The sequence below is a fragment of the Sapajus apella genome, unplaced genomic scaffold (assembly GCF_009761245.1).
Source record: "Sapajus apella isolate SASKATOON/1434 unplaced genomic scaffold, GSC_monkey_1.0 scaffold21, whole genome shotgun sequence".
Lineage (NCBI taxonomy): Eukaryota > Metazoa > Chordata > Mammalia > Primates > Cebidae > Sapajus > Sapajus apella.
This window is the reverse complement of record NW_022436961.1, coordinates 25,970,348-26,228,867: the sequence shown is the minus strand read 5'-3', so window position 1 is coordinate 26,228,867 and position 258,520 is coordinate 25,970,348. Positions and strand designations below refer to the sequence as shown.

The 258,520-nt window shown below is 44.1% G+C and overlaps 3 protein-coding genes and 2 pseudogenes across 12 annotated transcripts in view; 3 read left to right on the top strand and 2 right to left on the bottom strand.

The window, feature by feature from the left end:
* Positions 1-17,378: 17,378 nt before the first annotated feature.
* LOC116558232 lies at positions 17,379-18,464 on the top strand (annotated as a pseudogene).
* A 65,683-nt stretch (positions 18,465-84,147) lies between these two features.
* SLC25A37 (solute carrier family 25 member 37) lies at positions 84,148-194,904 on the bottom strand. 5 transcript variants are annotated; one of them, XM_032288545.1, is made up of 5 exons: positions 128,279-128,411; positions 94,725-94,989; positions 90,326-90,554; positions 88,285-88,341; positions 84,148-85,364 (listed from the first exon to the last, which is right to left on the bottom strand). In XM_032288545.1, exons 3-5 carry the CDS (start codon positions 90,546-90,548, stop codon positions 84,844-84,846), a joined length of 801 nt encoding a protein of 266 aa, XP_032144436.1. In that variant the 5' UTR covers positions 90,549-90,554; positions 94,725-94,989; positions 128,279-128,411; the 3' UTR covers positions 84,148-84,843. The 5 variants fall into 5 exon arrangements, with proteins under 5 accessions (XP_032144436.1, XP_032144434.1, XP_032144432.1 ...); XM_032288543.1 differs by lacking the exons at positions 94,725-94,989; positions 128,279-128,411 and adding an exon at positions 194,158-194,904; XM_032288541.1 differs by lacking the exon at positions 94,725-94,989 and having other exon boundaries at positions 128,279-128,693.
* LOC116558496 lies at positions 189,663-190,251 on the bottom strand (annotated as a pseudogene). Its single transcript, XR_004272026.1, has one exon. The product of XR_004272026.1 is annotated as a microsomal glutathione S-transferase 3 pseudogene (transcript).
* Positions 194,905-195,074: 170 nt separating the features above from the next.
* ENTPD4 (ectonucleoside triphosphate diphosphohydrolase 4) lies at positions 195,075-221,016 on the top strand. Of its 5 annotated transcripts, none has more exons than XM_032288539.1 (13): positions 195,075-195,217; positions 202,846-202,950; positions 203,905-204,102; positions 204,920-205,125; positions 208,218-208,296; positions 208,795-208,898; positions 210,709-210,768; positions 211,051-211,205; positions 212,862-213,028; positions 215,854-216,178; positions 217,614-217,699; positions 218,588-218,749; positions 220,208-221,016. In XM_032288539.1, exons 2-13 carry the CDS (start codon positions 202,943-202,945, stop codon positions 220,434-220,436), a joined length of 1,779 nt encoding a protein of 592 aa, XP_032144430.1. In that variant the 5' UTR covers positions 195,075-195,217; positions 202,846-202,942; the 3' UTR covers positions 220,437-221,016. The 5 variants fall into 5 exon arrangements, with proteins under 5 accessions (XP_032144430.1, XP_032144429.1, XP_032144427.1 ...); XM_032288538.1 differs by having other exon boundaries at positions 208,146-208,296; positions 218,660-218,749; XM_032288536.1 differs by having other exon boundaries at positions 208,146-208,296.
* A 21,478-nt stretch (positions 221,017-242,494) lies between these two features.
* The window catches only part of LOXL2 (lysyl oxidase like 2), a 93,829-nt gene continuing 77,803 nt past the window's right edge, over positions 242,495-258,520 (top strand). The window contains exon 1 of the mRNA XM_032288535.1: positions 242,495-243,286. The gene's annotated coding sequence lies outside the window, so the exon portion shown is untranslated. The remainder of the gene's footprint in view (positions 243,287-258,520) is intronic.

Genomic DNA, 258,520 nt, shown 5'->3' with positions numbered 1-258,520 from the left:
CAAAAAAAAAAAAAAAAAAAAAAAAAAGATAACTAAAAGATAAAGTAGAATACTAAATTGGGGGGACTGGGGGCAGAAAATCAGCACTATATGGAGTTTAAAAGAAACAAAAATCTCCTGAATTTGGAGCAATTAGGAAAGTCTTCAGAGAGCTACTTGAGGCTGGATTTGAGGGGGTTAAAAGAGAGAAAGGACTGGGCATGGTGGCTCATGCCTGTAATCCCAGCACTTTGGGAGGCCAAGGCGGGTGGATTGCCTGAGGTCAGGAGTTCAAGACCAGCCTGGCCAATATGATGAAACCCCATCTCTACTAAAAGTAGAAAAATTAGATGGGTGTGATGGTGCATGCCTGTAAATCCCAGCTACTAGGGAGGCTGAGGGAGGAGAATCGCTTGAATCCAGGAGACACAGAGGTTGCCGTGAGCCGAGATTGTGCCACTGCACTCCAGCCTGGGAGACAGAGCAAGACTCCATTTCAAAAACAAAAACAAAAAGGCAGGGGGAGAAGGACACACTGAAAGTAACTCTGTGGTTGGAGAGCTATTGCAATGATCTGGCATGGGACAGTAAAAATGAAAAACTAAGAGAATGTAGTAACCCATTGGATACGGGCAACAAGGCAGAAGTCTCTAGTCTCAGAAGATTCTCCTGAAATAAGAAGATTTGGAAGTTTGATCAGGGATCTACTGAGTTGGAAGTGGCATCCAGATGTCGTAGATGTCCAGTGCACAGAGAGAGGATTCTAGTTCTCTGGAGGAAGGCTGGGGCCACAGTTAAAGATCTTGGCGTCCTGTGCCTAGAGGCATACAAGTAGATAAGGCCACAGAGGAACCAAGTACAATAATCTAATTAATGTTTATAAGGCACAGTCTATGTTCTAAGCAGTGGTCAACACTTTAAAAGAGTCACCCGAGTTACCCTCATAGCCCCACTAGGTAGACAGAGTACCATAGAACCATGATTATTCATGTTTTTATAGATACAAACGGCGGATCTTAGAGACTTTTTATTTTTATTTTTTTAAGCATTTTATTACATGGACACATAGAAGGGAACAACACACAGTGGCACCTATCAGAGAATGCAGGCTGGGAGGAGAAAGAGGATCAGGACAAATAACTCATGGGTACTAGGCTTTGTACCTGGGTGATGAAATAATTGCACAACAACCTCCCATGGCACAAGTGTACCTGGATAACACATCTGCACTTGTACCCCTGAACTTAAAACTTTAAAAATAAAAAAAATTAATTATGCTTTATTACCTTAGCCAGAGATGTTTCCACTTGAATGTGTGGATTAAATTTAGCTTCCTGGTTTGACAGACTTATATAATTCAAAACCATTATTAATGATTTAATAGCCTCTAACTAAAGTACAAATTAGCCAAACAAAAACAATAAGCTTGTCTCATGGTGATAAGAGTAAATATAGATAAGAATGACCAATTTGTTAATTATTCTTAAATCTGGCTTCTGACTTATTGTTTCTATTAAAATGTAAAGCAAATAAAGATTTAGTCCATTATTTTTCTCATCGGGGAAATGAAAACAAATAGAGCAAAAAGCATTTTATTGTATTTGTTATTTTTAACTGTTTTATTTCAATAGCTTTAGGAATATATGTGGTTTTGGTTACATGTGTGAATAGTCTGGTGAAGTCTGGGCTTTTCATGTACCTGTCACCTGAATAGCATGCCCAATTATTGTACCCAAGATTGAGATTCACAGCAAAATTGAGCAGAAGATACAGAGAGCTCCTTTCTACCCCTGTTCCCACACAGGTACAGCCTCTGCCACCATCAACATCCCCCGCAAGAGTGGTCCGTTTGTCAGAGTCAATGGACCCACACATCAACACATTATTACCACCCAAAATCCATAGTTTATATTAGAGTTTACTCTTGGTGTTGTACATTCTCTAGGTTTCGACAAATGTATATTGACATGTGTTCATTATTATAGCAACATACCTAGTAGTTTCACTGCCCTAAAACTCCCCTGGGCTTCCCCTATTTATCCGTCTCTCCCCCCATATAATTATTGCATAATTTTATTTTTATTAATATAATTTTCCCAAAGTCATTCAGCAGATAAGCAAATGGTGGAGGTGGGAATGCAGACCAATTTCTGACTCCAAACTCATACTCTTCAATACAACATTCCCCTGCATGGCAGACGGTCAGCTGAGCTGACACACTGGTGACTATCAAGGCTGTGGGAGATGGCCAAGGCCAGAGAGGATGGGGAGGGTGGGAAGGGGGCCAAGCCCTCCAACACCTGGCAAGTGCCTCCCTCCTAGCTGAGTGCCAGCGAAGCTTCTTTTGCTAAGAACATATGCCCAAGCCAGAGGGTGGAACCTATCATATTGAGGTCGTCTTTGTCCCCTCTGTTTATCCTCTCTTTAGGCACTTCCTGAGCAAACTCGCTTACTTACTCAATATAGCCTCATGCGCTGTTGGACTGATCACCCCCTCCCAAATCCCTAGATGCTGTTTCCCAGTCTCCCAGACTGGCTCTACTGATGAACTGGGCTTGTGATTTCTGCCTGAAACTTTGTTCGTCTTCTGTGAGCAAACTCATGCAGCACAGTATGACCTGAGAGTCAATAAGAAAAGTGTCTTGGGCCAGATCCAAGCCAAGCCTAACAAAATTGTGAGGCGGGGAAAATTTGCCTTTTTTCATATGTTCTTTTTGTCTTTTCTCCCGAACTCATTTGTGTTCAGGCTTTTGATCCAATTTATCTGAGGGGAGGAAGATTTCAGATTCTTTATACCCACTTCTTCCTTTATAACCCCTTTACAAACCTCTCTCTTAGAAAAATACATGATACACTCATTTACTTGAACATATAAATGACTGATAATGACTCTATACATGAGCTCTACCAGGTATTTAACTCAACACAAAGTCATTTGATTTATGCCAAAGGAATAAAGCTCTAATGATAAACATCTGAAATCCAAGTAAAAGAGGAATCCTTAAAGAAGGAAAATTGGGCAACTTTAATTTGTAGTGTAGAAATGCCCCAAGATAAAATTCCAAAGAGTACGACAATCAAAATTACAAAACACAGAAGAAAATAAGGAATCGTGAGTGAGATCAAGCACGCAAAACACACAGCTAAATCAGATCTGAAACGATTGTCAGAGTTGAAAAAGAACCAACTACAACTTCAAGAAATAAAAATGTAATGACTTAAAATTAAAATTTAATAAATCAGCCGGGCACAGTGGCTCACGCCTGTAATCCTAGCACTTTGGGAGGCCGAGGTGGGCAGATCACCTGAGGTCAGGAGTTTGAGACCAGCCTGGTTAACATGGTGAAACTCCGTTTCTACCAGAAATACAAAACATTAGCCAGGCATGGTGGTGCATGCCTGTCCTCCCAGCTACTTAGTTGGGGGCGGGGGGGTGGTGGTTGCTGAGGCAAGAGAATCACTTGAACCCAGGAAGCGGAGGTTGCAGTGTGCCAAGATCACACCACTTCACTCCAGCTTGGTTGACAAGAGCAAAACTCTGTCTCAAAAAAAGAAAAGAAATTAAAAAATCAGATTACAACATATTGAAAGCAATTGAAGACAGATTTGTTTAACTTGTAACTTAAAAATTACCCAAATGTAGCACAAGGAGTTAAAGAGATGGAAAAGACAAAAGAGAGATCAGAAGACATGGAAGAAGAAGTATGAAGATTTAACAGGTGTGTCATCAGAGTTCAAAGAGAAGAGGACAGAGATAATGGGAGAGAGACAGTATCTGGAGGAATAAAGTCTAAAAATTTTTCCAGAACTTATACAGAGGCCCTAGTCCAAATAATTCTGGATAAAAAAGAATCAGAAAAAATAAGAAATCCGCACCCAAGTACAACATGAGCAAACTGCAGAATACCAAAGACAACGAGAAGATTATAAAAGCAGCCAGCAAAGAATAAAGTGGAAAGCAGATTGCCTTCAAATAATCCTGACGGCTGACTTCTCAACAAAAATATGAGTGTAGAAGCCAATGAATGACTGCCTTTAATATGCTAAGGGGAATATAATACTTTCTTAGTAAAAAAAATAATTTGAAAGGATGTAATTCAGGCAGAAAGAAATCTCAAATAGAAATTCTGAGATGCAAAAAGAATGATGAGTAAAGAATGTAATCATGTGGCTAAATCATACCACTGATTAAAACAATAATAATAATGTCAGTGGGCTTTTAACAAAATAGTAAAATAAAGACAATAATGACTTTCTAGTCAGGATTGAAGTTGAATGAATGAGTGTTCTAAGGTTCTTACACTGATTTAGAGAATGGTAAATATTGATTGTCTTTAGACTTTGCAAATTACATTTTACATCTTAATGTTATAGAGTAATATCTTTAAAAAAATGGAAATAGTATACAACTTCCAAATACTGAGAGGGTGGAGACAGAGAGAGAGAGAGAGAGAGAGAGAGAGAGAGAGAGAGAGAGGGAGAACCAATATGGAGGGTATACATTTAAAATACAAAAGAAACAAAAAAATGTAAGACACAGAAAGCACAAAATAATACAGTAGATTTAAATTCAAATATACTAGCAATTTCAATAAATATAAAAGGAATAAATCCTTCAGTTAAAATTTTAAATTTTTCAAACTGTATTATAAAAAAAGGTATCCATAGATGATATGCTTATCTATGTAGAAAGCCCTAAGTACAGACAAATCATTAGAATTACGGAGAATTTAGTAATGCTGCTGGATACTAACTCAATGTTCAAAAAACCATCCACACAAAAACCTGCATGTGAATGCTTATAGCAACTTCATTATTTTTTTAATTTTTATTTTTATGACACTTTAAGTTCTGGGGTGCATGTGCAAATCACGCAGGACTGTTATATAGGTATACACATGCCATGGTGGTTTTGATGCATCCATACCCCCGTCACCTACATTAGGTATTTCTCCTGACGTTATCCCTCCCCAATCCTTCCATCCCCTGCCATCCCTCCCCTAGCCCCTTACCCCCCAGTAGGCTGCAGTGTGTGATGTTCCCCTCCCTGTGTCCATGTGTTCTCATTGTTCAACATCCACTTATGAGTGAGAACATGTGGTGTTTTGTTTTCTGTTTTTGTGTCAGTTTGCTGAGAATAATGGTTTCCAGATTAATACACGTCCCTGCAAAGGACATGAACTCATCTTTTTTTATGGCTGCATAGTATTCCATGGTGTATATGTGCCATATTTTCTTTATGCAATCTATCATTGATGGGCATTTGGGTTGGTTCCAAGTCTTTGTTATTGTAAACAGTGCTGTGATGAACATACGTGTGCATGTGTGTTTATCATAGAATGATTTATAATCCTTTGGGTATATAACCAGTAATGGGATTGCTGGGTCAAATGGAATTTCCAGTTCTAGATCCTTGAGGAATTGCCACACTGTCTTCCACAATGGTTGAACTAATTTACACTCCCACCAACTGTGTAGGAGTGTTCCTATTTCTCCACATCCTCTCCAGCATCTGTTGTCTCCAGATCTTTTAAAGACCACCATTCTAACTGGCATGATATGATATTTCAATGTGGTTTTGATTTGCATTTCTCTAATGACCAGTGATCATGATCATTTTTTCATATGTTTGTTGGCTGCATAAATGTCTTCTTTTGAAAAGTGTCTCTTCATATCCTTTGCCCACTTTTTGATGCGGTTGTTTTTTTCTTGTAAATTTGTTTTAGTTCTTTGTAGATTCTGGATATTAGCCCTTTGTCAGATGGGTGGATTGCAAAAAATTTACGCATTCTGTTGGTTGCTGGTTCACTCTATTGATGGTTTATTTTGCTGTGCAGAAGCACTTATGTTTAATTAGATCCCATTTGTCTATTTTGGCTTCTGTTGTCATTGCTTTTGGTGTTTTAGTCATGAAGTCATTTCCTGTGCCTATGTCCTGAATGGCATTGCCTAGGTTTTCTTCTAGGGTTTTTATGGTGTTAGGTCTTATGTCTAAATCTTTAATCCAACTTGAGTTAATTTTTGTATAAGGTGTAAGGAAGGGATCCAGTTTCAGCTTTCTGCATATGGCTAGCCAGTTTTCCCAGCACCATTTATTAAATAGGGAATCCTTTCCTCGTTACTTGTTTTTGTCAGGTTTGCCCAAGATCAGATGGTTGCAGATGTGTGGCATTGCTTCCAAGGCCTCTGTTCCATTCCATTCGTCTATATTTCTGTTTTGGTACCAGTACCATGCTGTTTCGATTACTGTAGCCTTGCAATATAGTTTGAAGTCAGGTAGCATAATGCCTCCAACTCTGTTCTTTTTGCTTAGGATTGTCTTTGCTATGCAGGCTCTTTTTTGGTTCCATACAAAGTTTAAGATGTTTTTTTCCAGGCAGGGCACAGTGGCTCAAGCCTGTAATCCCAGCACTTTGGGAGGCTGAGGTGGGCAGATCACAAGGTCAAGAGATCGAGACCATCCTGGCCAACATGGTGAAACCCCGTCTCTACTAAAAATACAAAAATTAGCATGGCGTGGTGGCATGCACCTGCAATCCCAGCTACTCGGGAGGCTGAGGCAGGAGAATTGCTTGAACCCAGGAGGCAGAGGTTGCAGTGAGCCGAGATTGTGCCACTGCACTCCAGCCTGGCACCTGGTGACAGAGTGAGACTCTATCTCAAAAAAAAAAAAAAAAAAAAAAAAAAGAGAGAGATTTTTTTTTTCAGTTCTGTGAAGAAGGTCAGTGGTAGCTTGATGGGGGATAGCATTGAATTTATAAATTACTTTGGGCACTATGGCCATTTTCACAATATTGATTTTTCCTAACCATGAGCATGGAATGTTTCTCCATCCATTTGTGTTCTCTCTTATTTTGTTGAGCAGTGGTTTGTAGTTCACCTTGAAGAGGTCCTTCACATCACTTAGAAATTGTATTCCTAGGTATTTTATTCTCTTTGTAGCAACTGTGAATGGGAGTTCACTCATGATTTGGCTCTCTGTTTATCTGCTATTGGCGTATAGGAATGCTTGTTATTTCTGCATGCTGGTTTTGTATCTTGGGATTTTGTTGAAGTTGCTTATCAGTTTCAGGAGATTTTGGGCTGAGAAGATGGGGTCTTCTAAATATACAATCATGTCATCTGCAAACAGAGACAATTTGACTTCCTCTTTTCCTAATTTAATATGCTTTATTTCTTTTCCTTGCCTGATTGCTCTGGCCAGAACTCCCAATACTATGTTGAATAGGAGTGGTGAGAGAGGGCTCCCTAGTCTACTGCCAGTTTTCAAAGGGAATGCTTTCAGTTTTTGCCCATTCAGTATGATATTGACTGTGAGTTTGTCGTAAATACCTTTTATTATTTTGAGATATGTTCCATCAATAGCTAGTTTATTGAGAGTTTTTAGCATAAAGGGCTGTTGAATTTTGTCGAAGGCCTTCTCTGCATCTATTGAGATGATCAGGTGGTTTTTGTCTTTGGTTCTGTTTACGTGATGGATTACATTTATAGATTTGTGTATGTTGAACCTGCCTTGCATCCCTGGGATGAAGCCACTTTGATCGTGATGGATAAGCTTTTTGATGTGCTGTTGGATTTGGTTTGCCAGTATTTCATTGAAGATTTCCACATCGATGTTCACCATGGATATTGGCCTGTAGTTTTCTTTTTTCAGTTTTATCTCTGCCGGGTTTTGGTATCAGGATGATGTTGGTCTCAAAAAATGAGTTAGGGAAGATTTTGTTTTTTTATATTGTTTGGAATGGTTTCAAAAGGAATGGTACCAGCTCCACTTCGTATATGTGGTAGAATTCAGCTGTGAATCTATCTGGTCCCGGACTTTTTTTGGTTCGTAGGCTATTAATTGCTGCCTCAACTTCAGACCTTGCTATTGGTCTATTCAGGGATTCAGCTTCTTCCTGGTTTAATCTTCGGAGGGTGTAAGTATCCAAGAATTTATCCATTTCTTCTAGATTTACCGGTTTATGTACATAGAGGTGCTTGTAGTAATCTCTGATGATAGTTTGTATTTCTGTGGAATTGGTGGTGATATCCCCTTTATCACTTTCTATTGCAACTATTTGATTCTTCTCTCTTTTCTTTTTTGTTAGTCTGGCCAGTAGACTATCTATGTTGTTGATCTATTCAAAAAACCAGCTCCTGCATTCATTGATTTTTTTTTAAGGGTATTTTGTATCTTTATCTCCTTCAGTTCTGCTCTGACCTTGGTTATTTCTCATCCTCTGCTAGCTTTTGAATTTGTTTGATCTTACTCCTCTGGTTCTTTTAATTGTGATGACAGGGTGTCAATTTTAGATCTTTCCTCACTTCTCATGTGAGCATTTAGTGCTATAAATTTCCCTCTAGTCACTGCTTTAAATGTGTCCCAGAGATTCTAGTACATGATGTCTTTGTTCTCATCGGTTTCATAGAACATCTTTATCTTTGTTCATTTCATTATTTATCCAGTAGTAATTCAGGAGCAGGTTGCTCAGTTTCCATGTAGTTATGTGGTTTTGAGTGAGTTTCTTAATCCTGAGTTCTAATATGATTTCACTGTGGTCTGAGAGTCTGGTTGTCATGATTTCGGTTCTTTTGCATTTGCTGAGGAGTGATTTACTTCCAATTATGTGGTCAAGTTCAGAGTAAGTGTGATTTGGTGCTGAGAAGAATGTATATTCTGTGGATTTGGGGTGGAGAGTTCTGCAGATGTCTATTAGGTCTGCTTGGTCCAGATCTGAGTTCAAGTCCTGGATATCCTTGTTAATTTTCTGTCTCATTGATCTGTCTGAGTGTTTACTGACAGTAGAGTGTTAAAGTCTCCCACTATTAATGTGTGAGAGTCTAAGCCTCTCTGTAGGTCATTAAAAACTTGCTTTATGTATCTGGGTGCTCCTGTGTTGGGTGCATATATACTTAGGATAGTTAGCTCTTCTTGTTGCATTGATCTCTTTACCATTATGTAATGCCCTTCTTGGTCTCTTTTGATCTTTGTTGGTTTAAGGTCTGTTTTATCAGAGACTAGGATTGCAATCTCTGCTTTTTTTTTTCTCTCTCTCTCCATTTGCTTGGTAAATCTTCCTTTATCCCTTTATTTTGAGTCTATGGGTGTCTTTGCACATGAGATGGGTCTCCTGAATACAGCACACCAACGGATCTTGTCTCTTTATCCAATTTCCCAGTCTGTGTCTTTTGACTGAGACATTTAGCCCACTTATATTTAAGGCTAATATTGTTATGTGTGAATTTAATTCTGCCATTTTGATACTAGCTGGCTGTTTTGCCCATTAGTTGATGCAGTTTCTTCATTGTCTCGATGGTCTTTACCATTTGCTATGTTTTTGCAGTGGCTGCTACTGGTTGTTCCTTTCAATGTTTAGCACTTCCTTCAGGAGCTCTTGTAAGGCAGGCCTGGTGGTGATGAAATCTCTCAGCAATTGCTTGTCCATAAACTATTTTGTTTCTCCTTCATTTATGAAGCTTAGTGTGGCTGGATATGAAATTCTGGGTTGAAAGTTCTTTTCTTTAAGAATGTTGAATATTGGCCCCAATCTCTTCTGGATTGTAGGATTTCTGCCAATAGATCCCCTGTGAGTCTGATGGGCTTCCCATTATGGGTGACCCAATCTTTCTCTCTGGCTGCCTTTAGCATTTTTTCCTTCATTTTAACCCTGGTGAATCTGACAATTATGTGCCTTGGCTTTGCTCTTCTTGAGGAATATCTTTGTAGTATTCTCTGTATTTACTGTATTTGATTGTTGTTCTGCCTTGCTAGGTTGGGAAAGTTTTCCTGGATAATATCCTAAAGAGTGTTTTCCAGCTTGGATTCATTTTCCCCATCACATTCAGGTACACCGATCAAGCGTAGATAAGGTCTTTTCACATAATCCCACATTTCTTGGAGGCTTTGTTCATTTCTTTTCACTTTCTTTTCTCTAATCTTGCCTTCTTGTTTTATTTCATTGAGTTGATCTTCAATCTCTGATATCCTTTCTTCTGCTTGGTCAATTTGGCTATTGAAATTTGTGTATGCTTCGCCAAGTTCTTGTGCTGTGTTTTTCAGCTCCATCAAGTCGTTTATGTTCTTCTCTAAGCTGGTTATTCTAGTAAGCATTTCATCTAACCTGTTTTCAAGGTTCTTAGTTTCTTTGCATTGGGTTAGAACATGCTCCTTTAGCTCAGAGAAGTTTGTTATTACCCATATTCTGAAGCCTGCTTCTGTCAATTCGTCAAACTCATTCTCCATCCAGTTTTGTTCCCTTGCTGGTGAGGAGTTGTGATCCCTTGGAGGAGAAGAGGTGTTCTGGTTTTTTTGTGATTTCAGCCTTCTTACCCTGGTTTCTTCCCATCTTTGTGGATTTGAAGTTGGTGACTTTCAGATGGAGTCTCTGAATGGACATCCTTTCTGTTGATGTTGAAGCTATTTCTTTCTGTTTTTTAGTTTTCGTTCTAACAGTCAGACTCCTCTGCTGCAGGACTGCTGGAGGTCCACTCCAGACCCTGCTTGCCTGGGAATCACCCTCGGGGGCTGCAGAACAGCAAGGACTGCTGCCTGTTGCTTCTTCTGGTAGCTTGTTCCCAGAATGGTATCTGCCAGATATCAGCAAGAGCTCTTCTGTATGAGGTGACTCTTTGGATATACAGAGGCATTTGAGGAGGCAGTCTGTCCCTTATCAGAGCTCAGATGCTATTCTGGGAGCTTCGTTGCTTCCTTCAGAGCTGCTAGGCAGGGACGTTTAAGTCTGCTGAAGTGGAACTCACAACTGCACCTTTTCCCAGATGCTCTGTCTCGGGAAGGTGGGGCTTTATTTATAGGTTCCTGAGGGGTTGCTGCCTTTTTTCAAAGATGCCCTGCCCAGCAGACCTTGTCTAGTCAAAGTCTGCCTGCAGAGGCATTGCTGAGCTGCTGTGGGCTCCACCCAACTGCTGTATAACCTTCTTTGCTAGTTTGTTTACACAGACAAGATTAGAGCTGCCTCAGTAATGGCGGATTCCCCTCCCCCCACCAAGCGCAACTGTTCCAGGTCGAGCTCAAAATGCTGTGCTGGCTGCAAAAATCTCTAGCCAGTGGGTTTCAGTTTGCTGGTCTTTGTGGGGGTGGGACCCGCCAAGCCAGATCACTTGGCTCCCTGCCTTCAGCCCCTTTTTATTCAGGGGAATGGGCAGTTCTGTTTCACAGGCATTCCAGGTGCTGGCTAAAATGGCCACCCAGTTTTGTGCTGGAAACCTGCAGTGCTGGCTAAAACAGCCCCCAGTTTTGTGCAGGAAACCCGAGGTGCTGGTGTTGTGGGAACCAGCAGGAATCTCCTGGTCTGTGGGCTGTAAAGACCATGGGAAAAGCACAGTATCTGAGCTGCAGTGCCAGAGTGTCCAGAAAAATCCCTGATGGCCTCCCTTGGGTAGAAGAGCGGGTTCTCCAGCCCCTTGCACTTCCCGGGTGAGGCAACACCCCACCCTGCCTTGGTTTGCCCTCCTTGGGCTACACCCACTCTCCCACCAGTCCCATTGAGATGAACCTTGTACCTCAGTTGGAAATGCAGAGATCACTCACCTTCTGCATCACTCTTGCTGGGAACTACACTCCAGAGCTGTTCCTATTTGGTCATCTTGGTGGAAGTCCAAAAAAAAAAAAGCAACTTTATTTATAATTGTCCAAAAGTAGAAGCAACCAAGATGCTCTTCAGTAAATGAATGGATAAATACACTGTAATGCACCCAGACAATGGAATATTATTCAGTGCTGGACAGAAATTAGCTAACAAGCCATGAAAAGACATGGAGAAACCTTAAGTTTTACTGAGTGAAAGAAGCCAATCTGAAATGGCTACATACTGGATGATTCCAATTATATGACATTCTGAAAAAGGGACAAGTAGACAGAGACAGTTAAAAAAAAATCTGTGATTGCCAGGGGTTGAGGAAAGGAGGGATAAATAGGGGAAGCCTAGCGGATTTTTAGGACAGTGATACTACTCTGTACGATGCTATAATAATGAACACATGACAAAATACATTTGTCCAAACCTACAGAATACACAACACCAACAGTTAGCTCTAATGTAAACTATGCATTTTGGGTGGTAATAGTATGTTGACGTAGGTTCATTGCCTGTGACAAATGGACCACTCTGGCAGGGGATGCTGACAGTGGCAGAGGCTGTGCCTATGTGAGGACAGGGGTAGAAAGGAATTCTCTGTATCATCTGCCTAATTTTGCTGTGAACCTAAAATTGCTCTAAAAAAATTAAGTCTACTTAATAAATCAGTTATACACCCCAAATCTTTGAGTTGAATTGTAACTAGGAAACAAAATAACTATAGCTCTATATATCAGCAGCAAACAGATAGGAAATGTAATTTTTTAAAAGAGATCACATTTACCATAGCCTAAAAAATATAAAGATGTACATATGAATAAATCTACAAAAGTTGTCCATTCTTCTGTAAAAGAAAAATATATAAAAATATTATTGATAGACACTAAAGAAGGCCTATATTAGTAGAGAGATATACTATACTCTCTGCTTTCATGAAAATTAATCTCACAAAAGTGTTAGCTATCTTCAAATTTCATTAAATATTTTAAAACATCAATGGAGGGGCAAAGGACCAATAATAGCCAGCAAACTCTTGAAGAAGAACAAAGTAGAAGGAGTTTCCTCTACTCCTAATTCTTAGATATCAAGAATATAGACCTATACTATTTAATATTTAAGGCAGTCGACAGACAAGTTCACAAAGAGAACAGAATAATGAAAACTTGATTTATAACAGAACTGGCCCTGCAGATCAGTGGGGACTGGATAGAAAATTGGATATCCATATAGAACAACTGAAATTTTACTCCTATCACACACAATTCACAAAAATCAATTCCAGGTAGATTAACGACTTAAATGTGAAGGGCAAAACTATTACACTTTCAGAGGTTCATATACGCTAATATATTTATTATCTTGGGGTGGGAGAGGATTTTTTACAAACTATAAAAGACTGCATTAAATTTTAAAACTCTAGTCAATTATAAAAAAAAAATCATTAAAAGGCAAACCACAAACTAAGACAAGATACTTTCGACATATCCATAAATGATACAAAATAAAAATCAGCAAAAGACACAACAGGCAGCTCATGGAAGAGAAAAGCCAAGTAGTCAATAGCATAAGAGAAAAGATCATCTCAATTTCATTAGCAATCAGAGAAATAAACATTTAAATTTTGACAAGAGAGATTTCTCACCCACAAGACAAGCAAAAATGTACATCTTTCAACATCAAGTTTCTACAAACATATGAACAACTAGCACACTAAGAGGTGGGTAACCTGGTACTAGTACTTTGGAAAACAACTTGGCATTATTGGTAAAGCTAAAGATGTTCAAACTCTGTGACTCAGCAATTTCACTCCCAGGGCTGTACCCTAGAGAAACTCTTGCTCACGTAACCCAGGGACACATAGGAAAGAATGGCATAGAAGTCATCTGCCAGAGCCACAAAGCAGAAATAACACATTTCCCTCAACAATGTTATTAATTAAAATATTATTTTATGTGATTTTCTTATAATAAAATGCTTTATTGCAGAGAAGCAATTGAATTACAGTTCCATGCCACAACAAGATGGAACTTTTGGGAACATAATATTAAGATAGAAAAGCAAGTCAAGAATAGAATTTTAGTTGCTGGGGGCAGGAAGGATGAACAAATAAGGAGTTGCTAATTCATAGGTATGAAGTTTCAGTTATGCAAGATGAATATGTTCTGAGCTCCACTGTATGCTATTGTACCAACAGTTAACCAAACTGTATTGTATACTTTAAAAATTCATTAAGAGGGCACATCTCACATTAAGTGTTCTTACAACAATAGAATAAAAATAATAAAAGAGAGGAATTAATGTTTAAAAAGAAAAGCGAATCAAAAAAGAATGCCTATAGTATCATGTAATGATGTACATATACACAAACATACATATATACTGCATATACACCAAATAAACATAAATCTGAATATTACATTGTTTAGGAATGCTAACATATTTGGTAAAACTGAAGAAAAACAAAGAAATGATCAAATAAAAATGCAAGGTTCCTGTCTGAGTGGTAAGAAAACAGGATGTAATTGAGGGAGGTACGCAGAGGTCTTCAAAAGTGATACTTAGGTTATTTTTTAATTAACCTGTTAATGGATACAGTACTTATTTATTGATATTTATATCTACATATTATTGTGCATCTATTTTTATGTTCAGTTCCAGCAATTTTTTTAAAAATATGCATTCATTCAACAAATATATATTGAGTCACTACTAATGTCTCTGGCACTGTTCTAGGGGCTTCAGAAACACCAGTGAATGAAACCAACGAAGTTCTTCCCTGCTTACCTGCCAGCTAAAGGTCAGTGGTGGTGGTACAAATGACAAACAATAAGCATAACTGAAAGCAAGCCATATAACATGTTAGAATTTAATAAGTGCTATAACAAAAGAACAGAAAATGTTGAGCCAGGTAAATGAGAATGGTAGGGTGGGACGGGCGGTTTTACCAAGAAAGTATCTGGGAGATGAGTAACCAGGGTAAAAAGTTAGAGTCAAGCAAAGGCTCTAGGGCAGGAAGAAGTCTTGCAGTATAAAGAACAGCTAGGGGGCTTGTGTGGTTGAGGTAAGGTGAGCAAAGAGGGGAAAGACTAGAACGTGTGCTCAAGGAGGTGCTGGTTGGAGGGGGAGAAAAAAGAGGAAGAGGGGGAAAAGGGGAACTACAGATTATATAGAGATTTTGAGCAAAAGAATGACACATAAATTTCCCATTGCTGCTGCAACAAATTACCACCAACAGTGGTTCTCAAACATTTGGATTTATTATCTTATAGTTCTGGAGGTCAGATGTTCAAAATCAGTCTCTCTGGAGGCTGGAGGGGAGAATCTGTTTTCTCACCTTTTCCATCTTCTCAAGTCAGTCATCATGCCTTGGCTAAACGTTCCTTCCTCCATCTTTAAAGCCAGCTAAGTGGTATCTTCAAGCCTCTCTCTGCTTCCATCAGGAAGCTGTCTTCTCTCTCTGCATCTGTCTACTGCTTGCCTCTTAACAAATGCCCTTGTGGGTCTTTAGATACACTCCCCACCTGCAATATCCCTTTTACCATATAAGCAACATATTCACAGGTTCCAGAGATTAGGATGTGGATGACTGGGAGACAGGGACATGTTGCAACCTACTGCAAAAACCGTAACTGAATTTTTGTTTTTTTTTTTGAGATGGGGTCTTGCTATGTTGCCCAGGTTGGTCTTGAATTCCTTAGCTCAAGCAATCTTCCCACCTTCACCTCCCAAGTAGCTGGGATTACAAGCATTAGCCACCATGACCAACTGAATGTCTTTCTCAAAGGGATTTTGCAAGGGCAGAAGCAAGAAAAGCAATTAGGGAGCTGTTTCAATCGTCCAAGTGAGCTTCTGGTGGCTCCCATCAGACCCATAGCAGTGGGGGTAATAAGAGGGGGTAGGACACTGAATAGATTTCTGATATAATGTCAACATTATCTCATAATGGGAAGGGCGTGGGATTTGAGAGAAAGAGAAAAGTTAAGAATAAATCCAAAGTTTTCACTTGAGCCACCAGAAACCTCAAATTTCCGTCAACTTAGAGGGGGACAAACAGGGAGGACACATTTTTAGGGGGAAGATTAAGAGTTCCATTTTGTACAGTGAGGGATATTGCAAAAAATGACTACAATTTTTCTTCTCATCCCTTTATGCAGGCCTCTTTGCAATGTGGTTTTACTGCTCACGCCATGAAGAGGTGACTGCTGTTTCTCCGTCTCTTGAATCTAGAAGAGTCTTTTGACTTGCTTTGATCAAGAGAATGGCAGAGGTGACACTAGGTGACTTTCAAGCCTAAGCCTCAAAAGCCTCTACTCTCATCACCTTGGAAAGCTTCCCTGAGACTCCATCCTGGTTAGAGGATGAGGGACCAAGTGGAGCAGGGATGAGTCGTCCCGGTGAGACCCTCCAGATCAGCAACAGCCAGCAGCAACCACTAGATATGGGAATGAACCATCCTAGACCACCCAGCCCCAGGTGAGTTTCCAGTGAAATCATACTGTTCATCTACCTTTGCAATTTCTTTTATCCTCATTCAATATTATGTTTTTAAGATAGGTCTGTAAATAATGAAATCCACTTCAGTAATTTTTAATTACCCTGTAGAATCCCATTATGTCACATATTCATTCTCTACAAAAGGGGTGACCATACTTGCTTATGTGCACATTTGAGTTTCTTTAGACACCAAAGAAATGGAAGTGCTGAGTCAGACAGTGCGCTCATTATTCAACTTTATTAGGTGTTGCTTTATTAAGAAATTCTGATGCTCACAGAATTTCTTCTCCAAAGTGGTTCTTTCAGTTTACCTACCCACCAGCAAAGGATGAAAGTTCCTTTTTCCATACGTCTTCCCTAACACTTTGTGTTATTAGACTTTCATTTTCCCAGTCTTGCAGGAATAAAATAGATCTCACTGTTATTCTAATTTTCTCATTCCAGATTGCTTTGAGGTTGAGAATAATTTTATAAATATATTTGCCATTAGGGATTCCTCTTCATATCATGCCTCTTCATGTCATTTGTCTATTTTTCTATTAGATTTTTTGGCTTTGCCTTATCTATTTTTAGTAGTTCTCTTTGGATCCTAGTGATATGGATTACAAATTTCTTCTCCTAATCTGTGGATTTTCTTTCTTTGCACTTCATCTATGGGGCATTTTGTTAAATAAATGTAAATGTTAATATAGCTGAATTTATTAATTTTGTCATTATAGTCAAATATTTTTTGTTTTTTGCATGCACAAAATTTACTAAAAGCATTTTGGTTTTTGCTTATAGCCGAATCTTTTTTTTTTTTTTTTTTTTAACCTATCTGAAGTTAAACATGTTCTCTCTTTTCTCCTACATGGTTCAGAGTCTGCTTTTCACATTTGAATATTTAATCCATTTAGAGTTTCCTTTTGTGTGGGATATAAGGATTTGACTTTATAGATGCACTTGCAACCAATGTTTCAACATTATTATTGACTAATTCATCCTTTTCCATTAATTTCGATGCCTCGTGTGTCATATTTCAAGTATCCATCTACTCATAACTCTGTGTCTAGGTCCTTTGCCCTAGAAACCATGTGTCAATATCAAAACTGTCCCAATAACCATAGCTTTGCAGCAAGCCTTGATATTTGACAGAGTAAGTTCTCCTCCATTTCCTCCCTCTTGTTTATTTTTGGTCTTTTATTCTTCATTAGGATTTTATAGTCAGCTTGTCAAGTTTGGAGCCTGTACTAGTTTCCTAGGATGGCTGCAACAAAGCATCACGAACTGAGTGGCTTAAAAACTACAGAAATTTGGCTGGACAAGCCAGTTGAGGAGGAGAGGGCGCCTGAGGCGGGGCTGGCCAGGCGTGCACGCCGCACCTCAAGGACGTTATTGCAGGTGGAAAGGCTGCTTTTGGAAGACTATTGCCCAGAAGAAAAGATGTTTGGTTTTCATAAGTCAAAGATACACCGAAGTACAGAGGGCTGCTGTATTTGCAGAGCTAAGTCCTCCAGTTCTCGATTCACTGAGAGTAAACACTATGAAAAGGACTTCCAGACCTGTTTTGGATTGCATGAGATTTGATCAGGAGACATCTGCAATGCCAGTATCCTGCTTGTAAAAAAATGGAAGAAGTTGCCAGCAGAATAAAAAAATCAAAAAAAGAACTGGAATCGTGGTAGATACAAGGGCTGGATCCAGTCTAAAGGGTACACTGAAAGCAAAGCAAGTGAAAACTCTATCTGGGAACAGGATAAAAAGCAACCAGATCAGTAAACTGCAGAAGGAATCTGAACGTCAGAATTCTGATGCTTACAGTACCACCTCAAATACCTCCCCAGCTCAATCTCCTTGTTACAGTAACCAGTCACATGATGGCTCAGATACAGAGAGAGCTTCTGCTTCTAACAGAACTCTGGTTTTCTTCCCTTTTAGAGTTCACATACTGGAAAAGACAGAAGATATATTGTGGGGTCATCTATAAAGTCTGATTTCAGGAAGTCCTCATCAGCACACATCTCTTCAAGCCTTGCTGCAGTCATGAGAAAGCAGCTGGGCCGGATGCGGTGGCTCATGCCTGTAATCCCAGCACTTTGGGAGGCCAGAGCAGGCAGATCACCTAAGGTCAGGAGTTTGAGACCAGCCTGACCAACAAGGTGAAACCCTTGTCTACGAAAAACACAAAAATTAGCTGGACGTGGTGGCGGGTGCCTGTAATCCCAGCTACTCGGGAGGCTAAGGCAGGAGAATCACTTGAACCTGGGAGGCGGAGGTTGCAGTGAGCCGAGATCCAGATGCCGCACTCCAGCCTGGGTGATAGAGTAAGACAAAAGAAAGAAAGAGAGAGAGAGAGAGCAAGCAAACAAGCAAGCAGCTGGCAAGAAGCCAGAGGAGCCGGGGCCAGAACCACTGCCCATCCCCACTCAGGAGTAGACACTGAGGTTTTCATGCAGAAGGGGAACAAAAAACAATCTAAATTTTGAAAAGACCACAAGGCAAAAAATTGACCCTTCGATTTTTAATATGCCTGCTCTTCTGCCAAAAGACAACTTCTAGAATAGTTTTGAACAGGTTGATTTTCCCCTAGTCCCACAAACTTTGAAGCCAGTGTCTAGCTTTAAAAAAAATTAAAAATAAATTTTAAAAAAAAAGCAGCATATAATATTTAAGATGCTGAGTACTTCATAGGAAAGCTGTATGCTGTTGTAAAGTACTCTTTAAGTCTTTTTTTTAAATCCCCTTCTAATGAATGAAACTAGGGGAGTTTCCAAGGAAATGTGGTTTTTAGTCTTTCTGTACTGACAAGCAGTGGTTGGGACTTTTGAGTCTTGCTCTGTCACCAGGCTGGAGTACAGTGGCACAATCTCAGCTCACTCCAAGCTCCACCTTCCGGGTTCAAGCGATTCTCCTGCCTCAGCCTCAGGAGTAGCTAAGACTACAGGCATGCACCACCACACCCAGATAAGTTTTGTATTTTTTTTTTTTTTTTTTTTAGTAGAGACAGTGTGTCACCATGTTGGCCAGGATGATCTTGATCTCTTGACCTTGTGATCCAGTTTGGAGCATTTTTTAAGATGGCTGGTTACCGTAGTTTTCCCTCATGATAATAAATTTGTCGCAACTCAGTCACATGGACTTGCCCCTAGAGGTAGTTGTTAGTAACTTTAAAATATTAAGATCTTGCCAAGGTTCTGACGATTCGGACCTGTACTACTGATTATAAAGCAGGACAGACTGAGCTCTCTGTTGCAAATACCTTGAAGGAGAAAGTAATTTCTCAATAAACAGAAAGGTAACTTGACTGTCTATGTTGCATCCTGTGCTACCTCCTTCATGGGTTCAAGTGAGAGGTTTTTCATGAGGATTTCAGGATTGAAGAGCTCTAAGTTCAGGATATCTCAATGGTCAGAAAGCCTGACTAAACAAAGCCAAACCAAAACCAACCCACTTAACATGAACACAAACCTCTTTGCTTTTAATACGGAGTGAAAGAAAATAAAAACCTAATAGGCTAAAACAAGTCAAACACCCAATCTACACAGTAAAAACCTTCACAAAGGTCAACTGAAGCAATCCAGAGCTGAAACTGAATTGTGCAGATTTTCGATGAAGTCATCAACGTCATGAACACAAACAAAAGTCAATTATTTACACACTCAGCAAGCCCTCCAGGAAATGTGCCCCAAGAAGCATTAACCTTTGTTTTGTGCCATTCTGAAGACTTGCACGTAATTTTTCAGATAGCTTAACATTTTTAATAGAGTGTGTTCTCTACCATGTGGTCACGCCTTCGTACCATTCCTGCAGGGTCTCGCCTGTCCTAAAGACTTGCCATTTCTCCAAGAGGCAGTTTGATTCTGCTTTAAAAGTTTCACATACATTAAGATTTTCATCAAGTATCAGTATGAAGGAGGTAGCAAAGGGAGAGACTCCATGCTTGTTTTTTAGACTGCATTTTAAAAATCAGATAGTATAACAATAAGGAGTAAGCCACCTTTTATGGGCACCCTGCAGTTTTATAGTTAGTTTTTGTTTGTTTGTTTGTTTTTGTTTTTTGTTTTTTGAGATGAACTCATGATTATGCACTTTGTCTTGATATATTAGAAATCTACAGTCCTATTTTGTACTTTTTATTCTGTTGGCTACTTATCATCAAAATTTTTACTAGGGCATTGAATAAAGCCAGTCTTATTAGAAAATTTAAAAAAAAATACAGAAACGTGTTCTTTCACACTTCTAGAGGCCAGAAGTCCAAAAAGGTATATCAGCAGGGTTGGTTCCTTCTGGGGGCCTGGAGCAGGGACTCTGTTCCATGCTCCTCCCTGAGCTTCTGGTGGCTTCTTGCAATGGTTGGCATTCTTGGGATTGTAGCTATATCATTCCAATCTCTGCATCCATCATCACACATCCAGCATCATCCAGCCTTCTTCCCTGTGTATCTCTGTGTCTTCATGTAGCCTTCCTATGAATATTAGGGTGGAATCCAATATGACCTCATCTTAACTTGATTACATCTGTGAAGACTCTATGTCCAAATAAGATCACATTCACAGATCCTGGGAGCTAGGACTTTACCTTGTCTTTCAGGAATATGCCATACAACCCTCAACAGAACCTTTGATTGCAATTACATTGCATTTGGGTGCAAGTCAAAACCACAATGCGATACTACCTTACTCCTGCAAGAATGGCCGTAATAAAAAAATATATTAGGTGTTGGCATGGATATGGTGAACAGGGAACACTTCTACACTACTGGTGGGAATGTAAACTAGTACAACCACTATGGAAAACAGTGTGGAGATTCCTTAAAGAAGTAAAGGTAAAACTGCCATTTGATCCAGTAATCCCACCCCAGGGTATCTACCCAGAGGACAAGAAGTCATTATACAAAACTGTTTTGTTGCACACCCATGTTTATAGCAGCACAATTCACAATCGTAAAAATGTGGAACAAACCCAAATGCCCATCAGTCAACCAGTGGATAAAGAAACAATGGTATATATATGATGGAATTCCACTCAGCATAAAAAGGAATGCGTTAATGGCATTCACAGCAACCTGGATGGGATTGGAGACTATTATTCTAAGTGAGGTAACTCAAGAACAGCAAATCAAACATTGTATGTTCTCACTCATAAGTGGGAGCTAAGCTACAAGGATGCAAAGGCATAAGAATGACACAATGGACTTTGGGGACTCAGTGGAGAAAGGGTGGGAAGTGGATGAGGGATAAAAGACTACAAATTGGATTCAGCGTATACTGCTCAGGTGATGGGCGTACCATAGTCTCATAAATCACCAATAAAAACTTACGTAACCAAATACCACCTGTTCTCCAATAACCTATGGAAATAAAAACATAAAATAAAATAACTTAAAAAAGAAATTACATTGCATTTTGGGATTTGTTTAGGAGAGAATTATCATTTTTACTTAATTTACTTGCATTTTACTTATTTCCTTACATAATATTTTATCCTCTTCTCCATAAGATTTTAAAACATCTTTTGTTAAACTTATTCCCAGGTACCTTATTGTTTTTTTGTTATGCTTCTAAATGTTACATTTTTTCAAATTACATTTTTCCACTTCTGTGTTCCTGGTGCACAGAATGCTGTGTATTTGGGGACAAAATGATAAAATATTCAGTAATTATTATTCTTTCTCATAGTTTGTAGGAGTCGCTTGAATGTTTTGGATATAGTCTGCATTGACAATTTTATTTTTTCCTTTCCAGCTTATATTCCCTTTATTTATACTCTTTATCTCATTAAGTTGGTAGGACTTTCAGTAAAATGATTGACAAAAGTAGCAGCTTGACTTGTTTCCAATTACACAGAAATATTTTTACTGTTGGGCCATTCATTATGATGTTTGCTTTGACATTTTGTTTAAAATATTTTATCAAATTACCTTTCACTCATAATTGGCAAAAAAAAAAAAAAAAAAAAAAAACCTATTTTGATTTTGTGTTTGCTTTCACCATGTATGATGTCAAGTTTTACCAAAGGTTTTATCAGACTCTATAAAAATAATTATATGTTCTTTTGTCTTGTTCAATATGCTGCTATGGTCAATTTCATGGGAGAATGTTTTAATGTTAAACAATTCCAACACGTCTGTGATAAACCATATTTAGTTGTGCTTTTTGCTGCTTTTATCTTATTTATTACATCTTTGATTACAAAGTTATGATCACATTTTTAAATATTGCACTCCATGTCAAGGAAAATAGGAACAGTCACACATAAATATTTTTATATCTGTGTCTCTCTCTCCTCAGTTAGGGAGGAGAAATACAACTGTATTTTTGTCTACATAATTATCTGCTATCAGATCCCACGAGTGAAGCCCTGAGGTGTCCTGTTGAGGTGTTCATGGATGGTAGAAGTTTCCCCACATGTATGCAGGACACAGGCACAGGGGGTGTCCTCTAAGAGCTGCATCATGAGCTCACCTGGTACCAGTCACAGCTGGAGCCATGTAGGATCACCAAACACCACTTTCTTCCTGAATATCAGTGTTTGGGGTTGTTAATGTCTGAAAGGCCAAGAGTCACTGGAAATTCTATCAAGAAATAATAAGAGCTCTCTGAAGATCAGAGAAGGGCTGCAGATTCTAAGGACTGGGACCTTCAGGAGGGCATTGGTCCTCCTTGCTTCTGCTCTCTGACTCTAAAAGACATGTATATTTCCGAAGCTCCCTTGGGGAATAGGATCTTCTTGATAATGCATTCATCTCAGAAGTGGTTGCACTTCTGAAAGGTCACGTCAAGATACATAACCACTAGTAGTGCCTGAACGTGGCCCTTAGGAGCCAGAAAAAGGGCTGCCCCATGCAAAAAGTTGTGGTGAGGGATTCCCCTGGGTGTCAGAAATCCAAAACTCTCTCTCCAGTTCTTGGTCCACCCTAATTACATTGGATACCACACCTGTGATTATAAAGTAACTGTGGCTGCAATATTTTTAAATTACATATAAGCTGCCATAATTCACATATGTACAAGTTCTCATGTACTTGTTAAAAGTTTCAGTTAGCCATAATCCTGCCTTAGATTAACTTCACGGAATATGACGCCACCAATGTAAACAGAATATTTGTTAAAGGGGAGGTGGTTAGTGTAGGGTAGGGAGATAGCAGCACCCTAGAAGAACACGACGGAAGACTTGGACTCAAGTATCAGCTCTGATTCCAACTCCAGACTCGTCATTTAACCTCTGGGACTTCATCCGCCAATATGGAAACCATACTTGATGACTCTGCGAGCTATTATGTGCTAGAATTTCTTTTAATAAACCAGTTTTATAATCACATCTCCTATATTACCTGTGTTTCTTTCTTTCTTGAATGTCTTGCTTTCATCACAGCATGAAACACATGGTGGGTAGAGATCCCATACGCTCCTCCTTTTATATACTCCTTGTGGTCTAACGAGAGCTTACAGTGTGACAGGAGCCGAGTAAGGGCTTTGCCAAGCGAATGTGTGAATGAATGACTTTGAATCTCCCTGTGATGGTGAATTTCATGTATGAACTTGACTGGGCCATGACGATTCCAGATAGCTGGTAAACATTATTCCTGGATGTATCCCTGAGGGTATTTATGGAAGAGGTTAGCATTTGAATCAATAGAGTGAGTTAAGAAGATCCACCCTCACCAAAGTGTTGAGGATTGAACAAAAAGGCAGAGGCAGAGCGAATTCGCTGTCTTTTTGAGCTGGGACATCCATCTTCTCCCACCTCCAACATCAGTACTGCTGGTTACTCGGGCCTTACGACTCAGAATGGAACTGGCCCCTTTGGCTCCCCTGCTTCTGAAGCCTTTGAGCTTGAATTGGAACAATGCCACTGGTTTTCCTAGGTTGCCAGCTTGTAGACAGATGGCATATCAAGAGACTTTTCAGCCTCCACAATTGCTTGAGCCAATCCTTCATAATAAATTTCAATAGATAGATAGATAGATAGACAGACAGATAGATAGATAGATAGATAGATAGATAGATAGATAGATAGATAGACAGACAGATAGATAGATAGGCAGATAGATAGATAGATAGAAAAATAGATAGTTTTGTTTTGTTTTTTTTTTTTTTTTTGAGACAGAGTCTCGCTCTGTCACCCAGGCTGGAGTGTAGTGGCACAATCTTAGCTCACTGCAACCTCCGCCTTCTGGGTTCAAGCAATCCTCCTGCCTCAGCCTCCCGAGTAGCTGAGACTTTACAAGCGCATGCCACCATGCCCAGCTAATTTTTGTATTTTTAGTAGAGGTGGGGTTTCGCCATGTTGACCAGGCTGGTCTTGAACTCCTGACCTCAAGTGGTCCACCCACCTTGGCCTCCCCAAGTGCTGGTATTACAGGTAGGAGCCACTGTACTGGGCCAATATCTACATGTCTATGAAGATCCTGTTGGTTCTGTTTCTCTGGAGAACTCTGATTAATACACTGCCTAAACTCTAGCTCATAGTAGCCAGACAAAAGTGAAATATTTTCTACATACTCTCTACAGTCTGGGTAATACTGTGTATAAGCTGGGCTTTAAGAAAACCATATGAACCAAAAATCTTACAAATGTCGACAGCTGTCAATTATTCTTTGTCTTATAAATGGTGTCTGAATCAGTCAGGGGCCCTGCAGGAAGCCCTCTCAAAATGGGTGTAGTGAGAGTTTAGTCAAGGAGCTATTTACAAAGGTTTGGGCAACCTGGCAGATAGGGAGCCAGGGAAAGTAATATCTCAACCTTGTGTTCCTATGGCCCCCACACTTCAAACCCTCATGATGCACCGCTATGCTGGAAAGAGTTCTCTCTGTCATAACCCTCCTCCCTCCCAAGTCCCTGCTGAAAGGTCAGAAAATACATTTTTGAAAGACTAAAACAATGACAGTGTTGGAGAAATTTTTAAATGAAATTACATGGTCAGAGAGAGCAAAGCAAGAAAGTCACAAAACAAAATACCAGAAGCAAATGCAACCCCTTCCTAGAGAGTATTGGAGAAGCTCCACGCTTGGGGAAAATAGGAAGAAAAATTGTGAGCCATTGGGGGTGATTATCCAGGGCATGTAATGAAAGAGAATTAACTGTTTTCTCGATTTCAATTGATTCAGGAAGTTCTGAAATTTGGTTCACAGGTTCCTTGTGCTATATTTCCCTGTGTTTCCATCAGTGATATGTATTTTTCTTGCAATATCTCTATGGCCCTTTCAGTGGAATCTAGTTCTGAAACTCTTCCTGGAATAACTGTGCCAGGTAAGCTCTTCCCATCCCCAGCCCCTTTTCCATCGCTCTGAGCATCCTCTATGCCTAAGAGGTTAACTGCACTCTAAAAGCAGTGGGTGGGAGAGACTAACGAAGCATCAGAGTAGCATTGAAAGGGGCTCTAGTCTATACCACCTGCTGCAGCAGACATGGAGGAAAAAAGAAAGGAGGATCTCCTTCAAAGAAAGAAATACACCAATGTCCAATACACCAGAGAGCAGCCTTCCTCGTTGTGCCTGCATCTCATTTACACTGTGAAGTACATCCTGATTGATAACATGTACCACCCTCAGCAAGAAGCCAGAGAGAAAACAGATGTATGTAACTAAAGAAGCAGCCCATGCTAACATTTATATAAACCAAACAAACGATGACATGCTGTACACACCATTGCTTTCTTGTCCTATGTTTCAACCTAGTTGGGAACTTTCCTGTATAAGTACATAGACAAGCTTTCTTATTTTGGGGTGGTTTTTATTTTTTACTTTTTTGTTTACATCTGAATGTTATTTCATTGTATTGACGTATCATAATTTATGTAAACATACTCTTACTGGTAGATAATTTAGGTTGTGTTATCAAACTTTCTGATCCTTGCTAACGTTATAGGTGATAAGCGGTAACCTAGGATAGTTTTATTTTGCATTTATCTCATGACAAGTGAAATTGAACATCTATTCATGTGTTCAAGAACCATTTGTATTTTTCTTTCTGTGTGCAGTCCAGTCTGTTAATATTTTTTTCCTACTTGGTTTTGGTCTTTATTTTGAGAGAGATCATTTTTTATTTACATCGGTTTGATTTATACACATTTGAATCTTATTCAAATGACTGACTTGTTTCCAATATGAAAACTAAATTAAAAATAACTTGATCACTTTGAGTCAAACACAATTGTTCATATACCATACTCCAGTACCATGGCCTTTTATTATTGGTAGAAATTCAACTTCTAAACTTAGAGGCCAAATATCAATGAAATTAAAACTCCTTAAAGCCCCAGATCCATTATTTCTGAACTAAAATACAATGTAACTAACTTTTACAAAGATATCCTTGGTTAAATAAATTAGATTATAAATTAGTCCATTGTTCCAAAATGCAGGGTTTCTTTTAACCCCATAAATTTAGCTTAACAGAAAATACATTGTTAAAGACACCAAATTTCAGAGGGTCTTACAACTTTATAACTGGAAGGGACTTTTCAAGTTTTTAATTCTCTTTCATCATTGTATAGATATAACAGAAAATTCAAGCAAGTAGCCAGAGTTAGTAGAACTTAATCTCCAGATTCAGCACAGTGATCTTCCTAAGCCACTTTGTTGCTCCTTTCAATCTGCTATTTAGAGAAATCAGAATTTTCTGTCCTTGGCAGAAAGTTTCTTTTCAAGAGATATGTGAATAACCAGCACCAAACCCTTCGAAGAAAGCCCAGGACAGCTGATCTCAAAGTTTTGCTGTGGGTGCTTCTCCTAACTGGGTCCATTGTTCTCCCAACCTTGACCTTAAGCTCCTACAAAGGAGAGAATTTGGCAACACTGGGGAGACAAACAAATATTTTTAAATTTCTACCCAGTAATAGACAGGACAGAACAAGGCAGCCCAGGCAGGGGTGTGGCTAAGAAAACCTTTCAGAGCTGGACACTTTGCTGAATGCTGCCATCCAAAGTAAACACCAAGCTTAGTGACAGCTCAAGCAATTGGCTATTTGCCTTTATGTCTGATCCCCTGTAAAGGAGGTACCCCTCCTTTATTTGATGAAAAACAAAAGATTTGAGAAAAACCACATAATAACCATGTACTAAGACTAGGTACAGGAGCTTCGTTGTTTAGATCCTGAATTAATAAATGATGTGAGATATAAAACCCCAGAGGCAAGGACTCCAGGAGAAGCAGTGGAGGGGAACAGCCAGGTAGCCCCTACAGAGAGCTCTAGGCTGAATAGGGGTGTGTCAGAGGGTGAGGAACCAAGGGCCAAGCTCTCTTCTTTAAGTAGAGAAGCAGTAAGTTCATTCCTACATGTCATTCTGGCAGTCTCTGAAAAACAAAGCAAAACAGGTATTTCTAAAAGAATGGGAGTTAGAAAAAATGCCTTGATAGGCTTGGCTGAGTTGTGCTGTGAAAGAAGGAGAGTAGCAGGGCATCTCAGATGGACCAGAAGCAAGGCTGTCTTCACAGTGGTCCAGGAGACATCTGTCTACATGGTCAGGACCGCCATGCCCACATGGGCAGCTTGTGCACTGCTCAAAGGCGCTGTCCTAAGGACACAGGGGCTGAAAGGCATCCTGCACATCACTACTGAAGCTGCACAGGAAAAGAATTCTTTTTACAAAGGCACCCACAGGCTGCATCTGCCCAGAGGGAGACACCTTTTTCCAATTCAGGCAAAGGTGTTATATAGGTTACCGGCAGCTCGGGATCTTAGTATAAACGTAGACCCCCAAGGTCTACCCCAGAACTGCTGAATCAGAATCTTCCCATTAGCAATAGGTGCCTTGTATGCTCATTACAGTTTGAGAAACACTGGCCTAAAACACAGGGGAATACATTTCCTTGCAGAAGGGGAAACTGATACAGAAGACAGCACTTTGCTTAGAGAAGAGGTATGGGTTGCACTCAGGCCTTCTGAGTTCCAACCTTCAACCTTTACTGCAGACTAATAACCTTTCATTACCTTTGGTCTATTTTATCACAGTACTACATGGACACAGGGCCTGAATCCCTCACTGCTTTTAGCGTCCTGAGGCTCCTGGAACCCTCAAGACTTGTGACATATTTTTTTTAAGATCCCCTAGTTCACGTGTGAATAAGGATCGTTGGATTACAGATGAACTAGGGCAGTGGAGGTACTCTTGCCCCTGCTCAGAGCTCAAGTACTGGCTAAACTGGAGGTCTAGGAGTGTTAGAAAGGACTGGTGTGTGTGTGTGTGTGTGTGTGTGTGTGTGTGTGCGTGCGCGCGCGCATGTGGGCAAGTGTGTGTGCGTGTCACAGAGAGCACATATGCATGAGGGGAGGGTGGGTGTGCAGAGCAAATAGAAATAGTTTGCATGCAAACCTTGCTCTCCTGCTTGGCTTTTCATTTAGGGTTTCAGCATTCTTCTAAGAGCCCAAACCACCAGCTTAGCTTGTCATACAGTCTTGAAGAATCTGCCCCCAAATTTTCATTCCTCATTTATGCAAACAGATTGTATGTCTGAACTTGGGATCCCTTTCAGCCTAGGTTGTTCCGCTAACGTTGATACAATCCTTCACTCCCCCTTCTCCTCTCTTCTCTCAGTTTCATTGTGAAACCACCTTCCTAGTGCCTGGTAGGTGGTGCTCAGCCTATAGAAATAGAAAGAAAGTCTAGAAGCAAAAGTATCACGGAAAGAATTCACAGTATAAAAGCCTGATTACAATACATCCATTTAGAGTAGCAAGCATCACCTCACATTGTAACTAGCAGCTTGCCATGGTCAAAGAAAAGATGCTAAGTTTTTCTCCTTAGTACTATCTGTGTCTTTTATTCGGTGTGCTGGTGGTCTCTCTCTCTCTCTCTCTCTCTCTCTCTCTCTCTCCTCTCCTCTCTTCTCTCCTCTCTCCTCTCTCCTCTGTCTGTCTCCTCCTTCCCTCTTTCTCTCCCTCCCTCTCTCATTCTCCATCTCCATCACTCTCCTTACCCTCTTTATCTTCTCCAAGCTAATTATGATTTTCCAAGCTCTCTTTCATGAATCCCAGTAAAGAGAGAAAGAAGTGAAAAGAAGTGTTCACAGCAAGCTTTCACAGTGTGAGAGCCTCTTCTCAAATGGGGTCTCCTTCCTCTGCCACCTTCCTGCTCAGAGCAGGCTGCCTCCTACCCTTGCGCATGGCTCCCTGTGGCCGGGGACCCTCCAGGCTTGTGCACAAAGAGGCTGCCCAGTCTTTCTAGCTGACACAGCCCTAGTCAGCTGACCCCCTAGTCAGAAGCCACTAACTTCTACCCGCCTCACACTCACCTTTCTCCTCTCCTCCTCACTTCTAGCCTTTTTTTTTTCAGGTAGGTGGAAGAATACTGAAAGGAGTTTCCACTGGATACTTTTTATTTAAAAAAAAAAGGTGGGGGGAGGAGAAACAGGCATCTTCTTAGATGCAGGACTAGATCATGGGGTCACAATTTTAAGAAAGTCAAGGTTTTTCACTGCTATGATGGAGGAAAAAAGCAAGGCCTGATGGAGGGAGCAGGAAGGCTGTGTGGTTTTGTAACTTTCTTCCAGCCCACTTGCACTCACAGAAAAGACAGACTTTAGATTCATCCAGTCTCCCCTCCCACCTCTCACTCACTGCAGGCACTTTGCCTTGACAGTAAGGAGGTTTGGTTTGGTTTGGTTTGGTTTGGTTTGGTTTGGTTTGGTTTTGCTTTGCTTTGCTTTCCCAGAAGGACTCTTGGTTCATTACAAATCAAACTATAGAGAATGAGAATAAGAAGGAGACGTTTTAAAACAAAAGGTGCTGAGATGAATCCAAGCCACCTGTCTCAGTATTTTGGCCTGTCACATCACCTCTCTGCATCTTAATTCCCTTTGACGGAAAATTAGGACCATGCCATCCATCCAACCTACCCCACAGGGAGGTTGAAAGAAGCATTCCAGATGGTGTATGTGAAAGATTTTTTTAAGTATAAAGTTGCTCTAAGAGTAGAAGGTGCTATTGATATCAAATCCGTGTTTTCAGCGCTTCGTGAGAAATAAGTTTCAGTAAGAATTCTTTACGAAACAATTAGGTAATTTACAATTAGGGAGGGAAGACACAGCGCAGATGACACAGTACAGAACGGATGATAGTGTCAGGTGGCCTATGGTAAGAGTCAGGGCAGTGGTGCAGGCACAAGTTGGTGGCTAGAGACCTACCAGCCACACAAATGCAAAGTGAAGAGTGATACTGAAGGGACGGGAGCTGTTCAGGCTGCATATGACTCCTCCCAAAAATATGTTAGAAACTCAACCACCAGTACCTCAAAATGCAACCTGATTTGGAAAATAGGTCCCTGCAGATGTAATTAGTTAAGATAAAACCCTACTGGATTTGAGTGGGTGTTTAATCTAATATGACTGCTGTCCTTACCAGAAGGGGAAAGAGAGAGGCAGGGAAGAGAATGTCAGGCAAAGACATACATGCAGAGAATCACGTGCGACAAAGGGAGGAGAGACTTAAACTGTGCACCTGCAAGCCAAGGAAGGCAACAGGTGGCCACCAAATCACCGGAAGCCAGAGGAGGCCGCAGGGATTCTCCAGCACAGGGGGAGTTTTTTGTTTGCTTTTAGTTTTTTGAAGATGGAGTCTCACTCCATCGCCCAGGCTGGAGTGCAGTGGCCTGATCTCGGCTCACTGCAACCTCCACCTCCCAGGTTCAAACGATTCTCCCGCCTTAGCCTCTTGAGTAGCTGGGACTACAGGCACACACCACCACCCTCAGCTGATTTTTGTATTTTTTAGCAGAGATGGGGTTTCACCATGTTGGCCAGGCTGGTTTCAAACTCCTGACCTCAAGTGATCTGCCCACCTCAGCCTGCCTAAGTGCTGGGATTGTAGGTGTGAGGCCCACACCCAGACTCTCATGCTGGTTTTAGAAGGAGTGTTTATGGCCCTGCGGACACCTTGATTTCAGACCATTGGCCTCCAGATTTGCAATAGAATATATTTCTGTTGTTTTCAGCCACCCAATTCATAATACTTTGTTACAGCAACCACGAAAAACTAATGCAAGAGTTGTGCGGGGTCTTGTAAGCTGTGCCATATTCCCATAGGCACAGCTGAGGAGAGCCAATTATTCACTCCTGTTATATCACAGTAAGAGGTGAGCTTCACCAGTGAAGTTAATCATTTCTCAATATGCTAGAAGATATTTGAATAATACCTGTGTTCCCTCTGTCTAAGATCAGCGATTTCTACTTTACTATAGAGTAACCCATGTTATCATAGTTGTGTTGCTTAATATATTTGGTTTGGCTGCACATACTCTTTTGCAATTACTTCTGCTTGCCTATTATCTGTTTATTGCCCATGAAGAATCATGCTGACCCTGTTCTCTTTTTTATTTTTTAAATCAATGTTTGGCTTTCATGTTTATTGATATTCAGATCTTAGTGGTACGTACCCAAATGTCCTAATAATTTCTGACAAGGAGTTCTAAGCAGAGCGGTCTGAAATGACCTCAGAAGCAACTCCTTAAGCACCGTGAGCCCTGTTTGATACTCTGTAGCTTCTGCTTCAAGGAAATCCTGTTCTCTGAAGAAGTTGTCATGGTCTATTGGACCAGTATCATACCTTGGGAAAGCTCTAAGAACCATATTTACACATACAGCTGTCATAGATCCAAAGTAGCCATTAGACATGATTAGGTAAATAGAACAAATGTCCCTAAATACATATTTGCAGGATAATAGTCTATTGGATGAGGTGTTTCTCTTTTAATAGACCCAGCTTTTAAAAATGAAACTCTGGTTGGGTTACAAGCCCTCTAGGTAGCACTGCCCCATCTCTATGTATTGCCAATTAACATATCATGGTTGTATCTGATAAAGTCTTAGCAATCTTTGGGCTCTCTAATAATGATGGGGAGTATGTAACATTTGTTCAATGCGCGGCTCAGGATACAAATCAGTATTCTAGTTTTAGAACAGAGGCTTCTACTTGGGTGTCTTTAAAGGAGTAACATGTCTGTGTGTATTTTCATTGTTTCAGAAAGTATCAGAAAGTATTCACTTGCATTCAAATCACTACAAGGTCTAATTCAAGTGTCAATTGTGCATTACAAAGTTAAGAGTTTAGAGTCTGGAGCCAGACTGTCTGAATTTCAATTCAACATCACAATTCACCAGCTGTGAAACTTTGTCCAGTTTACTCAACCCCCTGAACCTCGGTTTCCTCATCGGTAAAATAGGGGTGATAACAGTACCTACTGCATAGGTTGCTTCTGAGGCTCACCTGATTTGGTGCAGGGAAGGCAGTTAGGGTAGTGCCTGGCAGATAGAAGTTCTCAAGAAATGCTGATTAAGACTTTTTTGCATTTAGCTAAATTATATTAATTCCAACCAGATATTTTATGCTAACCAGAAACTCTACTTTGCAATAGCATATGTCTCAAATTAATTATTAATCATTAAATATTATTTACTTATAAGATATCTCTTAAAGCCTGATTTATGTAAGGGGAAAAAATAGAAGGGGTCATTGGTGATGAAAATGCTGGAGATCATTTTTTCTTTCTTTTTTTTTTTAAAGATTCTCTTGCTTGTTTTTAAAGATTCTCATGTTGACACTGTATTTAAACCATGAAAGAATATCCAAAGAATCCAGTCCTGGAAGACATTGTAATCTTTCATTTTTCTTTTTCAGAAACAGGCTTTTGCTCTGTTGCCCAGGCTGGGGTGCAGTGGCACCAACATAGTTCACTGCAACCTCAAACTCCCGGGCTCAAGTAATACTCCTTCCTCAGCCTCCCAAGTTGTTAGGACTACAGGTGTGTGCCACCATACCTGATTATTTCTTTCTTTCTTTTTTTCTGTAGAGACGAGTCTCACTATGCTACCCAGGTTGGTCTCGAACTACTGAGGCTCAAATAACTTCCCTACCTCAGCCTCCCAACATATGGGGATTCCTGGTGTGAGCTGCTATGCCTGGCCTATAGTCTTCATAGTAAAAATCACTTAACAATTAGATGCAGCCTCTGATTCTGGCTCTCTCAATTTCCTATTAAAATATCCGAGGAGTTTCAGAAAAGTATGAAAATGAAAACTGCATGCTGATTGGTACTTTAATACCAAAATAGGGAAGGAAATTACACAAGATAAAGTGGTTGGAGCAGAAGAGAAGGAAAAACCTACTTAGCATGATACAGAACTTAAAATGTTAAGCACCAAAATTGAAACCCACATAGGAAGAAGTAAATAGCAGAATGAGTACTACAGACATTGTCACCACCATTCAAGTCTCAGTTTAGGGGTCACCCCCTCTAAAAAGCATTCCTAAAACCTCTCAAGCTGACCCAGGTGCCTCTTTGCCTGTTGTCTGAGTTCTCAGGGCAGCCTCTGCATTCTCCTACCATATCACCTGCACATCACATTGATATTATCAGTTTCTACATCTAAGACTAAATCTAAATTGTATGGGCCATGTACTAGTCCTGTTTGCATCTCCTGAAACTGACAGAATGGCTGGTGCCCTGCAGGTGATTCACTGGACTATTCTGTTATGGTCTATTGGACTGAATATGGTCTATTCATAACAGAATGGTCCAGTAGACCACAAAAGAATTCAGAGAGTTCAATTGTTTATTGAATTATCCAGTGTTTTGCCAAAAGCCAGGTATATTCTCTGCTGTACTTTCCTGAACTATTACTTTTGTAGTCCGTCAAAAGAAAGGAATTTGGGTATTCATTTATTCACCCATTCTATCAGTATCTTCTGAGTTTCTACCATGTGACAGACATTACACATGTGTTCAGCCTGAAATGACTTTTTTTTTTTTTAAGATGGTGTTTCACCATGTTGGCCAGGCTGGTCTCAAACCCCTGACCTCAGGTGATCCACCTGCCTCGGCCTCCCAAGGTGCTGGGATTACAGGCATGAGCCACCATACCCAGCCTTTTTTTTTTTTTTTTTTTTTTTGACATGGAGTCGGGCTCTGTAACCCAGGCTGGAGTGCAGTGGCACAATCTTGGCTCATTGACACCTCTGCCTTCCAGGTTCAAGCAATTCTCCTGTCTCAGCCTCCCAAGAAGCTAGGATTACAGATGCCTGCCACCACACACAGCTAATTTTTTTTTTTTTTTTTTTTTGTAGTTTTAGTAGAGACAGAGTTTGACCATGTTGACCAGGCTGGCCTTGAGCTCCTGACCTCAAGTGATCCTCCCACCTCGGACTCCCAAAGTGCTGGGATTACAGGCATGAGCCACCACTCCTTTTTTAGGTTCTCAGGAATAATTCCTCTAATAATTTATTCAGAGCCTAATACTTCAGAGCCTTTCTAAGATCAATGTCAAGTTCATTGATGTATAATGGGATAAATGTATCTTCTTCGTTGTTTCAAAAATTAGAACCACAGCCATCTATGTCTAACCTTCTGACACCACTCTCATTGTCTATGATCCTTCAAACATCACCAGCAACAAGAGCTGGACACTATGAACCACACATTTTCTACCTGGCACACGATGCCATCCTTTAGGCTAGAAGACTTGCAGTCATTGAGAGAAGATATCTTATATTTCCTCCTTGTCTTAATTTTAATTTCTCTGAAAGTTTATGTAGAAAGACCATTGTCCCTGACAAGGATAGAAGATAGAAGACACTGGACAGTCTTGCTTCCTTGGTAACCTGTCTTTGGTAACCTATCGAAGCGAGGTTGTCAATACCAAAGTTTACATCTGTCCAAATTGAAGATTAACTGCTACAGAAATTAGCTTTCTACCAAAAATAATTAGAACACTGGACCAAACACATGAAATGACTGTTTCAGATATTGATCAACTGCTTTCAGATATTGGACAACCATTTTCAGATGTTAGAATGGTGAGTACCCTGGGGATATTCAGAGGTTTCTACTTGATCCTATGGCTGCTCCCTTAGTTGCACACGTGTGCAGTAAAACTCCATGAGGCTGCAGAAGGAACCACCGGAAAGCAGTAGCAGATAAAACAATCTCCAGAGTTTATGAAAAGCTAGGAATATTTCGTGTTTTCACCAGACAGGGTAGAGAGACCTTGTACTATGGGCATTGGCGGTGATGTACTGAGGCAGGTTTGTCCCCGTTCGAGAGAGCTGATTGCAAAGCTTTCAGGAATTTTGAGAGCTGTTTGATGTCACCTCGGTAGATGGAGACTGGCCATCATAGTAAGTCAGCAAAGGTTACAAATAGGTTTCTATTTTTTCTCAGAGAACCAGTTCTTAAATATTTACCAGTACACCACTAGGCATTGAGTAGTCATTAGAATAATCATACTTTAGTAGCAAGAATAAATTAATCCTAGAACAAAAGCTACTATGAACCTATACCCTAAAAAAGCCCAAAAGCAAACCTCAAAAGGATCAAACCCATCTATAAGCAAAGTAACTTCAATGAAAGCCCAACCCTTTTTTTTTTTTTTTGTTACGAGGCAGCATCGCACTCTACCCGAGAGGCTGGAGTTGAGGGGTATGATCTTGGCTCACTGCAACCTCAGCCTCTCGGGTTCAACCAATTCTCATGTCTCAGCCTCCTAAGTAGCTGAGACCACAGGTGTGCACCACCACACCTAATTTTTATATTTTTAGTAGAGATGGGGTTTCACCATGTCAGCCAGGCTGGTCTTGAACTCCTGACCTCAAGCAATCTGCCCACCTGGGCCTCCCAAAGTGCCGGGATTACAGGCTCAGGCCCAACACTTTTGAAAGTAATACAACAAAATCCAACTTTTAACACCATAGCATTCATCATAACATAAATAGCCTTAAATCTATTAAATAAATGTAATTCATTATCAGAAACCATTCTAAAAAGAAAAAAAAAAAAAAAACAGACTCAGGGAATTTTAGTGAATTCCACAAAAATTCTTAAGGAGGAAATAAACCCAAGTCTACAGAAACTCTTAAAAGAAGAGGAGAAAATACTTCCTAATTCAAATGCTATGAGACCAGCATTACCCTGCTATCAAAATCAAAGACACATTACAAGAAAAGCACACTGCAGACCAATAAACTTCCTCAACGCAGATAAAAATTCTTTAAAAACATTCACAAATCAAATCCGTCATTTTAAGGATAAAAATCCATTAGGCCAAGTGTGTTTTATCCTAGGAAAGCAATGTTATTTTTGCCTTTGAGAATCAATTTATATAATTCACCTAATTAGCACATTAATAAATGAAACCAAAGATTCCATATTGTATCATTTCATTTATGTGAAATTCTAGAAAAGGCAACACTTCAGTGGCAAGAAACAGATCAGTGATTGCCTGGGCCTGGGACAGAGGAAGAAGACTGGCTACAAAAGAGGACAAGAAAACCTTGGGAGTTCATGGAAATGTCACAATTTTTGCGAGTAAAAGTAGTTTTGTGACATTTGTTAAAATTTTATCAAGCTGAACACCTAAAATGGGTGATTTCCTCTTGATGTAAATTAGTCCTTTAAAGTTGATTTTTTTTTTTAATTTTGTCCCAAATGCTCTCATGGCAAAAGTAGTTTCCACAATCTCTTTCTCTAGATCCCCTTCTCCCTTCCTTTGTTAGCTTGGTGATACCTTAGTACAATATCACCTCTGGATGGCTGGTCAAATGCTATAGGTTGCCACTGCCAGAAATGGGAGTTGGTCATTGATCTTCTCAATGGAGAGTCTACTAGCGAAGACCAGAGCATGAGAGCGCTCGGCTTCCTCAGTAGAGAGGGGTAGCATAGGTTTTGGTCCTGTTGGTGGCATTTCTCTTTTTCCTTTCCTTCCTTTTAAAAAAAAAAATATATATATATATATATACATATACATATATACATACATATATATATACACATATACATATATATATATATATTTTAGTTCTGGGGTACATGTGAAGAACATGCAGGATTGTTGCACAGGTACATACATGGCAATGTGATTTGCTGCCTCCATCCCCATCACCTATATCTGGCATTTCTCCCCATGTTATCCCTCCCCAACTCCCTACCCACCACTGTCCCTCCCTTAGTCCCCCACAACAGACTCCAGCATGTGACATTCCCCTCCCTGTGTCCATGTGTTCTTATTCTTCAACACCCGCCTGTGAGTGAGAACATGCCGTGTTAGATTTTCTGTTCTTGTGCCAGTTTGCTGAGAATGATGGTTTCCAGGTTCATCCATGTCCCTACAAAGGACACGAACTCATTGTTTTTTTTGGCTGCATAATATTCCATGGTGTATATGTGCCACATTTTCCTTGTCCAGTCTATCATCGATGGGCATTTGGGTTGGTTCCAGGTCTTTGCTATTGTAAACAGTGCCACTATGAACATACGTGTGCTTTTGTCTTTATAATAGAATGATTTATAATCCTTCAGATATATCCTCAGTAATGGGATTGCTGGGTCAAATGGAATTTCTATTTCTAGGTCCTTGAGAAATTGCCACACTGTCTTCTACAATTTAATTTAATTTAAACTAATTTACACTCCCATCAACAGTGTAAAAGTGTTCCTATTTCTCCACATACTCTACAGCATCTATTGTCTCCAGATTTTTTAATGATCGCCATTCTAACTGGTGTGAGATGGTATCTCAATGTGGTTTTAATTTACATTTCTCTAATGACCAGTGACGAAGAGCATTTTTTCATATGTTTGTTGGCCTCATTTAAGTCTTCTTTTGAAATGTCTCTGTTTATATCCTTCGCCCACTTTTGAAAGGGTTTGTTTGTTTTTTTCTTGTAATTCTGTTTTAGTTCTTTGTAGATTCTGGATATTAGCCCTTTGTCAGATGGGTAGAACGCAAAAATTTTTTCCCATTCTGTTGGTTGCCGGTTCACTCTAATGAACTGGCAACGAACAGAAAGGGAAAAAAATTCTTTTTGTGCAGAAGCTCTGGAGTTTAATTAGATCCCATTTGTCTATTTTGGCTTTTGTTGCCAATGCTTTTGGTGTTTTAGTCATGAAGTCCTTGCCTATGCCTATGTCCTGAATGGTTTTTGCCTAGGTTTTCTTCTAAGGTTTTTATGGTGTTAGGTCTTATGCTTAAGTCTTTAATCCATCTGGAGTTAATTTTAGTGTAAGGTGTCAGGAAAGGGTCCAGTTTCTGCTTTCTGCACATGGCTAGACAGTTTTCCCAACACCATTTATTAAATAGGGAATCCTTTCCCCACTGCTTTTGTCAGGTTTGTCAAAGATCAGATGGTTGTAGCTGTGTGGCGTTGCCTCTGAGACCTCTGATCTGTTCCATTGGTCTATATCTCTGTTTTGGTACCAGTACCATGCTGTTTTGATTACTGTAGGCTTATAGCATAGTTTGAAGTCAGGGAGCATGATGCCTCCAGCTTTGTTCTTTTTGCTTAGAATTGACTTGGCTATGTGGGCTCTCTTTTGGTTCCATATGATGTTTAAGGTGGTTTTTTCCAATTCTGCAAAGAGGGTCATGGGTAGCTTGATGGGGATAGCATTGAATCTGTAAATTACTTTGGGCAGTATGGCCATTTTCACGATATTGATTATTCCTAACCATGAGCATGGAATGTTTCTCCATCTGTTTGTGTCCTCTCTTATTTTCTTGAGCAGTGGTTTATAGTTCTCTGTGAAGAGGTCCTTTACATCCTTTGTTAGTTGTATTCCTAGGTATTTTATTCTCTTTGTAGCAATTGTGAATGGAAGTTCGTTCTTGATTTGGCTGTTTTTAAGTCTGTTATTGGTATATAGGAATGCTTGTGATTTCTGCACGTTGATTTTGTATCCTGAGACTTTGCTGAAGTTGCTTATCAGTTTCAGGAGATTTTGGGCTGAGACAATGGGGTCTTCTAAATATACAATCATGTCAACTGCAAATAGAGACAATTTGACTTCCTCCTTTCCTAATTGAATACCCTTTATTTCCTTTTCTTGCCAGATTGCCCTGGCTAGAACTTCCATAACTATACTGAATAGGAGTGGAGAGAGAGGGCAACCTTGTCTGGTGCCAGATTTCAAAAGGAAGGCTTCCAGTTTTTGCCCATTCAGTATGATATTGGCTGTGGGTTTGTCATACACAGTTTTTATTACTTTGAGATACTTTCCATCGGTATCTAGTTTATTGAGAGTTTTTAGCATAAAGGGCAGTTGAATTTTGTCAAAGGCCTTCTCTCCATCTATTGAGATAATCATGTGGTTTTTGTCTTTCGTTCTGTTTATGTAGTCAATTACATTTATAGACTTGTGTATGTTGAACTAGCCTTGCATCCCTGGGATGATGCCTACTTGATCATGGTGGATAAGCTTTTTGATGTGCTGTTGCAATTGGTTTGCCAGTATTTTATTGAAGATTTTTGCATCTATGTTCATCATGGATATTGGCCTGAAGTTTTCTTTTCTTGTTGAGTCTCTCCTGGGTTTTGGTATCAGGATGATGTTGGTCTCATAAAATGATGTGGGAAGGATTCCCTCTTTTTGGATTGTTTGGAATAGTTTCAGGAGTGGTACCAGTTCCTCTTTGTACATCTGGTAGAATTTGGCTGTGAGCCCATCTGGACCTGGGCTTTTTTTGGTTGGTAGGCTGTTAATTTCTGCCTCAACTTCAGCCCTTGTTATTGGTCTATTCAGAGTTTCGACTTCTTCCTGGTTTAGGTTTGGGAGGGTACAAGTGTCCAGGAATTTATCCATTTCTTCCTGGAAGAAATCCATTTCTTCATACTACTACATCAGAGCTGTTTGTAGTAATCTCTGATGGTAGTTTGTATTTCTGTGGAATTGGTGGTGATATCCTTTATGGTTTTTTATTGTATCTATTTGATTCTTCTCTCTTTTCTCTTTTATTAATCTGGCTAGTGGTCTGTCTATTTTGTTGATCTTTTCAAAAAATCAGCCCTGGACTTACTGACTTTTTGAAGGGTTTTGTGTGTCTCTATCTCCTTCAGTTCTGCTCTGATCTTAGTTATTTCTTGTCTTCTGCTAGCTTTTGAGTTTTTTTGATCTTGCTCCTCTAACTCTTTCAATTTTGATGATAGGGTGTCGATTTTAGATTTTTCCTTGCTTCTCATGTGGGCATTTATTGCTATATATTTTCCTCTAGACACTGCTTTAAATGTGTCCCAGAGATTCTGGCATGTTGCATCTTCATTCTCATTGGTTTTGAAGAACATCTTTATTTCAGCCTTCATTTCATTGTTTATCCAGCCAACACTCAAGAGCCAGTTCAGTTTCCATGAAGTTCTGTGGTTCTGAGTTAGTTTCTTTTTTTTGTTTGTTTGTTTTTTGTTTTTGAGACAGAGTCTCACTCTATCACCAGGTGGAGTGCAGTTTACAATAGCAGAGACTTGGAACCAACCCAAATGCCCATCAATGATAGACTGGACAAGGAAAATGTGGCACATATCCACCATGGAATACTATGCAGCCATAAAAAACAATGAGTTCATGTCCTTTGTAGGGACATGAATGAATCTGGAAACCATCATTCTCAGCAAAGTGACATAAGAACAGAAAAACAAACACCGCATATTCTCACTCATAGGCAGGTGTTAAACAATGAGAACACATGGACACAGGGAGGGGAGCATCACATGCTGGGGTCTGTTGAGGTGGAATGGGGAGGGACTGTGGTGGGTAGGGAGGTTGGGGAGGGATAACATAGGGAGAAATGCCAGATATGGGTAACGGGGGGATGGTGGCAGCAAACCACATTGCCATGTATGTACCTATGCAACAATCCTGCATGTTTTGTACATATAACCCAGAACCTAAAGTGCAATTAAAAAAAAAAAAATATATATATATATATATATAGATCAAAGTGCCTACGGCCCATGCCTAGTGCTCAACTAATGTGCCCAACACACAGCTGATGCTTGGCTACTGTCGCTCAGATGAATGATCTCAATGTGTTGTGCAGCTCAAGAAGTACTTGAATTATTATTGATGTAGGGATTCCTGTGTCTTCTTCAAAGTTGCATTATATGCATGGGTGACATCCTTTTTCTCTGAACAATTTGCTAATCTTCTCTCTACATAATTAAAATAATCTTTTGCCAGGCGTGGTGGCTCATGCCTGTAATTCCAACACTTTGGGAGGCCAAGGCAGGCGGATCACCTAAGGTCAGAGTTCGAGACCAGCCTGATCAACATGGAGAAACCTCATCTCTACTAAAAAAAAAAAAAAAAAAATACAAAATTAGCCAGGCGTGGTTGTGCATACCTGTAATCCTAGCTACACGGGAGGCTGAGGCAGGAGAATCACTTGAACCCCAGAGGCAGAGGTTGCAGTGACCTGAGATTGTGATATTGCACTCCAGCCTGGGCAACAAGAGCAAAACTCCATCTTAATTAATTAATTAATTAATTAAAATAAATAACCTCTAAAATCCCACAGATTCCCAAAGATGTTCCTGATGATCCTGAAAAGTTCTGATGGCTTCTCTTTGATCTCATGAAGGGTAGATTGCAAACTCCCACAACCCTCATCCCTACTCTCTTTTCAGAATGCTGTTGCTATCCTTCTCTCAAAGTTTTTCTAAATTCTGACTCATATTTGACATCAACAGTTTACAGAATTGGTTTAACATTTATATTTATTTTCTATTTTCTCCTCTATGTTCACATCCTCATAGTTGCCTTAGATTACATATTTTTAGTGTCTTGTAGAATGTGTCTTTATAACTATTTTTTGCAGTTTCCCATAGGCAATTAGGTGCTTAAAAAATGTCTTAAGAAATGTGAATCGGGGATTCAAGGATTTAAACACTTCCAAAAGAATGTTTTCATTGGATGCTTTCCAACAACAAAACATTTTAAAATGGAAAAAAAAAAAGAGTATTAATTTGTGATTTACTCTTCCATAAAATTCTGGAAAAGACCAAGATTGTTGTATACCTTTTATTACAGCTAACATGGGGCTATGTGAGCTGGGGGAGGGAGGGCAAATGATAGAATTCAACAGCACAACAAAGGCATTTCATAGACTTAGTTTGTCTTAGTATCAATATAATAATAAAATACATTTTTAATTTTGGAAAATTAATAAAAATAAGAAAACAGTACTGACATTTCCACCACCCCAATGAGACCATTTGTATCTACTTTAGTCATGTTAATTGGGTATACCACTTGGGTAGAAAACACAGTCCCTACTCTAGAGACTTTTTAAATCCTGCTGGGGGTAGAAAAGACCACACATTTGAAGTTGTTAGGAAACAAAGTGAGACCACATGTAACCCAGGGCCAAATGCAGGACTTACAAAGAAGGAAACAGAGCCAACAGAATGTTTGCCTCCAGGTACTATACCCAAAGTATGAGACAGTGTCCAGAAAACAAAACCCTCTAGTCCAATGACCTGCTGGTTGAATAATAGGCACTAAGGAAATGTTCCCGATTCTAGTAATACTCACTGACCAAGTGGGAGACAAGGCTTCTCAGGTCATGTACCGTGTTGCAATTGAAATTTCAAACCAGTTGGGTTATGGTGGGAGCTATCACACCCCCGCTTAGCTATGGCCTGACATGAATGCAGAGTTTTGGCCAAAGCAAACTCGGCATTGGCCTTGAACACTTGAGTAGGTACTAAAACACCCCAGCCAATCAAGTTTCCCCCAGAACAAATGACAGGCTGAGAAAAGCAAGTAGTTATGCATATTTGTGCTGAGAAATTCTTAAAATGTGCATTTTATTTGTGCAGGACAAATCCCCACCGTGAATGAGAAGCGTTGCCACCTAATATGCTGTGCAGTGTTCTCTTTTTGTGAGACGATGTGGGGGCTGCTTTTCATTCCAGGCACAAGAATTTTTTATAGTCAGGATCTTCCCATTTACACCTGTGGTTTCCAGTTTTGAAAATCAAAATCCATGCAGTTTAAATATATTTTCATCACTCAAAATCAAGGTAAAAAAATGAATAAACAAGTTAATAAACGTCCACTCTAACATGGCTAATTCACTGGCCTAGGAATAAATCTAAGATTCTTTTCAAATCACAACTATTATGACTTACTCTGGAATTCTAGAAAATTTATTTTAAAAATGCTTCTCTTGAAATGCCTAGGATTGAATAGGATCATAGAATGTTAGAGCTGCACATGAGTCTTGGGGATGAATCAGTCCCATTCCTTCATTGTCCAGTTCAGATTCTGAGAGGTGAAGAGATTATCAAGACAACATAGTTCATTAGTGGAAGAATCTCTATAGCAGGCTTCCACGTTTCTGAGCAGTCAGCTGACATTTGTTGAGTGTGTTTCTATATCAGGAACCTATATGTTCTTGCCTCTGGATTTCCCAAGATGGAAAACCTTCTCAAGGAGTTTAGATTCAAGTAGGTGCAGATTGCTCATGGGTACACCTTTTAAAAATGTTAAATAGTTAATATTTAATGCTTTTTTGGTAAAAAAAAAAAAAAAAAAAATTAGATCTGCTATCCATACCACTCCCACTTTGTCTGAACCAATTCAATTGAAGGAGTATGGCCGTAATGTACCTCAGATCCTAAAACCTAGAATAAAAGAACTGCAATGCACTGGAGCTTTTATTTAGTCCACCCACTAAAAAAGATCCTCACAACCCAAGTGTCCAAGCTATGAAGCTATGTAAGGAAGCCAAGTGTTCACTAAATGAATTTTCACTTTTTAAAATTAGTAACCTCTGAAACGTGCCACATCACTCAGCACTGGCATTTAGTTTCACCCTTTGAGTCAGCATCTCTGTTGGTCAGTCATTTCCTAATCATAATACACACCAACATGATGTCAATTACTTTTAAAATTGAGTATGTTATGAAAAGAATCCCTAAAGCCAATAGCACTGATATTGAAGCACTGTTCAATCACATGCAAAGCTGTTGATGAATAAAGGTTGACAGAAATAAAACGGTGAATGGAAGAAGAGAAAATTGCAAGGATGGTGACATAAGTTACTTCAAAGAAGAGCGGGCTGGTATCATACAATCAAGAGAGGCCCTTGGGAAAATGGATGAAGTTCTCAAACATTTTTCAAAAAACGATTGTCACTGGAGTAGGAAACTCAAACAAGAACTGAAGGCTACTGTAAAACGCCAGCACATACTTTTGCCAGAAAAATCATACCCCCAAAAAAAATAATGAATATGTATGCTAGTCTTTGTTCATTATAAGAAAAAAATAGTTTTGATTTAAATATATTTTTATATTCAAAGTAAGAAAAACTTATTTTACAACTCTTCAAAATACAGTCTTATTGCTTCATTACTGTTATTTTATTTTTTCATCTTTTTGTTTTTTGTTCTTGCAGGTACCTAGTTGATACATATATATATATATGTATCTATGGAGCACATGAGATACTTTAACATAGGCATGCAATCAGTAATAATCACGTCATGGAAAATGGGGTATCCATCCCTCAAGCATTTATAGTTTGTGTTACAAACAATCCAATTATGCTTTTAGTTATTATCAAATGTACAATCAAGTTGTTATTAACTATATTCACTCTGTTGTGCTATAAAATACTAGGTCTTATTCATTCTATTCTTTTTTTTTTTTTACTGACTAAGCATCCTTTTTAATCTGAACATGTGTTCCCAATTTTATGTAGAATTTGCACCCAATAATGAAGACTGCCTGTCATTGCAGAGCTGAGGTATTGAGACCTAGAAAGGACAGCAACTTTTTTAATGTCACACATATAGTAGTGACAAAGCTAAATCACTTAACGCTCCCATCACCCAGAGGTTGTTAATCTCTGTGCAAAGAAGTAAAGAATTTGCCTTGCACTTAACATAGCTTTTCAATCAAGGTAAGAATCCGATGGCAGGAGAAGAAGTAAAAGATGCTGAGGAAAGACCTTATGGAAGATTAAATTTAAGTTTGTTTTCCCTTCACTTTAGCTAAAGAAATGACATGTCTAAAACTGATCCTAATCCAAAACGTACATTCCAGGTATAAGACTTGCCCATTTTAAAGTGTGTTCTGGTACAATTAAGAGGTACACTTAAGATGAGGATTAGTTTTAATGATTCTGTTTAGGGTTCTTTGTAAAGGAGAGCGTGCATAGAAGAAACCATAACACTCCCCAGAACTATCATTTCTGCTGCCTGGCTCCTTCCAGCAACGTATGATATAAAGCTGAAAGGAGCTTCAAGGTATTACAGAACAAATCTTTGCGTCCCCTCAAAATCCATATGTTGAAGACTTATGCCCCAATATGATGGTATCAGGAGGTGTGGCCTTTGGGAGATGATTAGGTTTACGTGAGGTCATGAGAGTGGGGCGCTGTCTTAGGGCACTTATGCTTCTCTGACAAAATCCCTGGACTGGGTAATTTATAAAGAATAGCAACGTGTTTTCTTACAGTTCCAGAGGCTGGGAAGTCCAAGATTAAGGCATCAGTAGGTCTGTTGTCAGCAAAGGCTTGGTCTCTGTCTCCAAAATGGCACCTTGAACACTCTCTCCCCTGAAGAGGGGCAGTGCTGTGTCCTCCGTGCCTGAAGACAGGAAGGCAAAAGGGGAGAACTCTCCCATCAAGCCTTTTTATAAGGGCACCTAATTCATGAGGGATAAGCTCTCATGACCTAATAATCTTTCAAAGGCCCCACCTCTTAATACTATTACAATTGGCCACATCTGAATTTTGGAGGGGACACATACAAAATGTAGCAGGCCCCAAGAAGGGATTAGTGTGAAACCTAAGAAGAGGAAGAAGAAAACTAAGTGTTCTAATATAAGAAGAGAAAGAAAGACCAGAGCTCGCTCTCTCACTCTCTCCCCTCACTTCTCTGACATGTAAGAACACAGTGAGAAGCAGCTGTCTACAGCCCAGAGAAAGGGAACCCTCATTAGGAACCAAACCTGTCAGCACCTTCATCTTGGACTTCCCAACCTCCAGAACTGTAAGAAATATATGTCTGCTGTTTAAGCCACCTGGGCTATGGTATTTTGTTATGGCAGGATGAGCTGAGACGAAAGATATCTGTATTAGTCAGAGTGCTCTAGAGAAACAGAATCAGTAGGATATAGAGAGAGATATAGAATATATTTATTATGAAGGATTGGCTTACACAATTATGGAGACTGAGAAGTTCCATGATCTGTCATCTGCAACCTGGGGGCCCAGAAAAGCAGTTGGAGTATTTCCAACCCAAGGACAAAGGCCCGAGAACCCAGAAAGCCAAAGGTTTAAGTCCAAGTCCAAGTCTGAAGTCCTGAGAACTTGGCGGGGTTCTGGGCGTTGTAAATATAGTAGGTCTTGGTCTGAATCCAAACGCCTGATATCAGAAAGCAGAAGAGGATGGACGTCCCACTTTAAGGAGAAAGAGCAAATTCGCACTTCCTCTACCTTCTTGTTCTATTCAGCCAGTAGTTGCTCAGTATTATTTGATTAAAGTGCAGTTTAGTGGGACCTTAACAAATGAGTGTGTTCTAAGTAGGCAGAGAATAGAGACAATAATGGAGATTATTACAGTGCTATTAGGGATAATACTAAAAAATTCCATTGCAGAAAATATTACTTATTTCTAAACATCTCAGACTTGACAAGTGGATTTTCTGACGTGCCAAGCACACAACATACAGGAGGTTTCCAAATGTGAGTTCAGGAATGTGGCTGCAACTGTTCGCTGCAGCTGAGAAGCCCCAGATAGAAAGCTGAGTGGTATGCACACATATTCACCTAAAGGTACATCTGTTACAGCTGAGCAGACTCAGAGTGAATGAGAGGCTAAGAAGCAGCCCTTTCAGACCATTCTTACCCCATACTACAGCCATCAAGAAGCGAGCCCCATTGGACTGGATTTCCATTCAGTGTGAATTTTTGAAAAGTTGCATATGAAATGGCCCCAGTTACCCCCAACTTAGGATAAACCAGTTATTCCCAACTTAGGATGGTTCTGAAGGGTCATCCTAGTCTCAGGACTCCTCACAGGTTTGGTGATAGCTTCTATTGGGACTGTATCAGAGTGCAAGGTTTCCCTCACCCAACTGTGTGTCCTCACTCTTCCGTAAGGGTTGATCCCCAAACTTCCTGCATGTGAACCATTGCAGCTTCTGATTCCAGGGAACCCAGCTTTGCAACATTGCCCAAAGAAAGAAAAGGTAAGGTCCACAATTTCAAGACTCAATTTAGCTGGAAATATCAAACGCAGTCACAGAAATCATTACAGTATAGCACAGACTACAGACTACAACCCTCTTGAAGGTAGACATACTGCCTCATTCTTTTTTACTATCTTCAGAGCCCAGCAACAATCCTGGTTATAATCACACTCTGTGGAATGGATGGACAGATGGAAAACAAATGACAGATTTGCCACCCATGAGAAGGGTTATCAGAGTTCAGAGCAACACAAAGTCACCATGGAGTCTGGTTCCTGGGAAAAGCATCACTAAGGAAGTAGCACTTAAGTCAGAGTCCTCTACACAGTAGGGAGAGAGAAACGCAATCTGCCATACAAGAAAGAAAGAGATCACAAAGAACCAAAACTAGACTGAGAAGAAGGAAATACTGATAGCTGTCTAGACTGCTCATCTGTAAGAGTCATTAAAATGTTACCAGAAACATAACCACATGGATAATTGATTGTGTGTGCTCATATTTCTTTCAAAGGTGGTACTGGATATAACTGGAAGTAAATTCTGCTGAAGCGAAGAGGAAACTCCAAAGGTACATGTTCAAATAGCAACACACGGCCACCTGACTTCCTTCTGAAGGGCAGGGCTGGGTGAAAGCAGATTTAGGGGAGAGCTAGATGGCTGAGGACGTAAATAGTCAGGGGGCTGCTACTGACTGCCACTGCCATCCTTCTGTGATCCTCTGAATCCCCCACTTCATGCAGCCATTAGCCACTCCCCTAAATAGACACTGAAATAAACATTTGAAAAATATTAGTTTTAAAGGATATCAAACAATTAGGCTGCTTTGGCCTCCCACATGCCTCAGTTCAGTCTTACTTCTAGAGATATGCGTAAGGAGGGAAAAAACAAGAAAGATATTCTAGGTGTCAGGGATGAGTTCACCCCATGATTGTAACTAAAGCTGTCTGAGACTGTTAGCATTTCTGCTAGTTCCATAAGTGTACAACTGTTGTATGCTTTGTGTGTGTGTATTGTGTGCATGTATGTGTTGCACACATGTACATGTGTGTACTGAAACATCAGAAGGAAAGCCTAAGACATGTTCTCACTGTAAATCCAGTGATGTCCAGACATCCCTGCAAGCTTTTTAATGTCTTCTTGACTCCCAGTTTCCAGGAGCAAGACTCTTAACCCTTCTTTAACAAAAGCCTCCCCTTTACTCACTGGAAAGGTAAATGGATAAAAAAGGAACTCTTCAGGGACAGGAGCATGGTGAAGCTGAGGATCACAGCACTATTTGAAGAAAATGACTGGAACTTGAGGGAGGGAGACGAGATGATTTTAAATACAGCAATGCATGCATTAGGACTATTCACTCTGCCAGTCTCCAATGACTGCTGCTGGGGGCCTAGGATTGTTGGAGTCTCGGTGCTCATGGTGGGGCTCAAAGCACTGCAGTCGTGTCACAATGGAAGATTGTGAAGGTAGAAGGCAATTCCCACACTTCAGCATTTACTTGTTGGAGTACAGAATAGAGGTGTCATAAGGTCACAGAAATGCAGAGACTATGGGCAACTCCTCCTATTGGGCCCCAGCAACATTGCAGGGTTCTCGGGAGGGGATCACTGTGGAGAGTGGAAGATGCTTGATAAGGTCAGGACCACAGAGGAGGGCAAGATAAACAAATCCAGATGGCCATTCTTGAGCCCACAGGAGTCCCCAGGAACTGTGAAGAACGAAAGGAAGGAGCAAGGAGTTGGAATACCCGAAGTTTTCAGAAGGAGATTAAGTCATAGGAAGACTGGTTTGCTGCAAATATTGGGGCTCTGTTGTACATCCCAACACCAGATGGTTATTCTTGGGAAACATGGGCGTACGTGCAGATGGATGGATTTACTGAGTTCACCGAGAGGACAAAGCCACATCTAGACAGCTGGAAATCTCAGTCCTGACTACTGATATTGTGGGTGGTTTCCCAAGCAGTGAAGAGAAGTAGCTGGCAGGCTCACCATAGGAGCCCTCCTCCACAACACTTGGAGAGGAATTTCGTTGATTTTCCTTTCCTGGAATTTCCAGTCTTGATGACAACTGGAATAACCAGCCTCGTGCAAAAGTGAAAACAGAAACTTCAGGAAGGCTGACTAAATGGTTGTTGATGTGATCAGACTTTCTGAATGCTGAGGGAAAGTCCCAGGACTTAAAAAGAATGTCTTCCATGCGTGCTCTGACAGATGCCTGAAGTCCCGCCATGACAGCCCCGCTCTGTTTGCCTTCAGTGCTGTTCATGGCACTCTGGAGTATTTTGTTGGGGAAAGAGTTTGTTTTTTACTTATTAAAATAGATTTTGCAGCCAGCTGTGGTAGCTTACGTCTATAATCCTAGAGCTTTGGGAGGCTGAGGCAGAAGAATCACTTGAGCCCAGGAGTTCAAGGCCCACCTGGGCAACATAGCAAGACCCTGTTTCTTAAAAAAAACAAACAAACACAAAGACATTGCATTCACATAACTCAAAAGTCACAGGCCTAACTTTAGAATTAACATATATATAGGCATGGTCTCCCTTCCACACCTCAGCTCCACCACCATTGCTGTCATAATCTCCACTGGCCATTGTTGGGAGGGTTTGATGTATCCTCCAAGGGTTTCTTTTTACACAGAAGAGCAATATAAATATATATTCTCATCCCATCTTACCCAAAGATGGCATAACACTTAGTTTTATTTATTTTTGTTTTTGTTTTTTATTTGCGTGAGTTTCTTAGCTTAATGTTTTTACTTAAAAAACAGGTGTCTTTAACACCTTTCTGTATCAGATGTTTCCTTGCAATTCATTTATTTGTTTTTATTATTTCTATAGGTTATTCGGGAACAAGTGGTGTTCGGTTACAGGGATAAGTTCTTTAGTGGTGATTTGTGAGATTTGGTGTACCCATCACCTGAACAGTATGCACTGTACCCTATTGGTAGTCTTTTATCTCTCACTCGCTTCCTACCATTTCCCCCTGAGTCCCCAAAGTCCACTGTGTCATTCTTATGCCTTTGCATCCTCATAGCTTAGCTTGCACTTATGAATGAGAGCGTACAATGTTTGATTTTCCATTCTTGAGTTACTTCACTTAGAGTAATAGTCTCCAATTCCATCCAGGCTGCTATGAATGCTATTAATTCATTCATTTTTGCAGCTGAGTAGTAGTCCATTGTGCGCGCGTGTGTGTGTGTGTGTATACATGTATATATGTGTATGTGTGTATGTATATACACACATACATACATATATATCACAGTTTCTTTATCCACTCATTGACTGATGGGCATTTGGGCTTGTTCCACATTTTTGCAATTGCAAATTGTGCTGCTACAAACATACGTGTGCAAGTATCTTTTTTGTATAATGACTTTTCTTCCTCTGGGTAAATACCCAGTAGTGGGATTGCTGGATCAAAAGGTAGTTTCACTTTTAGTTCTTTAGATGTTTCTTTGTAATTTAAACAACTGGATGGTATTCCATTATAGGAACATACCATAATTTTTTAATCAGTCCTTTGTAATCATCATTTAGGTTTTATACAGTTTTTGCTGTTAGAAACCATCTGGTAACTTCTCCAGAAGTTACCACGATGGCCATTTTGCACATGTGCAAGTATATCTGGAAGGTAAACTTCAAAAGTGGAAAAAATAAATTTTGTAATGTTTTTAGATATTGCGTATGTGAGTGTATGTGAATGTGGGTTTATGATTTTTTGTTTTGGAGGAATTTTAGATTTACAGAAAAATTGCCAACATAATACAGAGATCCTATATACACCTTATAATATTGCATGTTTTTCTGTTTTTCTGACATGCAGACATTTACCATTTTTATGCAGTCACTCTCCTCATGTTTTGCATTGTAGTTTCTACCTTTGCAGAAAAAAATCCATTTTTTATTTAGTTTGGTTTTGTTTTCTCTTTTACACTAATTATTTAATTCATCTGAATTGATTTCAGTATATGGTATAAGGTAGGAATATAGCTTAATTTTAAAAATTGTTAATGAAAGTTTGCAATTATAGTATCTTTTGTTAAATAATTCTTCCCTCCAAGTATGAATATTAATTTAATATATAGTAAAGGTAAAATGTATACCAGGGGAGAAGTAAAGGTAATTCTGTTAAATTGATCTGCCTTGTAAATATTAGTGCTTTGGGGACAATTTAATATTTCAATAAATTCATTATATGTTCCATTGGCTTTTCAGCTGATTTTTCTTGAATTTCTAGGTAAATCACTATATTTGCATTAAGTTTTATATTAAGAATAATTTTGTCTTCTTTTAAATATTTTTTGCTAGCGTTTTAATTTCTTATTTTATTGCATTGTCCAGAACTGAGAAGATGGGCAAAGGATGGAATCAAATGCACAGAGAAAGGGAGGGAAACTTCTCTTCGCACTGAGGCAAGAAGGAGGAAGGACAAGACTGTGTAAGGAACTGGGAAATGAGGGAACCTCTTCTTGGGAGGATGGCAGAAGAATGAGTGTCCTCAGGATAAGAACCAGGTTTGAGTTACAAACAAGAAGGTAAGAAAGAAAACATTGTGTGAAGAGGGTAGGATGTAGTAGACTGTGTTTCAAGAGGGCAAAATGGAACAGTTCAGAGTAAATGAAGAAATAGAAGTGTGGGTCATGGAGAGATAGCTTCAAGCCTCATGGACATGAGAGTCTTAGAGATAGATGATCAGGGAGACTTCCAACTGGGACCTGACTAAGGATAACAGGGTTGTGAGGCGTGGACTTGTTGGTTGCTGCAAAGTTTCTAAAAGGAGCAGTGTCAGAGTCTTCTAGAGCACAAATAATGTGGCACTTGGGAGAAGATGCCACAATGGGAATTGATTATCCTTCTAAGAGGGTTCCAATGCCAGAGGGCAGACTAGCAATAAGACCAGCACATGTTAAAATTCAGCAGTCCAAGGACTTCTAGTGCTGGCTAAAATGGAGTAGGTTTACTACAGCCTGTATCTTCCATTAATTACAACAGAAATTCTGCGGAATGTAAAAAGAAACTACTGAGAGCTCTAAAAAATAAATAATAGTAAGTGGATTGGGGAGGAAAGACGGAACTTAAAGAATGACCAGTATTATGGTGATTATCTTTGTTTTCTGTTTTGCTTTGGTTTTGTCTGTCTCCTTTACCTCCCAGCTTTGACCTGAAGGTGGACCAAGTTGCTGGAGGTGTATGGTTAATGCAGTTGGCAAAAACTGGGAGAAACCTCCTTTTTCTGGCCACAGAACCAGTAAAAAGGGCCCTGTGAGCCAGAAAGCATCGGAGAAATTCCCATTGTTTCCTCTTTATCCCCTTTCCTTTCTCTCTGTGCCGTCTCCTGAGGCCAGCCCAGTTGCAGAGCTCCACTGTCACTACAGTGGCATGGGCACATAAGACTGAAGAGAAAAGCTCCTGGCCAGCCGTGGTGGCTCACACATGTAATCTCAGCACTTTTAGGAGGCTAAGGCCAGTGAATCACTTAAGGTCAGGAATTCCAGACCAGCCTGGACAACATGGCGAAATCCCGTCTCTACTAAAAATACAAAAATTAGCCAGGCATGGTGCACACACCTGTAGTCCCAGCTACTCAGAAGGCTGAGATAGAAGAATCGCTTGAACTCAGAAGGAGGAGGTCACAGTGAGCTGAGATCACACTAGTGCACTCCAACCTGGGCAACAGTGCAAGACTCCATCTCAAAAAAGGAAAGAAAAGAAACACTTCTGTGAGCCTAAGAGTGGAGATAATTTCTACTATTTTTTTTTACTATTTTTTCCCTCCCTTTTCTCTCACCATTTTTCCTCTACGATGGGGAGAGGAAAACTCTTAAAGAAACCCATTCTTCTGACCAGAGGAATCAGAAAGTATGAGGGAAATTCTGTAGAGAAGAGAGCTGGAGAAGCAGATACTGTAATTCTGTGTAGGAACTAACACAAATCCCAAGCTCACTAATGAACCTCACATGCATAGAACAAATGAGTATAGGCTTGAGAACTGAACTATGATATAAACCACTGAACAAGTTCACACTAATCTCTGAGAGGCCATGCATGGGGCAGATTTACATAGCACAGGAAAGACTTTGAAAATTAAACTGACACTGAACTCATCCCCAGAGGGTGAAGCAGAACTTATGGTTCAAACACAATCAGGTTGATTGCCTGCTAAAACAAACAAACAGAAACATTCTCTAGAGTACTTTAATATAACTCAAACTCTCATCATATAATATTCAAAATGTTTAGAATACCATCCAAAGTTACTTAACATGCCAACAACCAGGAAAATGTCACCAAATCTCAAGAAAAGACAATTGAAATGCCAAACATGAGATAATCCAAATGATCTGACAAAGACTTTAAAGCAGTGTTAGATAAAACACTGTGAAATACAAGTAAACACTTTTGACAAAAATGTAAAGATAGACATACTCATCAGAGGAAAATTAACTATTTTTTAACAATGAAAAGTTTAGAACTGATAATATAACATCTGAAATAAAGAATTCATTGCATGGGCCCAAAAACAGAGCGAAGATGATGAAAGAGTGAGTGAATCTGAATACAGATCACTAGTAATTTTCTAATATAAAAAAGAGAGAAAAAAATGAATTGTAAAACAAATAAACTGAACCTTAGGAACTTCTGAAATGATATTAAAAATTCTAACATTCATCAAAAATTCCAACATTTATGTTACTGGTCCCACAATAAGAAAGAGATATGTCCAGGAACAACATTTAAAGAAAAAGGATGAAAACTTACCAAATTTTGTGAAAGACATCAATTTACAAAAAAAAAAAAAAAAACTCAGTGAATCTCAAGCAAGACAAACAAAAACCAACAAATCATAATCAAACAGATAAAAAACAAATATGAAGGGGAAAAAAATCTTGAAAATAGCCACAGAAAAATGACACATTACATGTAGGAAACATCAATTCAAATGACTGCAGATTTGTCATCTGGAACCTTGGAGTCTAGCAGACAATGGGACAAGATTTCTAACATGCTATGAGACAACTGTCAACCCAGACTTCTATATCCATTGAATAGGCTGTTCAAGAATGAAAAATAAAGACATTTTCAGAGAAAGGAAAACAAAAAATTTGCCACCAGATGATCTGCTCTAAAGGAAATGCTAAAGAAAGTTCTTCAGACTAAAGGAAAATGACACCAAAGGGAAACCTATAACTTGAGGAATTTTCAAAAACTGAAAAGCAACAGAAATGTTTTTAAATGGATAAAAATAATAGACTTTTATTCTTAGCTTTTTTCAAATGCATATAATTATTGAAAACAAAAATTATTTAGCTTTGCACAGTGGCAAATCATAGCCAATGAGGTTTATCCAAGGCACAGTTATTGCAGATTATTGCTAATTGAAAACAAGAATTATTTTACATTCTCTTGTAGAATTTTCAGAGTATATGCAGAGCAACTGAAATTTTCATGCATTTCTGATGGTAATGCAAAATAGTGTATTTCCATTTTCTAAAGTAGTATTTTCTAGAAAACTATTTGGCAGTTTCTTATGAAGTTAAATACACACATGCATAGAACACACCAAAAGGCAAGAAGGAGAAAAGACAAAACTGTGTAGGGAAATGGGAAATGAATCAATCCCACTTCTAAGCATTTATCCTACAGAAATGAAAACATATATTCACACAAAGATCTATGAGCAGATAACAAGAGTATCACCAAAGACTAGAAACAATCCAAATGCCCTTTGACTACTATACATCCATACAAAAGACAATAGTCTATAATTTATGTGACATTCTGAAAAAGGCTAAACTATAGAGATGGAGAACTGTTTGTCAGGGGTTAGGGATGGAGGGAGGAGGTGACTATAAAAGAGGAGCATGGCCGAGTGTGGTAGCTCACACATGTAATCCCAGCACTTTGGGAGGCCAAGATAGGCAGATCATGAAGGCAGGAGATTGAGACCATCCTGGCCCACATGGTGAAACTCCATCTCTACTAAAAATACAAAAATATTATCTGAGTGTGGTAGCACATGCCCGTATACCCAGCTACTCAGGAGGCTAAGGCAGGAGAATCTCTTGAACCAGGGAGTCAGAGGTTGCAGTGAGCCAAGATCATGCCATCAGCCTGGTGACAGAGCGAGACTCCAGCAAAAAAAAAAAAAAAAAAGCACCACAAGAAAATTTCGGGGAGTGGTAATAAAACTATTCTGAACCTCATCATTGTGGTGATTACATAACTCCATGCATTCCTCAAAATTCAGAACTAAACACCAACACAATAATTTTCTTTACATAATTTTAGAAATTTTTAAAAATGTAGTCATCTGTTAAATTTTCAATTTCATGTGTCCCTCCCTTAAGTCAATATATACAGTATCTAAAAGCTGAATGTAAATTCAATTCTTATAAATCTAAATATCTGAAAATTCACCAAGGGAGCTTAATTTTTAAGAGAATCATAGAAAACTTGGTTAGTGCATCTGATACTTGCTGCTATCTATACAGAGTTTTGGATTTCATCATCTGTTTAAAGTGAGATGGCACAACTGGAAGAAAAAGAGTGGGAGCCCTGCAGGGCAGTTCAAGTCCCCCAGGACCTGCCACCAGAGAAACCTAACATCCTCCCTGATTTAGTGAAAAGGATACTGGGAGATGGGCTTGTATGCCCAGGTATGCTGTGACTTGCCTTTTTTTAGATTGGTCTCACAGCTGAAGGTCACTGGGGCCTGAGTCCTTATGAGCCAGATCACAGCCACATCCCTTTCTCACACTGCCAGCCTGAGAATACCATGATGTTAAGAGCAAACAGCAACACCATGAGAAGGCGGAAGCTGCCTTTGTCTCAGCTTTGTGTTCAGGGATGTATGTCAGAGATGACACCTGTTCAATAAGCCAGGTAAACTTTACGCTCCTTATTCTTGGCTTCTTTCTAGTCCTGCAGTTAGCTCAGGTGCTCCATTCGGCGAGTTTGCACATCCTGCTCACATTTCCTCGAGCCTCACTTTCCTAAGCTGTGTTTCAGGTTCAGTAGTCTTTCAAAAAAATCACAGACAAGCCTGCCGTGCCCCTCCTAGGAAGGTGAGGAACACCTTTGCTCAGTAACTTCCTGAAAAAACAATGGATGCAAAACTCATTGTTACCAATCATGGAGCATAATAAATGCCTAAGGAAGTTTCTTACAAAGCAAGCCTAGTGTAGCTTCTTCTACAAATTGCAATCTCCTTTTGAAAAGAACCAAATCCCATCCCCCCCGCTGAGTCACACACATATACACACACACATTCTTGCCAATTTCTTTAGCCACTAAATCCACATTTGACATAATATGTTTGTTTTTTTTTTTTTTTTTGGTTGGGTGGGGGAGTCTGGTGAACATTTTAGCAGTTATTCTCCTAAATCTCTTAAGAACTAAAACAGATTTACAAGAAAAAAACAAACAGCCAATTTAAAAGTGGGCAAAGGATATGAACAGACACTTTTCAAAAGAAGACATATATGAGGCCAACAAATATATGAAAAAATGCTCATCATCACTGGTCATCAGAGAAATGCAAATCAAAACCACATTTAGATACCATCTCATGCCAGTTAGAATGGCGATCACTAAAAAATCTGGAGACAACAGATGCTGGAGAGGATGTGGAGAAATAGGAACACTCCTACACAGTTGCTGGGAGTGTAAATTAGTTCAACCATTGTGGAAGACAGTGTGGCAATTTCTCAAGGATCTAGAAATAGAAATCCCATTTGACCCATCAATCTCATTACTGGGTATATACCCAAAGAACTGTAAATCATTCTACTATAAAGACACATGCACACATATGTTCATTGCAGCCCTGTGTACAATAGCAAAGTCCTGAAACCAACCCAAATGCCCATCAATGATAGACTGGACAAAGAAAACGTGGTACATATACACCATGGAATACTATGCAGCCATAAAAAACGATGAGTTTGCGCACTTTGTAGGGATTTGGATGAATCTGGAAACCATCATTCTCAGCAAACCGACACATGAACAGAAAACCAAACACCGCACATTCTCATTCATAGGAGGGTGCTGAACAATGAGAACACGTGGACTCAGGAAGAGGAGCATCACAAGCTGGGGGCAGTTTTTGGGGGTAGAGGAGGGACAGCGGGGGGTGGGGAGGGTGAGGGGGGTGGGGAGGGTGAGGGGGGTGGGGAGGGATAACATGGGGAGGAATGCTGGATATACTATACACCTAAAGCAAAATTAAATAAATAAATATACAAATGCATTTATCCAGTGATTCTGAGAGGAATAAGCTTGAACTGGATTGCTGCATATCAAAATTACCTCTGGGAACCTCAAACTCCCAACAGGACCAACAGAAGCATTTCCTCTTTTTTCCATACCAGGGCTGCTTCTGCTTGTTTGTTTGTTTTCCCAGTTCCACCCAGTACCCTCTACTGCTTTATCTAGCACTCCCTACTGACAGAATGCATCTTTCACACAAGAAGATGGTGCTATATGTAACTCAACACAAGCAGACAATATACTTAATACAAGTATGCATTTAGTAAATTAGAAGAGATTGGGCTGAACACTGTGGCTCACATCTGTAATCCCAGCACTTTGGGAGGCTGAGGCAGGTGGATCACCTGAGTCCAAAAGTTCAAGACCAACCTAGCCATCATGGTGAAACCCCATCTCTACTAAAAATACAAAAATTACCCAAGTGGGGTAGCACATGCCTGTAATCCCAGCTACTAGGGCAGCTGAAGCAGGAGAATTGCTTGAACCTGGGAGGCAGAGGTTGCAATGAGCTGAGACAGGACTACTGCACTCCAGCCTGGAAGACAGAGTGAGACTCTATCTCAAAAAAAAAAGAGAGAGAGAGAGAGAGAAAGAGAGAGAGAAAGAGATTGTTAAGTTGTAATACAAATGTTCTTTTCTATTGCCAAAATACTATAGGAGTTCATTCTCTTTTTCTAGGGTTCTTGCTGCAACTAGAAGGGATCGGAGAATACTGCTAAAATTTTTAAATAAAGTTAAGCATAAATCAAAGTTAAGTCATTAATTGTCTTACTATTGGAAAGCCAAAGAACATCCTCTAACTAGGAAGAGTTCATGGACCTCTGGTCCAATGTATCCCTCAGACTCTGCCAGACTCCCTTCTTTGGCCTGAATGCTTGTGTCTCCCCAAATTGCCTATGTTAAAATCCTAAACCTCATGATGTTGGGAGGTGTGGTCTTTGGAGTGATTAACTCATGAGGGTGGAATTTTCATAAATGGGACCAGTGCCCTTATAACAGAGGCCTGAAAGAGACCTATTGCCTCTTCCACCATGTAAAGACACAGCAAGAAGGTGCCATCTATAAGCCAGAAAACTGGCCTCTGCCAGACATTGAATCTGCCAGCATCTTGTTAGTGGACTTCCCAGGCTCCAGAATTATGAGAAATAAATTTCTACTGTTTATAAGTTGCTTGGTTTATGGCATTTTGTTATAGCAGCCTAAACAGACTAAGACACTCATCCTATGCTCTCTGATTTTCTACCTATCAAAAGCGAGTAACAGGCCAGGGGGACCAATGAATACCCCTAAGACCCTGCCTTGCCTGGCAAGCCACGCCATGGGTCATTCCTTAAGGACTCCATGACCACACCAGCCATAGGAACAGGGTCTATTTTAGGAACTTCAAAGGCCTAGGACTTTCCTACTTTTGGAGTTCTCATCCCATAGTAAATCAAAATTTTAAAATTTGCCAGTGCACCAAAATCAGATGCTTTGCTTTACCCCTGAGCTGCAGGCTAGAAAACTACAGGGTCACTCTGAGTTTCTAGTTATGCCAGAATGTCCAACTCCTTTATTGGGATGGGACTTCCTAGGCACCCTTGGAACCATCTTACATTTATTAGGCCCTGGGGAGCCTTATTGGCAATGATTGTTATTTCTAAGCCCACCGGAGAAAAACAGGAAATCCACCCCCTCAAAATAAGGTCTCAAGAAGCCTCACAAGTATGGGATCGGAAAACCGCTAGGAAAGCAATACATGGTCAGCCAGTGAGCCCCTCTTTAAAAGACAAAAATAATTTCCCATAGAAGCAACAATATTCCCTCAAACCAAAAGCCAGGCAAAGACAGGCTCCAACGGAGAAGTTTTTAAAACATGGCCTTCTGGTTCCATGTCAGTCTCCTTGCAATATTCCTGCTCTCCCTGCCCAGAAACCAAAGAATATCACCTAGTTCAAGACTTATGAACCATTAATGAGGCCATAATTCCCTTGCATCCTATAGTGCCTAATATTTAAAATTACCCAAATACTGGGAGACACCAATTGGTTCACAATATTAGATCTTAAGGATGCTTTCTTTTGAATCCCTTTGCACCGCAACTCTCAGTATTTTCTCAATTGTTTGCTTTGAGTGGCCCTATTCTGAAACTACTATTGCCCAGCAGGGCTTCAGGGATACCCCTCATTTGTTCTGAAACATCTTGGCATGAGAATTAAGGGAGCTAGAGTTAGACAGGGAAGCCAATACTCCAACATGTGGATGATACTGTATGCAGTCCCACTAAAGAGGACTCGGTAAGAATGCCATTCAAGTCTTAGATTTCCCAAAAAAAAAAGTCTTCGACTTCCTGGGAGAAAGGGTATTGGATTTCTCCATCTAAGTCCCAGACTTCAAAACCAGAGGTAAAATATCTCGGGTACATCCTAAGCCCAGAAAATCAGACTTTGCTCATCAAGCAAAAGGAGGTTGTCTAAAAGGTGACATCTCCATAAAGAAACAATTCAGAGCCTTCCTGGTATGACAGGATATTGCAGGATTTGACTCCTGTGATTCGAGTTAATTTCTAAGTTACTGTATAAAGCCCCGACAGGGCCAGAGCATGAACCTCTCAGAGGGGTTTGCAAAGTAATAAACCATGCCTGTTCTTACATTAACAATTCAGGTTTAATTGAAATACAAGTTCAAAAGACTTACCAACAGGCTACCTGGCTACATAATTTTAGTAACTCCACTGCTCAAACCATCTGGATTCCATCAAAGGATACCTACCAGCTGCAACATGGTTCCCACTTTTCCTAGGACCTTTAATAGCTATCATATTACGGCTACTCTTTGGTCCTTGTTTTTTAACCTCCTTGCAAAGTTTCTGTCTTCCAGGTTGCAACAGTTTCATGTCAAAATTATGGTTATGCTAGTATTCTAGCCAGTCCCTGCCTTGGATTCAGACTGATGATACACCCTTGGGACCCTAGACAGGCAGCCACAGATTTCCATGTCCTCACTAGGCAGGGTCAATGCCCCTGATCAACAGGAAGTCGATTCAGAAGACTGACCTCTTCCTTCATCAATTCCTAAGAATAAGATATGGAAATCTCTGGAAGTGGGGAGGGAGAATGAGATAGAAATAATACAGGGTGGTCACAGGAGAATAAAAAATTCCAGGAAGCAGCTTTATATGACTAAAGGCTACGGGCTGATAAGACCCTGAAAACCAGGATGTGGACCGAGCTGACTAAGAGCAACTGGACCCAACATGGTACTCAATTTGATCCAGGTTTCAGCTAGGACCTTTTTATATGCTCATTAACACACTAAATCCTACACATGTTAGCGCCATGACAGTTCCAGGAACACCCATATTTGGCGTGAAAAGGGTGGCACCACAGTTCCAACAAATCCTCATCCTCTTCCAGGAATTTTCATGACTATTCCACCCCTTGGTTAAAAAAAAAATAAATAAATACATAAAGATAGAAACTCCAAACCTCATTGCAAGACTCTGTCTTGAGTACCTCTCGACTCAATTTTCTGAGTGTGTACTTTTTGCTATTCAAAAAATCTCTGTACTCTAATAAAATAAAATTCATAAAATAAAATTTGCCAGCATGTCACATTAAATATAATTTATATGTGGCTACATAAGAATTAGAAGCAGGTAATTAGTTGATACAGTTTTGTAGACATCTAACTGGATGTTCATTAATTTTTGTTTTCTTTTGTTTTCCTTTCATTTGAGATCAATGCATTTCTTTGGGGTTTTCAAACATTCCCATTGTCCCCTGTAAAGCTGGTATAACTAAGGAGTTAATTCTCTTGTGCTTAATGGACACAGTGGCCTTCCACAGAGGAACACAAGAATGGCACCTCTGGGCCAAATCCATGGTACATCAAACTCAAGATGCTTTTACCAACCATGGCCCAAAATGGTTGAAGAGAGGAGGAACCCAGAGTCCCAACAGCATCAGTCAGTTTCACTTGTATTAGTCATTCCGTATTCACAACCACTTTTTGAGCTTGAAATTAGTATCCTCATGTTGCAAACAGAGAAAATAACTATAAAAGGTCTCAGCAACTTGCCCAAAGTCCCATCTCTAGAAAGTGGGCTTTTGAACCCAGGTCTCATGGCTCTGAATTCCACCATCTTCAGCTTAGTCATGACTCCTGCAGGTACGGCAGAAAGTCACAGCTGTCTTTCCGGACATTTAATGTTAGATAAACTTGGGCCAGTTTCAACAGTTACTTAATGTTCTGCCATTCTTAGGTTTGTATCATTTAGGAGATATTCATTCTTTTTTTGTCTGTATCTTCTTGCCCAAAATGGCCCCTGTTCAAGCTATAAAAGGTATTCCCGTGTAAATCCTGTTTGTTTTGCTTTGTTTTGTTTTGTTTTTTTTTTCTGAAGAGCTACTTTCTGTGTTCCTTTGCAGCCTTGCCTATCACGAGCAATCTCTTCTCTTCATGCCTAGATCACACGCTGTCTGTAGAATTCACTTGCAACTTGGCACCCAATGTCTCTGTTTCATTCCTGCTGATCTGGTCTGTCTCAAACAGCACTGTGGGATCCTCCAGGCAAACACTGGATCTCATGCTTCTGGCTCTCCCTTCACATTGTGATTTAATAGTAAATGGGTTCTGGTTTCCGAAGTCCCCTCTGATGCTAGCCAGTTATGTGATCTTGGGCAAGTCATCCAACACCTCAGTCTCTTTATTCATGAAATGGAAACAATAGTTGTCCTGCTTCCCTCAGAGGATTATTACAGAGATGAGAAAGCAAGTCAATGTCTACGTAAGTGCTTTGCAATCTAGAAATAGTATGCAATTATAGAGTTGTTAGCTCAAAGTACTGCTGAGTGATACTGGGAAGAGCAGGTCGCTGCAGTCTCTTGTAAAACAAAAGAGTTTATGAACTATGATGGGGACCACTACCGCACTAGGCTTCCCAAGATCACAGCAGATGCATGAACCAATGGATTGGATCTGATGTGACAGCTGATTTGGCAGTCAGCCTTCTAGGAAATCAAGAAAAAATTACCAGGCAGTGACGGTCTTGTGAGTCAGCAGATCTCCTGGACCCTTCAAAAACTCACTCCCTGACTGGTACCATTGGATCACTGGAGACCTAGAATACACCAGGTGCTATTGCCAACACTCAAATATGCACACTACTCTCAGCACTTACCTTAACAAAGCATCACAGGTGCAATCACAGATGCCTATACACGGAGAAGGCAGTTTGCCAAACCTTTTCTTAAAGTCCCAAATTGTCAAGGGGGAGAAGCTGTGAGAGTAGAATGGATTAAAGCACAATGAATGGTTCTGGAGGAAGCTGAGGCTGGGGAGAGACTGAGAGGGAAGGATGCTCCTAGCTCAGGATGAGGGGTAGGAAGGGAAAAATTAGATGCTTCAACTAGGAAATCTGGGCTTAATAATTCACTGGGGAAATGCTTGCTATGGAAAAGGAATCTCTTCCATGGTATAGCTCAAAATAGAAGCAAAGCCACCACCTGTAATAAATTGCAAGCAAAGAAAGACACCTGAGCTGTCAAGACCTAACACCACCAAGGCTAGCCTACCACTCCAAGTCTAAATCCTATCTCCCTGTCCGCTAGTCTAATACCCACTATGGCCAGCAGGCCTCTTTATTCTCTCAGCTCTTTCCAAAGCCCCTAGCTTTTGTTCACAACAGTCCGTCTGTCCTGGAATGGCCTCCCTTGGTATATCCCACTCAAAGCCAGTATGACTGCACTTGACAACTGGGCTAGTCTCTCCTCCTGCACAAAGCCTACTCCATCCACCCCAGCATCTTGGAATGCCCCACTCCACTGAGATCACAGAAGATTTGGTGCATGCCTCTCTTGCAGAGCAAGCTTTTCTAGCAACACAAGTGAGCAAATGTGCATGTGTTTCTAGTTTGAGTTCCCCAAAAATCACAGCCTGAGTCAAGGACTTGAGTGCAGGTTATTTGGAACATGAGGCCGGAAAGCAGAAGAGTATACAATGTGAGACATGGAAGAAGGAACCAACCAAGGATGCATTATTAACAGCCTATGCCTTGAGCAACTGGGCCTCAACTCCATTGGAATCCTCTGTGGAACCACACAGAACATGCCTGGGAATTGTCCTAATTGAAGACGGGCCGCTGGAACCTGTGGCCATGGTCTTGCCTTTATTGTTAGGGTTGCTTTTGGAGGCTCTACCTTGTCCCTCTTTTTGTGCTTTCAGGTCACAATTCACACAATGGAGTGTGTCACCTCCTTGAGCTTCAGAGAAAGCCCTGAGGCTGCAAATCCACAGGAATCAGTGTGATACACAACAAGTCACCCCAAGGTCTGCTGCAGTAAGCATGCACATACTTTCTCTTGGCAACTAGATCATAAGCTCCTGGAGTGCAATGATCCTAAAAGGAGAAAGAAAACCAGGCAGGTGGCTTCAACTCTAGACTGACAGCATTTTGGCTAAAACCTTGAGATAGTCTGCCCTTGGTTGTTTTCAATTGATGGCATTTTATCAGCCCCTGTCCCCTACGTTCTCACTGAGAAACAAAACCACAGCATTATACAGCAAAACCATAGCATTATATGGCAAAACCATGGCATCGCATGGCAAAATGGCAGCATTATATGGCAAAATCATAGCATTATATGGCAAAACCATAGTATTATATGGCAAAACCATAGCATCACATGGCAAAATTGCAGCATTATATGGCAAAATCATATAAGGAAATAATACAGGAAAAGCTGTGCCTTCATTAATTGTAGCAGTAACTATGTCTAACACCATCTTTAATTCAGAAGAAAAGTGAGAGAAATCTCACCTTTTTCCATTAGATCCTTTGCTGGCCCCCATCTTGCCTGTCCTTCAAGAAGCAGGGTCAGACCCAAGCAACCAGACTGACCGTGGGGGAGTCAAGTCATTTAACGTCTCTGAGCCTCAACGTCCCCACGTGTAAAGCAGAGACAGAACTGTGCTGACACCACAGGGATAATGTGAACATCACATTCACTAATATTTAAAAACACTTTATAAACTGTAAACAGACATTCAAACATCAGCTATTACGATAGCACGTTTGGGTCCCAGGTACTTCACCCTGCAGCAATCTCTGCTGTGCTAGCTGGACAAGATCTTGCTTCCTTCTCTGAAAAATCCAGCTCAAGTTTTCCACGGCCTAAGGGTAGCTGTCCCAGGCTACACAGCCTATTATTTATATAGGCTCTTTGTGTGTTTTTCAGTGTCCCCCATTGACCACAGAACCTTGGGCTTCACTTTTTTTTTTTTTTCAGCTGAATTTCAGACTCACAGTTTCTTTTAAAATCCCTAAGAATGGTTCTCAGCCTCCCCTGGAGAAAGTACAGGAACCTCAGCATAACCTCAGGGCCCTTCCCAGGTAGAGACCTGGCTACCGCAGTGCAGGCTGGACCACTCTCCTCCTACATTCTTGCCTCCTCACACTGCTCCTGTACCTCTGACACCCTCTCTTTCTAAGTTGCAACACCTGCTCCTTGGCTGTCTCCAGCCAACTCACATTCATCATTTTTTAGTTAGTTTCACCCCATTCTTCCATGAAACCCTTGTTAGGCCTCTTCACCCATGCATTCCATAAGTTTTTGTTTGTTTGTTTTAAATTTTTGTTTCAGAGACAGGGTACCACTCTGTCATCCAGGGTGGAATGCAGTGGCACAATCTTAGCTCACTGTAGCCTTGACCTCCTGGGATCACACAATCCTCTCACCTCAGCCACCTCAGTAGCTAGGACTACAGGCATGCATCACCGTGCCTGGCTAATAATTGCTTTTATTTTTGTAGAGACAGGGTGTCACTGCATTGCCCAGCTGGTCTCAAACTTCTGGCTTCAAGCCATCCTTCTGCCTCAGCCTCCCAAAATGCTGGGATTACACATATAAGCCACTGTGCCTGGTCAATATTTTTTTTGAGTACCTAGTATGTGCCAGTGCTGTGCAAGGTGCCAGGAGCACCACGGTGAACCTATCACTCTTAGTCCCTTTCCTCACAGATTTAGAGACCTTACTCATAATACCAGTCTGTGACTTAGACAATGTGGCTGTGAGTTTTTCCTTTAGAGCTATTTTATGCATGTACTTTGCGTCTACCCGGCTTGAAAGCTAGATCTTTGAAGAGGGCTCCTTTGCACCTTCCTGCTCACAAGCAAAACAACATGCAGCATATGTAAAAAAAAGAGCAGGACCCCACTCTTAGCTGTAGGGCAAAGAAATACATGGAGAAAGCTATGATACATTTGCAACACAATGATCAATTAAAAACATTTAAAGTGGAGGAGAATGCCTTGACACACACATAACTTAACCAAATACAAGAAGATTTAGTTCTAGGCCCCTAGACAAACACAAGTTAATGCAATTTCCTTTACAAATGCTGCCACTGTGGGGGAAATCTGTTACAATAAGAGTCCAGAAGCTGAGACAGATGGGAGTTTCCAGCTTGAGCGGTCAGAGATGAGGGGTGTGGCTCCCGTATTAATGAAAATCAGATGCCACCTTGTGGCCAGAAATCAAAACTCAGGGATTTCGCTGGGGAAAAGAATTGAGTGCTGTGAGAATCGAATAGAAAACTGCATTCCACAAGGAACCCGGCCTATCCCGGTGAGGACGCTGTATACTCACACTTACCCTCAGAAGACTTCTTTGCTGTAGTCTGTGACCTCCTTATAGCCATAACCTTTAAGTCGAACACGTACTACACTTTTTTAAAAGCCTCCAAAAGCCCCTGCTCTAATTGATAGGATTGGCTGTCACCTCAGCTATAATCCAATATTGATTTATCCCAACCAACTCTCAGGGAAATATTGACCTCTGAAAAAGTAAAAATGACATCACGGGTATTTTCAGAGAAATTGGGTGAAACATAATTTTCTTTCAGGAGCAAATAAACTTTCAGTGACAAGGGAATGAATATTTTGCAAAAGGAGGCTATATGAAATCATTTTTAACCAATATTTTATAGGCATATATAAATGACTAATTTTGACAGTAGTAGAAAGTTTAGGATTTCTCACAAACCAAGAGCTACCGAATAGAAAAGGTCAAAATAAACATAATCACGCCTTACTGCAGATAACTTTTTTTTTTTTTTTTCTGAGACAGTCTCGCTCTGTTTCCCAGGCTGGAGTGCACTGGCACAATCTCGGCTCAATGCAACCTCCACCTCCCAGGTTCAAGCGATTCTCCTGCCTCAGCCTCCTGAGTACCTGGGATTATAGGTGCGCACCACGACCGGCTAATTTTTGTATTTTTAGTAGAGATGGGGTTTCACCACATTGGTCAGACTGGTCTCGAATTCCTGACCCTGTAATCCACCTGCCTCAGACTCCCAAAGTGCTGGGATTACAGGCATGAGCCACCCACCCTGGCCAGATATCTGAACTTTTTTAAAACTACAGACAAATACTCTCATAAACATAGATGCAAAAATCCTCAACAAAATAATAACAAATCAAATCCAACAACATAAAAAGAATATGCACCATAAACAAATGGGATTTACACCAGATGGTGCAAGGCCGGCCCAACATTCACAAATTAGTTAATGTCATCCAGCACATTAAAGGCTAAAGAAGAAAAATTACATAATCGTATCTATAGATACAGAAACAGCATTCAACAAAATTATACCCATTCATGATCAACATTCTCAATAAGCTAACAGAAGAAAGCTTCCTCAACTCGATAAAGAAAATCAACAACAACAAAAAAAAATCTACAGCTAATCTCATATTTAATGCTGAGAAACTAGAAGCTTTCCAAATCAAATTAGGAACAAGGTAAGGCTGTCCCCTCCCACCACTCCTTTTCAACATTATGTTGGAAGTCCTAGTGAGTGCAATAAGACAAGCAAGGCAAGAAAACTAAAAGCTAGACTGACTGGAAAGGAGGAAATAAAACTGTCTCTGTTCACAGATCACATAATTGTTGATGTAGAAAATCTAAAAAAAAATCAACAAAAAAACACCCTAGAACAAATAAGTTATTATGGCAAGGTTGCAGGACATAAGGTTAATATACAAAAGTCAAGCATATTCCTGTATAGCAGCAATGAACAAATAAAACATAAAATTAAAAACACAAAACTATTACCTTAGCACCTGCCAAAATGAAATACTTAGGTATAAACCAAACAAAACACATACAGAATCTAAATGAGAACTACAAAACTCTAATGAAAGAAATTTTAAAACAACTGTATAAATGAAGAGATATATCATGTTCTTGGATGGGAACGTTTCATAATGTCAAGTTGTTAGTTCTCCCCAAATTGATTTATAAATTTAATGCAATTCCAATAAAAATCTCAGCAAGTTACTTTGTGGATGTCAACAAACTGATTCTAAAGTTTATGTGGAGAGAATAAAGATGCAGAATAGCCAACTCAATATTAAAACACTGAAGGAAAAGAACAAGGACTGATATGACCTGAATTCTAGTGTTACTAATAAGCTACACTCCATCGAGACAGTGAAAGCACTCTTTCACCAAGTGGCATTGGTGAAAGAATAAACAAATAGATCGATGCAACACAATAGAGCCCAGAAGCAGATCTACGTAAATACAGGCAGACCTTGTCTTACTGCACTTCACCTTACTGTGCTTTGCAACGGTGGAAGGTTTGCGGCAACCTTGCATGAAGCAAATCTGTCACTGTCATTTTTCCGACAGTATGGGCTCCCTTTATGTCTCTGTGTCACATTTTGGTAATTCTCACAATATTTCAAACTTTTTCATTATTATTATATCTGTTATGGTGAGCTGTGATCAGCGATCTTTGATATTACTCTTGTAATTACCGAAGTACATCCATATAAGATGGCAAACTTGAGAAATGTTATGTGTGTTCTGACTGCTTCAATGACTGGCCGTTCTTCCATCTCTCTCCCTCTCCTCAGGCCTCCCTATTCCCTGAGACATAACAATATTGAAATTAGACCAATTAATAACCCTACAAAGGCCTGTAAGTGTTGAAGTGAAGAGATGTGCATCTCCCACATTAAGTCAAAACACCGAAATGATGTTTTAAACTTAGTGAGAAAGGAATGTGAAAAGCCAAGATAAGCCCAAAGTTAGGCCTCTTGTGTCAAACAGTGAGCCAAGTTGTGAATGCAAAGGAAAAGTTCTTGAAAGAAACTAAAAGTGCTATTCAAGTGAGCACACAAATGATAAGAAAGAAACACAGCCTTATTGCTGATATAAAGTTTTAGTGGTCTGGATAGATCAAACCAGCAACAACATTCCCATAAACCAAAGCTTAATCCAGAGCATGTCTGTAATTCTCTTCCATTCTATGAAGGCTTAAAATTGTGAGGAAGCTGCAGAAGAAAAGTTTAAAGCTAGCAGATGTTGGTTCCTGTGGTTTTGAGAAGAAGCCATCTTCATAACATAAAATTGCAAGATAAAGCAACCAGTGTTGATGTAGAAGCTCCAGCAAGTCATCCAGAAGATCTAGCTAAGATAACTGATGAAGGTGGCTACACCAAACAGCAGAGTTTCAAGGTAGATGAAACAGCCTTCTTTTGGAAGAAGATGCCATCTAGGACTTTCAAAGCTAGAGAGGAAAGTCAATGCCTGCCTTCAAAGCCTTCAAAAGACAGCCTGATTCTCTTGTTAGGAGCTAACGCACCTGATGTCTTTAAGTTGAAGTCAATGCTCATTTTTCATTCCAAAAATGTGAGGGTCCTTAAGAATTATGCTAAATCTACTCTGCCTGTGCTCTACAAATGGAACAACAAAGCCTGGATGACAGCCCATCTGTTTATAGCATGGCTTCCTGAAGGTTTTAAGCCTACTGTTAAGACCTGCTGCTCAGGAAGAAAAGATTTATTTCTACTTATTACTGCTCATTGAAAATGTGCCTAGTCACCCAAAAGCTCTGATGAAGATGTACAAGGAAATTATTTTATGCCTGCTAATGCGACATCCATCCGCAGCCCATGGGTTAAAGAGTAATTTCAATTTTCAAGTCTTATTATTTAAGGAATACATTTCATAAGGCTACAACTGCCATAAACAGTAATTCCTCTGATGGACCTGGGCAAAGTAAAATGAAAGCCTTCTGGAAAGGATTCACCATTCTAGATACCATTGAAAACATTCAGGATTCATGAGAAGAGTTTGAAACATTAACATGAATAGGAGTTTAGAAGAAGCTGATTTCACCCCATGGATGATTTTCAGGGGTTAAGGACCTCAGGCGAGGGAGTCACTGCAGATATAGTGGAAACACCAGAGAATTAGAACTAGAAGTGGAACCTAAAGATGTAACTGAATTGCTACAACCTCATGATAAGACTTTACTGGATGAGAAGTTGCCTCTTATGGAAGAGCAAATGAAGGGGTTTCTTGAAATGAAAACTACTCCTGTTAAAGATGCTGTGAACACTGTTAAAGTAAAAACAAAGAATTTAGATTTGGATATCTTATGTAAACTTAGCTGATAAGGCAGCAGCAGGATTTGAGATAATTGATCCCAATTGTGAAAGAAGTTCTACCTGTAGGTAAAATGCTATCAAACAGCATTACCTACTACAGACTAATCTTTCATGAAAGGAAGAGTCAATTGATGCAGCAAACTCTATTGCTGTCTTATTTTTAGGAATTAACACAACCATCCCAATCTTCAGCAGCCGTCACCCTTATCAGTCAACAGCCATTGATATGAAAGCAAGACTTCCCACCTCCAAAAAGATTATGACTCCCTGAAGACTCAGATGATATTGTCTCTAACATGTTTAGCATAAAGTATTTTTAACTAAGGGGTGTACATCTTTTTTAGACATAATGCTATTATACACTTCATAGACTGCAGTAGAGTGTGGATATAACTTTTTTTTTTTTTTTTTTTTGAGACAGAGTCTTGCTCTGTCACCAGGCACCACGCTAGAGTGCAGTGGCTCAATCTCGGCCCACTGCAATCTCCACTTCCTGGGTTCAAGCAATTCTCCTGCCTCAGCCTCCCAAGTAGCTGGGACTACAGGCACACGCCACCACATCCAGCTAATTTTTGTATTTTTTAGTAGAGACGGGGTTTCACCATGTTGGCCAGGATGGTCTCGATCTCTTGACCTCATGATCCACCCACCTTGACCCCCAGAGTGCTGGGATTACAGGCATGAGCCACTGTGCCTGGACTGAATATAACTTTTATATATACTGGGAAACCAAAAAATTTGTGTGACTCACTTTATTGCAACATTTGCTTTACTGTGGTGGCCTGGAATCAAACCTGCTATGTCTTTGAGGTATGACTGTATAGCCAACTGATCTCAGACAAAGAAGCAAAGGCAATACAATGGAAAAAAGTGTTTTCAACAAATGGTGCTGGAACCACTGGACATTCAGATGCAAAAAAAAAAAAAAATCAAGCTAATCACAGACCTTAAACCCTTTATAAAAATCAAGTCAAAATGAATCACAGTCCTAAATTTAATATGAAAAACTACAAAATTCCTAGAAGATAACATAGAAGAAAATGTGTGTGACCTTGAGTTTGGCAATGCCTTTTTTTTTTTTTTTTTTTTTTTTGAGACAGAGTCTCGCTCTGTCGCCAGACTGGAGTGCAGTGCTGTGATCTGAGTTCACTGCAGCCTCCATCTCCCGGGTTCCAGCAATTCTGCATGCACCACCAAGCCCAGCTAATTTTTCTATTTTTAGTAAACATGAGGTTTCACCATGTTGGCTAGGATGGTCTCAGTCTCTTGACTTTGTGATCCGCCCACCTCGGCCTCCAAAAGTGCTGGGATTACAGGCATGCACCACCATGCCCAGCCAGCAATGCCTTCATAGATGTAAACCAAAGGCATGATCCAAGAAAGAAATATTGACTTTATTAAAATAAAAATTTATATTCTGCAAGACACTGTTAAGAGAATGAAAAGCCAAGCCATAGACTGGAAGAAAATAGTTGCAAAAATATATTTGATAGCCGGGCGCGGTGGCTCAAGCCTGTAATCCCAGCACTGTGGGAGGCCGAGGCGGGTGGATCACGAGGTCAAGAGATCGAGACCATCCTGGTCAACATGGTGAAACCCCGTCTCTACTAAAAATACAAAAAATTAGCTGGGCATGGTGGCACGTGCCTGTAATCCCAGCTACTCAGGAGGCTGAGGCAGGAGAATTGCCTGAACCCGGGAGGCAGAGGTTGCGGTGAGCCGAGATCGCGCCATTGCACTCCAGCCTGGGTAACAAGAGCGAAACTCCGTCTCAAAAAAAAAAAAAAAAAAAATATTTGATAAAGGACTACTCTCTAAAATATACAAAAAAACTTTGAAACTCAACAAGAAAACAAACAACCCAATTAAGCAGACACCTCACCATGAAGATGTGCACATGGCGATACACATATGAACAGATGCTGTACATCATATGTCCTCAGGGAAATGTACATAGAACAACAATGAGATCCCAGTACAAACCTGTGAGATGCCCACAGTCTGGAACCCTGATGACACCAAACGCTGGCGAGGATGTGGAACAACAGGAACTCCCGTTCACTGTGATGGGAAAACAAAATGACATGGTCACTTTGAAAGACAGTTTTGGCAGTTTCTTTTTGTCGTTGGTATCTGGAAAGTGTAGGGGAGACAGAGTCTTGCTCTGTCACCCAGGCCAGAGCGCAGTGGCTTGATCTCGGCTCACTGCAACCTGCACCTAGGGGGCTCAAGTGATCCTCATGCCTAAGTCTCCCGAGTAGCTGGGATTACAGGCATGCACCACCACACCCAGCTCATTTTTTGTATTTTCTGTAGAGACAGGGTTTCACCATGTTGCCAGGCTGGTCTCAAACTCTTGGGCTCAGGTAATTTGCCTGCCTCAGTCTCTCAAAGTGCTAGGATTACAGGTGTGAACCACTGTGCCCGGCCTGGCAGTTTCTTACAAAACTAAGCACACTCTTACCTATGATCCAGCAATTGCACTCCTTAATATTTCCCAAAGGAGTTGAAAAATCTGTTTGGCTGGGCGCGTTGGCTCACGCCTGTAATCCTAGCACTTTGGGAGGCTGAGGTTGATGGATCACCTGAGGTCAGGAGTTCAAGACCAGCCTGGCCATCATGGTGAAATCCCATCTTTAAAAAATAAATAAATAAATAAATAAAATTAAAAAAAGAAAAATCTATGTTCACCCAAGGACCTGCATGTGGATGTTTATAGCAGCCTTATTTGTAATTGCCAAAACTTGAAAGCAACCAAGATGTCTTTCAGTAGGTGAATGAATACCTGGAGTACATCCAGAACAGGGAACATTCAACACTAAAAAGAAATAAGCTATCAAGCCATGAAAGGACATGGAGGAACTTTAAATGCATGTTACTAAGTTAAGGGAGCCAATCTGAAAAGGCTACATGCTGTGTGATTCCAACTACCTGGCAGTCTGGAAAAGGCCAAACAATAGAAACAATAAAACATCAGTAGTTGCCAGGGGTTACGGGGAGGGAGGAAAGGGTAGGCAGACTGCAGAGTATTTTCAGGACGGTGAAACTCTTCTAGATGATAGTACAGTGATGGATACGTGCCATTCTATTTTTGTCCAAATACATAAAATATACACCACCAAGAATGAACCCTAATGTGAACCATGGACTTGGAGTGATAACAATATGTCAATGTAGGTTCATCAGTTGTAACAAATATACCAGTCCCGTGAGGGATGTTGCCGTAATGCGTATGTGGGAATGCCTTATGGAAAAAATCTAGTCTCTTCCTATAAATGTTGCTGTGAACTCAAAACTACCCGAACAACATAAAGTCCATTTTTTAAAAAAGTTTTAGACATATAGACCCTACAATAAAAAAACATCGTGGAAAATCCACAGTGTGCCTTCCTATAGTAACGGACTGTGGGAAAGTAAGGGCATCCCATTCTGTGAGTTGCTGGCAAACAAGACTCATTTTGTTTCAAGCACTAGGCCGGAGGGTCAGACCTTACCAGAGACTAACAGTCCCCACTCAGAGTCCAGAAAGATATATAGGCAAATAAATTATGTACGTGCAAGTGCACAGAAATATAGCAATTAAAAACATGTTAAAGAAAAGGATGTGAAACAGTGACATCCATCATTCTCCTGTATCAAGTTCCTGGATTTTGGTCTTTCATTTGTAGAGTAGTTTAGGAAGTGGGAAGTGAGAAGAAGTAAAGCAAAATGATAATGAATGATTCTTTATGGTAGGTAAGTTAAAAGGCCTGAGAGATTTTCCTTCTAATTTCATCTAAAAAGCATGTAATCATATTTTAATCATACACTTAGAGACTAGATAGAGCCTGTAGTCTGTGGACATTATTATAGGCTGGTGAAGCCGGAGAAGCTATTATTACACATCATCTGGCCCAACCCTTTCATTTCCCAGCTGAGGAAACTGCAGACCAGAGAGCTTAAGTGATATACTCAAAGTCACCCACGAGCACTCAACCTGTTTAGTGACCCGCAAGACTAGCTTCTAGGCCTCTGGACATACCGACCCATCTGTTCTATGCTCAATGGTTAAAACGGACCAGAGCAAACAAATGACTTCATTACATGAACAAATAAGAAAATTAACCTTGCACTGGAATGCACTCCAAGGTAATTGTATGCTTTTCAAATGTGGCTTTGTGAAACTTGTTGATCTTAAAAAATAGAGACCTAGGTGGACATTCAAGATAGCATCAAGAAACAAAGACTTTTACAGAAGTCAAAATCAGCAAAAATCTCTTCAAAATAGGAAGCTGAATCAGATTAAGTGTGACAGTAAGAGTCTAAGTGCATTTCTTGAATGAGTGTTCTTGGCAACCCAAGCTCATTGGAACACCAGGAGGCTTAGAGCTTCATGTTCCATTCTGTGCAAAGGAAGTTTTTCTACCATGATGAATATTAGGGTTTGGTTCATTCTTTCCATCTAGAACATTCTTTTCTCCTGGCTGCTCTTCCCAGTCTGACTGCCTCTCAGTCCCATTTACCATGACCCCCTTCATGTGCAGTTTATCCAGATTTTACTCATTCATGAGCTTGAGGGGAAATGTGAGAGGGGGTCATGCAGGACAATTTGCCCTCAGACCTTGCACCCTACGTAAAGATTTTGAAATGATCATGGAGGTGCATGGCTATGGATATACACGAAACCCTGAATGAATCACTGGATGTGCTAGAGACCACGCAAAAACCCAAGGAAGTTCCTAGCACATAAGTATTCCCAGTTTCCAAGCTTTGAAGTCTTAGACCAAAGCAGCTGAAGACTGGGCATTGGTTTTGAGTCCTCAGGTTTTTCTGTTGTGGTCAAGGACTCTCAGTGTTGAAAATGCTAATAGAAAGCAGCACCCACTAAAGTCTCATGAAGCCCGGAGTGACAGACAGAAGGTATTAAAAATATCACCTATAACTATTTACATTAAAATTTGCACATTGATATGGTTTGGGGCTAGGCAGGGTGGCTGACACCTGTAATCCCACCAGCACTCTGGAAGGCCTAGGTGGGTGGATCATTTGAGGTCAGGAGTTCGAGACCAGCCTGGCTAACATGGTGAAACCCCGTCTTTACTAAAAATACAAAAATTAGCCAGGTATGGTGGTGCACGCCTGTAGTCCCAGCTACTTGGGAGGCTAAGGCAGGAGAATCACTTTAACCCAGGAGGCAGAGGTTGCAGTGAGCCGAGATGACACTACTGCACTCCTGTCTGGGCAACAGAGTGAGGCTCTATCTCAAAACAAACCAAAAAAAAAAAAAAAGATATGTTTGGGATCTGTGTTCCCACCCAAATATCATGTCAAATTGCAATCTTCAGTGTTGGAAGTGGGGCCCGGTGGTAGGTTATTGGATCATGGGAGGGGATTTCCCCTTTGGGGCTGTTCTCATGATAGTGAGTTATCACGAGATCTGGTTGTTTAAAAGTGTGTAGTGCCTCCCCCTTCGTTCTTTCTCCCTCCTGCTTTGACCACGTAAGACAAGCCTGCTTCGCCTTCACCTTTCACCATGACTGTAGCTTTTCTGAGGCCTCCCCGGCTATGCTTCTTGTACACCCTGTGAAACTGTGAGCCAATTAAACCTCTTTTCAAGTTACTAGTCTCAGGTATTTCTTTATAGCAGTGCGAGAACGGACTAATACACACATTGTTTATTTCTAAACTTTACACAGACACAATCAGAGAAAGAGAGAGGGTGTGCTGGTTTGTTTTACCAGCTGGCTTAATTAGGCTCAACACAGAAATCTTGGGATATATATTTGTCACCTGTCAACACAAGCTAAAGGTGTCCATCAGGAGAACATTTTCACTGTTCAGCAAGCAGCAAGAACTCCTTCCACGAACTCACATACATATGAGGACAAACACCCCGGTCTATATCTCCCTTTGTTCTTTTTAAACTCCGTTTTCTCTTAAAGGCAACCACCCCAAGGGTCAGCATGACAATGATGAAGATGTCAGATGTCCACGATACCTCTTTCTGTAGCTCTGGGCTTCATGAGGTTACAGTCGGATGCCCTTTCAACACTGAGAGTCCTTGAGGACAACAGAAATGCACAAGGACTCAAGGCGATACCCAAGCTTCAGTTGCCTCGGGTTGAAGACTAACACATTGCTGGTATGATTTTGATTTCTACTTTTTCTTGTCACAGAGGAGTTTCTGATGACAGTGGACAGGGGTTGGGCTGTCTGTCTCTGCTAAAATGGCCCTTGTGTCCTCTTAGTGGTGCTGAGAGCTCACCCAGAGTCTTACTTACTATGGAAAACAAAACAACCATAGGTAAATGCGAGCATAAGCAATTAAGAGCTTCTTAAACTATGGCAACAGGAACATGGAAGTCTGGAGTTGTGTTATATTCATGGCTTCACAAAAGAGAGCTCACATGTTCACCAAAGTAATGTTACCGTTAGGAGGCAAGGCCAGAGAAATGGGGAAGCCCAGAAGTATCTTAAACTGGATAAAGGTATTAGGAATACAGATTTTTTTCCACCTTCTGCATAAGAGTGACAGCCATTATTCATTGTATGTAACAAACTTCTGATGTCCTATTGAGTCTGAAACTCCTGTGGGACATCCAGGTGGAGACCCCAGAAGGAAATACAGTGTTGGTGGTCAGGAGAAAGGCCGGAACTGGAACAAAGGACCTGGCAGATAGGCCGAGGGGTGTGATGGCCAAAGCCACAGGCACAGGAGAGTCCCCAGGGAGAAAAAGAATCCTGTGGAAGGCTTACACGTATAGTAAAGAGAGAAATGGGAACCAGGAGTGGCTGGAGGAGTCAGAGTTATGAAGTAACCAAGAGGCGAGGCTTTTACAAAGGAGGGGTAGTCATCAGTTCTACAAGCTTAGGTGTGAAATATAAGCAACTAAAGCCATTTTTTTAAAACCCTAGACTGGCCAAGGTGGATGGATCATGAGGTCCAGAGATCGATACCATCCTGGTCAACATAGTGAAACCCCGTCTCTATTAAAAATACAAAAATTAATATGGTATGTTGCTGGGGACGCTTAATGAAATTTCTTTCCTACAAAATACCAGAGGCCGGGTACATTGGCTCATGCTTATAATCCCAGCACTTTGGGAGGCTGAGGCAGGCAGATCGAGAGGTCAAGAGATCAATACCATCCTGGCCAACATGATGAAACCCCCTCTCTATTAAAAATACAAACATTAGCTGAGTGTGGTGGCACCCGCCTGTAGTCCCAGCTACTCAGGAGGCTGAGGCAGGAGAATTGCTTGAACTCAAGAGGTAGAGGTTGCAGTGAGCCGAGATTGTGCCAACAGAGCAAGACTCTGTCTAAAAAAAGAAATAAATAAAAAATACCAGGACAGCAGGGATGGTCTATAAGTCATTTAACTTCTTGATAGATATCTAGTTTGTTTGCCAGCTTTTCACTTTCATGAACAAGCCTGGGATGTGCAGTTTTGAGTGTTTGTCTAATTATTGCCTTTAGGTAGCCTCTGGAATATTATGCTAGATACAGTAAGAATGGTGCTGGGTGCAGGGGTCAGCGGAGGGGGAGGTGTGGAAGCAGCTGAATTTGGTGAAGGTGACATTTAAAAGGGAATAAAAAAGGCAAGAGAGTAAGGCTAGGGAAAAACCGGAACAAAGAAAAGGGCAAGGAGAGACTAGGGCCTGTTTGTTTCTTTTTATGAACTGGATCTTGGCTAGCTCACTGCAGCCTCTGCCTCCCAGGTTCAAGTGATGCTCCTGCCTCACCCTCCCAAGTAGCTGGGATTACAGGCGTGTGCCACCATGCCCAGCTAATTTTTGTATTTTTAGTAGAGACAGGGTTTCACTATATTGACCAGGATGGTCTCGATTTCTGGACCTCATGATCTGTCCACCTCGGCCAGGCTAGGGTTTTCTAAAAACGGCTTTAATTGCTTATATTTCACACCTAAGCTTGTAGAACTGATGACTACCCCTCCTTTATAAAACCCTCCCCTCTCGGTTGCTTCATAACTCTGACCACTCCAGCCTCTCCTGGTTCCCATTTCTCTCTTCACTATACGTGTAAGCCTTCCACAAGATTCTTCTTCTCCCTGGGGACTCTCCTGTGCCTGTGGCTTTGGCCATCACACCCCTCGGCCTATCTGCCAGGTCCTTTGTTCCAGTTCCGGCCTTTCTCCTGACCACCAACACTGTATTTCCTTCTGGGGTCTCCACCTGGATGTCCCACAGGAGTTTCAGACTCAATAGGACATCAGAAGTTTGTTACATACAATGAATAATGGCTGTCACTCTTAACGCAGAATATGGGAAACAGTAGGCGGGAAGGCTATGGAGAAAACAAGAGTGAATAAACCACAGTTTCTGCCCTCACTGGGCACATAATTCTGGGCAGGAGGCAGCAAAAATGCAAAGTGAGGTCAGCCACTGCAGGTTGGAGGCCTGTCAAAGGGACTGTAGATACTGACAAAGAGGAGAGATCACATGGATAGGCAAATTAGGAGGAGCTCTGCAATGTGGTGGTAAATGCCGTCTTCAAGGCAGCCTGAAAGATAGGACTTGAATGGGCAGAGAGGAGTCGCCAGATAGGGAGGAGGACATTCCAATGGGAACTAAGTTCTGAAAAGAGCATAGCACTGCCCTGTTAAGGAAATTAAGACCTCAGGGTCTTACACATCCATCCTGCTTACCTGTTTCTCTCTAGTAATTACCTTATACACAAGGCTAAACTGGGAACTGCCCATACGCAGGAAAGCGGATTAAATTCAATAAGCAATGAGGAGCCCTTGCAGGTCTTGAGCAACTGAGTAACACGGCAAGCCTCTGGCAGCAAGTGGGGGATAGTCTCTTGAGAATGAGGGACAAGTTGGGATCCAAGAGATCTCCAGCAGGCCACTGGAGATTTAAATCTGGAGTTCAGAAGAATTGGGGTGCTACAGCCCCACATCTGAGAATCATCCTCCCAGAGGAGGGCTGATCAGCACCAAGAAGGTGTGGAGAGACAGGATCCCCAGCAGCAGAACCTTTCCAAGCAGCCATACTCAGGTGGCCTGGAATGGAGCTGAAGCTGGTGAGGGGCCAGAGAAGGTATTACAGAGGGGGGAGGCCAGGAGGAAGCAGGGAAATGGAAGCCAAGTAGGGGTGCTAAAGAGAGAGCCCTCAAGTGTTGTGCACATAAGAAGGGACCTATGGACTTAGAGATGAGGCGTCTATGCCCAAGGAGGAGGAGGACTAAAGACAGACTCATGGAATTGGAGATCTGGCCTCTACACCAAGAACGAGCAGGACCAAGGAGAGACTCATGGACTTGAGATGAGTTTTCCACGCCCAAAAAGGAGGAAGACCAAGGAGAGACCCATGGACTCAGAGATGAGGGATCTTTCTCCGCCACCACGTATTAGTCCTCTCCGCCACGTCCTCCTGTTCCCCTCAGACGATCCAGCCTGTTCTCAGCATGCCCTAGAGTCCTGCATCCCCAGGCCTCTGCTGACTTCACCTCTTACACTCTCATCAGTCCATTCTCACTCATTCTGTACCTTTCTCTTAGTCATGCCTCTTCTGGACAATTTCACTGTGACACAAAACTGACCATCTTCTGGCCTCCTCCATATTTCTTCTTCACTCGGTCTTGTGCACTTCAGCCAGATGACTTTCCCTAGAACCAAGCTCCAATCATGGTGCCCCCTGCTCAAAGACTCTTGGTGACTTCCCATTACCTACTCCTTAAAGGTCAAACTTCTTACAATGGCAGTCAAAGCTCTTACTGGAAGTTTACTTACCATGAGGGTGTCTCCTACAAAGCCCTTATGGAGGCAAACCAAGCTCTTTTCTCCCAGATTGCACTGATTTCTCCTAGGCCACTCTGCATTCAGACTTAGGCCAGAGGCAATGCTTTGTTGTCTTGCGAGCAATAATAACCCACTTCCACATCTGCCCAGTGGCTGTGTCTCTCCCTTGTACAAGACTAGCTCATTACTTCCTCTCCGAGATGTTTATCACATTAAGCCCCCTCCTTGGGTAGGAGCAGAGGTCTATCCCAGAAGAGATAGCTGGTAACTAGAACACATGCAACGCAGTAAGGAGACCTTGGCCCCAGAGGAAAGGATATACCTTCATTTCATGGCCTTTTTAGGGCTGGAATTTAAATGTGGTCGTGCTAGAGAGGGATCCTGAGTGATAGAAAGATGGTTTCTGCCATGAGGGGGCAGGTGGCAAACTAAGGGAGGTGCCACAGAAGGGCCCCTACCCCAGGTTGAAACTGGGTTCTACTTTTCATATCTTCCTCTCAGCAAATCTTCACTGAACACCTAGCACACACCAAGCACTGTGCTATGTGCCAGCAGTGGTGTGCTGGTAAACTAGCTCTCGGAAAAGCAAAGGCCCTGATTAGTAGCACCTGACAATTTCTGTGGCGTAAATATCCCCACTGTTGTCAATTTCAAGCTACCAACATGGTAATACGGAATGTGAAGCTGGGAAGGAATGTGCACTGTACACCCTAGAGAGCTGGTGCAGGGCCAGCCCCAGCACACCACTGGCTGGGGAGAAAGCAGCAAGTAAGACCAAGGCCACTGTCACATGGACCTTGTTCTAATGGGCAGAAAGCTTCCATAGCTGACTTGGCTACCATCTTGGTGGGTCAAGATCTGATTGCCTGAAGGAGTTTGCATCTCCCCTCATACTCTTGTACTAGGCTGTAAGACCTTAGAGGACAGGGACCACATCTTCTGCTTCACTCTGTCCCCAGCACCTGCATGAAGCTCTGCTCATGGGAGGCACAGCCAATGTGTGGGCTGATTGATTCTGTGGTGGAGGCAGAGGGGGGATATCTGTGGAATGAATCTGTATCTACTGGAAGCAGACCATCTGTGCCACCCCCCTCCCCAGAAGAGGAGAAGCAACCACAAGCTGGAGCAGTGCAGCATTGGCCATAGGTAAATTACAAAACAGGGAGTTTATCTCAGTGCTTCCCACCTGCTAAACATCACCCCTTCCCACCTCTGGGCACCCCGGCATTGACCGGTTCTCAGGCCTGACCTCAATTCTGACCCTGCACCCCTGCAGGCCAAGGGCTTCAGTGGTCATAATGAAGGTGGAAACTCAGACTTTCAAAATTGCCGGAAGAGTCAGAGTCATCCCTGGCTTCTGTAAGGGGCCCAAACCTTCCCTCCTCCCACCTCCAAAAGAGGTTACATTCTCTGGCTTAACCTGAGGTGTGCGACAGAGAAAACAGGCATGAGCACAGGTTACAAAGAACCACCTGCAGCCTGCCACACCCAGGCTCCCACAGTGAGAAAGGAAATTGCCACCCTCCCCAGCATCGTGAGCCCAGCCGGTGGGAAAGCTCCCACTCCTCCCCAGCAGGACAACACAAAACCACAATGGATCTGGGGAAAGGAGGTTGAAGGGGCAGCTCCTATCAAAGCTGCAGACCCTGGTCCAGGGTGCTCAAGAGGAAAAGGAATAGGCACCCTGAAGGACGAACCCTCTTGCCATCCACTCCCCTCTCATTTCAGGATTCCCACCACAGAACCCACAACACTTCAAAGATCAATACTTTATTTTCTCTAGCTCCAGTGTTGCAACTGTAGCAGCATATCAGAAACATCCCACACAAACACACACACAATTCTCCCCTTCTTCAAAGAGCTGGCAACAATTGAGAGGCAGAAACAATAGTCACTACAGGCATCTGAGGAATTTAACAAATAACACTTGCTCACCCTTAAAACATACATTGTGCATCTTGCAGGTAGGAAGCAGCAGTACATTTGCAGTTCGAAGATACAATCATCCTTAAATAAAGTTAAATAAAACCTTATTGGCATAACAACTGGTTGGAGATGCAGCTTTTTGGGGGCTTTGGAGGATGATGCTTGGAATAAGACATGAGCATTTTAAAAGAAAAGAGCAATAAATGAAAAAACAAACTACACATAGAATGTAACCCAGTAAATAGATTCAACGCAAAGTTAAGAAAACATAGTCATGGGTGGAAGATATCACCCATCTGGAAAACATCAGTTTATTGTTCTAAAATAAAGCTTTCAGCTACAAGTGGTTGAACCTGAAATTATGGTTTGGGCATCAGAGCTACTCACACACACACCATGTAAAAGTACAAGTGCTGGACTCAGGGGGCACTGACTGGCTGCAGATGTCACTCCAAGACACCAAGGACCAAGTACATGTTGCCATTATATTGACTTGGTCAGGGAGGGGGTGGATAGCAACGTGGGGTGACCTCTTCCTATTTAGCACTTTGCAATGTTGAGTCACAGTCAAAAACTTGATTGCAGTCTGCATGGGGCTACAATACCAACTAGGGAGATAAAGGCCAGAGGGGAAAGTTAATTTCTACAAAATTAACAAACACTTGTATCTGCTTAGTGCTTCACAGCGATCAAGGCTTTCTTCAACCTCCTGATGACCAGGTGGGGCAAGCAGGCTGACCAGGTGACTCCCCCAGCTGGCCCAACCCTCATCACACAGGGAGGGGCCTGCAATCCGGGCCCACAGAGCTCCAAGATCCGGTTTTCACCTTTCCTTCTTTTTTTGTTTTGAGACCTCAGTCTCGCTCTGTCGTCCAGGCTGGAGTACAGTGGCACGATCTCAGCTCACTGCAACCTTCACCTCCTGGGTTCAAGCAATTCTGCCTCAGCCTCCCAAGTAACTGGGATTACAGACACCCACTACCATGACTAGCTAATTTTTGTATTTTTACTAGAGATGGGGTTTCACCATGTTGGCCAGGCTGGTCTCAAACTGCCGACCTCAAGTGATCCGCCTGCCTTGGCCTCCCGAAGTGCTGGGATTACAGGAGTGAGCCACTGTGCCCAGCCTTCATCTTCCCTTCTTGCATCCCCCTAACCAAAGGAGTTTTCCTAGAGAAATCAACAGTTTGTTTTCTAAACACCAGTGAAAGCCAAATCCCGTAGGGACTGTCTTGCTGCAGTGCGGCCCATCTCAGGTGGACACAAAGGGGTGGTAGGATAATTTTTTACAAATTTTCCTTAAATTCACTTTGGAATTTAGAATTTGATTTCCTCCCCTCCGTTTGCAGAATTTAACACCATTTAACACAAACCCAAGGCAGGCTGAGAGCACAGATGTAAACAATTTCAGCAGCGGCGTGGACATTACGGCTTTCTGCATCCTCACGTAGGGCTGAGGCTGCAACTGGCTTTGGAGTATGGAGAGGGGGGCGGGCAGAGCAGGGAGGAGGTGTTAACCCCCAGATGGGACAAGGCAGCAGCCAAGCCCCACAGCCCAGCCGCAAGGGGCTGTTCACGGGGCACACGCGGGAGGTACCCAGTGTGGCTCTTTCCCATCCCTGATCTGAAAAAAGAAGTCAACTGACTGTTTGTTGATAGAATTCCTCATCGCTATCAGAGCAAAAACTACTCTCCTGGGCACTGTGTGCATGATCCCAAGATGGAAATTCTCCATGTGTTACTTCCTAGGCAGTCACGCTACTCAAAAGACCCCAGGCCTGCACCTGCTCGGTGAGATGCAACCACACTGAGCGTGGTGGGTGGCTGCAGGTCAGGACCCGGCTCGCCGAAACGCAAACACGCCTGAGCTTCCCGCCCGTTTTTAAAGATAAGCTCTGGTGAGGGCCCCAAATCGGAGCCGGTGCCTCTCGCCCCATCAGTATTCCCTTGCGCGGCGGCCCCAGAGCACCAAACGGCACCGCTAGGGAAAACGGGCTTGCATTTTCTCTGCGCGACCGTCTTACCCGCGGACACACCATTTCAGAGAGCAAGGCTGCGAGGCCTGTGTTCTCGGATGACGCAGAGCGGACGGGGCTGCAGAATGGCTTCTGGAGAGGGGTCTCCCGACTCGGGCAAGGCGATCCAGGTCAGACCTGAGCCGCAGGGCCCTCGCAGATAGGCCTGGCTCTTGCCGCATGCGGTGAGAAGCTGTGACGTGGGAGTTAAGGGGTGGGACAGGACGGGGGACAGTCTGGAGACGTGCTTCCCTAGACCGCACAGGGAAGCAGGGGATGAGGAGAGTCCGTCAAAACACACATGGATCACGTTACCTGAAGTGCCTGAGTTAAAAGCTGAGGCAGAAACAACTCCTAGGCTGAAGGTAGGATTCATTCCAAACACCTGCTCCGCAGGTAGCCAAGTGCTACCTATGAAGGGCTTCTAAGTGCTGACCGGGGAGGCAGGATTCACCTCGCTCACAAGGGGAGGAGGCAGTCTCAACAGGTTTACGCCCAGCCGCCCTGATTCTGCTGCGCTCCACCAACCTCCAGCGGGCGAGATCCTGCCCCCCGCACGTGTGCGTGTGTGTACACAGCAGGAGTAAACGGGCCGGGGCCAGGTCTAGGTCTCTGGTCCTGGCATTTTGGGGAAAGACAAAGGAAAAAAGGCACATGAAGTGGCTGATTGAATTTAAAAGGAAAAAAAAAAAGGTAGCTGCAAGTGACATATCATTATTTAAATTTTTTTAAACGTACCTTTTTTCCCCCCATGAAAAGAGAAATTCAAAATATAAACAATTTTTATTATTTTACATTCAAGTGAAACTTCCATCTGGAGGGGCTAAAAACACAGCTGCAGGCCACATTCAGTGATTTATTACTTTGGTGCCTTTTTCGTTCACCTGATGGAAGAATTCAACCCTCTCATTTAAAAAAAAAAAAAAAAAAAAAAAAAAAAAAAAAAAAAAAACAGCTAGAGTCCCAGCCGTAATACTAGGTGTAGACACGCACAAGCACACACACAAATTCAAAAACTTCTACATAGAAAAATAAAGGATAAACATTATCCATCTATTTTGTACTGTGTAATGTAACTTTTATATACATAAAAAATGTTTTTACTGTTTTCAGTCACTGCAAGTTTTCTTCCCTCCTGTGAGATCTGAGGATCCACAGAGGGGGCTGCCACAGTGAAGCAGAAAAGCTACATTCTGCCAAGGGAGGAAGAGAAAAAGCAATTTCTCGCTCCCCTTCCAAAGCCTTTCTGGTCCACCACCGCCTCGGATGTCCCTGCAGACAGCCTTCCCGTGAGCAGCTGGCCCGTCCCCTCCTCCCTCTAAGGCATCGAGGAGCAGAGGACCCATAGGGAGCACCCTGCAAAAAAATGTAGGTGTGAGGAGAGGGCAAGGGGCTGGATGCAGGCAGAGAATGGCTTTAAGAAGAAAAGATTCTATGATCCCTTCCCATAGCCTGTTCCTTTAGTATGGAGCTCGATTTTCCAGCTGGCGCTTGGTGAGGAAGTATTTGAAGAACTCATAGACAGACCAAGAAATGGCGGTGGAGGGCATCTGGTAGATGACACGCGCCTGGATGCCTTTGAAGTAGCCGGCCAGGCCATTGAGCTGGTACACCGTCCGAAAGGCATTGGCCATGCCTGACAGCCGGCCGCTGATGTTGGCCAGAGAGAGGGCCACGTTCTCCTGAGTGTTGAGAAGGGTCTTACAGACGTCCAGGGGGGTCGTGGCGGCCGCGGCAAGGGCCCCGGCCAGCCCGCCTGAGATGATGTGGGACTGCGGGTTGTAGGTCCGGTGGGGGTTGACCTGCTCCTGCAGGAACTCGTAGGTGATGAAGTGGATGGACTGGAAGGGGATGTTCATGGTCAGCTGCGTGGTGTAGCTCCGGTAGAAGGCCCCCAACCCCTCGGTCCTCCACACCGTCCGGATGCAGCTGAGGGCTGACCGGTGCTGCGAGTTGTACATCTGCAAGCGCTGCTTCACCACTGTGGTTGGAGCCGCAGGGCAGGCCAGACGGACAGCCAGTGGGCAGTGGGTCAGACGTGGCCCCACCCCAGGTCAGAATGAAGCCAAGCCATAAAGAGAAACAAGCCAGTTAGACATGCCGGAGACAGATGAGAGCCAGCACACACAGCCCCAGCCTGAGCCGCCGCAGACGGCCAGCTCCCGGCAGTCCTGGATTAAAATCCATTTTTATCTCCAGGACCCACTGCCAAGAAGGTGGCTACATCCTGAAGTTTCTCCTGCCCGAATCTTGCTGAAGGCAGCCCCCAAACCAGGCAGCCACTTCAGACTAGAATCACGGATCTCTTTCCTAGACCCTGGCTGGCCCTGGCAGGAACCCTCAGCACCCACCACAAAGCTGAATCCTGTCCCCTGTACCCTCTGCCCTCATCCATCCCTGGCACATCTACCGGAAGCGTGTACCCTCGAGTATTCGCAGGGGTTTGTGCCTCTAACGGTAATTCTCGCTTCTGTGACACAGTGCGTTTGGAACAGACACTGGAATCATGTCTGCCCAAGTTCAATGACTTTCTAACTGGGGTTCACAGGACAACAGGCAAATGAGACTGTGGTACCTTAGGCTCAGGGTTTTAATGGCTTCATGTATTGCCAAATAAATACACACAATGGGCTTTGCTTTACTTTTAAAGAAATAAGGACCCTAAATCAATAGCTATGACAAGGTGAAAGAGACAGCTTAAGTCTCACTTTTTTCTCTTTAAAAAAGATAAACAAAACCCTTGCTTGGTTACACAAAGTTAACTACCTGTTCACTGACCAGGTCCCTGAATGAACTCCCATAAAAAGAAGCCTAAGATATACAATATGTGAGCGAATATTTATTTGGGACATTTTTAGGTTTTTCATTGAACTACTTCCTAGAAGTGCTTCCTCCTCCTCGCCCCTGCCTAGCTAAGAGCACCTCTTTCTTGCCTTCAAAACACTGTCTTGAATGCGTTCCTTACAGCACAAGCCATGAAGGCAGGTCAATTTACTTAAGAACATCACATCTCTTGAGAAAGGTAATGTGTACAAAACAAAACAGAACACGAGCTCTCTTTCTCAGCTCTCTACTTTGTAAATAAAAAGGGGAAAAGGTGTGTGTCCCTCCAGCATGCCTGGTGCAGGACATGATAAAGAAATCCCCAGGAATGCAGAAGGTGCCTTTCTTCACCTGCCCATCGGGTCATGCTTAGCACCCAAACCATAGAGACTCCCTGCCCACCTCCCAACCCGCCACACCACAACCCTGAAGGTCAGACCAAGTCCCCTATCCATGAGGACATGGCAGGTGGCTGAAAGCAAGTTTAAAAGCTTCACCTTAAAAGACAAAAGATAGGCAAACTTATAGCATGAGACTTAAAATGTTGAAACTTTTCTCTCCATTTCTCCCTTCTGGCCAGTAACTATTTTCAGATGGGGCAAGAAGGTGAAGAGAGCTCCACAGCTCACCTAAAGCCATCGCCAGGTAGAGAATGACCCAGCTGAAGGCCTGCCCGGTGCCAGGCGCAAAAGGTCCTCACTATTCAGACCCCAGCTAGCTAAGACGCCGGGATATGTAAAAAGGGAACAGACTCAGGTTTGCACAGCTGAGGCTCGCTTCGTAATACCTCCGAAATTTAAAATGACAAAAAGAAAATAATGTGGAAAGAGATGGCTAAAACAAAATGACCCAATGTCAATTTCTGAAGCACAGAGATGGACACACTGGGGTCCATCATACTATTCTCTCTACATTCCCATCTGTTTGAAACATGATCCATAACCTTGCAAATTAAAGACTGAACACTAGCCCTTAAGAATAGCCTCTGATGGGTTCCCCATACATTTGTCTAGGATTGATAAGGATTAACAAGGGCTAGGGGTGTGTGCGTGTGGGGGGGTGGTGTATACATACAGGTTTTAGAGTAGTGCAAATGCAGTAGAAACCACCAGGAAACAGATTCTGGTCCCTAGCTCCAGGGATTCTGATGCAAGAGGCTCGGTGTCGAGCCTGAGAATTAGCGTTTCTTTTCTGTTTTGAGGCAGAGTCTTGCTCTATAGCGCAGGCTGAGTGCAGTGGTGCGATCACCAGTCACTGCAGCCTCGCCCTCCCAGGCTCAAGCAATTCTTCTTCCTCAGCCTCCTGAACAGCTGGGACTACAGGCATGCACCACCACACCCGGCTAATTTTTGTATTTTTTGTAGAGACGAGGGTCTCATTATGCTACTCAGGCTAGTCTTAAACTCCCAGGTTCAATAGATCCGCCTGCCTTGACCTCCCAAAGTGCTGGGATTACAGTTTTAAACCACCGCTCCGGCCAGTTAGCATTTCTTTTTCTTTTTTTTTCTTTTGAGATGGAGTCTGTCTCTGAGGTCCAGGCTGGACTACCATGGTGTGCTCTCAGCTCACTGCAACCTCTGCCTGCCAGGTTCAAGTGATTCTCCCGCCTTGGCCTCCCCGGTAGCTGGGATTACAGGTACACACACCACACCCAGCTAATTTTTGTATTTTTAGTAGAGACAGGATTTCTCCATGTTGGCCGGGCTGGTCTCGAACCCCTGACCTCAAGTGATCCTCCCACCTCGGCCTCCCAAAGTATGGAGATGATGGGCGTGAGCCACTGAGCCCAGTCTCAGGATTAGCATTTGCAACCCCCCAAGGAGGTCTGATGATGCTGATCTGAAGACCATACTTTCAGCAGCTGTGTTTCTGAGCACAGGAATACCATAAAACCCAAATGTTCATGTCCCTTCTTGAGGCCTTTCATAATGTAGTAAAGAATTCAATTCTCCTATCTGCTCTGACTGGGGTCCAGGAGCCGCCCTGCCCACCTTCAGTCCTCACCACTCCCCCACCACCATTTTTTGTGCCACTTTGCACATCCCCTACTGCCCCTCCCTGGGACCATGAAACATTACCTTCTGCTGGATTCATTACCGCATCGTGGAGCAGGGTGGCCATACTCCCAGCTATCCCTGCAAAACAAACTCCAGAAAATTACCCTCTGCGACCCGGTGTTCTCAGGAAGTTCCTGGAACCTAAAATCAGACGGAACCCAGGACTTAGTTTTCTAAGAAGCGAAATGTACTGCCAGCTCCACCCAGGTGAGCCCTGACTCTTAGTACCCTAAAGGGATGGAGAAAATAGGATACAAATGGGGCTGGTTCATTTAGCACACTCACCCACACTGGAATCTTACAAAAACCTCCTTTTCTTTCTTATAGTCAACCCTGGGAAGAAGCTAAACCTGCAAGTGTTGGGTGGGTCCCAGAAACCACACGGCTTGGCTTTTCCCACTGTCTAGATGTTAATTCTCTCTCATCCTTTGCCTTTGTCTACACATTAACTCACTTTGCCCTTAACTGGGGCCCTGAAAGGAAATAATATCATATCTACAGCTGAGAAAGGGAAAAAAGAAAATCTGGTTAAAATCCAGGCTTTAAAAAAAAAAAAAAAAAAAAAAGCTGGGAAAGAGAAGAGGAAATCAGGATAATCTGCATTTGGTAGATTTCCAGGGTCAGTCTGCAAAGCTACAGGACTGACCCCATCTGAGGGTCGGGTCAGGCCTGGCTTCAAGAACCAGGAACTTCAAAAGCCAGAATCAGGCCTGGAATTTTGGCTTTTGGCTTTGAGTTTCCTCCCTTTGCGGTGACACTAACCTGTAATTAAAATGACCACGGGAAGGTGGGAGGAATGAGGAATACCAGGATGACTCTCCAGCAATGCATGTCATACCCTCTCCCCCACCGCACACACACTTATCATCATTCCCAGCAAGATCAAAATGCCACCATAGCATACACCACACATTGCAGAAACAGCGCAGGCCAGTACTTGGCATGAAATGGATTCCGTTAAATCTCTTTCCAGGAGCGAAACCATTACATAAGGCAGTTTCAGCAAAAGAAGGACCCCAACGTCACAGACTCAGGGGTAGGTCAGGGCTTGGCTCTTCAGCAACCATCTCAATAAATGCACTAATGGCCAATTTTTACAAAACAAAACAAATATCTGCAAGCCAGCCGGGCACGCTTATGACCAAGGTTGGCTGATGGGAGGACAGATGATTTTTCAGCAGAATCAAAAGACGGGGGAAAAGTTATTGTTGGTCTTATCTACATCTCCATTGCTGAAACAAATGAATTTTGTCAGAACAAAGGTACTTTATGCTGCTATCCATATTTCCATTCCAAACCCAAACAAAAAACAAAAGCAACCCCACAGGAGAGGAGAAAATAAGAGCTCAGCCCTGCCCAATAAAACGTGCCTTATGTAAGAGCTGCCGGCTGACTTGCACCCCCCACCCCAGCCCTCCCTCAAAACAACCCAACAAAATGATTTCAGCCCTTGCTTGCAGAGAGATGCAACTCAGACAAACAGAAGAGAATGGGGGTCAAATTCCCAAATCCCAGAAGCTTAAGGTGGGAAAGGCCTTCTGCGTGGAGCGTCCTTTGTCAGCCATAAAACTTCTTGACCTTTTAAAGCTTAGTTAGATCTTGGCGTTGTAGAGACCTGTTGTACCAGTTTTTAAATAGTCTCAAAGAAGCTGTCCAGATAACTTTTTTTTTTTTTTTGAATCCAGCATTCAAAAGTTTTGTTTCTATTCAGGGTTTCTCCTATGTCTGATCATTAATTGTTTTTGAATGTTTGAAAACAAAACAAAACAAAAAAAAAAAAAAGAAAGAAAAGAAAACCCATACAACAATGAAACGAAAACGCCTCTGTCACTGATTTCTCCCCAGGCTTCAGAAAGCGGTGGGGAACAGACAAAAGCATGTGTGTGCCGCGCGCGTGTGTGTGCGTGTGTCTGGGTGTGCGTTGCACACACAACTCTAGAGTTCTTTATTCGTGAGCAAGCGGGCCGAAGTCGAGGCGGCTGGGTCACAGGGAGGAACACCCTGGGGAGGGACGTGTTGAAGAAGAGAACTTTCTAACTCCAGACAAACGCTTTCAAAATACCGTTGGCTAGGTGGCTGTTTCCTTGGTGGTGGAAAACGTCATTTAAAGTCCTTTTCATGTTTTCATAGCAGGCAAAATACATGGCGTGGGCCGGCCCTGCACCCATGATCATGACATTGAGGCCCCGCAAGGGCCTCCAGAAGCCTTCGGTCCGCATGATTCTCTTGAGGGCTCCGTAGATACTCGTGTACTGGGCTCTGGGATCTGGACTCAAACTCTGCATTCGCGTCTGGGAGTGGGCGAGAAGAGAAAACAAACAAAAAAGAGATTTAATGAGGATGGTAAAGAAGGAAAATCAGATCTGGAGAAAGAGAGAGAAAAAACAATGTTCATGGTTTCACAGGATTTATCTGGGAAGGAAACATATTTGAAATCAAAATGAATTCTACATGGACATAATGAAGTCCACATGAATGTGCACATGCAGATTTCATTATGCCCCATAAAGGGAGAAAGAGAGAGAAGGAGGTGGAAGAGAAAGACCTTCCCCTGCCACTGGCAAGCTGTGTGGCCTCTGGGGAATTCCTTAACTTCTCTGGACCTTAAGACCTTCAATTAAAAAAACAGGATTGTTGCAAGCAGCAAACCAAACAATGCATATGAAAACCCTTCAAAAACTCAGAGTCCTAGATAGATGTAGAATTGTCCTGCAGTTACCACTCTGGTGGTGAAGTCTTCTGTGTCCTCACTTATCTGAAACCTCCATGTTCTGGAAGCTCCTGTTAGTCCCTACACCATGAAATTTCCCCGAATCCTCCAGCCCTCAATTGCCTCATCACCTCTAAATACCTTTTTGCGTTTTATTCTTATAAGTTGGCACTTAAATATAAATGGTCTTCTTCTTAATTTCTTTCTTTTTTTTTTCTGAGCCAGAGTCTCGCTCTGTCACGGAGGCTGAAGTGCAGTGGCGCAATCTAAGCCCACTGCAACCTCCACCTCCTGGGTTCAAGCAATTCTGCCTCAGCCTCCTAAGTAGCTAGGATTATAGGCAACCGCCACCACGCCCAGCTAATTTTTGTATTTTTAGTAGAGACAGGATTTTACCATTTTGGCCAGGCTGGTCTCGAACTCCTGACCTCCTAATCTGCCCGCCTTAGCCTCCCGAAGTGCTGAGATTACAGGCGTGAGCCACTGCACCCAGCCAATTTCTTTCTTTCCTTTTTTTTTTAAAGTGAAAGCAATTTTGTTAAGAAAGTAAAGGGATAAAAGAATGGCTACTCCACAGACAGAGCAGCATTCTTAACTTCTTCGTATGCATAATCTTGTCTCCTTGAAACAGAGACCTGGCTTTCCCTTCCTCTGTCATCCCTAGGACACCACCCAGGAGGGAGAGGCACCTGCACAGGTGTGATGGTTAATTTTATGGGTCAACCTGGCTGAGCCACGGTACCCAGATATTTGATCTAACACTAGTTTAGATGTATAGATGCAGGTATTTTCTAGATGAGATTAACATTTGAATCAGTAGACTGTGAGTAAAGCAGATTAACTTCTACTATACCATGAGTACGTACACCTCGTTTCATCAGAATTTCTCTCTCAAGGAAGAAATTCTGCCTTCGGACTCAAACTATAACATCAGCTCTCCCTGGGTCTCTACCCTGCATATTTTGTACTTGCCAGCCCCTACAATCGTGTGAGCCAATCCTCAAAATAAATCTCTCAATTTCTAGGTAGGTAGGTAGATTAGATAGATAGGTAGGTAGGTAGATGGATAGATGGACAGAGCGATAGATAGACAGATAGATAACAGGCAGAGAGATAGGTAGATAACAGATAAACAGACAGATAAATAGGCAGACAGATAACCTCTCTATGTAGCTGGATATAGACCTCTCTCTTTGTCTCTCTCTCTCTCTCTCTCTGTCTCTCTCTCTCTCTCTCTGTTGTTTCTGTTTCTCTGGTTTCTGTCTGCTAGGACCCAAGGAAGGCCTTCAACCAAAGGCCTGTCTTATAAACCCTAGCAGACTGTATACATCCCATTATCTGTTTCTCTGGAGAAGTCTGACTAGTACAGCAGGTAAGAAATACTTGCCAAGTGGAAGATCCACCATGGCTCAGTCCCACCAAAGTAACCATATTCCCTCCTTCCTTCTTCCTCCCTCCCTCCCTCTCTTCCTCCACCCTCACTCCCTTCTTCCCTCCCTCCCCCTCCCCCAAACATACTAGACAAGAAGCTTTCCAACTTTTGGCAAGGGTATCCTTTCATCTCCAAACAAACTCATACAAAAAAACCTAATCCTATATATAGAAAAGGAGGGCTTCTCTGACTGAAGATGGGCAAAGGACTCTACGGGGCTCCCTCTCTCACTTCCCAGGACAGAAAGCCCCAGCTACCCCAGGGCTTAGGGAAACAGTGAAAACCAATCACCTGAATTAGTGGTCATTTTCAGATTACAGATTCCACTGGCTATTAAAACCACAACAGAAATGGGCACACCAAGGCCAGCTTTTTATTTTGCCAAGAAAGGACACAAAAACAATAACAATATAAGCAATGATCACCACTGCCCTCTACCGCAAACATCATTTCCTAAAAGAAAGAGCATTTTTAACACTTAAAAAAAAAAAAAAACCAAGGAAGACTACCTCTGAATATAAAACGGTAACTTACATTAGATTTAGCTTTATTTTTTTTTTTTCTTTGAGACAGAGTCTCACACTGTCGCCCTGGCTGGAGTGCAGCTGTATGATCTCGACTCACTGCAACCTCCACCTCTCAAGTTCAAGCGATTCTCCTGCCTCAGCCTCCTGAGTAGATGGGATTACTTGCCACCACACCCAGCTAATTTTTTGTATTTTGTGTGGAGACGGGGTTTCACTATGTTGGCCAGACTAGTCTCGAACTCCTGACCTCGTGATTCACCCACCTCGCCCTCCCAAAGTGCTGGGATTACAGATGTAAGCCCAGCTAGATTTAGCTTTATTAAAAACTTGCTACTCTGCTCCCTTTTTCCTACCACAGACTGCTGAAAACATCTTCTGGCCCAGCCCAAGGCAGCTGCCAAGACACCTGGGCCCCAGGTTTTTTTAAGTGATTTCTATTTTAAGACTTTCAAAAAAGATTTCATCTAATTTAATAAAAGGATACATTAGACTAGGTGTGGCAGCTCACACCTATAATCCCGGTGCTTTGGGAGGCCAAGGCAGGAGGATTGTTTGAGGCCAGGAGTTTGAGATCAAGCTGGGCAACACACTGAGACCTCGTCTTAACAAAAAAAATTAAGAAATTAGCCAGGCTTGGTGGCACACACTGTAGTCTTGGCTATTTGGGAGGCTGAGGTGGGAGAATGCCGTGAGCCCAGGAGTCTGAGGCTACAGTGAGCTATGACCTTGCCACTGCACTCCAGCCTGGGCGACAGAATGAGACCCTGTCTTTAAAAAAAATAATAATAATAAAATTTAAAAGGGATGCATTATAAGCAAGAAAGGCCAAGGGAAGGACAAGTGAATGTGCCAACCAAGAAGGCATCTGAATCAAGAGAATACCCAGGTCATGGTCACAACACCTCATTTAGCTCCCTAGCGGCCTGTTGGCCAGAACAAATGAAGATGTGTGCACCATGCAAAGAGTTCATGCTGGGAAGGAAGAGACAAAACTCCTCCATTAGCACATATGACGTCGCTCAAGTTTTAGAGCAAATAAAGCTTCGTGTGTCACCTGGCTTCTTCTTATCATGGTCCTGGACAAAAAGCAAGGGTACCCAAGTGGTACAATGTACCTGTCAAGAACCCCAGCTTTGGAATCAGGGAACTGGGACTGAATTCAGATTCTATCACTCATGGTATGACCCTGGGCGAGGTCATTACACTCTCTGAGCTTGAGCTTCCCCACTTGAGAGAATGGTTGAGAAAACTAAATGCAATAATATGTGTCTGAAACCATCATTACTGTCAGTAATAACACAAGAGTCCCCTGTCAAGGGGCTACATGACAGTGACTGATGGAGAGGCCAGGTGATGGGGTTCTAGTATGTGACCTTCCAGGGTTCTGCAGGCCACAGAGGTGGGGTTGTGTTTGTCTTGTTCACAGCAGATCTCCAAGGACCAGTAAGATGATTTATTGGGGACCCAATAAACCTTTGTTGAATGAATGAATCAATGAACAAACAAACCCAATTTAGAATACCCACTATCGTGAAAGGGTACTGTCTCTTAGTCCACCACCCCTAAATAGGAGCCACACTTTCTTGGACTTCGCTTTCATTGCCATCACCTTTAATTTGGACCTTTCCATATCAATGCAAAGTCCGCACGTCGCCGCACTTCTCAAGCCTGGGTGTGATCTGCAGAACCACGTGCAGAGCAGAGGCAACCGGTCTTGGGTAGGGTGCCTAACGCAGGCCTGTGGACGAGGGGTGGCTCCAGCTAGCACCCTCCAGGGGAGAGGCCCCCATACCTTGGAGAATGGCAGTGCATCTTCTTGGGGGTGAACCCTGGCTGGAGCCCTGAGGTTTCCAGCCTAGGGCAAGGTCCTGCCAAGGTTTTGCCAGCCCTTGGTCAAAGGCCTTCCTTGGGTTCCAGGAGCAGTGGCGGCAGTCTGGGCAAACACGGAGCACGGAGAACTGGCTACTGAGATTGCACTTTGGACCTGATGCTGGCTCTGGCTACAGCCCAGTGGCCTTGGCCATGGCATCTCATCTCTCTGGTCCCAGTGTCCTTGACTGGAAAATGAAAGGGAGGATCAGAGCAGGGGCTGATGATCAGAATCACCCGGGAAATGTTTGAAAATACCCATCTGTAGACACCACCCCAGCATGCACCGATTCAAATCTTTTTCTTTTTAAAATCCCCCAGACAATTTTGATCAGGATTCAGCTTGGGAAACCACTAAGTGACCATCTAGACCCCAACCAGCCCCAGCCCTCTGCCTGGGCAGTAGGGAATCACCTCTGGTTACCTGTGGAGGGAGGGGCTGAGTGAGGGCAGGGGGCACAGAGGGTCCCTGGGGTTTACAGCCACCCAGCCCAAGATCGCCAATCTCAATTCCAGCTCTGGGACCACAAGCAGGTTCCTTAACCTTAGGGCATGGCCATCCTTGGCTGGAATAACCCCTCAGAGAGCTGCTGGGAAATACCTGGCCCAGGCTGGCTATCAACAATGACTGTCCCCATCCCACCCAACAATATACACGAAGCCATCAAGAGGGTCTCTCCTTTATAAAACTGCTTGTGTCAGCCATTTGGAGGCTAGCATCACACCAGGACTTACAGGGACATTTGGGGGACTGACTTCTCACCCCTTGCCCCTTTCAGATTAGGGGTGGGGCAGTTGGAGGAAACATGACTGAACCAAAATGCATCATTTCTGAAAGAAAAAGTCAACTGAGTATCTTTGTGCTGTGAAAGAAAAATAAAACCTCAGGCCCCAAACTCACTAAGCAAAGGAAAAAAAAGTTAAGCTTGGGAAGTGAGTCATGCAAAAACTGACCTTCTTTTTGTTCCCAAACAGACAGCTGTAATCTCATAAGTTGACTTTATGTCATGTAAATCGTAGATTCACTGAGTGCGAGACCAGGATTGACTTTCCCCAGCTCCCTCCTTTTCACATGTAAAATGTAGATTCACTGAGTGCTCATCAGAGCTTCATAAGTATGGTACCATTTGCCGCAATGCCCACCCTTCCTCCTTTTATTTTTCTTCTCTCCCTCCTGCTTGCTCTTTCTCCTTTAAATACTGACATTCCCAAAATTCTCTTCGGAAAAAGCACAGGACACAGATGCTACTGTAACTTGTGTTTCTTTCTCCCGGCGTATCCTCAAGCTTGACAGAATAAACCTCTAAAAGATTGAGATCTGCTTCAGTCACTGTGCCTCGGTGGACTTCTCTGTCCTCAGGGGGGTTTACTCAAGGGCAGGCCACAGTTAATGACACAAGCCCCATACAGAGGCAAGTGGCCCATGAGTGCAGATAGAGACCGGGTCAGGCCCCTGCTGGAACCACTGCAGTCACAGCAGCCAAGTTTGGGGCCAGAGCCTCATTCATTCTGCAGCACCCTCATTTCTTCCACCTGCCTGCAGGGAGCACCCACGGAGGTCGGCACCAGGATACAGAGGGGGACAAACGATGGGGAAAAACAAGGAAAGTGTGTGATAAGAGGAGGAGGATACGAACCACCAGGGTGCCTCGAAGGAGTGCAGGGATCAACCCTGCAGCAGCCTCAGGAGAGGTAAGAGAGATGGAAGGCAGGGCAATACCCCTGAATCGATAATGGAAACTAAACAAAAAAGTAATTAATAGTAAAAGAGAGATGGAAGGCAGGCAGAGTGGCCACAGCCAAAGAGACCATGTAATCAATTTAGTCTCTTTTTTTATTTTTATTTTATTATTATTTTTAATCTTTTAAAGACAGGGTTTCGCCATGTTGGTCAGGCTGGTCTTGAACTCCCAACCTCAGGTGATCCGCCTGCCTTGGCCTCCAAAGTGCTTGGATTACAGGCATGAGCCACCACGCCCAGCCCCTATTTTTAATTTTTTTAAAACCAGTGTCTCACCCTGTCACCCAGGGTAGAAGGCAGTGGCACGATCATAGCTCACTGCAGCCTCAGTCTCCTGAGGTCAAGCAATCCTCCCACCTCAGCACCCTGACTAGCTCAGGCTACAGGTGAGCACGTCCACACCCAGCTGATTTTTGCATTTTTGTAGAGACAGGGTTTCACTATGTTGCCCAGGCTGGTCTCGAACTCTTGGGCTCAAGCGATGCTTCTATCTGGGCCTCCCAAAGTACTCTCTTTTTTAAAAGTTCTACTACCTGTAAAATGTAAAAATGAAGGCTGGGCATTTTCTATTCCTTGAGGACCACAGAGGGGAAAAAAAGTCCGGGAGTGAGTGGAAGCCACTCAAGTGTCCACCACCAGATGAAGGGATAAATGCAATGTGATAGATCCATACGGTGGAATATTATTCAGCCTTAAAAAAAGGAAAGAAAATGCTGATACAGTCTACAGCATAGATGGTTCTTGACAACAACATGCTCAGTGAAATGAACCAGTCACAAAAAGGCAAATACTGTATTATTCCACTGATATGAGGTGCCTAGAGTAGTCAAATTTATAGACAAAAAGTGGAATGGGGGTAGGCTGGGGTTGGGGTGAGGCGGGAACAAGACGGAGAGTTCTTGTTTTGCGGGTACAGAGTTTGGGTTTCGCGAGATGAGGAGAGTTCTGTGGATGGATAACGCCGACGGTTGTGTAAACGCATGAATGTGCTTAACGCCACTGAACCGTGCGCTTAAAAATGGGTAAGATGACAAATTTTGTTATGTATATTTTACTATAATTTTTTAAAATACAAAAAAAAAGGAAGTAAGGGTAGAGAGGAGGGAAAAGGAAATGAATGAATCTGGATGCATAGAGACAGGGCAGAGATTAAAAATACACACACACACACACACACACACACACACACACACACACACGGAGATAGAGAATTTCACAAATGTCTTTTCCTGTCCAGGTTTCGGTTCCTGCCCAAGACCTAGCTGCCAATCTCCTGTTCAGTAAAATCAGTTTCCATGTTTGCATGTCAGTTCTCCCCTCTTTGAAATTTACAAGCGCATTAGCATACCAAAGGTTCTGGGAAACCCTTCAGGAAAGAAACCTGTTTCCCTTGGTTTTAAGAGCCACTTCTAAACCTTTGTCTTTAGCAATGCAAGCCTTATCTCATTTAATGACCAGAGACATCTCACCGATCACACTTGTGAAAACACAGCTGTAGCCACCAGGACCTAAGCCCTTGAAGCAGCAAGTGCAGAGAACATCCAGGTGTCTGAAGGAGTCAGAGAGACCCCTCTGGCAACTGTGCGGGGAGCGGTGGAGCAGACAGAGTGCCAAATACGCAGCAGAGAGGAGCCCTCACAGGCTGCCTGTGAATGAGCATTTCTCCTCTGCACATGCCTGCAGGATGGAGAAATGTGTCCCGCCAGGGAATCAGGAGACAAGGGTCTCTGGCCTGACTCTGCCACTCCCAGTGTCACCTGAGCAAGTCCCCTCCAGCTCCAGAACTGCTCCAGCAGTGAAACGAACTCCCAGTGATGTGAACTCTGTATCCGCATCCACTGGCTCCACAAACTCCTAGCAAGGATAGAACAATGTGAGGGGTCAGGCCCTGATACCAATTCTCCCCTAAGATGACAAAACAGGAAAGGCCTGTCTCACTGTCCTGTTCTCTCATTGCTGGGAGGAGGGAGAGTGGAAAACGTATGTGCTGTCCCAGGTGAGCTCACAGGATCATATAACAGAGCTACAAGGACCCTGGGGAGACCACATCCAGCCCAGTCCAGGCCCCACCTTTTCAGATGGGAAACTGGGGCCCAAGAAGGAGAATAGCTTGTCCAAGATTCTGTGGATAAGGAGCCTCTGATCCAGGTCTAGGACCAAAAAAGAAAAGAGACAGGGGCAAGATGAGCCTGCTAGGGGGCCTCAGGCCCTCCTAGGGTCTTGCAGAGGTCATGCCACCCAGGCCAGCCCCCTGTAGCATCAGGAACTCAGCCATTGACTCCCTGTCTGACCTGGAGACAGCCTGTGACTCCCAGCTCTCCAATTTCTCAAAAATAAAAACCATTCCATGTTCAAAGTTCACGTGGCATTTCTAGGACTGAGGAGACGATCATGTGAAATCTACTCAACGGCCCGTTCTAAAGCATTTGCTACACACCTCCCTTGAGCCAGGTGCAATGGGGATACAGACCAGAAACAAACAAGCACCGTGATACCATGAGCAGCACAATTCCAGGGGGCCCAGGGCCGAGCCCTAGAGGGCTGCCCCCCACCATCTTTGTTCCAGACTTTCTCCCAGAGAAAGAAAATAAGGCTCGGGCACCTCCAAAGTGTTAGGATAAATGCCAAATGTTCGCCTCTGCTGCCCAATGTCTGCTTCAGAATTAAAAATCAAACTGGTAAGTTTTTTATCCTGTCCGCCAACTGTCCCCAGCTAACACTAACATTCACTCAACGAACCACAGCAAAATGCGGGCCAAGCCCTGCCCCCTCCCTGTTTTCCAAGCCTCACCCTACAGCCCCCTGGCCAGCAGCTCTCCCACATCCACCATGAGCCCATCCATAGCTCTGTGCTCCTGCTTCACTGGGGTCTGCTGAGGACACTCTCAAGATACCAAGAAGCCAAGTCCCAACCACAGTTGTCCAGAAAGGATCAGACCAAGGAACTGATTCCTGTAGAGCCCTCCCTCACTGAAACTCCATGCCCAAATCACAGCGGGAGGACCAGGAGGAAGAGGCTTTTTTGGCACCTGCTTTATAGAAAGGATTGTCTTCCTAAGTAAAGCCACAAACCCCACCTAGGCCTTGGAAAGCCCTGTCTTACCTTCCAGCAACCTGAGGAGGCACACACTACAAATGCAGAAACCCAGACCACATCAAGGAGCACCATGAACACTAACACCGTCGACACTCCCTGTCCAAAACCACCGCTCCCCATGCAAAGCCACCAGCCTTCCTGCCTCAAACTGCTCCCTTCCTAGGCTTCTTGACAGAAAAGGGACTCTTAACAGGGCTTTCCATAGTCACACCTTGGCCCTTTCAAAAGCCATGTAAAAATCATGCAAAACTGGCCGGGCATGGTGGCTCATGCCTGTAATCTAGCACTTTGGGAAACCGAGGCAGATGGATCACCTGAGGTCAGGGGTTTGAGACCAGCCTGGCCAACATGGTGAAGCCCTGTCTTTACTAACAATATAAAAATTAGCTAGCCATAGTGGCACACGCCTGTAATCCCAGCTACTCAGGAGGCTGAGGCAGGAGAATTGCCTGAACTCAGAGGCGGAAGTTGCAGTGAGCTGAGATCACACCATTGCACTCTAGCATGGGTGACAGAGCAAGACTCTGTCTCAAAAAAAAAAGTCATGCAAAATGAAGGAGGAGGACTTCACTCAGCATCATTTCCACACGCCACAGGCAAGAGCAGAGCAGCACAAATAATCCTTTAACTGCAGCTCTCAGAGGGCAACTAAGTTTAGCCCTGTTCAAGATTCCAAATCATGTCTTTTTCTAACATCTCCCAAACTGGCAAAAATAGATTCACAAAGAGAACATACATACAGATATATACACACACACAAATACACACACATATAAACACACGTACACACATATATATATGCATATATACATACATATATATATATATGCATATATACATATATATATATGTATTTAATGAAAAGGAAAACTTGAGCTGGGCGCAGTGGCTCACATCTATAATCCCGGCACTTGGGAAGGCCAAAGCAGGTGGATCGTCTGCTGCCAGGAATTCAAGCCCAGCCTGGGCAACATAGCAAAACTCCATCTCTCCAGAAAATATATTTTTAAAAAAATTAGCCAGGCATGGTGGGTGCCAGTAGTCTTAGTTACTTGGGAGGCTAAGGTAGGAGAATCACCAGGAGATTGAGGCTGCAATGAGCTATGATCATGTCACTGCATTCCAGCCTGGATGAGAAAGACACACACGCCCTTTCTCTCCCTCTCTCTCTCTCTCTCTCTCTCTATCTCCACCCCCCTCACACACACACACACACACACACACACACACACACACAAATTGGTGCTCTTAATGTTTTAAAACCAGCAAGAGAAAAATGATTCCCCTAAAAGTAGTCATTGCCCCCGCCTCAAAAAAGCAGGGGTGGAGTGGGAAAACGATTATCTCTCAGGATGACATGGTGGGGGACTCAAGGGGAGTCAGAGGAACATACATTCTGAAAAAAAGCTTCCAGCTCATCTGAAAAGCCACTGGTGAAAACTACTATTTTAGAGCAAGCAAAGAACCTAGCCAGCTTCCTAGAAAGTCAGCCAGAAAAGCTATACCAAGACAAACGAAGGGGGAGACCTGGTGGAAAGCACTCGTCCAACTAAATCATGTCTACGTGGCTTTCCCTGCCTCACCTACCGGAAGGCCTAGACCTCCTTCAGCATTCAGGTCACTCTGCCATTGGAGGCAGGAAGAAGTGGGTTCATAAGTGTGGGAACAAACCATAAAGGCTCCTCTGTCTCTGTCTTTCCACCTATGCCCCGCAGTGGTCCCAATTTTCAGAAGTCACACTTGTCCTTCTGTAAAGACCAGCCACAGTCAGATCTCCCAGTCATCTGCCGCCTCCAAAGTGGACTACAGAGGGTTCATGCCACCTGTCACTGATGCTCCCAAGACACAGCCCTGAAACCTTCAGGGTCTACTGGAGCTTCAGGGGCCGCTGCTACTGCTAGGGACAAAAGACTCAGTGAAGAGTTTCACTGCACATTTGGTAGAAAATAACAATTCTGGCCCGGCACAGTGGCTCACACCTGTAATCCTAGCACTTTGGGAGGCCAAGATGGATGAATTGCCTGAACTCAGGAATTTAAGATTAGCCTGGGCAACATGGTGAAACTCCACCTCTACTAAAATACAAAAAAAAATCAGCCAGCCATGGTGGCCGGCACCTGTAATCCCAGCTACACAGGAGGCTGAGGCACAAGAATTGCTTGAACCCAGGAGGTGGAGGTTACAGTGAGCCAAGACCATGCCACTGCACTCCAACCTGGGCAACAAAGTGAAATTCTGTCTCAAAAAAAAAAAAAAAAAAAAAAAAGAAGAACAATTCCACTAAGATAGCAATCACTAAGTTCCTCAGCCTCCCAGAACAGAAGCCACAGCACCAAACCCCGCTTCTCCTTGAAAAACAGGCCACAGCAGGACGTGCTATCGGGTACAGATCCAGACTCCAGATCATACCCAACCTGGAGAAGGTGGCCAGAGGGAAGCCATTTGAACAGACGCCTAGAAAAAGGACGAGTATGTCAGGCTGTCAGAACCACAGCTGTCACTACAATCTCTTCTACACTATTTCATTTTGTGACTATGTACACATGTTACTTTGACTGGAAAAGAAAAAGGCAAACTTGACATGGCGAAGAAGAAAGCAATGCTTACTACAGGAGGACGTGAACAGGCTGGTGCATCTGGGGAATGAGGACCTGTGGCTGGAGGGTCTGGTGTGCAGTCAGGTATGGGTGGAGAGGCAGCCTCAGACTTAGGAGAGCAGCTGCAACATTAGATGATCAGTGAATGTCTGCTGGAAGAAGGGCAGGCTGGGGCTAGACCATGCAAGGCCCTGAATATCTTGCTGGAGAGTGTGGAATTTACTTTATGATCAAGCGTCTTCCATGGCTATGAATCACACCCAATAGCAATAGGATGGGAGCTATGAAGAGTCAGGCAGTAGGCAAGACAGATGGGCTCTCTGATATCTGGAAGAAAGCAACAGGCCGTGCAACAGAAGCCCTCCCTACTGGGACCCTGGACAGGCTGGCCACTCCCTCCAAAGCTGCCGCTGCTTACCAGGCCGCCATGAACATACACATCAGTGAAATTTCCCTCTCTGCCCATGGGCAGCAGCTTCTGGCCTTGCCTGTGGTTCAGAGGATGCCATTCCCACATCCCCTGACCCTAGGAGCCCTACCTGGTCTCCACCCTTTCTCTAGAAAAGCCTCCAGTGGAAGGAGGGTGGGGTGGAAGGGTCTGTGCCTGGACCATGCCCAGTGTACCCAGAACACACTCAGAAAAGCCCATGTGTGGCCTGCCCAAAAGGATTAAGTTATCTCTGCCCTACAGGTGGGGCAAATTCCAAAGATGCCAGATAACAGAGCTAGGGTTTCATGGGTGCAACTGGTGACCTCGCTGGGAGACAGAAAGGGAAGGGACAACCTTTGACTAGTGGGGAAACTGGGCTGCCAGTCATTCCTACCCAGCTGCCCTGCCCTGCTAAGAAGGACAGGGCCTGAGTCACAGTTCCTTCTCGCCCTGCATCCAGCACTGATACATTGTATGGCCTTAGGTCAGTCAGCTTGCTTCTCTGAGCCTCTAACCCTTCCATTTACAGAATAATTGTAATAATAAAAACAACAATATTAGCATCCTACAAATGGGGAAACTGAGGCAAATGACTTGCCTCAAGGTCACAAAGCACAGAAGCAAGATTAAGAAAGAAGCCAGGCAGTCGGCCAGAGTCATGCTGTTAACCACTAGGCTATCCTACCTCTCACAAAGGCATAGATGCTAAGGGATCCCAGGTGATCTTCAACTTCCTTCTGTCCCAATATGCTCTGTTTCTACAACATGCTAAGTCACATGGATGCCACCTCCTATCTGCCTGACCTTGGAGAAGACCCTATATCAGAGCCACTGAAATCCTCACTTGTTAATGTCCACAAAGCCCCTGGGCACTCTGTCTATGCCCAGCTGCAAGAGTGTATTTCCAGGCAAAGTCAACGGCGGTGGCCCGTGGAGGTCACACAACTTATCTATTCCACAACCCTGGTCATCACGGGACTGGGCAATAGTGGTTGGTTAATACAAACCCATTTTCTCTCCTAAAGAAGAACTTGAGACATGAACCAGCTGAGGTCTCAGAGGGACATCTTGACAGACAAAGGGCTGGCACCCTGTCAGTATTCAAAGGCTAAGGATGAAATATTCCAACAGTCAGGTTGCTTTTAAGAGAGAACCGAATTCACTGCTAGTAAGCTGGACTACCCAGGGCCTCCCCTTGACTCTGCCAGCCTTGTCAATGCCACTGGCTCATAAACGCCCCGCTCATAAGTGAGGAAGAAACGCCTCATCCTCAAAATTATTTTGTTTTGTTTTGTTTTTTTTTTTTTGAAACAGAGTCTTGCTCTGTCACCAGGCTGGAGTGCAATGGCACAATCTCGGCTCACTGCAACCTCCACCTCCTGGGTTCAAGTGATCACCTGCCTCAGTCTCCTGAGTAGCTGGGATTATAGGCACATGTCACCATGCTTAGCTAATTTTTGTATTTTTTGGTAGAGACGGGGTTTCACTATATTGCCCAGGCTGGTCCTGAACTCCTGACCTCAGGTGATCCACCCACCTCGGTCTCCCAAAGTACTGGGATTAACAGCGTGAGCCACCACGCCTGGCCAAAATTGTTTTCCTTTTCTTGTATATAGACAAACTCACTGAAGCGTCATAAGGCTGCACAGAAGAACAAATTTAACACAAGCGTCCACATCAAAGCGCCGTAGATGCACATCAACCCACGTGCGGGGAGGTAAGAGGAGTAGCCAGGCACCTAGGGTATGTTCACAGACTCCACACCAGGCTCCCGCCCCGCTCACCGCTGCAGCCCGGCAGCTCTGCCATCATCAGTTTTGCATGATGGGGCTCCCTGTCAGCTTTCTTTTGCTTTCAGTGTTCCCCTACCCCTCCAACCTCCCCAACTTTGTTCTGCCAATAAGCAGTTAGATTTGCCCAGGCTCTCACTGCCAAACTCGCCCCTCTGACCAGCCTTCCACCATATTTTGCTGAAAATCCCAATCACAGAATCTCAGAGAAACTGAGTTCAACCACCCACCCAATGCTCAAAGACCGTCTCTGCCCATAAGAAACATACGTTCTGGGGCCGGGCACGGTGGCTCACACCTGTAATCCCAGCACTTTGGGAGGCCGAGGTGGGCAGATCACAAGGTCAAGGGATCACAGACCATCCTGGCCAACGTGGTCAAACCCCGTCTCTACTAAAAATACAAAAATTAGCTGGGCATGCTGGTGCACGCCTGTAGCCCCAGCTACTCGGGGGGCTGAGGCAGGAGAATTGCTTGAACCCAGGAGGTGGAGGTTGCAGTGAGCTGAGATCGTGCCCCTGCACTCCAGCCTGGCGAGAGAGCAAGACTCAGTCACAAAAAAAAAAAAGATAGAAATGTACGTCCTGGTTGGAGGAACTAATCTAGGTGCCATAGGGATGGGCTTGGGATAGGGTGGGAAACAGTTAAGAAAGACCTCCCAGGTAAGACAGCATCCCTTCTGGGCACGTGGCCTGGGGCAGCAGGAAAAGCCAGAGGGACCAGCGTTGACGTTCATCCAGTCACTCAGCCATTACATAGAGAGTTTCTACTCCACACCAGCACATGCCTGACCACACAAAGACGACCCATCCCCACCTACCAGAAGGTCGAAATCCTATTCTGTTCTTTAGCTATATGAACTTGGATAAGTCACTTAACTTCTCTAAACTTCGGTTCCCTTGTCGGTAAAAATCCCCTAACTTACATGCTTCCTGAGATGAGCGAGAAATCCATTTATTCACCTACTACAGTACAGTAGGTGCTCAATAAATGTTTATCTTCACTGGAACTATTTTCAGAAAGGCTCCAGTATGTTTCCTAGCTGGTAGAGAGAAAACCACCACCTTTGTGAATCCAAATGGCTTGATGAAGAACCACAGAACTAGCTTAATCTTGTTAGAAGGTATGGGTGTTTTTCTCTGCTTGCTGATAAATGGCCGAACAGCATTGCAGGTTTGAAGTGAAACCCTCCCACCAGACTACAGAAGAAACTGACTAAATCAAACAGTAGATCCTGGAGTCCCAGAAGGGGGCTACCAGCCATAGGGCACTGGTGTTGGGAACTCCATATCACAGTCCTACAGCATCACAAGGCAGGGAAAGGAATAAAACCCCATCCTGACCATCAGCCTCCTACACACGCCTTTCAGTTTCTGATGGAATATACAGCCCCAGGACTTCAGAGCTGGAAGGACAGGCTTGGAGATCCCTCTGCATCGAAATCCTAGCTCTGCGGCTTCCTCCTCCATGGGTGTCCTTGGGAAACTCACTTCAGCTCTCTGCCCGTTTCCTTATCTGTAAGTGAGGCCCTCCTAGCACCTACTTCCTAGAGTCTCTGCGAGGATTCACGGAAAAGCCCTTTGCACGGGGTCTGGTGGACAGCTGCCTGCTGCTTTGATTTCTGCTTTTTTTTCCCCCTTTGGATAAACAGCCAAAAAGATGTCATCATTTTTACCAATTCCTTCCTAAGACTCATGGCCTAGGAGCAGGATCTGCCCTGGCTGGGAGCACACTCACCTGTACTCACTACACACGACACCAGGATATGGCAGGATTACCTGAGCACCCCTTCCCTTCTGCTACCCCAACTCACAGGAGGGAATCCAAGGCCCCAAAGAGCGAGGGGACTCACTTGTGGTGGCCCCATAAGGGACTCCGACCACTCCCGCATCCACCTTTCTTCACTAACCATTTCTAAATGGATGGACTAGTCTGCTTAAATTAATCCTGATTATGTAACAAAGAAAACTTAGATAGCTAGTAGAGAGCTGGGGAGGGAATCACTACTATCAGTTTACACTGGCACAGAGAGTCCCGAATAAAAGTGCTCTGGGAAGCTCACTCACCTGCTCAGAGCCAGGGCAGCCCTGGGGACCTTTGACCAGTGCTGAAGTCCAGAGCCAGGGCTGGGCAGGGACCTTGAATACCAAGATTCCGGACACTCCTGACTGGTCTGGTGTGGCCAAGTTCACACTATGCAAAAGGCCCTCCCTGCTGCTGAGAGCTCGCTAGCCTCTGAACTATAGGGAGATCAGGCCTGGGGGCAACAGCCAAAGGCCGCTCAAGTTCAGTTACAGGACAGGCACCAAGAAGCCCATGCACCACAGTAGCCCTGGAGGACCCGGGCTCCCCCCAGCCCGTGGGTGCAGGCACACTCTCTAGTCCCTTGGAATCTGGGTGCTACAGGGCGTGGATATTTACACTGAGTGTGTCTCACTAGACCAAACAGCAGTGCTCCCCAAATTGTACACCTAGGTGTGAGTGTTAAGATAGAGAGAGCCCTGTTCCAAGTTAGAAGACTAAATTCTGTCCATCTCTGCCACCCAATCCCTGAGCAACTGCACAATCATTTCACCTGTCTGGGCATCAGCTGTCCACACTGGACAGGCCAGGGATCCAGGCACCTCAGAAGCCCATGCTGTCTCCCAGGCTGGGTGTGGTCCTGTCAGCTTCTGCAAATCCAGTTCCCACGCCCTTGGCGGAGGCCACATCTTCTAAAGCATGCCCCGCTATTAGCCTATTATCCACAGAAAAAAGGATTTTTAAACTAGCCCTGTCGCCAGCCTCCTCTGGCTCATTCCTTCAGGTATAATTACAACAGGTGATGCGTCTGCGTGTGGCTCCCATGAAAGGTGCGGAGAAACATGAAGGAGGGCAGAGCACTGTCATCTCTGAGTCAGCAGCGCCATGCTCACCAAAACACACACGCTCAATAAATGACTACCAAGGATTCAGACATGAACTCAATTCCAACCACAGGCAGGTAACAAAGCAGGCTTGTTTTGTTTTGTTCTTTAAGACAAAGTTTTGCTCTTGCTGCCCAGGCTGGAGTGCAATGGCATGATCTCGGCTCACTGTAACCTCCACCTCCTGGGTTCAAGTGAGTCTCCTTCCTCAGCCTCCCAAGTAGCTGGGATTACAGGTGCATGCCAACACATCAGGCTAATTTTATGTTTTTGGTAGAGACAGGGTCTCTCCATGTTGATCAGGCTGGTCTTGAACTCCCGACCTCAGGTGATCCATCTGCCTCAGCCTCCCAAAGCAGATATTTTAAGTCCTCCTCAAATACTGCCTGCTGTGGATTTGTCTCCCCTAGCGCAATGCACCTGGCCACAGTCTGGGGCCCACCCTACAGAGTAACAGCTAGGACTGTAAGCCCCATCAAATCTGGGCTCCGGAATTTAGGGGTACTAGGGACCAAACGAGGGGTCCAAATTTCCCAGATGCTACCAAAGCCAGATTTCCCACAAAGACTGCTAACTTAATAGTAACTATCCACATGGTGCCAAGCCACAGCTCCAAGCCACTGCTCCAAGGAATGTTCCTTCGCCTCACATCTTTCACCTTTCGCACTGACGACAATCAGAGAAAGACGACAGGACACCAGAAACACCAGACTTGCTGTTCTAAGGGCCTCAAGAGAGAAACACCAGAGAAAACAACCGCAAGGCTCGACTTTTAGCCTCCAGGACTCACTTGCTGAACGTATGCTAGACAATATGTACAAATTATTTCCGAAGCTTTCGGAGGAGTCACTTTAAGTTTTATTGGATGCAAAAGTTAATAGCAGGAACTTTCCATCATGGGTGAGATTTTTCACTGACTAAAACCCTCTCCCTGGAAACCAAGAGCTCCAGCATATAATTTAAACCAAAGCCGTCTGACGAGAAGGGTTTCCAAAAGTAAGAGACAGAGATGGCGACCAGAGGTGAGTATCTTCCCAGACCACAGAAGACTCAGCTGGTAAAACAACAGGATCGTTCTGCAAGAAAACGCTGCCACTACCTAAATGTCAGAGCAGTGCTAGGGGCTGCTGGACCTGAGGGAGCAGGTATCATCTGCCGTCAAGGAGTTTATGGTGTAGTAGGGGAGAGAAAATGTATCAAAACTCCTATCAATAAAAAATTCCAAACTCTGAATGCCATGAAGCAAAAGTAGAAGGTGCAGAGGGCAAACGCAAGGGACCTCATTTAGATTTGGGAGGGGCCCTGGCAGTGACCACTGAAGGTGAAGCTAGGACAGAGGTAGTGACAGGTGGGATGTGGACAGAGGCTCCAAGAAGGCTGGTGTCACCTGAAGCCTGCTGAGTACCAGGAGATGAGCCAGGGACAAGGCATAGGACATACAGCCCATGCTGGTCCCTGAACACCAGACAGAGCAGAGGGAGGGTGTTTTAACCTTAACACTGTATTTCCGTCTATATGGTCCTCAGCTCCTGCCTTTGACTCAGGAACAAAGAAAGTGAAGAAATGAAGTGAACAGAAGAGGAGACGATTTCTCACTGTGAAATCTACAGGAAGCTCAAAACACCGTGGCGGGGAGATGTTGCAGGGAGGCTCCCCAGCTCCCCAACCCTGTCGTTACAACGAATGCTCCCCTGGAATGATGGGCTAACCCCATCTGTGCTGCTGGCAGCGCGGGGTGACCTTGGCCATGCCGGCTGACCCCTGGATGACTCAGCTTCCTGGTAGTGAACTGGTGAAAGGTTCTGGCAGGAAGGAGTCAGAAAGCTATAAACAGAGCCTTCCAGAAGCATCTGTCACACTTCTCCCCTTGATTCCAGGGCGGGGCTGTGGCCATTCAGCATTTCTGTAATTGCCCGGATGGATGATTTGCAGTCTTGAAGTGTTGTCGTTGGGAGTTTCAAGCAAAATAAATATCGTTTATTTCTGGGCAGGCACTTTGGAATGCAGGGGCCCAACATGGTACAGGGGCTGCTGGTCCTTCCCACAGCTGCTCAGCCCCACTGCAAAATTCCACAGCAGGGTCTTCCTAGCTTCCTCTGCAAAGCAAAAGTGCTTGTGAGCCTATATTTTACACCCAAAGTTGAAACAGGGAGTTAAAGTTATACTGCCCCATGAAAGTAAGCAGTGGAAATTTTAGAACTGGTGAGTTCCCAAGAGAACCATTTAGTGTTTTTGTTCAGTCTTGCCATTTTATAGACAAAGAAACTGAGACGCAGACAAGTGTTTTTCCCAGGGTGGCTTGATTGGTGGGCCCCTGGTCATCTCAAGCTAATTACAATTCACCCTAAAATGCAAATCCAAGCCTTATGTGTGTGTGTCTACAGAAAGATCTGCTTTTGCCTTGCTTCTAGTCCTTTCCTTCCCTGCCCTCCCGTCAAGCAACACCAGGAAGGGCCAGTGCTGGATAAACGTTCTCCGTGGCTCTCCCAGTCCCTCACACTTAAGCTACTCAGGGGAGATCCGAAATGTGTTTTCAATTTAAAGTCACTTCTGGTAGAAGCCCAGCTTTGCAGTAAGTTTTGAGTTGTAGGGTCTGAAAGAGGAATTTCAGAAACTTCCTTATGATTGATTTATCAGAAAAAATGCAAAAGATTCTTGGAAGAGAACTCAAGGGAATTTGAAAACAAGAATTCTTATCCAAGGTCAGGCAAGGCATCACCAGCCAGCCCAGTCCCAGAAGCCTGTGGGGGGAGCAGTGCCCATTCCAAGGATAAACGGAACCTGCGACCACCTAACGTTGTACTAATACGTACTGTGCCCCAACCCCATAGGAGCAAATTGCAGTTCTAACTCCTTCTCTACTTCCTTCCGAAATCTGAAAACAAAATTTTATCAACAAATAAGTAGCTATGAGTAGATGGATTTTTTTCTTGTGATTATATCACCTGTACAATTAAAAGTCATTTCTGAAATGATACTTTTGAAGCTCTAAGGGCTAAATACAAATCTACCCTAATTTTCTAAATAAGGTAATTTAACACTTCACCATTCCTGGCCCAAATATGTAAATATACACAAACATATATACACACATATATATACACAAATATATATACACACACACACACACACACACACACACACATACACATACACACACATTAAAATCAGTTGCCTAACTGACACAAGAGCAGAAAATCAAACACCGCATGTTCTCACTCATAGGCGGATGTTGAACAATGAGAACACATGGACACAGGGAGGGGAGCACCACACACTGGGGTCTTTTGGGGGTTAATGGGGGAGGGACGGAGGGGTGGGGAGGAGGGGAGAGATAGCATGGGGAGAAATGCCAGATATAGGTGAAGGGGAGGAAGGCAGCAAATCACACTGCCATGTGTGTACCTATGCAACAATCTTGCATGTTCTTCACATGTACCCCAAAACCTAAAATGCAATAAAAAAAAATAAAAAATAAATAAATGAAATTCAGTTGCCTGAGAAGTCAAGATTCAAGAAAAAAATTTTTAAGCACAATTTCATTAACAGAGAGATCTCCAGTCTCCTGAGGTTTCTAATCCCTTTCACAGATAACCCTACTCTCTACATAGGACATTTTCTATTTATTTTAATTTTTTTAAGAGATGGGATCTTGCTCTGTTGCCCAGGCTAGAGTGTAGTGGCATGATCACGGCTCACTGCAGCCTCACACTCCTGGGATCAAGTGATCCTCCCATCTCAGCCTCCCGAGTAGCTGGGACTACAGGTGTGCATCACCACATGCAGCCAATTTTTTTTATTATTATTTTTAGGGGTCTTGCTCTGTTGCCAAGGCTGGTCTTGAACTCCTCTCTAAAAACAATGTCCCTGCCTCAGCCTCCTCAGTAGCTGGGATTACAGCTGTGAGCCACTGAACTCGCCTGAATTTCCACAGGACATTTTCTATGCTTCTATCCTGACCATTTCTTCCAAGTGTCAGCTTGGCATTGTCGAACAACCCTGAAAAAGGCCCATACACGTGCCCCTTCGAAGCACCAAGCAAAGAGATTTTGTAGCAAAGACCTCCTGTGTGGGGGAATCAGTGGACACACAAACAGAGAGGTGGCATTGCACTCAGCAGGTTTGTGCCCCTGCCACCACACTGGCCAGTTGGAGAAACAGGACTTGGTTACCAAAGCTGCAAGATCCAAGAGCCTCTGTCTACACCCTGGCCAATCAGGGACTCCAGGGGAAAAGTCCCCAAGCTCTCATCTCAGGCCCTTTACTAAGCCCAGCTGACTGTGCCCTTGGCATTTAATAGGAGGCCACCTCTGAGAGAGGAAGGCTGCAAGGAAAGAGAGAGGCCAGGATAGTGTCCAGCTCTCCAGTTACCCTTCTGAAGGGACAAGAAATGACACACGAATCTGAGCCTCCAGAGCAGGCACCAGCGCTGCAAGGTCCCAGGTCTATCTCTGACCTTTGGAAGGCACAATTGTCGCCTACACCATCCTCAAGTCTCTCTTTGCCCTACAGCTTATGACCTGGACCAGGAAAGGTCACTCAGGCAAACCTTAAACCTGCACATGTCACATGAGCATGTTTCATTTTTAGTACCTTACCTGACCACTGCTCCACCAGCCACTACTGCCACCCATTATGAGCCAACGATGAGCAGAAATGACTCTGATATAACCGCTTATCCTTCCTTCCTCCTGCTTCCACCCTCCTTGGGTCCTTAGTTCGGCAGTGAAAGTTTTCACCCAGGAGAAGGCTGGGCTTCTCTGAAAGCCAGCAGGCAGTCAAACAGGGAATTAAGATTTCAGAACAGAGAGGAGAAGAGCTGCCCCCTGATGACCCCAGACCAGAGACAGTTTCTCAGCTCAAAGCAAAACCCCAAATTGGAGTGTCAGCAGGATGCAGGCGTCCTGGGGATGGCTGTGACATTCTCAGGGACAGAGAGAATCATATACAGTTTTGTTGTAACATTCATGACTCCTTCAGGTCTAGATGGAGATACTGAGATATTCATTCCTCGGGGGCCCTTTCCCAACCCCTCCCCATGAGGTTCCAGATCCTTGAAGACAGCTCATCCCTCCTGAAAGGAATGATTCATTGGACATCTGTCCTCCCTGTCACACAGGAACTCACGTGGGGAATACCTGGTCTGGGGCGAGCCCCCGTCTCCCTAGTGCCCAGCACCCACGCTCATACCCCATAGGCCCAATTCCTTAATTACAGTCACACATCACGAATGATGTGGATATGTTCTGAGACATGCATTGTTAGGCAACTTCATCCTTGTGTGAATAACACAGAGCATACTTAAACACACTGAGATGGGACAGCTACTGCACAATCTGTACGCTGTAGCCTATTGCTCCCAGGCTACAAACTTGTACAGCATGCTACTGTACTGAATGCTGCAGGCAACTGGAATACAGTGGTATTTGTTATCTAAATGAATCTAAGCATAGCAAAAGTACAGTGAAGGCCAGGCATGGTGGCTCACGCCTGTAATCCCAGCACTTTGGGAAGCCGAGGCGTGAGATCACCTGAGGTCAGGAGTTCCAAACCAAACTGGCCAACATGGTGAAACCCTATCTCTACTAAAAATACAAAATTAGTTGGGTGTGGAGGCACATGCCTGTAATCCCAGCTACTCGGGAGGCTGAGGCAGGAGAATCACTTGAACCCAGGAGGAGGAGGTTGCCGTGAGCCAAGACACTTCAGCCTGGGCAAAAAGAGCGAAACTCCATCTAAAAAAAGCAAAAAAAAAAAAAAAAAAAAAGTACAATGAAAATACCATATAAAAGATGTTTTTTAATGGTATACCTGTGTAGGGCATTTACCATGAATGGAGCTTGCAGAACTGTAAGTTGCTCTGGGTGAGCTGAGTGAGTGGTGGTGAGTGAATGTGAAGACCGGGGACATCACTGTGCCCTAGTGTAGACTTTATAAACACTGTACACTTAGGCTACACTCAAGTTATTTTTTAAACTTTTGCTTTCTTCAATAATAAATTAAATTTCAAGGCTGGGAATGGTGACTCATACCTGTAATCCCAGCGCTTCGGCAGGATGACTGCTTGAGGCCAAGAGCTTGAGACCACCTGGCCAACATAGTGACACTCCATCTCTACACGAATTTTACAATTAGCTGTGTGGTGGTGCACACCTGTAATCCCAGCTACTCAGGAGGCTGAGGAGGGAGGATCCCTTGTACCCAGGAGTTCGAGGCTGCAGTGAACTATGATCTCAACACTGCACTCCAGCCTAGGCGACAAAAAACAAGACCCTGTCTCTAAAATAAATAAATAAAATCAATTAATTAATTAACTTTAGCTTACTGTAACATTTTTATTTTATAAACTTCAATTTTTTGACTTTTTGACTTGTAATAACACTTAGCTTAAAACACAAACACGTTGTACAGCTGAATAAAAATATTTTTGCTCTATATCCTATTCTATAAGTTTTCTCTATTTTTAACATTTTTTATTTTTTTACTTTTTAAACTTTGTTTGTTAAACACACACATTAGCCTAGGCTTACACAGGGTCAGGGTCATCAACATCACTGTCTCCCACCTCCACGTCTTGTCCCAGTGCAACAGACATCTCTTGTGATCACAACTGCCTTCTTCTGGAATCCCTCCTGAAGGACCGGCCTGGGGCTGTTTTACAGGTAACTTAAAAAAAAAAAAAAAAAAGGCCAGGGGCAGTGGCTCACACCTGTAATCCCAGCACTTTGGGAGGCTAAGGAGGGCAGATCACCTGAGGTCAGGAGTTCCTGACCAGCCAGGCCAACATGGAGAAACCCCATCTCTACTAAAAATACAGAATTAGCCAGCAGTGGTGGTGGGCACCCACAATCCCAGCTACTTGGGAGGCTGAGGCAAGAGAATAGCTTGAACCCAGGAGGCGGACGTTACAATGAGCCAAGATCAAGCCACTCCACTCCAGCCTGTGCGACAAGAGCAAAACTCTATCTCAAAAAACAAAAAAGTAGGAGTATACTCTAAAGTAATGACAAGAAGTATAGCATAGTAAATACATAAGCCAGTAGCAAAGTCCTTTATTATCATTCTCGAGCATCACGTGCTAATTGTGTGTGCTATACTTCCACGTGCCTGGCAGCATAGTAGGTTTACACCAGCATCATCCCAAACACAGCGTAATGCAATGCGCTGTGAAGGCCCCAGGAAAAAGGAATTTTCCAGCTCCATTGTAATCTATGGGATCACCATCGTCACATATGGAGTCCATAGTTGACCAAAACATCGTTATGTTGTGCTGACTGTAATTTAGTCATTCAACGAAGGGCAGGGGATGAATCTACATATTCACAAACGCCATTTGAAACTTCCCAGGCAGCCACATTACTGTGAATCAGGCTAATGGAAGCCAACATTTAGCAAACTAACCACAGAGGCAGTGATTAAGGAAAGCAGCTCTCTTGATCCTTCAGTTAAAGACACATCCTGGGTTTACCCCTTCCACCCTCATATGTACACGCACTGGCAGCATCTTCTTGCCTTTGAAAAAGCGTCCCCATCTCTCTGGTCTGACTCCCTGGGTCTAAAGAGAGCCGGCAACTCAGCAACTTTAATCCAGGCTCCCAATAGCCCTAGGACACCGGTGATCCACAGGAGGGCACGGAAAGGCGGGAGGGGAGCACTGCATCGAGGACACACCGTGAGTCAGAGGCAGTGCCAGTGGGTCCCGCTGCCTGGCAGGCCTGGCTGGCCGGCTTCCTGCAGGCCTCAGCCTCTCGCTCCAGGTTCTGCTTCTGAAGCCAGGCCTTGGGCAATGCAGGGTGCCCGCAAAACCCTCAACATGGGCACCGTGGGGACCCCAAGACAAAGGCACTTGTGTGTTACCTCCTTCTCCTCTTAAGCAAGCGAGGAAAACAGTGACGGGAAAGACCAGAGTGGGGAAGAGCCCAGGCGTCTACAAACAAACAGTCATTCTTCCGGCAGCATTAGTCACCTTCCTGCTCCTGGGGGACCCTCCCCACAGTGTCCCCAGACTCATCTGCCTGGTTCACGAAGGGACAGACTCTCTTGGAAAATAAGAGTAAGGATACAAAATGGGAATCCCACAGATGTCCTCATCCTAACAGCCCTGGGTACCTCCCTGAAGGTGGGCTCATCCTGCCCTACTCTGTCGGCTTCTGCTATAGGCAGCCACTACGATCCCCTGTCTACATTACCATGAGCATGCTCTGAGCAGCACAGGCTCTTCCTCATTAGCCAGCCAAAGGGGCGGCAGCAGACAGCCACCCTGTCTTGACTCAACAGATAGGAGACACTGTAAGGAGAGAGGTTAAGTGCCCAAGGCCAGGCATGCACTGAGTCCAGTGCTGGAATGAGAGCCTGGATTTTCCGTTCCAATGAGATAGTCTTACCCCTCCTACAGAATCCCAGTGTGATAATAAATACCATGACCTAGCACCTGCACAGAGTTTTATACTTTTAAAGCGGTATTCCTGGCAAGCCTGCCTGCATTTTCTCACCACATGCAGAAGCAGATCTCCCAAGGGAGGCAGGATGGGCACTGTTACTCTTCCTTATTTCAGAGAAGAAAACTGCGGCCCTAGGGAACCACGGAACTATAAGGCAGTGCTCTTCCCAGTAAGTCACTTACATACTGTGATCTGGAAAGCAGTCCTCAAACTAGTCCAACTTTGAGTGCAACTCTGACTTACTGCTGAAATAAGAGGGTGCCACAGGAACCGCAATTTGTTCCAGAGAGAGAAGCCAGACACGGCCAAAAACATCCTTGGCAATAACCATAGGTCATCATTTTTTTCCTTTCTGTATTTGCCCAAAGAACTCCTAACTATACGTCAGAGCCCAGCATTCTGTGCTACACTTTCTGTGCCATTATTTCCTGGAGTTACTGCCTCGACTCCACTCTGGTTCCTCCGTCCCAAAATGCAGCTGGGCCCCATCATCGATCCCAGCCCTTTCTCATATCCCAGAACTCAGCTCAAGGGCTCTGCTGCTATTAATATCTGACACTGCATCCATCAGCCTCCTGGCTTGCTCCAGCCTGATTCCCTTCCTCTCTCCTCTCGCTGTTAGCTCTGCAGCAGAAAAAGGCCCGAGTTCTAGGGCATGTAATCTTTCTGAAGTTCAGTTTTCTCAAATATGAAATGAGAAACAACACCTGCCTTTTCTCACTTCCAAAGGAGTGCTAAGAGGATCAAATGACCAAATAAATGCTAAACCAATACAAAAACAATATCATCAACAATTGCAACAGCAATATACAAACATATCCAGAAATTCAAGTAAAAATTTTAGAAGTAACAAGACGAGCTGATGTTCATGGAGTGGTTGCCCTGTGCCTGGCATTATTCTTAACATTCTAGGTATATCATCTCAATTAATTCTCACAGAAACACTGAAATGGGTACTGTTATTAGCCCCATTTTACAGATGATAAAAATAAGGCAGAGAGAGGTTTCAGGGACTTGGCCAGGTGCCACTCCAGGCAGTCTGGCCCCAGAGGTTGTGCCATTAACCTAACCAGCTCTAATCATCAAGCTATAGAGTCCATTCATTGCCTCTAATACAATCTGTCATTAGCTTCGCATGTTAAGGTTTGCAAGAGGCATTCACAAATCTATCTTACCTAAGCTTCCCAACAGCCCTGTCAAAAAGATAAAGTAGATGACCTTCGTCTAGATTCACAAGGAGAAAACTACCCCAGAGAAAGGATGTGCTCAAGGTTTCCAAGCTGGTTAATGGCAGAACCAGGACTTAAAATCATGGGGCCTGCACCCCGCCCCAGTTTGGTGACCTTTCTGGAGCCTCAACACCAGCATAAGTCTGACACACAAACACTCCTGGGTCCCCTACCCACAGCGGTGTCTCAAATGCACCCTTTCTGGTCATGGCTGGGAATAAACACTGTTGGCTGAATAACAGCCAGGGTCTCTCTTTCATCAGCGGAAGCCATCATAGACCACGTGGCCAGCCACACCTCAGGGTCCCAGAGCCTTCAAAGTGGCTCTCTGGATGGATGTGATGGATCCAGGGGCTCGGTGGACTCGGGGGAAGTTCCCTCAGTGACACAAGTCTGCCATCCCTCAACTTGACCCACATGGCCAGACGTTTCCTAGGCCTGTTATGCAACCCTTGCTTCAAGCAAGCTGCTGCTGGGATTTCTTCCGATTTCAACATGTTTTGTTTTCTCTTCAGAGAGAAAGTACGAATGTGAAACTGTAACACCTCTTAGTACCCTTCCTGACAGTGGGGTGACAAGACGGGTGGGGGATGTTTTCAAAGGTAACTTCTGTGAGCCAACTTGAGCCTCCAGAATGACTAACCACCCCAGGAAGGAGGGCGAGGGCGGTGGGGAGGGAACACAACTAAGGACCACTGTCTCCTGCAGCAGAAGGAACCAATTCAAAGCATCCAGCAAAGACACTAGAACAACACTGCCCTGCAGGCTCCAGACCAGCGAGACTGCAGCAGCTTGAGCAGTCCAGAGTCCACACTCCCCAGACCTGGTTCTCCTAGCCCATCTGAAAGTCCATCAAGATGGGCAATTCTTCTCTTGAAAGGCAGCTGGTTCTGTCGCCTTAGCTCATGGTCTAATTATAGGGAGCACGCTTGCTCTGGGAATGGGGACCAGGCATTTTATTTTTATAGCCCAGCGTCTAGCACACCGCCTAGCCAAGAGGGCACTCAGGAAACGTGGAATGACATGAGTGGCAAATGAAGACATTGCCTCATCAGGGTGTAGCTGCCGCTTGCTGGGTTCCATCACACACATGCAAGAAAGGACCAACAAGGGAGTCAAGAGAGTCTTTTCTGTGGCCATAATATGCATGGATTCAACACCAATGAAAAACAAAAATAAAAACTGGAATTTGTTTAATAGCAAGGTTTTTTTGTTTGTTTTTGTTTTTTTGAGATGAAATCTTGCTGTGGCGTCCAGGCTAGAGAGCAGTGGCGCAATCTCGGCTCATTGCAACCTCCGTTTCCCCGGTTCAAGCGATTCTTCTGTCTCAGCCTCCCAAGTAGCTGAGATTACAGTTGCCCACTACTGCACCCAGCTAATTTTTGTACTTTTAGTAGACGTGAGGTTTCACCATGTTGGCCAGGCTGGTCTCGAACGCCTGACTTCAGGTGATCCACCTGCCTCTCCCTCCCAAAGTGCTGGGATTACAGGCGTGAGTCACTGTGCCTGGCCAACAGCAAGCTGCAAAGCTTTTCATAATTTTTTTTTCATCTCTTTTAAAAAGCTGTGCTTTCCTTTATTCAACCAATATTCACAGAATACTTCTGTGTCCTTATGTGGATGAGTCTGAGAAAGGCTGGAGGAGAAAAGGGTTTCAGTCCGTGTGCCTGCCATGCAAAGGTCGGGAAACCAGAAGCACTAAAGCATTATCAGGTGGGGAGAGACATCAGATGTGAACTGCAGGAAGACGCAGCTACTCCCCATCTTTCCGCAGGCTTGCAGGCTCTGTGGCACCATGAAGAAGGGGCTGGATCTTCCATTCCCATCAGCTAAACTCACCTCTCCCACAGGATCCCAGTGTGACAATAAACACCACGATAGCACCTGCACTGAGCTTTATGCGTTGAAAACTGTGTTCCCCACAAACCTGCCTGTGTTTTCTAGCTAGATGCACTAAAAGGACCTGCAAAGGAGACAGAATTGGCCGTGTTACTCTTCCCTATTTCCGATGAGAAAACTGCAGCCCACCGGGAAGCTGCTGGGCTTGGAGGCTGAAGAGCAGGACCAGCCATGACTGACGTGCAGAATGAACTGCGGAAGCTCCTCCATCAAATACTTACTGAGCACCTGCTGTGTTTCTGGCAATGGGAATACAGTGGTGAGCAGAAGAGCACAAATCCCTGCCCACGTGGAGCCTACATTCCAATAAAAAGAGACCACAACAATATAAATAATATTATGAATATAAGTAAAATATGTAAACAACATAAATAAGTAAACGATGGTGTGTGTCAGGAAGTAACAACTATTGGGGAGAAAAACAAAGCAGAGATGGGGGAACAGGGAACGTGAGGCGGGAATTCCTATGTGGAAATTCCTCTGGTTCCAAGTAAATGGCAACACATTCGTCTCCATCCAAAACAGACTCAAGACAAACCCGCGACCCAGGACAGCAGAGGCCGTGGGAGTTCAGACCAACTGGCAAACCTACTACAGGTTCTCTCTGCTGGTGCCCACCCACCCCACAACCACTCAAGAAGCCTCATCAAAACATTGCTGGAGAAAATTGGGTGTCCACAGAGGAGAAACAGAATGCAAGGAGACTGCAATCTGGGACGCTAGAGCAGTGCCGTTCCTCAGAATCTCCCACCCGCCTGTGCCCCAGGGCCCCCTCCACTGTCCTAGATTCTAAGGATTTTAAACCAAGCTCTCCAGGCAATTCTTAGACACCTTCAAGGCAGAGAACTACTGCTTTAAGGATCTCTATTTAATTCATTCCTGGTCCTAGCCCCTGACTCATTTGTTATAACGGTCATGGAATAAAGTGTGGGGAAAAAAAGGGTAGGGAGAGTCAACTCACTTTTTTTTTTTCTTTTTTTGAGAAAAGGTCTTGCTCTGCTGCCCAGGCTAGAGTGCAGTGGTACAATCACAGCTCACTACAGCCTCAACCTCTCAGGCTCAAGCGACCCCTCGACCTCAGCCTCCCAAGTAGCTGGGACCACCAGCGCACGCCACCATGCTAAGCTAATGTTTTTATTTTTTGTAGATATTGGGTCTCGCTATGTTGCCCAGGCTGGTCTCCAACTCCTGGCCTCAAGCGATCCTCCCACCTCGGCCTCTCAAGGTGTTGGGATTACAGGTGTGAGCTACTGAGCTCAGCCTAAACTCCCTTTTAACTTGGGCAGTCTGGGATCTCAAGGAAGAGGAGACACCAGGTCCCTGAACCAAGGCAGTGAGTAGCTGTGGGGAGGGAGGGAAGGAGACACATTCAAGAAGCATTACAGACACAGCCACAGGCAGGCCTTCCACACATCCAGGGCAGCGGCTGGAGGAAAGCTGATGAGTGTCCCAGGGTGCAGAAGGCCAGACCCGAGGGGAAGCCAGGACCACCGTTCTAACCACACTGAGTCTAAGGAGACTCCGAGGCCACTGGAGATTCAGCTACAGAAAGTCTGGGCCCTATATAGTGATCTGGGAGCCATCAGGACCTAGGAAGAAACTGAGGCACATGTACTGGGGAGAAATGAGGTGGGGAGGCAAATTCCTGCCAAAAAGCCAGACACAAAGAGGAAAACTGAGGATCACGGGGCCAACCCCTCTGTTCCTTGGCAGGGACAGAGGCAGCAGGAGGGCCAGAAAGACAATGGGTAGCCAAGAGCCTCTGTGAGGCTTCAGCTGGGCAGTGCAAAAGTCAGGAAGCAGGGGTGGCAGGTGAGGAAATAGAGACCAGAGTCAACAGTTCTTTCAAAACAGTTGTTTTAAGGAGGTAAAAAAGGTCCAACAGTTTGTTTATGGGAAGACATTTGGGGGGCATGTGAGGTCAAGGTGAGAAGTCTGGGATTTGTTTAAGACGGGATGGGCTTGGATCTGTAGAAACACTTTTGAGAACAGCTCAATCAAGTAGGGAGGCCAAAGATCCTAGAACTGGGTCACTCAAGAGTGAGGGGACAAAAATGACATCACCATCACCATTTATTGACAACACAGGCCCCACACACTGCAGCAAGAACTTTATATATGTGGCCTCATTTAATTCTTACAACAACCCTATCAAATAGCTCTTGGTATTTAATAGGGTTTGGCAGTGTCCCCACCCAAATCTTATCTTGAACTGTAGCTCCCACAATTCCCATGTGTTGCAGGAGGGACCCAGTGGGAGGCAATTGATTCATGGGGGCTGTTTCCCCCATACTGTTCTCAGGGTAGTGAATAAGTCTCACAAGATCAGATGGTTTTATAAGGGGAAAACCCCCTTCACTTGGTTCTCTCATTCTCTCTTGTCTGGCACCATGTAAGACATGCCTTTCGCCTTCAACCATGATCGTGAGGCCTCCCCAGCCACTTGGACCTGTGAGTCCATTAAACCCCTTTTTCTGTATAAATTACGCAGTCTCAGGTATGTCTTTATCAGAAGCATGAAAACAGACTAACATAGTATTCATAGTATTCATATCCCCTTTGCAGAGAAGAAAACTGAGCTTATGGAGGTCAGGTAATGTGCCCAGGTCTGCAGCCAGATTCAAATCCGGGTGTCAGGGTGGTTTGTACACATCTCCCTTCTCTGCCACACTGATGTACCTTAGAGAAATGAAGACACCTGCTCCCTTACAGTGGGGGTGGAAGGCAAGAGAATTTGGAAGGATGGTGACAGGAAGATTGGTTTGATCGAGGTCCTGGTTTCCCTATGACTTGGAAGCAAGATGCCAGGCTGAGGCTGACAACAATGGAGGTGGGGGGCTGAGGAGCAACAGGACCCCTGTGAAGGATGCAAGCAGCTGCCCAGAGCTGAGGTCAGGGAGCATGGGCCTTGAACGCAGTATGAATGTCCCCTGAAGGGCTTGGCTGCCCAAGGGACAGATGGGCTGTCCAAGACCCAGATGGGGCAAGCCAGGGTTGGAAGAACCAAAGGCAGAGAAACTGAGAGCCCCAGCAGCTGCAGCAGTCAATCTTGGGGTCCAGGATCTAAGTCATCCGAATTTAAGATCTCAGAGGTATTTTTTGTATTTTTTTGTAGGAGGGGCGGGTCTCACTTTGTTGCCCAGACTGGTCTTGAACTCTCAGAGGTGAAAGGTTCTACATTAGGTCAAGGCACCATGAAGGCGAAGGCCATTGACTCAGGGGTGTAAGGAATAGAGAGATTTGTAATTTAGTCAGGTGGGGATGAAGAGGGGCCGTCCTCAGGGTGAGGACAGGATCTATGGAGGTAAAGCCTGAGCATCCGATGCCAAAGTTCTCAGAGAATAAGGGAAAGTGATTCATTCAAAGCAATCATGCTGATGATGATGATGATGAAAATGAAGATGAAAGCAGACATCAGAGAGTATCCATTATTCTGTCCATGTACCAGGCACGTGAAGTGCATCAAGGACTCAACCCTCACAACTATCCTGGGAGATCAGTACGATCTTTTCTCCTTTTCACAGATAGGGAAACGGAAAAGAGGGGTTAAGAAACTTGCCCAAGGTCACATGTAACTGGGAAATGGGACCCCGTCCCATGGATTTGGGCTCAAGGGTGCATCCTCCTAACCCTCAGCAAGAGGAGCTGGATTTCTACCAAGAGGGGGAAGTGGAAGGAACATTTGGTAAAGACAGGAAGATGTAAGGGAGCTTGTTAACAAGGAACTTCCACAGGGCCCACTGGAAAAATGAGGGAAGAAGGAAAGAAGCAGTGGCTCTTCCCTTTCCCCTCATTTTTACATTGGGCCCTGTGGAAAGAGAAAGCAGGAAGAAAATCACTATCCCCGTTTTACACGTAAGGACACAAAAACTCAAAGAAGCTAAGTGCCTGCCCAACCAGTAAATCAAAGACTGGAATCTGAATTGCCCCAAGATAGTTCTTTAAGGGTGCGAAATCCATCTTAGTAGGCACTTGAGGGAAGGTTGAGGGAGCCTGAGGGAAGGTTTCTAGTTCAACAAAAAGAAAGTGGGCAGGGTGGTTCATGCCACCTGGTGGTTCCAGCACTTTGGGAGGCCAAGGTGGAAGGATCACTTGAGCCCAGGAGTTCAAGACCAGTCTGGGCAACAAAGTGAGACCTGCCCCACTCCTACAAAAAATACAAAAAAGTAGGCAGGCCTGGTGGCATGCACCTGTAGTCCCAGCTACTCAGGAGGCTGAGCTGGGAGGATTACTCAAGCCCTGGGAGGTCAAGGCTGCAGGAAGCTGTGATCGCACCACTACACTCCAACCTGGGAAACAGACCAAGACCCTGTCTCAAAAAGAAAAAAGGCCAGGCGCGGTGGCTCACGCATATAATCCCAGCACTTCAGGAGGCTGAGGCAGGTGGATCGCCTGAGCTCTGGAGTCTGAAACTACCTAAGTAACATGGTGAAACCCTGTCTCCACCAAAATAAAAAATTAGCCTGGGCATAGTGGTGTGCATCTGTAATCCCAGCTACTCAGAAGGCTGAGACGGGAGAATCATTTGAGGCTGGGAGGCAGAGATTACAGTGAGCTGAGATTGTACCACTGCACTGCAGCTTGGGCAACAAAGACTCCATCTCAAAGAAAAAGAGAGAGAGAAAGAAAATAAGAAAAAGAGATTGGACATACCCCTCCTACAACAAAAGTCAGATGCAAACATTCAAGGTGGGCGTGGGAGCGGCAAAGCCATGCCTTCTGATGTGGTCCAGCCAATACCATGATCACAGGAGTATGTCTGTGGCCAGCATGGATGGAGCATGCCAGCTGGTATTTCGGATTAAAAACAAAAACGCAAGAAAAGGTTCAGTATTAGTGCAGATAGGAAAAGAGCCAGAAAGCTCTGGTGTTCAAGAAAGATGCTGAGGGCTTCCACATCAGCAGCTGAGTTCCTCCGATGAGTCAGAGAAAGGTAACCCCTTGAAGTCAGAGGGGGTCAAGAGCCCAAGACTGAAAAGAAGGGGAAAGTAAGACTGATTCCCCAAGATTGGACACTGCTCCAAGGTGAGACAAAAGTCATCTTTAATGAGATGGCCACATGCAGCTGAAATGTGTCCAAATGGAAGCCAGGAAAAGGTCTGGGAAGCACATTCCTCCCTTCCAGGTGACACACACATCCCCCATCCCAGGTGCACACCCCTGTATGCTTTCAGCAAAGCAGCTGATTAAATCCTCCCATTCAACCCCAAATACCTCTCCCCACTAAAAAACTGAGGCCTCCTTTGCTGTTCACAAAACTCCTGGGCACCCGCCTCCAAACCACGTCCGAGCCTGGCCCTCACCAATTTAGGGCAGAGGAAAGTGGATGAGGTTCCCACTCTCCTCGGGGCAGGCCTGAGGGGTACAGGCCATGGCCATGGGTATCAGCATGCAGGGTTGGGGTTCATAAAACAAGGAACAGGACTGCAGTTCATGAATACCCCTTTTTTGAAACCTTGCTCCAAATTCACCTTCTAAGAAAATCTCCTCTCATTGAAGGACAGAAAAGAAGGGAGTAGAGGGATGGGAATGAGAGGAGACAAGAAGGGAGAAAAATCATTATAATTTTGTCCCAGGAACTGGAGCAATTTGGGATTTCACGACATTTTGAAGCTGAATGGCATGGACCTCACTGCACTGTTTGGAAAGCAACAAAGTGGGTGGGAGGGACTTCCGGCAGCTGCCTGCACTGCGCCCCGGAACCCTTCTTCCCAGTCCACCTGCAGCCAGGAGAGAACTCAGAAGAGGAGAAAAGTCAGAAGTTGAGGAATGCTGTGCTGAGCGGGGCAGGCTGGCCGTGCACTCCATAAGCTCAGCCAGGAGGCTCCTAGAGTGAACACTCAGTGGTGCACCAGCCTGGGAAGGAGGGCTCATCACAGGAGAGTCACAGGCAGGGCTTTCCCCGACAGGCAAAGCAAAAGAAGGTTCTGTGCAAGGGTCAGCAGAAGACCCCCAGTTTCAAATCTTTCCTGTTTCCTTCTGCCCGTTTTCCCCAGGCGGGACTCACCATGGTCTCCAAGTGGTGTGCCTAATCTGGTTGGAATTTCCTCCTCCACCCACCTGGCATGCTCCCCAAGTCTTGAGCTCTCCTAACCAGAGCAGGGGATCTTGTATCCACCCCAAGTGCCCCTTGCCACTCTGGAACATCAGAAAGGGGCTCATGGAAAACCTGCCACCAAGCCCTGCCTGGAGAGGAGTAAGTCATTGCCACCATTTGTCGAGAGCCCTGCAAAGACCCTATACTCCCTCCCTGGGTAGCGCCTTGCTGCTCACTATCACCGTGGGGACAGCCAAAGGTCCAGTAGCCTGGCCCTTTATGGATGAATGAACACCCACATCCCACCACGGGAGAACCAAGTGAAAGGGGAAGACACAGGAAGCAGCAGGAAAACTGCCAAAGGTCTTCCAAATACCCATTTCATAATCTCCGTGTTGCCTGCCAAGGCTTCAGAGACATAAGAGAGCCTCAGGTTCAGTGGTTTTCATATTTTCTGACATGAACTCCCAGCTAGAAGTGCATCTTAAACTTCTGTAAAATGCACTCAGGGACACACACACAACCCAAACAGAATTTCAACATTTCTCCTACTACACACTCGTATTTTATACTCTCACTAATAACTTCTTTTTTTTTTTTTTTTTTTTAATACAGAGGCCACCAATGGGTCATGGCCCACTGTGTGAAAAACACCACTTGTTAAAATGACACTGGGGAGATGAGGTGTGACCTCATGAACAAGCAAATGTAATATTATAATGGGAAGCATCCACCAGGTCTACTTTGCACTTAGAAATGCAAAATAAGTAGCATCAGGCTCAGGGTTAAAAGTGACCAGCATAGAGTTCCACAGCCGACACTACCTAGGACAGAAAAAAGCCAGCTGATTCAACATTCTTATTTGCCATTACAAAATCAAAGTTAAAAATGGGTGCCTTTCAATTTGGGGAATGCTTTCTCTCTTTCAAGGTCCAACGTCCATGGATTTGTTTTCATCTGTAATACTTCTTTTGATATTTCAAGTAACATAAAAGAGGACGACTGGCATTGTATATTCCAAGAAACGCGGCGTGAGTTAAAAATGTGGAGAAGCACAGACCAAGTCTACTGTCCCCACTTTATAGTGACAAAACTAAGACACAGAACAGTGCCTGAGGCATGAAGCAAGTGAGGAGCAGCGCCTGAAGCCCAACCCAAGTCTCCTGACTCAGTTACTCCAGGTCTCCTCCATCATCCAAAATACTTAAGAGAAACACAGGTGTGGACTCCCCAGGCCTTTTCATGACTGAGGATGCATCCCTGACTCCGCATGCTGGGCAGGCAACTGTGCTGATCTTGACAGACCCTGGCATTCAGCAGCAGCCTCAAAACGAACCTGCACACTTCAGCACGGAAGAGTCCCTAAGGGTCAGGTTTTTGGGTCAGTCAGAATCCCAGTACTTAGAAGACCTCGCTGATTAGCTAACGCAGGCCTTGTTTTACAGACTTGTCTAGGAAAACCAGACCGGCTCCCTCTACCACTCACACCATGTTAACCTGTCCACAGGTGAAAACTGCTTAGGGAAACTAATACTAAGTACACAAGTGACATCTGAATCAAAACATGCCAACATCTATGGGGCAAGGAGAAACCAAACACAGATTACACAATTTCAACATGTGAGAAATGCCTCTTGAGAGTGTCAAAGGGTGCTCAGAAGGCACAACTAATTATTTCTCATCCTAAAAAATAAGCTAAAAAGAGACTCTGAACTGAATTCGCTGTGGGGTTCCCAAACAGAACATTCATCTCAAGACACCAGTAGGACCAAGGCCTGCTCAGATAACACCTCCCTGCTCCTAACCTTCCGCAGACTCTGCCCAGAGCACTTGAGACAACAGCTTCAATCATGGAGAATTTTATTACATTTGAGGGATTCTTTCCTATACAAATGACACCTGGTATCAGTCCAGTGCCTTTCCTGGAGATGAGAGCCATTTCTCTAATTCCCCACTGGGACACTGGAGGGACAGATGGGTCATGGCTCAGGCCCAGCAGCACCTTGGAAGCCCATGTCTTTCCCCACTGGACTTGTGCCCGTCCAGACACTGACTGCCAGCTCCAAGCAAGCTGCCCGGAGTGGAGAAAATCCTCCGAGTTGGACTTTCCGGCCTTCATACCCGCTCATGCAGGCTCTGCAGCAGCAACAAAATATAGCTGCTGTGGGTGCCTCTGTGGGATCCGCCTTGCAAAATTAACTGCCACCTAGTGAGGCCTCCGAATCCCCCAAACCACACTGCAGCTGCGGCCAGAGGATTGGAGGTGGCGTAGGAGCCTGGGCAAGGTCATCGGTTCCCTTCTCTGTGCCTCAGTTTCTTCGTTGTTAACCTCCAGGGCTGTTGCACGAATTGGATGAGTTATGCCTATAAAAGTGCAATGTGTAACCGCCAATACTGGCACTACTTCTTCACCACTCTATCCCCTGGCCCTGGGGTGTTCTGGGCAGGCTGACAGAAGGCAGCTCTCAGTCTACCAGGCAAAACACACCTGCTAAACCTGCCTCCTTAAAGAAACGCAATTAAAACTACCCGAGGAAGTGAAGGATAGGGTTTAAAGGAAACTGAGTGCCTATCACACAATCCATAGCAAGGGCTCTAAGGCACAAGCCCACCCACCTCCCCGAAAGCAAAAGGGGAGGCAAACGTCATTGCCTCCCGGCGGCTCAGTAACCCAAAGTCGGGGAAGGAAGTGCAAGAACCCTTAGAAAGGGGATCCCACGGGCCGTTGCCGAACCGGTATCCCCAAAAGAGCTGCCACGAGTCGAGAGAAGTCCTGCCGGCCCCAAGTCCCCGAAATAACCCGGGGAGTAGCAGCCACACACCAAGTCCTCAGGGCGCGCGGCCGGGCCAGGGCCACACGTTTCCCAGCGCGAGCGTGGTGAGGGCTTACCCCCGGGGAGCTCCCTCGGAAACCGCGCACGTGTGAGCGGCCCCGGGCAGCCCGAACGGCCAGCGTGGTTAGACTGTGCAGAGCTGCATCGATCGCGTCCCCCAGGAGCCCCGTCGCCGCCGAGGCCAGCGGTGCTCGCCACTCCGCCTTCCCGGCCGCAGCGCAGCCAGCTGCCGGGGCCGGTCATGCGGCGGGAGCAGCGGGCGGTGCGGGGCGCTGGCCGGGCACCCACGCGAGATCGGCGGAAGGCGCTGCGCTCTGGCTGCGCGCAACCGCTCCCGGGGCGACCCCGGCCCGCCGCGGTCCTTGGGAGAGCGCAGTTTCGGGGCGCTGGCCCCAGGCTGCCTGCGCGCGGGATGCAAACGCGCGCGCGCACTCGTCCTCCTCTGGCTGAGTCCCCGAAGTCCCCCCGCGCCTCACCTTCACCGAGTCCACCGGGTACATGACCGAGTGCTCCAGGATCCCGGCCATCGCTCCTGCTGTCATGTGGGTGGACACAGAGGCGCTGGTCGGCAGGTTCTCATAGTCCTCCGACCCGGTGGCGTCCTTGCCGCCGCCGCCGCCGCCATCTCGGCTGTCCCCATCCATCCTCCGCGCCACCGCCTGGCTGCCCACGCTCCCGCTGCGCAGCTCCATCCGCCAGCTCCGCGGGGCGCAGGAGGCTGCAGGAGGTGGGCAGGGAGGGGGAGGGGGCGCAAAACTTCACTTCTTAAAGTGGGAGCCACCTCCCCGGGACCGCGGCGCCTGACGCCATGGCGGGCTGGGGTGGAGCGCAGCGGCAGGAGACACCAATCGCCGGGAACCAAGAGGCCAGCGGCCGCCGCGCCATTGGTGTGCGGGACAGTGGGGACCCGCCTCCCTGTGTGACGTCACCGTCCCGTGCAAATTTCCAAGCCACCGGACGGGGGCGAGAGGATTCGTGGGGTGTCCCGGGAAGTTGTACTATCTTGAGGATGGGGCTGGTCCGCGAGGGGCAGGGGAGGTCACTGGGGAGGGGCTGCAGTGGGGTAAGCCCAGAGCTGGAAGCATGGATGACAGTGGCTCGGGGAAAATCCGTCCCCGGGGCGGGTGAGTTTGCAAACAGAATTGCTCAGCGAGCTTCGGCGTTCCTAAGGCCTGAAGTTAAAACTCAGGGTCCCGTTCTAGACTCTGTTGGAGAGACCCCATTCATTCGAAATTGTTTCTCTAAACTAAAATACATAATGCAAAGCTAAATTCGTTCCTCTTGTTCTTATCGAGAGGACGAACCTACCCTGGACCGAGCAAGGCTGTCAAGCGTGACCAGGAGGGAGCCCCTCTAGGCACCTCCAGGAAATTTTCTTTGGGTTGGATATGCCCGGAAGGTCTGTAGAGGCCTGGTCTCACAGTAGGAGTGTGGAACTGGCTGAGAGTAAGATCTTACAGCCTTGCCCCTGCCTGTCTTAAGACTGTGGCCACCTACTTCTTAAAAGTCGTCCTGAGCTGGCCTCTTCCATAACCTAGGCTGCTTTAATATTGTTTTGCTCCAGTATGGGGGAAGATGGAGAAATCAGAATGTGGGAGAAGGAAAATGTCTGCCTCTGGAAGTGTTCGTCTAAACTGCATGTTCCAGAGCTTAAGATGACTTGGGTTGATCAACTTCTAGGCACCTGGGCCTCCCTGCCTTATCTAGACAAGGCTTCTGGTCAGGAAGGCTGGGACCTGAGATATGAAAGGGTGGGGAAAACCCTGAAGATGCCGAGCCTGCTCTCTGCCCTCACCCTGATCAGCATCCCAGGCAGCTCTTAGGGATTTGAGATACCGTAATGTGAGCATCTGTAGAGGTCAATAGAGGTGTCAGAGCCAAGGGCACTGTTGCCCCAATTTTGGTAGCTGCAGATAGTTGCTGGCAAGATGAGTGCTAAGGATGTGATAACTGAAAACAGGCTCTGCGTTTTCACTTGGCCATCTCTGTGATGGCTAGAAGAAAAACTACTTTTGTCAAAGGTCACTTTTAAGAAATATTGATCAGAAGTTGTTGATCCTTATATTTAAGTGGATGCCCTTTAAGCAGTGTATAAGAACCCATTGCCCCACTTCTGGGAACATGACAAAAACCCAAATACACATGAAGCTCTTCTTCAAAGCATCCCGTATAGCAGTAAGTCATTGGAAACAACCTAAATGTTCAACCAGAAGGGAAGGGCTAAGGAAATTATGATGCCTGCATAATATTAGTGAAATATTATGCAGCCTTTAAAAGTGGAATTTACATTACACAACATGGACGATGATTATAACGCGAGGTTAGGTGAGAAAACAAAACAAAATTCTATAACCTTTACATTCACAAAGATGTAAACGTGCGCAGGGAAGGAGTATGGTTACTGCGCTAGTAGTGGAGGATTACAGGCAACTGCTTTGACTTTATTTTTCAGACTTTAAATAATACGTTATTTCTATAATTTAAAAAATTATTTTTAGGATATATATACTATGTATACACATCTATATATAGGTATATATACACACATCTATATATAGAAGTATATATGTATAGCATATAGGTATGGGCATTTATGTAGGATATATAGGATGTAAAATATATAGATATGTACATATATGTTAATAAGTATATACATAAATATATAGATATGTGTATATATAATGTATGTTTTACTTAGCCTCTCAGCATTCATATCCATGTGTATATATAAAATATACATACATTTTATATATATGCACATATCTATATATTTATACACATTTAATATATATACCTGTATATATATATATACCTACATACACATATATACATCTATGTACATATATACATAAATATGTATACACCTATGTTATAGATGTATGTATATTATATATGCACCTTTATTATATATAATACATATGTATAAGATATATATTTTTTATATATATGCACACACCTCTGAATGGATGAGAAACCCTCTGAACTTTGCAATGACAATACCAGTGGAAAGAAGTTGCCTTTTGATGGCTAAGAGAATTCTTGGCAAATGTGAATATGCCCATAATCTTCACAGATGTGATTTTTTTAAAAAATTTCATTAATGGCCGGGTGTGGTGGCTCACGCCTCTAATCCCAGGACTTTGGGAGGCCGAGGCGGGTGGATCACGAGGTCAAGAGATCGAGACCATCCTGGTCAACATGGTGAAACCCCGTCTCTACTAAAAATACAAAAAATTAGCTGGGCATGGTGACGCGTGCCTGTAATCCCAGCTGCTCAGGAGGCTGAGGCAGGAGAATTGCCCGAACCCAGGAGGCGGAGGTTGCGGTGAGCCAAGATCGTGCCACTGCACTCCAGCCTGGGTAACAAGAGTGAAACTCCGTCTCAAAAAAAATAAAAAATAAAAAAAAAATTCATTAAATAAGTGTTAGAACCAATTGAAAATCTTTGGACTATTTATCATTTAAAAAGCGTTCAATATTTTTTTCTCCCCATATGTGGTAGATGTGGTGGTTTGGCACTTAGCATCTTACATTCCTCCTTGGACTGCAGTGGCCAGAACATGTAAAGCCACGTTTCCCAGACTTTCTTGCAGCCAAGGGTCTAGCCATGAATTATATTCTCCCAATAGATGAATTAGAAAGATCTGGAAAGTGAGCGTGAGATGAAGCTCCCTTCCTGCTCTTTGATGTTTTCTGCTGCCCAGCAAGGTCAGAGACGCTTGAGGCAGGAACAGGTGGGGTGGGCAGTGGGTTCTCTACTGCAACAGCCTGGCAGTGTTGGTCACCAGATTCATGGATACTGAGAGGTATTTATGGAAGTAGAGGTTGCAGCAGTGACCGTGGCAGCCTCCTGATCCCTGCATCGTGGCTTTGCAGGTGGCCTTCTGCTTCCTTGCCTTTGAGGCCACAGCAGAGGTAGCCATTCCCTTGGGAAGCCAGTTTGGCAGTGTGAGTCTGTGCCTCCACCCCTCCCCGGGTGCTGCTCCCCTGTGTATAGCAGCGAAAGGGCAGTGATTAAGGAGCCATCCCGGATGTCAGAAGGCAGCAGTGCAGCTCCTAGACCTCTAGGGAAGGCCTGCTGGGAGAGGGTGGCATCCCAGACAGCATAACCCAGCGCTTGGGCCACACTGCTATCAGGAAGGGAACAGCTCTTGTCTTTGAAAGGCAAGAACATGGCGACCCAGGAGCAGAGGAGTGGCAGCTCATTTGGGCTTCTCCCTAGGGGCAGGCCAGGAGGCTCAGAATGACTTGTTGCTTCTATCAGAGTCTTTCGTAAAGTTCCTGAACGTTGTAGTTCTGGAGATGTCATCATGCAGCCCTGGCAAAACTGGAAGCCAAGCTCCATTTAGAAAGAGGAAGCTGTAGAATGTGCAGGGCGAGAAACACCTGACTTGGCAGCACGGAACTGTGCAAGCCTTGCTTCCAGCGTGTACTAGCTGTGAGGCTCTAGCCTGTTTCTGGCAAGCTTCCTCCTCTGTAGACTTTGGTCATGCATACCACATGGTGAACAAAATATAGAGAAAATAGACTCTATATTTGGAAGAGTATATATTTGAATTATATATACTTGACCATGAGCTTTCATGAAGAGTTGGGAGAAGAGGTGACAGAAAATGAGGGGTGAAGAGGAAAGAGGTTCAGGCCTTCTCCCCAGTCCTGCTTTTTTCACAAGAATTGCTCTAGCCCTGACATCCATCTGCTCCATGAAACACACAGGTACATTACTACCCTACTTATAATTTAGCCAATGCTGGGTCTCTCCCTGGGTCCCAGCACTCCTCTGCTTTGTGTCAGAGAGAAGATCCCTGGCCATGAAGCTAGCATTATGTCAACTAGGGCACCTGGTGGTGTGGTGTCCTTTCAGTCTTTGTTGGTCTTCTGTGTTTTGTGGGGGTTTTTGGGTTGTGTGTATTGTTTGTTTTTGAGATAGAGTATCGCTCTGTGACCCCGGCTGGAGTGCAGTAGTGTGATCACTGCTCACTGCAACCTTGAACTCCTGGGCTCAAGTGATCCTGCTGCCTCAGCCTCCAGAACAGCTGGGACTACAGGTACTTGTCACCATGCCAAGCTAAATTTTTTAATTTTGTTGTAGACACGAGGCCTCACTATATACTGCCCACGCTGATCTCAAACTTCTGGACTCAACCAATCCTCCTGCCTCAGCTTCCCAAAGCACTTAGATTACAGGTGTGAGCCTCTGCACCTGGCCTGTTTTTTATAATGGACTCTTATCCACATCCCGGGTAATTTTAAGTGGAGTGCATATGTTGAGAGGGCCTCAAAGGACTCTGGGCACAGTCCCTCACTCCCTCATACAGGTCTTGCCCTATAGTCCCAGATTCCCTTGCTTTCCCTAGGACACTACTGTGTTTCTAAATCTATCTGTGATTCACACAGAAATGAGTCTCCACATGAGATGGATGAATAAATGGAGGCAAGGGCTAGCCTCCCTCTCAAACTCCAAGTCAAATGAAGAAGACATGGGAAAGAGCCATCAGATGGAAGAACACAGGGCTGCCTCACTTTACCAGGCATCCTTGTACCAGTGGTGACTGGCAAGGGTCAGAGCTGGGGTGTAATCAGTGGGCTGACAGAGAAGTGTTGATCTGCCGCCCAAGAGCCTGCCTGGGCCCTGGCGTCCTCAGACTCTACTGCTTGACATCATCATGCCACATGACGTGGCTGGGCCACCACAAGCGCTGACATCTGCATTTTTCCCCCTCCTCGCCTATTTCCACAAATACGCTCATGTCCCCATCACCTAATAGAACCTCTCTTCCCTGCTCCTTACCTGAAGCTAGTGTCCCACGTCTCTCCTCCATCCTGAAGTTCTCAGGAGGTAAGTCTCCCTGGTTTCTCTGCTAAAAATGCACTCAGCCCTTAACCTTTTGAGTGGCAGTTTCTTTTCTTTTCTTTTCTTTTTTTTTTTTTTTTTTTTTTTTTTGAGGCAGAATCTCACTCTGTCACCAGGCTGGAGTGCAGTGGCGCGATCTCACTTAACTGCAACCTCTGCCTCCCAGGTTCAGGTGATTCTCCTGCCTCAGCCTCCCGAGCAGCTGAAATTACAGGCGCCTGCCACCAGTGCATGGCAGTTTTTAACCCTTGTAGTTTTCTTTTTTTTTTTTTTTTTTTTTTTTTTGAGACAGGGTCTCACTCCTCACCAGGTGCCAGGCTGGAGTGCAGTGGCGCAACCTCAGCTCACTGCAACCTCTGCCTCCTGGGTTCAGGCAATTCTCCTGCCTCAGCCTCCCGAGTAGCTGGGACTACAGGTGCGCGCCACCACGCCCAGCTAATTTTTTTGAATTTTTAGTAGAGATAGGGTTTCACCATTTTGGCCAGGATGGTCTCCATCTCTTGACCTTGTGATCCACCCACCTCGGCCTCCCAAAGTGCTGGGATTACAAGCATGAGCCACAGCGCCCCTCCAACCCTTGCAGTTTTCTACAGGCATTTTCGTGTGCCAGCCACATTGGCTGCTCCTCCCAGCATGAACCTCTCTGTCTCTGCCTCCTCTGGAATCCCTTCCTCACTTCCGCTTGCCCCTCTGCCTTCTCCCTCTCCTCCCTCCCCGCCACCGCGTCCTTGCAGCTGCTGCCCTGTCCTCCTGTTGGTCATCGCTCCCATTCCCACGCCTCAGCTACCAACCCCAGCTCCTCCTCCTTCCAGTCCCACGTGTTCATGTGCCTCCCAGCAGCTCTACCTGAATATTCCTAAAGCTCAGAAAACATACAATATTCATGTCCTGGGACGGCTCTAACAAAATGCCACAAACTGGGTGGCCTTAAACAACAGAAATGTATTGTCTTGCTTTTCTAGAGGCCAGCAGTCCAAGATGGAGGTGTCAGCAGGGCCATGCTCTCTCTGAAGGCTGTCCTGGAGGACCCTCCCCTGACAGTTCCCAGCTTCTGCTCACTCTGTGGCTTGAAGATGCATCACTCCGACCCCTGCCTCTGTTGCCATGTGGCACCCTCCCTGTGTGACTCTGTGTCTGTCCAAACTCCCTCTTCTTATAACGATACCTGTCATATTGGATTCAGGGCCCATCCTAATCCAGGATGACCTCATCTTAACTTGATGACATCTCCAAAGACCGTATTCACAAGTAAGGCCACATTCACAGGTTCTGGGTGGACATGAATGGGTTAGGGGGACAGATACTATTCAACTCAGTCCAGTGAGGGAGAGGCAAGAGCCCCAAGAGGACTGTGTTCCTGTTCTAACATCCCTTTTTCTCATTCCTTCATCTGTGAGATGATGATGTGGGCTGGACCACTGGTGTGCAGGCCCCTCCAGGTCTGCCTTTCCCATCTTTCTTCACAATCACCAGCTCCTTCTCTTTTGGAGTCTCACTTTGTTGCCCAGCACAGTGACACGATCTTGGCTCACTATAACCTCTGCCTCCCAGGTTCAAGTGATTCCCCTCCTCAGCCTTCCAAGTAGCTGGGATTACAGGCACCCACCACCACACCTGGCTAATTTTTGTATTTTTAGTAGAGACGGGGTTTTGCCATGTTGGTCAGGCTGGTCTCAAACTCCTGGCCTCAAGTGATCCACGCCCCCTCCTCGGCCTCCCAAAGTGCTGGGATTACAGGCGTGAGCCACTGCTCCTGCCCACCAACTCCTTCTAATGCCGTTTTTCCCCTTGCATTTACCTCTTTTTTACCAATCTGCAGCCAAGCATAGCATCTTCTCTGACTCTCTCTCTCTTTTTTTTTTTTTGGCTCTTAGATCCTATCAGCCACATCTGGTTCCAGCCTCTGACACGGCATCTTCTACAGCTACAATGTGACTCTAATTTCTCATTCAAACTGGGACACTTCTTGGGAATGAAAAGGGTCACTGTTAACAATTCCACCAGGATGGAAGGTAGAAGCTGAGACTATCCTGGGAAAACCAGGACACAGGGTCACCCTCATTATAGCCAGACCTTCCTTGTCATCCCCAAAACTATGTCCCTAAAGCTATGGGTCTTGTCTCTCCTTATATCCTGTTAAAATGGTGTTCAACATTCATTTCTCATCCCAAACACCTCACTTCCCATGAAGCCTTCTCTGACCGCTAAAAGGTAAGATGAACCCTGGAGCTCTTCCCCGTCTCCCCCACAGCTCTTAGAACCTTGCCCTTTACATTGCAGTTCTGGAAGCCATGTCTTTGCAGTCCCATTACACTCTAAGTTCCTTGAATACACACAATGAATAAACAGTACATATTATTAAATGAGTCAGAGTTTCTTTGAAAAAAAGCTTCATCTTCCTATATGACAGCATAAAAATATTGCAGATTTCCATGATTCCCAGGTATTTAAAGAACATGCTATACCTCAGAGCTGCAGGTTCTCAACACAGTTTGTCGAAAAGAGAGAAAAAAAAAGTGACATTTTCTTTTCTTCCAAAGTATATGTCACAAACATTAAATTAGGGAGCTACCTTTCCTTCCTTTCTTTTCTTTTCTTTTCTTTCTTTTTTTTAAAATTTTTTTGAGACAGATTTGCTCTGACACCCAGGCTGGAATGTGGTAGTGTGATCTTGGCTCACCGCAACCTCCACCTCTCAGGTTCAAGCAATTCTCCTACCTCAGCCTCCCAAGCAGCTGGGATTACAGGCACGTGCCACCACGCGTGGCTAATTTTTGTATTTCTAGTAGAGGCGAGGTTTCACCATGTTGGCCAGACTGATCTCAAACTCCTGACCTTAGGTAATCTGCCCACTTTGGCCTCCCAAACTGCTGGATTACAGGAGTGAGCCACCACACCCTGCCAGGGGGCTACCTTTCTTAGGACAATATGCAGTCACTAAGCTGGGGACCTCGAAGAGAACTAGAGTATGATACAGTCTATAAGTCCTTCCTTACAGGTGGACAAAAGAGATCCAAAGTAAAGTAACATGTCCAAGGACACAAAAGTGGTTGGCGGCGGTGCTGGGCTAAAACCCCGGGTGTGTCATTCAATACCCTTTCACTTATTCACCTTTGAAATAAACTCAGAGGCTGATAAAACTCTTTTATTGCTATCATTTGTCATATCTCAGATGCCTGCTCTGTAAAAATCAATAGTCATTAATTCTCCAGTCTGCCCAGGTTCACCTGACACAGCACATTAGCACATGGCCACATTTGCAAGTTCCCCAGTTGAATTTTGTACTGAGCTCTATGCACAGTGAGTAAGAGAGTTCATTGACCACGATCCTTCAGGCAGCAAAGGTGCTGTATTTCCATGTCTCAAATAGACTACTGAGCAGAAAAGAGGCCTCTCTGTAAGAGAATGGAGATGATATTGCATAAAAAGACTACTGAGCAGAAAAGAGGCCTCTCTGTAAGAGAATGGAGATGATATTGCATAAAAATAACAAGCACGTGCTTTGGAGACAGACCAGGATTGAGTAAATAAATACCCACTGCTCCCAAGAGTTGCCCTTGTGAGAAGCAGCTCGTTAGCAATTGGAAGCACCAACCATTGTGGCTTTCCATTTGGGTTCCACGTGTATTCTCTGTCCACAGCATCTAATTATGCCTGGCCAGTCTCTCCTGACTTTAGTCATATGTGTCTCTCGAGTCTGGACCTCTGTTTCAGCTGCTGGTGAGGGGCAATTGCAGAGTGATTGTGAATTTGCAGGAGAAAGATGCGCAAAGGTGGCCAGGTTATCACCTAGCAAAGCAGGGGCGGACTTAGCACTGAGAGTCTCTCAGATGGGAGAGAATGGTTAGCAAGGACCACCACTTGGTGGTCTGTCTTTACAGTCCCCTTCAGAAACATAGGGTAGCAGAGAGGAACCCTGGGAGTGACCTCAGAGAGCAGCCAGATCTTCCCCCTTCTCTCAGGCTCCCAGGCTGAACCTTTCAGCTATTGTATTGGTAGATGGAACCCCAGGCTCCCAATGTGGCTGTGCTAGAATGGGCTGGATGGTACCTTTTCCCTACATCAAAGCTCCAGGCTACAGGGAAATTCAGCCACATACACACTGTGAATTTCTCAATTCTGCTTTTTTCATTTCCAGAGTCCCACTTGATGTAATAAACGCATCCTTCTCAGTTGAGCCAAAATGTGGCAATTCATAAAATTTGCCTATGTAGCAAGATGCTACGTGGCAGTTTTCCCCAAGAAATGTGCCTACTCAGGACAGATTTTCAAGCATCAGGACATTTGGTGAACATAATCAGAAAGTGTTATTTTTAGTCCAGTTTTTAAAACTAACCAGCTCTGATGCAACCAGTTTAGAAAATGGTCTGACGATAGCTAGTCAAGCGCATGTACACAGGACCGATGACTCATAGTTCTACTCCTAATCTATACCCGGGGAACACCTACTCTGTGTACCGAAAGACGTTCACAAAAATGCTCATAACAGCACCATTCACAATAGTCCCAAACTGGAAACAACCCAACTGTTCATCAGTAGCAGAATGGATAAATAAATGGCAGTATGTTCACACAATGCAATGTGACACAGCAGCAAAAAGGAATGATTCTCAACTTTGGACAGCAACAGGTTCAATGCACAAACAGGATGTTAAGCGAAAGAAGCCAGACACAAAATACTAGGCAATATGGTTCTTTTAGTATGCAGTTCAAAACCAGAAAAAGCCAATTGATAGTGTTAGAAACCTGCATAGTCATTACCTCTGTGGCTGCAGAGCATGAGAGACCTCCTGGGATTCTGGCTGTATCCTGGTGTGTTTTATTCAGCGTCTTCACAGTGTGGAAATTCATTGAACTGGACACTTATGATTACACTTTTTTTTTTAAACAGAGTCTCGCTCTGTCACCAGGCTAGAGTACCCTGGCGCGATCTTGGCTCACTGCATCTCTGCCTCCCAGGTTCAAGCAATTCTCCTGCCTCAGCCTCCCAAGTAGCTGGGATTATAGGTGGGCACCACCACACCCAGCTAATTTTTGTATTTTTAGTAGAGACGGGGTTTCACCAAGTTGGCCAGGATGGTCTCAATCTCCTGACCTCATGGCCCACCCACCTCAGCCTCCCAAAGTGTTGGGATTAATGGCGTGAGTCATCTCACCCAGCTTATTTCTACACTTTTTATAAAATATGTTATAAGTCAATATAAATGTAGAAATATTTATATATTTTGGAGAAAAAATAGAGTAAATGTTTGTTTAATTGAATGAGGAAGAAGCAGAGAATGGAAAGGTAAACTTTGAAGTCAGAACTCTTGACTTACCACCTACTACCTAGCTGTGTGTCCTTGGAAAAATTACTTGCCATCTGAGTCTGGTTCTCAATTATAAAATTAGCACAGGAATTCCTACATTACAGAATCAAATGAGAAATTACAGAAGGTACATGATATATATATTAGTGATATATACATGCAAAAATGTCAATTTCCCCTTATTGTTTGGCTAATATTTGTCAGCACTTACTGTAGCCATAGACAGTTGCCCAGGCTGGAGGGCAATTGGGACGATCTCAGCTTACTGCAACCTTTGCAATTCTCCTTCCTTAGCCTCCTGAGTGACTGGGATTACAGGCACCCACCAACATGCCTGTTTAATTTTTATATTTTTTAGTAGAGACAGGGTTTCGCCATATTGGCCAGGCTGATCTTGAACTGCTGACCTCAGGCGATCTGCCTGCCTCGGTCTCTCAAAGTGCTGGGATTACAGGCATGAGCCACCATGCCCGGCCTGCCATAGACATTTTTCATAGCATGTTTATGTTCACCAAAGAGCTGTCTCTTAATAGGCAGTTAATTCTGCTATTTAAGTGTCCTCTGGCCAGGCGTGGTGGCTCATGCCTGTAATCCCAGCACTTTGGAAGGCTGATTATCTGAGGTCAGGTGTTTGAGTCCAGCCTAACTAACATGGAGAAACCCCATCTTTACTAAAAGTACAAAAATTAGCTGGGCGTGGTGGCAGGTGCCTGTAATCCCAGCTATTCCAGAGGCTGAGGCAGGAGAATCACTTGAACCTGGGAGGCAGAGGTTGCAGTGAGCTGAGATTGTGCCACCGCATTCCAGTCTGGGTGACAAGAGCAAGATTCCATTTCAAAAAAAAAAAGTGTCCTCTTTTTTTTTCCCCAAAAAGCAAAATTTTTTCGATAAATGCAAGTATATAAAATCAGGATACAAACATGATTTGCTCAGTTCAGTGAACTTAATTTTAAGATATAGATCAATTCAAATTATCATCAGTTGTGTCACATCCATAAAAGTTATTTTAAGGGCATTAGCAGTCTCTCAATACTGATCCATCTGGCACAAGTAAACCATGCTTTTCTTAAAAGGCGTGTGCACTCGCCCAGGCACAAGGATGTTACAGTCGAGCACATTTACATGGATAGAAATACACAGAATGCCTTCTTGTAGCTTTGCTGTATTCTCCTCTGTCCTTCTGTCAGTGTCCTAGGAGAGCAGTGAACTCACTTAGTTTTGGTGTCTCTCCATTCCCAGAAGTCGGTGGCCAAGTCACCCTAAAAAATGGCAACTTGATAACTTTCCAGTACTTTCAGCTATCTTATCTCCTTTCCTTCTTAGGGCTATTATTAAGGAGTAAGCTGGAGAGCTACAGGCCATTTAGTTTTCTATAATAGTTGGGTCCATTTGTTACTGCACCCCAAGAGGGCTGATTAATGGTGACAATATCAGCAGGAAGAGGGTGGGACATGGGACTCTGTCCTTGAGCTGGGTCCAACTCAACCTTTTTTTTTTTTTTTTAATCAACTACTAGAAAATGTCCTGGGATGCAGATTTATCATCCTCTTAGAATGCAAGTCTAAGGGGTGTCACTTCTTAGAATGTTAAAATTCAAAATTATTTTTTAAATCTTTAAAAGTATAAAATTTTACCCCTAAGCCTGGCACAGCGGCACATGCCTGTAATCCCAGCACTTTTCAGGAGGCCGAGGCAGGTGGATCACCTGAGGTTGGGAGTTTGAGACCAGCCTGACCGACATGGAGAAACCCCATCTCTACTAAAAGTACAAAATAAGCTGGGCATGGTGGCACATGCCTGTAATCCCAGCTACTTGGGAGGCTGAGGCAGGAGAATCGCTTGAACCCGAAAGGCAGAGGTTGCAGTGAGCCAAGATCATGCCATTGCACTCCAGCCTGGGCAACAAGAGTGAAACTCTGTCTCAAAAGAAAAAAAGAAACACGTTTTGCCCTGAAATCCCAAACATTAGGGATTTACTGGACAGGACTCAGCACTCCTAAGCTGATAAAACTTCACATGACACTGTCCTTGCCCCTAAGCTTGGCACAAACTCCAGCTCCTAGAACAATTTTCCCTGGCTCTCTTCACCTGGATAGTTACTACTTTTCCTTCCAGTCCCCATTTAGAGGACACCTCCTCTGGGAAGCCATCCTGACCTCACAGGTTTGCTTCTAGTTGCTCAAGCCAAAAAGCCTGGAGTCATTCTTGAATCCTGGTCTTTCACACAGAAAATTCTATCAAGAATCATGCCGGCTCTACCTCCAAAGTGTCACTTTCCAATATATAGTATAACTGTATGTATTCTTTTTAAATGTCTAATTGGATTATTTATGGTTTTATTTACTGTGCTTATTTGTGTGTATTTATTGTCTATTTCCCCCAATAAAATGTGTCTCAGGAGAGACAGAACTTCGATCTGTTTCCTGATGCTTCCCCTAATCTACAGCAGTCCTTAAGACATGGTAGAAACCTAATAAGTATTTATTTTTACGAGTGGATAAATGCTTGGTACTCCTATATCATCCTGAATTCTCCATCATAAGACTTCGTATCCTGTGGTGTAATTGACAGAGGTTAGTTTCTACATAAAAAACCTATCTTTTAATTACAACTTTGCCCATGAATAAATTCTAGTTGTCATGTAATGGTTTGGTGGTTTGACCATTTCACTAGACTGCAAACCACAAAGAGCCCAGAGTGCACTAAGTGCCAGGCACTCTTCTGTGTTTTATAGGCGCTCATTCATTTAATCCTCACAACTACTCAATAAGGTGGGTACTACTGTTATCTCTACTTTATAGATAAGGAAATTGAGGCCCTGAAAAGTTAGGAAATGTATACAGTGGCACATGGCCAGGGATGGATCTTGGATTCTGACCTAGGAAATCTGGCACCAAAGTTCAGGTTCTTTTTTTCTTTCTTTTTTTTTTTTTTTTTTTTTTGGAGACAGAGTTTTGCTTTTGTTGTACAATGCTGCAATCTCAGCTCACTGCAGCCTTTGCCTCCCAGGTTCAAACAATTCTCCTGCCGCAGCCTCCCAAGTAGCTGGGATTGGGATTACAGGCATGCGCCACCAAGCCCAGCTAATTTTTTATTTTTAGTGGAGATGGAGTTTCTCCAAGTTGGTCAGGCTGGTGTTGAACTCCCAACTTCAGGTGATCCACCTGACTTGGCCTCCCAAAGTGCTGGGATTATGTACAGGCATGGGTCACCATGCCCGGCCCCAGAGCTCAACTTCTAAACTACTACGTTGAGCTGTCTCATCTTCACAGGACACTCAGCAAAAATTGTTTAATAAATAAATCCATGAAATATGGCTGCCAAAAAGAGGAGAATGCATTCTTAAGCTGCATTAATAAAGTGTCAAGATAAAAGAGGTTATTATAAGCCATATATATAATTTTAAATTTTCTAGTAGACACCTTAAAAATGTAAAAGGGAACCAGTGAAATTAAAGTTAATGATATATGTTATTTAACCCAATTTCTCCAGCATAGGGTACAGGTCAGCTCAGTCTACAATGACTCCTTTGCAGAAAGACATCAGTCAACTGAAGTGGGTCAGAAGACTTAAGCCACAAAGGCAATGAGTCTGGAATTTATCAACAGTCAGTGAAACTTCTCAGCCTTTGAAGAGTTCAAGTGGGAACTGAGGATCTCCCTTCAAATCCAAGGATTTCTGTGGGAAGAGGGGTCCCCTGGTGTGGTGGGGCCTGAGGGCACAGCTGAGGGGTGAGGGTTAAGTCCTAGAAAGGCAAAATTTAGTTCCCTCTAAGAAGGAACTAGTAGTTAGAAATTCTCAACATTTCAAAACCCGAGGGCCCATCAACAGATGAATGGATAAGCACAATGTATTCTATGCCTAAAATGAAATCTTATTCAGCCTTAAAAAGGAATGAAATTCTGACATGTTATAACATGGATGAAAGTTGAAAACATGATGCTAGGTGAAATTAGCCAAAGACAAATTGCGTGCGTGATTGCATTTACATGAGGTACCTAGAAGAGTCATATTCACAGAGACAGAAAGTAGAGTGGGGGCTGGGCACAGTGGTTCACACCTGTAATCCCAGCACTTTGGGAGGCTGAGGCGGGCGGATCACCTGGGGTCAGGAGTTTGAGACCAGCCTGACCAACATGGAGAAACCCCATTTCTACTGAAAATACAACATCAGCCGAACATGGTGGTGCATACCTGTAATCCCAGCTGCTTGGGAGGCTGAGGCAGGAGAATCACTTGAGCCCGGGAGGCAGAGGTTGCAGAGAGCCGAGATCACGCCATTGCACTTCAGCCTGGGCAACAAGAGCAAAAAAAAAAGGGAAAGAAAGAAAATAGAGTGGGGGTCTCCAGGGGCTGAGAGAGTGGGAGAATGGGGAGTTAGTGTTAATGGGTGCAGTTTTAGTCTGGAGATGAAAATGTTCTAAAGATGGGTGTTGGTGGTGGTGGTTACACAACAACATGAATGTACTTAATGCTGCTCAATTGTACATTTAAGAATGATTAGATTGGTAAGCCTTATGTTGTCTGAATTTTGCTACAATAAAAAATTTAAAAATTAGATTTTTAACCCATTTATGCATGAGGTTATGCAATGTTTTGAATTTTTGCAATCATACCTTGGCCATGACCTTGAGCAGTATAATATAAATAACTCCCACATGCTTAATGTGCCAATCATGGAACACTAGGCTTTAATGGGTTAATAAAAAATAAACAAACAAATGAGCCTCTGCCCTGCCAGACAATGGCACCAAATGAGCTGAGGCAGAGGTTAAAGAAAACGTAGGGACATCCTTGAATTTGGGTAGAAGTTAGATGGGTTGGCCTTTAAGGTCCGTTTTAGTTTTTGAGTTTTTAATTGTCTGTTTTGAACATGTGTTGAGCACTCAGTATGTCAGTACTATGTTGAGCATGAACTATCTCATTAACATTTTACCATTCCCAGAGACATCACTATCATCGTCCTCATTTTACAAACAAGGAAACCCAGGCTAAGAGTTCTCAAGCAATTTGGTAAAGGCCTGCCAAATTCTAAGTATAAGGAAGACGGACAGAAACTCCAGAGACAGCACCAAGCTACAGGGCATGGGTTTTACTGATGGGGAAACCCAGAGGGTTCCGTGACTCACACAAGACCATGCAGAGCCGGGATCAGGATTCAGGTCCTTCCTGCTGTCTAGGGCTCCTCAATGACTCCATCCTCCCTCCCCACTCTTTCCACCTCTGGTCTGAGCATGAAATGCTTTCTGTGGGCATCCTATTTGGTCACAGAATGCTCTAATTGTCCTGAGAAAGGCACATGCCCAGCCTCCGATAACATTGCTGGGCCAGGATGTCTGATGAGAGACATAAAGATTGGGCCCATGTTTGCAGCACCATCACTGTCATTTCAGAGTCCATTTTCCTGGTTAACAAGTAAGTTACCTTGTTATTTTCATCACAGTTTCCCAAGTCAAAACCCCAGTGTTCCCTCACTGAAAAGGCAATTGTGGCTGGGCACGGTGGCTCATGCCTGTAATCCCAGCACTTTGGGAGGCAAAGGTGGGTGGACTACCTGAGGTCAGGTGTTGGACACCAGCCTGACCAACTTGGAGAAGCCCCGTCCCTACTAAAAATAAAAAAATTACCCGGACGTGGTGGTGCATGCCTGTAGTCCCAGCTACTCGGGAGGCTGGGGCAGGAGAATCACTTGGACCTTGGAGGCGGAGGTTGTGGTGAGCCCAGATGCATCATTGCACTCTAGTGTGGGCAACAAGAGCAAAACTCCGTCTCAAAAAAAAATAATAAATAAAAGGCAATTGTAAATGATGGATTGAGAACACAAGCTCTTCCATAAACCCAGTGCCCATTTTAACTCGATGAGAACTTGATGAGCACCAGGCTTTGTGTTTGATATGGTCTGCTGGTGGTTTGAAGCACAGTCTAGGCAGTAGAAATAGAAGGCAAGCCACATTATGTAATATTACACTTTCTAGTAGCCACCTTAAAAAATGTAAAAGGAAACAGGTGAAATTAATGTTAATATTTTCTTCAACCCAATTTATCCAAAATAATTACTGATGAGATTTTTGTATTCTTCTTTTGTGCTGTCTTTGAAATCAGTATATATACATATATATATATATACATGTGTATATATATATACATGTGTATATATATATATATATATGTGTATATATATATATATATGTATATATATATGAGACAGTGTCTCCCTCTGTCACCAGGCTGGAATACAGTGGCATGATCTCGGCTCACTGCAACCTCCACCTCTGGGATTCAAGGCCCCTGGTTCAAGCGATTCTCTGGCCTCACCCTCCCGAGTAGCTGGGACTACAGGCACACCACCATGCCCAACTAATTTTTATATTTTTAGTAGAGACAGGGTTTCACCATGTTGACCAGGATGGTCTCAATCTCTTGACTTCATGATCCGCCCAACTTGGCCTCCCAAAGTGCTAGGATTAAAGGCGAGAGCCACCGTGCCCAGCTGAAATCAGTATATGTATTTTATATATAGTTACATCACATCTCAATTCACCCTAGCCATATTTCAAGTGCTTAGCAGCTATATGGAGCCAATGACTACCATACTAAACAGTGCAGGTCTAGGCTCTTTTTTTTTTTTTTTTTTTTTTTTTTTGAGACGGGATCTCACTCGGTTACCCAGGCTGGAGTGCAGAGGGGTGCAATCCTGGCTCACTGCAGCCTCCACCTCCTGAACTTAAACAATCCTCCCACCTCAGCCTCCCAGGTAGCTGGGACTACAGGCATGTGCCACCACTCCAAGCTAATTCTTTTTGTATTTTTAGTAGAGACGAGGTTTCACCACATTGCTCAGGCTGGTCTCAAACTCCTGGGCTCAAGCAATCTGTCACCTTAGCCTCTCAAAGTGCTGGGATTGCACTATGCCCAGCTTAGGCAGTTTTTTCAAGGAGTTTGATGCTGAAGTATAAAAGAGAAATAAGGGAGTTAGATCTAGTGAAAATTTTACTTAGGATGAGATTCTGTTCATACATATCACCCACGGGGGATAGAGAGGGGAGGGACTAAAGATGGAAGAGAAAGGAAATAAAGGTCTCTTTTCCAGAAGATGCTTGACTGGGGTGGATGGAGGTGGGAGGAGTGCAGAAGGTGTGCTATCAAGGGCAAAGACAAGGACAGGCTTTGGGGCCAGGGCTGATCAAATTCTTCTACTTCTATAAGAAACTCTTCTAAAAGAGAACTCAAAATCATCTTACTCTTTTTATAGGATTTCTAGTTTTCACCCTTATTTCCTTCACTCCACCCTATTGTCCCATTGTCCCCCATTTATCCAATTGCCATCATCGTGATATCACAACCAAAGAGCTGGGACTCACGCCACCTACAAGCCCATCCCAGGTGTCACTGCTCGACTATGGGACTTGGAGAAAATCAGCTTCCTTCTATGGCTCCAGCCTCCTCCTTAGTCAAATGAGATGGTCAGACTATTCAAGTATTCATTGATTCAGCCAGTCAGTCAGTCATTCTATAAGTATTAAGCGTTTAATAAGCACCCCAGGAGGTTCAAGCTGCTCTCTGATTGTCACCTCTTTCTGATTCTGCTTTGTGTTCCCCATGACTCCTGGGTGACCCTCACTCTGCTGCCACATGCTGGGTCTCCCAGGCTGAAATTTTCTGTTCCCAAACAAAACCAGAGGCTCCTCAGGCAGGCCAGATAGTCCCTGCTAGTGACTGAGAAAGGGAGGAGAGTGTATTTGTCCATTCTCACACTGTTGTAAAGATACTAGACTGGGTAATTTGGAAAGAAAAGAGGTTTAACTGACTCACAGTCTGCATGGCTGGGGAGGCCTCAGGAAACTTACAAGATGGCTGAAGGGGAAGCAGTTACATCTTACATGGCAGCAGGCAAGAGAGTGTGTAGTGTGAAGCCAAGGGGAAAGAGCCCCTTATAAAACCATCAGATCTGATGAGAACTCCCTCACTATCATGAGAACAGCATGGGGGAAATTGCCCACATGATCCAATCACCTCCCACCAGGTCTCTCCCTCAACACCTGGGGATCACAATTTAAGATGAGATTTAGGTAGGGACACAGAGCCAAACCATATCAGAGAGAAGAATGATCACTGACAGGATGGGCCACAGCTGTGCCCCCTGCACTTTTCCACTCAGGAATTTTCAAGGTACAGTGACCTCCTTAGCTTCCATTTGAAGGTCTTGGCCAACATCTGTCTGAGCTCTTTGAACTGTATGCCCCAGCACTGACAGCATAGGAGACAAGAAGGCAAACATAACAAAATCCCCAATCTAGTCTTCGTTCCTGGAAGTTTGATTGGTAACTGCTATCAATCAGTACTTAGGGGGCTACAGAGTGGTGCCCCTCACAAATCTGGCAGTGAGGGAAATTTGGCTTTCCTCTGACAGTCAAAGCTTAGAGTACATCAGAGCTGCACAGCCGCCTGAAAGAGAGGAGGATGCTCAGGTGCATGAATTCTGACAATGGATTGCAAGTAGCAATGCTTCCATTAGAGAAGAAAAAAGAATGGGTTCATGAAAAGGGGTTTTGAAGTCTGGGAGTAAAAGAAGAGTCACATCTAGAAACCTCAGCAGTGCCTGTCCCCACAGAGATTGTAAGACCATGCCTTGGCAAGACCTGGAGGACTCAACTGCCTACAGCCACCTGGAGCTGGGACACACAGGGCTTGTGAGCACAGGTGGCATGCCAGTATCCTGCAGCCTTTGGTTGGACGGGTGTATAATGCCCTACTGTTTATACTGATGCTGCAAAACACCTGATTTATCTAGTTTACCCTGATTGTGGCTTTGGGCTCACCAGGTAACCATCCAAGCCACCCTTTGGTTTCTACAAGTCTCTTCCTACAGAGAAGAAATGTGTCCAGGCTTTGGAGCTTGATTATTTATTCCTTACTGTAAATTCACAAACAGGTTGGCAATTCAGTTCCGTACATTAATCTTGGGAGTTTGATAAGTATGAACAAGGCCCTAAGAGATCAAAGTACTCTCAGGGCGCCAACAAAAGCGGAGCTCTGGCCCACACCCTGCACTGTGTGCGGGCAGTCACCAAAGGTGTTCACCAATGCCACCCAGCAGGTAGAGGCCCTGCCTCAGTGGCTGCACCACAGCGTGGCTTATTTATTGGAGAAATGTCTGAACACTTTGTGTTGGAGGTCACTGAGCTGAGTTTTGGGAATTGGTTTTCTGGTGCCTCTGGCTTTGCTTTCTACTGTAACTTTTTTTTTTAGACGGAGTTTTGCTTTTGTTGCCCAGGCTGGAGTGCAATGGCATGATCTCAGCTCACCACAACCTCCACCTTCCGGATTCAAGGGATTTTCCTGCTTCAGCCTCCTGAGTAGCTGGGATTACAGGCGTGTAAGACCATGCCTGGCTAATTTTGTATTTTTAGTAGAGAAGGGATTTCTCCATGTTGGTCAGGCTGGTCTAGAACTCCCAACCTCAGGTGAACCACCCACCTCAGCCTCCCAAAGAGCTGGGATTACAGGCATGAGCCACTGCACCCAGCCTCTACTGCAACCTTTAGAGAAATTAAAATAACAGTCCTTTCGTATCTCTTCTCAAGCAAAAAGATTACCTTTGAAAACAGTAAATACGTGCAGGCTGAAGGCAACCTCTGCAGTCCCGTTCTACCCTTCCCTGCAGTTCTGCAGTCAAGTAGGCTGACTTTAATGAGTGGTTTCCCCTGATGAGGCCGTTCTTAAAATTCAGCTCTGTCTTTGCTCCATGCTACCTAGACATAGGAGCAGGAGAGAACCTCAAAGGCTCTGACTCGGCCAGAGCCTCTGGAGGCAGGTGAGGGCAGGCTGAAAAGCAGGTGGGAGAATCAGGTACACAAGCACCCAAGGCAAGTCCTCCCTAAGGGGCTAGCCCTTTGGCGTAACAGGAATCCAGCAGGTTTCGGAGGTTCTATCTTTCTGTCCATTTCTGCTGTTGAGTATTGTACAGCTGACAATACTGTGAAAACGGCTTTTGGGGGAGAGTAGGAGGAAGCTGCTGACCTGTTCATCATTTGTTCACATACCATGTTTAACCCTCCTGGGTGCTCCTCCCGGGAGAGCTCAGCTGTATTTATCTCCCACTGAATTGCCAGCTCCTTTCTGGTTGATTAGGGAGAGGGACGGTTCAGTCCTATATCAGAAACCATCTGCTCTCAGGCCAGAGCCACTTGTACGGAGTGAGATCTCTCAGAGAGGTGGTGGGTATGGTATGATAAGCTGGGAGTGACCTGTCCCTAGCACACACCCTTATTAGAACCCAGGGGAACAGAAGCTCTTAAAGGACCAATATGAGGTATGTTTGTTTCTCCAGCTTGCTTTGATTGTTCAAAGCATTGTCTGGTATGATTTAGGCTTAAAAGACATTAAACTAATTATCACACATTGTAAACAATCAAGGACATGACATTGATCCTTGGCTACTAATAGGATATGTTATGTTCTCTAGGAGACATTTTAGCAATGATACCTATGCTACATAGATCATTTAGAAGCCAGTACTTCCAGGTGTTGTTGAAATAAAGCAGGACTGCATAAGATTCACTCGATGCTAAAATACAGATTCCCAGGGACCACTCCCAGAGATTCTGATTCTATAGGTCTAAGGCAGGACCCAGGAATCTGCATTTTAGCAACTCTCCTCACCACTACCAACATATCCCCTACCCACATACACACACCAGATGATTCTGAGGTGCAGTATCAGAGGACACCACTTTGAGAAAATCTGTAGAGAGGGCACCAGACCTATGATCTGTAGGCTTAGATTTGGGAATAGCTATGTGATCTTAAATAAATTTCTCCATCTCTCCGGGTCACCATTTCTGTGTCTATAAATTGAGGGAACTAATTCTTAAGGCCCTTTCCAGGGCCAATATTTCAGGAGTTCAAGCACATTCCCAATGCCCTCCCTATGGATGTTCCAAATCTCCTACTGTGGAAGCCAAGCCCCAGAATAAACTGTACCCTAAGGAGAATGGTCACCTGCCTCCCTTATTCAGGATTAGGCCTTTTAAGGGAGAAAATGCTATACTCTGATCTCACACAACCTCCTGCTGACTCTAAGTACTTCCTCAAGCACAATCGTTTATTTTTGCCTTCCAGTAGAGCAAAGGGGTGAAACTCCCCTTACTGAAGGGACATTGATGCAAAGAGAGATGGAAAAGCTCAGAGACATGGAGAGCTCATCTCTTCCCGGCTCCTGTGCTTCGTCCTCGAGTCTCCTGCATAACATTGACTCATGAGGAGCTGCCATCTGTCAGAATGAATGGCAGACCCTAGAGGAGACTTATAAACAGGCCAACCCCTTTTTCTTTACTATCTTGCTCTGAACTTTCGTTGCATGTACATGTAATAGGAGCAATTCGCACAGGCCCTGCACACTTGAGAAGGAAAGCTCTCCTTCTTAAAGGAACTTGGAACCTTCATCCTTTGTGTTTTTATTAGATCTGGTCATCATCCCCTCCCAGCGAAGTGATAACATCTAATGAGCCATAACTTCCTGCACTCAGAGGCTTGGAATTCAGGTGTGAATCACCACACATGAAGTTACTGCCTGGATATTGCAGCATGAAAACGAGTGAAGAACAGTGACATACAAATAAGAAAAGTCCTTATTTGTGAGACTTGAGCTTTGCAGCCCCATTTGACATTTTCCCTTCTCTTCCCCTTCTAATTTTGCAAAGAACAGGTCTATGATGACAGCCTCAGCTCTGCATACACTTCCCTGGGCTCCCACCTTCTCAGCTGCATACAGTTGTGATTTTCAGAGGTTATTAATAATCACCTGCTCCATCTTGGGAAATTCTTGTATAAAATCACAAAATCTTAAAGAAGATACTGTATGACTCCAGTTTCTGTTTCAATTTAGGGCTATTCACACATTTCATCTGTTGGCATCTCATTTCTGTAACCAGAGCCTGGGGCCATGGCACAACTTTTAACCTTAGAGAGATCACGGTTTAGCAAGGAATGAAGGCTGTTCTCTCCTCTCTACCTTCTACTGCCTCCCAAACTTGAAGCCAGCACTTCAGAACACCACTGAGAATCAGAAAGCAGTAAAACAAACAAACAAAAAAGGCTGAGAAACAGCCAAGATAGATTTCATAAAGTCTGTGTGTTCTTTGATCTTAGGGAATCCTCTGGTTTGAGCCCTCATGCTGATTATTGTATAAACAATCCCAAAAAGTTAATTTCTAACCCCGTGGTGAATTAGAAGGAAAGAGGGTGCTTGAAGGCAGGCACTGACAGTATAAATACATGGCAGCCTTCAGCAGTGGCAAGGCTGAGAAGGCTAGAACTAGATCCTCTGTGTTCAGAGGCAGAAAAGAACATAAAATATTCTAGAAATATTTCTACTCCAAATTATTACAATGGAAAAATGTTTAAGAGTTGAAAAAGATAAACCCTCCACTATCTGAGAAGACTCACTGCCAGAAAGCAAGTTTAACTGGAGTTAAATATTTGTTGTCAGTAAGTCAAATCCTTGAAGTCTGCTGGTTAATAGAACATCAGTAAAAAGTGGAAGAGCCATTTACTTAGAACCCCCTGAGCAGCCTTGACTAAGTGAATCTTAAAAGTTATTTTGGTTTTTTTTGTTTTGTTTTGAGACAGAGTGCCACTCTGTCCCCCAGGCTGGAGTGCAGTGGTGTGATCTCGGCTTACTGCAACCTCTGCCTCCCAGGTTCAAGTGATTCTCCTGCCTCAGCCTCCCAAGTAGCTGGGACTATAGGCGCACACCACCACGCCCAACTAATTTTTGCAATTTTAGTCAAGATGGGGTTTCACCACATTGGTCAGGCTGGTCTCGAACTCCTGGCCTCAGGTGTTCCACCCACCTTTGCCTCCCAAAGTGCTGGGATTACAGGCATGACCTATTGTGCCCAGGCGGAGGTGTTTTTTTTTTTTTTTTTTTTTTAATACTTCCAAAGTTTGGGGAGTTATCTAATTTTGCAATAAAACCTGCCACACAAGCCAGACACAGTGGCTCATGCCTGTAATCCCAACACTTTGGGAGGCCCAGGCAGGAGGATTGCTTGAGCTCAGAAGTTTGAGCCCAGCCTGGGCTACTGAGAGAGATGCCATATCTACCAAAAACAAAAATAAATACTAGCTGAGAGTGGTGGTGCATGCCTGTGGTCCTAGCTACTTGGGAGACTGAGATGAGAGGATCTCTTAAGCCTGAGAGATCCATGCTGCAGTAAGCCATGATTGTGCCACTGCACTCCAGCCTGGGTGACAGAGCAAGACCTTGTCTCCAACAGCAAGAACAACAAAAAACCCTGCCACCCCTCCCAAATACCGTGCTGTCTATCTAAGTGATGGAGAAGAGAATGATAGTATATTTAAGGTAACTAAAACTAGCTTTTTGAGAATTTTTGAAACTTTCCATAATCCTTAAAAAATAACTATTTTCTAATTACAAATGTGGTAGACAAACATTGTGGAAATTTTAGAAAATGCAGATTAGAAAAAACAATAAGCTAAAAATCACTGATAATTTCATTCCCAAGAGATAGGACTGTGAATGTACAATGCATCCTTCCAGTCTTTCATATTTTAAATTTTTTTTTTCTTTTTTCAGATGGAGCTTCTCTCTTTTGCCCAAACTGAAGTGCAATGGCACAATCTTGGCTCACTGCAACCTCTGCCTCCTGGGTTCAAGTGATTCTCCTAACTCAGCCTCCCTAATAGCTTGAACTACAGGTATGTGCCACCACACCTGGGTAATTTTTTGTATTTTTAGTACAGACGGGGTTTCACCGTGTTAGCCAGGATGGTCTCAATCTCTTGACCTCGTGATCCACCCGCCTCGGCCTGCCAAAGTGCTGGGATTACAGGTGTGAGCCACTGTACCCAGTTATTTTAAATTATTTTTAATTGAACAAGAGATACATGGCCATACGCAGTGGCTCACGCCTGTAATCCTAGCACTCTGGGAGGCCAAGGCGGGTGGATCACTTGAGGTCAGGAGTTGAAGACCAGCCCGACCAACACGGTAAAACCCCATCTCTACTAAAAATACAAAAATTAGCCAGGCATGGTAGTACGTGCCTGTAATCCCAGCTACTTAGGAGGCTGAGGCAGGAGAAACAATTGAACCCAGGAGGTGGAGGCTGCTGTTAGCCAAGACTGCACCACTGCACTCCAGCCTGGGTGCTGAGATTGTGCCATGGCACTCCACCCTGGGGATGGAGTGAGACTCCATCTCAAAAAGAAAAAAAAAAAAGATACATAAATGCATGCACCTTTTAAACAAAAGTAGACATCATATACGAGACTAAATTACCCATTGACCATCTCCCACAGTTCCAAACCCTTCCTTGCTATTTAGGTGCCCACCCCCTCTTGGGAGTTTGATGTGTTTCCTTCCAGAATTTCATATACATACATGTATACATATGCAAACATATATATATAATTTCACATATAAATAATATATATAGAAGGTATTTTTGTGTTGAATAGCATTCCATTATGTGGATATACCATATTTTATTTGGCCTCTTCACTTTCGGCAGACACTTAATATCATTCACAATTTTTCACTACTACAAACAACACTGCAGTAAACGTCTGTGTTTTCCCTGGCCTCTATTCCAAATTCCTGTGAGAGGAAATTGTGGGTGTGAGGTATGCCCAAACTGCCTTCCCCATTTTATGTATGAAAGCAGAGCATGAACGTTCCCGTTTCCCTGCGATCCTGACAACCCTTCACCTACCCGATCTTTCAAGGTGGCCAGCAGAGTGTGGACAGTATCTCGCCATTGTTTTCATTAGTATTTGCCTAATTAATTAGTATTTGCCTGATAAAAAATGTGTCTGAGCATCTTGTTATGTGTTTGTGGCCATGTGTATTTCCCCTTTTGTGAATTGCCTATTTATATCCTTAGATCATTTTTCCTTTTTCTTTTTCTTTTTTTTTTTTTTTTGAGACAGAGTCTTGCTCCATCCCTAGGGTAGAGTGCAATGGCATAATCATCTTGGGCCCCAGGGTGGAGTGCAATAGTGCAGTCTCGGCTCACCGCAACCTCTGCCTCCCAGGTTCAAGCAATTCTCCTGCCTCAGCTTCCTAAGTAGCTGGGATTACAGGTGCCTGCCACTGTGCCTGGCAAATTTTTATATTTTTAATAGAGACGGGGTTTCACTATGGTGGTCAGGCTGGTCTTGAACTCCAGATCTCAAGTGATCCACCCACCTGAGCCTCCCAGAGTGCTGGGATTACTCTGTGTGAGCCACTGCGCCTGGCCTTTAATCATTTTTCTAAAGCGTTTTTTTTTTTTCTTCATTAAAAAATTCATTTGTTTTACTCATTCTTTGCTACATACATTGTAAAGTTTTCTGCCAGCCCTCAGCTTGTCTTTAACGTTGGGGTATCTTACTGTACACTTCCATTTTTACTATTTGGTTGATAATTATTCACTGGCCTAATTAAAATGTTCAGCCTTTTACTGCAGGAGTCTTGTTTTCTGTGACTTATTTAAGATCTCCAATCCCTTGGGATCATAATATTTTCTTATACATTTTTAGCTAACAATTTAAATATTTTATATTGAGGGGTTAGGGTTTAATTCATCTATAGTATAATTTTGTGTACCACATAAGGTAGAATTTCATTTTATTTATTTCGTGTCTGTAGAATTGATTCTCTCAATACTATTTGTTAAATAGTTCATATTCCTTCACTGATTTGAAATGTTGCCTGCATTATATTCCATTTTGGTAGTATTGTTTCTGGAGTTTTTTTAAGAATAATGTTTTATTGACCTAATTCTATTCTAGACTTACAACAAAATGGGACTAATTTAACTGCTCTGCAGTAAGAAAATGTGTGTGTGTGTGTGTGTGTGTGTGTGTGTGTGTGTGTGTTTACAACCTGCTTCAGTCTTAAAACCTGATATTTTTACTGAAAAACTGTGACGGGAGAATAGAACGATTCTGGTAGTTACACAATGAAATACTATATAGCAATGAAAATAAACCAAATCTTAGTATATCAACATGGATACATTTTCCAAGTAAAGCGTTGAGTGTAAAAAACAAATTGTGTTAAAATGTCATGGAGGGTGCCATTTATGTAAAGCTTTAAAATCTACAAAACAATATTCCACACAGTTTAGAAGTATATATGCAGCCAGGCATGGTGGTTCATGCCTGTAATCCCAGCACTTCAGGAGTCCAAGGCAGGCAGGTCACTTGAGCAATTTGAGACCAGCCTGGGCAACATGGTGAAACCCCATCTGTACTAAAAATACAAAAATTAACTGGGTGTGGTGATGCATGCCTGTAGTACCAGCTACTTGGGAGGCTGAGGCAGGAGAATCACTTGAACCCAGGAGGCCGAGGTTGCAGTGAGCCAAGATCATGCCACTGCACTCCAGCCTGGGCAAAAGAGCAAGAATCTGTCTCAAAAGGAAAAAAAGAAAGAAAAGAAAAGAAGCAAAAAAAAAAAAAAAAAAAAAAAAAAAACTAAAAGAAAATTCATGCTAATGAGAGAAACCAAAGTCAGAATTAGAGGTAGATTTACGACGAAGTATATAAAGCTTAAACTCAGATTCCTCATGTACATGATCCCTTTCAAGGTCCTGTACTTAAATTTGATTTCTTAATTTTGAACTCTTTTTTTCTTTTTTTTTTTCTTAAAAAAAATGCTGTCCTTTTGAAAACTGTATTAGTTTTAGGTCTATCTGTACATGGGGGAGGGGAGGAGAAGGCAGGGAAACAACGAAGAGAAACAGAGAAGAAAACATCCTGTTCCGAAATACTGAGAGCTTCTCAATACCATGGTGTCATTGGCCAGCTCCTGGGCACCTGTGCCTGGAACTTACATTTACTGGAAACTAGAGGGTGGGATCGCAATTGTATTGGACTTGATTCACAGTTCTGCACCTTGCACAGTGCCAAGCCTGGGGGAGCTGGAACAGAAGCCACCTGATGATGATCAGTTCCCAGGAATGCCATTGGCTGCCACACTGCACGCCTCAGCCAATTCTTCCAGCCCTGATAGGCCATTTACACTATGACAGAGCCCACAAAACCCAACGCTTGTCTAGAGAAGTTCACCAGGCCAAAAGCTGAGTGCTTTGGGGTTAGATCAAGGAGAAACGACGGCACTCAGGAGCCCCAAATTTGCTTCAGTTCTTTAACATTCCAGACTTAGTCTCATTCTTTTACTGAAAGTTTATACCATTAAAAAAATCAACTAGAAAATAAATAAATGACAGTTAGTCCAATATCAGCCACAGAAATACATACCACGAATATCGTTCCATTAAATATTCCTCCATGGCGTTTTAATGCTGCATAGTACCATAGTTTATAGACTCGGCAAAATTTATGGAACCCATCAAATAGACATTTAGAGCAGCTCCAGTTTCTACTCATTAAAAGCAGTGCTGTAGGAAACATTCTTACAAGTAAACTCTGATACACAGCCCATGTCTTTGGAAAAAAATTTCCCATCAGTGGACTTCCTTTGCGAAAAAGTCTGAATATTTTCCGTTTCTGAGATACACCGCCAAATGTACCTCCAAAAAGACTGCATCAATTCACACATACACATCAGTACATGACAGCATCTGCTTCCTCAAACTGAAGCCAATTCTAGATGCTTGCATTAAACAAAAATACATTGTCCATTGTAGAGACTGAATAGAGTATCTCACAGCTTTGTCATCAGTAACAAGGCTGAATTGCTGTATGTTCACTGAACATCTTTTTCTTTCTTCTCGCTCTCTCTCTCTCTTTCTCTCTCTCTTTTGACATGCAGTCCCACTCTATCAGCAAGCCAGGTATGCAGTGTGCAGTGGCCAGCCTCCCGAATAGCTGGGATTACAGATGAGTGCCACCACGCTCAGCTAATTTTTTTATTTTAGTAGAGATGGGTTTTCACCATGTTGGCCAGGCTGGTCTCGAACTTCTGGCCTCAAGTGATCTGCCCACCTGGGCCTTTCAAAGTGATGGGATTATAGGCAACGCTTGTATTTCTTCTTGGTTGACTTACTATTTATCTGGTTTGCTCTGTCTTCTGCTGAGGCATTCCCCTTTCTCTTATCAGTAAGAGCTTCTTATCTAGTATATTAACACTTTTCCATGTATGTCGGTGATATTAATATTTTCCTTTCTACTCTGCCAGTTGACTTCACATTTATTGTATTTTTCATATAGATACTTTTAGTTTAAAAAAATCAATGTTTTTCATTTCAGATTCTTTCTTCTGTGTTTTTAATGTCTTTTCCCCAAAGATTACATAAATGTTCACCTGTACTCTTCCTCAATACTTCCACCATTTTATTTTTGAAATTTATTCTAGTCTAAAGGCTAAGGTGGGCCTCTACCTCTTTTTTTCCCAAACAGTTCACCATCTCATAAATAAGCCATCGTTTTCCTTAGTGATTTTAAATGGGACTTTTTTTCTTCTGAGGTAGGGTTTTGCTCTGTTGCCCAGGTTGGCGTCGGCAGCGTGGTCACAGCTCACTGCAGCTTTGGCCTCCCAGGAGCAAGCAATCCTCTCCTACCTTAGTCTCCCAAGTAGCTACAGGTGCGTCCCACTATACCTGGCTAATTTTTGTATTTTTTGTAGAGATGGAGTTTCTCTATGTTGCCCAAGCAGGTCTCAGACTAATGAGCTCAAGCAATCCTCTTGCCTTGGCTTCCCAAAGTGCTAAGATTACAGGCATGAGCCACCGCGCCCAGCAGGAACTTTGAATTTTATACTGCATTGAGTGTGTATATTCTTTTGCCAGCATTATGTTAATTATTGGAATTATGGTATACGTCATTTCTAGTATTATAGGAAGTCCTCAACGTTTCTTTTTTGTTTCCTTTTTTCGGTTTCTACATTAGTTTGGTTGTTCCTGCATGTGCATTCTTCCAGAATTATTCTAGCAATTCTACTTTTTTTATTTTTCTCATACTATTATGAGCATTTTTCATATCATTAACATTTTTTCTTTTAGCCAGGGGTGATGGTGCATACCTGTAGTCCCAGCTACTCTGGACACTGAGACGGGAGGATCACTTGAGCCCAGGAGTTCAAGGCTGCCATGAGCTATGATGGACCCACCGCACTCCAACCTGGGTAAGAGAGCAAGACCCTGTCTCTAAAAATAAATAAATAAATAATTTTTTAAAAAACAAAACCAAGTTTACTTTTTTTTTCTTAATCTCAAGCGTAGTCAAGCCAAACGTGACCAGAAGATGATGGTTGGAGAAAAGAGAAAAAGTATAAGGAAATACATATCAAACTAGGTAAAATATTAACTGACTCTTGCTCTAGCCATTTTACAAATGATCAGAACTGAAATTCCTCCAATGGGTTCTAAAGCCCTACCACCCAAAGCACAGTACAAACCTTGTAAGTGAAAGGCATGGATGAGATGTAATGAAAATATGGTTAGAGGTGGAAGAAAATACAGGATCCGAAATTAAGCGCAACACAAAGACACATGAAATTAAAACGCCTGAAGTAACCTAGAAGAATCATTCATGGTTTTTGTTTATTCACTTTCACTCATTTTTCATTTTTGTAAACAAAAATTCTGTTTCTAAGAAGCCACTGACATGCTTTAGAATATCCTCTAAAGTAGGTGTAATTTATTGTGTACAGAACTTGTATTTCAGAGAATTGCAGAATAGGAGATTCTTGGCGTTCATCTCCCTCCCAATGCAGGACTCCTCCTGCAGCAGTTCTCCTGGGGGTGGCCATCAGCCTCTGCCTGGCTACTGCCTTAGGTGACCCTTGACACTATATCACTGAATTTTTTGTGTTTAAAAAGCTCTAATTACTAGAAAGTTTTTGCCAGTTTAGAAAGCCAGATTCCCTCTCCCAGCATCCCACCCCCACCTGCCCGGACTTCAGCCCTGATTCTGCCTTTAGAGCCATCAGAGGCCTTCACTGATTTGAGGGTGGCTCTTATCTTCCCTGTTCAGTTTATCTTTCACAGGCTTATTGTTCTTGGTTCCCTAAACTATTTTTCCTAGGATATAGTTCTAAACCTTTCAACGCCCTGGTGTCTCCTCTGGAAACCTTGCAAAATAGCCAATATTTCTTTTAAAGTCAAAACTCAGAAGTTAACATCATTCTCCAGATTCCATCTGAGCTGTGGAGTAAATTGACTCTCATCACTTACTCTGCACTTTTTAAATGAATGCATCTAAGGTTACATTCGTCATGAAATGAAAGACTTGGGTGTTAGCTACTATTTGGCCTTGTCAACAAAACAGCTTTCGCTTTTTTTACATAACTAGAGAGCGAATTTCACAGGTAAAGCACTCCTGGCCAGGCGCAGTGGCTCACATCTGTAATCCCAACACTTTGGGAAGCCAAAGCAGGTGGATCACCTGAGGTCAGGAGTTTGAAACCAGCCTGGCCAACATGGTGAAACCCTATCTCTACTAATAATACAAAAAAAAAAAAAAAATACCTGGGGATGGTTGCGGGCACCTGTAATCCCAGCTACTTGGGAGGTAGAGGCAGGAGAATTGCTTGAACCTGGGAGGTGGAGGTCGCAGTGAACCAAGATTGCACCATTGCACTCCGGCATGGGTGCCAAGAGTGAAACTCTGTCTCAAAAAAATAAAACAAAAAACCAAACAAACAAAAAACTCCTAGTGAGCTTTGGTGGAGAAGCAATTAGGGAGAAGTCTTTTTTTTTTTTTTTTGAGACAAGTCGTCCAGGCTGGAGGGCAATGGCTTGATCTCAGCTCACTGCAACCTCCACCTCCCGGGTTCAAGTGATTCTCCTGCCTCAGCCTCCTGAGTAGCTGGGATTAGGCACCTGCCACCCTGCCCAGCTAATTTATGTGTTTTTTCAGTAGAGATGGGGTTTCACCATGTTGGCCAGGCTGGTCTCAAACTCCTGACCTCAGGTGATCCACCTGCCTTGCCCTTCCAAAGTGCTGGGATTATAGGCATGAGCCACCATACCTGACCTCTTCTTCTTCTTCTTTTATTTTAGAGTCTAGCTCTGTTGCCCAGGCTGGAGTGCAGTACAGTGGCACAATCTCGGCTCACTGCAACCTCCACCTCCTGGGCTCAAGTGATTCTCCTGTCTCAGCCTCCAGAGTAGCTGAGATTACAGGCACCCACCACTACACCTGGCTAATTTTTGTATTTTCAGTAGAGACAAGGTTTCACCATGTTGGCCAGGCTGGTCTCGAGCTCCTGATCCCAAGTGATCCACCCATCTCGGCCTCCCAAAGTGCTGGGATTACAGGCGTGAGCTGTCAGTTCTAGTGGGAGAAGTCTTCAAAGTCAAGGATAGAAAAGAAAAGCCCCTTCCATGTAAAAGGGAAGAATCGGGTTGTGAAATCATGAGTGCTATGAAAGCTTCCATGCCTAGGGAAGGCGGATGCCTCCCTGTCAATGAAGAAACCCATGGATGTGTCACTCTTGGGGTGTCTTGTTCCAGCGACTAGTCTCTGCACTGGCAGACAGCATGTGATCATCATGCCTTGGCCACTTTTCAGTCTTGCTTCCTGTTTCTCAGGATTCGTTGGGAGCTGCGAGAGCTCCAACTGCTTAAACTTCTGTCTTGTGTATGCCAATGCGCGTGCCCAGCCATGCAAACTGGAAATTAACACTCCAGACCCCAGTTACTCTGCGCCTAGTATCCTCGGGTCCTGGAAAGCTTTAGCCAGGCCCTCCTGGCAGCTTCTCTCTAGTCCACAGTGCACAGAGCCTAACTCCCGGATGCTCCTCCATACCCCATGAAGCAAATGCTGTCAGCACCCAGGCTGGTTTTGCACGTGGACAGGAGGCTGTGGTGAGTCCACCCTTGGAGCTAGAGGCCTGAGTAGACCACAGCAGAGGGGCCAGATTAAGAAATTAAAGAAATTGCAGCCTCCCTAGCTGCATCTGATCTGTCCTCTCCAGCTGCCTCCAGACTGGAAAGATCAGGAATATTAGCAAATCAGCCCTGTTGAAATCCAGAAGGAGGTCTACTTACAGAGCTATGCCTGTCAATTTCGTTGCTGTTGTTGTTACCCTCAATCCTGGCATGATCACAGCCAGCTGTGTTAGGAACGAAACCCTAGATTTGGTGGGAGGGAGGAGCGGGTGGGGGCAGATGGAAGTTCCTAGAGCTTCTGTTGGCAGGAGAGGAGCATGGGAATCCTAAGGGTGCTAGGATCTTCCCCAGCCACAAGGAAGTTTTTTCAACACGTTCATCGTCATTGGGCCCAGCCCCCTTCACCTTCTGGGGAGGCTTTGTTTTCCGTAATCTCTCTTTTAGAATGTAAAAACCCTTTTGGCTTCAATTGCCTGTATCTCCTTACACTGGTAAAACTTCCTGGTAAATTCAGTCACAGAAGAAATACAAAATGACCAGCTTTGTTTTTTGCCCACAAATAAGGCAGCAAGAAGGTGTCAGAGAAGCACTTTCTCTCTCTTTCTTTGTGGTTCATCCAACTGGAAGGAAGATATCCTTTTGCAAAGTGTACAGTGGCGCACAAGGCCAAGGTTATAAAATAGATGGGTGGGGTGGAAAGGGTGTCAGCACCCCGCATCCTGCCTGGAACCCAGGCTCATCTGAGTGGCCCTGAGCCCATGACTCCCCAATGCAAAGATGTGCCTGGGGAGAAGAGGTCTGCTCTGGGCATCTTACCTCTTCTTTCTTCCTGAACTCCAGGAAGCCCTAGGGAGGGGGCAGAGTTGGGAACCAGTCACAGTCCAAGCACCCTTCCCTTCCCAGCTTAGCCTCTTCTATGGCTTGAGGGCACTGCTGAGTGGTTACCTTACTGTCAGGTAACTTTTCACCTGTACCAGTCTCACCTCTCAAAACTCAGCTGCATCTCTCATGGCTCACCCTGTGGCTCAAGATGAAAAACAACGTTATTGAATGAATGAATTCCTCTATACTGCTCACTCCACAAGTTCCTTAGGAGAAGCTGGGCCCTTAAGGGGTATTTCCCCAGACCAACTGAAACTAGCAAAGCTTTTTTGAACGCTGCAATAGTTGGATGTGTCTTTCTGTTCTGAGTCTTTGTACTCTGGATTGGAATATCCCTGCGAAGAGCATTGATAAACTATCTAGTGGTACATTATGTATCCCCTCCTTTTTCTATGTTAACCTTTTAGCATGGAAAATTGCAGGCAAATACAAAAGAGAGAGAGCCTGTATATATTCACCACTCAGTTCTAACAAATTCAACTTGTGGCTAATTAGGTATTACTAGTACATCATTCATTCATTACTGCTCCCCCCAAAAGAATTATTTTGAAACAAACAAAACAGGTCATGTCATTTTATCCTTAAAGCTACACAGTGCATCTCTAAAAGATAGTAACTTTAGTTTAAATCCTCCATGCTAGATCTTTGAGACAAAGACTCGAGGCTGCTGGGCTCCTTTGAGATGATGGTCAGCGCTCTATACGACATCACTCCACAGGAACACCAAAATCTTGCTTTCTGCCTACCCACCCTACAGCTCCCCTCCTCCCCCCATTTCCCAGTGCCTTGCTCTCAGGGGCACTGGCTACTCAAGAGAGGTGTAAACTCTGAAGCCAGATTGGTGTAGACAGAATCCGAGCTCCACTGCTTCCTAGCTCTGTGACCTTGAGTAAGATGCTTCACCGCTCTGTGCTTCAGTGCCTTCATCTAAAAGCTAAGTGAATTAATAGTGCCTACTCATTGGGTTGCCATAGGATTAAAATACGTTGAAATCATGTGAAGCAGTGGAACATCCAGACAGTGGGATATTACCCAGTGCCAAAAAGAAATAAGCTATCGAGCCATAAAAAGGGATGAAAGAAACTGAAATGCATATAATTAGGTGAAAGAAGCCAATCTGAAAAGCCGACATCCTGGATAATCCCAACTATACGACATTCTGGAAAAGGCACAACTCTGAAGACAAATGAAAAGACAGTGGTTGCCAGGGGTTAGGAGGGAGGGAGGGAGGGATGAAGAGGTGAAGCAGGGAGGATTTTTAGGCCAGTGAAACTACTCTGCGTGATACGATTATGGTAGGTACACGTCATTACACATTTGTCCAATCCCATAGAACATGTACACCTAGGGTGAACTCTAATGTAAACGATGGATTCTGGGTGATAATGATGTGTTGATATAGGTTCGTTGACTGTAACAAATGTACCACTCTGGAGGGAACTGTTGATAGTTGGGGAGACTCTGCCTATGCAGGGGTCAGGGGTGTATAGGAACCCTGTACTTTCTGCTCAGTTTTGCTGTGAACTTAAAACTGCTCTAAAAACTAAAGTATAGGCTGGGTGCGGTGGTTCACCCCTGTAATCCCAGCACTTTAGGAGGCTGAGGTGGGCGGATCACTTGAGGTCAGTAGTTCAAGACCAGCCTGGCTAACATGGTGAAACACTGTTTCTACTAAAAACACAAAAAATAAGCCAGGCATGGTAGCAAGCGCCTGTAATCCCAACTACTCAGGAGGCTGAGGCAGGAGAATCGCTTGAACCCAGGAGGCAGAGATTGGTGTGAGCCAAGGCTGCACCACTGCACTCCAGCTTGAGCAGCAAGAGAAAAACTCCGTCTCAAAAAAAAAAAAAAGACATTTAAGATATAATAACATGAAGCACCTGGAACAGTACCTGGCACATACGAAGTACCATGTAAGTGGTTTTTAAAATTATTATTCTTTGCTTAATATATATACCATTTCTACCAATAACACTGAGTGTCTGAATTAAATAACAAACAATGATAATCCCTCACATGTGCACAGTATCATGGGTACTTCTCAAAGCACATTCATGCACGGTGTCAGGTGCAGTCTGGTCATAATCTATGCGTGGGGCAGCCCCAGGGGATTCAGAAGCAGGACAGGCGGAATGGAAAGATTTAGCTACAATGAGTCTGGTGTATGATGGGGAGAAATGGGAGCCAAACCGAAGGTCTAACGATAGAAGACTGGTTGAATAAGACATGGCACATCTGTATGTTGCTGTCCTCATAATTAAGGCAAGAAAACATTTAATGATACAAAAATTACCTTGGGAGACCGAGGCGGGGGGGATTGCCTGAGGTCAGGAGTTCGAGACCAGCCTGGCCAACATGGTGAAACCCTGTTCTCTACTAAAAATACAAAAATTAGCTGGGTGTGGTGGCACATGTCTGTAGCCCCAGCTACTCAGGAGGCTGAGGCAGGAGAATTGCTTAAACCCAGGAGATGGAAGTTGCAGTGAGTGGCGATTGTGCCACTGCACTCCAGCCTGGGCAACACAGCATCTCAAAAAAAAAAAAATTATTACTACTGAGTTATGTAAAAAAGGAAAGTTACAAAACAGTAAGTAAAATATGAATCTACTGAGCTGGTTTTTTTTTCCTTTTGGTATATTATGCTCATTAAAGGGGCCAGAAAAATGTGCATCAGAATAATATTCATATTTATTATTTTTCATTGGAGCAATAAGGAGTCATTTTTCCTTTCTTCCTTGTGTCTGAGTTTTCTAAGTTGTTCTATAATAAACACGTATTATTACTTTTAAAACATGGAAAGGTTATTGTTTAAAAATGGAACACATAATTGTACATGGAATGTAATTCAGTTACATAAAATATATATAAAACAGGAAAATGCCTACAGGAGAAATGCGAGTGATGTTTTCGTGTTTTTCAGGTTTTTACAAATGTGTTGCTCTGAGAGCCGTAAGTTGTTTTTATGAAGATGGTTCAGATAGGGAAACTGAGGTACAGTAGGTGGCCAGGAAGGCTTTCTTGCTCCAAACACACACCTCTGCCTGCCCTGCCCTGTCCTGCAAGAACCAAAGCAGGTGTGCTGGATCATCTCCAGAGACACCCCGCCTCCAGGCCCACTGCTGACTGTGGCTTAAAGCTCAAGGCGGTGACCAGCACAGAACACCACAATCTGCCTCTGCAGACTGCCAGGCAGCTCCATCTCCCAGCTCCAGAGGCCAGCTGTTAGGGAGGAGCCCCAGAGGCAGATGTGTCCTCAAGCGATAGCAGCCCACCCAGGCCAAATATTTTGGGCCTCCCTGATCTACTTCCCCAACAAGACTGTCTGGAAAAAAACAAAACAGAAACAAAAACAGAGGTGAGTGAGGAAAGCAAAGGGAAAAAGGGGATTAAGAGAAAAGTATTTTCTAGATAAAGCAGTTGGATTTGATGGGTGAGCCAGGACACCAGTAGCAGGGAGGGTGGTCCAATGGGCAGAGTTATGACTAGGAAGTCAAGAGTCAAGAGCCTCTGTTGGCCGGGCACAGTGGCCCTCACTTGTAATCCCAGCACTTTGGGAGGCCGAGGCAGGCGGATAACCTGAGGTCAGGAGTTCGAGACTGACCTGGCCAACATGGAGAAACCTCCCCCTTTTTTTTTTTTTGAGACAATCTCGCACTGTCACCCAGGCTGTAGTGCAGTGGCATGATCTCAACTCACTGCAATCTCCGCCTCCTGCAGAAACCCCTTCTATACTGAAAATACAAAAATTAGCCAGTTGTGGTGGTACACACCTGTAATTCCAGCTACCCAAGAGGCTGAGGTAGGAGAATCGCTGGAACCCAGAGATAGGGGCTTTAGTGAGCCAAGATCATGCGACTGAACCCCAGCGTGGGCTACAGAGCAAAACTCCATCTCAAAAATAAAATAAAATAAAAAGAGCCCCAGTTTCACCCACAGTCCATGACTGTAGGATCCAAAGCATAACCCCTTCCCAGGGCAGTGCCCCTCTAAGAGAGGGAAATGTGATCAAAAGGGTAAGAAGGGTCCCACACTCCTGGAAGGTGAACTGCTGGCCCCTCTGCCTGATAGCCACTGGAGGGAGGCCTCGGTTAGGCCTTCCCATTGATGCCCACTGGGATGCGATGGCAGGGCAGCTGGTGCTCTTGTCAACTTGCTGCTTCCAGATCTTCGGGGAGAAAGTAGTCCCCATCTTCAGTGCCACAGAGCAAGGCCTCAGGCCGGACCAGCAGCCCCCATCCTGTCTCTGTGTATGGGAACAGAGCCAGGCTTGGATGGGGGTGCAGTTGGCTGTGAGTAGCTCGATGGCTCATGAGTGGGCCTTCTACAGACCCACACAGCCCAAGACAGTCACAGAGCTGTGTCTACTGACCTTGGAGCAAAATGGACTTTGGGAATCTTTTTTTTTCCCCCTAGGTGGAATAGAACCAAAAAGTATCAGTGGTTTGTTGCCATGGAAAGTTTACATACAATCCTGGCAGCTCTAAACATTTCCCAAGTCGGTTTAAAGGTAGTTTCCTACCCTTTGAACTTGGGAAGTCTCTAGCAGTGATATCAAGGCAAGAAAATTGAATGAGAGCAACCCTGAAAATTTGGAGAACAGAAATGAATAAATCACTCCTATTCCCTATCTTCCTGACTTTTCTTTTGTAGATTGCTATTAAAATCCCACCAAACCTTGCCACTGGCATCTGTTGGGCTTTGTGGATTGATTCAGATGTAATGTGCACCCCTCTGTGCCTAGCACCAGAGGTGGAAGCAGCAGCAGAATAAAACTTGGTCTTCAAGTCCTCAAAGCAGAAGGAGTGACCGGAACAGGTAAGGTGACACATTCTAAACCATATTATGTAATACAGTTCATGAATAGTATGCTTATTCCAAATTAGCACCAAGCCCAAACAAAACAGGTAAACTGAATCGTAAAATGCACCCCGTCTGTTCAGACTGACCTGGGCTAACAGTAAACGTTCTGCAGGAGTGGTCTTCACTCTAAAGAACCAATCAGTGGCCACCCCATACCATGCCTGGGCATTCTGGGAGTACATTAATGATGACCTATAGGCAATAGCACCTGGGTCTTTTAAAAATTTATCTGGACGGGTGGATCACGAGGTCAGGAGTTCGAGATCAGCCTGACCAACATGGTAAAACCCTGTCTCTACTAAAAATACAAAAATTAGCCGGATGTGGTGGTACACGCCTGTAATCCCAGCTACTCAGGAGGCTGAGACAGGAGAATTGCTTGACCCCAGGAGGTGGAGTTTGCAGTGAGCCAAGATTGTACCACTGCACTCCAGCCTGGGTGACAGAGGGAGTTTCTATGTCAAAAAGAAAAGAAAAGAAAAGAAATGTATCTGGCAGTATTTACATATGTCCTATACACTGGGAGCTAAAATTAATTTCAGTGGCATCTAAGCTGCTTCTAGCAGGGTTCAACTGCAGCTGCTGATTAACCCAAGGGTCCACCCCTAATTTGCAGAGTGTATTCTCTTAATAGACTTCACGTTTCTTTCTCATGTTTTCTACTCCCCCATTACTGATGTCTGCAAATGTTCTTCCAATTGCAAGTCAGTGTTACTCAACTAAAACTCAATACTTTGTATTCTGTGTTTTATATTTACATTTGTTTTCTGCCTATGTTGTAGTTCCAGAGGCGTGGCAGCTGATACTTCTTTTTGTTTGTTTTTGTTTTTTCAGACAGGATCTCACTCTGTCATCTACGTTAGAGTGCAGCGGTGCAACCACAGCTCACTGCAACATCACTTCCTGAGCTCAAGTGATCCTCCCACCTCAGCCTCCCGAGTAGCTGGGACTATACATGCATGCCACCATGTCTGGCTAAATTTTTCTAATTTGTTGTACAGACAAAGTCTCACACTGTTGCCCAGGTCTTGAATTCCTGGACTCAAGCGATCCTCCCACCTCATCCTCCCAAAGTTCTGGAATTATAGGCGTGAGCCACTGCGCTCGTCCAAGGTACTTCTTTAAGCCCCAGTATGGTGCCTTAGCAAAGCTCAGCAGTCCTGCCACCAGCAAAAGAAAAGCAAACACCATCCTCCGGATCTACCGATTGTGCTCTATCATTTAACTGACTATTAAATGAAGTCTGGTGAAAATTTTCATAGGCATATTGGAAAGCAGGTAGATCGATACCTAGTGATGACCATGACTTGCACCTTAGCCTGTGCCAATTAAATTTTTGGAATATATTGTTCAAACCCATGTTCATGGGCAAAAAGTTTATAATCAAAATAGTTATTATTATAAATAGTAATTTGTGTAGTCAGTGGTAATTTCAACAAAATAATATGTATAATACATCTCATCTTTAGCAACAAAAATTACCACAAGAGCACAAATACATTCAAGAAACATTTTGAGGCTGAAATCCACATACTAACTCTTTCTGGGAGAAGAATAATGAGAAAAACATGAACTTTCCTTCCATCTACACACCAGGTCCCATAGCTAATAGTTGATATGTTTGCTTTGTTACAAGATTTAGAATTATAAGCAATGTATATAATGCACATGCTGGGCATGGTTGCTCATGTCTGTAATCCCAGTACTTTGGGAGGCTGAGGTGGGCAGATCACGAGGTCAACAGATGGAGACCATCCTGGCCAACATGGTGAAACCCCCGTCTCTACTAAAAATACAAAAATTAGCTGGGCGTGGTGGTGTGTGCCTGTAGTCCCAGCTACTCGGGAGGCTGAGGCAAGCAAATCGCTTGAACCCAGGAGGCGGAGGTTGCACTGAGCCAAGATTGTGCCACTGCATTCCAGCCTGGCAACAGAGCGAGACTCCGTCTCATAAATAAAGCATATGAAGTTGATGAATATATGTCCAAAAGATATATATTTCTATGTATACATCTCTACTCAAGACAGAAATATATGACTGAACAAATAATTCTTCAACATAATGGAACACAAAGGTGATACCAATTAATTTATCAATTTTTTCCACCTTGCTAAGAATAGTAATGTTTATTGCATGTATTAAAGTATATGTCCTTCACTGATACATTGAATATTAGTAGATGTCTGGTATAGAGATTTTAAATTTCTTACTTTCAAATACTGTCCATGAACAAAATTTTCATATCCCCAATAAAAAATTAGGCTTGTAGGCCAGGAGCGGTGGCTCACGCCTATAATCCCAGCACTTTGCGGGGCTGAGGTGGGCAGATCACCTGAGGTCAGGTGTTCGTGACCAGCCTGGCCAACATGGCAAAATCCCATCTCCGCTAAAAATACAAAAAATTAGCTGAGTGTTGGTGCATGCCTGTAATCCCAACCACTCGGAAGGTTGAGTCAGGAGAATCGCTTAAATGCAGGAGGCAGAGGTTGCAGCAAGCAGAGATCTCACCACTGCAAAGCCTGACCTAGTATAGCTTTGGCCTTAATGAGCAACTAGATACATTTTAATTCAAATACCCAAGCGCTAACCTATGCAGTCATGGCTTTTACTTCAGTGAATTACTGGAGTTTATTTACATATAAAAGGATACATTTAAGCGCTTTAAATAGTTTAATCCCCTAGGTAGGTAAATAGTACTTATGTTGATTTCTTATGGCTACCCTAACAAATTAGCACAAATTGGTGCCTTAAAATAACACCACCTGATTCTCTTACTGGAGTTCTGGAGGCCGGAAGTCTGAAATCAGTTTCACTAAGCTGAAATCAACCATGCAGATGATTGCCTCAGGGGACTCTAGGGAAGAGTGTTTCCTTTTTCTCCTGTTTCCGGGAGCGGCCTGCAGAGCTGTACTCCACCTCTGCGTGCCTTGCCTGCAACCTCTTGCTTTCATTCTCACACCTCTTACTTCCTCCTTCACCTATTTGCCTCCCTCTTATAACGACCCTTGTGATTACCTTTAGAACCTACCCAAATAATCCAGGATAGTCCCCCATCTCAAGATTTTAATTTAGTCACACCTGCAAGTCCTTATTGCCATATAACATAACAGTCACAGGTTCCAGGGATAAGGATGAGGCCATCTTCAAGGGGAGGCATTATTCAGCCTGCCCCAATGTTCATCTGATCCTATTTGCAGTGTGCACTAACAAAGATCTTCTTTTAGAGATAGCGCAAGGATAAACTTCAGACTGAGGAGCCCTGATAGTGAAGAAGGTGCTGGATGATCAGTGAAGAGGACCAAGTTTGAGTCCTGCTCTTCCGCGGCTGCAAAGTATAGTGGTAAAGAACATGTGGACCTATTTTGAAATCCAGTTCTGACTTATTAACTGAGTGACCTTGTGCAAGTTGCTTTACTCATTTGGGGAGTAATAAAACCTCCCAGGCAGGGCTGTCCCTAAGATTATAAACGGGTTACTCTATGCAAAATACCTGGCACAGTAGGTGTTTTAAGAAATGACTGGCCTTCCCACCCCATCTCTCAGGTATGAAATGATGCTGGTCAGCTTTTTAAAACTTTTTTTTTCTTTCTTTTTTTTGAGACGGAGGCTTGCTCTGTCACCCAGGCTGGAGTGCAATGGCACAATCTCGGCTCACTGCAACCTCTGCCTCCCCGGTTCAAGTGATTCTCCTGCCTCAGCCTCCTGAGTAGCTGGGATTCCAGGCCCGCGCCACAACACCCAACTAATTTTTGTATTTTTAGTAGAGACAGGGTTTCCCCAGGTTGGTCAGGCTACTCTCAAACTCCTGACCTCATGATCCACCCGCCTCAGCCCCCCAAAGTGCTGGGATTATAGCCGTGAGCCACCGCGCCCAGACTTTATTTAACCTCCTAAAAGCAGAGAGCATCTCTCACGTATAAATATATGCTGTTATAAGAGACCAGGTGCATGCAGCCCGCCCTCCTATTGATTCTGTCCTAAGCTGGGAGGAGAACAGGGTTTGGGGTGTAGAAAGCCCTGGGTCTCCAGATCGTTATTTGGAATGGGGAGTAAAAGTTCATGTAGAGAAAGGCTTTGTATAAAGGGATCAAAGAGGGAAAAGGAGATGAAAGAGAAAATATGGGCTCATGGGACTTAGGAAGACAAGAAGGACCATTTGAGTTCACCTCTAGAACCTGGGTATCACCCCGGACCATGTGGACCTCTGTTCCTCAAGTGACAGAAAATGTCTTCATCCATAGAATCTAAGAAAATATTTTTATCATGGATAGACCATTTTTGGTGAAAAAAAAAATCATAAATTTCAATGTCCCTGTCTGTGAAATGGACATTGTGAAGCATATATCCCATCTTGCTCTAATTACATACAATTCGAGGTAATGTTTGTGAAATGTTGTGGAAGTGGTTTTATGTTGTGCACATTGAAGCTGGCACCATAACCAATTATTGTTATAAGACACAGCAAGGAGGGGCAGTGACATTCACCCAACCTCAAAACACACTCCTCCTGGATCAGCCTGGAAGAAACAGGCAACACAGCTAGGAACAGGACTTTGCAGCAATATAATGTGAAAAAGCACCCTAGATCTCTCTGTGTAGCCAGTACAAAAGCCTCGTTCTTTAGGACACATGGCGAGCTCTGTGTGCATCTGCATCCAGCTGCCTGGAATGAAGACCATCCTCCAACCCCCAACCTCTAGGTGTCTCGCTTCAGCCACTCCTCCAAACCTAAACACAATTTCCTGTTTCTAAAGAAAATGGCTTAGAAATGGCTTGTGGGAGCCTCACCGCTCCCAGGGTACCCGGCAGCACCCTGGAGGTGAAAGGATCAGAATCAACCAGCTTGCTTCTCTTTGAGTGGCCAAGAACCAAGGGAAATCCACACCAGGATGATGCCCTCAGGGCTTTGCCAGACACAAAAGCATTGTGAACGAGTGAGTCTCCTCCCCACTCACAGTGCTCCCCACTCACTTGTTCTTGGGAGTGGAGTCCTGTTCATAGTAACACAACGATTTCCTCCTATGGGTCAAATCTCAGTTTGCTTTTCTTTTCTGGCTTTGCTCCAGTTACTGTCTGGGACAGTCCTAATCCCGGGGCCTCAGTTTCTCCACTTTCCTAATAAGAGGGGTATGCTCACTTCATCCCAGGCAAGTACAATTTGTATACGTACAATCTTCTAGGACAGCGCCCTCATTTTGCAGACAGGGAAACTGAGGTCCAGAGAAGGGCAGTGGCTTGGCAGTGCCCACACAGGGGTTGTGTATGAAGCTAAGTCTCTGACTCCAGCTCTGTAGCCCGTCAAATGCAAATTGAATCATCTCAGCATAGTCTGGCTTCTTCCCTCACTGTTCTACAGGTCTTTGTCTTGCCTCCTTAGCCAGGTCCTCAACTCCTCTGAGGCAGAGGCCATGGCTTGGCCTGCTTTCCTGTCCCCTCAAGGGCCCAGGACCATGGTGGGATTCTGTGGTCACTTGCTGATTGGGAGGGCTGAGTGACAGAATGAACTGGCGGTTATGAGTCGGGAAGACGCCAGAGCGATCCAGACTTGAAGCAGGCCCACATGAGCAGGTGTGGGTGGGGGCTCTGGCCAGCCACCTACCAGCTGGGTGGCCTTGGAAAAGTTTCTCAATTTCTCCAAGGCTCAGTTTCCCCAGCTATAAAATAGGCATGACAATACCCACTCCACGTGGTTCGACGATTTAATAAGATACCGCATGCCTGGCATGCCTCATCAATATTAAATTATTTTTGTTGCAGTTGTCTCATTTTTGTAATGGGGGGGTGGGTAGGATTACAAGGCACCAAGATGGAGCAGGAAAAGAAACCATGAAAATGTAATGGAAAGACATGGTAAAACACAGGGACACCATCCTTGCCACCACCCTTGAGACTGGGAAGCATCACAGGACTGCAGCAGGGCCGGGTGGTTCTGGAGGAGAAGGTGAGGCAGAAGGGGGAATAAAGCAAAGCGGAAAGCCTTAAGCTCCTTCAACTGTAATTAGCCTGTAAACTCCACCCAGGGACCAAGGTGAAATGGGCAGGGCCACTCCTCCCATTTCCTCACACACCCTGCTGCCGCAGATTACCCCTGCAGGCAACTCCAGGGCAATAGTGTTTGCGCTGACCTGGCTTTCCAGCATACCTCTAGATGTGACTTCCCCAGACCACAGACCCCTCCCAGCAATTGATGCTACCCTGGAAGCTGGCTCCTCCAGGACGCCCAGACCATAATTGGCTACTTGCCCACCAAGCTTCAGCTGGGCCAAGGAGATAAGAAGGCCATGCAAGCCGCTGGTGAGGGGCAGGCCACTCTGCTAGGTAGAAACTGGGTGGACCACCAAGCTGAAGGGATGTTGACAAGCTGTGGAGGCAGAATTTTCTTCTCACCCCTCGAAAAAAATAATGGCAGAGAGATGAAATGGTTGTAAGGTGCTTTTAAGAAATCTATTCCCAGGAGTCAGCAACCCAGGTGCTAATGCCTAGATGTGCTGAGAAAACAGCTTCTGCCGCGTGGCCCTGGCTGACAGGTAAGGTTTGGCAGGTGGTTCTTTCAAAGCCTAAAGCAGGCCCTCTCCCAGGTGTCAGTGCTGTGCCTTATACCTGCACTTAGTGAACCTCTGTTTGTCCCTGATAATAGGCAGTGAGACAATGATCACACTGGAGGGATCTGACATTTCAGTGAAGGCAGAATAAAGAGGGAAACCTGTAGGAGTGCGGAATCGGCTTTGGGATCCAGAAGGCTTGGTTTTGGGTTCCAAGGACCACTTTTCCACGAACTTTGCACATAAGACTCTGCAATAAAGGGCAGATAATGCAATTCATTTCAATAATTTAACACCAAAATGTTCTTCTCTAAGAAATGTGCAGGGCGGCTGGGCCCAGTGGTTCACACCTGTAATCCCAGCACTTTGGGAGGCTGAGGCGGGTAGATGACCTGAGGTCAGGAGTTTCAGACCATCCTGGCCAACATGGTGAAGCCCCATCTCTACTAAAAAAAAAATACAAGAGTTAGCCGGGGGTAGTGGTGGATGCCTATAATCCCAGCTACTCGAGAGGCTGAGGCAGGAGAATTGCTTGAACCCAGGTGTCGAAGGTTGCAGTGAGCAGAGATCGAGCCACTGCACTCCAGCCTCAGCGACAGAGCAAGACTCCATCCCAAAGAAAGAAATGTGCAGGGCATGTTCTAGGCCTTGCTTCTTCCATTCTCAGACCTCCCCTGGGAGTTTCAGGGACTTCACTTTGGCCAGCTGACTTTGAGTACATCCTATGTGCCTAGCAGTGCACCTGGTGCTAGGGACATGACCCAGAACACAAATAATTCTCCACCCTTAAGGAGCTCTCAATCTAGTGGGAGAGAAAATAATCATACCTATTTTACAGATGAAACTGTAACTATAAGATTCTGATAACATTAAAATATTCATTTGTTTTTTCTTTCATTCATTTATTTAGAAAATTTTTACTGAGTCCACCTGATGTGCCATGCACTCCTTGAGGTGCTGTAGGCTGATAAAGGGGAAAGCTGGGCACCTTCTGCCCACATGAAACACCTACACAGACAACAACAAATGTATGGAACACATCCCATGTACTTTGTACACAAAAGCCTTATGATTTTTGTCCATGTCACTTCAATTTCATCCTTTAAATGCCATTTAGTGGATAATCGGAAGCTATGATTGGCGTGTGTATATGAAATACAGAGGTGTACACACACATACTACTGAAACTGCTGCCCCAGATCTCAGGGAGGTACGGGAAGAAGGGTGGCTGGAGAATAATGTAAGAAAGTCATGTCCAAGCCAGGCACAGTGGCTCACGCCGGTAATCCCAGCACTTTGGGAGGCTGAGGCAGGCAGATCACTGAGGTCAGGGATTCATGACCAGCCTGGCCAACATGGCGAAACCCTGTCTCTACTAAAAATATAAAAATTAGCCAGGTCTGATGGTACATGCCCGTAATCCCAGCTACTCGGGAGGCTGAGGCAGGAGAACTGCTTGAACCCAGGAGGCAGAGGTTGCAGTGAGCCAAGATAGAGAGATGGCACCACTGTATTCCAGCCTGGTGAAAAAAAAGTCAAGTCAGTGGCTGAGAGTAGGCCACTGCCTATCTCCCTGAAGATCTCCAGAAACCCTGGGAGAGACAGCACACCATGAGCTGGGCTTTCAGGGACCCAGGCTGCATGTGGCTAGATGGAGTATGTTTTATGTGACAACTCCGGGGGGGTGGAGGGGAGCCCCTACTCTGGGGGTAGGGCCTTGAGGCCCTTGAATAAGGAAGCAGTTTATCAGCTTAAATAATAGGCTGGTTCCTGCAGGAAAAGACGACAGCATTACAGCCTAGAGTTCAGATTGAGCATCCAGCCTACATCAAGAGAGGGTTAAGAGCAAAGACTTGGGAGCTAGTCAGTTGGATCTGCCTGTAACTGTCAATGTGATCTTGAGGTAATCAATTTATCTCTAAATCTCAGCTTTCTCCTCTGTAAAATGAGGAGAACTGTGCATTGTCTCATAAAGGTGTATATACACTGAATGCTGTGAATATTCACAGAAATGCTCTGTGTAACATGATTGCCCTGTCATAAGAACTCAGGAAACTATTATCACCCATCACCATCGTCATTTTTTTAAAAACTGCTGACAAAAGCACTCATGGGAAAGGAGTAGGAGAGGGTGGTAATGAACCTAACAGGAGACTTCTGTGGCTGCGGCAGGCTGGGGAAGAAGTGCTGAGAGAAGGCCACTCCCTATCTCCCTGAAGATCTCCAGCAACCCTGGGAGAGACGCACATCCGCACATCCGCACATCCGCACATCCGGAGCTGGGCTTTCAGGGGCCCGGGCTGCATCTGGCTGGAGGGAGTGTGCTTTATGTGACAACTCGGGGTGGGGGAGCCCCTACTCTGGGGGTAGGGCCTTGAGGCCCTTGAATAAGGACAGCAGTTTATCAGTCCTGTCTCGACCCAACCCCAGGAAGCTCTCCAGAAGAGATAAACTCATCCATCTCCCTTCCACAGAGCAGGGTTTTTAAATTTTACAATAATTGCATGCTTTTCCTGTTTATGTAAATAAAGAGTAACCATTTATTAGGTTGGTGCAAACATAGAAAAGTCAAATCCTATTTTATAACTACCTGAAGTCTCACTACCCAAAATAATCACCTTTCTTTATTCCAGATTATTTCCATGTATTATTTTTGTTTGTTTCCAACGCCATAGACATCATCAGAATATAATTTTATTCTGTTTCTCACTTGACATTCCTTCATAAACTTTGTTATTATGGACTTCATATACACAGTTTTAAAAGTCTATCTTTGATTTTAATTGGATGGTATATCTTTCTCTGATCATTCCTGCATTATTAGACTCTTTCCAATCTTACACTATTACACAGAATGTCACATTAACATCTTTGTATTACAGCAAATGCTAACATTTGAACTACTATCTGATAGTAAATTCTAAAATGAAATTTATATAGTTAAAGGGCATAAACATGTATAAGGCATATAATTTAGAATATATAGATCAGGTATCTCAAAACGTTTTTCAGGTTTTTTTTTTCTTAGAGTATATGTCACACATATTCATTGTAAAAATGTGAAAACACAGACACAAGTACGTGGAATGGAAAAAATGATTAATAATCCTGCAACCCCCGATTAATCACCTTGATATTTTCCTATATTCCCTTCTCTCCCACATTGTTCTGGGACCATTTTGTATATAAAAAATTGTATTTTTCTCTTATTTTAACTTATTTCTCCACATCATTAAGAATCCTTCTACAACATGATTTTTAGCTACTTCCAAATGGCCCATTGTGTGTGTATATCCAAATTTATCCTTTATTGGTGGTTATTGGGGGTTTTACCCGATTTTTCACTATTATAAATGACACTAAAGCAGATGCTAAAAGGTCACCACATTTATGATGAGGACCTTAGTGGAAGTCACAGAATTACAGTTCTTGACACATACACCTGAGAGATTCACTTACCCAGGACCCTGCAACTAATCTCAAGTGTATCTATATACTCATTTTACAGAGGCAGTATCCTGCCCTTAAAAGAATGGGAGTAGAGGCCAGGCAGCTCACACTTGCAATCCCAGCACTTTGGGAGGCTGAGGCAGGCAGATCACCTGAGGTCAGGAGTTCAAGACCAGCCTAGCCAATATGATGAAACCCTGTCTCTACTAAAAATACAAAAATTAGCCGGGTAATCCCAGCTACTTGGGAAGCTGAGGTGTAAGAATCACTTGAACCTGGGAGGGGTGTAAGAATCACTTGAACCTGGGAGGCGAAGGTTGCAGTGAGCCAAGATTGCACCACTGCACTCCAACCTAGGCAACAGAGCAATGCCATCTCAAAAAAAAAAAAAAAAAAAAAAAAAAGGAGAATGGGAGTGGCTTGTGCAAGTTCTTCACAGATCTGGGACATATCAAAGAAAACAACTGGAAACCTAATGTGTTAGGTCCAAGGCTCTTTCTCACATGATTCAATGAGATCTTATTCTGAAATATTTCTGGGTTTTGAGTATTGTGAATGCTAGAATATACACTGTGATGATATGGTAAGGGGAGCCTAGAGGAGATTGATCTTTTATTCAGTATCAGCCTGAGGGAAGGGAAAGTCTCTACTGGTGTGTCACAGGTCTCCAGCTTTGACAGTATTCTGTCCAGCATTGGGATGACAATGGATAAAGCAGGCAAACCCTAGACTTGGACTCTGGCTAAGTTCAACAACAAATCTATTGGAAGAATGGAGAGTACATGATCAAGGAAAAAGCTGAAGGAGCAGAATTCTCGGTAGCAGGAACTCATGGACAGCAGTCTTAGATTGCAGCTGTTGGGATGAAAGAGTTCCATTGCTCTGCATTCTGATTCCAAGCAGAGAGCAACAGATTGGCCAGACTGAGTCAAAGGAAAATAACCCCCAGACTGTGTTCAGTGGGGTCTGGAGACTTCCTCTGGCAACATTGTGCAGAAGAAGGAAAAGGTTTACAAAGACAAAATTGGATGACTACTTTGCAGACATTAATTAAAGTGTAATCAGTCAGTAGGGGTGAGTGTTTTCTCCAGCAATATTCAGTCACTCTGGGGCAAGCTCAAAGAAAAACAGAACACTGAGACTGAACAAAGTAAGTACTTTGGAATAAGGAGCTTATTCGAGCAATTAGAACTTACACAATTGTAGGAGGAGCCAGGGAAGTAAGAATCCAAATATGGAACTGAAGGACCAGAGAAAAGCCACCAACCAGCCCTGCCCTGGAGGACGGCCAGGCACCTGCAAGCTAAGTGGAAGCTAGCCACATTCAGTTGCTGGAAGAGGACTGCAAAGGCGGCTGGTGTCGAAGTCCATAGCAGAGTGCTGCTGCTCAGAGTTCACACCAAAGTACCTGGAGATGGGCCTGAGGTCACTGTTGCTCAGTAGATCAGCAGTTGGGAAGAGGGACCCAGCAAGGGAAACAGTCAGTGCACCCTGGAATCTCTAGCACTCCTGTGTCTACCCCTAACCAATGACAGACACCAGCCTGGGTGTCTTCCTCTACTCAATGACAACCTTCAGAATAATGGCTGCTGTTTCTCCTTGACTCCCAAATCTTGCACAGTTTCACTGTTGGCCAAATTCAACTCTGAACCTTTTAGAGAAAGGGATCTGGGACACAGTTTCCAGTGTAAAGAGGTCATCAATAGAAAAATATGGCATGGTGAGTATGGTGGAAGAAAAGACAGACAAAGGAATTTAGGGTATTTTCAGGGGAGTAAAATTATGATGAGAGGTCATAGAATCCAGAATACAGAGATTCCATACATTGGCAGTCTCAAGGTCAAATACACTGTGAGTAGTAGAGTCAGTGAGCTGTAAGCACAGAAGATGATGGTCAGAGTGGGATGCTTGAACTTGAGATTTTGGATATCGTGACATAGTGACCTGTGATAACGAGGTGTAAGGTGGCTAAAGTGATGGAGACCAGGGCATTGGAATATCTGGGTGCAGTGGCTAGGATTGGGCAGAGAGAAAGTCAATAAGCCTTGAGCTGAAGTCTTCAGTAAACATGGGGCAGCAGCCAGTAGACTGTTAGGCATAGCCCTGAGGATGGGTGGAGGCAGCTCGGCCCTCAGGTATGTGAGGGTGAGGGGAAAACTCCACCCTTCTGAGAGGCCTACAGGGGAACCAGTGTCCTGAGGGAGAGCCAGATTTCAGGTAACAAAAGCAAGTGGTAGGAAAGAGAGAATACAAGGCCGGGTATGTGGCTCACACCTGTCACCCCATCACTTTGGGAGGCTGAGGTGAGAGGATCACTTAGGGCCAGGAGTTTGAGACCAACTTAGGCAACATAGTGAAACCCTTGTCTCTACAAAATATTTAAAAATTAGCCAGGGGCCGGGCGCGGTGGCTCAAGCCTGTAATCCCAGCACTTTGGGAGGCCGAGGCAGGTGGATCACAAGGTCAAGAGATCGAGACCATCCTGGTCAACATGGTGAAACCCTGTCTCTACTAAAAATACAAAACATTAGCTGGGCATGGTGGTGCGTGCCTGTAATCCCAGCTACTCAGGAGGCTGAGGCAGGAGAATTGCCTGAACCCAGGAGGCGGAGGTTGCGGTGAGCCGAGATCGCGCCATTGCACTCCAGCCTGGGTAACAAGAGTGAAACCCCGTCTCCAAAAAAAAAAAAAAAAAAAATTAGCCAGGTACGGTGGGTGTGCCCTTGTAGTCTCAACTCCTCAGGAAGCTGAAACAAAAGGTTCGCTTGAGCCCAGGGGGTCAAGACTGCAGTGAGCTGTGATCCCACTGCAGCCTGGGCAACAGGGTGAGACCTTGTCTCTTTAAAGTAAAAAAGAATACCAGAGAATGTGCTAATCACTCTGTAAGTGCTCCAAGAGAGGGCAACAAAACATGCAACCCTCTACCCCATAGGCGGCGTGGGAGGTCGAGTCAGGTTAGGGATTACATTAGGGCTCCCCATTTTCAAATGTCAGAAATCCAACTCAAGCTAGACTCAGCAAAAGAAAAAGAGAATGTGTTTGTCCTTATAGCTGGAAGTATAGTGGGCTGCTTGCTGGCTTCAGTGCTGATCAGCTCAGGGACCCAAGCCATATCCTCAGGGAGCTCTTCTTCAGTCTCCCTGCTCTGCCATCCTCTGTATTGGCCTTGCTCCCAGGCAGCCTCTCCCCATGCAGCAACAGAAATTTCAGCCTGAGCCATCCATGGTGGTTAGTGAGGCTGCATCTCTAGCGGTCACTCTGGGCGGGCAGAGCCCACCATAATCACATGTTGGCAAGCAGGGAAATGGTCCTTCAATGGAAAACTGCTTGCTGACATCAAGAGGAGTGCAGAGCCAGGTGTGATGGCTCATGCCAACACTTTGGGAGGCCAAGACAGAGGATCGCTTGAGCCCAGGAGTTCAAGTCCAGCCTGGGCAACATAGCAAGACCCCATCTCTAAAAAAAAAATTTTTTTTTTTAACTTAGCCAGGCATGGTGGCACATGCCTATGGCACATGCCTATGCCTATGATCTCCTGTCTTGAGCCTGGGAGATCAAGGCTTCAGTGACTGTGCCACTGCACTTCAACCTGGGTGACAAAGCAAGACACTGTTTCAAAAAGCAAAAGAGGGCCAGGCGCGGTAGCTCACACCCGTAATCCCAGCATTTTGGGAGGCCAAGGCCGGCGGATTATGAGGTCAGGAGTTCAAGACCAGCCTGATCAATATGGTGAAACCCCTTTTCTACCAAAAATACAAAAAAATTAGCCAGACATAGTGACGTGTGCCTGTAGTTCCAGCTACTCAGGAGGCTGAGGCAGGAGAATTGCTTGAACCCAGGAGGTGGAGGTTGCAGTGAGTCATGATCGCACATTGTACTCCAGCCTGGGCAACAGAGCAAGACTCAGTCACCAAAAAAAAAAAAAGGAATCCAGGGTACGGGACAGGCATAAAATCAGAGGATACCCTCATCAGACAGACACATAGGTTGGGGACCAGAGTGAAGGTGATACTGAGTCACTCCAGAGGCTGGGTTTGGACTTCTGCTGGTCACTGAGGAAGACAGGGATGAGGCAAGATGAGGTTGGCCCTGGCTTCTTAGGGGAACCCTCAAGTCACCCCTGAGTATCTGGAGAACCAGGGTGGGGCCGTGGTCACAGCACCATCTAGTGCCATGTCATGGCGTAGCCAGGAAGCTGAGGGGCAAGATGCCCCCATGACGCTCCTTTTGCTCCAAACATGGTGGTCCATGAGGGGCAAGGAGCCACTTGACAAATATTTGAAGACAGCGGGAACGTTTGAGGAGAAAAAGTTAAGGAAGATGTGGGAAGCAGAAAAGTTCCTTTTTAAAGTTTCCTTTCTTGTTAAAGAATAAATGTGCTAATAACTTTGTTAAGCCCTATCCTATGTACCTGTTAGATATGCCATGCTTACAGGCACGTAGTACATTCTATGTCCTTGTACTTTAACCAAAATACCTGTGCTGGACATGTTCACAGGCATGTCCCAGCTCTCCACTGCTTTTACCTGTTTAGAAAAGTTTTAAGTTGTTAGCCAATCAGGTTTTAGTTTAGATTGTGAGGTCTAGCTCCAGCCAACAGAGATCAGACACAGCAGTAACAACGACCTCAAATGTGTAAGAGATAGATTTGTCTGACTTTCCTTTGTTCTTTGTACACTCGTGGCAAGATGGCTAGCGAGAGTACCGTTCCTGCAGTGCAGGAAGTAAAAATTGCATTGCTGAGAGATCCTTTGTCTCAGTGCTAATTTTTCTTTGTGGCACCGAGCATCTATTTCCAACAGAAGGTATAACAGCAGCTCTTGGCAATTTGAAGAACTGACCTCCGGGAGAGGGATGAAACTAACAGAACTAGCACCCATGAGGGGAGCTAGAAGGAATTTGGGGTGAACGATGACAACTAGAACTGTCTAACAAAGAAATGGGCTTTCTTCTGAGGGAATGAATTCCCATCCTTGAATGTGTTTAAGCTGTGATTTGGATGCCTTTGGTCAAAGATATGATATAAAGAATCCTATATTGGGTGCGAGATCAAACCACAGCACATTTAAGGTAGCTTCCAGATTATAATTCTATGAGTTATTCATACCCTGAGGAGGAAATTATCCACCAAATGGTGCAGTAGCTAAGTGTTGTCTTCAGTGTCCTTTCACTTCCCTTTTGGGGCTCCTTTTTCATACTTAGAAGCTTGAAGTTTTGATGAGGTTCACTGGCTCCCAGGGTTGCCTTCTAGACATAATAATTTTCCTGTCGCAAAATTAGTCCTCTTCTTCCCATAAAAACTTCTAGAATCTGACACACAGCCTATGATCAACAAACAATCCAGATGTAAACTTGCCTCTTGAATGTCAGAATTTGAGAAACGGAGCCCTGTTTGAGAAGCTATAAACTTAATTATAAACAGATCATGTCATACATTTTTATTTATTTTTATGTATTTATTTATTTTGAGACAGAGTCTCCCTCTGTTGCCCAGGCTAGAGTGCAATGCTGCGATCTCGGCTCAATGCAACCTCCACCTCTGGGTTCAAGCAATTCTCCTGCCTCAGCTTCCAGAGTAGCTGGGATTACAGGCACTCACCACCACGCCCAGCTAATTTTGTATTTTTAGTAGATACGGGGTTTCACCATGTTGGCCAGGCTGGTCTTGAACTCCTGACCTCGTGATCTGCCCACCTCAGCCTCCCAAAGTGCTGGGATTACAGGCATGAGCTACCATGCACAGCTGATCATACATGTTTAATTACTTTTCATTTCGTAGCTTCTGTGTTCACTGTTAAATGTGTTTTCCTTAATCTTGTCTCCTCCAATCATTTTGTTAGACACTGTGGGCAGGAGTTTTATAATACAACCTTCTGAATCCTCCACAAAATTTGGTGTTTCAGTAACAGAATAGGTGATGAAAATCAATGTCTGCAAATTCCATTTGTGAGTTTGGTCCTCAGCATAGAAGATGTCAGGTGCTGTGATAGACGAGAATGTGTAAAGGTGAATGAATGGAGCTCCAATTCATCTCGAATAGAAGTGAGATACAAAGCGCCTACTAAGTGCCAGAAGCCGTGCCACACACATGACACAGCATTATTGCGTTTTACTCAGGCAATTTCATGAGGCACGGATTTCTAGTTTCATTTTATAAACTAGAAATTTAGGCCCAGAGAAGATTTTGACTAGAAAATAAGAGCCAAAACTCAAGTCCAAGTTAGTATGCCTCTCCTTTTCCTATAAACAAATAAACAAAATAAATTACAGACAAATCAGTTTTGTGTTTTTGTTTTTGAATTTAGTTCTGTTTTTGAGACGGAGTCTTGCTCTGTCTCCCAGGCTGGAGTGCAATGGCCAAGTCTTGGCTTACTGCAACCTCCGCCTCCCGGGTTCAAGCGATTCACCTGCCTCAACCTCTGGTTGATTTTTGTATTTTTAGCAGAGACGGAGTTTCACCATGTTGGCAAGGCTGGTCTCGAACTCCTGACCTCGTGATTGGCCCACCTCGGCCTCCCAAAGTGCTGGGATTACAGGCGTGAGAGTTTTTACTGGAGAAGGTGCCCGTTTCCTTTTGGAAGTCCCCAGAAACAACAAAAGGACCACATTTTCCTTAGGATTGGATCCAGGGAATGAAGGAGCAAAAACTTTCTAGTTTAGTCCTGATGGATACTCCAAGGGAATCAGGCAGAACAGGTGCAGGAGTGGCTGTGTCTGATCTGTTAGAACTCTTGTCACCTCCCTGTCCCTGGTCACAGAGGCACCTCTGGACGGCTTCCTGGGGCCTTGCTGCGCTGCGGCGGAGAGCATGAGCTCGGACACCATCTAGTGGTGAGTCTGAGGCTTCATCGGAGGGCTCAAAGGATCTGGTGTCAACATGCATTCATCATTTGTGAAAAGCTGGGATTCAGAGTCAAAGAAGAGCTGGGATTCAGAGTCAAATGCAATGGGTCCTGAATCCCAGGTCAGAACCCATCATGACATCCCAGAAGAAAGCCACTTGCTGCCGATGATGTGCTCAGATCTATGTCCCGGAGCTCAGTAGCCTCTCTCCACCCATACCCTCACCTTCCAGGCTTCTGGGAGAGATGCTCTCCTTATCTTTGTCTGTATTATGCTTCCATTCATGTTAGTCACAAGTGGAAAAAAAAAAAGCCTCAGCTAATCAAGTCTTGCAACTCCAAGACACCACACACACACACACACACACACACACACTCTCTCTCTCTCTCTCTCTCTCGCACGCTCTCTCTCTCTCTCTCTCTCTCTCTCTCTCTCTCTCTCCAACTCTGGCAGGGTCATTCAACACACAGCCTCTCCGGGGGAACTTTTGCTACATACAAGATCTAGGCAAGCAAAATCCAACAGCCTGGGGAGGCAGATGGACGAGGCTCACCAAGGAGAAAGATGTCCTTGCAAAAAGACACCCTGCAAACGGGGCCTAGGAACCAGGGACAGCCTCCGCAGGTCCACCTTGAGGGCCTCGCTCCTGCTCTCATCCCCTCTCTCTGCCTGATGTCATGCCACGTCATGCCTCTGCCCTAGACCCACCTTCCCACAGTGGCAGGCATTTGTGCCAAGCTTGAAGAAGGAAGGCAGGCCTGGCCCTGGGGTCACAGGCGATGGACAGCCAGCCTGCATGGTATCCCAGAGAGCTTTCTCTCAACGCATCCAGACGATGAAGAGTACTCTGAGCATATACTGATTTTTATACTTGACTCACTCCATCTACTCACTTGTTCTGTAAGTGGATAAATAATATTATATGTTCCATGGATGCATATATATATATATATATATATATATATATATAAAAATTTTTTATTTCTATAGGTTTTTGGGGAACATGGGTAAGTTATTTGGTTACACGTTATTAAGTTATACAAGTTATTAAGAACATGAGTAAGGTATTTCGTTACATGACTAAGTTCTTTAGTAGTGATTTGTGAGATTTTGGTGCACCCATCTCCCGAGCAGTATACACTGAACCCAGTTTGTACTTTTATCCCTCACCCCCTTCCCACCGTTTCCTCCTGAGTCCCTGAAGTCCATTACGTCATTCTTAGGATGCACATATTTTTAATTAAAAAATACATTCCCACTTTAGGTCTTATAGTAGCCAGAATAATCCCTCTCCCCACCTCTCTCACTCCCATGCATGTCCCTGGATCTAACTCTTGGGACTATAATACATTACCTTACATAGCAAAGAAGATTTTACAGATTAAGGTTAAGGACCTTGAAATGGGGAGATTATATTGGATTACCCAGATGAGCCCAATGTAATCACGTTAGTCCTTTAACATCAGAGGACTTCCCAGGCTTTAGGAAGAGAGAGTTGACCATTGCTGGCTGTGAAGATGGAGGAAGAGGGCCAAGCAGCAACCAAGAAATGATCTCTGGAAGTTGGAAGTGGCAAGGATGGTCTCTGAAAGTTGTAAGTGACAAAGAAGCAGAAGCCTGCTAGAGCCTCCAGAAAGATATACAGCCCTGTGGCTGGTAAGACCCTTGTAGACCCATGTCAACCTAAATGTAAGGTAATAAACTTGGGAGACAGACTTTGTCACCTGTCGGGTATGGAACAACTAATGAGAGTGCAAATTCTGAAAGGCAAATTGAGGAGTGAGGAGTTTTCTAGATAGCCAAAAGAGGGGAGATTATTCCAGGCAGAGGAAACCTGTAGATACACAGAGGTATGAAAATAAGGCACATGTGGCCAGGTGCAGTGGCTCACACCTGTAATTCCTGCACTTTGGGAGGACAAAGCGGGTGGATGGCTTGAGAACAGGAGTTCGAGACCAGCCTGGCCAACAAGGTGAAACCCTGTCTCTACTAAAAATACAAAAATTAGCCGGGCATGGTGGTGGATGCCTGTAATCCCAGCTACTTGGGAAGCTGAGAGAGGAGAATCACTTGAACCTGGGAGGCGGAGGTTGCAGTCAGCCAAGACTGCACCACCGTACTCCAACATGGCCAACAAGAGCGAAAACTTCACTAGAAAAAAGGGAGGGATCACAAGAAAGAAGGGGAGGGGAGGGGAGGGAAGGGAAAGGACAATCAGGAAACAAGCAAGTAGTCCATTAAACATGTTAGAACACAGGGAAAATATATATGGGAAGGGTCTGGACGTCAGGCTTAAAAGTTGAAAGCAGCTTAACCACGGCCTTGGGGTGAGACTGGTGTGAAGCCATCCTGCACATGACATCTGATCACCCCACTGATTCTCAGTTGATTTGCTTAGGAATTTCAACCTTAACTTAAGATGATGGAGCATTCAGGAAGAATGCTGAGAGGAAGAATGGGATGTTATCTGGAGTGAGGAAGGAACAGAGAGAGGTCGAAGCCGTCTAATAAATTACCCGCTGCTTCCTGCTTCAGTTTGAATAATTTTAGAAATGAAACAAAAACTATATGAAAACGTGTGAAAGGAAAATATCTTGGGCCCCCAAAATCACTAAGATAAAGGGAAAATTTGTGCTGGAAACTGCTCAGGGCAAACCTGCCTCCCATTCTACTCAAAGTCATCCCCCTGCTCACTGACATAGATGCATATTCTCATTGCCTCCTTTCCAAAGGCATATCAGAAACTCAAAAGAATGCAACCATTTGTCCCTGACCTACCAGTGATCTTGAAGCCCCCTCCTTGCTTTGAGTTGTCCTCACCTTTCTGGATGGAACCAAGGTACTTCTTACATATATTAATTGATGTCTCGTGTCTCCCTAAAATGTATAAAACCAAGCTGTGTCCCGACCACCTTGGGCACATGTCACCAGGACTTCCTGAGGCTGTCATGGAGGCATTTCCTCAACTTTGGCAAAATAAACTTTCTAAATTAACTGAGAGCTGTCTCAGATTGTCTGGGTTTACAAACCAAAATATCATCTTTATCACAGCTGAAGCTTACATTGAAAAATAGGGCTGATATCTGATCAGAACAACAACTTGTGCCAATCATCATGATCAGGAGACAAATTTACCTTGCTTAACCAGGCCAGGATCATAGTTTCTGACTCAAATGGACCAAGTATGACCTAAGTACATTCCTTCAGAAATTTGAGGCACTGTTGCCAAAACTAGAGAGATGGGTCCCAAAGAGCAAAAGCAACCATGTCTGCTACCTTCCTGTGTGTGTGGTGTGTGTGTGTTCACTTACCTATCTTTCACATGACTCCTTTATAGTACAGTTTGATCACTCTGCTTTGATGAGAAAAATTTGGAGGAAACCCAGATTTTCATGTTGTTTTGAACAAGTCACTTTCCCTTTCTCTCCACAAGAACACAACATGAAATAAAAATTCTCTTGACCATTCCTTTGCATTGGGAAGGCTGGGCTCATAAATGAGCTCATGCCTGTAAAGTGATATGATCTCCTGAAGACAAAGGCTATATAAATATACAGGATTATTAGCCAAGCCACTCAAAACCAGTCTGTGCATGAATGGACTGGAAAGCAAACAGGGTCAGGGAAGACTAAGAGGACTCCTCATTTCCAAGGCCCACAGGATTCCTTTGCTTCCTGACATCTAGCGTGGTTACCTCCCCCTAACATCCATACACAGCCAGAAGGGACAGGTGAGCCAATTCAGGCTCCTTGGAATGATGGATTAAAACATTTGGAGAGCAGAATTCTAAGCAATTGCCATATTGGAGGGTTTTCTAGAAAGATAATTAAAGAGAAAAATCATGTTTGGGTTTGAGATACTGATGGTTGTTCATCCGCCCTAATACATTCATCAACACTCCCATCTACAGAAAGAAATCTCAAGTTCGACAAAACAAGAAAAGGGTCTTCTATCTAATGTTTGATTTTTTTTTTTTTTAAGTTTTGTTTAGAGATAGGATCTTGCTCTGTCACCCAGGAGTGCAGTGATATAATCACAGCTCACTGCAGTCTCAAACTTCTGGGCTCAAGCAATCTTCCCGCCTTGGCCTCCCAAAGTGCTGGGATTATAGGCCTGAGCCCCTGTGCCTGGCCCTTATATTTTATTTCCTAAGAAGAAAGAGAAGAAAGGAAAAAAGGAGGGAGAAGAAGAGACTGTCTTAGTTCATTTGTGCCCCTATAATAAAGTACCACAGAGTGAATAATTTAGTTTTTGTTTTTGTTTTTTTTTCCTGAAGGAAGTCTGCCCCATTGCAGGACAGTCTTTCTTTTTTAAATTGTACTTTAGGTTCTGGGGTAAATGTGCAAATCATGCAGGATTGTTGCATAGGTACATACATGGCAAGGTGGTTTGCTGCCTCCTTCCCCCTGTCACCTATATCTGGCATTTCTCCCCATGTTATCCCTCCCCAACCTCCCCACCCCCCACTGTCCCTCCCTTACCCCCCCCCACCCAGTGTGTGATGCTCCCCTCCCTGTGTTCATGTGTTCTCATTGTTCAACACCCATCTATGAGCAAGAACCTGCGGTATTTGGTTTTCTGTTATTGTGTCAGCTTGCTGAGAATGATGGTTTCCAGATTCATCCATGTCCCTACAAAGTGAATAATTTATAAAGGAAAGAAATTTTATTTTCTCACACTTCCGAAGGCTAGGAAGTCCAAAGCAGGTTTGGTGTCTGGTAAAGGCCCGTTCTTCAAAGATTGAGCCATCTAGGTGTCCTCACCTAACAGAAGACACGGCAAGACAGAAAGGTGATGAGTGCCAGGTACTTACAGGGCAGAAGAGAGTAAACACATTTCCTCAAGCCCTTTTATAAGGTCTCCTCTAATCGTACCCATGAGGGCTCCACCCTCTTGACTTAATTAATGCTAAGAGGCAGAACCCCTTAATACTGATCACACTGGCCATTACATTTTAACACATGAAAACTGGGGGACACATTCAGACCACAGCAGAGAGGGAAAGGACAAGGGAGAAAGGGAAAAGCTTACTTCCAGTCTTCTCTTTTGCCTCTTAGAAATTATAGATTTTAGACCTGGAAAGAATCTTAGAGGTCATCCTAGCCATCTCCACGAACCCCTTTCCTTTTAAAAATTATATATGGGTGGTGAGGACCAGTGAGGCAAACTAAAATTTCTAAGCTTACACACTTACACAGCCTATTGGTAGCATAACAGATTTAGGATTCACGTTTCCTGCCTCCCAGCTGGGTATTTTTTTTTTTTGAGACAGAGTCTTGCTCTGTCACCCAGTGGTGCAATCACGGCTAATTGCAACCTCTCCCTCCCAGGTTCAAGTGATTCTCCTGCCTCAGCCTTCAGAGTAGCTGGGATTACAGGCACCCACCACCATGCCCAGCTAATTCTTGCATTTTTAGTAGAGACAGGGTCACACCATATTGGCCAGGCTGGTCTCAAACTCCTGACTTTGTGATCCACCACCTCAGCCTCCCAAAGTGCTGGGATTACAGGGATGAGCCACCGTACCCGGCCCCACGCTTGCTACTGGTGGGTGCATATCACCCACCAGTCAACATATATTTTTAAAGACCTAACAACAAGCAACAAAATATCCAACCATAATAAATTTAAACAAATAAAAAGCTTATTTTTGTTGCATAACAAGAAGTCAGGAGGTAGACACAGTCACTGGTATTAGTTCAGAGGTTTAATGATGCCATGATGGACCCAAAGAATTCTTTCAATTCTATTGTGTTTGTTGTTGGCTCTTATCTACGTGACTGTTGTCTCATGGTTGCAAAATGGCCACTGTAGCTCCAGGTATCACATATTTTTTCAATATTTCATTTAACACTTTTAAAGTTCCATGCATGTAATAAGGCACTTTGATTTTAAAACCATAATAGCTGTATTCTTTTGTAGATGCTCCATCAAACTGAGGAAAATCATTCCCTTTATAGTTGATAAAGGCTTTTTCTAAAAAATCATAAATGGGTGTTGAATTTTGCCAAATATTTTATTACATTGACTGAGATCATATGAATCATATGAATTTTCTTCTTTATTCTGTTTATGTAGTGAATGACATTGATTGATTTTCAAATGTTGAGCCAGCTTTGCATTCCTCAAAAAAAATCTCACCTGGTAATGCCATCTTGCTCTTTTCAGATGTTGCTGGATTTGATTTGCCAATTTTGTTTTTTGGGTTTTTTTGTTTGTTTGTTTGTTTTTTTTTTTTTTTTGGTATGAGGCAGATGCCATATAAGTTTATTATATTTAGGAAAAAAAATATAACTGGAAATAAAGGTAAGTCATTTGAATGAGAGTTCTGAAAGCCCTATAATCTTTAATGGCAGCATTTGGATCCACTGCCCAAGCCACTTTTAACCCAACCAAGATGCTGGAAAGCAGAACACACGGTTGTGCCCATCAAACCCAGGAGGGCGATGGACCCCAGGGCTCCTCGACTACGCTTGCTGGGGTCTCCCGTGTAATAGCCATAAGCATAAAGAACTCGTCCAACAATCCAGGCCAAGCCCAAGCCAGACGCAATACGCGGGTGGTAAACACCTCCAACAGCTAGAAAAAATAAGAAGGGAGGATAGGCTTCCAACGTGTTCTGGTGGGCTCGCTGAATGCAGTTGAATAGGTGCCCATTTTCATGGTCCGTGCTGTACATGGTAGGATACTCCACTTTGTACTTCTTGCAGGCCTTGGAAACATTGAAGGCTAGGTGGGCCACCATGATAAAGCTGGCAGCGCCAGTTAGAAGCGTGAAACCATATTCCTTAGAGAGGACAGCCATCTCGTGTCTGGATCACCTACGAACGGCTGGTGCAGAACAAAACTGTGCAGTGCAGTGTGGGTGCGGCGCCCTCGCCTGGAGCGGGGCTAGGCGGGGCAAGGGCGCCGTTTGTTTGTTTTTTTGAGATGGAGTCTTACTCTGTCACCCAGTCTCTATGCAGTGGCACAATCTCGGCTCACTTCAACCTCCACCTTTAAGCAATTCTCCTGTCTCAGCCTCCTGAGTAGCTGAGATTACAGGCGCCCACCACCTTGCCTGGCTAATTTTTGTATTTTTAGTAGAGACGGAGTTTCACCATATTGGCCAGGCTGGTCTCAAATTCCTGACCTCTGGTGATCTGCCCGCCTCAGCCTCCCAAAGTGCTGGGATTATAGGCATGAGCCACTGCGCCCAACCTGGATTGGCCAATATTTTGTTAAAGTTTTTGCATCCATGTAAGAAATGAGGTGTGTGATTTTCTTTCCTTTTTATATCTTGGCATCAGGATTATTCTAAACTTACAAATTAAAAAGTGTTCTCTCCTTCGTTTTTTCAAAAGAGTTTATATAAAATCAATATTATCTTTCTTAAATGATTGATAAACATTTACTAGTGAAACCATCTTGCTCTGGAATTTTCTTCTAGGGACCTTAAAGATATGGGGTGATTCAAATGTTCTACTTCTTCCTGTTCCAGTTTTGGGAAGTTGTACTTTTTGAATATTTTTTCCATTTAATGTAAATTGTTGAAACTGTCAGCATAAAGTTATTCATAATGTTTTCTTATATTTTTAATTTCTGTGTATCAGTAGGGAAATTCCTCTTTTATTCTTGGTATTTGTTATTTGTGTTTTTTTCTCCTGATCAATCTCACTAGGAATTTAGCAATTTTGTTAATATTTTCAAAGAACCAACTTGTGAGTTGGTTAATGTCTCACATTATTTTTTATTTTTATTTTTCTCCTATTCACTTTGGATTTAATTTGCTTTCTTATTTGAACTTCATAAGGTGGAAACTTAGATAATCGATTTCAAACCTTTTTTCTTTACTAACATAAACTTTTAAAGCTATAAATTTCTCTTTAAGGACTGCTCTGGCTGCATTCCACAAATTCTGATGTAGTTTCACTATCATTCTATATACAGTGTTTGTTTGTTGAGACAGAGTCTCGCTCTGTCACCCAGGCTAGAGTGCAATGGCGTGGTCCTGGCTCATTGCAAACTCTGCCTCCCGGGTTCAAACGATTCTCCTGCCTCAGCCTCCTGAATAGCTGGGATTACAGGTGCCTGCCACCACGCCCAGCTAATTTTTGTATTTTATTAGAGACAGGGTTTCACCATATTGGCCCGGCTGGTCTGGAACTCCTGACTTTGTGATCCACCAGCCTCAGCCTTCCAAACTGCTGGGATTACAGGCGTGAGCCACCGCACTCAGCCCAGTGTTTTCTAATGTTCTTACAACCATGCCTGGCATAAAGTACTTAGTGAGTGTTCCCTACTGTTAGCTCCAGTATTTGTTTCTCTTGTTAACAAGTGAGAACAATCCCCTTCAGAGCCTCTTTGCTGTTTCCACTGACTGAAATACTATTCCTTCATATAGGCCAGGAATTCTAATAAATTTCCATCCCTTGTGCAGGTGTGGCCTCAGACATCACTACCTCAAAGAAGCGTTCCCTGATGAACCAGACCGGAATGGTCCTCTCATACACTAAGTCAAATAGAGACCACAACCATCCCCAAAACAATTCATGTCTGCCCAGAACCCATGAATGTAACCTTATTTGCAAATAGAGTCTTTGCATATAGAATCAAGTTAATATGAGATCATAAGATCACACTGGAGACCAGGCACGGGGCTCACACCTGTAATCCCAGCACTTTGGGAGGCCGAGGCCCGCGGATTATGAGGTCAAGAGATCAAGACCAGCCTGGCCAACATGGTGAAACCCCATCTCTACTAAAAATACAAAAATCAGCGGGGTGTGGTGGCGCACACCTGTAGTTCCAACTACTCAAGAAGCTGAGGAAGGAGAATCACTTGAACCTGGGAGGTGGAGGTTGCAGTGAGCTGAGATCGCACCACTGCACTCCAGCCTGGATGACAGAGTGAGACTCCTCAAAAAAAAAAAAAAAATCACACTGGATTAGGGCGAGCCTTAAATCTGATATGACTGGTGTGTTTATGAGAAGAAAGAAACTTAGAGACAGAGACCCAGACACACAGAGATAACACCATGTGACAACAAATTCAGAGACCAAAGTGATGCCTCTATAAGCTAAGGAAGACCAAGGATGGCTGGCAGCCACCAGAAGCTAGGAAGAGGCAAAGAAGGATCCTCCCCTCAATCTTCAGAGACAGCACGGCCCTGCTGACACCTTGATTTCAGGCTTCTGCCACCTAGAACTGGAAGACAATCAATTCTCCTGCTTTAAGCCACCCAGTTTAGGGCAATTCGTCACTGCATCTCTAGAATGTAATACACGAAGTTACATGTTTCCATCCTATCTAATATTTTTCTTTCCTAGCTCTTATCAGATTATTACATATGAATTATCTGGAAATATGAATGGTGTGATAAGACATACTAGTCGGGCATTTTTTCTCTCTCTCTCTCTCTGAGACGGAGTCTCACTCTGTTGCCCAGGCTGGACTGCGGTGGCACAATCTCTGCTCACTGCAACCTCTGCCTCCTGGGTTCAAGCAATTCTCCTGTCTCAGCCTCCTGAGTAGCTGGGATTACAGGCACAAAAAGACACCGTGCCTGGCTAATTTTTGTATTTTAATAGAAATGGGATTTCGCCATATTGTTAAGGCTGGTCTTATACACCTAACCTCAAGTAATCCACCTGCCTCAGTCTCCCAAAGTGCTGGGATTACAGGTATGAGCCACCATGCCCGGCCTAGTCTGGCATTTCAGTAGAGCCCTCCTTAAGAAAGACTATCATAACCCGGCCAGGCTCGGTGGCTCACGCCTGTAATCCCAGGACTTTGGGAGGCCAAGGTGGGTGGATTTTAAGGTCAGGTGATCAAGGCCATCCTGGTCAACGTGGTGAAACCCTGTCTCTACTAAAAATACAAAAATTAGCTGGGTGTGGCAGCATGCACCTGTAGTCCCAGCTACTCAGGAGGCTGAGGCAGGAGAATTGTTTGAACCTGTGAGACAGAAGCTGCAGTGAGCCGAGATGGCACCACTGCACTGTCAGGAGTTCAAGACCAGCCTGACCAACAGAGAGAAACCCTGTCTCTACTAAAAATATAAATTTAGCTGGGTATGGTGGTGCATGCCTGTAATCACAGCTACTCAAGAGGCTGAGGCAGGAGAATTGCTAGAACCTGGGAGGCAGAGATTGCAGTGAGCCAAATAGCGCCGTTCCACTCTAGCCTGGGCAACAAGAGCGAAACTATGTCAGAAAGAAAAGAAAGAAAAGAAAGAGAGAAAGAGAGAGAAAGAAAGGAAGGAAGGAAGAAGGGAGGGAAAGAAGAAAGAAAGGAAGAAAGAAAAGAAAGAGAAAGGAAGAAAGGAAGAAAGAAAGGAAGAAAAGAAAGAAAAAGAGAAAGAAAGAAAAGAAAGAAAGAAAGAAAAAAAGAAAAGAAAAGAAAGAGAAAGAGAAAGAGAAAGAGAAAGAAAGGAAGGAAGGAAGGAAGGAAAGAAAGGGCTACCATAACCCCAACCAGTGTCTCCAATGGTAAGGATTTTGAAAGGCTGATAATTTTAAAGGAACCTATCCTTAAAATCACAACATATCAGTGGCTAGCTTCAGCTTCTCAATGCTGGCCTTGGATCACAGGATTTTCTAGTGTGTAAATTATCCAAACGAGTCATCTCTTATAGCAACAGATTGTCAAAAAAAAAAAAAAAGACACTGATGCAGGAGTCATGTGGAGTGGAGTCAGAAACATTGGTTCTACTCTCCCCTCTGCCGCCAGGGAGTCTTGGGCAATTCACCCCACCCCTCTGGGTTCCAGGCTCTTAACTGTAAAAGAAGGTGATTGGGGCTAGACAGTAGAGTCACTTTGGCTCTTACCTTCTGTGGCTTCATGGTTTCTTCCATGAACAGTAGCTGAATCCAGCAAGAGGAGGTGACCCAGGCAGACCAAGAAGGATTCTGCGTTAAGATGTAAAACTACCAGTTCTGGCTAAGCTTGTTTGATCAATGGAACGGAATAGACGTTTCTAGGGCTCTTGTTTTTAAAAATGTTCTAAAGTGGCTGCGTGGGCCGGTCACTTCCTATCTCTGGCCCACAGTGCATTCCTCTGTATAAAAGGACGGAACCCGGGATTCCCAAGGTCTCTTCCAGCACTCAAGTACAAAGTTCTGTAACTTCAAAGCAGTTTATTGGTAAGCCAGAGAGAGGCCTTGAGCTAGTATAGGTCATGGGGTCAGTCTCAGGACCGCTCCTCACTTTCTTTCTTCTCATAACCATTGCGTGCGCTGGGGGGGGATGGGGCAGGCTGTCTCCCCCAACGCAGGCTCTAACATATGCCATTGGCGGGCAAGAATTAAATTCAGGCTCTACCTCTCACGAATTCGTGAGAGACCTCAAGAGGACTGAGTAAGTGTGAGCCTCCGTTTCCCCACCTGTGAAACAGGGAGAGTTACCGGCGACGGTATAAAAATGTAAAGCGTTGAGCAACAAACGCTATTTTCTATATCCGTTAGGAGCACTAAGGAAAAATAAACTGTGGTGTCCTAAGTACGCTACGGTTCGCTAGTGACCAGACGAGCACCACGCCACAGTACTGGGTGCCTCCGTGGCGCCACTCCCACTTTTCTCACGCACTGCGCGGTGGCGTGGCCGCGGGGATCCACCGAACGGCCCAGCGCTCGGACGCCAATCACCGTAGATCAGGCTCCGCTCTCGGGCGCACTGCGCGCCCCTCGCGTGCGCGCTCCCGCCGCCAGCGTGCGCGCTCCGGGAACCGGCGGTGACGCGACGCCGGTGGGGGCTGTTTGGGGGTGCGGCTCCGGGAAAGCAGCGCGGCCTCCAGGAAGCCGGCTGGCCGTTGCTGCCGCCTCGCCGCGGTGGCCGTGATGCTGCCCGCTGGCGGTCCCCCGCTCCCGGGAGCCCCGGCCGGCCAAGCAGGTGAGGCTGTCTTCCGGGGGCAGGTGAGAGAAGGGGGGAGGCCGAAGGGGTCGGCGTCGGCGGGTAGGTTGGAGCGCTGCGGCCGGCAGCGCGGCGAGCCGGCCGTGGACTAGCCTCTGTGCCCTGTGCGCCTGCCACCGCCCGCTCAGCCCCGCGGACCGATTCCCGCCGCCCCGGCCGCGTGGCCACATCCGGGAGCCCGGGTACCAGCTCCTGTGAGCCCTGGGGGCCGTCGCGCTCCCCCAGCCGCTGGCGGGGGACACCTGGCGGTCGCGCGCCTCCGGTGACCGCGCAGGATCCCTCCCTCGAGTGGGCGGAGCCTGGCCGGGCAGCTGGGGATGCTGCACCGGGGACGCAGCCGGCCCTGCCTGCCGCTTTCAGTGATGACATTCGCACGTCTTGTTTTCGCTTCACTCTGCTTTTGCAAGGTTTCTTGTTAAATTTCTTCCTGGAAGAATGGAGCTCATTGGGCAGTAAAGTGATGATATACAGCAGTGTTTCTGAACTTGAGTAATGCGGGAACTCCTTTTAAAGGGACGATTCTCAGATTGTCTAGAATGTGTCCCAGAACCCTTAGGGTACTCCAGACCTCAGTTAGATAAACCCTGGTGCAGAGTGTTTTCAGAGAACATTTATCGCGAAGGAAGCCAAAGAGATGCTTTCTAATTCAGGAACTTTCAGGCTGGAAGGTAAACTAGAGGTAACTGAAGAATTCAAAGGAGAGACTCAAGGCCCAGGTTAATTTCACATCGCAGTCTTTGTTGTCTTCTGCTTTCTGTGATGAAAATACCAAATTATCCAGCTTTAGAGAGGCCTAAAAGAATTATATTGTGTTACCATATATTTGATGTTGTTTTTGTATTGTTTGTTAATTCTGTTTGACATATTAAAATTATAAAATGGAATACCAATTCGTATAATTTTTTCTCTGTTTATCTTAACGTTGATTTATCTCTTATAGTTGTTGCTTATTGAATCTATGGCTGATATTCTTCTAGCCCTAATGGGAAAACAAGGGCCTGTGTGACCCAGGCTCTTGAGGGTAAGGAAAAATAAACGGCGGTGTCCTAAGTACGCTGCGGGTCGCTCATCAGTAGACGAGCTGGTCCTCTAGGAAGGAGAGATGAAAGTGAAAATTTATCTGAAGATTTATATTCTCTACGTGTTTATTCAGCATGTTTATTTAAAATAGACTACCCATGAACAAAGAGGTGATTCCAAGTGTGGGAAAAAATCAGGATGTGTGACAGGTTAAATCTTGACAAAGAAAAATGTTGGCCTGTGCCTTGAAAGAAGTGCAATGTTGAGAGGAGGACACGGTGGTTGGGAGGAAGTCTGTTAGCCTGAGGCAGGCGTGGGGACAGCTTGTGTGGGAGAGAAGTGAGAGACCTTCGGCACTGGAGCGGAGAGATGGTATCTGGGACTGATGAGAGGCCAGATTGGTGAGATAAGGTGAACCAGTTGATGGAGAAAAGGTTTCAGATGCCACACAGGAAACTTGGTATTGATCCATGGGCTTCCAGAAGGTTCTTAGCTGGTCATATTTCGAAGGCCGTGTTTTAGGAAGAGATGCTTACAAAGCATGGTGTGCACAGTGAAGGCAGAAGGTGACAAGAAATCTGTCTTGAGGTAGTGATGCCTGCTGTGGTCATCTTAGATATACGGGATATCTGAAGAAGAATCCGCGGGCTTGGTGAATGATAAAATATGTCAACACAGGAAGTGGGAATCAAAGCTGAGAGCCAGGTAATCCAGGTCAGTGGTGATTGGTGATACTCGTCTTACATTTGGAGAATTTGGAGGGTGATACTAGTTTGCATCAGAAGATTCCAACCCCAGACTTGGACGAAAGGTGTAAAAATGTCAAGAGTTGAGCAACAGTGCCCCGTCCTTATTAGATTTTGCGGTAGCAGGGCTTCAGTGAGCTTGGATTGTGGAACTGGAATTTGAGAAACGTCAGAGTTGATGCAGGAAAAGTGTCCAGAAAAAGACTGTTTAAAATGAGAACCAGAATATTGCAAATGAATAGTGAGAGGTAGGAAGAGGTTAAGACTTTATGTTAAAAAATAAAATGTTTAAAACAAATATTGAAGAACATACAGATCATAAATGTAACTATGTACATTCTTCTTAAAGAGCGAATCAAGTTGTCTTCAGGTGTTTTTTGTCACAGCTGAGTAACGGTGCCGCACACAGCCTTCACATCGGCCACTCACTCTCAGAAAGATTGTTGTTTCCTGCAAAATGCTGCGGGAATGGTTGAGGGCATCTTTAATTTTTCCAGGTTCTCTTTAATCCCTTGATATTTAAATCATTCTTTTCTGAAGTACCCCTCCCTTATGGCACCTTTCCTTATTCAGAGGCCAAGGTCTCCCAGAGGCTGACTTCTCTGTGGTTTTGTTTACCTGTGATCAAGAGTTCACTAATATCTGCTTCCTTGTATCTTGTAGTTTTTCATTAGAGGAACCATTTCCCTTTGTGGTTGATTTGCATTGTTTTTGTCTTTGCCTGTAGAACTGTCAGTGAGAGACTGACAGAGACATTGACACCTGACCATGGGCTTCATTCCAGTAAAGAACGTTCAGCCCAGCAGAGCCCCACTAGCTGAGATCGTGAGAGTTAATGCATCTCTCTGGTTTTTAGGTCTAACACAATTTAGGCTTTTTTAAAACATGTAAGTTTTATGTAGTAGTATAGAATTTGCCTCCCAGAGCCCTGGTGCAAAGATTCTTAGCTAGAAGGACAATTGGAGTTTACATTTGAAAATCAGATTACCATATTGTTAACTTTGGGACAATAATCCATCGTACTTTTGTCCTGAGTAAAAATTACAGTGCTTCAGCAGTTATAAGCTGTCCTATTTTCTTGCTTTTAAACACAAGTTTTGTAAATTAAAATATCCTTTTGATCAAAATCCTCACATATCTAAAAAAAAAAAAAAAAAAAAAAAAACAGTCCTGAGACAAACATCAGATGACACAAAGTTTCCTAAATGTGCTGTGATCATTCTCGCAGCCACCTTCCCCTTCGAAGTATGTTCCTTTCTCACCCCATCCAGAATCGACCTCCCATCTTAAGGAATCTCTTCCTGCTAAAGCTAGCCTTCACTGTGCTCTTCTGAGCTCTTACAACAAGAAACTGAGTAATTTAACATTGCCTTTAATTAGTATCTTGATTATTTTCTGGGTATTAATATTTTCTCTGTAGCAATCTGCAAACTCCTTGAAATTTGATGTCAGGTTTGTTACTTCTCATATGACCTCCGTAGTCCTGACTTTCTTCCTCAAGGACCAGTTTGCCTTTAACCATGACTTCAAGCTGTTAACTAAAACATTCTTTTCTTTGGTTCTCAGTTCAGCTATCACACAAGTATTACGGATTTTTTTTTTTTAATGTTCAGATTGGAATTCCTATGTCCTAGTAGGCTTTTAGGATAGGCTTTCTCAATATGTTCAGAAAAGGATTTGATCCTGGAAACAAGATACTGTCAGTCAAATGTAGCTTGTTTAAAATAGTTATGTTTTCTGATGATAACATTAATATATGTCCTTTGAAAAATATAGGCAAGTCTAGGGAAGTAAATAAAGGTGATACCTGATCTGATTGCACAGAAATAACTAAGCACTGTTAACATTTCGGTTTCTTGCCTAACATTTTATCCCCCCGTGCATGGTGACATATTTTTTGCTTAATATTTTATGAACATCTTTTCATGTCAATAAATAGATCTGTATCATCACCTATATTAGTCACATTGTATTCCATTGCATGAGCATACCCACAGTGGACATTAGTGTTCTGCTGTTATATACAATACTATTATGGACATCCTATAAGTATTTTAGTGAATTTACCCTAAGACTCCCTAAAGATGAATGTCTTCCTAAAGATGAAGTGTGGTGGGTAGAACAGAGGGTAGGCACACATAAGTGCTCAGGTGTGTCACCCCAGTACCCCTAAAGCTTAGTGATGTCCCTGTCAAGAGTCTCCCCAGCAGTAGTCATCACTGACCTGTTCCTTCCCTCTGTCAGCCAAGTATCACCAGGCCTCCATGTCTGCCAGTCTGATGGCTATTTTTATTCTATTTGTCTGAATACTGATAGGTCTATTTTATCGGCTATTCATATGTCTTATTTCGATCACCTCAAATTATCTTTGCTCATTTTTCTGTTCAGCCTTTCTGTTATTTCTTTAGAAGAACTTTTGATACGTAAAGGTCATTTACTCTTTGACATGCATGTTACAAGTACTTTTCCCAAGTTGTGTGTATTTGTAGCGGGGAGGGATTTTTTTTTTTAAGCACACAGAAGTTTTAAACTCATGTCTAGCTATTTTATAAAAACACATTAAAATCCATTTAAACTTCTAGATAATTGATTTTTTTTCTTTATATATTTTGTGCAAACTTTTAAATCACAGACATTGTTTGTTCTAGATTTGGGGTACATGGTACAATATGGACACCATATTAAAACTTGAACTAATTAGAGTGACTTTTTTCCCCTTTGTCAGGTAGGCATTATTAATACTTTTTACTCTCTAATATCTGTGTGTGTATGTTTTATTTCCTCCACTGCACTACAGATTCTTTAAGGTCTGGGTCGATATCTAATTCGTCTTTGTGTCTCCCACTTTCAGCCATTTGTGAAACAGACAATAGTTACTTATCGTTTGTGTGGCACTGGTCACTGGGGAAACAGAAGAATAAGAGGCTGTCCCTGCCCTTGTGGGGCTTGTTATGTAATGAGGACGTCAACTACAAGTGTAAAATACTTGAGCCCAGTGCTGTGATGAGCAAATACTTCAGAGATATGAGGATTGGGGAAACTCAGTGAGGACTCATGCTTGATCTGTGTTCAGGCGCGATTCTGAGGAATGCATCGATGGACCCAAAGGAGAGGTTCATTCTGCAGATGCCAAGGAATGCAAGGCATTTCAGTGATCTGCAGCTTGTGTTTCATGTGGCTGGAGCCTAGGATGCATAGGAGGGGCCTCTTGGGATGAGACAGAAAGGCCCCAGATCAGTATTGTGCAAAGAATTTTCTGTGATGGTATCAGTGTTTTATGTCTGGACTGGCTAATGCAGAAGCTATATTGGCTGTCGAGCATTTGAAAGGTGGCCAGGACAACTGAGGAACTCAATTTTTAATTTTATTTAATTTTCATTACTTTAATAGTCACACGTGGCAAATGACTACCTCAGTGGACGGCACCAGACTAGATCATGATGGATGTCTTTTACATCCTAAGGAGTTGGGACTGTTTCCTGAGTGAGAGATAAAAGTTGGGGGTTGGGGAGTTATGCTTCTCTTTTGTTTTGGAAAGATCACTCTAGTGTAGAAGTTCTTAACCCTTTTGGGTCCCAGAACTCTGAAACTTGACTTTTTGCCAGGCCCTTTCCTGGGGTCTGTAAAGCTGCAGCTGTAGCACTCAACTGAGCAGACCAAAACCTGGCTCTGGGAGAGCTCCCATTCTGGAGGAAGAGACAAAAAGAAACGCAACATCCGCAGTATGCTAGAGGACAGGGGTGAGTGGATTCTCACGCTTGCATCCCACCTTTCCCTCCCAGGAGCTGTGTGACCTTAGACAACTTATTAGCCTCTCTGCCTCATCTGTAAAGTGTTGTGATAATAGTACTTGTCTTGTAAGTTATTAGGAGGACAAAATTAGTATTTGTACAATGTGTGGAGCAAGGCCTGGCACATAATGAGCAGTATATAAGCATTTAACAAATTCGTAAATGCTAAGGAGAAAAGATCAATTGGGGAAGGGAGTTGGTGGGGGGCGGTAGGCATTGCATTTATTGATCAGGTGACCAGGGAAGTCTTCCTTGAAAAGGTGACATTGGGGTAAAGACCTGAAGGGAGTGAACAAGTGAGTCATACAGATTACTTACTAGCAGAGGGGGCCACAAGTTGAGAGACCCTGAGACTGGAGAGTGCCTGGCATTTTTGAAGACCACTTGGAGCACCAGTGTGGCTGGAATGCAGTGTAAAGAAGGAGACAGTAGACGATGAGCTCAGAGGCTTAACAGGTGTCAGATCCTCTAGGACTTTGTAGCTTGGAGTCTTTGGAGGATTTTGAGTATAGAAGTAATCTGATCAGTGCCCTGGGCAAGGGGTGGGAGAGTGGAGCTATCAATTTCAGAGGAAGAATCTGTGCAGAGGGAGGCAGCATTGTGGGACCGCTGGGCTGGTTGAGACTGCGGGTAGAAGACGAGTGAGGCTGCTCTTTTGGTAGAGCAGGCAAGAGATAAGAGCCTGACCTCAGGCAGAGGTGATAAAGAAAGGGATTTTAGATAAGCTGAGGTTAGAGAAATTAAAGAAATCCGTAAAAAATTAGGTTTGGAAGATGAAGGAAGAGGGATCAGGCATGGATCTGGTTTCCGATTTGGATAGCTTCGTGGGATCAAGGTTGGGACTGCAGAGGCAGAGCAGATTAGGAGAAAAACGGGTGAAGATTGCTGCTGTTAGGAGTGCAGTTTTAGAACTTTCTCATGGTTCTCTGCAACACTCAAGTAGAGATAGCTCATAGGCCACTGAAGATGCATATAAGAGAAGCCTGGGGTGGAGAAAGACAGTTTTGAGTTACCTGATCATTGAAGCCTCAGTAATGATTGTAGTTAGAAGACAATCAGCCTGGACAGAGATCCTGGAAACGTAAGAGTAGTCGGAGTTGGCACACTTAAAGGATCCTAAGCAGGAGTTCTTCCAGAGCTCAGAAGCAGACCAGAGGAGCAGCCGTCTTGAGAGGCAAAGCGGCTTTGCGTGACCAAGGAAAGAGACCGCTTGTCCTTTGGCTTCAGCAGATTGAAAGGAGGCCCTGACTAAAGACTCCTGCCTGCTCTGCAATTTGAGGTCTGGAGGCTGGAGGAGGAGTGATAATGATGGAGTCAGAGAACTAACTAGGGACACAGTGCCTTGCACAGTACTTTGTACATGAAAAAGAAGTCTAGGCCGGCATGGTGGCTCACACCTGTAATCCTACTACTTGGGAGGCCAAGGGGTGGATCATGAGGTCAGGAGTTTGAGACCAGCCTGGCCAACATGGTGAAACCCTGTCTCTACTAAAAATACAAAAATTAGCTGGATATGGTGGCGGGTGCTCGTAATCCCAGCTACTTGGGAGGCTGAGGCAGGAGAATTGCATTAAACTGGAAGGCAGAGGTTGCAGTGAGCCAAGATTGCGCCCCTGCACTCCAGCCTGGGCGACGGAGCGAAACCCCCAACCCCAAAACAGGGAAGTCTAATAGACATTTATCAAGTGAATGGATGTTTCAGGTTCACATTCAGCTTATTCTGCCTGCCTCCTACCTCCACCCTAAATCTCCCTTATACCATAAGGCATTTGAGGCCTATTTCATAATTCTGATATTTTGGAGTCAGACACTTTTGCTTAGAGAGCACTAACTAGTGCCAGAGAATTATCATCTCCTTTGATTTTGGTCTATATTGGACAGTATGAAATTAACTTAGAAGTCTGTTGCTCAGCATAAACCCTTCGAACAGTTTCGGTGCAAGGATCATGTAGACATTATATGTTGTTGGATTTAACACACGCTTGATGAGGAACATAAGTGTTTTATTTGATTATGCTATCTTTGTGATTTGTCTCACTTCCTGGAACAGGAGGGCTCTAACTCCATGAGGACCCCAGCATTATTTCTGTAATTGTTTGTGAGAAGGACTGACTCCCAGAGCATTGCCTTGTCGCTGACCTTTCAGTATGGGGAGGTGAGTGATGGGCCTAATCACTATGAAACATGACATCTTGGTGACACAAAAACAGGACTTGAGAGAAAAAAATCTAAATTGCAAGTGAAAAATGTTTGCAGTTGTGCTGTTCTGTTTAATACCTTCTTCCAGGGCCCAGTGAGGTATTTTAATGCATGAAGCACTCTTCAAGGTGAAAAATAAAGAAATTAACTGTAAAATAATAAAATTCATCGCAAAGGCAGTGAAATTTTTTTAAAGCCTCATATTTCTAGAATGAGCCTCTCATTCTTGACATACATTGAGGGTAAGAGTTCCTGATTATTTGCAAAAATGTCTTATAGGAATATTTCTAAAAGCTCAGGACATAGAAAACTCATTTATTGACTTAGTTGTGGGGATGTTGTTAAAATACTGTTTTCTCCGTTACTGGAGTCATCTGGGAGGAATTTTCCATGGACTCCAGTGTTAAGGAAATGTATTCCTCCTGAGCTATTAGTGTATTTGTGGTGTAATGGGAAATGTTTTGGCCACTAGGATACTCAGTCGCATTTGGAGCAGGCCCACCTTACAACATGCTTTCTCCATACTGCATTCCCGTTCGGTCTCATCATCCTTACATCCGCTTTTATGATTGATTTATATATTTATGTTGTTGAACTTATTCTTGTAAGCTGTCTCTAATTCTGTATCTGTTTTGGAACAAAGGATGAAATGAAAATCTGCATAATGCTGTCAAGAAAAGGGGAAAACACAGAAGTGTTGTAACTATCAGGGCCTAATTCTCATCCAAATAATTTTATGATAATGGGTTGTGTAGCTGTTGTGTTGCATATGCAGGATGTCAGTATACAGATACCTGCAGGTAGGGAAATGCAGGTAGCTCAAGCCGAGTATCTTATTTTAGGATCACTTTAGGTGAGGGAAGCCTCATTGAAGCAGATTGCTTTAAAATCTTTTCCTTTCTAATTTCAGGATTGGCATCTCCTGTCTTTTTCCTGCTTCTTGGCATTTTAGCATATCTCCAGTGGGGTGTCCTCGAATTCTGAATACCAATTTACGCCAAATAATTGTCATTAGTGTCCTGGCTGCTGCTGTTTCACTTTTATATTTTTCTGTTGTCATAATCCGAAATAAGTATGGGCGACTAACCAGAGACAAGAAATTTCAAAGGTAAGAGATAAAAACATTTGTTTTCCAGACCAGAAGCCGTATCTTCTGTCTTACCTGTTTTAGGCTGTTGGAACAGAATTCCATAGACTAGGTGGCTTGTTTCTCACTGTTTTAGAGGTTGGGAAATCCAGTCAGGATTCCCATAGGTTTTGTGTGTGGTGAGGGCCTGATTCCTGGTTCTGAGATGAGGCCTTCTTGCTGATGGAAAGGGGTGAGGGGGCTCCCTGAGGTTTCTGCCCTCATGAACTAATCACCTTCCAGAGGCCCCACTTCCTAATAGCATTGCATTGGTGATTAGGTCTTCAATGTGTTAATTTCGGGGTGGGGGGCACAGGCATTTAGACCATAGCACCATCATTTCATGGCTTCACAACATTTGGCTTTAGGTTGGAATTTAAGGAACTGTAGGAACTAGATTTTGTACTATATACAACATGGCATGAACAGTTAAACCATTTGAAGCTAGTTAACTGCTAACTACCAAATCCATATCATAAGAGGCCCTGGAATAATTATTTATACATAAGTGTCTCCCATAATATGTTTTAAGCTGATTTTTGAGTTGGTAGTTTAGAAATAGAATTTTGTACTTTGGAACTTGTTTGGACTTCCATAAATGCATGTGTATCTGATTTAGATGATCTTTATCATCATTCCTTGCTTTGTTTTCTTTTGACTTTTCAATTATTCTTCAGCTGCATTAATGTTATAGTGGTGCTGCTACATAGCTTAGAAATTTCTGACTTGGCATTTGTTGCGTTAGACTTACAATGATATTCTCTGTCTAAATAAAAGCATACATGTGTTTCTATACAAGGTACCTGGCACGAGTTACCGACATTGAAGCTACAGACACCAATAACCCCAATGTGAACTATGGGATTGTGGTGGACTGTGGGAGCAGTGGGTCTCGAATATTTGTCTATTGCTGGCCAAGGCATAATGGCAATCCACGTGATCTGTTGGATATCAGGCAAATGAGGGATAAAAACCGAAAGCCCGTGGTCATGAAGATAAAACCTGGTATGTAAATGAGAATATCTGCCTAGTCACCAGGGTCTGTCCCTTCATTCTCTGTGGTGTCTTCCATATTGTTCCCTTGCTGCACTGCCATCACCCAGCATCAAATCTCACACCAGGACCTGATGGGTTTTCCCTTTTCTGTCCATTTTGCATAGGGTGACTAACATCTTGATAAAACATCCAAAAAAAAAATGTCTTTTTGTCTCCTATAGCATTTGAAATAGTGCCTTACTCATGGTGTCTACTCAGAGGTTTGCTAGCTGGCATTAACTGTGGAGAGTTTTTTTCCTGTTTAGTTTCCATTGGTCTCTATCATTAATGACAAGATAACTTCAGATAACTCATGAAAATCTATAATATATTGGAATATATTTGTCATTTTTAAAAATTGCTGGCCAAACATATTTCTAGTTATCTAGATTATTTGATAAGCGTGACCATAGAACTTAGAGCTAATAATTATGTATAGTTTTTAAAGATATAATTTCTAAGCCAGTGTGACATGTAAAAGTTTAGATTTGGCTTCCTTATTATGTAATTTACATCAGTGATGCTGTTTTTTCTGTATCATCACCATTTCCATGGGCAGCAGCTTCTGTCAGGCACATTTAGAATGGGAGATACTGGGAGTGCCTTGAAACAAGCTTTTTATGTCTTAAGAGTTGATCATCACTGATTTCAGACAGTGGAACACAGATCTTAATAGAGATGCGCACTTTTATTTCATCTTACTAATGTATTACATAGTAAAATATCAAATGCAAACAATCCAAGAAATTTATCTTGTAAATTATTAGAGAATATTGATAAATAATTAAAGTGTATTAAGTTTAACCTGAGAAAATGCACGTCCTCATGGAAGAGTCCCCAGCCATGCAGAATGATGACCCCTGGAGTCCTCATTCTTCATGGAATAATTCAGACCCCACCTCCTCCTTCAGGCAGCCCTCAACAAGTTGATTATCCTTTGATGTGTGGCCAGCTGGGAACCAGCGTATTACTCAGAAAATCTAAAGTCTCTACCTCACTCTTCAGGTTACATAGAGAGAACCTAGTCTGCGTCTATATACCAGCATTATTTAATCAGACTACATTTCCATGAACAAAGACTAATTTTTCTTTAAGTTTTAGTGACTGTCTTTTAAGTTTTAGTTTTATGCATTTCTACCCCTTAAATTTTCATGTATCCCCAATCAAGAAACATTTGCAGAGTTAAAGTAATACTGATCAAATAAAAAATTTATGAGAAGACTAAAAGAATAAAGCATTTTGCATTTCATCTAGTTTCATGTACCATGTCCCATCAGTGACTAAACAGGTCTCATGGAATAACATGAAAACTTCCATGCCTTGGAATTGTCCTTTTAGAATAAAATGTCATCCTGGAGTATATACTAGAATCTCATTAAAATCAGACAACAGGGGTCCATCTGGCACTATACAAAGTGTATGAAATGGAAATCAAAATACCCTTTTATAGCACTACTCTGTCCTGATACATAGACGTCCATGTATAGCATTGCAGCAAGGCTCTAGAAATTTCCTTAATAGATTCTGGCTAGTTTTAGGACTTTGAGTACATTGCAACTGTATTGTATGTGGAGTCAAATGACTTATAGTTTAGTCCATTTTTTGCTAATTCCTGTGATAAATCACTTAATCTTTCTGGGTTTGTAATTTTCTAATGTGTGAAATAAGGAATTTTTAGACTTCTGAAGTCCCCCTCATTTTTAATATTATAGGCAAAATAACACCTAGAAATACTCATTTATGTACTCAGCAAATATATGATGGGTACCTGCTATTTGCTAGGCACTGTGTTAGGTGCCGGGAATATAAGTTTGAACAGACACATTTTGTACCCTTGAAGTTTTCAGTTTTAATGAGACAGGCAAGTAAATAGCGAATTTTGATACAGTGTAATGAATGTACATCTAGCAAAAGGAAGTAAGCATGGAATTTAATTAGAGTCATCTTCAGGGTTCTGTTAGGGTGACTTCCATGGAGGCTGGAGCTGAGTGGGTGTGCAGGAGTTAGCCAGGTGAAAAGGGGAAGGGAGGTGGACCGAGAAGACTCTTCCTCGTGGTGGAGGAGCAAGGCTCTAAGGCCACGGTAAGGTGCATTATGGAAATGTCAGTTCACTGTAGCTGAAGGCAATGGAAGGAACGTGGGAAGAGTTAGGGTGGGTGAGTTATGCAGAGCCAGGTGTGCTGTTCTAGAGCTAAACCTTATCTGGAGGGTATTGAACCACAAAAGAACTGGAGGCCTGAAGAGGCATCCTTTGGGTGGGGACTGGCAGGAAGATGGTCAGGATCAGAAGGTGAGATGTGTTGTGGCAGGCTGGCAGAACGTGTTCCAAAGGGATGAGGAGGAAAGTCATGGGAGAGGAAGTGGGGAAAGGCGACCTATGAAACCCAGGTTGCATGTTGGGATGAGGGAGAGGGGCTTCATCTGAGACCCTAGCTTGGACCACTGGGTGCTCAGTGCTGATGGCCTCTGAGGGAGGTAACCAGCAGTGAGAGCAGGTTTGTAGCGAAAGTTGGGTTCAGATTTTGCCATGATGCGTTGGGGGTAGCTGTGAGGACAAGCAAGGGTGGTGGTGTCCAGTGGACAGTTACCCCAGCTCACCTGGAGGCTAATGAGCGCTGCATGGCCGGTGGCACAGTTCGGAGTTCATGGCATGCTGTTGGTGATAGCAGCCTGAGGCGGGACTGAGCTCACCTGAAGAGAGGGGGAGCACGTATCTTGAGGGCAGGCAAGAGTCCATGTGCATGGCAGTGACACACAGCAGATGCTCAGTCAGGTCTGTGGGCTTTGATGAAGGAGAAAAGGACATAGCACTGAATATTTAGTGTTACCAGCATTTCAGTAAGGTCTGCAGAAGAATCTGCTAGAGGGATAGGAAAAACTAAGAAAGTGTAATGTGTAGCATGATTTCCCTAAAATTAGCCACACTGAAGAAACGTCACGTGTTATAGCTAAAATATCTGCTGCTTAACTACAGTATCCTGTTTCTCTAGGCATTTCAGAATTTGCTACCTCTCCAGAGAAAGTCAGTGATTACATTTCTCCACTTTTGAACTTTGCTGCAGAGCACGTGCCACGGGCAAAACACAAAGAGACCCCCCTCTACATTCTCTGCACAGCTGGAATGAGAATCCTTCCCGAAAGGTGATCTTCCGCGGAAGGGCAAGGCTGAGGGTGGGCTCCTGGAGGGGGAAGGGGTGTTCTCCTCCCCAGTCCTCCTCCCTCCCCCGCTCTTCCCCATCATCATCATCATCATCAAAAGGAAGACATTCAGGATTCTTTCTTCAAATCTGGAATAGTACCAGAACTATTCCTTTAGCCAGAAAACACCAAATATCTATTAATTGACTTATGACTATAAATAGTCAGCTATAAAGTTGTCGTTTTTAAAAACCTAATCTATTTTATGTAGTTAAGGAAGGAATGCTTGCAGTTGTAGTTTTACATCTAGAAATCCCATAATTCACACAACTTGTTCATTTTGAAACTGCATTCCGAATATAATCTTTCCAGTGAATTTCTTTGTTTTGGAACTTGTTGGATACAAGATATACCAGAGCCATAGCTTGTTTTTTTTCTTTTCTAACCAGAAGATTTCAAGCTGTAATCTTTTGATGTGTAAATGTTTGTGTTGCCTTATAGCCAGCAAAAAGCCATTCTGGAAGACCTTCTGACCGATATCCCTGTGCACTTCGACTTTCTGTTTTCTGACTCTCATGCAGAAGTCATTTCTGGGAAACAAGAAGGTTGGTATATGGTCTTCAGTTTAAAATTTGGGAAGCTATTCCTTTAAATCCTCCCCACTTTCACCAGTGTGCACTTTGTTATATTCCACTTATCTTAGCATTTGGGAAATAATAGCCTGGAAATATTATAATTTTTAAATGACTGAATCAGTTTCTTAGATGACTGGTCTTTGTTGCCCAAACATGAAGCCATTGAAAAATAACTGTTTGTCTTCACCACATGTAGGGACATAGCTTGATACAAACTCACTTTTACAGAAAAGACTGTGTGCCTTGCCTAAGTTGTGTGGCTTCCTGGGACTTTGATCATTATTGAGTGGTTAGAGCTTCTTCTCGACTTTGATACACCAAGAAATATCAAATGTTTGTTCTATTTTCAAAGAAATGATTCTCCTTGAGAATGAAATGTCAAGTCAATGAAATTATTTGGGGAATAGCTTGCTAGAAATGTATACCAAAATTTCAAAAGTCATCTGTCATTTCAGCATTAATACTTCCTATATGGAAGACACTGTAGAGAATACAAAAATGGGGTGAAGTTTACACATTGCCATTAAGCTGCTTACCGACAAATGAGGTCCACAATTAGCTATTCTATGAGGGTTTTAGGTACCAGAAAAAAAATAAGGAAAAAATATCACAGGAGTTTGAAAGAGGGAGACATTTTTTTTCCTACAAGTAGGGCCATGATGGAGAAAGTGACATCTGAACTCTGCCTCAAGAGAAAGGATAGTTTTACATAGAACATGCCAGAGCAGGGGAAGGGTGGGGCTCTGAGGGAGCATGGGAAGCACATGTAAGACAGAAGAAAGGACTGAACTCAGTACAGGTTGGAAAGAATTCACTGTGGACAGAGGAACACAGATGTTTTGGTTTGACTGGATGATGGCCCTTCTGGAAGGAGTGGTGGTAATATTAGTGGTTGGATGGCTTTTGAATTGTCAATCCAGGAATTTGGACTTCTTTCTGTAGATCAATCCAGTAGCAGAGGTTAGAGTAGGTTGCAACAGAGGAGTAGGGCGGGGATGGGTTAGATGGGCTATCTGCTCCCCCTCCATGGTTCAGATCATGGTGACAGTGAAAACCAGGTGTAGGGAATGTGAAAATAGAATCAGACTTGGCAGCTGAGTGAATGGAGGAATAAAGGAAAGAGTAGAAGATACCTTGATTTTTTTTTTTTTTTTATTTGAGATGGAGTCTCACTCTGTTGCCAGCCTAGAGTGCAGTGGCATGATCTCGGCTCACTGCAACCTCCACTGCCTGAGTTGAAATGATTTTCCTGCCTCAGCCTCCCAAGTAGCTGGTTCTACAGGTACACACCAACACACCCAGCTAATTTTTGTATTTTTAGTAGAGACGGGGTTTCACCGTGTTGGCCAGGATGGTCTCGATCTCTTGACCTCGTGATCTACCCACTTCAGCCTCCCAAAGTGCTGGGATTACAGGTGTGAGCCACCGTATCCCGCTGATACCTTGAATTTTTAAAACCTTGGACTTGACAGGTTTTACATCATAAAAGTGAAAACTCCAGTATTTTAAAACAGCTACTAAACTTCAAAAGAAAACTAGCACCTAGGGTATTATATTTTCAACCTATGTAGATGGTATAAAACTAAAATATTAAAGTTGAGAGATCTTGGAAAGCTTTTTGAAGTAATAAAAACATCAGTAGCAAGGTGTTATTTCAGATGATTCTACAGGTTGTCAGGGAGTGAAATAAATGAGACGTTTGTACAGACTGCACTGATAAGAGTTACACAAAATGTTTTAAAACTATTTTTCTTCTCTCGACCCTGTAAAATGTCTCTAGGTGTGTATGCTTGGATTGGCATTAATTTTGTCCTTGGACGGTTTGAGCATATTGAAGATGGTAAGTATCATGCTTCCAACGAATGTGTCTAGTTGGAAATCGGTGCTTTTCTATTTAATTCATAGGCTGAAAAAAGAGCTAAGCTTTGTGACACTTCTAAGCGTGTAGGAGTAGAATGAGTGGAGCTGCAGTTGAACACAATTCAACTTGATTTTAGTTGGGAGGATAGACTGGGTTTGCCTGAATGTGCTTGAAACAGACTGTGAAAAGAAGGTGACTGTAAAGAAGAACACAGTTCTGTGGATTAGTTCTGTTCCAGTGAACACTTTCTGTTCTTTCCAGATGACGAGGCAGTTGTGGAAGTTAACATTCCTGGAAGTGAAAGCAGCGAAGCCATTGTCCGTAAAAGGACAGCGGGCATTCTCGACATGGGTGGCGTGTCGACTCAGATAGCGTACGAAGTCCCCAAAACTGTAAGCTTTGCATCCTCACAGCAGGTCATTATCTGTACAGATTTCCTTCTGTTTGGTTTGGTTTTCATTTAACATGTGTCCGTCGTTCTTGTTTTGTTTTCTGAGTGTGAACACATCTTTACTGTGCTTGCTGAGGTGCCGCCTCTCAACCCGGGAGAAGGGAGACAGGAGGAGCAAGGCAGACCTCAGCTGAGCCACTTGTGTGTGTTCATTGAAATCAGCTGGTTTGTTTTCTGACTGTAGAGTTTTTCTTTGGTATATACACAGTCACATGCTTGAGTTTCTGTTTATATTTTCTATCATGTCCTTTCTCAACAGGTTTTATAACATGTAACATAATAACATCTGATTTTTTTCAGTTAGAGTTGGGGGAAATTCTTTTTTTTAATGACTCACTTTGAGCTTCCTTGGGGAGGATTAAGGTTTGTATCCACTGCTTCCACATTTTTCAACGGGGATTTACTCCTACCCGTTCTCCACCCCGTTTTGTGCCCTCTGAGTCGCTGCCTGGGCGACATTGTCTAGAGAACCCTGGCACGGTTTCCAGATGTATTTCTGTATTGATACATGTCTTTATTACTTTGTTTGTGTTCAGCTACAAATTAACACCAAAGCCTAGCTTCCTGCATTTTACCCTGGAAAGTGGGAGGCAGCATAGCATGGAGGGGAGGTTCCAAATGAGACCTTGGAGCTGGTCAGGCCTGGGTTTCTTCATCCTTCTCCTCCTCACTAGTTGTGGGACCTCACGCAAGTCATGTACCTTCTTTGAGCTATTTTCTTTATCTGTAAACATCAATGAAACTACCTACACCATGGATTAGTAGAAGGCTTAAATGAGATAATGCATCCAGTATATCTAATGCACTGCCAGGCAGCTAGTATGTGCTCAATAAATGTTACTGACATCTTTATTAAGCTCCTTGGAAAAATGCTTTGTAAATTCAAACAACTTTTGTTTCCTACCTCCCATTCTAGACTTGACTCTAGAGACTGTTACGCACATGTTAAAAAATCATGTTTTTCCCCCTCAATATAAAATAAAAGATACATAGAAAAAATGTTTGGAAAAAATACTGAAAAATCAAGATTAAATATTTCCCATGGATTTATTATCTAAAAGAGCCATTGTTAGCCTTTTGGTGAATTTCTTTTCATTTTTTTTTTCTGCTCGTAGTTTTAAAGAATATGGTTATAGTCTTAGTTTATATGAGTTTTGTCCTTTATTTAGCACTGCATGAGCATGTTTCTCCATAAGGTATTGATTACTGTAATTAACCTTCCCTTGCTGTTACATACTCAGGTGACATCTAGTTTTTTATGTCATAGAATGACAAAGGATGTCTTTGCATATAGAAACATATCCATGTTTAGATTTATTTTCACAGCATAGGATTCCATAAATAAATTAAAGATTCCATAAATAAATTACATCAGAGGGTAATGAACTATTTCACTGACTTCCTCTTTCACAAAGTCCTAACAGTATCACAAATTTGCAGCCCATCTGAAATTTACTAAATCAGAATTGTCATATTAAATTATGAAGGATGCTTAGAAGGGTCCTTGGGCAGTGCAGAAGCAGACATTTTGTCCCTCTTAGATGAGACTGTTTTTAGACCCTTTTTAGTAGGAGGTTAAAGTAGTTTAAACTATTAAAGTTTGTTATCCTTATGTCTGCAGGAGGAAGTAGCTAAAAACTTGCTAGCTGAATTTAACTTGGGATGTGATGTTCACCAGACTGAGCATGTTTATCGAGTCTATGTGGCCACGTTTCTTGGGTTTGGTGGCAATGCTGCTCGACAGAGGTACGAAGACAGAATATTTGCCAACACCATTCAAAAGAACAGGTAAAGCACCTTTCACTACTTGGCAGTCACTTGCAAACCTAGGTCTCTCCTCATAAAAAGCAGACCCAGGCAAAACGGGAAGAACTCAATTAGCAAAAGTGTGTTGCACTGTTAGCTTTTTATTCCTCCACTAGCTGAGCAGGGAGAAGAAATGAAGGCTCGTCGGGGTCCTGCCTTCGGCCTTCTGCCTCACCATGCCCTGAAGGAGGTGCATGCTTGCTCTCTCTCTCACCTGCATCTCAACTGATGAATTAGAAATTTCACCGTCAGGCTGTAGAATAGTGTGGAGCCCTGGGTGATGCTACTTCTGATTCAGAGTCCTTGGGAAACCCAGCATCTGGAGCACAGCTGGTGTCCTGGAGGCCTAAGGCAGTGTGTTCTCTTGTTGTGGCTGAGGAGATTGAAATTTGTGATGTTCTGGAGACTATGGATGAACCAGCCTGTGCAGCTAATTAGTGGGTAAGAACCATTGGGAAGGGAATTATTCAAGAGAAAGAAATTATCTAGAAGAGTCAGAGTTAGTGGCTTTTAAATTTAGCAATAAAACTTTAAACATTGAGTGTATGTAGAATTGTGGTATAGAAAATAGATAAAACAGCACTCTATTGGTTTAAATTGACTTTGTAAGTATATAGCAGTCTATTTGAAATTTGTCTGTAAGAACAGAAAAGCTATTTAGATGAATAAAAAATCTGAATCTGGGGTTATGTAAGATATCCTATTTATTACTGTCTTTTATTTGTTTATTTTGATGAAACAGTTTTGAGGAGAAAGAAATCCTAATTCATAGAGCTAAGAGATTGTATAGTTCCTTGATTAATGTAATCTTAATAAACCTATGAAGGCCTGAACCTTAAAAAAGACCAAGTTGGAGCTATTCAGTACCATATTTACCACAAAGTCATGTATGTAAATAGGAAAAGCAATAAAAACCTTTTCCTTTGGCTCTTCCAAAAGTTAACTGAATAGGGTTAATTATGAGATTGGTAGCCCCATGGTTTTATATTTTTAATTGGTATTTAGCACATTTTGATGTAATCATTTTTATAGTAGTCTTAAACTGGAAATATTTTATAGACGACACTTGAAACATTTTTGCAGATTCAGTGAACACCTTATTCTGAAACCTTAATTTTTACTCATTGTTTTTAATGTCAGAAAGCTTTATATAATGGACTGTTTAGTGGTACTCCTTAATTTAGATATAAGACAACTAAAAGTAATAGCGTGAAATATATATCTGACTACTCTTGGAGTTTTTTTCATTTTTTTTTTTTTTAAGACGGAGTTTCACTCTTGTTGCCCAGGCTAGAGTATAGTGGCACAATTTCAGGTCACCTCAACCTCTGCCTCCCGGGGCTGAAGCGATTCTCCTGCTTCAGCCTTTCAAGTAGCTGGGATTACAGGCATGCACCGCCGCACCTGGCGGATTTTTGTATTTTTAGTAGAGACAGGGTTTCTACATGTTGGTCAGGCTGGTCTCGAACTCCCAACCTCAGGTGATCTGCCCACCTCGGCCTCCCAAAATGCTGGGATTAAAGCTGTGAGCCACCACGCCTGGCCAGAGGTTTATAATAATTACAAACGTTTCATATGTCATGAACTGAGCCTTGAAGTACACATTTATCTTTTTGCCATTTGTAGTGGTGATTAACTTTTTAATTAAGTGAACATTTTTATGGCAAAGACCTTAATTTATTACATTAAGCTGCAATGATGTGTAGCCCTGATCTGAGGAATACACAACTTGTCATTTAAGTGAAAAGCGAAATCGACTGGCAGACCATGCTTAACTCTAATAGTGAAACACCTGTCAGGCACCTGTGATTTCATAGCATCCAACACCAGTATCACTTGAGATTTTGTGAGCTCTTCTCTGTTTCTTGTTGCTTGAAGGTGTGCACACACAATAGAATGACATGTTCGTTCCCAGAAATTTCATTAGCAAGTAATGAGCCTAGTGCCTTTCAGTTAACAAAGCTAACGTTTATTTTCTCCAGGGCTTCTCAGAGCCTGTCTATCATACAATGGAAACTGCTGTCTGCTGCAGCTGGGACCCATAGTTGTTGAAGAAAAAATAAGTTCAAACAGAATCATAAAAATAGATGCAGGCCTTAAACATTCTGTCTTAAATTTTGAATTCATTTGCTGATCTTTTGCTCTGAACCCCAGGGTCTGTTTTTAGACTCCATCTTTTCTCCGGCATCTTTTTTCAGGGCACTCCTCATGGAGATACCAGTTTGTCTTTGTTTAAAGAATACTGAGGACTTAAAGACATTTGCGAAGCAATTTGATACCAAATGCTTCTAGACTTTTACTGATTTTTCCCAGTTTTAAAAATCTTGCCCATACCTAGTTTGACAATTTTCTAGTAACTTGTCCTTATGTTTTCTGAAGCATCTAACCTGCTTTTCCCAGGACCAGCTATTTTCACAGTTGCATTCCATCCAACTGTATTAGGTAAAGCCACAAGCACTAGTGGCAGAAATGGGGCTGGCAGCAACGCAATGGCCTTGTGCCTGGCATCTGGGAACATCAGGCCATGTTGCCAGGATGGCTGGGTAAGCAGATAGGTTTTTTAACTGGACTCAGGTAACCTGTCTGCTGCAGGCAGGTTTGTATCCTGACTCTCCAAGAAAGTCTCGAGTGCATATTTTCCTAACTGATGATCTCGGAACCCTTTTCTGTTCCCACAGACACAGTCAACACAGTCCTGCAGGTCTCATGGCCCACAGAGCGTATTCTGAGAAACAGTGGTTGGCAGCCACCTCTTCAAAACACAGCTTTCTATAGGACTCACAGTGAAGTTTCTTTTTTTGCCATAGGCTCCTGGGTAAACAGACTGGTCTGACTCCTGATATGCCATACCTGGACCCCTGTCTACCCTTAGACATTAAAGATGAAATCCAGCAAAATGGACAAACCTTGTACCTACGAGGGACTGGAGACTTTGACCTGTGTCGAGAGACTATCCAGCCTTTCATGAATAAAACAAACGAGACCCAGACTTCCCTCAATGGGATCTACCAGCCTCCAATTCACTTCCCGAACAGTGAATTCTATGGCTTTTCTGAATTCTACTACTGCACCGAGGATGTGTTACGCATGGGGGGAGACTACAATGCTGCTAAATTCACTAAAGCCGCAAAGGTACCCTTGAGAGGCGCCATCTGCTCCGCATGCTCTTGAGACCATTGTGGACAGAGACAGGTTATGTCCTCCCTTCACACTTGCAGGAAAAGACGGCATATGGAAGGCTGCACTGCAGCATGTTGGGATCCTGTTCCCTTTGGTTGGAGGGAGAGTTAATAGTCACAGCAGAAATAAAAAATGTACTGTAAGCTGACTTCTGCCCCCACTCACTAGCTACCCTGGTCATCAGTTACCTCCAAATTTTACAGTCTCTTATGTCATTGTTCTGCTTTGCTGCATCTGACAGTTCTGCTAGCCTTCCCCTCCCTGACCTGCCAGGACACTCCTGTTCTCGTGTTCTCTCTGCCTTCCTGACACCCCTTAAACTTTGGTGATGCCAGACTTCCACTCTTGGCCCCTGACCTTCAGGTTCTTGGATGGTCTCATCCATGCTCAGGATTTGCTGCTGCCTCTCCAGAAGAGGCTCCAGTCCTGACCCCTTCCTGCTACATTCCACAACTCCAGACAAACCCACCATTTTCTCTCCATTCTGTTCCTGTTGTTCTGTCTTGGTCAATGGCATCACCAACCATCCAGTCCCCCTCCCTGCAGCCTAGGAGTCATGGACTTCTCTCTCTAACCAGTTCATCCTTTTCTATACAGCCCGGTCTAATCAGTCACAGTGTGATGTCTTAGCTCCCAGGTGTTTCTCAAACCAATACAGCCACAGAGCACTGTATGCTGTAATCATGCCAGACAGCTGGCTTCCCTCACCCTGGGCGGTTTCTCTTCCTGAAGCACCTGTGCTGAGTCCTTTGTGCAGGCCTAGTGCGTTTCTCTCGTGCTCCCTGTCGCACACCCAGGCCCATCTCCCACTTCTCTCAGCAGCATCTCCATCCTTTAAATAGAAGTCGGGATGGTAGCCACCTCAAGGAGTTAAGTATTACATTGAGAAGACGCACTTACACAGTGCTCAGTAGAAGTTACTAATATTATTACAAATAACTTCAGGAAAAGTGGGATCTCTTTCCCTTCTGTTAAGGACAAAAACCTTCTGTAATCACCATTTTCTCCGTAGCTTGTACTGTGTCCTCCACAGACAGAGGACTTAGTTTGAAGTAGCTAAAATACTGCTTCACTTTTCCAAAAATTTATGCCCATACTATATAGTCACAGAGGGAGAAACGAAACAGTTTCAGAGAGGCTGGTTGTGGACAGCAAAGTTCTCTTAACAATCCCCTGGGCAGAATGTTAAGGTAAAGCGTTGTGTTTGCGAATCAGTAAGCGTTCCCTGAGTATGTGTGTATCCTGCATTCATTGTATAAGTTAAGCTTGTGTGTTTCCTAATGGGAAGGATATGCATGTTACAAATATAAATTTGGTAAACCATTTTTAAAATGAGAATTTTAATAAGACTTTACTAGTGATTTCTTTTGGTGAATTTTTTTTTTAGGATTATTGTGCAACAAAGTGGTCCATTTTGCGGGAACGCTTTGACCGAGGACTGTATGCCTCTCATGCTGACCTCCACAGGCTTAAGTAAGTACTAGAAGGCCAAGCCCCAGGTCACTCTTAGAACCTTAATGCAGTGTTGGCACCACTGGCTTGCCATACTCTGGCCTCAGTCTACATTCTCCTCACTCACTGTTCTTCCCATCTGCTCTGGGCCCCTTTCAGATGGGACAAATACTTGTGCCCAAATGTATTCTATATCTCTTTTTTTTGGGTCACTTTTACTGTCTCTTCCTGCTGAAATTCCCCTGTTCATACCTTTGCTTGTTCAAGTCCTGCCCAGACATCTAAGTCCAGCCAGAGGCCATCCCTTTCCAGCCTTCCTCTGCCCCTCAGTCAGACTCCATCCCTTTCTCTGAGTCTCTAGAATTCATCTTACCTTGCCAGTGCATTTATCATGTTTTGCTTTGTTTTTCTGTTGTTTTTTTAAAATCCCCTTTCATTGTAAGTCACGTGCAGACACTGTATCTTATTAATTATTGTATCTTATTACTTGCTTAGCACAGGGCTTGGCAAAAAATAAACCTCTAATAAATATTTAAAGTCATAGAAGATCAGAGCTGAAAAGAACCTTCCTACCACCTCATTTTATAATAAACTGAGGTACAAAGATTGGAACCTGCCATTCATTCGAGGAGTTACATGGTGCAATGCCTGAGGGAAAAGAAACCTGTCTCAGGAATATCTGGCATTATGTCGAGACTGGGTTCATACACTAATTGATTTTGACAGGTGAACTGCTCCGTGTTGTGGGACCAGGGATGTGAAACGCAGGCAGTTGGTTTGGGGGACCTGGCCTGAGGAAGCCCCTGCCCCACCCCACGGCTGTCCACAGAGGGAAGGTCTGTGTGTGTGTGTGGTGCCATCTTGGCAGAGCGAGTCAGCCTGACTGGCCTTCATGCTTGCCGTCTGTAGGTATCAGTGCTTCAAGTCTGCATGGATGTTTGAGGTGTTTCATCGGGGCTTTTCATTTCCTGTCAACTATAAAAACCTAAAGACTGCCTTGCAAGTTTATGACAGGGAGGTTCAGTGGACCCTTGGAGCCATCCTCTACAGGACCCGCTTTCTACCATTAAGGTAGGGCTGTGAATTTGGTAACGAGAATCACAAAGGTGCTTTTCTGCAGTGCCTCGTGGCAGCTGTGGCTTGTGGCTGTTTGGGGTGCTGCTGTTAGAGCCAGCTATGGCAGAATTGTGGGGACAGTGATGCCTGCTTTTGGTCTTCCCCCACTCCCCATAAGGGCTTCCTCCCTTCCCACCCTACCATCCCATAATACACAGCACTCCAGTGCTACTGCCCCATGTTTGGTTATTCTCAACTGTCTGTTCCCCAACCCCTGCAAAAAGGTCAGTTCTGGGGTTCTTGACCTTTATGACTGAGGTCTTTTCTCAAAATACTGTTTTTAAATGCGTGCATAAATACATAGGATTATAGAAGAAACCATCATATTGAAATCGTATTTATTAAAATATTACAGAAAACAGGGCCGGGTGCAATGGCTCACGCCTGGAATCCCAGCACTTTGGGGAGCCGAGGCGAGCAAATCACAAGGTCAGGAGTTCGAGACCATCCTGGCTAACACAGTGAAACCCCATCTCTATTAAAAATACAAAAATGAGCCAGGTATGGTGGCACGTGCCTGAAATCCCAGCTACTCATGAGGCTGAGGCTGGAGAATTGCTTGAACCTGGGAGGCGGAGTTTGCAGACAGCTGAGATCATGCCACTGCATTCCAGCCCAGGTGACAGGGCAAGACTCCATATTGGGGAAAAAAAAAATTTACAGAAAACAAGTTTGTGATACAGTAATATGTGTTCTTCTTTATTAGCACATTAAGTAACAGGATCTGGCAGCAGAATTAGTATTTTCTGTAATTTCAGTGTAGTGATGAGCATCAGTGCTATTTTGAGGCATTGATGATACTGTAATGTGACGTGAAAGATCTGTGATTTTCATTAGTAACAACGTTAGTTGCTGGTGCTGCCAACGCTAACAATAGTTTTATCTGCATTCATGGTCAGAGAAATGCTAAACTTCAGTCAGCGCTTGGGTATAACGAAGATGTGCATTTTCCCCACTCAGGTTTGCAGATCTGCTGTCAGTTGACCTGTGGTAAGAACCCGGGTTATCTGATAGATGAGATATTTGCTCCCCTGCGCCCCCATTTCATTGAGCATTTCTCAGTAATACTTTAGGTCGGGTTAACTGCAAAAATGGTGAGTCGTGGGTGTTACTGATCACAAACATGCAGTTTGATTCCACATTGACTGACTTCTGTGTGTCAGCGAAACCCTCACGGCTCTTCTAAATTCCTCTGATTTTGGTTACCCAAATTATAATCACTTCAGAGTATACTTTCATGTGTTATCTCATTGATACTTGGAAGTCCCCTGTGTTGGGCTGTTCAGTTCAGTTAGAGGTTCGGGTTGCAGTTTTTGTGTGCAGCTCTGGGGCCTGGGCCTTGCCATCCCCATCTGCGCTGTTTCCACCCCTTCCCTTGCTTACTGTCCTGTTGTTTGGTGTTCACTTGGGCAGAGACATCCAGCAGGAGGCCTTCCGGGCCAGTCACACCCATTGGCGGGGCGTCTCCTTTGTCTACAACCACTACCTGTTCTCTGGCTGCTTCCTGGTGGTGCTGCTGGCCATCCTGCTGTACCTGCTGCGGCTGAGGCGCATCCACCGGCGCACTCTCCGGAGCAGCTCGGCCGCCACCCTCTGGATGGAGGAGGGCCTTCCTGCCCAGAACCCCGCCGGGACCTTGTGATCTGGCTCACAGCTCCACGAAGACATGAAAGGAAAAGCCATTTTTGCCTCAGGGTTTCTCCTCTTTCTTTTCCTGTGGTTTTGTTTTTTCTTTCCCTTTTTTGTTCTTCTAAACAAAAACAAAATCCATTGTTTGTAAGCTCCGCTGACTAGAAGTACTGTGTTTAGCCATTTTAGGTAAAGCTTTAAATTGAAGAGTGGGGAAGAGGGAAATTCACTTGATTTTTGCTGCATAGGATATCTGCCAAAAATAAATGAGATTTCCGGGGTTTCTTTAAGGAACGTTAAATTTAAACAAATGCACTTTGATACCGGAGGGACGTGGAAAGATTCATTCTCTCAGAGGAGAGGGGACTGAATAGTGATGCTTTTATAGAACCAAAAAACTTACTGCCTGAAATGAGAATCCTCAGCTTGAAAGCTCTAACCTGAAGAAGGTGACGTTTATTTTTTATTTATTGTTCAGGTCTGTTACTATATATGTTTCTTTGCAGAGTTAAATTTTTTAAACGATTAGTATCCCAAATAGAGAAACATAGGCACCAGGAGATAACCAGTTATAAAAGTGAGAGTGAACTATCGACTAGAGCTTTGTGTGAGTGTGTGAAAAATCCCAAGGAACCAGAGTGGGGGAAGGCAGCGCCGGTTCTCTAAAAATGCACTTCAGAATTGACTGGTTTATTTTATTTAGAAAAATCCTTGTTACTGTTATCTTTTCCTGACCACAGGTAATTACTGTCCTTATTCCATATTTCAGTGGCATTAGAACACTTTGGTTTTGAAAAAATTGGAAAATTCCTGAAGTTTCACCAGTTTCGGTTTTATTAGAACTAGAGCACATGCTCACTTCTTGTTCTTCAGTAGTTCTCAGTAGTGCTTTTGCTGAATTGTGCCTCAGTTTCTTCCAGCTTCCAACTGCTGTTTCCCCCACCCGCTTAGTTAAAAGTCATCTCAGCTTTTAATTGCACTGGGAGAACCCGTGCATAGTCCACCGAGTGCTCTTCCTTACTGCGGTGGCCGAGGCTGTGGTTGGCGGTGCCACCATACATCCAGAAGGGAAGAGTCTGCATCCAACACAGGAAGTGAATTCACATTTTGAAGGAAACAAATTTGACATTTTAAGCCAAAATCTAAAAAGGACAACTGAATTGGCATATGTGAGATTGGTTGTTTTTCACCTATTTATTTAGTTTAGAAGTTTGGGGAATTCTCATACAGTTTTAGGTGCAGTTTGTTTTATGCAGGTGTCTGTATGTGCTGTTCCCTAACTCCAGAACAGTTAAATTCATGTAGTTGGTAGCAGATTAGTACCCAGAAGTGGGGTAGTTGCTATAACAGATAACTGAGGATATGGTAGTGGCTTTGCAACCAGGTCCTGGGCAGAGGCTAGAAGAGCTTGAAGGAACAGGAGAGAAAAGGCCTATATTGCAGCCGAATGAGCACTAGGGGCAGTTCTGCTGAGGGATCAGAAGAAAAGACTAAGGAAATTCTGTCCCAGTATGGCTCAGACTGCCCCAGGTGCGGCTTAACCTGCCTCTCTGGAAGATAAAATGCATCTATCTAATCCTTGAGGCAAGAGCTGTGGGGGCATGGCTCCTTCCACTTAGATTTCAAAGCATGTTGCCAGCAGCCTGGGAACCCAGGCAGAGGCTTGTCACAGGGGCAGAGGCTGGAGCCGGTTCATCTCCAGCAGTGCCTTGTGCAGCCGCAGGGTCTCACAACTATCCAGGTTGTTATCAGGCTCCTGAGGAGGCTCTGCCTTTCTGGATTTGCCTGTATCACATTTGTGCTTCATGGTCAAAGCTGTTAAGAAAGGGGGCAGGCTTCTGGCTACCTAGTGAGTTGGTCTTGGCCACCCCCCTGCGACTCTTCCTAGAGGAGCCATGGGTCATTGGTGGAGGCTTCAGGGAGCTAGGGACAGAGCCACTAGGGGTCAGTGGCTGAGATAAAAAGAGGGAAAGGAAGGGGCCACAAAGGGGCGAAGTGGGCAGACGGGCACCCAAGGAAGTTAGGGGACCCCTGCCTTCCAGCTCTGGGCAAAAAAGAGTTAGTCATATCCCTGATGGTCCTGAAACAAGGGCTGAGAAAACCTCGCTTCTCCAGCTGAGAGCCAGTAGTAGATATGCCGTTTTTAAACAGTTTAAGAAAAAAAGGTGGCAAATCTGCAACAGACACTATATGTGGCCTGTAAAGCCTAGAATATTTACTAAAATATTTACAGAAAAAGTTTGCTCGTCCTTGTGAGAACAGTGCAGCTCAGAAAAGGATATAGACAGCAGCATCCTCTTCAATCAGGAATGCAGTTTCCATACGTGGGTACAAAAAGATGGACAGAGAAGTAACCAAACTTCAATCTTAAAATATTTGTTTATGCACCAGAATTTCACATCTTATTTTTAGTTGTAGATTATTTTCAAGATGAATTTTCAAACAAACCAAGAAGCCTGCCCCTCAAAATTTTTTAAAAAGAGACCACTCAAGGGAGTTCATTATGCTGTGTTGAGATTCCTGCAGTCACAGCAAATCACATTCCATAGAAGGTCTCATGGAGGTGAAGACAGCCAGGTGCTTTCTCTAAGATACGGGCTGGGTGAGAGACAAACCAGGGAGGAGCTGAATTCAAGAGAAGAATTCATATCAAGAGCTGGCCTGAGAAAGTAAACTCTGTGTACTTGTCATAGAAAGCAGAAGAGAGGCGGGGCACGGCAGCTGATGCCTGTAATCTCACCACTCTGGGAGGACGAGGTAGGTGCATCACCTGAGGTTGGGAGTTCAAGACCAGCCTGACCAATATGGAGAAACCCCATCTCTACTAAAAATACAAAATTAGGCATCATGGCGCATGCCTATAATCCCAGCTACTTGGGAGGCTGAGGCAGGAGAATCACTTGAACCTGGGAGGTGGAGGTTGTGGTGAGCCAAGATCACACGACTGCACTGCAGCCTGGGCAACAAGAGCGAAACTCCCTCTCCAACAAAAAAAGAAAAGAAAGCAGAAGAATTTGGACTAGAAACTTGCCCAAAGCTTTGCCAAAGAAAAGTATTGTGTTTGATCTTGGTAGAAACACGCTAGCAGTAAATGCTTATGTTCCATGGCCATATCATGGGCTTCTCATTTTTAAACCTCCTCAAGGGGATGTTCTCAGAGATTCCACAGCCCCTCTGGGGACATTACAGTAGAAGAGTGACACATGGACCTGTCCAGTGCTTTTTGCCCATGTTCATCCTAAGCTGTGGCTCTAGGCAGTGCTTTCTGACCTGGGCAGAGTGAAGGCATTGCTGGTGGCTGAGGCCAGTGACACGGGGGCCCTGCTCAGCCATGCCGAAGGCTGGGTAGGCCCCTTTTTTCACCACCAGTTTTGCGCACCTGTGCACTCTAGATTAACAAACTCTGGGTGAACAGATATTTACATTTTAAACTGAGACCTACACAGAGTAGTTTTCTTTACAAGGAGCATGTATCACTTAGCAAGAAACTAAAAATGGCAAATGAGTTTTCCACACTTTAAGAAAACAATCAGCTTTAGAATTCTGTGTGGTCGTGTGCAATGCAGCAAAACTACCTTTCAGTAAATTATTTATTTTGGTGTTTTGTTTCTTTTGATACTGAGTTTCCCTTTCAATAATGAATGATGTGACCAACCAAGGAGAATCTTTTGTTCTGTACTAAAATTCTGTTTTACAGTTAGGAATTATAAAAAGCAAGGGAGCGTCTTTAAATGTTTTTTGTTTAAGTGATGTCTTCCATCCAAAGTAAGAATAATTCTCTTGGAAGGTCCTTGTCATGTCATGTCACTTGCTGTAATGTGGCAGCCTTAATTAGCACACTTGGGTATTGAAAATCAATAAAATGGAAGTTCATCATCCCGTGGCCCATAGACTGTGTGGGATGTTTTCTTGTCATCTTTGAATCTTCTTACTCATTAGAAGGATGAGTTGAACTTGAGTCTAAATTCAATGGAATATATTGTCTGAATCTGACGTACCCTCTTTGCATGTGTTGTGTTGGGTGTGCATACAGTGAAGCACAACTGTGTGGGTTGTGGAGAGGGAGTCCACACACTCTGCAGCTCAGAAACCAGATAGTTCGCAGGTAGTGACCAGCCCACTACTTGTGACATTAAGCCATTCGCCAACAATAATTGCCACTCTGAGATGACTATTTGTAAGTTCATCATTTTAAGGACCTACTTGTGTATAGAAAAAGATATAAAATTAACCAACTCTTATGTATTTCATAGTAACAGCAAATGCTGACTTTATATTATACCATTTTGCACTTCGATCTAAGCTTAGAACCTCTGGCTTATTTCCAGAAAATTATGACTGTCATTATTAATGTTACGCGTTACTGATTGGAAGATGAAATTAGCCACTAAGCATGTTTCTCAGCCGTGGGGAATACATAGATGTTCTCCTGGAGGAGGAGGTGGGCCTGAGCCATAACCTGAAAATAGATGATAGAGACAAATGGGAAGGGAAGGGGACCAGCTGTTAGGACCAACAAAAATAAAGGCCTGAGAGTGTTGAGAGGAGAGGGAAGCGGAAAACAAAATGAGAGAACAGAGCGAGCAGAGTGAGCTCAAGAGGGTGCTCAAGTCATTGACCGCCAGGAAAACAGGACACAGCATTAAAACAGAACTTAAATAATTTTTGAGGCAGCATAATAAATACAGGGCTTTTTGCCCGACTATAAATATGTTAAAATGTATAAGATGGCAAAAGACATCTAAATGTTTATTCCACTTGGTGGAAGAGAAGTCAGTGCCTATTTCCAACAGCTAACCATGTTAACAGGTCTGAAAAGCCATGGTTCTGTGTTTTTGTTTTTAGTCTGTTTCCATTAGTCCTATGAAGTGCCATGTACCCTGTAAGGTTTTTTTGAGATCCTGAAACGCTAATGGTTTGCACAGAGGGGTCGTGGTGCTTGCCCTGGGTTGGGAGGAGAGAAGTGCAGGTCACCTCTGTCAGAGTCACAGTGTCTTCTTTTGGAAACGTCATGAAAAGACAAAGGAGTGCCCTACTAAGCCCAAAGCACGCCTTAGGAGAGTGGTGGTCTGCCTGGAGCATCAGTGTCAGGATGAAAGGCAATCCTATGGGAGTCTTCCCGGCCCCGCCTCGTCTGGGAGCCTGTCGCCCTCTGATCCCACTTCCTCCTAACAAAAGAAGAGTGTGTCGTTGATGTGTTTTCTTTTGCTTTTAGTCAGGCTATTCCCCCTTCCCCTGTGCTGTCCTCCCTCTTTCTATTAATAGATCCATTAAAGTTGACTGAGACCTGCTGCAGGGACACTAGGGGCACTTTGGCCTTCGATCTTTGCCCTTCACCCTTGACACCATTTGGCAGGTGAATGATATCTGGGCTCCAGACTTCATGGCCACTTAAACATTTCTGTCAACAGCCTGTGTCTGTTTGGTGGAAGAGGCGCAAACAAGAAAGCTAGACCTTCAGAAGGATTTCTGCCCTGAGTAAAGGACTGAAAGCTCTTCGCTGAACACAATGGAGACGGGCACAAAAGACAGGCTTCTTGTTTAAATATGTAAACTCAAAAGACGGAGGTAAAAGGAGTTTTTTCTCCTCCAGTTCAGCCAGTCATCAAACATTTCAGGCATCTTGTGTTTTGTCAAGGGATTGGGATTCCAGTGGCCCCTGTTTGACTGGAAGGGGAAAAGCTGGTCTGTGGCAAGGTCATCAGAACACAAAGGAGCAGCTTTAGAATCCCCAATGTGGGTCTTTCATTGTGTTGTTTCTAAAATGTCCCATCCCGGCTGTTCTTGCTGTTCTCTTAGGTTTCTAATTTGGAGTGTGACTACCACCTTTCACCCTTTTTTGCCTTCATGAGAATCAAGAGTTTGAAGTGTTCAGTTCTGAAAATATCAATCATCTTATTCTTGCCTGCGATTATGTAAGAGTTAAAAGCCAAGGACCAGACTTAGCACTTCCTTCTCCTAAGGTTGCTTCTTTTCCACCGGGCCCAAGCTTTAATACCCAGATTTTAGACTCAAAATAGTTAAACATTTAGCGGGCTCTCCTCAGCCTTGTGAAGTTTGTTGATGCTGGTCATGGCAGCACAGAATTTTCCGGAAGTTCCTGAGGGTTTCCTGTAACATTCCAATTACACTTTAAAATCCTCTCCCACCTCCCATGGCCCTGTTGTCCATCAGTGTATCTGTTTCCGCCCTAAATGCCCTTGAATATGGACCGTGACAGGTCCTGTGTTTACTTTCCGTGTTTCTATATTTACAACCCAATGAAGAAGACACTGTGTAGTACACAGTATTTCATAAATATTTGTAAACTAATCAAAATCTGGTTTCTTTCACAAATCACCTTTTTAGGTTTCTAGAATTTGTGAAACAAATCTTTTAAAGAACTTTTATTCTCGACCTTTGCTGTTCTTTCCAGATGTGCAGTTTTTGCGTGGCTTTAAAACCGTATGCAATGTGCCATGCAGGGCGGGACGGATCCCAGGCCTCTGAGTCTCAATCCCATTCACTTCTTCCCTCCACCAAAGTTTGTTAAGGGAGGGGTGCATCTCAAAGCTGTATTTAGAAAAACTTCAGAAAACCAAATTTACCTCAAGTAGTTTCCTCTCTTTGTAACCTGTTCAGGCTTGACAAAAAGGAAGAACTCCCAGAATTAGGTAGTAATAATAGAGGCAAAGGAAGATTGATATTTTCTGAAGCCCTGCTTACAGAAAATAGTTACTACATATTTATTTTATTCTAAGCATAGCTTCAGATTGTTTTTCATTCTAAGTTGTCCTTAAAAATCACTTTTAAACCTCACAAGAAGCACCAAATGTAAGGGGGAGAGGATGGATTTGACTACATCTAAAGTAAGGCTTTCTGTTCAACAGGCGGCGGCGTCAGAGCCAGCAGATGGCAGACCAAGAAGGTATTTGCAGTGACTAAAATGGAAAAGGGATTAAAAGGTACAAAGTTTCTTGCAAACAACAAGAAAAAGGAAATCCAAAAGAAAAAAAAACACCCATGGATGTTAATAGCTGATTCACAGCAGGGGAAGCCCAAATGGTGCAAAAGAGGTAAACTAAGAGAGCCAAAGAAAGGTACATGTAAATTAAGAGCCACCACCTTACACCCCTCAGAACTGCCAGACTTCAAGTGCTGGTAGTGATGCAAGGCCCAGGCTTGAATATTGCTGGTGGTGGTGCAGACTGCAGTGCATACCCCAGAAGGGGGACTGGCAGCACTTAAAAGCAGCATGTGTGCCCTGTGATTCAGAGAGACACTTGCACATGGCTCTCTGGAGGGATTTCTACGTGGGTCCATGCATGGACTTAGGGAAGGATGCCTTTGGCAATGATTTTGAGTGACCGTGTTGTTGGAGGTAAACAAGGTCTTGGACAAGTCAAAGACGGCAGGTGCGTAGCATGGAATACTGTGTAGCCATGAGATGCAGAACTAGAACTATGAACAGCAAAGCAGGTGGCTCTTAAAAATAGTGTTGAATACTGAAAGCAAGAAATGAGATTTGTTGCATAATGCCATTATGTAAACGTAGGGCACACAACACGGTATGTCCTGTGAGGATGTGCACATTTTGACTCAAATACATTAAAATGGACGTTATGGGGACACAGATTAGTTATGAAAGGAGGACAAAAGATAAAACTGATCTCCTTGTTTTGGGGTGACCTCACATCCCAGTGAGCCCCCTCAGTTCAGGGCCAGGGGAGATGATTGGTTATCCCATCCCAACTCAACCCAGGCTGTTTTCAGCATGGCAGCCTGATAAGGCATGATTCATACATTGAAGTTGTTAGGCAAAAGCCCTCCACTCAGTTCTGTATTTGACTCAGAAAGAGCCAAAGTCTTTATAATGGCCTAAACAGCCCCGCACTGTGGCCTCCCACTTCACACCGCTCTGACCACAGTCCTCATTTCTCTCCCCAACTCACTCTGCTCCAGCCACCATGGCCTCAGGGCCCTCCCAGGAATTTCCATCCCCCTCACGTTGGGGATGTTATGGGGACACAGATTACGTCAATAACACAGATAACGTCAATGCTCCACGTTGCCCCTCTGTGGTGCTTATGGCCTTAGATCTAGCACACTCTGTGTTCATTATGTTCCATGTAACGCCGTCCCTACTACCCTACTAGAACATGGTCCAGGAGGCAGGGGGTTCTGTGTGTCCATTTTCATGTTGTATCCCCAGGCACAGGATCTGATATGCAGGAAACGTTCAATACATATCTGTAGAATGAATGAACAAGGCAGGATCCTTAAAGCCAGGGGGAATGACCAGGTTGAGAACTGAGGAGAGAGCATGCTAAACTCTACGGTCTGGCCCCAGGGATGGGGGCAGGAAATATGGCACCACCTCCTTGCTTTATTAGAGGGAAAGAAGGTGCTTGTGCAGAACTGTCATCATAACAGAATGATAGCTTATCACATGCCAGGTGCTGTTCTAGCTCTTCGTTAGCTTACATAATCCCTGTGTTGGTCCGTTTTCATACCGCTCTAAAGAACTTCCCAAGACTGTGTAATTGATAAAGGAGAGGTTTAATTGACTCACAGATCAGCATGGGTGGGGAGGCCTCAGAAAACTTACAATCGTGGCAGAAGGTGAAAGCAAGACACCTTCACAGGTGGCAGCAGAGAGAATGAATGCAGAAGGAACACCAAACACTTAGAAAATCATCAGATCTTGAGACAACTCTATCATGAGAACAGCACGGGGCAAACCAGGCTCATGATTCAATCACCCCCACCTGGCCTCCCCCGGACATGCGGAGATTATAATGCAAGATGAGATTTGGGTGGGGGCACAAAGCCTAACCACGTTAATCCCCAAAACAACACCATGAGGAGGTGCTTTGATTACACTCACTTTACAAGTGGACAAACAGATGTGGGAAGGTCACATAACTTGCCCAAGGTACCCAACTAGCCAGTGGTGGGGCTGGGATTTGAATGCAGGCAGTCTGGCTCCAGTCTGTACTCCAGGGCTGCACTGTCCAGTATGGCGGCCACCAGCCACACGAAACAGGCCAGTCCAAACTGAGATGAGCTCTAAGTATAAAATATACAGGAGATTTCAAAGACTTCATATAAATAAATAGTTTCTTTACATTAGGTACATGAGACATGATAATATTTTAGGCATATTAAGTTAAAGGAAATGTTATTGGATTAACATCACCTGTTTCTACCTTTTTACTTTTACGTAATAATTTTTTGAGATGGAGTCTCGCCCTGTCGCCCAGGCTGGATTGCAATGGCGTGATTCAGACCTTGGCTCACTGCAACCTCCAACTCCTGGGTTCTAACAATTCTCATGCCTCAGCTTCCTGAGTACCTGGGATTACAGGCACCCGCCACCATGCCCAGCTAATTTTTGTATTTTTAGTAGAAACAGGGTTTCACCATCTTGGCCAGACTGGTCTCAAACTCCTGACCTCGTGATCTGCCTGCCTTGGCCTCTCAAAGTGCTGGGATTACAGACGTGAGCCACCGCGCCCGGCCTCTTTCTACCTTTTCAATGTGTACACTAGACAACTCATAATTTGCCTGTGTGGCTCTCTGTATATATTTTTTAGACAGAGCTGCCCTCGGACCTTGCTTCTCAAAGTATGGTCCCTGAATCAGCAGCGTCAGCATTGTTGAAGTCTGACAGAAGTGCCGGATCTCAGACTTGGTCTCAGACCTCTTGAATGAAATTCTTCATTTTGCCAGTTTTCAAGTCACTCATAATGCATGCTCACATTTGAAAAATGCTGTTCCAGACCAAGTCAGCAATTTTTTTTCTCTACAGGGCCAGATAGTAAATATTTTAGCTTTGCAGGCCACATAACTTCTCTCCAAAACTCATCTCACTGCTTCTATAGTACGAAATGAGCTGGAATACGCACGTGAATATGGATTCCACCCATGGGCCGTAGTTTGCCTACGCTACTCTAGCGCTGGCTCATACTAGGGAAGAACATCCCACCTCCACGGTGCTACCCCCTGCCTTTCACTTCCTTCCAGACCCCTCTTCTGAGTTCCTTATTTCTGTTTCCTACCGGATGTTACTTAGCCTTCCCAGAGGTGCCACACGTGGTGGCTGACACCTGTAATCTTAGCACTTTGGGAGGCTGAGGCAGGTGGATCATCTGAGGGCAGGAGATTTAATTTATAAATTAAATATATAATTTAATTTTATATTTTAAAAAATACCTCAGGGGCCTCCAGGGATCTTTTAAGAGAAAACAATCCCAATTCCCAACATGGAAGGTGCATGGAAGAAAGGGAAACCGTTGTTCAGAGACTGATGGCGCGTTGGACTGAGGATCCTGGGCTGGTTTCCTGGCAACAAAGGGAGGCTGGGGATGGGCCTCTGACTAGACTGAGTGCTGACTACTGATTCTCCTTGGGTTGCTCCTCTCTTAATAATCACACCTAATAATGATGGAACAATTTTCTCTTGTTAGGACGCATTCACATTTAATTTATTTGGCATCCTTAACAGCTTTGTGAGCTATGTAAGGGATATAAAATTATATCTCAATCTACAAAAAAGAACACCAAGATTCAGGGAAAATAGGACAATGCCATTTCTACAGTGAGGGGGAGGCTTCGTTATCTAAGTCAGTGCCTCATTTCCTGAGGGGAAATCTAAGACTGGAATCCGAGTTGCCTGATGTCCCTGGAGCTCCCCCCAATGATAAAGCTTGGTCAGTTTGGAGGAAGTAACTGCTCCTGACATATCACCAGTTCTAAAAAATGAGAATAAAAAGGCAGATAAGGTCTTGGTTTGATTTTAAAAAATAGTGACCCAGCAGGGCACAGTGGCTCATGCCTGTAATCCCAGCACTTTGGGAGGTCAAGGCGGGCAGATCACCTGAGGTCGGGAGTTCGAGACCAGCCTGACCAACATGGAGAAACCCCCGTCTCTACTAAAAATACAAAATTAGTCAAGAGTGGTGGGTGGCACATGCCTGTAGTCCCAGCTACTTGCAAGGCTGCAGCAGGAGAATTGATTGAACCCAGGAGGCAGAGATTTCAGTGAACTGAGATTGCACCATTGCACTCCAGCCTGGGCAACAAGAACGAAACTCCGTTTCAAAAAAAATAGTTTGACCCTGAAGGAGTCTTGGTAACTCCCAGTGGTCCCAAACCACATGTTGAGAACAACTGCTAGCACAGAGCAGGGAGGAGAGGTAAACTGTGGAGGGGGTGAAGAGAAAAGCAGAGTCCCCAGCATCCCAGTGTTGGCCAGAGCCAGCCGTGACTGGAAGGCTGGGAAGAGAACACCGCTCATGTGTTTGTCTCAGTCAGCTCAGCAGCTATGACAAAACACCAGACTGGGTGGCGTCAACAACAGACATTATTTTTCATGGTTCTGGAGGCTGGGAAGTTCAAGGTCAAGGTGCTGGCCAATTTGGTTCCTGGTTCATAAGACCTGTCTTTTCACTGGACCTTACCTGGCAAAGAGAAAGAGTGATTTCTCTCTCCTCTTCATAGAAAGCCATTAATACAATCCCGAGGGCCCTTCCTCATGACCTCATCTAACCCTCATTACCTCCCCAAGGCCTCAGGTCCAAATAACATCACATTGGGAGTTACTGCTTTCATGTGAATTTTGGAGGGACATAATTCAGTTCATAGTTTGTGCTTGTTCTGTTTCAGTGCTAATGCTGTTGAGGTTCGGGGGCTTTTCTTCCTGGACCATGGCTTCCCCTGAACATCTCATCCTCTCTGCCCACTGTGGGCACCTCCTGGAGGTGCAGGGTGCTGGCAAGCAGAACAGAATTTGCACCTTTCCTGCCTCCTGTATGGTGCAGACCTGGGTCTGGGCTCACAGGAGACTCATAAATACCAGTGACTGGAACAGAGCAGTCAGGCTGTGTCCTCAGCCAACCCTGAGCGCCCTGGGCAGGCATCTCATATGCTTTCTGGGAGACCAGTGAGGCTGTGCTGGGCTGCAGCCCGGAGCGTGGGCCTTGCCAAGCACCAGCCCATCCCTCTGCAGAAAAGCTCCCATTTTTGTCTGGTGCTCCCCCTTCCCTGTTTCAGCTGCATCTTTGAGACAAGGTGGTCAGAGCTGGCAGAAGCCAGGTGTCTGGGAATGAGATTTGAATCAGCTTTTTTCCCCTCTGAATGACTGTGCTAGGTGAAAGTCTCCCTTTTCTCCCAGGAGACTTTCCATGTGGAGGAGGCAAATGGAAAGTTAGGGGAAGCAGCAAAATGAGAATGTTCACCCAGCTTCTCTTCAGAACCTGTCACCCCATGTTCCGAGTCTAGTTCAAATTACCAGGGTCCAGCCTCTGTAGCCCCGCCCTACCCGCCCCATTCCCAGATGTCCTGGGGCTCCTGCAGGAGGAAGGATTAAGCTGGCCTCCCTCCTCTGTGACTCTCTCATGCCTCCCACCACCTACTCCAGTCTGGAATGCATTGCTCATCTTTCCAGCTCATTCCTACTCTCATCTCAGTTTCCTCCTCCTGTACATGGGTGGCCCTCCAGACCCCATGCAGCCCCCACTGCCATCTCTAGCCCCTCAAATCTCTGCTTGCTGCAGGGTACCAGGCATTTGCATTGAATCTCACATTGCTTTTTCTTGTTATTGAATAGCTATGAGATCTCTCTCAAATCAGAATGTAAGAAGCCCCTTGGAGACTACATCAAGTGTTTTTCATTCCTAGTGCCTTCCCTTCCTTCTGAGTGTTGTCCTTCTCTCTCCTCCCCCACAGCGCGCACACACACACACAGACAGGGAGGGATGATGGCATTCTAGATGCTTGGTGGAAAACAATTTGGAGAATGAAAAGACCAGCCACAAACTGGGAGAAAATTTTGCATAACACATATCTGATTAAAGACTTGTGTCCAAAATATACAAAGAACTCTTAAAACTCAACACCCAATTTTTTTAAATAGGCAAAAATACAAAACAATAGCCAGGCGTCGTGGTGGGTGCCTGTAATCCCAGCTACTCAGGAGGCTGAGGCAGGAGAATCGCTTGAACCCAGGAGTAAGGTGTTGCAGTGAGCTGAGATCACACCACTGCTTTCCTGCCTAGGTGACAGAGTGAGACTGTTTAAAAAAAAAATAAGTGGGAAAAGATCTGAGCAGATACCCTTACCAAAGATATACAGATGGCAAACACAGACATGAAAAGATGGTTCACACCGGCCCGGTGCAGTGGCTCACGCCTGTAATCCCAGCACTTTGGGAGGCCGAGGCGGGTGGATCACGAGGTCAGGAGATCAAGACCATCTTGGCCAACATAGTGAAACCCCATCTCTACTAAAAATACAAAAAAAATTAGCTGGGCATGGCGGCTCCCTCCTGTAGTCCCAGCTATTCGGGAGGCTGAGGCAGGAGAATTGATTGAACCCAGGAAGTGGAGATTGCCTTGAGCCAAGATCACACCACTGCTCTACAGCCTGGGTGACAGTGCAAGACTCCGACTAAAAAAAAAAAGATCGTCCACATCATATGTCATCAAAATTGCAAATTAAAATAACAACGAGACACCACTGTGCAACTATTAGAATGGCTAATTCTAATAGATGGCTAAAATCCAGAACACTGATAACGTCAAATGCTGGCAAAGATGTAGAGTAACAGCAACTCACTCTCGTTCACTGCTGGTGGGAATGCAAAATGGTACAGTCACCTCTGAAGACAGTTCGGCAGTTTCTTACAAAATTAGACATACTTTTACAATAAGATCCAGCAACTGGTGTTTGTACGCTTTGGTGTTTGCCCGCAGGAGTTGAAAGCTTACGTCCACACAAAAATCTATACATGAGTGTTTATAACAGCTCATTCATAATAGCCAAAACCCGGAAACAACCAGGATGTCTTGTAACAGATGAATGGGTAAATAAACTGTGGTTCATCCCGACAACAGAGTATTATTCAGCAATTTGAAAAACGAGCTGTGGGCCGGGCGCAGTGGCTTATGCCTGTAATCTGAGACAAGTGGATCATTTGAGCTCAGGAGCTCAAGACCAGTCTGGCCAACATGGTGAAACCCCATTTCTACTAAAAATACAAAAATTAGCTGGGCATGGTGGCGAGCACCTGTTATCCCAGCTACTCGGGAGGCTGAGGCAAGAGAATCACCTGAATCAGGGAGGCAGAGGTAGCAGTGGGCTGAGATTGTGCCAGTGAACTTGAGACTCCATCAAAAAAAAAGAAAAGAAAGAAAGAGAAAAATAAAAATGAGCTATCAGGCCATGAGAAGGCATGGGAATTAAATGTATATTACTAAGTGAGACGGGTTGCAGGGTCACGCCTGTAATCCCAGCACTTTGGAAGGCTGAGGTGGGAGGATTACTAAGCCCAGGAGTTTGGAACCAGCCTGGGCAATGTAGTGAGACCCTTGTCTCAAAAAAAAAAAAAAATATATATATATATATATATATATATGTAAATTCCAGTATATATATACATATATATATATTCCAGTATATATATATATTTATACATATGTGTGTGTGTGTGTGTGTGTGTGTGTATAAATTGATAATTTAAATAAACAGAAATATATTTGACTCATGGTTCTGGAGGCTGGGAAGCCCAAGGGTATGGCACTAGGAAGGGAGAGCAAGCAAGAGAGCAAGAGGGGGCCAGAGTCCCCTTTAACACCACCACAATCAAGAAATAGATCATTTCCATCACCCCAAAAAGCTAGAAAGTCCCCACAGGCTCCTTCCCAGGCCACCCCCACCCCACCTCCAGCCTCAGGTCAGCAGTGGTCTACTTTCAGTCCCTACCATGTAGTTTTGACTTTTCTGGCGTTTTCTAGAGTTATGACTAGATCATACAGTATGTCTCCCTTTTGTGGCTGGCTTTTTTGTACATGTCAGAGTCAGTGGTGGGGGACATCCTGATATGTTTGAGATTCAACCACACTGTTTGCAATGGTTTGAATGTGTCCCCCAGAGTTCATGTGTTAGAAACTTAATCCCCAGTACATCAGAGCTGGGAGTTGGGGCCTGATAAGAGGTGACTAGGTCATGACAGCTCTGCCTTCATGAATGAACTAATGTTATTGTGAGAGTGGGCTTTTTATAAAGGGTACTCTGACCCCCTCTTGCTCTCTTGCTTGCTCTCCCTTCCTAGTGCCATGCCCTTGGACTTCCCAGCCTCCAGAACCATGACTCAAATATATTTCTGTTCATTTTAAATTATCAAGTCTGTGGTATCCTGTTACAGCAACAGAAAATGGACTAAAACACTGTTGCAGGCGTTGGTAGTTCACCCAAAGGAACTAATTTCTAATTGCAGGATTTCAGATATGATCATCCCCAGGAGAGGGAAGCACACTTTTATTACAAGTAGGACCTTCCCAGGCTGCTTGAGTTGTACTGACCCTGGTCCTGCTTCAGCAGGGACTGAGCGACGTCACACTGAAGAGCCCCAAATGGGCTCCAAGCACAGGAAGTTGCTGGAGGGACTGAGTCACTCCCAGCCCAAGCGGGTGATGGAAAGGGCTAGTCATGGAACCTGGTCTCATGGAAGGCTTCTCTTTCCCTCCCAGACAGAATTTTCTTCTTGGCTGAATACAGAGGACTGCCCTGCATGGCTATCTTTATTAGAGAAAGCTATGAGAAGCTTTGAGCTCCTCCAGGTAAACTGTTTTGTACTCTCAAACAGGCTGTTTAGTAATGCTGATTAATAATAAATTAACCAAAAGAAGGCCAGGCGCGGTGGCTCACGCCTGTAATCCCCCGACTTTGGGAGGCTGAGGCAGGTGGATCACTTGAGGTCAGGAGTTGGAGACCAGCCTGACCAACATGGTGAAACCCCGTCTCTACTAAAAATACAAAAAAAAAAAAAAAAAAAAAAAAATTAGCCAGGCATAGTGGCACATGCCTGTACTCCCAGCTACTTGGGAGGCTGAAGGAGGACAATCACTTGAACCCAGGAGGTGAAGGTTGCAGTGAGCCAAGATCACTCCATTGCACTCCAGCCTGGGCAACAAGAGTGAAACTCCATCTCAAAAAATATAACAACAACAAAAACAACAATAATAATAAATTAAGCAAAAGAAAAGGAAAGGGATGAAGTTTAGCACACTGTGGTTGACAGAATAATTTTACATCCTAGAAAAGAGAATAAATGAAATTACACTTTTCAGTGTGAAAACGTGTTTCCTGGAGAAAAAGGCAGATGAGCCCTACCCGCTCCTGGTTGTACACATATGCAGTTTACAGTTGTGCTTTTTGAGCAGATTTGGAACTCTCCTGGGGCTTAGCTGACCTGAGTCTGGGTCTTGTCTCAGCACCCCTGCTAACCCCTCTCAGGGAAGGTGCTGGTGTTGACAACTTTCTGGGCCTTTGGTTCACTGTTTGTAAACAACGTGCTTGGAGCACAAGTTCTCAAGTTTCATGGCAGCTGTTTAGATTTTAGCCCTTTAAATCGTTAGATTTTTAGGGTTTTAACCCCATTGGTACAGCTTGGCCCTGAAGAGAGCAAGTGCACATTGCTGTGTGAGAGACAGACCACTAAGGGGCACTGCTTCCTTGGAGGAGGCGGGAATTCTCATCCTCCCCATTCTTTCCTCTGAAGAAAATGTCTATACTCATCAAAAGTGCTTGTGATAGAACGTTCAGATTTGAGATGATGAAACACGGAAGCCAAATCATAGGACCTGATAGACATCTGGCCAACATAGGAACACTGGAATATGTGATCTCTGTGACCATCCGCTCCCCAAGGCCAGATCAAACACCCACCCCTTGACATATACAGACGTGAATTGCTTAATGACAGGAGGAAATACATTCTGAGAAATGCATCATTAGGCGATTTTGTCACTGTGCAGACATCACAGAGTGTACTTCCACAAGCCTGGGAGGTATAGCTTACCACGCGCCTAGGCTACGTGGGGTAGCCTGTTGGTCCTGTGCTACAGATGTGTACAGCATGTGACTGTTTAGAAAACTGCAGGCGTTTGTTACACAGTGGTAAGTATTTGGGTGTCTAAGCATAGAAAACATACAGTAAAAAAAAAAAAAAATGATAGTCCGGTTTAGGGAGGGCATTTATCATGAAGGGAGTTTGGTGGCTGAGTCAGGAGTGCGTGGTGAGTGAAGGTACACTGCACACCGCTGTCAGCTGTATAAACACTGCACACTTAGGCTACAGTCAATTTATACAAAATATTTCTTTTTTCAATATGAATTCACCTGCGTTTACTGTAACTCGTTTCCTTTATAAACTTTTTAGCTTTTAAAACATTTTTTGGCTCTAGTAATAACACTTGGTTTAAAACAAACACTTTGTGCAGCTGTACCAAATTTTTTTATTTCATATTCTGTAAGCTTTCTCCTATGTTTAAAATTATTTATTTTTGTCTATGTTGTAAACTTTTATTTTTTGAGATGGAGTTTTGCTCTGTTACCCAGGCTGTGGTGCAGTGGCACATTCTCAGTCACTGCAACCTCCTCCTCCTGGGTTCATGCAGTTCTCCTGCCTCAACCTCCCAAGTAGCTGGGGCTACAGGTGCTTGCCACTACTCGTGGTTAATTTTTTGTATTTTCAGTAGAGACAGGGTTTCAATGTGTTAGCCAGGATGGTCTTGATCTCCTGACCTCGTGATCCGCCTGCCTCAGCCTCCCAAAGTGCTGGGATTACAGGCATAAGCCACCATATCCAGCTCAAACTTTTTTGTTAAAAACTCATACACAAACACACAGATTAACCTAGGCCTACACAGGGTCAGGAGCATCAGTGTCACTGTCCTTCACCTCCACATCTTGCCCCACTGGAATGTCTTCAGGAGCATTAGCAGACATGGGGCTGTCATCTCCTAGGATAACAATGCCTTCTTCTGGATACCTCCTGAAGGACCTGACTGAGGATGTTTTACAGTTAGCTTTTTTTTAAATAAGTAAAAGTGCACCCTAAAATAACAATTAAAAAGATAATATGACAAATATATAAGCCAGTAGCATAGTGATTTATTATCATTATCAATTATATACTGTACATAGTCACATGAGCTAGACTGTTATATGACTGGCAGTTCATAGGCTGTTTACACCAGCATCGCTGAGATGTTGATCACTACTTGCGGAGGTCTGTCTTGCAGACCTTGACTTAGCGACGGATGAGTAAAATACTTTTATTTAGTACAGCGATCTGAGTGGGCTAGAGATGGCCGTCGGCTGCTTTCAGAGCGTGATTGCAGCTAAGTGACTACAGCTCCTTGTTCTTCACATTTATTCAGCATAGATTTAATAACAGAGGTTCTAAGTTAACATGCTTGTGGGTCGTTAACACGGTTAAAAGCGTGGTTTTACAAATGATAAAAGGTTTTGGTTCTGGTGCCTAGGGTAAACACTATTAATGGATAATGCTTTTTCGACTTCTTCTTGAGAGGACCATCCAGCACAAAGTTTACATGAGTAAACCAATTAGAGTAGGGACAAAGGAATGTGGGCCAAACAGACTTGACCGGGGAAGCTTTTATTATTCCGAATCTTTACTCTATGACTTAATGCTCTAACGTAAGAACTGGCTGTCTTCAGCCAGCTTCATCAAAACCTTTTGGCCTTCCAAAAGGTTTGAGACTATAATCTATAACTTCCTTATATTTCTTTTAATATTGAGTGAATCCCAACAGTCACTACAAACGTGAATAATTCCTTGCACTACAATGTCACTACAGCTATAAGGTCAATAGGAGAGAGGAATTTTTCAGCTCTGTTACAACATTATGAGACCAAGTGACATGGGACCACCATCATCTACCCGGTCCATCGTTGACTGAAATGTCATTATGTGGCACGTGATATTTCCAAATCACTTTACCAAACGGTTGGATCAGTGTTTGTTTGTTTGGATAGTTGATTGGTTCCCCATTTAATTTAACACATAGACCATATGGAGCCTCTTCTTCAGCTCTATACATTTAGCTACTCGTTTCTGCATTTCTATTCATCTAAGTAATCATTACTAATACCTACTAAAATTATTCCTACTTTCCCACTTCATCAGATGGGCTTCCTGGCCACCCCCACTGGACCAGCGCCTGAGCCTCCTTCACCTTCTCTCCTCCTCACCAGCTTTAGTTTCCTCTGTAGCAGTCCGTCACCACCCGACTCTCGCATTTCCTCATTTCTGTGTCTTTGTGTGTGTCTTGTCAGTTTCCTACTCTGGTATAGAAGCACCATGAAGGCACAGACTGGCTACAGCATTTGCTGGGCCTCCCTGGAGCCTCCAGCTATGCCCCCTGGGACATGCTATGCTTCTTGCAATCTAAGTCGACCCAGGCTGCCAGGAGAGTGATTCAGCAAGAGGTTGCAAAAGCCAAGGGAGAAAAAAGAAAGACTAGCCTCTAGCCTTTGACTCAGTAATCACGGTCTGGGAATGGATCCTAATGCGGTCATTCACATGACCCTTGGGGATGGGGTGGTCAGGAGGTGCTGCCTTCCCACTCCCTGCATGGGGTATAAAGCCCTGAGGGACAGGGAGTCATGGTGCCCTCCTCAAAGATGCCCTCCTCACAACGCAACATTTATTGTCCAAGTACCATGCCAGGGACTGTTCTGAGCCCATTCACTCCTTCTACTCCTTAGGAGATTTAAAACAAAACAAAAAAACAGGTATCGCTTTGTCATTCAGGCTGGAATGCAGTGGCGTGATCTCGGCTGAAATGCAGCCTTGACTTCCCAGGCTGAAGCAATCCTCCTGCCTCAGCCCCCCAAGTAGTTGGGACTACAGGCCCATACCACCATGCCTGGCTGATTTTTATATTTTTTGTAGAGACAGGGTTTTGCCATGTTGTCCAGGCTGGTCTCAAACTCTTGGACTCAAGCAGCCCGCCTGCCTTGGCCTCCCAAAGTGCTGAGATTACAAGCATGAGCTACCACACCCAGGCTCTAAGAGCATTTTGAGTGAGGTGCTTTTTACAGATGAAGCATGTGAGGGAAAAGGGAGTTCACATCAGTTAATGGTGAAGCCAAGATTTGAACCCTGGTCCCCTGACTACACAAGCATGACCTGAACCCATTGTATGACTCTGCCTCTGCAGCAGTACAGGACCCGCGTGGTGGAGGTGGCAGGGTGCATCCAGACTTACAGACATAAGGCATCCCACCATCATTTTGTTTCATTGAGGACAAGGGGCTACAGCTGTCCTGAAGTAGTCTCCTAGGTCTTGATTTCAGGTCAACCAAAATACATCAATAAACCACACGGTGCAAGCTTCAAATACTCCACTCATTTTCTCTTGGAAGTGGGGACCTGGTGAGGCGGAGATGGACTTACTGAGGCCTCCAGTGTGGGTCACTCATGCTTCCTGGAGGAGTCGAGCGCCAGTTGGTTCTCCCAGCTTGGCCATTCACCAGCTCTGTGACTCTGGGAAAATCACTTCACTGAGCTTGGGCTTTTTCATCTGTAACAATTAGCAGGAACCCAATCAATAAATATACTTTCACAAGGATAATTGTCATGGTGTAATTTACACTCGCAAAAAACTGTAAACAACTGAATATCCAATAATGGAGAAATGACTCCATTGCACAGTAGTTTCAGACCAGAATTGTCTAAAACCATTACAAAGTACATTGAAAAATTAACACAAAATAATACAGTAAAAAGAATCAGAGGCCAGGTGCAGCGGCTCACTTCTATAATCCCAGCACTTTGGGAGGCTGAGGCGGGTGGATCACTTGAACCAGAAGTTTGAGACCAGCCTGGTCAACATGGTGAAACCCTGTCTCTACTAAACATACAAAAATTAGCTAGGCTTGGTGGCAGACACCTGTAATCCCAGCTACCCGGGAATCACCTGAACCTGGGAGGTGGAGGTTGCAGTGAGCTGACATCATGCCACTGAACTCCAGCTTGAGTGACAAGAGTTAGACTGTGTCTCAAATAATAATAATAAAATCAGGATACAAAAACCATAACTACAATTTAGTTGAACAAATATTCTGAAGGAAATACTCCAAATAGTGTTTAACTATGGGTGATAGGACACAAAAGTGACAATTTCTTCCTTAAATTTTTGCATATTTTCTGAATGTTCCACAGGAAGTTTGCTTTTCTTTATGCCAGACAAAACATTGTTTACAAAGTTGGTTTCCTTTCATTTTCTACCTTTTTGGTGAATGCTTTAGCAGTAGCCGGTAGGACTAGGTGGAAGGATGGGAGACGGGGAATGGGGAGAGCTCAGCTTCACCAGCATTTATTGAGCATCTGCTATGTCCAGGCACTGTGTAGGGTGTGACAGCTGAGTGAGAGCTCCATAACCAGGCATTACTGTGCAGAGAAGGCAAGGGAATATCACATTCAAAGGCCCTGGGGTGTGAAATAGAAGGCTTATAGGAGCACATCAAGTAAGGCCTGGGGGAGAGGGATTCAGATGACATTTTGAGGACCCTGGAGCCACGGAGGATTTTTTAAATTTTAATTGAAATTTTATTGGGTGTATTAGGTTCCATACAATTTTATCACCTGTGTGGTTTTCTGTCTCGAGATACTAAACGGTTCCACCACCACAAGGATCCCTCCTCCGGGCCTTTGATAACCACACCCCCTTCCTCTGACCCCTTCCCTCCATTGCCCACCAGAGCCAGGGACTGATCTGTGGGGAGGGTAAGGAGGAGGCAATGGAGAAGGCCCCATATCTGCCTGGGAGAGCTCACAGGGGTCAAGGTGGGCTGTGAGTTGCAGTGCCAAAATTGGGGCTTGCCAGGTTAGCTGTGGCCAACGGAATGTCCAGGTGGAAGTCTTTTGGGGGCCAATATATTTAAATACCCATGGTTTAGGAGAGATGCCTGGGCTGGAGGTGAGATTTGGGAGTTTCCACCTAGCCCTGCAGGTGGGCAGGGTTTGTCCAGCCATGGTGTGGAGTAAAAGAGGACTGAGGAAGGAGCCACTTGCAGGTGACAGTCCACGTCTGCACAGGGGTCCCTTGTTTTGCAGCTAGCTGCCTCCCTGGCCCTGGCAAAGCCCTGCTTGTCCGCAAGGAGCCCTCTCTGTGCGGAGGGCTCTTCCAGCATGCCCACCCCCCACCCGGGAGCTTGCGAGCCAGGCAAAGGAGGTCCTTCTGCACAATGATCCCCCCCTTAGCTGCGTCCTGTTCCGTCTCCAAGCACAGGGCTTGTTCATCCCAGCCCTGCCATTCCAGGAAGGACCCAGAGGTCACGGAATCCAAAGCGTTGAATTTACCAAGAATAAAGCTAGTCCTCGGAGGAGAAGAGGCTTGGCCAGGGCGGGAGATGTGATCTGGCCGAAAGGGGGCTGTTTACTCGTTCAGGATGTTTTCCCCCTACAGGAAAAGGTAGGTGGAACTCAGGCCAGACGGAGCCAAGTTTCTGAACACTCATTCGGTAGTTTTTATTGAGCGTGTACTATGTGCCAGGCAGGGCCAGGGTTTTCGGGATAGAAAGTGGACTAGGCACGGGCCCTAAAGCTGGTGGACAAGGAAGGGTTAAATTCTGGGAGCGCTGTGGGGGTTGGAGGGTACTGGAGTCTCCGGAGGAAAGGCCCCCTCTCGGGCTTCTCAAGCTCCGGAAACCCGGGCGCGAGGAGCCTGGGAAGGGCTGCCCCGAGGAGCTCCCTCTGGCCCTGGGAGTGGCCGCTCTCGAATTACAACAAAAGAGGCTGGAGGCCGGGCCTGCCGCCTCGGCTGCCTTCGGGGAAGGGGGTGGGTCCGGGGAGGGGTTTGCCGTCCTCCTCTGGTTAAAAGTAAGGCGGAAAAGAGTAGACGCGCTACTCCAGCGCGCGGCTGCCTACGCTCTGGGCTGGCTTTCTCCAGCCGTCGGAGACCTCGGCCGCCTGCCTCTGCTCGGGAAAGGGGTTCAGCGGCGGCGGACGCGGAGGGGGACCACCGTGGAGAGCGCGGTCCCATCCCGGCCACTGCGGACCCCAGAAACCAAGTAAGAGCGCTTCTCGCGCCACCCCCTCCCCGAAGCGGTTCGCGGGAAAGCGGGAGCGTCCCTGCTGGGTCTCCAGGCTTCGCCCTGCGCAGGGCTACCTCTCGACAGTGCTTGGGGGTTCTCGAAGACTTTCTGCGACAACGCTGCGAGGACGTGCCGGCTCACGGGTCCCCCTGCCGCCCCACGGGTCCCCCTGCCGCCCCGGACGGCCCCGCCCAGCCCCACCTCGTCGGGGCCGGGCGCGGCGCTGGGTTCCTGACTGTCCCGAGCCCCCTTAGTCAGGCGGGACGGAGCCAGTGGAGTCTCCGTGCGCGCTGGGCGTCTTGGAGAGTGCAGCGCGGCTCCAGGGACAGCGTCTGTGGAGTTCTGATTATTGAGGAGCGGGGCACGGGGGGCACAGCGCATGCCCTCGGAGCTGTGGTTTTGGGGATGTAGAGCGTGCTGGCTGGGACGCCCCCAGCCTGCTAAGGCTGTGAGAGCGCGGGAGCACCCTGAGTCCGGGAGCAGAGGCGCGGGGCACGCCAGCTATGTACTCCCAAGTCGCTCTGGCTCTCCGGGGACCGGGGACCCCCTCCCGCCGTCATCACCGAGAAACCCTGGAGTGGAAGAACAGGCACGAGCGAACTTAAGGGTACAGCTGACCCCAGTCTTGCGCCTTTGGTCCCGCGGTCCCCAGTGCTACAACTTTACGAAGGCGCTTTGCCCACCACGCCCCTTCTCGCCCTAAGCTGGAAACCTTCCAGGTGTAGCTGCCTGCCCGAGGCGTCCCTGGAATCGGCGCTGATTGGGACAAACAAGCGAGGTTCTCCGTGCGAGGGCTAAGACCATCAAAAAACCTCAGGAGTGTGGGGTGGGGGTGAAGGTATGGGGGAAGAGAACGCCGCAGAACACGGCGGGGGAGGGGCTGAACTACCCAATATGGTTAGGAAACCCCAAGTCCTGATGAGGAGAGAGATGTGCATGACAGGCAGAAACATGCTCCAAAATTACTTTTGTCCCTAAGATCTTAGAATTGTGGAGATCTCACACGCAGTGTTTTTTTTCTCTCTCCTGGGAAGAAAAACACTGAGGCCCAGGGCCATTGGGTTAGTCAATGTGGGGACTGAAACGCCTACCTCTTACTCCAGGTCCCTCCCTCCTGCCTCCGCTGGCCTGTCTGTCCTGGAACCCCAAAATGTCATTTGTCATCTTTGGTGGAATGATTTAGTTATTGGTGGTGTGTCATGTACTTAATGGTCAGGGATGGGGTTTAGGCTGGAAGAGGAAGCATTCATTTCCCTGGTCGGTTCCCAGATAAGTGACTGACTCACTGCATCCTGACTTGACAAAATTTTTAATCTCTCTCCTCACCTTTGTCCTTTTCCTCTTCCTGGTCCCTAGTATCTGCCCTGGAATGACCATTAGACTTAGGACAAAATACATGCTCCCCATGGGCCTCTGGTGGCTACCCAGGCTCACCCAAGGGAATTGAATCTTACTGATTGCGCAAGTGCACGTTTGTATATTCGTGTGTGCACATGTATGTGTGTGCAAGGCATGTTTATGTTCGTGCATGTGTGTGAGCATACGTGTGTGCATGTGTGTGTGCATGTGTGTTCCTCTGCATGTGTGTGCATACCTGTATATGCATGCATGTGTATCTGTGCGCATGCTTGCTTGTGTATGTGTGCATGCGTGCACTTGTATGTGTGCACATTTGTGCACATGTGTGTGCATGTGTGTATGTATGTGTTTGTGCATGCACGTGCATTTGCTTCCCTGTAACTTTGTCTTAGTGACAGTCTAACGTCACTTAGGCATTGCATGGCAAAGTTGAGTATGAAACTCTGGTCTGAAGACAAAACGTGCTTGACATCACACATTGGCTGACATTTTAAGCATCACAGATAGGAGATTCTGCAAAGATGCTTCTATTTTCTTTTCTTTTCTTTCTTTCTTTTTTGATGCAAAATCTCACTCTGTTGCCCAGGCTGGAGTGCAGTGGTGTGATCTTCGCTCACTGAAACCTCCGCCTCCTGGGTTCAAGAGATTCTTTTGCCTCAGCCTCCTGAGTAGCTGGGATACAGGCGTATGCCACAATGCCCAGCTATTTTTTTGTATTTTTAATAGAGATGAGGCTTCCCTATGTTAGCCAGGATGGTTTCGATCTCCTGACCTGGTGATCCGCCCACCTTGGCCTCCTGTGCTGGGATTACAGGTGTGAGCCACCATACCCAGTCTTCTATTTATTTTCTTTCCAACTGGGCTCCTTGCGTGGCCTCTTCACAAGTCCTTGTCCTTTGACCTCTAGATGGCCAGTGTGGAAGGGCTTTGTGAAGGAAGCAGATTTTCTGTGCTCATTGCTACGTGTTTCAGTGTGATTTCTAAAGATATTAAATAACTATGATGCCATCTTTAAACCTAAGAAAACTAACAAATTCTTTGGTATCATCTAATGCCAAATAGCACTCTGTATTTAAACATTTACCAATTTTCCCTAAAATGTTTTTTTTTTCAGTAGTTCACGTGAGTTCTGTTGATTTGTGTAACTTATTACATTCCCGTTGTATGTTATTCCTTTCAAACTGCTTTTCTGTCCACTATGTCATTTGATTCTTACAAGGTCCCACTAAAGAGTTAGGTGGGTATTTTCAAACTTACTTCTCAGCTGAGGAAATGGGTAAGCAGATGAGTTGTGCAGAGAGCATAGCTTTTGACCCAGGGAGTCAGTGTCTAACCCAGCATCCTCATGGCTGTGCTGTGGTGATTCTGGTTCTTCGTGTTACTCATGGATTCCCAGCTGCTCTCTGAAGAGTTCTTAGTGGCTCAGGCTTCATCCCGGGCTTATCACTTCCTATACACCTGCTGTCAGAAATCCCAGTGTAAATATTTAATAATTGGACATTTGGTGCTTGAGATAAATGAACTGCAAAGTCAGGAAGCCAGGGTTTCTTTCCTAGCTCATTGCAAAACTGTGAGGGCTCAGAGCTGCCCTCTCTGAGCTAGAGAGCATTATACTTCCTCATTCTTTGACTTCAAGATATAAAAATAGGATGAGTGAAATGACTGTTGCTGGGATTCCTGGAAGAAATAAAGATCCCAGAAAGAAATCTGGTCCTCTGTCCCAGAAAGAGGACAGTCTCCCCTCTTTGAGCATCACCTGAGTACTCTAACAGCTGGTACCTTCATGCTGAAGCCCTCAAAGCCTGTGACAGAGAAGTGGAGTTATGTAGGCTTCCCATTGAAGTCCTTAGTTTATGCATGACTTTATTCTGCATTTGACCAGTGAAGATATCTAACACCTGATAATGGCTTGGCTGTGTCCCCACCCAAATCTCATCTTGAATTGTAGCCCCTATAATTCCCATGTGTTGTAGGAAGGACCTGATGAAAGGTAATTGAATCATGGGGGTGGGTCTTTCCCATGCTGTTCTTGTGGTGGTGAATAAGTCTCGTGAGATCTGATGGTTTTATAAATGGGAGTCCCTCTTCACACCCTCTCTTGCCAGCCTCCATGTAGGATGTCCTTTTGCTCTTCCTTTGTCTTCCGCCATGATTGTGAGACCTCCCCAGCCGAGAGGCATTGTGAGTCCGTTAACCCTCCTTCCTTTACAAATTACCCAGTCTCATGTATGTCTTTATTAGCAGCGTGAGAACAGACTAATACAACACCAGAGCCTTCTGCTTTTAGCATTTTCATTACTTAAGTTCGTTTTTGAAATTAGGTGATTAAGAAATTTCTCCACCTTGTTAATGATACGCAGAATTGGAATTCTCCTTCCTTGACAGGATACGTGGGAAAAAGGAATCCCTTGTCGCAGGACTCCTACATGTTCTGCTGTCACGCTTGTTACTTTGAAACAGGGGATGAACAGACTTTCCATAAAATAGCCAGTTAGGGGCAGAGAAACTGATCAACCCAATTCCATTCAATGGAGGAACTCAAAGGGGCAAGACATTAACCTTAACCCACCCTGTCTTCTGGCAGCCGTAGATCCTTTTTCCTTAGCTAACAGTCTGTCTCTGTGGAGGAAGAATTTCTAGGTGATTCCACATCAGCTGCAGTTGCTCAAGCATGATTCCTTCCTTCATTTTAGAGTCTGGGGAGCCTTAGAGGTGTTTTAGTCCATTTTCTGTTGCTTATAACAGAATACCTGAAACTCAGTAACTTAACAAACAAACGAAATTTACTTCTTACGGTTATGGAGGCTGAGAAGTCCAAGGTCCAGGAGCTGTATCTGTTGAGGGCCTTCTTGCTGATGGGGACTTGGCAGTATCCCAGGGTGATACAGGACATGGCATCATGAGGGGGCTGAGCATGCTAACATGCTAGCTCAAGTCTCTTTTCCTCTCGTAAAGCCACCAATTCCCTTCCCATGATAACCCACTCATCTATTAATCAATGGATGGATTAATCAGTTTACAAGGGCAGAGCACTCATGACTCTCAAAACTGCCACATTGGGGATTAAGTTTCAACATGAATTTTTTAGAGGGACAAGTATTCAAACCACAGAAGGAGATGTTATTTCCGACTTCCAGGGGCTGCCTGGCTTTAAAAGAACAGCTTGTCACTGTCATCGTCCATTTCCCTCTGGAGAAAGGCTTTTGTGGTCGGTTTGCATGGCAGTCACACCCTGGGTGGGCCATGAAGTCTCAGATGAAGTGGCCAGAGGCCACTCTGCGCTAGACCCACAGACGAGGCGGGAATAGCAGTTGCAGGCTAGACAAGGAAAGGCCACCCAGACATTCACAGAGGTGTAGCCAGAGCAACACACAGCTGGGTCTCCTAAGTCTTCAGTTCTGTGTGTGTTGAAGCAAGACATCAGAAATCTCTCACCTGAGTAATTCCACAGATGAACCCACTGCTGTCCAGCACAGCACTTGCTCAGCAGGGAACACCTCTTGGCCAAGTGTGTTGGCAGCCCTTCTTCCGTGACCAGTGTCAGGGACATCTCTAGGCACCTTTTCAGAATAGCTGGTACCATAGGGAAACCCTGTCCCTAAAAAAAAAAAAGAAAAAAACGTAGTCAGGCATGCTGTAGTCCCAGCTACTTAGGAGGCTGAGGCAGGAAGATTGCTTGAGCCCAGGAGGTCAAGGCTGCAGTGCATGCCAGCCTGGACGACAGAGTGAGACCCTGTCTCAAAAACAATCTAAGAATAGCCAGTTGCTAGATGATGATAAAGCATTATGGGGACTGTTTAGTTCAGATTTCTGTCCAGAGTTTTAACCAATCTTTTGCACTTCCTGTGGCCCAGACAATATCACCAGCCAAGTGGTGTGTGTGGCAGATGAGAACAAGAACTAGCTCAGCAGAGGCTGAGGGTGTGGTTAGGACCACAGTTAGTATGTTCTTCTTGTCCAGCGCTTTTGATCCCTTCACTTGGGATACCTTAAGTATTATATTTAATTATAGTCTTCTAAGCATAGAGCAATGTTTTCTTTTCAGTTTTGTATTGGTACAATCCATGTCAGACAAGCAGACACAGCTGGCCCTCTGGATGTCCTGTGGCAACAGACAAATCCTCCTTGACTTGTCGCCAACAAAGTGCCGAGGGTATCGCTGCAAAAATGGTGCCACTGGCCTGTAAAACACACACTTACGACAGGAAAACTTACAGTGGTGACTTGTGGACAACTTAATTTGCAGTTTCTTTATAATATCTTTCTGGAACTTGGATCCATGAAGTTCTTGTGCCCCCAGCCTTGTCCTGATACACCGTGAAGTGCCTGCATGACTTGAAGATGTAATGAGAAAGATACTTTTAAAAATATCTTTCTAAAACTTTTCTAAAACAATTACAAATAAAAATTGAGTAAAGCGCTTTTTTTTTTTTTTTTTTTTTAGACTGAGTCTCCCAGGTTGGAGTGCAGTGGCATGATCTTGACTCACTGGAACCTCCACGTTTCAGGTTCAAGCAATTCTCCTGTCTCAGCCTCCTGAGTCACAGGAACTATAGGCATGAACCGCTATGCTCAGGGAAAAGCATATTTCTGAAGAAGGTTTCACCCGCCCCAAGAACAGCACATGTAGGTAAAATCACATTGATCCTAAGTATATACCTATATAGGCTTTTTGGGTTGCTTTTGTGTTTATTGTGGTGAAATATACATAACATAAAACTCACCATCTTTACCTTTTTATTATTATTTTGAAACAGTCTCACTGTGTCACCAGGCTGGACTACAGTGGCGCAATCTCAGCTCACTGCAACCTCTGACTCCCTGGTTAAAGCAATTCTCTTCCTTCAGCCTCCTGAGTAGCTGGGATTACAGGCATACGCCACCACGCCCAGCTAATTTTTATATTTTTAGTAGAGACAGAGTTTCACCACGTTGGCCAGGCTAGTCTTGAACTCTTGACCTCATGATCTGCCTGCCTCGGTCTCCCAAAGTGCTGGGATTATAGGCATGAGCCACCATGCCTGGCCATCTTAACCATTTTTAAGCAGTGGTGGTAGGTGTGTTGACATTGCTACCATCACCATCAGCCATCTCTGGTACTTTTGCATCTTCCAGAACAGCAACTCTGTACCCACTGAACACTAACTCCCCATCGCACCCCTCCCACTAACCCCATTCTAGTTTCTGTCTCTGAGTATGACTGAACTAGGAACTTGATATAAGTGGAATATATGATGTTTGTCTTTTTGTGTCTGGCTTGTTTTACTTAGCATGGCTTCTAGGTTTTTTCATGTTGTAGCTTGTGTCAGAATTTCCTTCTTTTTTGAGGCTGAATAATATTTCATTGTTTGGGTAGATCATATTTGTTTATCTCTTCCTCCACTGGTGGACATGTGGGTTGTTTCCACCTTTTGGCTGTGAACATTGGCGCACAAGTGCCTGTTGTGAATGAACTTTTACAAAGTCAACGTGCCCTTGCTACTACATCAAGAATAGAACATTACCAAGAGTGCATGAATTTAAGGGGAAAGCAGGACATTTCAAATACATTTCTTGCCCAAGTATGGCTGCTTCAGCTATACCTCAAGATCTTAGGACTGGATGTTGATTTTTCTCTACCATGAGGGGGTTTGGAAGAGATATTTGAAAGAACACGGTTTATAATCTGTAATTTGAAAGAGTCAGTTTATAATCCCAGATTAGTTAAGAGATTTAAGTAGCTCCTTAAAACATCTAGGGATGGAAGATCACCAGCTTAAAAGAGAAACAGGCATGCAAATAGACAATGACAAAACAGTAGAATAACTGTGATAAATGTTTGGTCATCACCCTCTTTTACCACCCTCCCCACTGCTGCCCTGGTTCATAAAGCATCTTCAAAACATTTTTTGATGTGCAGAAGTTTTATTTTGATAACATTTAATTTACATATATTTTCCTTTTGTTTCTTGTGCTTTTGGTGTAATGTCTAAGAAATCACTGATAAATCCAAGGTCATGAAAACTTTATGTTGTACTCTAAGGGTTTTACAGTTTTAGCTTTTACATTTAGGTCTTTGATCCGTTTCAATTTATTTTTGTAAATACTATGAGGCTGGGCACTCCTCAGTGGTTGATGGGAATATGATATGTCTCCTGGATTTTGTCCAGATTGTGGCTGATTTTATAATGGTGGCGACTGAGCCAGTCACTATGCTGGCCACTTCAGCTCTTTATGTAGTGTGTGAAGACCTAAAACTCTTCCCCATTTGCAGCCAGATTTGAATCTGAGACCACACTCAGATGCTGGCCATGTTTTTCCGATTGTTACGTGTTAGCTTTTAGTCAAATCGCATGTGGGGATTGGGTAATATGAACCTGATAGGCATTGATATGGTTTGGCTGTGTCCACACCCAAATCTCATCTTAAATTGTAGCTCCCATAATACCCACCTGTTGTGCGAGGGACCCAGCGGGAGATAACTGAATCATGGGGGCAATTTCCCCTGTGCTGTTCTTGTGGTATTGAATAAGTCTCACAAGGCCTGATGGTTTTTATAAGGAGAAACCCCTTTCATGTGGCTCTCATTCTCTCTCTTGCCTGCTGTCATGTAAGACATGCCTTTCACCCTCCACCATGACTGTGAGGCCTCCCCAAATCTCGTGGAACTGTGAGTCCATAAAACCTCTTTTTCTTTATAAATTACCCTGTCTCAGGTATGTCTTTATCAGCAGTGCAAAACGGACTAATACAGCCATCCTTGTGCCAATCACTTTCTGTATTGCCTTTAAGCAAAATCACCAATTTTGGATTTTCCCTACCCCTTCTTTATGGGCTGGAGAGAAGAGGTTTGTCTTATAGACACTGTGTTTTTGGTTTTTATAGTCTGATCCAATCTGAAAGTCTCTGGTAGGCACATTTTAAAGTCTTTGAAATTGTACCTTCCACCTCCCCAGGAAACAACCTGGTCAGAAGGAGATTCCACTCAGAGTCAGAGGTGGGCTGTGGGGACTCCCCATTGGTCACAACAAATTATGCCAACAAAGACCTCTTCTTGGAGGCTGGGGAAAAAATGCAGTTTTGTATGCTTACTTTCTCACCATCTCACTGTGCCCTGAACATTCCCACTTTGTGGCCAGAAATAGATGGCACTGAAGTAGAACCTTTGGCGGGGGGCCAAGTGGACCAGACAGCCCGGGCCAAGCTTGGTGTTAAAAGTCTCCATTCTTGTCTGAGATGGTTCTGAAGGGTCCTCTGGCCCCCGGATCACTTCCCTCATTCTCTGAGCATACCCCATTCACCCAAGACAGCCACCTTCTACAAAGGAATGTGTTCCCTATGGGGCCAGAGGCAGCTCTGGACCACAGCTGGGATCGCCACTCCGCAGTGCGCTCTGGGCCATGAATGAGGACCATTCATCTCTCCTGTCGGTCCAAGCAGGAATCCCAGGTAGGGAGGGTCTGATGGAGCAGAGAGACTCCACCCTAGCCCCTGACCCAAATGTGAATGCCAGCATCTGGCAGAAATGTCAAGCGGAACATTCTGTCTGGAGGGAAGAATTCAGCTGAGCTTTGAGCTGCACTGTTGCAAGCCATTGCCCTTGGCAGGGTGGGGCACTGCTCCTGGCTGAGAAGCACCAGGTTGTTTATGAGATGCTTCAAATCTGGGGCAGGCAGGACTGTTGCTAGGAGCTCCAGGGCACAAGATGTGGAGCCAGTGCTGGGAGGGATGAATCACTTTCCTACTTATGGAGGACCTGCCAGAGGCCAGGCAAGCGAAGTGGGGTCCCATTGAAGCCTGCTTTGCGAGAGTCCTATGCCCCACATACTCATTAGGGAAAGGGACATTTATGAGCATTACATCAGAATCTCAGGTCGTGTCAGCACTCTTGAAAATCGAAAAGCATGATGTCCAAATACAGTGTATAATTTTTGCGGTGCGTTTTCCTGTTTATCTATACATGAGTAGGAATTTCTATTGCTATTGGGAATAAAAACAATTGTTGCCATTGACTAGGAATCAGTTGGTCACATGGGGTATTATTCGACTACGTGCCACAGGTCAAGCGTCATTGATCAGTGGCCGTGTTCTAGGTTTCTCCTGTGTTTAAGAATGAACTAGGAAGCCAGTCGTCACTTGATTTTCCAGAGGGTACCATTAAGCAGGTGAATTCTGTAACACAGAATGCCTTTTTAGGTGGATGATGGAATGATTCAAAAGGGATTGCTTTTGGAGAAAGAAAAAAAATTTGAATAGCTTCAAGGAAAATCTTGATACCGGAGAGTGTTCACATTCCTTCCTAGGCAGCTGACTCAGCTGTCAAGGCAGTAGCCTCAGAGAAGGACCCTGGAAAGGCCAGTTTGATGTTTTCTTCTTTTCCTCTGTTAGCTCTGCGGGGTCAAAATTAAGTAAGGCTTCATGAAGGATTTTCAAACACTCATCCATTATCAGGACAATACGACTACTGGAATGAGAAAAATCAGGGATTCTGGAATGTACTGGAAAGTTCTTAGGGTGACAGGTGCTTCAAGGACTAATGATGTTTGACAATGAATGATGCTTGTCGGACAATTGTAACAGTACTGTTCATGACCAACTCAGAACCTTGGGCAAGATCACGGTTTAGAACCTCCTTCTCCCCCTCCAACGGAACCCTCTTCCCCAGCTCTCAGCAAGATCAGCAGGCATTGGTTGTTACAAGCCCTGCTTAAAAGCCTTATTTGCAGACTTGACACAACTTTGCACATGTGTAATTTATACAGTATGTGAGAAGACAACTTTTTATTTAGATAATTAAGCTTTTTGTTAATGTATATTCTTTGGAGCAAATGTACATTTCTAGGTTTTTTTGTGTGTGTGTGTGTGTGTATATGTATATATATATATATATATACACACACATATACACATTTTGTTTGTTTGTTTGTTTTTTGTTTTTTGTGTTTTTTTGGAGACAAGTCTCAGCTCTGTCTCCCAGGCTGGACTGGGGTGCAGTGGCACAATCAGAGGTCACTGCAGCCTCGAACTCCTGGGCTCGAGTGATTCTCTTGGCTCAGCCACCCGAGCAGCTGGAAGTATAGGCATTTGCCACCATAAGCAGCCAATTAAAAAGAATTCTTTTGTAGAGACAGGATCTCCCTATGTTGCCCAAGCTGTCTCAAACCCCTGAGCTCAAGCAATCCCGCTGCCTTGCCTTCCAAAGGGCTAAGATTACAGGCATGAGCACTACACGCAGCCCATTTCCAGTTCTGAAGTTGTTGCAAGGAGCTGCATCCAGAAGCAACTACCTAGGCTCAGCCCTGGCAGCTCACAGTTCTCTAGATAACACTGGGGGAAGCTGAAGATTAAAATTAAATATAAGCAACTGCATTATGCAGCTTCATATCACTCAAAACTGTAGTAGCTGATTGAATAACCTTGTCCTGAATCTAGCAGGAGCACCTGTTTGAACCAAGATCAGGTTATTTAAGGAGCAACTACATTTTGAGTGATACTAAGCTGCATAATGCCGTTGCTTATATTTAATTTTGATCTTTGATTTTTACAACTGGCCTGCAAAGATGTTTCATATTTTTCCTTAAAGCGGTTGTTTTTGGCCAGGCACAGTGACTCATGCCGGTAGTCCCAGCACTTTGGGAGGCTGAGGCGGGCGGATCACGAGGTCAGGAGTTTGAGAACATCCTGGCCAACATAGTGAAACCCTGTCTCTACTAAAAATACAAAAAATTAGCCAGGCATGGTGGTGGGCACCTGTAATCCCAGCTACTCAGGAGACTGAGGCAGAAGAATCCCTTGAACCTGGGAGGCGGACGTTGCAGTGAGCCGAGATCACGCCATTGCACTTCAGCCCGGGCGGCGGTGTGAGACTCCATCTCAAAAAAATAAAAAGGTTGTTTTTAAGTACATATTATTAACATTTGAAATCCTGACACTTAGAAAAATCTTAGTGGGAGGCCGGGCGCGGTGGCTCACGCCTGTAATCCCAGCACTTTGGGAGGCCGAGGCGGGTGGATCACGAGGTCAAGAGATCGAGACCATCCTGGTCAGCATAGTGAAACCCCGTCTCTACTAAAAATACAAAAATTCAGCTGGGCATGGTGGCGTGTGCCTGTAATCCCAGCTACTCAGGAAGCTGAGGCAGGAGAATTGCCTGAACCCAGGAGGCGGAAGTTGCGGTGAGCCGAGATTGGGCCATTGCACTCCAGCCTGGGTAACAAGAGCAAAACTCCGTCTCAAAAAAAAAAAAAAAAAAAAAAAAAATCTTAGTGGGCCTAGGTCACAGAGCTAATAAGCGAAGAGAGAAGATTTGAACCAGGTTCTGCATGACTAAGCCACTAGTCCATGCTGGTTACAGTCATTAAAGAGGTGGCAGAGTGTGCTGCGGGCTGTCTGAATGGGTTCCTGCACTGGGAGGTGCCTGACACCCTGGGGGCTAAGCTGATCCCAGCTGATACTTACAAGGCATTCCTTACTCCCTGAGTCCCTGTGCTGCGGAGGAATCCTTTGCTGATCTCTCTCATAGCCCCCGAGGACCCAGTGCCTCTTGTTGGCAAAGCTTATACCAGAATCAACTGTGTGTGAATATTGTAGCCTTGAAAGGATTGCATTGAATGTAAGAGCATTCTCAGCTGCTCAGTCAAGAGCCCAGTGAGACCATATTAGGGGGACAGTTTCTCCCTTTCTGAAGAGCCAGGCACAACCAACTTTTCCTGGCCGTGTCTTATTTGTGTCAGTCAGAGACTTCAGTCCTTAGGCATCTTGCCTTGTCCTCTAATTATGAGGCATCTGGCCTTGTCCTCTAATTATGACCCACTCCTGGCTCAGCTGTGTGAATAATTAAGGCCATTGCCACCGCAGCTCACAGACCTCACTCAGAACGAGGCTTGAACAGCATACTCTTCAAGATGGGCTTCCCGCCTTGGCTCGTGCCTGTAATCCTAGCACCTTGGGAGGCCTTCCCCTTGTGGGCCGTACCCCTGTGTGCCTGTGAAAGCTGCATCTCTTTGGAGTGTGTGAAGAGAGCAGCGGAGATCCTCGGCCTGAGTCTCCCGTGTTCTGCTGACCCAGTTGGCAGATGCTCTCTGCTTGCATTCAGGGTAGAGGAGGGTCCTGGAGTTTCCACTGTGTGGACTGAGGTGACTTCATTGGAGCAGATGCTTCTTAGACTGTCGATGCTGAGACACCCTTGGAGGTCCTCCAAGGTGAATGCTGAGAATAGATCTTCCTGTTTACTAAAAACTCTTCCCGCTGTGGTATCTCCACCAGGCTTTTTTATTTCTTTTTAACTGAACAAGGACTAATAGAACAGGTATGAAGAAGAGAAATGTATCTGCCATTTGTCCAGATGTCCTCAAATGTCTGGATGGATAGATGGAGATTTACTCTGTTTGTTTATGCTAAGACATCATGAGACATAGAGCACTTTATATTTTGTTTTCTTTTTTTTTTTGGAGAGGAAGTCTCACTCTGTTGCCCATGCTGGGTGCAGTGGCATGATCTCAGCTCACTGCAACCTCCACTTGCAGGGTTCAAGCAAGTCTCTTGCCTCAGTCTCCTGAGCAGCTGGGATTACAGGTGTGTGATCCCATCTGTAATCCCACCATGTCCAGCTCATTTTTGTATTTTTTAGTACTTTTATATTTTACTGAGATAGAGTTTCACCATGTTGGCCAGGCTGGTCTCAAACTCCTGACCTCAAGTGATCCGTCCACCTCATCCTCCCAAAGTGCTGGGATTATAGGCATCAGCCGCTGCACCCAGCCTGCTTTTTTATTTTTATTTTATTCAAAGTAAAATTCAGTTTTTTCTTTATTTGCAATCATTTGGGTCCTAGTACACTTCATAGTTGAAGCTCAAATTTTAAAAACCAGAGTAGCCTGTTTAAGAGAATTGGCTGCTGGGCAAGGCTAGACAGGCCAGGGTATGTTTGTCTCAGTGACAGGGATAATGACAATTAGTGAATAAGGGTGTCTGCTCTGGTATCTGGCTGGCCTGGGTGCAAAGCCTACCTTGATCACGCTATAAGAAAATAATGTAGCCTTTCTGTCCCTCGGTTTTTCCTTAGGGAATTAGAGATGCTGAAAATGCCTTGCTCAGGGGGCTGTCCAAAACTGTGTTTGCAGTGTGGTAGCCACCACCATATGGGGCCACCAGACACTTGCCGTGCACTGGTTGGATTTGAGTTGCACTGCAAATGCAGAAAGCATGCTGGATTTCAAAGACTTAGTACAAAAAAAAAAAAAAAAAAAACGCAAAACATCTCATAAATACTTTTTATATTTATTCCATATTGAAATATTATTTGGGATATATTGCATCAAATAAAATATTAACATTGATTTCATCTGTTTCATTCTACTTTTGGAATGTGGCTACTAGAGAATTTAAATTTCCTTATGTGGCTCGCATTGCGTTTCCTTTGGGCAGTGCTCATCTGGACGGGAGGATGAAATGAGTGAATACCTCTCAGCACTTTTCACATGCTGATTGATACTGATCAAAAACAGATTGATACTGATGAATGATCAGTAAATATACTTCTGTTTTACTTTTAAACATCCAGCTTTGGCTGGGCCTGGTGGCTCATGCCTGTAATCCCAGTACTTTGGGAGGCCAAGGCGGGTGGATCACTGAAAATACACACACACACACACACACACACACACACACACACACGCGCGCGCGCGCGCGCCAGGTGTGGTGCTGCGAGAATTGCTTGAACTTGGGAGGCAGAGGTTGCAGTGAGCTGAGATTGCACCACTGCACTTCAGCCTGGGCAACAGGAATGAAAAGCTCTGTCTCAAAAAAAAAAATAAAATCCAACTTTCTCTTTCACAGAAGCCCTTCAACACCAGCCCATGTGGTGTCCAGGTTGCTGTATAAAAGTAGAGGTGATTATCTTTGAACAGGGCAGGGGGCCCAGGGACTGGTAAATAAATACATCAAACAGGCAGAGAATAGGAAGGTCTTTATAAAGATGAGGGAAACTTCTGTGGAATTGCTCCCTCCAGTTTTTGTGCGATAAATTTGCCAGACCCCCAAAGGTTAGAGCAAATTGCCTTTCCACACATTCTAATTCACTGTCCATGCTGAGAGCTGGGAAAGCTGGAGCCTTTTAAGTTACTCCTTCCTTCTGTCTTTCTGAGACATCAATTTGAAATTGACTCAGATGGTTAATGAAATCTCTCCAACCCCTGGAGCCTCCTGAGCCAGCTGCAGGTATTGTTGGAAGCAAGCTGAGTGGGCGGCTTGGAGGAGGTGAGACTTGAGGGATTGCTGTTCCCTGTTCGTTCTGCAGAAGTAACTGCAGGTACCCTGTTCTCCCCTCTGTGTCAGCAGCACTCACTGCCTCAGGTCTTGACAGCCCCTTTGGAGCATCCATGTCCAGCCTGTATTTAGAGGCTCATTTCCTTCAGGGCAAGCAGGTCTGTGCAGCTGAGTTGGTGCGTTGCCTTGGAAGTCAGCTGTGCTGGGCTGGGATCGTGCCTTGCTCTGCCCCTCCTAGGTCCAACCTTATAACCCGTAATTCCTGTCTAGACATAAACCTTGATTATCTTCTAGGGTGAGATTTTCTGATCCCAGATCTTCGTATCCATAAATTACCTCAATATTTGCCTACTGCCTTTACTGCACAAGTGATTTCAGAGGCAAGCAGGTGAGCTGTTTTGAAGGGCATGGGTCAGGTCTAACCACTCATGAAAATCCTAATGTCCTTACTTTCAGCCTTGCACAATATGTAAAATTCATATCTAGAAATTCACATCAAGGAGTTTCTTGTTAAAAATGTAAAAGTACTGTCTCCTTAGAAATAACTGATCTATTCCTTAATGTCTTAAATGTCTTTTTTTTTTTTTTTTTTTTTTTTTTTTTTTT

Excerpts from the sequence above, each read along its gene's own strand:
- SLC25A37 (XM_032288541.1), bottom strand. The coding sequence starts at position 128,494 with ATGGAGCTGCGCAGCGGGAGCGTGGGCAGCCAGGCGGTGGCGCGGAGG. Across the intron at positions 88,342-90,325 it reads AAACAGCCACCTAGCCAACG|GGATAGCTGGGAGTATGGCC; the intron begins GTATTTTGAAAG and ends TTTGTTTTGCAG. Across the intron at positions 85,365-88,284 it reads GGTAATGAATCCAGCAGAAG|TGGTGAAGCAGCGCTTGCAG; the intron begins GTAATGTTTCAT and ends CTCCAACCACAG.
- ENTPD4 (XM_032288536.1), top strand. Across the intron at positions 210,769-211,050 it reads GTTTGAGCATATTGAAGATG|ATGACGAGGCAGTTGTGGAA; the intron begins GTAAGTATCATG and ends TGTTCTTTCCAG. Across the intron at positions 213,029-215,853 it reads AACACCATTCAAAAGAACAG|GCTCCTGGGTAAACAGACTG; the intron begins GTAAAGCACCTT and ends TTTTTGCCATAG.